At 44.2% G+C, this 288,358-nt stretch overlaps 1 protein-coding gene and 3 long non-coding RNA genes across 5 annotated transcripts; 3 read left to right on the forward strand and 1 right to left on the reverse strand.

The window, feature by feature from the left end:
* Positions 1-19,473: 19,473 nt before the first annotated feature.
* On the reverse strand, positions 19,474-128,025 carry LOC146081026 (uncharacterized). The gene is made up of 3 exons (XR_014475051.1): positions 127,732-128,025; positions 62,104-62,192; positions 19,474-19,755 (listed from the first exon to the last, which is right to left on the reverse strand). It is a non-coding gene; the product is annotated as an uncharacterized LOC146081026 (long non-coding RNA).
* LOC146081027 (uncharacterized) lies at positions 127,680-154,479 on the forward strand. The gene is made up of 3 exons (XR_014475052.1): positions 127,680-128,140; positions 146,653-146,851; positions 154,279-154,479. It is a non-coding gene; the product is annotated as an uncharacterized LOC146081027 (long non-coding RNA).
* A 1,691-nt stretch (positions 154,480-156,170) lies between these two features.
* On the forward strand, positions 156,171-204,677 carry LOC146079688 (uncharacterized). The gene is made up of 6 exons (XR_014474699.1): positions 156,171-156,394; positions 164,980-165,047; positions 170,294-170,501; positions 202,236-202,323; positions 203,330-203,539; positions 203,788-204,677. It is a non-coding gene; the product is annotated as an uncharacterized LOC146079688 (long non-coding RNA).
* Positions 204,678-224,592: 19,915 nt separating this feature from the next.
* NFE2L3 (NFE2 like bZIP transcription factor 3) lies at positions 224,593-270,703 on the forward strand. 2 transcript variants are annotated; one of them, XM_083188916.1, is made up of 5 exons: positions 224,593-225,503; positions 258,292-258,462; positions 261,056-261,136; positions 264,399-264,500; positions 265,737-270,703. In XM_083188916.1, exons 1-5 carry the CDS (start codon positions 224,979-224,981, stop codon positions 266,985-266,987), a joined length of 2,130 nt encoding a protein of 709 aa, XP_083045042.1. In that variant the 5' UTR covers positions 224,593-224,978; the 3' UTR covers positions 266,988-270,703. The 2 variants fall into 2 exon arrangements, with proteins under 2 accessions (XP_083045042.1, XP_083045043.1); XM_083188917.1 differs by having other exon boundaries at positions 224,594-225,224.
* The last annotated feature ends 17,655 nt before the right edge of the window (positions 270,704-288,358 follow it).

A 288,358-nucleotide genomic window follows, 5' to 3' on the forward strand; every position in this document is an offset into this window, starting at 1 on the left:
GACCTTTTCATCGCCACGTTAACCTATTGCTTGTGTCAACATTTTGACCATGTCAACCTTTGACTGTCGACATAGTCACTGTCGACCTAACAACCAGAACCTATGCACAAGGTCGACAATGACAAAAGGTCGATACAAGCAAAAGGTCAACATGTAAAAGGTTGACATGAGTTTTTCATATTTTTTTTTGTGTCAATGTTGACACCCGAGCTTGTGAATCCCCAATTGTCAGTGTAGCGCAGACCCTCGCATGACTCACTTTGCTCACCGTGCTTCGGGCAAGCTGCCCTGCTGTTCTTGGTACTCTTTACTGTTCCCAATCGGAATCAAACTCACATCAACCTTTTCATGTGACAACCTTTTGCTTGTGTCTTACCTTTTGTCAATGTCGGCCATGTGCATGCCAACATTTTTGGTGTTGACCTATTGACTGTGTCGATTTTGTCGACCTATCACATATAATCCACACAATGGGGTCGATCCTATTAACCCGAAGGGTGCGAGTTTCCGTTCGGGTGCCGTTTTTAGCGTGAAAACGGCACCCGAATTAACCCCAACTCGCATCTTCGCTGGGGATGAATTTGCTGAAATTTGCTCGCACCCCTATGGAGGTGCGAGCACTTTTCAGCTAATTCGGCCCGCCGTTAAGTGCGCCCGGTGTCGTGATGATTCGCACTCGCAGAATCATCCGCGCACATCGAGGTTAATAGGATCGGATTTATATATGGCTGTGCAGAACATGTTTTCAATCCATCTATTTCAGAGACTCACATCAGGTATCTTTACATTATGCTGAACACGTTACATTTCCAAATAAAGAATAATCCCAAATAGGATTTATTTTGACACTCTACGTTCTGAACCTCCATCATTCTTAAGGGAACTCCGTTCTCACAAATAATTTGTTTCAGGAACTCTGTGCCCATGAGCTCCTGCTGACTCACAACATTGGCAGTCTCCTTACAATACTTAATATCACTCAAGATTGTCTTCGAGGGACATAGAACACACAGCTTGTCCAATTACTGCAGCAATAACACCTATGCTGGTGAAATATCTGCTCCAACGTTCTAATGAAAATCTCCGCCTGATTCAGCATTGTCGGCTAGAGAGGGACAAAGACAGACAAACTGGGGTTATAGGGTGTGTCCAAAATAATACAACATTGTCTCGATGAAAATACTAAACATATGTTGATTGTAACAGCGTATTTTTTTTTATTATCTGTAATGTTATTATAAATTTTTTGTTTTTGTTATAGCGTGATGTTTTGTTAATGCGGATGCTGTGTTCAAAACTGAGCTACTAGTAATTTATTCAACTTTCCGGCATTTTCATCCATTTCTGGCAAATTCACGGTTTTGTGCGGAGAATAAAAATGAATCATTGTTTATTTACAGGCGCAAAGATGACCTTGTGCACATAATGATGCTCACTTAGCTCGCCTTCAGTCAACAGGATATTAATAATGGCTCCAACACGCAGAATTGTGCTGCTATGATAGGAAGAGCCGAGAGTGCCACTCATGAGACACCGCCACCAAACAATGACAGAAAATAGCTAAAAGTACTACATCAAGATCCTCATCCACATTGATTAGTGGAAAGGGATGTCACGTCTGAGGTTTACTATCCCAGCTTCTGTATATTATGATCTATGCAGGGTCACTGAACAAAAGATCAACATCACATTAATCTTCTGGAGATGGGGACGGCAAACCTTGAGGACGAAGCATTTTAATCAGCTCCACTGGGGATTAGTTGGCTTTAGAAATGATACATTGACATGCATGAGGTTCTGCTAAGTTGGCTTGTCTGAGGGAGGTGCAGCCTTCTCTCCCCTGCTGTAATTTGAGGAAATCAGATGGGGTGCAGTCAAGGGAGGTTTGCAAGTTCCTTCAAGCTGAATCGAGCCACGATACATGTGTGAACCATTTACCATTTATTTATACATTTGACTGAGTGCACATATAGAAATTTTTGGCAGCCCTGTCTGAAGGAGATGCAGTTTTCATCCTGTTTTCTGGCACAGAAAGAGGGTCTGGTGGGAAACAGAGAAGGAGAATTCAGCAAAGCCTCCAACAATGATGAAGCTACTGCACACATGCAAACCATTTACCACTTATGTATACACTTAGCTGTGTGCCTGAGGAATCCTACGAAGGGACCTACATTCACAAATCCTTATATCTTATGAGTGCTGAGGGGGCCCAGTGTCTCTGAGGGGAAAGAGGAGAAAGGTCTAGAAAAGGATTTTAAAGCTTGGTAACTGCACCTGTATTCTGTATGTAATACCATACAGCCAGGAGCATGTATTACATACGGACTCATTCAGAGTTGTATTTTAATGCGATTGTGACTTTCTAGGCTACGGAACTGATAATTTTAGCGACTGATCTGCCTCTCGGGACTGAAAGGAGAGTCCCGTTACTGTGCTATGTGAAGCCCGGCCCCTTCCTGAAGCCCCGCCCCTTCTGTGAAGACCTGTCGCTTTTTGTGACGTGCGGCAATATATTACTCATGGTCGCACCGGGTGACGCAGCGGTAGCGGTGCAGGTGCCATATTATTCTGTATACGTGATCGCAGCTGACAGAATATGAACTTCCCAAAAAACCCGACCATGACACCTCTGCCGATAATCATTCTATTGCGAAAATAGAAGCATAGCGTGCAACGTCAACGTGAATTATCCCCTTAGGCTGATCACATATAGGCATGTACTGCAATTAACATTAGATGCATGCAGGACCAGCAAAGGCTCTGATGTCTATGCTAATACATCAATCTTCTCATGCGCTGCACCCCTATTATAGCCAAGCACCTCACTCACAGTCACTGACAGTTAGGAGCAGCAGCTGACAGCTGCTTCAATGGCCAGCACTCTGTGTAGGGGCACCAAGAGGGCATTAAAAACACTGGATGAGTGGCATCATGTTACTTGTGCAATGTTTAGGGGACCCTTTAACCAGTGACCCCCTAGAGAAATGCCTAGGCTTGCTATGTCTATTTCATCACAATGTTTGCTTGGCCCAATAAGCTGCAGCTGATTCAGAGTGGGTGACACATTCCCTAGCTCACATATGGCGACAGGAGTAGGACTGGAGGAGTGGTGTGAGGCTTGGAGTGTAATAGTAATAATAATAAGTACCCAAGTGGCTTGGAGCATGTGAACTGAACCCCCCCCCCAAATAAAAAAAAATATATATATAAGTATTTTATAGTTGAAATTGAGATATTCAAAATTGGCTTGTGTGAAAAAGTTGTGACTTGACCTGAATAAGAAACGTGCAAAAGCATTTTGCTCTAAGTCAATATCTCCTGTTCCGGGAAGACCCCTAAAGTTTAGCTTTTTAGATGAAAATAACAAAATGTATGAAGAAGCTCCGATCTAGTTAAAAGAAATTATGTCAGGACGTCTTAGAGTGGTTCATTAATATATTTTAGCATAGTAAAAAAGAGTACGATTGCAAAGTTACTGACTTTGGCGGGGGGGGGGATCCCATAACTGACTCGTTTTCATGGTCACAATTGTGAATATTGTGTGTTTTCTCCTGAACATGTTTTTTTTTTTATTTATTTTTTGAAGAGGATGCTCTGTAATTGAAGTGACCAAGAAAAAAATCTTGGGGCAAAAAATCAGGGTAAATCCCAGGGGCAAACGCAGGATTTTCAGAAGGAGGTTTCCAGACGGGCGGAGCAAAGCACGGAGATAGACAATTTTGTGACCCAGTATATGCCGGGTCAGATAAAGTATTATAGATAGACCAATTGTATATACATAATAATAATAATATATATATATATATATATATATATATATATATACAGTATATAATATATATGTATACATATATGTGTATACATACACACACATATATATATATATATATATATATACACATACAGGGGCGTCAACAGTAGTGTAGACCCCTGGGCATAGCAATGTATTGGGGCCCCTACCGATCCTCCAGCGGTAGGGGTGGGGGAAGCTTTGATGTCCCGCGGGTGGTAGGGGGTATTATATCAACCGCTCAGCATGTAGGGCCTGGAACAGTAATTTCCACCAATTACCCCTTTACTGCACAGATGGTGGGAGATGGGGTGGGAGAAGGGGGCATTGGGCTGAATGAAGGGGCCCTGATACATAACTTCCAGGGTGGTAGAGGATGTTTAATACGCAGAGGAGGTGTGTATAGTGGAGTGGGCTTATTATTCATAATTTTCTGGTGGGAGGACAGCTTGCATGACTGTAGATATCTCCAGATCCTGGATTTAAAAACTACAGAATCCCACCTACCAAATGGTATTGGGGACTATGGGATCAGAGTTCAGGAGGCAAAGCAATCTGCCAAAGAGAATATAAAACTACATACCAGGTGTATGAACCTGGAGCAGTAACCAGCTGCTGGAAGGCTGATATCTCTGGTTCTGGGAACAGCAGAGACAAGCTGCTAGTGCCCATCAAAGGGGGGGAGGCCCAACTTTTGGAATATACCCTCAGAAAAGGGTATATGTCCCGCGGGTGGTAGGGGGTATTATATCAACCGCTCAGCATGTAGGGCCTGGAACAGTAATTTCCACCAATTACCCCTTTACTGCACAGATGGTGGGAGATTGGGTGGGAGAAGGGGGCATTGGGCTGAATGAAGGGGCCCTGATACATAACTTCCAGGGTGGTAGAGGATGTTTAATACGCAGAGGAGGGGTGTATAGTGGAGTGGGCTTATTATTCATAATTTTCTGGTGGGAGGACAGCTTGCTTGACTGTAGATATCTCCAGATCCTGGATTTAAAAACTACAGAATCCCACCTACCAAATGGTATTGGGGACTAGGGGATCAGAGTTCAGGAGGCAAAGCAATCTGCCAAAGAGAATATAAAACTACATACCAGGTGTATGAAGCTGGAGCAGTAACCAGCTGCTGGAAGGCTGATATCTCTGGTTCTGGGAACAGCAGAGACAAGCTGCTAGTGCCCATCAAAGGGGGGGAGGCCCAACTTTTGGAATATACCCTCAGAAAAGGGTATATGTCCCGCGGGTGGTAGGGGGTATTATATCAACCGCTCAGCATGTAGGGCCTGGAACAGTAATTTCCACCAATTACCCCTTTACTGCACAGATGGTGGGAGATGGGGTGGGAGAAGGGGGCATTGGGCTGAATGAAGGGGCCCTGATACATAACTTCCAGGGTGGTAGAGGATGTTTAATATGCAGAGGAGGGGTGTATAGTGGAGTAGGCTTATTATTCATAATTTTCTGGTGGGAGGAAAGCTTGCTTGACTGTAGATATCTCCAGATCCTAGATTTAAAAACTACAGAATCCCACCTACCAAATGGTATTGGGGACTAGGGGATCAGAGTTCAGGAGGCAAAGCAATCTGCCAAAGAGAATATAAAACTACATACCAGGTGTATGAAGCTGGAGCAGTAACCAGCTGCTGGAAGGCTGATATCTCTGGTTCTGGGAACAGCAGAGACAAGCTGCTAGTGCCCATCAAAGGGGGAGAGTCCCAGCTTTTGGAATATACCCTCAGAAAAACTATAAGTCAGACAGAACCTGAAATATCTGACTGAGAAGAGAAATTAACAGGCTTGGATGGGGACCACTGCTTTGAAGTCATGTATCTCCGGTTCCCAAGGGCCGATTTTTAAAATTCTTGTACCCCAGCCCTTAATAGAATAGTGCACCTCTGTGTCTTCTAATGTCCAACTCTTTACTGAATGCTACAGTAAGTTCGGAAACAATGCATTACACTCTGTTATTTAGGTACGGTATTTTAAACACTTCTGTTTATTGTCTTTGATTGTGGCAGTTTATTTTAAACATGAATTGGTCTGAAAACCTGTTTTGCATCCCCTATGCTGGGAACATGTGCCAGAAGAGCAAGGTGGGCAATTTGGCACTGGTGGAGAGATACTCATTGGAATGTAAGAGTATTACAGGTCTACTGAGTTAGCAGTCTGAACACTGCACAGGAAGGAGCTCCAGTTTAAAGGCTTATACATTTATTTGAAGCCTTGCATCTGGAACTGCATCTTTATATCATTGATTGGTGTTTTTAAAAGCCTTTTTATCTGGAAGACTGTCAATAGACCTAAAACTTGATGGCTGCATTTAATTTAGCCCAGTAATCATGGAATGCGATTTAAAACTAACTAATTAGGTTTATATCACACTATAATAACAGGATTTATTACTTTATTTAAAAAAATCCCATGTCACTCTTAAGGGAATACCACTTTATTGTATTGGACACTTTACAGCTATAGGAACCAGATCCAACCTATTGGAAGATTTGTACAATCCCCTGATGAAGTCACTGTTGATGAAACGCGTTGGTATTCTCTGTATTGTTGACATCTGAAGAAAACTTTTTAATAAACACATCCAGAGGATGATGAACGTCTCTTCTTACTTTGCTTGAGATTGTGAATAATTCCTGTAAATCGTGTAATATTTGACAATTGTTGTAGGCGCCAGATCACTATTGGGTCATAGAGTTGTGTGTTAATTCCCTAACCCTCAGGGAATTTAGTGATTGGGCTGCCTTTTCTGTATTCATATTTATAATAGAGCGTAGTAGAATTTTGGTATATTGATAGTTCATCATGTCGACATATCCATGAAGACATACCGAATGTCAACATGCTCACTGTCGACAAGTCATACCACACCCATATGCTATGCAAAAATTTGACACAGCAACTGTCAAGCCAGAATTCTAAAATCAGGTACGGGTTGAGTATCCCTTATCCAAAATGCTAGGGACCAGAAAAATTTTGGATAACATATTATTCTGTATTTTAGAAGAATATATTTCAATTATGTAATTTGCATTTATATTGTACAAACACATGAAATACACACAAATATATTTTATTTGTGCATAAAAAAAGCTTTGAAAACATGAAACAAAGGAGGTTATTTTGGTTGGTGCAGAACTTTAAAAATTCTTTTTGTAAGAACTAACGCCCACAGGTCCTCCGCATTCGGACGGACTCGCTCTCTAAGAAGAGGGTGTGTTTTCGGACAACATCCAAACCGTGCGTGTGCGGTGGCCACACAAAGATTCTGCACGGTCTTACAGCGTCAGAACGGACGGGAAGCTGGCCGTACGCACCGATGCGGTGTATTTCCGCAAAACTCACGACTATTATCTGAACTCATAAATCTGTCACATGACACACTTATGCAATTAGGCAACCTCATAAAAAAGGGTTTGTTTGTAATTGTAATTAATTAAATCCTTGTTTTTATGGGAATGTGTTGTAATTGTACGTTTCTCTTTCAGCATCATCTCCAACGTGCGGTAATGATACTCTTGAGGAGGCGGAGGAGACAGTGGCAGACATGTGCAGCAGCAGCAGCCAACGGCCACACAGGATTTGGACAGGTGGGTGCAGATGCTTGGGCAGATTCGCCAGCAGGGAGAGTTAGCATCAGAGCGGCTGATTAGGACCGAGGAGGTCATGCAGGGTATTGTCAGCACCCAGCTGGCCATGGCTGCCACCCAGCAGTCCATAGCTGGCAGCCTGCAGAAGGGGAAGACCATCCCCCTCTTCCACATCATCTGCTCCACCTGCCCCACCATCCCAACGTGGCCGTGGCTGAGGAGCTGCTGCACATGGCAAGGACCCTACCAGGGCCAAACGGTCCCGCAAGTGAACTGGGCTCCGCATTAATCTCCACCCTTATGTCTTCCCAAATTTTTCATTTTGCTGTGTGTCAGCTTCATGTGTGCAACCCAATCCCATGCACAGGGTACCCACATTTGCCCTCGTTTCGAATGTTTTGTTTGGTTCCCCTGTTGCCCTCTTTCTGCTACCATTACTGTCTGCTGTACTTGAAGTGTTGATGCTATACTTTTCTTGCGAAGCCACCTGATGTGTTCCTAATGATTCTGCTGTGGCTATGTATGAAAAGAAGAAATTTTTGTACATTTATTTTTGATTTGGAAATTTGTGTTATGGTCCCTTTATTTTTTGGCATGTGCCAAATAACATGCTATTAAAATCTTATGCTTCCCCTAACGGTAATACATTTTTCATTTTATCCGCAAATGTGTGCTGTTATTGCTGAATGTAAAAGTGACATGTATATTTATACTAGTGATACCAATTTCTGCCCATTACTTGCAGTGTAAATGTGTGTAAAAAATGCAGCCGTGCTTTCAGCATATATTTGTGTGTTTAGTAATGGTCCTTTTAGGCTGCAATGGTTCCAATTGAAGCAATGAAAAGAGTGTAATTAATGACTAATGAGTAGAGGAGAGGATAGTATTGTGTTCAGCTGAGAGTGGTTCAGGTGCGGGCGTACTAATTGGGCGATCCGAATACCTAGCGCATGACCGAGTGGTGTCCGCAAAGTAATACTTGCTTATGAAGACCGCATATTTCCTGCCTGTTGGTTCGTTTCCAGTCGGTGTTCTGTCCGAATGCACGCCTACCAGAGTTCGTGCACTCCCTCGTGTACGCCCATATTTACGCCCAGTTTAGCCCACTTTGAAACTACGCCCTTGTGTAGTTCTGAATGACGCTCATATTTCCCGAGTGAATGCGGTGCACATTTCTGTACGGTATTAGTGAGAACGAGTACGGAGACCGTGTGTGGCACATGCGCATTGCGTTGCCTACGCATGCGCAGACGGCTAAAAACCGCCATCCCAAAGAAATCGGAACGGACCGCACCGACCAGAATAATGCCCAAAGTATGTGTACTCTCTCGATATTTAAATGCCAATCAATCATTGTCTTGCACATATTTAGTGCCAGTTACATATCATGTCCTCAGTAATGCATATGTCTCCAGTAGTGCATTTAGCAAAAAAACATTTTTTAACTTTCTGGAATGTATGGTTCTGGAATAATTTGGATAATGGAAATTTGCATAAGGGATGCTCAACCTGTATATTGTGTGTATTGAAAATAATAACACAGTCTACTGGATATGCTATTGAGAGTTATTAATTCTATCAGTGGTGTCCAGCAGTACATGCCAATCACTGTACTAGGCAGGATTGATCAGTAAAACTTTATTTCCTTTTTATGTGTTTACTGACCCAATTTAACATTCTAATAATAGTGGAGATCAATCACAATTGGTTTGTATAAAACTGAACTCAAAACACAACATAAAAAAACAATAAGAAGACAATACTGTATGTGCAACATTTTTGAAACTTGTTATTTTTGAATCAATGTTCTTGATTTTATTTTTCTAAACATTAGATATATTTGTTTATTACAGCATAATGTACTTTAATGTATTTAACTGTTAATATATTGACTAATCTTTTGCATAATTATATGCTCTAATGCAGACCGATCATGTTCCCAGCATAGGGGATGCAAAGCTGTCTTAAAGCTCTGTGAAAATAAAAATAAAAATTATTCCTCAAGAAACAAGAAGCTACAAGTGTATTATTGTTTTTATATTCATTTATTGATTTTATTGAATGATTATTGTTTAAGACATCACAAGGTTTAGGGCACTGAAGACACTATTGTTGGTGTTTGTTTGTAGTGTTAGTTCCAACTAGTGGGGAACTAAGTGTCTACAGCGACCGATTAAGCATTTTATTAGCGCAAATGGGAGAGAGGACGCAATAGGCCACTATGGCTGTCATTAGAGCCAACCCCCAAGCTGAGAAGACGCCCACAATTTGCAGACCTGATGCTAATTTCTGTCCCTGGCAGAGGAGATCTGTTGCGTATTCTACGTAATCAGGGGTGTGAGAATCCATTCTCATGTCTTTGGATGCAGCACTCGTATCTACAAGGCTTGCAGAAGGTATTCCGTTTTCTTCAGATGCCCCCTGCTGCCAAAGGTGCAGCAGTGATGCAAATAGTGTCAGCTCACATAAAGGGGCAGACATTTTTGTTTCGAAAGAGAAAATCATAGCTTCAGTTCACTACAAACTAGAAATCACAGAGGAGTTTCTCCCAGATAGTGTTTGTAGAGCTGTGATGTCATTGGTGAATATATCGGTTGGATCCCACCAATAGTAGCCTGTGCTATAGATAGCAGGTGCCATTTGAAGCCGAAACTTTATTAAGGTTCCTTTTCATTTACGGTCTATAAGAAAAAATACATTTCTTACTAAGCAATCATAGGATATGTCCAAACTACCATATTAAAAGGACTGAGGCTAAGAAAAAGAAAGGTAAAGAAAAACACATGTTGATATATTTTATTATATACACTTTAGGAAAGATCATGTGAAAATACACATCAACCTTCAGAAGCAATTCAATAAAAAACACAAAAAACAACAACATATACATTTATAAACAAATTGGTGATAAAGGGTCCCATAAATACTCACACAGCTTGTTACATTTCTTCAGTTGCAATATAATAACTAAAACAACAAGCAATTAAACCCGGCAACAGCACAACTGCAATGTTTACACTGGTAAAAAAAAAAAAAAAAGTTTCAAAAAATATACTCAGCAGAGCAACATACTGTGAAAGCTTAGCTTCTAGACACACCTTTGGAGTCGTGTTATTTTATGCTATTCATACCACTTCTGTTGTTTATATAAAACATTTTTTGTTTTCTTTTCCAAGAAGAATGCTGCCAGTCGCTAGGGGCAGGAGTGTTTATCAAGCCGTGTATCTTGAAGTCTGACATAAAATCTGTGGCCTTTGGTACAGCTGAAAAACATTCTGTCAACACCTTACACAGAGCAAACCCATGGTGTTGGCTGGGGACCAGGCAGCTTTTTTAGGATAGAGTGCAGGGAATGGATGAAAATTTGAGCAGAGGCCAAAAGCTACAAAAAGACATGCAAACCTTTTCCATCTACTCTGTTTAATTTCTAGAAAGCTTCCAAACCACAAATCGTCCAGCCCTTACGTGAAAAGACTACTCTTTCTCCGCTCTGGAAAGTGCTTTTGACTGCAATCAGATGAATAAATCATTATATTAAACCTGAAAGTGTCTGTCAGTGGTGGTTCAAACTCTGCAACAATAGTGTGATTGGTTATTTTTCTGCAACGTAGGCAGGTAATGATGAATAAAGAGAGTTTAAATACTGTACATGTAGCTATTTCCATATCTATTCCTGTAGATGCAACAACTGCAATGTCCAGCGTTGCCGTCAGATATGGTGGGGTCCGGGACTGGTAAAGTAGACACGGCTTCCCCTGTGGAGGCTCCTGATTGGCTGCTGGTCCATGAGCTCCAATTGGTTTGTGGCCAACGCAAATTTCAAAATGCTGCCAGTGTTTTCTCCATGGCTGCCTGACTGTACACCAGCTGCAATCATCTGGCTGCCTGACTCGAAACCAGGGGTCAGGCCCCACTCACTGCCACTCGCAATCAGTGTAGATATTTCCGACTTTCAGAAATATCTGCACTTTTTCTACAATAATAGGTTGAATATACATTTGACATATTCAATCTATCCGATCGTCCCAAATATTCTAATGGTCGGATAGCCCACGGACCAGCAGAAACTACTGCAGATCAGCAAAAACGGTCATGGTTTCACAATTTGGTGGCCGTTTTTGCCAATGTAGATTCGGCTTTTATTAAAAAATGAATCTTCATTGGTGAAAATGGAAGCTAAATTTTCAAATTTGCAGCCTTTTTTTTTTACGGATTCACGGCTGCATTGAATAGCTGTGTGCCATTATTTCCATCTATCGGACACATTGGCACACATTGAATACTCCCATGTGTTGTATTGCAGATGGGGCAGATGGACACTGTGCAGAGAGAATAAGATGTGAGATTTCTGTGTCCAAGCTCAATTATAAATTATAAATTATAAAATTTGTGGGCTACATGCAAAAGCAGCCAGTATTTATCCTGTGTGCAATAAAAATAAATATATTTGTTTCTGGGTGGGTATATAAGGTTGGCATCCCCCATGTTGACTTTTATAACATGAACACTGCTGAAATGTCAACCAACTATCCCTGGTCGTCCAGAGGATTCTTACCTGCTTTCAGAGGTAGTAGAGGCTTTTAGCAGTCTTGAGTTCCAGTGGTCACGCATGGCACAATTATTGCTCAGAGCCCTGAAAGAATGGCGGCTCTGCTAAGTGTTCTTCACTATTCTGGTTGACATGCAGCGCTGCATGTGTTTTAAAGCCTGCACGATGCTCACATTGGTGCCGCCCCCCCCCCCCCCCCCACCCCCTTCACATGGCAAATTTGCCTGCACCGCTGCAAATGGATGTTTGGATAAACATCCATTCGCAGCCTTGGGGGGCGACACCCACATCATTCATTGGTTGCCGACCATCGAATGATGTGGAGCGTACACGCAAAACTAAGACACTCTCAGGTGTCTTAGCTTTGCGTGTGTACTGTACGAGGACAGGGCTTCTTCAGGCCATTACCACATACTGTTGTGTGTGAGCGCCCGGCAAACCCTCTATTCGCCGTGGCCACTCGCACACAGTGCATGCATATGCGCAGAAATGCGCATGTGTATGCGCAGAACAAAAACAATGCAATTCAACCAGAATCAGGCCCCTAATCTCTACTCATAAATCTGCCACTATTACCTAACCCTAACCTCCCCGCAGTCTAACCTTAACCTCCCCCTCATTGGTGGAACTTGTGAGTGGTTTGCACAGGTGCAAAAATTTGCTCTCTCCCTCGCCAAAATTTACAATATGTCACACAGCAGTAGATGGAAGCAGTGGTCCCCTTAGTCCTCAGGGGCCCCTGCTGCACTAATGGTGGTTCCACTTCTGCTCCCCCTAGTGCCTGACCCCAGATTGTTTCTTGAAGCTAAAAGCTGTGGTGGCACATTTCACATATAATCGAATGTGCCACGTATCACTTATATTCAGCCACAGACAATTATTGTCAACTATGCTATTGTATCATTTTCAAATTACCTGTATTTGTGTTGGTTGATTGATTGGATTGATGTGCAGAAGGTGTCCCAGTAAGAGTAGATGTAGATGTTTTTGGACTGCGCAAGTGCAGCGACTCACTAGTGAAGTGGATGCAGTGAGGATTTATTTGCAGTGAGTGACAGATAGTGAATGTTTGTCAGAGGTAACGGATGGTGGGCAGTCAAATATGGGTGTATGCACACTGACTAGCACAACATCTAGCCATGGCACACTAATTACCACCACATCTAGCCATGGCACACTGACTAGCACCACATCTAGCCATAGCATACTGACTAGCACTACATCTAGCCATGACACACTTTTTACCACCACATCTAGCCATGGCACACTGACTAGCACCACATCTAGCCTTAGCACAATTATTACCACCAAGTCTAGCCATGGCACACTGACTAGCACCACATCTAGCCATAACACACTGACTAGCACTACATCTAGCCATGGCACACTAACTACCACCCCATCTAGCCATGACACACTGATTAGCACCACATTTAGTCATATCACACTAATTACCACCACATCTAGCTATGGCAGACTGACTAGCACCACATCTAGCCATGGCACACTAATTACCACCACATCTAGCCATAGCACAGTAACTAGCACTACATCTAGCCATGGCACACTAATTAATACCACATCGAGCCATGACACACTGACTAGCACCACATCTAGCCATAGCACACTAATCACCACCACATCTAGCTATGAAACACTGACTGACACCACATCTAGCCATGAAACACTAATTACCACCACATCCAGCCATGGCACACTGACTAGCGCCACATCTAGCCATGGCACACTAATTACCACCACATCTAGACATAGCACACTGACTAGCATCACATCTAGCCATAGCACACTAATTACCACCACATCTAACCATGGCACACTGACTAGCACCACATCTATCCATAGCACAATAATTACCACCACATCTAGCCATAGCACACTGATTAGCACCACATCTAGCCATAGCACACTAATTACCACCACACCTAGCTATGACACCCTGACTAGCACCACATCTATCCATAGCACACTGACTAGCACAACATCTAGCCATAGCACACTGTCTAGCACCACATCTAGCCATGGCACACTAATTGCCACCACATCTAGCCATGGCACACTGACTAGGACAACATCTAGTCATGGCACACTAATTACCAGTGCCATCATATCTAGCCATGGCACATTAATGCACCACATCTAATAACATTATAGGCTGGATTTAGAGGCAAGCCGTATTAAAGCCGTAACGGTGTCTTTATGCTAATGCCACAGACGATAGTTGTCCTACAGAGACACTTCCTGGCTGCAGTTAGTGAAAACTGACCTTTATTTCAGCCAGAGATGTCCGAAAAGGTGGCGGGTGCTGACGTCATGTGACGTCAGCGCCACATGACGTACCGAACAGGCATCGGCTCACCTGCATTCCCAGGGGAACACCCATCGTTTTCCTGGGGACACCCGTCCCAGTGTCCGCCCCCGCCCATCCACCCCCTCTGGAGTGAACGGGTTCTGCACATACATACAAATATGCGCATGCGTAAACCCCCCACCATGGGAACAAGGCTGAATTCTGCCCCGTTCGATCAAAGCTGAATCACCCCCACTGTGCGTTTCTGTCCAACACCATCCACCATCCCTGCATCCACCACTGAATCGGGTCACATATATATATATATATATATATATATATATAAAATGTATTTATATATTATACTCATGTCAGCCATCTCTGTATGTAGACACTGTACTTAGACTGGAAGTTCTCTTGGTTGATGTCAAACCATATATGAAAATAGAACCCAAACAACAAATTCTGGCCAGAGTGACGTGTGACGCTACGAGTGACACAGAAAAATAAATAACATGATTACTATTAGGGGGTGGGTTACAATGTTGTACAACATTCCATCCCTTGCTGCCATATTGACAAAAAGCAACTGACTTCCAAGACAATTAACACGAGACCCCTTCTGTTTTTGTGGAAATTGTGCTTGTAATTGGCCAATAGTTCAAACAGGCATTGCCTAATCTGCTAGTCATCAGTCAATACAGTTCTCACCCCAGCTAGACTTCCTGCATTGCACCAATAAGCCAGATTGTCATCTCAGACAATGTTTCCTCTGAAATGAGCAATCCAGGAAGGAAAGAGTTAAAAGGGTCACCTAATGAAGACACTGCCCGCTTTGATATGTCCCTAGCAAGTTCAATCTTATATATAAATACACTATTCCAGATCATAGAGGGAACAACAACTGGTCTCCTCTCCCAGAAGACACTGCAGCATGCATCAAACACTGTGTGTAGACTGTGTCCTACTGTGACTGATTGTATTGTTTACTTTATGTGCGTCGCCAACATTCCATGAAATGTGTGTGGTTATAGCTGCGAAATGACTAAACACTGGAGAAACTGGCATCTAGAGAGGCATTGCTGTGTTTATTAGCTAGTCTGTGTGCAGACAAGCAAGTCAAACATCTGGTCCTCTCATACTCTTACAGAACCTGGGCCAATCTCTGTGTCCACTGGGAGAAATCAGAACCATTGTAAATAAAGAGTAAACCAATTCATATAGGATTACTTGTTGGTATATAGAGAGCACCCCAGGCTCAGGCTGAACTGAAACCTGAATCCCAGGGAGTGGTCTTTTCTTTTCACAAATAAGTAACCTGGCCTAAGCCCTTTCCCATGCGATACACAATAGAAAAGATAGCTAAATGGTTCCTTCATGGAAACTGTTTCCTTTTGTGAGGTTTAACAAAGGGACCCCCACAAGAAAGCAGCCTAGTAATCTGTATTTGCGTGTGTGTGTGTTTGTTTGTGTGTGTGTGTGTGTGTGTGTGTGTGTGTGTTTGAGAGATTCTTTGAAAGGGCAACTTTATACCATACATGGGTCTTCAACCTGTGGCCCTCCAGATGTTGTGAAACTACATGATCCAACATGCATTGCCACATTTTTTCCTAAGAGCATGCCAAAAAAACTCAGGGCATGCTGGGATATGTAGTTCCACAACAACTGGAGGGCCACAGGTTGAAGACCTGGGCCATACACGATCTTGTTATGTTTATACACACTCTTAGCATGCTTGGAAAATATGTTCTTTTTAATCTCGTTCCTTATAAAACACTGGAAGTGGAGGGTTAAAATTGCACTCTACCTCATATAAAGACTTTCTAAAAACTGTGGGGGATATATATTAAAGCTTGCCAAGAGACAGAGTAGAGAGAGATAAAGTACTAATCATTTGGCTTCTGGGCCAGATGCACTAAGCTTCAAAAAGTGATTAAGCGAAGAGTGATAAACAGCCAGCCAATCAGCTCCTACCTGTCATTTTTCAAACCCAGCCTGTGACATGGCAGGTAGCAGCTGATTGGTTGTTTACCACTCTCCATTTTATCATTTTTGAAGCATCTGGCCCTTAGTCATTTACAGACTGTGGGGCAGATTTATTATGCTCGGTAAAGTGATAAACTGTCTGGTTTTTATCACCGGCCAATCAACTCCTACCTGTGAAGTTACAGGCCTGGTTTGAAAAATGACAGGTAGGAACTGATTGGCCAGTGATAAAAACCAAACACTTAATCACTTCACCGAGCTTAATAAATCTACCCCTCAGTGTTTAAAATATGACAGAAGTTGATTGGGTAATATTTTATCTCTTCACTTAATCTCTCTCTCTAAGCTTTAATTAATATCCCCCTAAAGGGGCCAACACATGGGGAGATTTGATGCAATATCGCTCAGAACACTAAGCAAGATCGCTCAACACAGAGAGAATTAACTAGATTTATCCAGCATGCTAGATATTTATCGCCAGCGATAGCCACACGCAGGGCCACTCATTGCTATCGCTGTGGCCCTTACACCCCGAGCGATGTAGTGGCATTTTCTAAGCGATCTAGTTAGATCACTTAGAAAATGCCCTGAAATCACCCCGGAGTGTGTAGGCCCCATTAATATTACTGTTTTGGTTGCCAAATATTTAAATATTTTACTAACAATTTTCTAAAAACACCAATGAAAAGATTATTTGTGTAACTGACAGAATGCATACAAAATTCAGCAGAGAAAAGATGGGATGAGGATTATTAGCATTAATTCAACTTCAAGATCAGTTTCAAAACTACTGGTTTGACTTTAATTGTTCGGTAGAGCGAATAGATTACTGTACCTGCTTTTTTGTCATAGCCTGTGAGACGAGCGAGTTGCCTCATCTTTTTAAAGCAGCAATAATAAAAAAAAAAAAAAACTTTATAATGATGCTGATTTTGCATTTTCAATGATTGCTGCTTTAAAAATATAGGATTTCCTTGCTGGAATCACTCCCATACCTGCATCTCACAGCTTTTACAGTATATTAAGCTCTATATATTTATATTTTACTGTTTGTATTTTTTTTATATTTTTTTGAAGAATAAAATAATATATCTATTCTCTAATCCACAAAAATATCACATTGCAAAAACAATTCATTGGTCCTTAGCACAAAATTCATCAGCTGAATTCCTTTTTAATTGGCGCAGTTCTCTAAATTTGTGTTCTGTGTAATTATGTTAGCATGCTAACAAACATCTGGATTTTTTATTGGTCTTCAGTAATTAAAAGCCATCTGAAACTGTTATTAATAACTACTTGATTGTGATCGCTTCAATACACTAAAAGCATTTTGTGTGGGATTTAAACTAGTTCAGCCTGAACTTCCTTATGGCTGCTTTTACTGCGCTGTGAGAGTGTTAATTCCTTGTATAGACTGGCTTGTAAATGTATGAATCCATTGTACTCTGAAAATGTGTCCGTTTATAGGGTGAAAATGAAAAAAGCATGTTTATTAAAGGAAACTAGGCCTTCGCTGCCAAGGATGTATTGGCATATCCCATAATTCATTTCCAAAATTGCCAACAAAATCAATCTGATGTAATTCTGGTAATCAAATTAACCTGTTTAAAGAAATTCACCATTCACCATTTATACTTCAGCCAAAAATGTATAAACAAAAAGTATAATCACATATATTATGTTCAAAGATTTTGAATCTATGATGGTCATGAATTAAAGCGATGTTCGCAGGTATTGGGCTTTAGCGCCCCCTAGTGACTAAAAGTCATGATTTACCGTTATTTTGTTAAATCCACTAAACAAATTACAGCACAATGGAATTCTTATTGAATTGATCGTTATAATAAACTACATGTCAAAATGTACTATGTGTAATACAGCTTTTTAACGGAAATATTGAAAAGTTATTCCTTAAGTAAATCAGTCTTCTAGTACAGGCTATTTTTGGAGGGAACCTTCTAAAGAGGACAAGTGAAGATATTCATATCAACCAATCAGATTCTTGTTGTCATTTTATTTTATGCTAATGCAGTTATGTTTATGTACCCTGTACTTGTCCTCTATTGTATTCAACCATAAATCACTGTTTCATTTATTAATTTATGTAATTGGGTGCTGTGTATCCCTTGTGGCACCATATAAATAAAGGATAATAATAATAATAATAATAATAATAATAATAATAATAATAATAATAATAATAATAATAATAATAATAATAGCAGCAATAATTTAGTTTGTTTTTGGCACAAAGGTTAACAAAATCCCATCTTAAAGTATACACATTGTCTGCACAGATTGGAGGCAGACATTTTGTTTACTACACCAATATTATGACAAGGCCGCACATCCATTTACTCGAATTAGGATCATGTTGATTAAACATTTGGTGAACATGAGCTTAGTTCATAAAATGGCAGCATCCATGTGTAATACAGTATGTGTAATGGAGATAAATTAAAGTATTTCAAAAAAATAACATTAAGGACAGGATATATATAAAGGGTGATTACTTAAAGTGTGAGGAAAAGGGCTTGTAGCTTTGGACTTTTAAGCCTGGAGTTATTAAACTACAAACCTGTTTTCCTTGTGCGGAAATCCGCAGGGAATGCACATTAACCCATATATTTCAGAATAAGTGCCTGGAGCTATGGGGTTACTTGTTGGCAGTGGCTGCCATAAGGGCGAAAGGCCCTACATCCCACAGATTTCTGTTTGAGCCTCGGGTGGGGGTGAACAAAAATCTGCATTAAGGGTCTGATTCAGTCCTGATCGCAGGGCACATTTTGTTTTCAAAAAGACAAAACCATGCTGCACTGCAGGTAACATGTGCAGAGAGAGTTAGATTTGGGTGAGGTGTGTTTAAACTGAAATCTAAATTGCAGTGTAAAAATTAAGCAGCCAGTATTTACCCTGCACAGAAACAAAATAACTCACCCAAATCTAACACTCTCTGCACATGTCACATGATTTTCTCCATTTGCAAACAAAATGTGAACTTCGATCAGGTCTGAATTAGGCCCAAAGTGCAGCCTGCGGGCTTATCGTCGGCTGCCACTGAATAGCCCCGTGCAGTGTTATGAAGCTTCGAGACTATTAGAATCCAGTTATTTCTCTAGAACCACTGGTTGGTTATCATAGCACATTGCCAATTGTGATACTAAATCTGAAATTAGCTATACTGCATTTAAATTGAAAGTAGTCTCAGTTAGCACTGTTTGATGTTTGACTCTTTATTATGTTCATAATGAAGCATATACCGGGTTTCACAGACAAGTGAAGATGATAATAGTAACAACATTAATTGGAGGTAACTGCGCCGAATCCGTTGATGAATCCTGTAGCACTGAATGAGTTATATTTTCCTTCTTACCAAACATTTTACTGATGATTTACAAGGGTGCATGTCAAAACCTTCTGGAAATTATCCAAAGAGCTGAAATTCGATATATGTTAGGCCATAGACCTTGCAAACCATGTCAGTCGTCAGGAGGTAGCCTGCTAGTCATCAGACGGCCTGCAAAGAGGGTCGGGATTAGTGTGAGAGCTAACAGCAAATACATCTCTGGAGACTGAGAGGTGGAGAGAGAGAGGAGAGCAGTGGAGGGGGGCTGGGGAGCAAAGAGGGAGGGGGTGGAAAACAGGGTGGAACTGTGTGAGAAAATTGGAGGAAATTAAAAAAGATACAGGTAAAACCAGTGTGTGTGTGTGTGTGTGTGTGTGTGTGTGTGTGTGTGTGTGTGTGTGTGTGTGTGTGTGTGTGTGTGTGTGTGTGTGTGTGTGTGTGTGTGTGTGTGTATGTATATGTATATATATACATACATATAAATATATATATATAGGACAAAAACCAGAAAGGCACACAATGAGCGTAAATGTAAAAAACATTTTACTATTATAAATGCTCACATACGTGTACGTTTAAAACAGCAGATAGGCTTAAGAATACAAAAACCCGGGCGGCATCAGTGGAACAAGCAGGTGCACAGCGTGCAAGCGGCTAAAGCCTGGAAGCCGGGACCAGACAGATGGACGTCAGCAGCGTCACAGGATGGAGTCTGCGTCACTCAGGAGGAACGCCCCAACTAGTTTTGTCAGTGATGACTTTGTCAGGAGGCGGGTAAACTATATATTTAGGGCCTGTGACTCCATTGGAAAGACCAAAACTCTGAAGGATCTTAAATTTAAACATTTTATTGTGTTCATTATATTGCCCATGAGGCATCCTTTTATTAAATTATGTTATTAATTTAATTGTGTGTAATTACTCATAGCGCACTCTGAATTCTTTATATTTATATATATATATATATATATATATATATATATATATATATATATATATATATATATATATATAGATGGTTAGATAGATAGATAGATAGATAGATAGATAGATAGATAGATAGATAGATTGTATTTATTTATTAACAGTTTCTTATATAGCGCATACATATTCCTACCAGTATATTTTTGGACTGTGGGAGAAAACTGGAGTACCCGGAGGAAACCCATGCAAGCACGGGGAGAATATACAAACTCCGCACAGACGTATGTGCTGCCCATAATAGATAGATTTACATTGAAGAAAACCAGATATCATTATAAAGTAATGTAGTTTTGTCATAATGGTAAATATAAAATATCATTCACAAGTATACATTGTTCCCAAATGTATTGTGTAATGTAACAGAGTATTCTGTTGTTCATGATAAGTGCACTGTTCTATTTCAATTAATAAATGTGACAGGTAAAAAGGAACTGTAAATACTTTGGCTGCTGAACAAAAACTATATAAAGTACTAAAGGAAGTATATTGTTAATAAAACCAATTTTATTAAAAATGTGAATCGCATGCTCATATTAAATAATAATACATTCAAATACATTTATTTTATTTATTTATATATCTATATATATATATATGTATTTTTTTTGTTATTTTTTTTAAGTAGCAACTACATGTTAACCAGTAACCAGCTACAATTTTTAAACCAACTCAGTATATTTCAGCTAAGTGGTCTGAAATCCAGTGTGAAAAAAAATTATTCCGGCTAAGTTACTCCAAAAATAACATCATCTGTGTTTTATTTCATTAAACCTCCTGTAGGCAAATATTGCATTTGATATTCCTAAGCACTTATGGAATTAAGAGGCAGCGGTGTTTGGGGAAGTGGAAGTTGGAAAGATTGGTTAGCAAAAACCAAGTTTCTAATTTGATGCTGTGGAATTCCTTCCTTTGTGTAGGGAAAGTCATTGGAGAGTATGTAAATAGCACTGATCAGACACAGAACAAAGCACGTCTCCCCCAGGGCTCTTAACAACAAAAAAACGACTTTTAAGATCCCGTTCCACCCATGTTAACACTTATTTTAATTACTAATATGAAGATACTTGTTTTATATTAGTAAAATAAATAGCAGGTCATAATCAAGATTAAATTGTGTGGGAATATAGACATAATGGATCATTAAATTATACAGCTATTTCGCACCATAATATAACCACCAACCAAATCCCTGTAGACTCTTTATTTATATGTCTTTTTATGATTGCAATAAAGCGTTATTATTGAGGAGTGAGGGGGGAGCAATGGTAATGGGAACAGCTGAAAACGGAAAATCTAAGGGCAACCTGACTTTCTGGTTCATGTTCTATGTAACCGTATCTGCAGTTTGTAATTTGTTCCCTGTATCCTTATAACTACAATTAACTACAGCACTGCATAAAATAATGGTGCTTTTTATATATGTGAGATGTATTGTACTGTTGTTTGCAGGATTATTTCAACATTCATTTCACATTCAAAGTAATAGACCCAGCAGTACACAGATGACAAATCCATATATATATATATATATATATATATATATATATATATATATATATATATATATATATATATATATATATATATATATATATATGAAAATTAAATGGTCTAATACACAATGAAATATATTTTAAAATACACTTAAAATATACATTAAAGACAGTGTTATTTACAGTACATGGCACATCCATCCTGCTCATGTGACAATTAATAAGTCGCTGTTTCAGATTGGTGTCTTGTAGGAAATAGTGGATTTAGCGTACTCTTTTCCAATATTATAGAATTTTTGGATGTGAGAACTTTTAAGTTTTTGATTTTTCAGAGTGAATTTATTTTCAACATAGTTTGTGTTACCAGTCTATCATAGACTTGTGCGCCCCCGTGTGGTAGATTCATGAATGGCATGCATTTGTATATGGAGTGATGTGCAGAAATCTTAATTGCAAAGTGAAAATTGGTATTACGTATAGCCCATAGTTTATGATATCGTAAATCCATCAGTGATATTGCCCTGCATTGGTTATAAAGCACAATGATCCCTATGGCTGGATGCATTTTGAATAAAGTTTCTCGTGGCCACTTATCTGGCCACTTATACACAAATAAAAAAAGTGTTATTAATTAGTCTCCATAAACAAACACACACAAGAACAAAAGTGTCACTCACACAGACTGTGGAAATTATGGCACGATATGTCAAAGTCATCATTTCGGATTTTACTCCTATTTTTAAAACGTGTCTCAATAAAGGAGTCAAATCCAAAGTGTTGTTTTGACATATTGTGCCTGGTTACCGTGATTTCCACAGTTGGTGCAAGTGCTGATTTTGGGGTATGGGTGAAAACCGGACCAGGACAAAACCCCCGGACCGCCGGACCAGACATCAAACTCTGCATTTTGGAGCTTGTAGAGTCCGGTCCGGGGGGTGTCCTGTCCGGGAGTGTCCTGTCCGGGGGGGCTGCCTGTCACACCTGTCACCAGGGAGAGGAGGAGGGCTAGAATAAAGTCTTCCTGAATGGTCCGGGCATGTAGCAAAAACCGGACGGTCCGGACCACACGGGGAGGCTGTAATCTCCCCTCCCCCATGTCCCTGGTGATAGCAATCACAAGACACCCCCCCCGGACAGGACACCCCCCGGACCGGACCCTATAAACTCCGGACTGCAGATTTTGATGTCCTGTCCGGCGGTCCGGAGTCTAGTCCGGTCTGGTTTTTACATAGTTCCCTGATTTTGTTCTCTCCTGTATCGCTACCCCATAGTGTAGGTCCTGCAAGTATATTCGCTTTAGAAAGAGTGCCGTTCTCTTGTTGCTATATTCATTATCAAGGATGGACCCCTCTTGACAGACCTGGACCTCATACACCTAAAAAAAAGAGGGACTCAGAGAAAAAAGGCCATCTGATTTCCACTCTGAAAACTTTCAGTATCATAGTTTACTGAATACTAGAAAGCCTCATCGGATCCCTAATAAACAATGGAGGGAGAGAGGGAGAGAGGGAGAGAGAGAGAGAGAGAGAGAGAGAGAGAGAGAGAGAGAGAGAGAGAGAGAGAGAGAGAGAGAGAGAGAGAGAGAGAGAGAGAGAGAGAGAGAGAGAGGGGCAAAGTACATTTCTGTACATTGTACATTTCTCTCACTCCCACGGCAGATGAAATATTTCACAGCAAGCATGTGAATATCATGATTGGACACTGGAGGGCGCCAGACTGTAAGTTCAAAGCCACTCCCCAGACGTCACAAGCACAGCCCTGATGTATTTTGCATACAAAACCCGATTGGTTGTGTTTGCTTCGCAACGTCACATGTGACGTCATTGACCTGCGAACCAATTGCTGTGTTGAAGTCATTCGATTGGTTGAAGGCATTGCTGTCAATCACAGGAAATTTGCATACCAGGGCTCAGCAGTGCGTGAGCTGTCAGTATGCTGCTAGCTGCTGAGGAAGCACTGTGTATCCATATGGAAGCATAGGGACGATGCCGGGCACAGCGCAGAGCACAGGCTCGCAGCAATACGCCGCCCTCTGCTCAATAATAACAGTGCGATCTCAGTATGACAAATACAGATGCACTATATATATGATATATATATATATATATTATATATAAATATATATATATAAAAATATAAAATCTAATTCTTTAAAATTAGCTTCTCACTTAAATTCACGCTTTCTATACAATTATACAATTAATAAAGCCCGCTGTAGATAACTAGAAATCGGAATTTACCATTGTGCTAAGCTCATTATTTAAATCCACGCTGCAATATAATTATTATAACAATTATACGATATTTTCAGTTTGTCTTTTCTATTTTTTTGCCAGTTTTGGGGACTTTTAATTACTTTTCTTTTTGCTACCCTTTTACAGCTGCACATTATACTCACACCGCATTTATTGATTTATTTGTTTATTTATTTATATTGAAAGTTTAGAGACAATAAAGCAACAGTAAAGAAACTCCCCGGCAGGGGATGTAGTAACAACAGTATGATCGTAGCAATAACAGAAAACCCCAATATATATAGAGAGAGATATAAATGAGCTGTTGCATGCGTTTAATAAAATAAATAAAAAATCTAAATTGCAATGAAAATACAGCAAAGTGTGAAAGTAGTTTTTACCCCTCAATACTAATATAATGAATATTGAAGTAACAAATGGTATAAAGGTTGTATAACCACAATTTACTGCCATGTAGGTAATGATCGCGGTCAGACACTCAGTCCTGGTATTAATCGCGGCCAATCGCAGGAATTTACAGCAGTGACAGCAGCACCATTAACTCGGGCTGTATTTTATTTACTTTATAATTTTAATATGAGGTCATGTGCAAACTTCAGAGGGTATTTTTTTCATGAGTGTTCCTATTAAATACTGCTGTTGCTCCTGTATTATTTTATTTGTACATCTCATCAGCCCTTCCATGTCATGTCATCCTGCTTTATGCATGCATATTAGCATGGTAAATACATGTACATGGATCCAGCCATCCTTAAGTGAGAGACCACAAATTGCACAATTTGGCCATTGCCCAGCCAGGAGATTTATGGGGAGGAAGTGTACATTGTTTCAGCACTCGGCAGTGATCAAAGCGACTTCCTCCCCACACACCAAAACCCTGGTGGGGTACAGATTTTTTATGATCTGATAGAAGGAAGCCCTGTTGCAGTGGATGTAGGCTCATATCTTAGTAAAACACATGTCAGGGTGTGTGTGAGAGAGAGGGGAGCTGGAGGGACTACTCCACCCACCCACCCACACAGCTGTTCTCTCTCCCTCTGCCCACAGTGTTTGGTGATTTCCCCAGGCTGATCCTGCCAGTGGCCAAGAGTCTGGTACGGACGCACATGGAACTCTGCCCCAGACACACTTCTCCCTCTTTCCCGCAGCTGCTGTCAATCAAATCTGTCCGTGATGTCACCACCAGGCTACCCAATCAGCCTTTCCCAGCTTGTTTGGGTTAATGAGACAGTCACATGGTGCTTTCTCTTTCGCAGCCAATCGCGAATGAGAATGTATTCATCTGGATGATGTGATTATAGTTTATAGACCTGAGATATAGGTGTGACCGTGCCACTATGTACAATTATATATAACCCGTTGCGTGGTTCTACCCAGAACATATTATATGATAAAAATAAATATATATGGGGTTTTTGTTTTTTTAAAGCAAAGCAGAAGTTTGTACACCGCAAGTTTAAAGAATGTAACAGAGCCTGTAATACCTGCATATAACCACCAGGTGGCAGTATAACGCCTAAACTGCCACATACTTAAAAAAAATCGGTTCTCACTAGAAATGACCTTTAAATGATATTATAAGCGCATTTAATATTGTATTCCTGATATAAATCAGATCACGGTAATCCGTGACCGAAAGGACATGCTTATACTTGTAGTTCTACAATAACGAGAATGCCCAGTTTACTGATATTCATTTCATATTATAGACATACTAATTCGGAATCCAGACTGTTCTATCGAGAGAGATACATTGATACATAATACAATCATTATAAAGTGATATTAAAGGGACACGCTTGCTGCGAGTTTGGTAACGGTCCTTGATGTCAGCTACTGTGTGATATTTCAATTTCTAGATATTTTGTTACAGTTCTGCAAAGTTCCTCCATCTGCAGGAGAGGATACAGACCCCCGTATCACGTACAGTACTAAGAATTCAGCACAATGCTGTATACCCGGACAGTGCTGATGGATGGGTGACATTAGAGAACAATTCCATCCGCCGGATCCCTGTATGATATGGTCGGATTTGCAACATCAGAAATGAGTCATTTCACCTCTGACTTTAGAGATGATGATATTAATAATAAGAAACAACTCATCATTACTTCAAAGAAAGAGAAGCAATGATGGGGGAGAGTGGGGCCTATTAGATCTATTTAGAAATGATACAGGTCCCCCTATGTCACAATGTGCCTGACCCCCTTCCATATTAATAAATACAATATTCCATATCAGAGCAATGTGCAGAGACAGTTGGCGATGAGAGGTACCATACACGCAATTATCACCATAATAAATCTAGGGAAGCCAGTAATCCAACCCTGCAAATCTCCGGGATGTCAGATAATACACTCCCCAGCAGTCAGTGTATCCAGTAGTATATAGCTAATGCTGGAGCCGGCCTGCCAGGAAACCTTACACCGTGTGAGAGCTGCACAAAGCTCCCTTATCAGATGCCTCAGCTTCCAGGGGTGTCCTGCCAAGCTACTGATCTGCTGCCTGCATCATGTGTGACACTGGCACCCAGGCCGGGGACTGGTAACCTGAGGCTACTGCTTTACTCCTGGGATCTGAGCTACTCATAAACCTATGTTATAGCATTAGACATGCTCTGGTCTAGGGGATGCTACAGGTCATTCCTACCGGCAAACACCATTATTCTTAGCAGATATTCTATATATCAAAGGAAAGAGTCTGGTGAGGGAGGAAGAGAGGAGAGAGGAAGGGGGAGAGAGAGAGGGAGAGAGAGAGAGAGAGGGAGAGAGAGAGAGAGAGAGAGGCAAAGTACATTTCTGTACATTGTACATTTCTCTAACTCCCACGGCAGATTAAATATTTCACAGCAAGCATGTGAAGACATCTGTAATTGTCTTCAAATGTCTGATTAAGAAACGTTTTACGGCAGCTAAGAACCCCCAGATAACCACATGGTCTGCTGCCCTAGAAACCTACTGTCTGTATATAGGTGCAGAGGGAGAGTAGAGAGTAACTAGTGATAACTTTATTTCTTGTTGGGAGAGAATATATAAACTCCACACTAGTAAGTGGGAATCGAACCGATGACATCAGTGATTTCCATCATTATTTGTTCAGTGTGATTTTTACCCCCAGAAGTCATCATAGACACATTTTGGGGCCTTTGGGAATTATAGCCAATTATGTGGCAATCATTTTATGTATCTTTATTTTTTAATTGTTTTTATTCGCGACAGCTACTGTGAATCAGATCTAAACATTGACCCCGGGCAAGATAAGCAGCTCCTGCTGCACGTCCCCAATGTATAATGTCCCAGAATGACTCATGTATTATCAGTTGTGCAAAGTCAGAAGGTTTTACCTGGAAGATCCGGGTGAATGGTATAGCCTTAGTACATATAATTAGTTGTCGGTGATTTGTGTCCACAGTTCTGCAAAGTCACCGGATCTATTATATGTGGTGACTTCATATGGCATCTTCTCTCAGTGATATGTGGCTCTGATTCTTCTCTCAGTGATATGTGGCCCTGATTCTTCTCTCAGTGATATGTGGCCCTGAGTCTTTTCTCAGTTATATGTGACCCTGATTCTTCTCTCAGTGATATGTGACCCTGATTCTTCTCTCAGTGATATGTGATCCTGATTCTTCTCTCAGTGATATGTGGCCCTGATTCTTCTCTCAGTTATATGTGACCCTGATTCTTCTCTCAGTGATATGTGACCCTGATTCTTCTCTCAGTGATATGTGACCCTGATTCTTCTCTCAGTGATATGTGGCCCTGATTCTTCTCTCAGTGATATGTGGCCCTGATTCTTCTCTCAGTGATATGTGACCCTGAGTCTTTTCTCAGTGATATGTGGCCCTGATTCTTCTCTCAGTGATATGTGGCCCTGATTCTTCTCTCAGTGATATGTGACCCTGAGTCTTTTCTCAGTGATATGTGGCCCTGATTCTTCTCTCAGTGATATGTGACCCTGAGTCTTTTCTCAGTGATATGTGGCCCTGAGTCTTCTCACAGTGATATGTGGTTTTGAGTCTTTTCTCAGTGATATGTGGCCCTGATTCTTCTCTCAGCGATATGTGGTTTTGATTATTTTCTTAGTGATATGTGGCCCTGATTCTTCTCTCAGTGATATGTGGCCCTGAGTCTTCTCACAGTGATATGTGGTTTTCAGTCTGTTCTCAGTGATATGTGGCCCTGAGTCTTCTCTCCGTGATATGCAGTTTTGAGTCTTCTCTCAGTGATATGTGACCCTGAGTCTTTTCACGGTGATATGTGGCCCTGAGTCTTCTCACAGTGATATGTGGTTTTGATTCTTTTCTTAGTGATATGTGGCCGATATGTGGCCCTGATTCTTCTCTCAGTGATATGTGGCCCTAATTCCTTTTTCTTCTCTCAGTGATATGTGGTTCTGATTCTTCTCTCAGTATATATATATATATATATATATATATATATATATATATATATATATATATATATATATTCTAGTGGTACAGGTGGCAGCATATTGTAGGCATAGGTATGTATACTGGTGTTGTTACATGGTGACATACTGTACATACATTAACTGCAGATGGCATAGTCATGGAAGGCAGATACCCAGAAGGTGTAGAACACATATCTTTAGTCCCTCATGGCGAATTGTTTGGACAATGTCATGTAGCATTGCAGTAATAGACCTGTCATCCTCATACATGATTCACTGACATCTCACCTTCCCATCCTCAGACACGTAATTCTGGGAAGATGCAGCATCAGTGAGAGTACATGAGCTGACACGCAGGGACTCGGGGACCGGGCAGGAATGGAGCAGCCCCCTGGCAGTATGAGGGAATGCTGAGAATGAGCCAGTAACCCCGGCTGCTTACACCTGCACTGCTCCCCCCCCTGCTGCCTTCGCCTAAACAAGTCGCACGGGCGATGAGTTCCCGTTACCGCCGTCAGCGATAAGCAGCCACCGCCCATTGCACAGGCTGCTGACACCGTACACCGGGCAGATGCTCTAGGTGTCAGGAGCACTGATGTAAGGGGACATAGACATCCTGCGGTTCCCAGCTGTTCTAGAACTATAAGTCCCAGCATACCATTGACAGTCTGTTCACAAATACACCGATCCAACAAGGTGCATCTTGTTCAACTTTGACGCTGAACATATAAAGGGGAAGAATTAATGAAATCAGATGGAAAATTGATATACATTTTATGAATTTTTTAAATATGTAACATTGTTGGGTATCTGTATATTTGTGAACAGCCTGTCTATGGCATGTGTATTTGTGTGTGTGTGTGTGTGTGTGTGTGTATATATGTGTGTGTGTGTGTGTGTGTGTATATATATATATGTGTGTGTGTGTGTGTGTGTGTGTGTATATGTGTGTGTGTGTGTGTGTCTGTCTATATATATATATATATATATATATATACTTACACAAACATGTGTAGATTTTATATATGTATATATATATATATATATATATATATATAATATTTAAGTTATTTATTGTTATTCTTTTTTTATCAATTTCTGTTTCAGTACTGAACATCTCAAGTACAATTTCAGCAAAACACGAATTTTTTAATTAATATATGAATGTAGAAAAAGATCCATTCTTCTATATTAGCTATAATACATACCATGTGCTTAGTAGCAGTTACTATTGTGATTGCCAGTCAGAATTAAACTACGGTATATACGAAAATGTGTATACAATCAGTGGTCTGAAGGGATGCAAACTCCAGTGACCTCTGCATTTGTAAAAGGAAATGTTTGTGTGTGGGAATTTGTAATAATTTGTAATAAATTGTTAAAAAAACAATAGATTATGTCACTATATTAAATGCAGTATTATGCAATCAATATAATATAATATAATACGTAATAAATGATGGTAGCTGTATAAGGCTAAATTCCGGAGGAATGTGACATGATATGTAATGTGGATTGTTAAACTGATACACAAATTGCGGTAAAATGACTATAATTGTTCATAAATATATGTGTCACTTATGTGTCATTGTACTTAGCACAACGAGGAGTAGTGTGACTTTGTATAAAAGGTACAGAACGTTGTCTACCAATTTAGCTGCAGAATTCTATATAATTCACATTTCTTTTTATATATATATATATATATATATATATATATATATATATATATATATATATATATATATATATACATATATATACAAACATTTTGTAACCATTAAATGTATGCATTACAAATGCATTAAAAATTGAAGCAAAAAGCCTTCAGTGCAATCCTACATCTGGGTAAGAAAACACCTGGTCAGCATTTGTTGGAGTGCCGCAGTACATAGCCCTCGATCTAACTATCTATCTATCGATATAGATCTAGATAGATAGATAGATAGATAGATAGATAGATAGATAGATAGATAGATAGATAGATAGATAGATATTACCGCCGAGGACCTACATGCCGCCCGCATATTTAATTTAAACCTTCTATAAATAAAATCGCTTCAGTCTTAACAACACAAACCAGTTGTACAAGAACGCATCAGCCTGTCCTAGAATGCACTGGTGTGGTTGGAGAATGCTCTATAATTAATTGCTCTGCAGTAAAAAACAAATTGCAGCAATTTTTATAGTTAAATAAAATCACAGGTTTCTTATTCTCCCAAATGACTCAGCAGCATGCCCGCCTAGGTGCATGTAGCAGGCTACACCCTCATATAAAACTAACGTTACTACATTGTTAAAAAAAAAAAATTATTATTACCTAAAAAATAACTATAATTGTATTGTCCTCTTATGTGATGTGTTGTAATCGGAAATGCCATGGTGATCTGATTAATAGCTATGCATTATGTCAGTGTATGTCATGTACAGTACAGTGGTCCAGGCAGGATGTGATCTCAGCCAGATGCTCGGTCGGGGACATCACTGAGCGGGGAGGATAATGTGTGCTCTATAGGGGAAGTAGCTGGTGACAGCAGCGGTGTAAGTGGCTGGCCACCCAGGACGCGGCTGCGACCACACGTGGGAAGGGATTACACGTGGGACGGCAGAGAAACTCAGGTACAGCAATTTCCCTGGGATTACACTGGATGGATTGATAGCCAATCAGGGTTTGCCTGAGATTTCATCCTGCCCAATATGCAAATAGTGTGTGACGTCAAGATGTTTTACATAGGGGAATGTGTCACAGGGGCTGGAGTTTTTATTGGCCAGATGTAGCCGTCAAGTAGGCGGTCTAATTACATATGCCAGGACTGGAACGCCTCTCTGTTCCTACGTCATTCAATAACTGACGTATAGCCGTAGAGCAGTCCTAAATTATTTGCATAGGGAGAACTCCGTTTCGCAGTTGGTCAGAGAACTACCAATAGACAGGCAAGTGTCCGGAATGAGGCGGGGTTACTGTTTAGGCGCTAGATGGAGGCAGTCCCTCAGCTCAGCGCGGTTTCCCAGGCCGCCCGGGACACAGCGAGCAGCAGAGCCGGGGGCAAGTGGGCTGCGCTCCGGGAGAGCTCTGCAGCTGGCAGTGTGGGGGGTAATGCTGTACATACCGGTGGCCTGTTGTCTGTGCACGTGTGACACACCAGTCATTCCTTATGCTGCTCCCAAGCCTCACAAACGTGCTCATGTTGTGTATTTATTTATTTATATGTATCTCTAAGGGGATTAAATATGACACAGATGATAAATACATGTGATGTTACACGTGATAATAGATGTGACACAGATCATAGATCGATATATCCCATCCTAGAAAGATAGATTTAACACATATCAAAGACTAGTACTCCACCTCAAAGCAAAAGCTTCGAAAGCTAGTCTGCTACCTTCTGTGCATGTGTGAGAAAGAGATGTAGTTTCACTGTCTGCCAGCAGATGGCAGTGTTTCGGAGACTCACAAACACTAGAAATGTATATATAAATCCTATAGATCAGGCTTTCCCAACCACGGTCCTCAAGGCACACCAACAGTGCAGGTTTTACTGATATCCAGACTTGAGCACAGGTGACTTAATTAGTACCTGAGTGATTCTGATTAAACCACCTGTGCTGAAGCCTGGATATCACTAAAACCTGCACTGTTGCTGTGCCTTGAGGACCGTGGTTGGGAAAGCCTGATGAAGATTGTAAGCTTGCAGCAGGGCCCTCCTACCTCCAAGTCTGTCTGTTGTTACCCAGTTTGTTTTATCACTGTCTGCTATCGCGAAGCGCAACGGAATCTGCTGCGCTATATAAGAAACTGTAAATAAATAAATAAATGATATGACACAGATCGTAGATAGATAGATATGACACAGATCATATGAAGACAAATATATTAGATTTTACACATATCATGGATGACACAAATACATAGATATGACAAATATGATTGAATTATAGATAGATACATAGCCATGACAAAGATCATAGATAGAACACAGACAGGTTATAGATAGATGATGAAATTGTAAAGCGCAACGGAATATGCTGCGCTATATAAGAAACTAAATAATGATGTTGTTAGTTCATTTCATGAGCTCATAAAGGGGTGTGTCCCCCATAGGAGGAGGGCCGGTGGGCAGTGGGGGAATGTGGGGGGGGGGGGGGATAGTGAGTGAGGAACAGAGGGAGGGGGTGTGTAAATAACGGAATGGCTGCTCAAGTCACTTGGAGATGGCATACTAGGGATACTGGCTATTGAGGATTGTTTCACCCCTTCTGTGCTCTCCTTTGTTTGGATTATTTATCTGTCCAGAATGTGTTTTACTGGTAGTATCCGATTCAATACTTTCTGGTATTAGGGCTTTCTAGACAACAGTGAATGATTTTGTCCTGTCCTTTCATATATCTACATCATACTGTCCTGTCCTCATGCATGTATATGTATCATACTGTCCTGTCCTTATACATCTGTCTGCATCATACTGTCCTGTCCTCATACATCTACATCATACTGTCCTGTCCTCATGCATGTATATATATCATACTGTCCTGTCTTCATACATCTATCTACATCATACTGTCCTGTCCTCATGCATGTATATATATCATACTGTCCTGTCCTCATACATACATCTATCTACATCATACTGTCCTGTCCTCATGCATGTATATATATCATACTGTCCTGTCCTCATACATACATCTATCTACATCATACTGTCCTGTCCTCATACATGTATATATATATATATATATATATATATATATATATATATATATATATATATATATATCATACTGTCCTGTCCTTACATCTATCTACATCATACTGTCCTGTCCTCATGCATGTATATATATCATACTGTCCTGTCCTCATACATACATCTATCTACATCATACTGTCCTGTCCTCATGCATGTATATATATCATACTGTCCTGTCTTCATACATCTATCTACATCATACTGTCCTGTCCTCATGCATGTATATGTATCATACTGTCCTGTCCTTATACATCTGTCTGCATCATACTGTCCTGTCCTCATGCATGTATACTGTATGTATCATACTGTCCTGTCCTTACATCTATCTACATCATACTGTCCTGTCCTCATACATGTATATATATATATATATATATATATATATATCATACTGTCCTGTCCTTACATCTATCTACATCATACTGTCCTGTCCTCATGCATGTATATATATCATACTGTCCTGTCCTAATACATCCATCTACATCATACTGTCCTGTCCTTACATCTATCTGCATCATATTGTCATACATCTATCTGCATCATACTGCCCTGTCCTCATACATCTATCTGCATCATATTGTCATATATATATATATCTGCATAATACTGTCCTGTCCTCATGCATGTATACTGTATGTATCATACTGTCCTGTCCTTATACATCTGCATCATACTGTCTTGTCCTTACATCTATCTGCATCATATTGTCATATATCTATCTGCATCATATTGTCATATATCTATCTGCATCATATTGTCATATATCTATCTGCATCATATTGTCATATATCTATCTGCATCATATTGTCATATATCTATCTGCATCATATTGTCATATATATATATCTGCATCATACTGTCCTGTCCTTACATCTATCTGCATCATATTGTCATATATCTATCTGCATCATATTGTCATATATATATATCTGCATCATACTGTCCTGTCCTTATACATCTATCTGCATCATACTGTCCTGTCCTCATACATCTATCTGCATCTTACTGCCCTGTCCTCATACATCTATCTGCATCATATTGTCATATATATATCTGCATCATACTGTCCTGTCCTCATACATCTATCTGCATCATACTGTCCTGTCCTCATAAATCTATCTGCATCATACTATCCTGTCCTTATACATCTATCTGCATCATACTATCCTGTCCTTATACATCTATCTGCATCATACTGTCCTGTCCTCATACATCTATCTGCATCATAATGTCCTGTCCTCATAAATCTATCTGCATCATACTATCCTGTCCTTATACATCTATCTGCATCATACTGTCCTGTCCTCATACATCTATCTGCATTATACTGTCCTCATACAATTGGCTGCATCATACTCTCCTGTCCTCATACATCTATCTGCATCTTACTGTCCTGTCTTCATACATCTATCTGCATCATAATGTCATACATCTATCTGCATCATACTGTCCTGTCCTCTTACATCTATCTGCATCTTACTGTCCTGTCTTCATACATCTATCTGCATCATAATGTCCTGTCCTCATACATCTATCTGCATCATACTGTCCTGTCCTCATACATCTATCTGCATCATACTGTCCTGTCCTCATACATCTATCTGCATCATAATGTCATACATCTATCTGCATCATACTGCCCTGTCCTCATACATCTATCTGCATCATAATGTCATACATCTATCTGCATCATACTGTCCTGATTATACACCAGAGCCTGATTACACATCAGTGGCAGCAATCACGTTAGATCTGTGATCGCAGTGAGCAGCATAGTACCTGGTCTGTGTACTTTGTGGCCGGGAGGTCGGCACTAATGCTCTGTAATATACTGACAATTACTGTAACCTGCCTGTTCTGCTTAGATGTGGAAAAATAAGACATCTGCTGTTTCTGTTACATCCAGGATGCCGAGCTAGTAATATAAAGCAGAGTGATGTGATGTAGGGGAAAAGCTTGTATAAACCCATCCAAAGGCAGCGTCCCCCATTACACAGCATGGAGCCGGGAGCTGGAACGTTCCAACACTCTGACATCAAACAGAACCTGAGCTTAGTCACTGACAATCTGTTCTACATTTTCCCCTCTCCGTCTGTAAGAAGGATATAAGGGATTATCCAAAGCAGCTATTCAGCTGAAAGGCGGAGAGTGCTTTCATTTCAGATGTACTCTTGGAATTTAATGTACAGTATCCACACTGGTTTTCCGACTATATATATAGTTGTGCAAGATATATTCATGCATTCCTGTATACATATGCTCGAAAGGGCAGCAATCACTTTAGTTCAATGTTTATAAGGGTTTCAAAGATATCTGTCCTTGAAGACATTTAGATTTGTATTTATGGTTTCTCTCTCTCTCTCTCTCTCTCTCTCTCTCTCTCTCTCTCTCTCTTGTAGGTGTAGATGTACGATGGATTTAATTGCTGGATTAAACTACAATTAGATATGAAACACTAATCAGCTGACTTTGCCTTATATTACAAATTTGAAAACAACAATAAAACATTCATATCTGAATTATTTATTAATTAACAGTAATTGACATAGCACAGCATATTCCATTGCGCTTTACAATTGAATCTACTGTAACAAAAACAATAGAAGTGTCTATATATACTAAAACATAGTTTAAGCCTAAGGTATTTATATAATACTACTACTACTACTACCACCAATGATAATATAAATAGTAATACCTTGGAACATAATAAAACTCTACAATTTGTATATCTTCAGATTTTCAAGTTATAGTATCTAAATATTGGAACACATAATGAGGTTAACTTAAATGATGAAATAATTAATGAAAAGATAAAACTGCATAATAAATGTAATAATAATTACGATAATACAATAAATAATGATTCAATAACAATAATAAAAACAAATATAATACAAATAATAACACTAGTAGTGAACAATAATAAATAAATGTAATAATATAAAAAAGTAATAACTCCAAACTATATATGTTTCAAATGTTTAATTTCATTGAAAAGAAAATAATCTAATAATTGTTACTAGAATAGGTTATAATTGAAGCAACAGTAAATTGTTTCCATGGTTAATTTACAATGTAACATGCATGTTTCAGTACATTTTAATGATCTTTCTGGGCTACTAAAGTGCAAACCAACCTTACATAAAAGCCTTACAGCACCCAGTGTACTATAGTACTATCAATTGTGAATCTATGTTACCTAGATTTATAAATCCCCATTAACTTAATAATGCTCCACTTTTATACAACTTGAAAAATTACATAAAATATGATTCTTTTTTTCACCACATTGAAACAGTATCCATAAATATTGAACATATTTAATATTTTATATATTTCAAATGTTTGAGGAGTCAAGCCTCAGAAAACGTTTGCAACACTTTATAAATATCTTTAAAAGAGGGAAAAAAAATCTGTAAAATATAACAGAACAATAAAACAAAAGAAAAATGAACAGAACATTTCAAATATTTTGGTTATGATCTTCAAAATAGGTCTAAACTTCATTGGTGTCTGTAGATGTTTCTCTTGAACATACTAAATGCAAAAGTAAAGTGTATTTGTATATTTCACTCAGCTCTGTACTTACACATTGTGCTAGTTTTTAAGCAAATTATTATTATTATTATTATTATTATTATTATTATTATTATTATTATTAATGATGATGATGATAAGAACAATAATATTGTTTCTTATACAGGGCCAGCATATTTTACTAATCGGAATAGTTTCATATAATGTTTGGTAATCCAATGCAATGGTATGAAACTGATTGTTAGAAGATCCTAAAGATAATGTTCATGGGTGTCACTCTGGACGACTTACTGAAATACCTGTGTTAACTATAAATTGTACTATCATTTCAGAAACTTTGTTGTTCCTTCATCAGGATAGGTATCTTTGTGTTATACGTGCATTTGTGTGTGTGTGTGTGTGTGTGTGTGTGTGTGTGTGTGTATGTATGTATATATATTATATATATATATATATATATATATATATATGTATGTATATATAAATATATATATAAAATTAATAATTTTCTGTATTCAAAAAGTCAGATGATTGTTACAAAAGGGTTTGTGGACATGTACATACATTACTGTCTGATGTACACTAATGTGGTTTGCCTAGATGTTATGGGAATGGCCTAATGCAAGCATGTGAGGAACCTGGTTGCTTGTGCCAGCATCTAATGGTGTGATTGATAGATTTATTATGTGAAGAGCCTGTAAAAAACTGATGATTTGATTTAATTGCTCATGGAAACCAGCAGAGGAAAAAATTCTAAATCTTTGGCAAACACTAGTTGCAAGCAATGATTCTGTGTATTTTAATGTTATATGACACAGAGTATCTATGAGAAATTGATGTCAGGAACAGAGTTTAGTCAACAGCAACATATGTCCTGAATAGAAGTGATTTAATGATAGTCATTTAAAAGAAAAAATAATTCAGTATGTATTTTCATATACAGTATACTGCATATTGTAGGCAAACTATTAATAGAGTAAACTGGGGAAATTGGAAGGAAAACTCATATTTAATAGCATAAAGGTCAGTTTTCATAGTTTTTTTTTGTAACCTGTGGCTCTCCCGAAGTCTTGGTGGCTGAAAATCATGCTGGGACTATTAGTTCCCATTTGTGAAGTGCAATGGAATAAGCTGGTGCTTTGTAAGTAAATGTAAATATAAATATATATAAAAGATTCCTCACATCTCCAGTCCCTGACAACTCCTGCCAGGTAATGTTTATTTGCTAGTTTCCAAATTTTGGTCCCACAGGGCAAAATATTGGTAACCTAACCCATTGGATGTGGTTAACGAAATATGCACTTTTTTTTTAGATTTGAGTGCCAACACCTCTGTGATAGATGCACAAAATATTGGCTAAAAATGGCAACATCTCTGTGAGAGATGTGCAAAATATCATCTAAAAATGTCAGCGTCGCTCACATTTGTTATATAAATTCAAATAAAAAATGTTGTGTAAAAAAAGATTGTATTTCCTATATAAGGTAACATTACAGGTCATTATGGGGAATAAAAATATTTGCTTGGCAATTTTCACACCAATTTTGACAAAGTCACTTGGCACTCAAAGGTTTAATATGTTCATCTCCATTATAGTCTGTTTCTCCGTGACTACACAGCACTGAGGGCATTATTCCAGATTCACTCTTTCTGACAAAATCCTTCTTAGATGGACAAATCCATGTACGCTGCAGGGGGGCAGATGTAAAATATGCAGAGAGAATTAGATTTGGGGGAGTTATTTTGTTTCTGTGCAGGGTAAATACTGGCTGCTTTATTTTTACACTGCAATATAGATCTCACTTTGAAGTAAAACCCCACCCATATCTAATTCTCTCTGTACAAGTTACATCTGCCCCACCTGCAGTGCACATGGTTTTGTCCATCTAAGAAGGATTTTGTCAGAAAGAGTGAACTAGAATAAGGCCCTGAGTGCTTTTACTGTTTTACCACATGAAATGGTTCCAGTTTTGGCCATCACATTAAAATGCCTGCAGAAGGGTTCTGAGCAATCAGAAGTTAAGATGTTCATGATCTTTGCATTAGTTTGACCCCTCGCTTCACTGTTTTTTGAGTCAGGGTTTTGAGTTAAACAATGTAGCCCCAGAAAAATGCCTGTATGGAGCAACCTTCCAGAGGAGTTAATTATGTTTACGTTAGTAATGAAGCTTCAAAATAAGTTATTGTAAATAATAATAATAATATGCAATTATATGTACGAGTGCCTCATACATGAAGTCTAATTTTTATGATTTGCTATTTATACTTTATATCCATACTAACATATTTCATATAAAAGTATATAAATCCATTCTGGCTATACATAACATAAGCTAAAAATATACATTTTATTATTTTAATGTTGTAACAAGTCATAATAAACTAGTGCCCTTACTACTGGGTTTCTCCATTATAATTTATTTTATTATGTCTACCATCAGCATAATAAACTAAGGAAGATATTTATTATTATTAGTGCTGACCAAATTGGGTGTGCCCACAAAAACGGCGCGGGCGCGCCCCTAGAAACAATAGGTGGGCCCCATGGAATGCAGTTATTCCCGGCCTGCTCGTCACATGACGTCTGCCGGCAATTCGGATTAATCCGTGCAACAGAATAGTAAATCTTGGTCTAGTATTCTGCTGCGAACAGAGGAGAAGACATACGATGGTGAGCTTGTGAGCGGAGCTGTAAGCTTACAGATGCGCTTGCAGCATAGAGAGTGGATCCAGCCGGCGAGGGGTGGCGCGCATTCACCGGGCAGCAAAATGCTCGTTAGGCTCCGAATATACTCAGTCTAGCAAGCTGGTCTGAATCAGGCCCATGGTGTGTTAAGGCATTCTCAAGTGAATGAAAGATAAGAGTGTTTTATTATTACGTTATTTATATAGCACATACATATTCTGCAGCGCTTCTTAGATGGCATCGACGTACAGATTGAGCGCATTACACCCACTTGTAGATGTTACTGCTTATGGAGCCAATCATAATATCACTTCCATCCAGGAGCATAGCCGGAACTTTGTGAGCTCCATAGCAACATATTGAAGGGGCCTCTGTCCCAATGCTTCTCGGGAGACCCCTCTCTGCAGCAGTTATTCAGGTTATGCCCGATGACAATGCCCTACTTCATTTTCTGAACCATAGACAATATTTTATGAACCATCGTTGTTCCCTAGTTTACACTACGTCACATTGTAGGGTTGCCGGTCACCTCACAGTAGGCAGATCCAATAGTTTAGCTGGCAATTCTGGGAAAATAGTATGCAACTTAGGTCCAGGCCCCCTTTAGCCTCTGGGCCCCATAGCAATGACACCCCTTGCACCCACTATAGTTACGCCCATGCTTCCATCCATCACCATGGCCACCAAATAACATAAAAGGTAAGCAAATAGCAAACACAAGTAAAAGTAACATGAATCAAATAAATGTTAGTGAAGTATTGTGATGGAATGCATAAATCCATTATAGTGCATTCTCCGACAATGAGAAGGCCTGTTATCCCTATCTGTCGTTATCAGCAATCTATCTGGCTACAGAGGATCATTTCACATGGAGAAGGTGGTGTTGATTTTGATGTATAGTATACTCAGCTCAAATGAATTATCTAGCTCACAGCCCTTTGGCAACTCTATTAAATACATACCACATAATTATGCATTTGGTAGATTAAACAGATTAAATGAATAGCTTTTAGCCAATAAATTGTGTTTATATCAAGTCTTCTAAATCTGGCATCATCAAGGCTGGTGAGTCACACTATGTCTCTCTCTCTCTCTCCCCCCCCCCCCTCTCTCTCTCTCTCTCTCTCTCTTTCTCTCTCTTCCCAAAAATAGAACAATATATCCCAATATACTGGTGTAGTAACTTCTCATACAGAGGGTTTCCTGCACAACAATTCTGGGAGTGTTAGAGTCAGGCAATGAAACCACACTTTGGGCGAGCTGTACTAAGCTTGAAAAGTGATAGATGGAGAGTGATAAACCACCAACCAATCAGCTGCTATCTGTCATTTTTTTTTCAAACACAGCCTGTGACATAGCAGGTATGAGCTGATTGACTGGTGGTTTATCAATCTCCATCTGATCACTTTTCAAGCTTAGTACATCTTGCCCTTTGTCACTTATGACATCACACAATGGGGCAGATGTATTATCCGTCGTTATGGGGGAGAAGGGTATCAGCGCACGTTATGTGCACTGATACCGCTTCTCCCCCATGTATGATAGAGCTGGGATGCGGTAATGGACAGGGGCGCTATGCTCCCCTGTCCATATCGGCGCTGCTATCAAAATGATAGCAGGCCGAATGTATGAACGGTCAGCATCGCTGACCGTTCCGCACGAAGCCTGCTTTGGCTTCGCCAGCATCAGGCTGGCGAAGCCCTATCTAAACAGCAGGGACAGCGCTGTCCCTGCTGTTAGGTCCGGACTGCGCTGGGGATCTCGCGTGAAAAGCGAGATCCCGCGCATGCCCAGTGCGGCCGGCCGGGGGACAGGAGATAGCGCATCAGTATTAACTGATGCGCTATCTCCAGAAAGGGACATCGCCGGAGGGGGGAGTTAACGCTCCCCCGCTTCGGCAGACAAGATGTTAATACATCTTGTCGATGTCCCTTCCTGCTTCGCCTCGCTATTGAGGCGAAGCAGGAAGTATTATAGCGGCGCGATAAGCGCTGCTATGATACATCTGCCCCATTATGCTTTTTATATTCAGAGAATGAAGATTTCGCTGGTGCGTTGTGTATTCTATACAGCTTTCTTGTGATAAATCTCTTGTCCTGATAGACAGTAGCCTATGCCATTTAAAGTGAACACCAAGTCCTGTATGCTGCTCTTTGCTGGGATGCCAGACCTGGGAAACTTATCAGCACATGCTTCCTAAATGGATCCAGTGTGCACATTAGATTCTCCTATAGCAATCATTTCATGCAGAGAAAATGGAATTCTGGGGAACGGCACAATATTTCAGCACAAAGGGTTTTGACTGGTGAGGGTCTGACTTAAAAACATGTACCATGAGAGAATACACCATCCACCCACCATTGCGATACAGGCTTGAGGCAGTCCAGTTTAAGTCGCTCTCACAGGCTTTGATATTATGAGCAAATAGGCGATGCATCAAGTACATCAGCATACATATATATCAGCATATCAAAAAGGATTTAGCCCTGGTCTGTAATTGCTGTGCAGTAGGGATGGCCCTAGGCCATCAATAGTTGGCAAACATCACTAGCTATTTACTGATGGCTGATGGTTTTGCCACCAATGGCAGAGAGCCAGTGCTTCTCTGTCATTGATGGCTCAGTGGAACCAAATATTTAGCCCCACCCCCAGTGGCCAGCTAAGTCTGCGCTCCACTTGGCCCATGGCCTGGCCAGCACTGCTCTGTGTTCACTTCCGCACCCAGTACCCAACACGCTATACAACCAGTGGTGAATTATCCATTAGGCACTTGAGGCACATGCCTAAGGGTGGCACATGTTTGGGGGTGGCATACTTGGATGCTTGTGTTGTCAAACAGAAATGTATGAGTAACTGCAAGATATTTTCAATGTACTGTGCCATATGCCATCTTGAATGGAGTGAAACCGGGTATTACATGCACAGACTGCCCCTGTAAACTGTCCTACATATTTTTCTTTTAAATGTTATAGTATAATTTTTATTATTCTATTAAATTGCCTATTATCAAATGAGGGCTTATGACCAATCAATGAACATGATCAAATCAGGCAATGGAGCGGTCATTACCATAGTGCCCAAGGATTCCTTCACCCCTAAACCTTCCACTGCATACAACAGTATGTTAGTTCTGATGTTTTTTCCCCCATTCAGTGGCATAACCAGTATATGAGTAGTTTGTGTAATTCTGCCATGTGGTGTGGCTGAGGTAATTCTGGGATGACTTAAGTCCATACTGCAGCAGGCAACCATGTGAAATATCACAGCCAAATGCTGAATGAGACAAATATTTCACAGAATAGTTTGGATATAGTCACTCACCTGTAGACTGAGAATGTGCTAATGCACAAAAAAGATTTTCAGTGGAATATAAATGGTCCATACTGTATATCCAGCATTTATAGAAACTACATTTAATAAACCACCGTATTTATTGTCACATCAGTGGGACTCTAGCTAGGGGCCCCCTGTGTTTTTTTTTTTTTTTTTAGCTTAAGGTTTTGTGCATGGGAGTGGGGTAGTGCTGCAGCTTCACCTATCTACCAATGTGACAATGATTAATGGTGCTGAGCATCGGGAGCCAAGGCACACTGATTGCACAAGTGTGCAGTGCATTACTGGGAGTTGACTAAGTCCCATAACATTTTGCACCAGAGGGAGAGAATCTAGAAAGGAGCAGAGAAAGTGCGCTTCATGGTGCATTAAATGATATACAATTTATTGGAAAAGCAATAACCAAGGTGCAGAAGTCAAAGACTCGTACCACATAAACTAACACTGTGGACTGGGTACCACATGGCATAAACATAAAGCCAAGGCAAGACTGCTCACGATATCCCAAGACAGATAGCCGGACAAGTCCACCAGAGAAGCCGCAGAGCTGGCTTGCTAGACAGCTGACGGGGACGTCACAAACCACAGACCGTAGGAAGCCGGAGAGGGATCAGCTGGGAGAACACGTCGTAAACCACACACTGACGCGTTTCGTCATAAGACTTTGTCAGATAATATATATCTATCTATATCTATATATACCCTGCAGTTACCCATTGACCAAGTTTATACTGCCTTTACTCTGTGTTTTGACAGTGTAATATTCTCCCATGCAGTTTGCGGCCAATAATGACAAGTGCAAGGGGGCCCCCCTGTCTAAAGAGCCCCGCCCCCCGAAGGCTTAATCTGGCACTGGCTATCACTGCTGCTTCCTAGGAAGCAGTATAGTAATCCGCATCATGGGATCACTCGCCTACTGTCAGGCAGCTTGCAGCACCCAAGCTGCCCATCACAGAGCCCGGTAAATCTCTGTCCAACAATGGAAACCCCTGGCCGCCTCCCTCTCCTTAAACAGTGGCAACACGCCTTCATTTAGAGATCAAGAGGCCATTGCCGCCCTTCCTGCCACCAAATGGCATCAAACTGACAATCTGATGCTGATCGGCAATCTGATGTCACATGACCCGTTCTGCCCATATGCAAAGTAGTGATAATTGGTACTTTGTGCATGATGTCACACCACTATTCTGAGAATGCTTAACATTGCTGTTTGATTTCTGTAGAGGTCCTGCAAAGTGATTCACTTCTGCATTATAATCTATTCTTTATTTACCACTGTTCCCTTGTCTGACCCCCCCCCCCTCTCAGTTCTTGTCTGTTCCTGCTTGTCTTGTGGCAACATGCCAGATTACCCCCCCCCCCCCCCCCTTCCTTGTCTTATCTACCACCCCACATGCCTGCCCCTCCCATATCTTTTATGGCTGTATAGCTTGAGTCTCATTATCTCACACCTAGACTGACTGTGTCTCCTATAACCACCTATCCTGCCTGTCCCACCTTGTCTCCTGTCTACAATCTTGTGTAAGCCGATTGTGTTTGTCGTTTATTTTCCCTTTGATAGTCCTATCTGTCCAGGTTATGCCTGCCTCCACTTGGATCATGTATGTCCTTCAGTTCTGTTATGTGCACATATCCATGTTCAGTTCCAGATGGACTGGACATGGAGGGTGAGATTTAATGGGATGAGATTTTCAGAAAGTGAGAGATTTGGTGAGAAATCTCCAGTTTTTTTAAAGCGGCAATCATTTACACTGCAAAATCAAACTGGTTTTGCAGTGTAAATGACTGCCGCTTTAAATAAACTGGAGATTTCTCACCAAATCTCTCACTTTCTGAAAATCTCATCCCATTAAATCTCACCCGGAGTGTCCAGTTTTGAAGATATAGGACACACTTTTGAACTTGTTTTTACTTGGCTGTCTGATATTGGGGATTGAGCTACAAAATAAGTTATGCGTGCAAAAAATATATGTCCAGTAATGTTGAGCATATTAGTGAGACAAGCTAAAAGGAAAGGGGGGTAGCATCAGTGGGTACAGGGAGCAGGAACTGTATGTACCAGGGGGGTGTATCGCTGAGAATCTGAAATCCAGGCAGTGCGGAAGGATACACAAGAAGACGTCTACTGACTACTAGCTTTATGTTTGAATCTTTTTTTGGGATCCTGCCAGTAACAAATCCAATGTTTATAAATATAAGATGCATATCGTTTTGTGGATATCAATCACCAAAGGTATAATGCATCTAGTTGTTGTAAAACAAAGCAAAGTGATTTATACTTTCTAATTTATGAATTGAAACATGTACAGAAAAATAATTCTGAAGCCAAAGAACTTGATGTTACTCCAGAACATGAAGCCTGTAGGCTATATTGCAGTCACCTCCAGACAGTGGAGAACTGTTTCGGCTCATCTTCACTCATAGATATTTTCTAAAATTATATCTATAAAAATAGAAATATACTATAAATATGTTAATATGGGGACTATGTACTAATCCTTGGAGAGATAAAGTGGCTGGCAATAAAGTTCCAACCAGCTTCTGACTGCAGTTCTCTAACATAGCTGCTAGTAGCAGATTGGCTTGTACTTTATCTCTCTACACTTTGGGGTGTATTCAATGCTCTGACCGCGAGCAGTGCCGATAGTTCGCCATCAGAGTGTTCAACTCCCTCCTCTTCACTCGCCGTTTCCACCTCACTGGTTCTTTTCATCGAGGTGGAAACGGTAAGTGTGCTATTAAAATAGCAGGGCCATTTAAGGGGATCCTCTCCTACCTGTGATGGTGAGGATTTCTCCCAAACATTGAATACAACGAGGGGGGTTGGACGCCGAGGGTGGCTTTTCCTTGCTGAAAAGAAGCCATGCTCGCAATACAAACCCCCCTTGCTGCTGCTCGCTGCCACATTGACTACACCCCTTGGGCGGGATGTTGTAACATCCGCGCCCATTATCGCCGGCTACCGCATTATTAATAACGGCATATGCTGTAAAATATGCCGTTATTAACGCAAGGGACAGCTCTTGCGATAAGAGCTGTCCCTTGCGATGCGGTGCCGGTGCTGGACTTCCGGGTATGTGACCCGGGAGTCCATCAGCGCATGTGCAGAGTGACGCGCCACCTGCTGGGCATGCTGGGAGGAATCCGTGACGGATCCCTCAAACAGCGCTGCGGTAAGAAGCCCATAGGCTTCTGCAGGTAATCACTGCGGAGGCACCATATAGCATATAGAAATGCGGTAAAAACCCCGAAAACTGGGTTTTTACCGCATTTCTGCTTTACAGAATCTCCCCCATAATCTCCTTCCCATGCTTTGTACATCTTCTGCACAGTTCTTACCCTATGGGTAGGGAGTAATTAAATTAGTTGTAGGGATTCACCATAATAGGATACATTTTGTCTTCCTTTACAATAATCACCAGTGAATTTATTATTTAATGTACTTCCCCTCAGTAGTTTATGCCTCTAGGCTAGGCTGGGCCGGATTAGGGTCCTATAGTTTCTGGAACTAAAATGTTCATGGGCCTATTATGAGAAGTGGAGGAGGTACGGCCAATGCCATGGAGGCATGTGGAACCCATACACTATAATCCCCAGTGTCTCCCCAAGTATATAAAAGTACAAACATCGCATAAATATGTAAAACAGGAATGTAATTTTAAAATTTATGATTCATGGCCAGCTGGTGTCTGTCTGGTGATCATCATGCTGTCATGATGATAGGCCTAATTTTATGTTGAGGCCTGGAGCTGCCGCTCTGTCTGCCCCATTGTTAATCGGGCACTGCCTCCAGGTGAGTGGCACCTGAACATCCTAAAGAGAACAGGGAAGAAGTTCTGATCATTTAATACAAACATAACAAAAATGGAGCTTAGAGTTTACCCCACTTAGAGTATATTTGTGTATCATTGTAAAGGGATGTCGCTGGGGTTATACCAGTGAGTGAAGAACATCATAGGCACATGAAGACACAGAACCAGAGGGTGGAGGAACAGGGTGTATGGATCTGTAAGTTCCATGTAGTAATGTAGATGCATATATTGTACTTATTACAAACTCATGTATAACTAATAAGAAATATCATGTACATATCTAAAATGTCTCTAATAACGTACAAACATTTAGCATGAAATCAGTCATTCTGGCTTCTTCTCTATACCCCATGTGGATTCAGTTCCTACCATCCCATATATATTATATTTATGTTTTAAGGTGAATGAGTTTACTATGGTGAGTGCAAAGGGGATGATTCAGGTTGGTTTACAAAAGCAAACTCCTTCTTGAATGGACAAAACCATGTGCACTGCCGGTGGGGCTGATGTAACATGCAGAGAGAGTTTTGGGTGGGGTGTGTTCAAACTGAAATCTAAATTGACGTGTTAGAATAATGCAGTCAGTATTTACCCTGCACAGAAACAAAATAACTCACACAAATCTAACTCTCTGCACATGTTACATCAGCCCCACCTGCAATGCAGCATGGTTTTGTCCATTAAAGAAGGAGTTTGCTTTTGCAAACCAACCTGAATCACCCCCTAAATTTTTTATTTTTTTTTATTTTAGCAATGTGGTTATTCCTAGGTCATTTAGGGTGGCCTGTTCCCTGGATTCCTGGCACATATACACACATATTATAATAAAACATATATGTCTACTGACTTTAAGGTCAATGAGTGTTCCATCTCACAGGGCTTTCATATCACTGAAACTAAAAACTGGGACACCTACTTAACATAACTAGTTCATCTCATAAAAACCACACCACGCTTTCTTTCATGTGCCAAATGCCGTAAAATAGTCATCACAGGTTATTATTATATTTTCTGTTTTTACAGACACCTAAAAAATAAGAATTCTAGGAAATAGTGAAGCCTTCCAAGGCAAAACCTTCAGTGGCAAATTACGGGAGTTACCTGGGAAAGTGGCAGACAAAGACTGTCTCTTCTGCTCCTGGATCCATGTCTCACATTCTCAATGCCAAATCATTTTGCAGGCTTTCTAGAGCACTGTTACCCAAACTCATTCCTGGAAGATCCTTACATTTTTCTAAGGTGCTAATTAAGTCACTTTTGCTCAAACATGTAGATCCATAAAATAAGGACTTTTAGGGGCTTTAAAGACTGAGGTCCAGACGTACCAAGGTTTAAAAAGTTTTAAAATCGAGAGTGATAAACAACCAGCCAATCAGCTTCTAACTGTCATGTCACATGCTGTGTTTGAAAAATGACAGGTAGGAACTGATTGGCTGGTTGTTTATCACTCTCCACTTTATCATTCTTTGAAGCTTGATACGTCTGGGCCTGAGTTTAATTTTGTAGAAGGAACTTAGTAAAGGCTAACTCAAAGTTGATTGGTCCCCTCTGTCTGTATTGCCCCTTGAGTTTGCAAAGCAATGCTTTAAATACTAAGATCTAAATTTAATCTCTGTAAATATCAACAAGTACATGTTGTTGTTGTTGTTTGTTTGTGCGTCAGGGGAGGGCCACATTAAGGTTTGTGGCAGTGGTGTCAACAAGGTCAGTGACACCTGGTACAGCCAAAAGGCTGTAAAGGGGGTGTGGCCATGCCTAAAGGAGGTGTGGCCAAGTGGAACCCCCACTGACATCACTAAAGGTTTTGCGGTGAAAGACCCCGATTACAGCACCCGGTTCCTGTCACTGCAGAGGAGTCACCATTTTGGTCTCACCCCCTTCAAATGAGGTACCTGGGAGAGGCCCGCGCCCCTTTGTTACACCACTGGTTTGTGAGGGCTCAAGGCTTTTCCCACAATGCAGTTTAGGCAAAAGCTTAGTAGGCGTCACTGCAGAGACTAATAGGAAGCAGTAAGTATGTACTTCCCACTATACGTTTTACTTTGCTGTAAGTGGGACAACTTATTTGAAGGGGATCTGTTGTCTGGGTGCCTAGGGTAATACTCTGAAGCCCCACCTACGGCAAGGATTTGCTCAGGGGAAGTGTGGCAAGCTGGGCACATTGAAAATTACACTGCAGGTCACAATTTTTATATATGATGTCTAAGTTTTCCATTTCTGGCAGAAGTCAGTGGCGGAGCTTGTTGGTTGTGGGCCCAGGGGCAAAAATATAACTTAGGCCCCAATATGCAACACAGTAGTGGGTGACAAGGAGAGAAAGAGGGTTACAGTGTAAGGCTGGGGGGAGCAGAATGCGACAAGGAGAAAGCGTGGGTGACAGGGGATGACAGTGGGTTATGGGTACAAGCACAATGTCCTTCACGGTACGGATAACGGGGATTGTATCTTGGCAGAGGCAGCAACACAGTGGACCCTGCTCAGTCTTTGACAGCCCCACCCCTTGGCATTCTTCAGTTTAGCACTTGGTCAAACATACCTTTGACAGAGCCAATTAAACCAATTGTGAGCTGCCTTTATTTCACAGACAGAAGTGATTGAGAGAAAATGTACAGCTGTCTGTTAGTTAGAGTCAGCATGTGACTGTAATCATCGGTGCTCATAGGTGGCAGGACTCTGGTCAGTCTCTGGACACAAGGTCACCCCTCCCTCTCTACAGTAAGGACCAGATCCCTCAGGCACTCAGGCTTTGGGGACCACCCTGCTACCTGCACTGAGCCATTCATCCAACATTGCTCAAAATGGTCTGTGGGAGGGCCAGGGGATAACTCATTGCTGGTTTGGGCATCAGTGGGCCCCTTAGTCCTCAGGGGCCCTGGTGCAATGCACCTGCTGCACCAATGGTATTTCTACTTCTGTCAGCATCTCCATGTGGGACACATTTAGAGGGATCTTAGCAGCTAAACACATATGGATATAGCTACTTAATGCCTATAAAAACGATCAAATGTAGATTTATTGCCCAATGAAAGATTGTGAGTTTATGTTTCTTATTTAAACCACTAAGCTTAATAAAGCACATATCACAACTACACTTATATATAATTTGTCATTGCAGCTTGTAGACATATTTAATGTTAAACCATTTAGCATGCAGAATATCCATAGTATGTTTCCCCTGTTTTATTAGAAACAGTGTTCACAACATGACAGCTGCATTTTATATACATACCAAAAACACCACGGCCGTACGTTTACAAGCCTATAAGTTCCACTATCATTTAACAATATTTGAGAACTGAGGTTTGTTAGGTCTCTGGGACATTTTTACTAAGGACTGCTGCTGTGATAGGCATCCGTATATAACCTATATTAAAGTCCTCTTAGGATAGTATGAGGGGAGTTGTCATGATCGGAAGATAGTTTGAGGTAAATTGGCACGATCAAGTCATTTCACCATGATGACTGGGCCAAATACCCAGAATGCACCATGCCCTCTATGTAATACATCTTAAGCCTCATATACATTAAGCAAAATTATTGAAGTTATAGCTCATTTTGGCTCTTCTGAGCAATATCATTTATAATATCGCTCAGTGTGTATGCTCAATATAATAATGCGCTCTCCTACACATCGTTATTTGCCCCCCTCACTTTGTCATCTGTGCTGCATGCTTAATGATGATTATATTGTTAACAATCCATGTTAGGAGTGGGGGAGATACAAATCACTGAACTATGGGGGTTATTCTGGTTCACTCGCAATGGTAAATTCCTTCTCAAATGGACAGAACCATGTGCACTGCAGGGGGGCAGATGTAACATAGACTTGTTTCTGTGCAGGGAAAATACTGACTGCTTTATTTTTACACTGCAATATAGATCTCTGAAGTAAAAACCCACCCAAATCTAATTTTCTCTGCACATTCTGCACATGTTACATCTGCCCCCCCCCCCCCTGCAGTGCACATGGTTTTGTCCATTTGAGAAGGAATTTGCCTTTGCGAGGGAACCAGAATAAGGGCCTATATCATAGATTGTATCATACCTTTGACTGTCTGTAAATACCCAGTTTGTTGTATCACTCTCTCCTATTGTAAAGCGCAATGGAATATGCTGCGCTATATAAGAAACTGTTAATAAATAATAAATAAATAAACAATATCAATCAGTTTCTATGCGCTATATTATTTGCAGGGGAGCTCAGACGATACGGTTTACAATATTTCTCCAGAAGTGAAAAGTCTAGTGTGTGTTTGGGGCTTAAGAAACAATAAATGTGTAAAGAGGGTTTTGAAAGAGACAATCCTTTAGAAAGGGGATATTTAGGAGGATATTAAAGATATCATGTGGGAAACAGAGGAGTAAAAACTAGTTCAACTTTGAGACCATATATATCCAACATTTCCTATATATCATTGTCTTATTTGTTTCTAAATGTATTTTTGTTAAATTAGCTGTGTCCATTGTTGCTGAATAATGTCTTCTAGAAACAATTTGTAGCAGACAAGGTCAATTTACTTTTTCTTTTTGAAAAAAAAAGCTTTTATTAAGACATGTCAGGAATATTAATGTGTCAATACATAAATAGATCATAATTATAAAAATATAGAAGCATACAATAGTAGGCATTGTACATGAAGGCCAATGGCAATATAGTTAAATTATGTGAAATTATTTTTTTTCCAACTATAATAAGAGCAAAATGGGGGGATGGGGTAAGGGGAGAGTAACCAGAGGCATCGCAAAGTATCATAAAGTAGCAACACATCAAACACTTTAATCCAAAGTATTGTACAAAAGGCATAGAACCATAAACAATGTAAGTACAGGTGCAATACAGGTGGCATAACATATCCTTTACAAAGTCAATAGTCTTAAATCAGACAATTTGGTGCAGCAAGTACCATGTGGTTGATTCAAAGACCCTGGAAATTTATGATGGGACACTGGTTAGAAGAGTGTTAACATAAGATTCCCATTTGTTATAAAAACGCTGTACACCACGTTCTAAGTCAGAAAAAATGATATCTCAAAATATGTTTGTTTTTTTGTTGTAATTAATAAAAGTTATATTTTAACAAATTTTCTTGGGACAACTTACAAAGGTATAAGATTCCTGAATTAACAAAATAAGTCAGCCTAGAGTGCCCCATGTAGGAATTATTTTTCTTCTTCTTTTTGGCATATCTCAAAATAAATAAGGTCCAAGAGAGCAGCCTGTATCTCAGTAATCATGGATTAGATTTCATGGTCCACTTATAGAGCAGAATTCTGTAAGCTGCAGTTACAATAAGTGCGAGGATGAGAATGAGAATGGTTATGCTACAATCTGTCTCCATACAGAAAAATTGGTTATCGATAGAGGTATAGGATGGTTGGGTAAATGCAGCTCCAGCAGATGTTGATAAAAGTCAAACCTTTGCTCCTATAGCGGTGGATCTTTGGACACAACCACATGATGTGAATGACGTCTGCATGGTAACGCTACATTTAGGGCAATTACTAGATTCACTTGGGAACATATGCTTTCTTTGTAAAAGATTTTTCTATTAAATTATTATTATTTACTATAAAAAGGGCTAAGCTTGTAACTAGATATTTATATTATATTTTATACACTTAGGACCTTATTTCAGCCCACACGCAATGCTGTAAAATTCACAGCATTGCGAGTGGACTAAATGCTGGCCGCAGTGCTGGCTGCCCCCATCGCTCCCACGATCTCCGCACGGCTGCGAATGGATGATTTGCATAATCATCCATTTGCAACCTTGGGTGCAGGGGAGAAATCATTCGATGGTCAGCAACTGTGTGGGAAGCAGGCGGGCAGCTGACATCACCGGGTGACTTGCACGGGAATGCCCAGCATTTTCATGGGAACGCACATGAAACCCTGGGCATTCCCATGGGCTATGCCTCCTGCCACCGCCCCCCGCCCCACCCACACTGCTAGGTGCGAGCAGGATGGTGAACATGTAGTTTCGCCTTGCCTGCTCGCACTCTGTGTCTGCACGTTCGCACGGTGGACCGAAGAAATCAGAATAACCCGAAGAAATCAGAATAACCTCCTTAAATTCATCTAAATCTGTATGGATCAAGCAGAATGTTCCCAAATAGGAAATCGGGAGTTATATGCTGCATCAAATAACATAGGGACCTGATCATTGGGCTGCGAGATTTCGGAGCCCAGTATTACTATTGTTTTAATCCAGCCCTCAAAGCAGATGATAATTGGCAGATTGGAGAAATGAAATGTTAGTAAATTGTTGTGTGTGGATGGGACACACCTACTCCCACATAAGGAAAACTCCACAGTCCAGAAGCGAGAGAGTGGGAACCTTATCCAAAGTGGCACTGCACAAATAAGGAAACCTCTCACCACTTTACACAAACACTTTTCATTAAATTATTTATTTGCTCCTAAAGTACCACTCAGTTCTCCCTCATATATGATTAATCATGAAAGTGAGGGAACAGTAGAACTGATTTTATTACATGTGGCAATTGTGTGTGTAAAAAGTGTGCCTGTGATTGGTTTGGTTTTTTTGCCCATTTCCGTTAAACCGGAACTCCTCCTGAATACTGTATTGTTGTGTGAATTTTATTTGCATGTAGAATAATTGGAAATCAGAATGTATTTATTTATTAACATTTATTTATATAGCGCACACATATTCTGCAGCACTTTACAGGGAATATTATAAATTCACATCTGTCCCTGCCCCAGTGGAACTTACAATCTATATTTCGTACCACGTGTACCAGTATGTTTTTGGATTGTGGCAGGAAACCCACGCAAGCGAAGGTAGAAAATACAAACGGGTATGGTATGCCGCTCCGACAGTCGGGATCCCGACAGTCATTAGTCCGACGTTGGGATCCCGACTGGCCGGACTCAGACAGCGTGGCCAACACCCCTTGCGGGCTCGCTGCGCTCGCTTACTATCTATATTCCATACCACATGTACCAGTATGTTTTTGGATTGATTGCAAGCGCAGGGAGAAAATACAAACGGGTATGGTATGCCGTTCCGACAGTCAGGATCCCGACAGTCATTAGCATGACGTCAGGATCCCAATTGGCCAGACTCAGACAGCGTGGCCAGCGCAACAATGCCCCTTGTGGGCTCGCTGCACTCGCCACACTGCGGTCGCTCGCTACGCTCGCCACATATTCTATTCTCCCTCAATGGGGGTCGTGGACCCCCACAAGGGAGAATAGTCGACGGGCACCGGGAACCCGGCCATCAGTGTTTTAACAATTGGGATCCCAATGTCGGGTTAATGTCTGTCGGGATTTTTACTGTCGGGACCCCGTCCAGCACCCATACAAACGCTATACTGCTGAGGCCATGATGGGAGTCGAACCCATGACCTCAGCAGTGTGAGGCAGTAATGCTAACCATGACACTGTCCATGCTGCCCATGACAGAATGCCAAAAGACACAAAATATAATACATACATAAACAGAACAAGTACATACAGTATGAGACTGTTTTGGAGGAACAAACGTGAGACAGAGGGTTTAGAGAGCCTACTGTCCTTTCTTCAGAGCTGCAATATTTTAAAGTATTTATAAATGTGTAGATGCGATAAACAGCGGCGTTCTGTTCCTTTTAGGACATTCTAATTTCTTTATTTCTATAACCTACCAAGATTGTCCCTTGACACATCAATTAGCAACTAATTGCACTTAAATGTCTAAGCGCAATGTATCAATAATAACACAGAGACTGGTTTGGTATGGATCACATGTACGCTCTGGATTAATGAGTGTACTCTAGTGAATATCATGTCCTTTTGGCATGCCCCTGGAGGAAATGAGGACAAGCTATTAAATATTTATGTTTTTTGGCAAGTAGTCACAGAGAGAGAGATGGAGACACAGGGAGAGCTGCAGTCACAGAGAGAGATGAAGACACAGGGAGAGCTGCAGTCACAGAGAGAGATGGAGACACGGGGAGAGCTGCAGTCACAGAGCTGCACTCACAGAGAGAGATGGAGACACAGGGAGAGCTGCAGTCACAGAGAGAGCTGCAGTCACAGAGAGAGATGGAGACACAGGGAGAGCTGCAGTCACAGAGCTGCAGTCACAGAGAGAGATGAAGACACAGGGAGAGCTGCAGTCACAGAGAGAGCTGCAGTCACAGAGAGAGATGGAGACACAGGGAGAGCTGCAGTTATAGGGAGAGCCACAATCACAGAGAGCTGTAGGGGAGCTGCAGTAACAGAGAGAGCTGTAGTCACTGAGGGAGATGGAGACACAGGGAGAGCTGCAGTCACAGAGAGAGCTGTAGTCAGATAGAGAGAGAGAGATGGAGAGAGCTGCATTGACAGAGAGAGCTGCAGTCACACAGCGAGAGCTGCAGTCACTGAGAGAGCATTCTGTATTCTAAATATTAATCCATAGATGCTGGAACCCTATAAGTCTCCTTTTGTCTTTCTCTCTATTGTGTTGCATTCTCCCCATGATTGTTCATTACATCTGTATCATTAGGTATAACATTCAGTCTACAATCACCATCTCCTCTCACGTTCTTGTCTCATTTATGTTTAGGCCACCAACTTAGAGGATATTAAAAACAGGGCATTTCCTCTTTCCTGACTAATTCCCTGGACTCTTATGGGGACAAGGATTGCTGTTTTTAATTAATTGCATCCCGGCAGGCTCATTTTAACTGTGTGATGTCTACCCCAATTTCTGGCGTGTCTCACAGTCTTCCTATTACCTTCTTAATTTAACGCTTCATGGAAAGGTAGCTTTTTTGTACCCATAGCGTGAAAAAAATAAACTTGACTTTGGTTAAAGATCTTCTGTTTGTTAGCTTTCCATTTTTAATTTATATTCTTTTTCTCAGAAATGAACAATAGAAATAAATGTTAAAACCTAGATGTTATAAACATAGTACAAACGTATAGGGATCATAATAGCAGTATAAAGATATGGGCTCCCACTGCCACTGGTAACAGCACTCTTCTCTGTAAGATTATCTATTCACTGGAAAGTTTTGGGTAATCTGATTATCAGGCTAGACTACACTATAAAATAAAATGTAATGTAAATGCACAGGGCCATGATACAGGCACAGACCCAAGCAGAGTTTTGTATAATTCCACATGCTTTGTTTTATTACATGTCTTATTACAACAGTAAAACATGTGCCGGCATTGGCGGGGAGGGAGGGACGGCACAGGGGGGGCATGCTGCAGTGAGCAGCAAGTCCCTAGTTCCAAAATAGTAGAAATAGACACAGTCTGTTTCTACTTTTGATTCTGATTCTGCAGGGCCACTCATTGGGATCGAATTGCGTTCGGGTGCATCAAAACGCAGTGCGATTTGCACTAACAAGCTATCGATCATGATGATATAGTCACCATCTATAGCCCAAATTGCACTGTGTGTACACACCATTGGACTGGATAGGCATGGTATACAATTTCAATATGTGAATATATATTTTAGTTTGGGTGTGTGTGTGTTTTTGGACTCATACAGTGTACGCTGTATTTGTTTACTTCTTCTACTTTTTTTTTTTTTTGGTAACATTAGCCACATATCTTGAGACCAAGGGGTCAGTTCAGTAAGCCAAATATTTTAAAGAGGATGAATAACCAGGATAGCCTGAGCTTTTGTGCTTAGAACTATTCACTTACAGTCCAGGTATTAAGTTACCTGCTTTCAGGCATGAACACATAGAGGGGTAGATGTATGAAGCGGTGATAAGGGAGGAGAAGTGATAAAGTGCCTGGTACATTATCACCGGCCAATCAGCTCCTGACTGTTAAGTAACAGGCTGGGTTTAAAAAGGGACATTTAGGAGCTGATTGGCTAGTGATAAAGTACCAATGTATTACTTCTTCTCCCTTATCACCGCTTCATACATCTACACCAGAATCTGCATAAGTTCCTGGACCTATGTGTTAACACCACTGTGTCTCGCAAAAACAGGCTATGTGATGCAGTTTTTTATTTATTTTTTGAGTCTGGCTTATTGAATTCCCCTCTATAGTTAGTAAACTATAGTTGTCTATTTACTAAGCCTTGGAGAGATAAAGATAAACTGGACAGATAAAGAGAGATAAATTGGGCCTTATTTTGGTTCACTCTTTCTGACAAAATCCTTCTTAGATGGACAAAACCATGTGCACTGCAGGGGGGCAGATGTAAAATGTGCAGAGATAATTAGATTTGGGTGAGTTATTTTGTTTCTGTGAAGGGAAAATACTGGCTGCTTTATTTTTACACTGCAATATAGATCTTACTTTGAAGTAAAACCCCACCCAAATCTAATTATATCTGCACAAGTTACATCTGCCCCACCTGCAGTGCACATGGTTTTACCCATCTAAGAAGGATTTTGTGAGAAAGAGTGAACTAAAATAAGGCCCAAAGTACCAACAAATCAGCTTTTAACTGCCATGTTGCAGGCTGTGTTTGAAAAAGGACAAAAGCTGGTTGGTAGTTTATCTCTCTCCAGTCTTAGTAAATAGACCACTATAGAGTGGAAAGCACTTGAATACCTTCTCCCCCATTTAATGGTTAAAGTGATGACACTGAACATGTTGGCATGTTTACAATGTTGACATTCTGCACTGACCAGTAATGGAGAGTTAGGATTGGGCTGTATGAGGGGAGGGCTATTTGTTAGGGTTAGCGAAACTCACCACTGGATCATTAGGGATGGCCATCCTTACCATTGCCATCGATGGTTACCATCAATGGCAATAGTGCAACTGGACATCGATAGTGTAAAATTATGCAATGGATGACCATCGATATTTTGACATATCGATGGTCATCCATTTTGTTTGACTGATTGGCCTGTGGGCCAATCAATACACAGGGGTGGAGGTTCACGGTTCTCAGGGGCGGAGTTATGCTCCATATCCCGGGGCTTTGAAAAAAACAACAACAACCGCAAAACATCGGTTTTGGTGTGCCATCGATGGAGGGAAGCCCTCATTAGCTGACAGCTGGACATTGCTGGATCTACTGGATTCTAACCCAATATGATGTACATGGATCCTAAATATTTTTTATGTTTAATAAACTCCTTCTCTGTAATAAACAGTATCTGGATGTGGGTATACACTAGATAATGGGAACCCACATTCACATCATTGTAAATGATTTCCCTTTAGTCCTGGAGAAAGGCTATGGTACAGACACGCTGTGGTAGTTTGGATGGTAATGAATTATTAGGTATAAATGTAGATAGTGGGTACACACTGCACGACGGGCTAAACATCATCAATGACATGCTCAGATTGTGCGTCAGGTAGGGCTGAGCAAAATACGCGATGCACGACTCACTGGAGTGTACACATTGGGCAATGTGGATGATTTATCGTTATGATTGTCGCCAAACGACAGATCGTCCAAAAAATTAACTCTTGCAATAAAATGAGTAATAAATTCCGAATCAGTTTACAGAACCAGCATTAAAGCCCACACCTTTCTTTTTATGCTGCAAATACCTCCAAGTTATTTTACCACTACTAGATGGTTAAAGGGGTACGGATCATTGGGTCGACCTAAAGATGGTCGACAGTTATTAGGTCGACACCACTAGGTCTACATACTGGAAGGTCAACAGGTGTCAAGGTCAACATGGCACAAGGTCGACAGGTGGTTAGGTCAACATTGTCTAGGCCGACAGTCAAAAGTTCGACATGGGGTTTTTCACTGTTTTTTGGCACTAATGTTGACACAGTCGACATGGACATAGTTTTAAGTGCACCACGTCCTCATGCGCTCGGCACTCTATTTTATTCTCCCGCCATGCCCTAGTGGATGGTAGGGCATTAAATACCGCCTGTCGGCACATGTCGGCTCAAAAAACTGTGAAAAACACCATTACCTTTTGACTGTCGACCTAGACCTCATCAACTTAATGCTTGTGTCCACCTAACCACCTGTCGACCTTGTGCCATGTCGACTGTTGACTATCTTTAGGTCGACCAACTGACCGTATCCCGGTTAAAATATATTAAATTAATATAAAATATGCACAGAGAGATTATTTGGTGTAGTAGACTTTAGGGTCAGTCATCTTGCTGTGTTACATTGTTGTAATTGGGTTCTGGAGCTGTTGAAAATCCTCCCCTGCCCTATTAGTGTTGCATTGCCTGAGAAATGGGAGAAAAGTCACTAAAGGTGTGTACACACGGGGCAATATGATCGCTGGCAATATATTGCTCAGCAATCATATTGCCCCGTGTCCCGTTTTCATCTGCGACCATCTCTGGTTTTTTAAAATTTAAACACTGCTGGGAGAAGAGGCAGGGGATGTCGCTGGTCGGAGGAGCATGTTCCTCCGACCAGCGACCATTCAGGAGCTGAAAACGGGAGCGCGCACCCGGCGATTTATGCACGATTTATGCACACTCCAATCACTGGCAATATGGTCGCTCAGCGACCATATTCCCACGATTTATGCACACTCCAATCACTGGCAATATGGTCGCTCAGCGACCTTATTCCCAGCGATTTCAACCCCTATCGCCCCCGTGTGTACACAGCATTACAAAGGTTTTTTCATACTAGGAACTATAAAACAAAACTTTGTTATATATGTACATACAGTATATAATTATCTACAATTACAGACACATTTCTATAATTTTCCCAGTGAAATTATGGTTTACATAATATAGTGTATAAAAAGAAAGAGACAAGTTTTTATCACTCTACAAATATACATGCCTTACTGGCTGGCACAGACTGGCATAGCAGTAAAGGGAACAGCAACATGTAAAAGTATACACAGTAAAATTCATGTTAATGGTGTCAATTAATTTAAAAAGCGTCATCGTAATAACACCACATTATTTTTATTGTTTTTTAAGTTACTCTGACATTAATAGCAATAACCATTCCTGGGGCGAGATGTACTAAGCTTGAAAAGTGATAAAATGGAGAGAGATAAAGTACAAGGTAATCAGCTCGAAACTGCCATGTAGCAGACTGGATTTGAAAAGTGACAGTTAGTAGCTGATTGATTTGATCACTTTTCGAGGCTTAGTACATCTTGTCCCATACTCTCTAAACCGCTTCTCCTTGGTTGCCAAGGCAACATATAGTTCATAAAGATGGGCAGTGCGGACCGTGTAATGCGCACTGAGGTCATGGGTTTGAATCCCACTATGGCCATAACTGTGTGTGTTTTTTTCCTTTGGGTACTCCAATTTCCTATCAAAATATACAAGTTAATTGGCTCCCAAACCAAATTATTAACCCTAGTGTGTGAATGTATGTGCATGTGCATGTGGCAGGGAACATAGATTATAAGCTCCATTGGGGCAGGGACTGGTGTGAATAGCCAAATAGTATTTGTAAAGTAATATGTGTGTACCATATAATAATAATAATAAAGATGGTGGTGTATAGGTAATTTGCCCAATGCTACCCCTCTGCATTGTCTTGTAAATACCAGGTAGCCATTGTTGTAGCTGCTATAGGGACCTGCAGCTACATGAGCCCATGAAGACTGTTCTGCAGGTGCCGGCCCCATTGAAGATAACAGCCATGCTGCTCTGTACAGCTACTGAGATAGCTTCAACTCAAAACCAGTTTATGGTTAACTTTGCATACATATAATTACATCATTTGGGATATAGGGCCTGATTTAACATGGTTCACAAAGGCAAAATCGTTCTCTAATCGGCAAAGTCATGCACTGCAGGTGGGGCAGATGTAATGTGAAGAGAGAGTTAGATTTGTGAAACTTATTTTGTTTCTGTGCAGGGCAAATACTGGCTGCTTTATACTTACACTGTAATTGCAGTTTGAACACACCCCACAACCCCCTCTCTCTGCACATGTTACATCTGCCCCACCTGCAGTGCAGCATGGCTTTTACCCATTAGAGAAAGATTTCAATTTTGCAATCTATACTGAATCATGCCCACAGAGCCTAATCCGTTTATTTACAGTTTCTTCTTTAGCGCAGCAGATGCCGTTGCTCTTTACAATGGTAGACAGTGAAAAAAAAAAAACTGGGTAACAACAGGCTCTAATCCAGACTGAATTGCTAAATTGAGAAAAGGCAATTATGTCAATTATTGAATGACGGCGCACGTGCAGCGTTCACATGGTACGCATGCAATTTGAAAATGATCCTGCTTCGGCAATCTTCTTCAATGGAATTGCAATTTGATTGATGCGAAGTCAGTGTTTAGGGGAGGAAACATGGCGTTTTCTGGGTGCGTCTGTCCAAACGCAGACGTGCCAAGGTGGGTGGGTCTCTGACATCAGCGATGGCCACAGCCCGATTCTTTAGCAGACGTGTGGAGGCCTTTGACGTGCAGATGGAAGATAATCTGATGTTCTGGCGAATAGTTCTGCAAATGCATCACGCTTTGCGCAAAGAACGCAATTCCTGTAATGGCCGTGTTCTTCGTAGTGATCCATGCAGAATTAGGCTCATTGTCAAAAATTAAACAAAATGTAGGTACATAAAACAGGGTATATACCATAAGCCAAATCTCTTATTGCTGATGAGATATGACATAAGACAAACATGTGATGTAACCCTGGGCCAGCTATACCTTTCGGCATCTATAGGCAGTTGCCAATGGGGATCCAAAATTTGGGGACACCCCTGAGTCTAAAATAAAATTAAGGATGACTTTCAGGACTACATTTACTTAGATGGGAGTTCTCTTGAAGATGGGGTGTTGTACATAGCTACCAATCAGATTCTACTTACTTATTTAGCATCTTCTAGCAGATAATATATAAATCCTGATTGGGATATAGGGCCTGATCTCATCTTCAATTGAACTCCCATCTTAGTAAATTTACCCCTGGGAGAGCCATCTGTTTTGAACTTATTGCAAAAGGCAGGTGTTCAGGAAATTCAGCATTGATGTGTGGGTGGTGGTGGCAGCAGTAAGCTTAAGTTTGGCCTAGAATGCCAAAAAACCTTGCACCTGCCCTGATGTCACCACATCTGTGTCCTCAAAAATAGACAATATTCTCTTTTCCATCTGTGCTGATTATTCCACTTGTCATTACTAAGCTCTTCCAGCAGAGGTCATATGACTAAGCCATTGTACTTCCTGCTTGTCTCCTACCTGCTGTCACTTGCATAAAGTGCCCATATGAACTGGAAGGTATGGATACAAGTATAGGTGCTGTGACAGACCGATACAAAGGACATTATAAAAGTACAAATATACTTTCAGCACACTCAGAGATTGATATTGATTGATCCTATTTATGAAAACATGCTATATTTGTGCTGTCTCACCTTCTCCCAGCTAAATAATAAACCGGCATGCATTTCATGGTAGATCCCATAAGTTCCCATTGGATTTCGGAGATGTTGGGCATAGTTTCCTGAGATGTGTGAGAGTTTTACATATTGGTGTTAATGGAATTTGCAGTTAAATGTCTTCATACAGTCTTCCACTGTTGTTTTATGATAATATCCATCTAAAGCAGGAATCTGTAGCATTATTACATTATAAAAGCACACATACATTTTTGACTCAATACTATGATTGTATACAGATAAATATAATTTGCTTTTTCATAGTACTTTTTGCATGGTTTAAATGCGGTGCAGCAGTAATGTAATGCTGCCAATGAACAGTAGATGGCGGTGTTTGACCACAAATACACATTTTCAATAATACATAGCGAGTCATTTAAATGCAACGCCATTCTGGCCTCTATGTTGTTGAAGCTATTTAAAAGTCCACAGTTCTTACATTGTGTTACATTTATATAACACTTTGTGGGGTAAATAATAGTTGGAAATTTATTTATTTAATTTATTAGTTTATTAACAGTTTCTTATATAGTGCACACATATTCGGCAGCGCTTTACAGAGAGAATATTTGAACATTCACATCATATATATATTTTTAAACCTGTGCCTACAAAAGTATGAATAGACTATGTTATACCCCTTTCAGATCGCACCTCTGGATCCGGGTTATTGCTGTGTCTGTGTCTACTCGGATTGGGCTGTGGTGTGAAAGCACCACTAACAAAATTCCCAGGTCGAGCAACCCAGTATTTCAACCCAGGTCAAAACCCAGGGTTGAACACAGCTCTGACCCGGGTTGTTGCACAGTGTGAACGGCGAACCCGGGTCTAGGGGCCTGGGTCCTGTTCACACTATGGAGGAGGCAGCACTTGGAGACAGCGTCAGCTCCAAGCACTGCCTCCTCCTCTGCCCCCAATGTCACACCGCCGCTCCGCTCCGCACTGTCTGACATCAGTGTTCTGGGTCTCTGTGGGGAGCTTAAACCTTGCATATGCCAGGTTGCTCCCGGGACGGACCCGTGTTCAAATCCCAGGTGCGACCCGCCATTTGCAATCTGAAAGGGCCATTACTGTGTGTACATAGTGCCTGATTCAAACTTGTACACAATGCCGACTTTTTCATAGTTTAGAAATCATCGTGTGACTATGCTACGTATGTGATGGGATGGTCAGTTACAGTCTTTGTGTGGCAATGTGATTGTGGCAACTGAACTGCAGACACATTTACAAGTGGCCATGGCATTTTCATGTTTGCACACATTCGCTACGTACAGATTTGCAGATGTGAAGGTGTTAACAACTTAACGTACAGATCAGAATCAGACCTAAAAGCAATGACCTTATTCCCCATGTAGGTGCAATAAAGTCATGTGACAGATGATACACAATAAATGATTCTATTTGTTTTCCTGTGTTTTTTTTTTATATCAAACTGTATTATACTCTAATGCTTGGTAAACACTAGTAGATATATCTGCAGATCAATTGATCTGCAGATATATTATTATTATTTTATTTATAAGGCGCCACAAGTGTTTCGCAGTGCCGTATATATCTACTGACGTACATACACGCTGCCTGCTCCGTAAGGACTGACATCACAACATTGCGGAGGTATTTGCATGGACCTGCCCATTAAGCTGTCAATCACAGAGACTCCTGCAGGTGCTGTATGGGTGTTTGGCAGATAGGCCCTACTCACAGCTGACGCGATATATCTGTGAACGACACCATTCCTAGACATATCGGTGCTAAACAGTGACCAAGTCTATCGATATATCAGCCGTTCAATGGAATGGCCGATATATCGGCCAGTGTGTATGCACCTTGACACTAGCTACAATACTGAGACTCTCAATTGTTATTCTGTTCATTACATCTAGAATTGATTACATTAATAATGCACATATTCTTCATTCATTTGTACACAGGTGAGCACAAATAACCCACTATCGTTACACCAAGCGGCGTAGCTAGGGCGGAGCCGGCGGCACACGTGCTCTGGGCGCCGTAATATCAACGGGCGCCGGAGCTGTGCACTCTGCTGCCGGCTCCCCTGCCCTGCTCCCCCAGTTCGCCCGCTGTGCCAGCTGGAGACGGAGTCCTGGGTTCGCATGAACACTGACCAGGGACTCCGTTTCTTAAAAATGGGCGGGTCCCCTGGGACGCGCCCCACGCTGATTGGTTGGGCAGGACAGGATCCTGGATTCCTAGGCGGTAGAAGCATCGCGGGAATGCAGGAGTCACCAGCTGGGAGGGGGAGCCAGGAGCGGCAGATGGGGAGGACGGCAGCCCTGTCACAGGTCAGTGGCCAGAACCAGTTCGACATGCATCAAGGTAGACATGTCTGAAGGTCAACATGGGGTTAAGTTGACAGGGCCATTAGGTCTTATGATCCATTTTATGATGTAGACACTGAAACGCCTTTACATGCGATTTATTGTATGTAAAAATGGCACATTAATGCCAAATTCAATGTGAGACTTCCCTGGGAGCTTTAGGGGGAGCTCAAGTGAAATCGGGTCTGAATTTTCATCAGGACAAGTTGGCCTAGTGTATAGTGGCCTTTAGAGTGGTAAGCATCAGGATGCATACAACAGCCGCTTGCGTGCAGCATTGACACCTCAGAACCAGGCAGAAAAGCATTATTTAAATCTATCAAATAAAATGGAACAGGGACAGCAAAAAATTAGGACTTCTTGTGCCACGTTCCCGGGGTCACCTCTATTGCGCACATGCAAATCTTACACACTAATGTTTTTTTTATTTAATTCCTGGATATACATAAATCATAATATTGGTTTTAAAATAAATAAGAAAATGGTAAGGAACAATAAAAATTACAAATCACATCTAATTGACCTTTGCTGTTCAATCCAGTTACCATCTGATCTAACCTCTGACCTCACACCCAGTATCATTATAATGAGAAGCCAGCGTTTCCTGTATCCCAAGTACAGCTGTATTCCGGTGAAGTTCCACCTCTGCTGAGAGGCCGGTATATAAATCTGGCACTATCTCAGTAAGTAGATTTTTCTCACATTTCCAGCTTCAGAGCCCGACCTTCTGCCCTGATACATATGTTTCTCTGAAATACGCTTTTGAGCTGTATTTTGCTGGAATACTTAAACAAAAAAATGTTAATGGTGCATATGTCTTATATGAAAGCATACATGGCAAAGCAGAAAGGATAATTACTGGTTGGGTCCAGGGTCTCGGAAAGGCTGCACGGGTGCAGGCGTAAGGGCAGTATGATATAGCTCCACATAGTCTGTCTTTATGGGAACCCTTTCAGCTTTACAATAAATTCCTCCGACCTTTCTGCTTACTCGGCTTTCCTCTTCTCGTATTGATGTTCACATAGAAATTCGAAAATATCTGAGCGTTCCAAACTATACACAAGCCGGCAATAACCACATATGCCACTTCTGCTATTTATTATATCGCTAACTCCGACAATCTTCCTCACACCATTGATTTGTACACAACCCAATGTTGACGTACAAACCTGATGACGTAGGAACTGCGTATGCATGTAGGATTAAGTTGTATGGAATATATGTGTGGCATGATTTATCCCAGGATTGGCAGCACCAATGTATGGGTTCAATGGGAAGTTGCCCAAGGGTCCCCTAATTCTTTAGACCTACGAGCTGGGGCAGATTGGGTTGTGGGTATCTGCCTTCTGAGCTTGTTGGGAGGCAGTAGATAATGCTGCCTGAGTGCCTGGTACTATCCATCAGAGTCCAGGCTTCTCTAGCTGCCTCCCAGCCTGCAGCCAGACAGTGAATGGCTATCACCATGCTTATTGGTGGATGGCTGGAGCTATCCACCAATCAGAGTGCTGCTGACCACCATTTACTGTATGGAAAAAAGTAAAGAGATGGTGCATGGGTCCACAGCAGGGGCATGTTATGATTTTTGTTTTTGATTAAAAAAGGTTCCCATGAATGGGGGTGGAGGGACCCCAAATGCCCGGGCCGACAATGCTGTTGTATATTGACGGCCCTGGGCAGCGATGTGTTTATCACAGCTGCTGTATGCACCCAGGACTCAGCAATAGGAATTAGTGTTCTTAAAAGCCCGCTCCCAGACTCCCATTGGCTGTTTTTTACAGGAGTCTGGGGGCAGACTTTGAAGGATGGTGAAGCAGAATGCAGCATCTGGGGTGCAGTGGCAGCTGTGATAGACAGCGCTGTGGATCCCTGGTAACCAGCACATACATCACATACATTTCTGCATGTATGTTTTACAGCCAGTAGTCAGACACAGGGGCAGTTTAAGAGATGAGGGGGTCCGTGTGCAGTCCTCCTCTCTCATGTCAAAGTAGTGAGAAGACACTGACACTTTGCCTAAATCTACTCTGCATGAACAGGTCTTCAGGAACATGGCGATTTCTGCAGCATTACCACAGGACTCTGGAGACGTGAGTATAATATACACCTTCTAACAGGTCCTGCAAAAAGAAGGAACTTGGTGGACCTGCATCTTTTTTCAACCTAAACTACTTGTTGCACTTCAATGTTACAGAATGTGTGCTCCGGACACCTTGCATACATTATAGATCATATCTATCTACATATCTTATAGCTCCCTGAGAGAGGCCCTGAGAAAAGGAGTAGGTGGGTGGTGTTGGGGGTGGACCATTTTGCCATTAGACACCCCCCCCCCCCTGACCAAAATGTTGGGTTTAGATAGAACAATTAGCATAGAATCACTTCATTAAGCCCAGCACCTCCCAGTTGATCCCAGTCATTCCCTTATTTTGGATGATACGATCACTTTACTTCCAGGTTCATCCTCTATAATATGCACATGCGAGGCCCTGTATGTGAGAGTACTAGCTGATAGGCAATGTATCTAAAAGAAACCTCTTCGAAAACATTGGAGATACTGTGTAGTCCATAACCTACAGTGGCTATGTAAAGATGGCATACGCTAACAAGAAGAGAAGATTAGCTTATTGGACTGTTGTAAATGAGGCATTATCATAGTTATGGGAACTACTACTGTGATCATTAAGTGTCAGACCACAATAGATACCTGTGATATCTGCAGCCTTTCCTCCACTCACTACATGCTCTCAATTGTGGCATTTCCTCCAAAACAGATGTTTTTCATTTAAAAAAAGAGTCCCCTATAGCCAAAATGGAAGTCATGGCATGCACTGTGGCAATCCTTTTATTCCAGTACTTGCAAGCAGCGATGGACTGGGCCGCCAAATCTGCCCTGGCATTTGTACATGCGCGTGACCGTTGTAGCGCACATGCACACGCCGCTACATGTGTATGCTGCCTCCCCCGGCTTGCAGGAGAAGAGGGAATAGAGGCGTGTGATGCCACCCTCTCTTCTGGACCTCAGTGGCGCACAGAGAGAGCCGCCAGACCCGCCACCAGTCCAGCGGCTCTATTTGTGCACTGATTGGGAGGCAAAGACCCCACTTACAAGAACAAATAGGCCCACCTGGCTATCGGCCCCTCTGGCATTTGTCAGAAGTGCCAGATGGCCAGACCGGCCCTGCTTGCAAGGATGCCAACTTTAGCTTTATGTTTGCTGCATTACTATGCGACAGCCCTGGAGTTCCTAATGGCTTCCAAGTAGGCTATGTTAAAAGAGGACAACAGAATTGTGTAGAGTTGTGTGTACACATAATTAGGTCTGGTTTCAGATGGGGTTTTTTGCACCTAGTATGGAGCTGATGCTATGGTAGTGTGCACTGCTATTGATGATGGCTATGAATACAAGTGTTAGGATAGGGTCTATCCGGCTACCAACAGAGTACAACTCTGCCTGCATTTAGTTTCATTCAGAGAATGTGAGAGCAAAATGGCCGACAGCCTCATAGTGAGCTGACCTTTGAGGCCAGCTGAGAGGAGGCGGTTCACCTGGTGAGCAGGAGTAAGATTCTTCAGCAGAATGGCAATGTGCAGTACGGCAGTTTTACATGCTTTAGTATTAATCAGGTCTTGCATCCCATCAGGACTGTCTTGCAATCAAATGGGACTGCCATGCTATATATTCCTATCCTTATGTATCCCTCCTATTATCCTTATAGATTGTAAGCTTGCGAGCAGGGCTCTCCTACCTCTATATCGGTCTGATACTCCCCATTTTGTTTTATCACTTTTTCCAATTGTAAAGCGCAACAGAATATGCTGAATATATAAGAAACTAAATAAATAATTAGATGGAAACTACTGAATACTGGGACACATTGTTTAATAAATAAGCTAGTTAAACTCAGATAAAAGATTCAGATGTGCACCTGAACAAACCAGGTTGTGGTGCAACGGATGCAAATACAGTTTCTTCAGTTTATTTTTTTGCATGTAGCAGAAATGTTGGGCAGCTACCCATACCCTTCCAAACTGATAAATCTGCCAGCACATTTGAAATCCCCTTCCTCTCTGCAGCTCAATATGGCTTCGCCAAGCTGCAAAATTGCACCTCGTAACTGGATTTCTGCCTGACTCTGAATGAGGCTCTTTATGTTTCCCTGTACTTCTGCTTAGTATTGACTTGTATATTTATTGAAAGCCTTATGTTCATCAACATATCAGCGGCAAGTAAAAACACTAAGCAGCCAGGGGACAGGCACAATTTACCAGCTGAATCTCATTTGAAAAGCACAGCTCTCTGACTGCCAATTAAAGTACGAAAAGAGGCAATGAAAATTAAACCGGATAGTGGAGGTGATTAGCGATACTACATTACCATAGCAACAGCAGCGCTTTGGAGACAATGCTAGGGTAAGGTGCATACAAGTACACCACCACCGCTGCCTGCAGCCCTTCTGCCCAAATGTACAATAGGATCCTAATAATATGCCAGTTGTATGTATGCCTTGAGCATGTAAGGGTCTTTAGTGCTGGAAATAGGCTTTCAGCAGGTACTGTACTGATAAAATGCTATAGCCTATAGCAATCCACTCTGTGTATGTGTATGAATACATGCAATGTATGCAATACATTGCTATTTGTTTCTTTATCATGGTTAGTACAGCCCTGGGTATTTATTAACCAAATATCTAGCACAAATATTGTTCTAGAATTCGGAAATTGATACATTTTCTGACATTGTGGACAAAATTCTAATTAGGTTTACAGTCCGGATCACTTACATCAGGCATGTTCAAAGTCCGGCCCGGGGGCCAATTGTGGCCTGTGCCATCATTTCAAGTGGCCCGCAGCCTCCAGCCAGAAGTAGGCGGAGCATCAGATGCAGGATGCACAGCACAGGACACTAAAGGTGGGGCCCCGGCGAGCGTGCCTTTACCTTGCTGTCTGCAGCAGTGAGGAGGTGCCGACCGCCACAGTGCGATGTGTTTGGCGGCTTTCGGGTGAGTGTGCGTCCAACCCCTGGACATTCAGAGAAGGGGGGGGGGGGCAAGCTACGGGACAGAGTGAATGGGTGTAGAGTGGGGAACATACAGTGAATGGGGGGGCATACAGTGAAGGAGGGGCAGGCTGGGGGACATACAGAAAAGGATGGTCAGGCAGGGGAATATAATTTGTAGGGGGCAGAGTGGGGGAGCATTCTGATGTGATTAATGATTCAAAGAATGTCAGGCTGAATGGTCGGCCCCCACACATTTTCACGTCACCATATCAGGCCCTCATCGCAAAAAAGTTTGGACACCCCTGACTTACATGTTCTGTAGCAGGAGATAGAAGTGATGGAAGTGCATAGAGTGTGTATTACTATGGTTACATCAATATAAAAAAGTATCAGTACTCACCGCCAATATGGGTGTCAGATTGTCAGTTGCAATTTTTGGTACAGGCCCTTATTTTGTGTTTTGTGATGCATGTACCTGTGCTTTTGTGCCTGTGCTGTGCCCACCGTTGTACCAGTCATCGCAAACCTGCAGGATCCATTGTCAGTAGTAGGCACATAACACTTAGATTAAGGTTTATAGCCTGGCACTGCTCAGTTCAGTGATAGCTAACCTTGACACTCCAGCTGTTGTTGAACTACACATCTCAGCATGCCCTACTACAGTTTTACTATTTGGTCATGCTAAAACTAATGCAGGGCATGCTGGGATGCGTAATTCAACAACATCTGGAGTGTCAAGGTTAGCTATCACTGGCTAAGTTGGTATGCTAGCACACAATTGTTGCCCAACGACAACTGGGGCATTGACCAGTATTTTCAGTGGTTTGTCATTTTAGCAGCAGCAACAGCTTTCCCGGCGATGATGCGGGAGCGCGCAGCAGCGCTCATCGCCGGGCCATACACACTGGGTGTTTTGAGCGACTTTCAGCTCAAAGTCGCCCAGTGTGTATGGGCCTTAAGTATCCTCAGGATTTAAGGAAGGATTTCAGCAACTACATCTGTGTGTCCCTCCATTTCATACATTTTAGGCAGATTGTGAAAGTAACACAATAGTGGTTGACCTATTGACTGTCGAGCATTTATTGTCGACTTACCAACCGCATCCCGTTCCATATAAGTAGCAGGAAAAAACATTTGAAAATTCATGTAGCCGTAGAGACCATTGGGGTCAGTGGCGTAGCCACCGTGCGGCAGACCCCATGGCGGCTTGGAGGAGCGACCTCCAGCGGGGTCTGTGGTGGGCGCCGGCATCTACTACACTGTATTCTACACAGGCTTAGCGTGTTTCGGACCTCCTCCCCCTCCCCCCTCTCTCTGAATGCTGCTGCCGTCATTATCTAGTGACTGCCCTGGCGCACCATGTAACCCGGGCCTCTGCTGCCCAGCGCTCCCTCCCCGCTGCCCAGAGCTCCCTCTCCATCCTCCTCCAGGAGTCCCACCAACTCAGCCTCCTCCAGGGGACCTGCTGCCTCAACCTCCATGGGAGTTGAGACCCGCTGACTCATCCTCCTCCACGGACCCTCCATCAGAACACTTGCTGTTGCCTGCTTCCTTAGGTACTGTACACCTCTTGTATATTTAAAATGAAGAAGGGGTGCGGTGTTCACTACAACAAGAGGGCGGGACACGGGACAAATACCAACCTGTCTCATCCCTCTCCACTCCATTTCCCCCACTCTCCTCTATTTCTCTTTCTCTCCCTCTCTCTGTGACCCCTTCCCTCTCTGCCTCTCCTTCCCTCTCTCTCTGACTCTCCTTCTCCCTCTCTGCCTCTCCTCCTCCCCCTATGCCTCCCCCTCCCTCTCTCTCTGCTCTCCTCCCTCTCTACCTATTTTCCTCCTCTCTCTCTCTCTCTCTACCTACCGTTCTCTCTCTCTCTGCCTCCCCTCCTCTCTCTCTCTGCCTCCCCTACTCTGTCTCCGCTCTCCTCTCTCCCTGCTCTCCTTCTTTCTCTCTGCTCTACTTCTCTTTCCCGTCTCTCTCCGCTCTCTCAGAAAATGTGCACCTTGGCACCAATAACCCCCTCATGCCATCCCATCCCATCCCATATAATGGTGCCCCTCCCCCCCCCATCATTTACTTCTGGATTCGCCCCTAGTGACACCTATAGAAGGACAATCTATCTGACACAGCAGCCTGCGTGTGTGTGTGTGTGTGTGTGTGGGGGGGGGGGGGGGGTCAGGAACCTTTTTGGCTTGGGGGAGCTGATTTTATAGTTACGCCACTGATTGGGGTAGATGTAGGAAGCAGTGACAAGGGAGAAGTGAGCCAGAGGAGTAGTGGCCCATGGCAACCAATCAGCACTGAAGTAACATCTATAATTTGCATAATATAAAATTATACAGAGCAGCTGATTGGTTGCCATGGGCCACTTATACTCTGGCTCACTTCTCACGTATCACTGCTTCATATATCAACACCTCAGTGCCTTATAAGTTATATAACCAAAGTAGATATCCCATTTGAATGTATATATCTCTGATTTCTTTATTTCCAAGTACATAACAGTACAGACTAGTACAGAATATAAATAAAATGTCATCAGGGAGTCATTGAGACACATAAAATAATTTAACTTCTGCTTACAAAAAGTTGGGCCTAATGAAGAATTTTCTGAAGGCTCTTGATAAAGAAGGAAAGTGTTTACTGATTAAATCATTTATGCTAAATTGTCAGAAATTGAGTCTGCCTCCTTCAAGGCTGCTGTTTGTGGATTCGTAGGGAACAGAATAGAGGCCAACTACGTGTCCATCTTGAATCAACCATCAGACAACTACAAGAATATGGGTTGTGGGATGTAAATTAAACTTACTATGTTTCACACTGCCATCAATAACCACTTTTCAACCCTTCAAGTGAAAGTGTGGAGGTGGTTCCACAGCTACAACCTGCATTAAGTACAGCAAGGATGTCTTCGCATACCTCCCAACACTCACGATTTCAGCGGGACAGTCCCGATTACCGGGTCCTGTCCCGCTGTCCCACCCGCGGCCGGAGGTGTCCCGCTGCGGGGGGGCAGTTGGGAGCCCCCCCACTTTAACAGAATAGACGCTGTGCGCATGCGCACAGCGTCTATTCCCGACCGAAAACGGGAATGCGGCTCATTTGCATAAGCCGCACGCCTCATTTACATAAGCCGCACCCCCTTTTTGGACGCCCGCGCGGCTTCGCATAAAAAAAAAAAAAGACAACTACAAACGTATTTAATTTCAAATAATCCTCAGATAATATTCCAGTAAACAGAGTATATATTTAGTACAATGGGCATGATCCAGAAAATTCTTTGTTTTCCATGCTTTGACAAAAGACTGCAGAACCATATTACGCCACTAGGCTGTGCTGTTTCTCCATTTGTCATTTTACATTACACAGTTCTTTTGTGATCAAATTCTCAGCAAATATTAGTTTAGTTACTGGGGAACAACGAGTCCTTTTTTTGTCTTGTTGCATATAGTTTTACCCCATACAAAGTGCAGGAATATCCCAGCTTTCCTCTATGAAAATATGTGTTTTGTATGCCCTATTTATTCACTAGGAGATAAGTAATTTTAGGCAAATGGTCTCCACTGTTTAATCTTTAATCTTTTTTAGCATTACTTGTGTACTGATGCTTCACTGCATAACAGACAGTGAAAAGTAATGTCAACAAACACCTCCCCACCTCATCTGCCGACCACCCATACAGCCGTGCCAGGAGCCGGCGGTGATTGACAGCTCAGTGAACGGGCGCATGCAAATGTTCCCGCCCACTTGTGATTCTTAGTTCCAATGGATCTGGTGTGTATGGAGAACACGCTGCTCGATTCATCTATAGATATATCTGCAGATCAATTGATCAGCAGATATATCTATGTGTGTACCCAGCTTAACAAGCGTCTTAATATTGACCAGATTGATGGTCAAATGGTCCTGAGGCTGGTAATGATCAAGGGTCTATTGTGAGAAGTGGAGTTGTGACCATTGCCATGTGGGTGTGCATTAGGGTGACCAACTCATCCCTTTAATCCGGGACACATATTAATTACACAGGTTCTGTGGCAGTTTAAAACCAGGTGAAATGGAGTCTTGAGGTGTGGCAGTTTAAAACCAGGTGAAAGCCAGCCACAGAACCTGTGTAATTAATATGTGTCCCGGATTAAAGGGATGAGTTGGTCACCCTAGTGTGCATATGCCCTACACTATTAGACCACTCTTTCCCTAACATGTAGAAAAAAATGGATCATTTTGTGAGGAGAATGCAATTTAAATGTTATATTTATTATTTATGTCTGACCATTAGACCAGCTAGGCAGCTGCCATACTCATCATATTGCCTCGTCAACCTTTTAAGCATACCTCCCAACTGTCACGATTACAGCGGGACAGTCCCGATTTTCGGGTCCTGTCCCGCTGTCCCACCCGCGGCAGGCATTGTCCCGCTGCGGGGGGTGGCAGTTGGGAGACCCCCCAATCTAGTAGAATAGACGCTGTGCGCATGCGCACAGAGTCTATTCTCGTATGAAAATGAGGTCGCGGCTAATTAGCATAAGCCGCGGCCTCATTTGCATACGCCCGCCCCCTTTTCGGGCGCTCGCCGCGCGAGTGTCCCTATTTCTACAGGTCAGAAGTTGGGAGGTATGTTTTAAGTGGCATTGCTGCTGTGAGAGATGTGCAAAATATCCTCTAGAAATACCAGCGTCGCTCACAGCGTCTGTTCTTGTGTTGGCGCAGTGTTTAACATAACTGCAATTAATTTACCTCAGATCATTTGCTGGCAATATCTAAAGTGATTCATATTCCTCAACTTCGTCCCTGGCATTTTATGCGGATATTTTGCACATCTCTCACAGCAATGTTGTTACTCAATGGGTTAAAGGCAGGAGTGTACAGTATGCGCCACTTTATCATAATTGAGTGTAGTTCAAGTTACTGACGAGAAGCACGGATATGTGCAGGGCCCCACTAAAAAATTGCCACCACCCCACAAAGCAGCCACTACTATGTCCTTTACTTTGGCTGGGTACACAATAGATCAGCAGTTCTCAAACTGTGGGTCCTGACCCCAAAGCGACCTTCTCAGCACGGGGTCGCGACTCCATGTTGAGGACCATCAGGCTGATGACTTTTCTAATCTCAGTGATTCAAGGAGTCTGAAAAATCTTTTGAATTGTCTGTTATGTTAGACTCCTCCCATCATTCTGTGCCTCCACAATGCTGCCATATATGTGCTGTCTGCTGACTACATATGTGATGTAATGACCTTCTGCAGTAACGTGCTGGGGGTCCTGTAATTATTTTTATTGTCTGATGGGGTCTCAGTGCAAAATAGTTTGAGGACCCCTGTGATAGATGGACCGCCCCCTCCATGGAGATAAGTTATTTCGGCTATTTGCCATAATGGGGCGGGGCTTAATGACGTCACCGTTAAGCCCCACCCCTGAACTCGTAATGAAAGAGATTCCTCTCCGGGCTTCTCCTGGAGAGGATCTTGTGCAAGTCGGCAACCCTGAGTTATCAGTGAGGGCCATATTGCATAACTGCCCCCCCCCGGGCCTCGTTACTGCTAATGTCAGGCTGGGTAAGTAGTTTTTGGCAGCACTTACATGTACATGTCTTTTAACAATGGGGGAGGGCAGCCGAGGGCTGACCGGCCACTCAGAAAGCGCTAAACATGCCCTCAAATAATAGAAACCATGGTCATGGCACTAGGTCACGCCCACCCTACCCCAGGGTTCCTCGCCGCTTTCAGGCAAAGGTCCCAACTCCATATTAGCCAAAGTTGGGATATATGTGTAAGTTACACAAAATGGTATATTATATATGGTCTGATACAGTCAGATTCACTAAAGACAATGGGGAAATTTACTAAGATGTGTATTCTACTTCACATGTGATACTGCTATGGGCAACCAATCAGAATCTACTTCTTATTTATTTAGCACCCTCTAGAAGATAGCAGACAGGATCTGATTGGTGTCCCATAGCAACATCACATGTGAAGTAGAATACACATCTGAGTACATTTCCTCCAATCAGTCTGGGAGTGTAAATGTAGATGGACTATAGGAGGTCATGTCAAGGGTGGCTTCAGATGGTCCTAGGGATTCACAGATAGGCATACCTCCCAACCGTCCCGATAATCGCGGGAATGTCCTGGTTTTCGGGGACGTTCCCGCGTCCCTCCTGCCACCGGCAGTGTCCCGCGGCGGGGGGGGGACAGTTGGGAGTCCCCCGTTAGTTGCTGGCAAGCGGACAATAGACGCTGTGCGCATGCGCATACCGTCTATCCCCCGCATCCAGAGGGGCTGGGGGCTTGGCTAGAGGCTCACAGAGCCTCAGGGCCATGCCCCCACAGCGTAAAACGGGGGCGTGGCCCCGCGATTTGGCGCGCGCAAGTGTCCCTCCTTGGGGAAGCTAAAAGTTGGGAGGTATGGATAGGTGATATTGCAGAGCACATATAAATTAAGTCATGAGGATGTGAGAGAATTGCTGATTATACACAATGTTGCTACTTACGAATAGGAATGCAGATAGCAACCAGATTTGTTTGTGTCTGGGCAGTGGAAAAGCCAGATTTATTTATTCATTAGCAGTTATTAATATACCGTGCTCATATAATATAACACACATATTCACGCAAGTAATCCCTGTCCCAGTAGAACTCTCCTGTTACAGGAATACACAATACAGTTATTACTTTTTGGCAGTAGCTAATTAATGTATCAGCATTTTTTTGACATGTGAGAGGAAAGCAGAGCATTGAGGAAACCCATGCAAAACATACAAAGTCCACACAGAGAGGCCATGACCGGAAACTGAACTGATGACCTAGTGCTCTGAGGCAGTAACCACTACACCAACCTTGCTGGTAATGGCGGAGAGTGGCCTGATGGTGGCAGTGGAGAGTTTGGCCACATGTCATAAAAATCACAGGTGCGTCTCATTCCCGAAAAAGGGTTAACTTCACATTTTTATTACACAGACAGTCTGCTCTGTGACCTGGGGGAAAGCCTGTCACAGGGGACCGATTTATGGTCCTAGGATTATTTTCACTTCATGTTATGTATAAACTTCAAAGTAAAGAGGATTTGGATACAGAAGGCAACACATCCTGTGTCAGACAGCAGGGAAAGGATATCATAACACAAGCATGAAAGATAAGCAGGGGAAACACGGTAATACTCAATCAGTCTCTGTAAAACAATAATGTTACATACAGTATACAGAAAACCCTACTAGGAAATAATGGTAAGAAAGAAATTATACATGCTCCAGATAATAAAGATGCATGTGTATGTCCTCCGCCATGTGCAGCAAGTACAAACTCTCCTGTAACTGCATGCTCATTATACTCCTACTAGTAAGCCCACTTGAAGAAAAGCTTCGACAGCTAGTCTGCTACCTTCTGTGTTTGTGCATGTGTGAGAAAGAGATGTAGTTTTCACTCTCTGGCAGCAGATGGCAGTGTTTTAGAGACTCAGAGACAATATGTGTGTGTGTGTGTGTGTGTGTGTGTGTTTTACACAGTACAGTGCTTTTAATGAGAATAGCTGAGTAGTTGAACATTAACCCCTTACCGACACAGCCTGTTTTTGCCTTCCTGACAGAGCCCTTTTTTTCAAATCTGACAAGTATCACTTAAGTGGGGATAACTTTTTTTTGCTTTTACTTATCCCAGTGATTTTGAGATTGTTTTCTCGTGACACATTGTACTTCAAGTTAGTGGTAAATTTTGGTCGATACAGTCTGTGTTTTTTTGTGAAAAATACCAAAATGTCGTAAAAAAATTGAAAATTTTGCAATTTGCAAAATGTTAAATTTTCTGCTTGTGAGACAAATAATCATACCACTCAAAATAGTTAATAACTAACATAGACCATATGTCTACTTTATGTTTCCATCATTGTTTCAACCTCCTTTTAATTTTTTTGGACACTAGGAGGCTTAAAATATGAATAGCAAATTCTCAAATTTTCAAGAAAATTTCAAACACTGATTTTTTTTAGGGACCAGTTCAGTTCTGATGTGACTTTGAGGGACTTGTATGTGAGACACCCCCATAAATGATGCCATTTCAAAAACTGCACCCCTCACAGTATTCAAAACAGCATTTTGGAAGTTTGTTAACCCTTTAGGTGTTTCACAGGAATTAAAACAAAGTGTAGGTGAAATTTGAAAATTTCATTTTTTTTGCAGATTTTCAATTTTAATACATTTTTCTAAGGAACACAGTATATTTTACTAGAGAAATGTGACTAAAAATTGATTCCCCCAATTCTTTTGTTTTCATAAATATCCTATATGTGGCCCTAGTGTGCACGTTGACCAAACCACAGGCTTCATAATAGAAGGAGCACCTACTTGATTTTGGAGCCTCCTTTTTATGAGATTATTTTTTAGGCACCATGTAGGTTTCTAGGCACCATAAGATGCTAAAAGTTAGGAACCCCCCCACAAGTGACCCCATTTTGCAAACTACACCCCTCAGGGAATTCATCTAGGGGTATAGTGTACATTTCAAACCCCCAGGGGTTTCACCAATTGTGGTACAACTGGGCTGTGAAAATGAAAAATTACATTTTTTACACAAAAATGCAGTTCTGGCTTAAAATTTTTCATTTTCACAAGGAATGAAGGAGACAAAGCACCCCAAAATCTGTGCCCCAATTTCTCCCGAGTACGGCAATGCCTCATATGTGACCAAAAAATACCATTTGGGTGCATGGCAGGACTCAGAAGGGAAGGAGTGATATTTGGATTTTGCAGCACACATTCTGGTGGAATGAATGGTGGGTGCTATGTCGCATTAGCAAGACCCCCGAAGCACCAATACAGTGGAACCCCCCCACAAGTGACCCCATTTTGCAAACTACACCCCTCAGGGAATTCATCTAGGGGTATAGTGTACATTTCAAACCCCCAGGGGTTTCACCAATTTTGGTACAACTGAGCTGTGAAAATGAAAAATGACATTTTTTTACACAAAAATGCAGTTCTGGCTCAAAATTTTTCATTTTCACAAGGAATGAAGGAGACAAAGCACCCCAAAATCTGTGCCCCAATTTCTCCCGAGTACGGCAATGCCTCATATGTGACCAAAAAATACCATTTGGGTGCATGGCAGGACTCAGAAGGGAAGGAGTGATATTTGGATTTTGCCGCACAGATTCTGGTGGAATGAATGGTGGGTGCTATGTCACATTAGCAAGACCCCCGAAGCACCAATACAGTGGAACCCCCCCACAAGTGACCCCATTTTGCAAACTACACCCCTCAGGGAATTCATATAGGGGTATAGTGTACATTTCAAACCCCAGGGGTTTCACCAATTTTGGTACAACTGGGCTGTGAAAATGAAAAATTTAATTTTTTACACAAAAATGCAGTTCTGGCTCAAAATTTTTCATTTTCACAAGGAATGAAGGAGACAAAGCACCCCAAAATCTGTGCCCCAATTTCTCCCGAGTACGGCAATGCCTCATATGTGACCAAAAAATACCATTTGATTGCATGGCAGGACTCAGAAGGGAAGGAGTGATATTTGGATTTTGCAGCACACATTCTGGTGGAATGAATGGTGGGTGCTATGTCGCATTAGCAAGACCCCCGAAGCACCAATACAGTGGAACCCCCCCACAAGTGACCCCATTTTGCAAACTACACCCCTCAGGGAATTCATCTAGGGGTATAGTGTACATTTCAAACCCCAGGGGTTTCACCAATTTTGGTACAACTGGGCTGTGAAAATGAAAAATTAAATTTTTTTACACAAAAATGCAGTTCTGGCTCAAAATTTTTCATTTTCACAAGGAATGAAGGAGACAAAGCACCCCAAAATCTGTGCCCCAATTTCTCCCGAGTACGGCAATGCCTCATATGTGACCAAAAAATACCATTTGGGTGCATGGCAGGACTCAGAAGGGAAGGAGTGATATTTGGATTTTGCCGCACAGATTCTGGTGGAATGAATGGTGGGTGCTATGTCGCATTAGCAAGACCCCCGAAGCACCAATACAGGGGAACCCCCCCACAAGTGACCCCATTTTGCAAACTACACCCCTCAGGGAATTCATCTAGGGGTATAGTGTACATTTCAAACCCCCAGGGGTTTCACCAATTGTGGTACAACTGGGCTGTGAAAATGAAAAATTACATTTTTTTACTCAAAAATGCAGTTCTGGCTCAAAATTTTCATTTTCACAAGGAATGAAGGAGACAAAGCACCCCAAAATCTGTGCCCCAATTTCTCCCGAGTACGGCAATGCTTCATATGTGACCAAAAAATGGCAGGACTCATAAGGGAAGGAGTGATATTTGGATTTTGCAGCACAGATTCTGGTGGAATGAATGGTGGGTGCTATGTCGCATTAGCAAGACCCCCGAAGCACCAATACAGTGGAACCCCCCCACAAGTGACCCCATTTTACAAACTACACCCCTCAGGGAATTCATCTAGGGGTATAGTGTACATTTCAAACCCCCAGGGGTTTCACCAATTGTGGTACAACTGGGCTGTGAAAATGAAAAATTACATTTTTTACACAAAAATGCAGTTCTGGCTCAAAATTTTTCATTTTCACAAGGAATGAAGGAGACAAAGCACCCCAAAATCTGTGCCCCAATTTCTCCCGAGTACGGCAATGCCTCATATGTGACCAGAAAATACCATTTGGGTGCATGGCAGGACTCAGAAGGGAAGGAGTGATATTTGGATTTTGCCGCACAGATTCTGGTGGAATGAATGGTGGGTGCTATGTCGCATTAGCAAGACCCCCGAAGCACGGTGAAATGATGAACCTAATAATCCATAGATGTGTGGTATATTTTAAAGCACTCCTTCATACATAGGCCGGGTTTGTCGGGGCAAGTTTCACAGTGGAAAATAGTTTGCTTTCGTATTCCCTTTTTATAGCAAACTTTGCACCTTTTTTGTGTCCTGCCCTTTTTTCCAGTGGAGGGGATTTCGTTAGGAAAATGCTGCCCTGATACAATACGGGGGCCAGTACTAGAAGTACTGTAGCCAGTACTAGAAGTACTGGGGCCCTCTGCCTGCTGGTTCCCAAATATTAGGCCCTTTATGACTTCCTCTTGAAAGTGCATAAATGTCCCCGTCTGGCTGGTAGAACGGAATAGTACGTAAGCGTTATACAGTGCCATCTGGATGATATACACGGCCAGCTTCTTATACCAGATTTTTGTTTTCCGCAGGGCACTGTACGGCTTCAGTACCTGATCTGAAAGATCCACTCCGCCCATGTACTTATTGTAATCAAGGATACAAATAGGTTTTGAGGTGTGGGTACTGGTACCTCGTACAGGGACGGAGGTGGTACTGTCTCCGTGAATTGTTGTCAGTATAAGGACATCCCTCTTGTCCTTATATTTGACCAACAACATATTTTCGGTGCATATTCCCCTGCTTTCACCCTTTCTCAGTAACTGGGCAACGTGCGTTTTTGGGAGGCCTCTTTGGTTCTTGCGCACAGTACCGCAAGCTGCTGTACCTCTTGAACCAAGGGCCTTAAACAGGGGGATGCTGGTGTAAAAGTTATCCACATAGAGGTGATAACCCTTATCCAGGAAGGGGTGCACTAAATCCCAGACAATCTTTCCACTAACACCTACGAGGGAGGGGGGGCATTCTGGCGGTTCAATTCTTGTGTCCTTCCCTTCATATACCCTAAACCTGTGGGTGTACCCTGAGGTACTTTCGCACAGCTTATACATGTTTATGCCATACCTTGCCCTCTTATTGGGAAGGTACTGGTGGAATTTAACCCTTCCTTTAAAATGTATAAGTGACTCGTCTACACAAATGAATTTTTGGGGGATGTACATCTCAGCAAATTTGGCACTGAAATGATCAATGACCGGCCTGACTTTAAATAGCCGGTCAAAGGTGGGATCATCTCTGGGTGGGCACTGTGCATTATCGTTGTAATGCAAAAATTTCAGGATTGTCTCAAAACGAGTCCGAGTCGTGGCCATACGATGAAGTGGGGTGCTGTACAGAACATCTGTACTCCAATATTGCCTAATTTCTGGCTTTTTAACTATGCCCATATGTAACACCAGACCCCAAAACGTCATCATCTCTACTGCATCTACAGGGGTCCACCTAGCAAATGATGACGTGGGGTTTTGGGCAATAAACTGCTGGGCATATAAATTACTTTGGTCCACCATTAAATTTATAAAATCATCAGAGAAAAAGACTTTGAAAAAGTCAATTTCTTTGAGGCCTGTACTATCAAATTGGATTCCTGGGTTGGCCAAAAACTCAGGAACCTGGGGCTCAAAATTGTTTGGTGGTGGGGTCCATACGAGATCAATCATTGGGGGGGGTCTCAGCTGCTCTACGGGGGCGTCTTTGAGGGGGTCCCTCATTACTAGAGGAGGAAGAGGAGCTTAAGACAAATGCCAATTCATCGCTTACTTCACTGGCTGTGTCAGTGTCAGAGGCAAGAAGGGCATATGCCTCCTCCGCTGAAAACAGTCTTTGCGATGATTGGGACATTTTTATTATTTTTAAGTGTAGTGTATAGTGTAGGGGGGGGTACAAACTTTATTTCAACAGTGTGTATGTAGTGTGTATGTAGTGCTTTAACACGTGTAAGTTAAAAGAAAAAAAAAAAAAGCTCCTGCGCCAAAAATTGAGCACAGATGTTGGTCAGTAACGTCCGTCACTGATCAGCGCTCAGCGGGCACAGGACACCCACAAAAGCACCGTGGGTGTAAAAACAATTTAAAAAAAAAATCCCACAGCACTCTCCAAAAAAAATAAATAAAAAAAACTGCTGATGAGGCAAAGGCAACAGAAATTTGATAAAAAAAAAAATATTAGATCAACCCTGTGCCAAAAATGCTGATCAGTGATGTACGTCACTGATCAGCGCTCAGCGGGCACAGGACACCCACAAAAGCACCGTGGGTGTAAAAACAATTTAACCCCACAGCACTCTCCAAAAAATAAAAATAAAAAAAACTGCTGATGAGGCAAAGGCAACAGAAATTTGATCAAAAAAAAAAATATTAGATCAACCCTGTGCCAAAAATGCTGATCAGTGATGTACGTCACTGATCAGCACTCAGCGGGCACAGGACACCCACAAAAGCACCGTGGGTGTAAAAACAATTTAACCCCACAGCACTCTCCAAAAAAAATAAAATAAAAAAAACTGCTGATGAGGCAAAGGCAACAGAAATTTGATAAAAAAAATAAATATTAGATCAACCCTGTGCCAAAAATGCTGATCAGTGATGTACGTCACTGATCAGCACTCAGCGGGCACAGGACACCCACAAAAGCACCGTGGGTGTAAAAACAATTTAACCCCACAGCACTCTCCAAAAAAAAAAACTGCTGATCAGTGATGCAACACTGATTAGCAGTGAGGGGCAGCAGGCACACAACTGTGGGTGCAACCTGACAGAGTATATATATATAAAAAAAAAAAAAACCTGCACCCCAAAAAAGGTGCTGATCAGTTAGTTTATACTAATCAGCACAAAAGGGGGGCAGCAGGGGGCAGCAGATACAAAATTATATCACACAATTTCTGACACAATGACGCTGCTGCAGCAGCAGCAGCAACAACACTCGCACCAGGAAGTCACAGGAGCTGGCAGCACGGATACCACCAACGCTGATCAGGTCAGTATAGGGCACAGATGGGCACGGAGACCGCTCTGCACGCTGTTCCTGACCGGAATGGCGGCTGCAGAGCTGTCTCCGGTATTTTCTATGTGGTGTAATGGCTGTGATTGGTCCGTCGTTCCGACGGACCAATCCCAGCCTTTTGGGGGCAGGTGGGGTGAGGTGGGGTGACACCAGTGTCACCCTTACACCCGGTGGTGATTGGTGCTGTACTTAACAGCACCAATCACCAACGATCCCTGTGTCACCGGCGAACGTTATTCGCCGGTACACAGAAAACGCTGTAGTTGGCTGTTCACATTGAACAGCCAATCACAGCGATCGCCGATGGGCGGGGGCATCGCTGCCCCCCCTGGGCAATGAGGGAAGATGTCTGCTGTCAGGAACAGCAGACATCGTCCCTCTGTCACCGCGTCTATAGACGCGGTGACAGTTAAATGGCATGACGTACATCTATGCCATGTGTCGGGAAGTACATCCCGACCATGACGTAAATGTACGTCAAATGTCGGGAAGGGGTTAATACATCCAGTCTGTGCATGGACACAGATGAGATCACGTATTTTCAGTTACACTGCAGTGTTAAATCATATATCCCAACTTCTATGTGCAGATTAGAGTGACATGCAGTGCCAGAGGCTGTCACTGCTGAAAGGTGGCAGACCTTGTCTAAATGGGTGAGATATCATGGGCCGAACTCTGCTGTCATTATTTTGGCTGGGGGTGCCCAGCACTCCCCGAACAGGCTCCTTACCTGCAATAATAGATGTGCACACCATATATCACATATATCCAGTGATCACCGGCAGCTTTGGAGTTCGGAAACGTCGATAACCAACTACAGCTTTGTTGTCATTTTTATAAGTCTCCTGAGTGCTGCACGTTTTGCTCATATCATATGTAACACGGTGTGGTGGCCATTTTCCTGCCATTTTGCACATGCGTAGTAAGGAAATCACTGGAAAAATGGAGCTGATGAAGACGTTTGAACATGTTGAAACGCGTTGATCACTTTCTCCACAAGACCCCTTCCTCCACCTTTGCACAAGACCAATTGCCATCTCATCCTGCACTTTATTCCGGACCAGTGTACCTTTTCCAGGACATTAAACCTTCAGCAGCTTCAGCAGTGTCGTGCCAGGTATATCCATACCAAAAGGACTGCCTACAACCATATGCTCTGAACACCTGGACCTACTGGGCAATTATCTGGGACTTGGCCGAAACCCATGCAGCTTATTCCATAAGGAGACCCCAACCACCCCTATGTCTCTGATTGGTAACAATTATGTGCTGGTGCAGTGAATTATAACATTGTCCATCTTGTGGAGTCACCTTATCAGCCCAAGAGATATTTATCTCTCAAACCCATGAATTGTTTTTAAACATTATAGTATTTTCTTTTTATGATTGTGAGGATTCTCATTTATAATGTGTTTTATTTCATTAATAAATGTCATATAAATATTTCTAACAGTGGTAGTGTACATTCTTCAGTTCAAAACCTAGCGCTGTACATCCTTTTTTCTTTGATCATTTTTATATTTGGGAGACCTACACACTCCCAGTACAGCAGCTTTGGCCGTGCCCGTGGTTCTTTTTCTTCTTTTTTTTTAAAGAAGGTATGTTTCACGGCTAGAGAGCCATTTGTATGTGCTGAGACCAAAGCCTGCATGGATTCATATGTGTTGTACAAGAGATTGAATAAGTTTGTGCCATTTTAACAACCTTATGGAACTTCTGGGGCTGGACAGTAGTGTAGGTTTGTGGCATGTAGTGTACTGTCAATTGCATACTGTTGGTGGTTTAAGACCTGGCAGCATCCTAGGTACCAATGTGTGAAAAAACACTAAGGGGCCCATTTATTTATTACCATCTGCATCAACATCGACCTAACTCGCAATGTGACAATCAGTGGCGTAACTATAGTGGGTGCAGGGGGTGCACTTGCTATGGGGCCCGGCGGCTGGGGCGGCCCACGGGTCCAGCAAGCTACCCCCTGCACCATTCAGATGTTTTATATATATATTTATAATTTTCTAGTGGTGTAGAGCCGGGACTGGCGTCAGTATGACCGGCGGTCACTGACCCTGTGTGTGCGCACACTGCGGGGGGGGCGGGAGAATGCTGATGCAGGCACAGCAGCCGGCAGGGGTTTCCGGATGTCTGCAGCATTAATGTCAGGCAACGGCTGTCAGGGAGGGGATGTCCGGTGAGTCCGGGTAGCGGCGGCGGCCGGGGGGGGGGATGTCCGGATGACGCTGATGTCTGGCACCGGCCGGCGGAGTGATCCGTGGGACAGCTAATGCCTGCCGGGTAGTTGCACGAGGGGAGAAGGGAGGTGTCCGCGCCTGGCCAGCAGAGCCTCATGGCCACCTTTACTTAAGCGGCAAATAGGGGACATGACCATGGCCCAGCCAGGACACACAGTGACCGCAAATGGCGGACTGAGGTGGCAATTATCTCCTGGTCTGCCAGCATGACTAGAGAGTCGAGAGCCTCTCTATAGTGGCAGCCTGGCAGCCAGGAGATTTCCGAGGAGCAGCTGCAGGCAGTCTGAGGTAAGGAATTGTTTTTGTTTATGTCTATGTAAATGTGATTACCCCACTTGTATGTATAATGTAAAATAATTTATTATATGTAAATATGTAATTGGTGATTATTGGTGTTGGTTACTCGAGCGTAATTGCTGTCCAGCGTCTCCGTATCCCCCCAGCCCCTTCCTATCCCCCAGTGTCTTTCACCCCACCACCTAGGGTCTCTCTACCCGCTCTCCACCACCTAACGTCTCCTTATTCCCTCCCCACTGCCTAGCATCTTACTATCCCCTCCACCTAGGGTCTCTCTATCCCCTCCCTACTGCCCTGCGTCTCACTGTCCCCTCCCTACTGCCCTGCATCTCACTGTCCCCTCCCTACTGACCTGCGTCTCACTGTCCCCTCCCTACTGCCCTGCGTCTCACTGTCCCCTCCCTACTGCCCTGCGTCTCACTGTCCCCTCCCTACTGCCCTGCATCTCACTGTCTTCTCCCTACTGTCCTGCGTCTCACTGTCCTCTCCCTACTGCCCTGCATCTCACTGTCACCTTCGTACTGCCCTGCGTCTCACTATCACCTTCGTACTGCCCTGCGTCTCACTGTCACCTTCCTACTGTCCTGTGTCTCACTGTCACCTCCCTACTGCCCTGCGTCTCACTGTCCCCTCCCTACTGCCCTGCGTCTCACTGTCCCCTCCCTACTGCCCTGCATCTCACTGTCACCTCCCTACTGCCCTGCGTCTCACTGTCACCTCCCTACTGCCCTGCGTCTCACTGTCACCTCCCTACTGCCCTGCGTCTCACTGTCACCTCCCTACTGCCCTGCGTCTCACTGTCACCTCCCTACTGCCCTGCGTCTCACTGTCACCTCCCTACTGCCCTGCATCTCACTGTCACCTCCCTACTTCCCTGCGTCTCACTGTCACCTCCCTACTGCCCTGCGTCTCACTGTCACCTCCCTACTGCCCTGCGTCTCACTGTCACCTCCCTACTGCCCTGCGTCTCACTGTTACCTCCCTATTGCCCTGAATATACCTGCCCCCTCCAGCAGATGAAAACTTGTACTGTACCACATTATGGTGGTAAAGGGGTAAGCCTGCAGTGCAGAGTATGTTTTTTTTCTTTTATTTGGAGGCCGATGTGTTTTTTTCATGGGGGGCCCTTTCAAGATTTTTGCTATGGGGCCCACAAAGCTGTAGTTACGCCCCTGGTGACAATTTAATACATTGAACGGATGTATCAATTATCACATGCAGAGATGGGTCACCACAGCACCATAGGGGTATTTTCTATATTTGTCAGCTGATGCTGGTGTTATTATCACAGGGCCAAATGCGATTGTATTTAACTTTTTTTTTTTAGTAAGATAATATTTCCCATTATAAGTATGGGAAATGCAATCTGCTTCTAAAAAAAATGGGGAAAAACTGCCCCAAAAGCCCTTTAGTACATACAGGTGAAACTAAAACAGGGTTGCCGACTTTCTCATTCTCCACTCCGGGAGAAGCCCGGAGAGGAGAGATTCAGTAGACGCTCGGGGGGCGGGGCTTAAGCGTGACGTCACTAAGCCCCACCCCCATGCTGGTAAACCAGCAAATTCAGTGATCTCCGTGGAGGGGGCAGGGCTAAAATTTTAATGCCGCGATCCGGGGGACAGCGGGGGTCCCCCCTGAATCCGGGAGGGTTGCCCACCCTTCCGGGGGGCCGGGAGGGAGCCCCGATTTTCGGGAGACTCCCGGAAATTTCGGGAGGATCGGCAACCCTGAACTAAAATAATGTGAAAATGTTGTAAAAACTCCCTTTTTCACATTATTTTAGTAATAATAATAATGCAGTAAATGGGCCCATAAGAGAATACCAAACAAAATCTTGTCAAGGGAACCATATTGGTCAGGGCAAGCTCTTACTACCTGCATGAACATGGCATCCATTCACCATTGCTATGCAGAGTAGCAGTGACATAGTGTCTCCTATATCTTCCCCCAAATGCAGGACACTGCACAATGCAAGAAAAGCAGGACTGTCCTGTCAAAATTAGGAAGGATGATGAGTATGTCTGTCTAATCATTTCACTATACCTTTGTTACCTATTGCCATTTTCTCTTTAGAAATCCTGTCATACTCTGTATAATCCTCTCACACTCCCCTCTTGTTCAGAAATATACAAATAGGATTTTCCAAACTGTATGAGGCGCAAAAGAACTGTCCAGATGTTATCCCAACAGTCAAATTTCCATCCGGTCTTCCTAACCGTTATACGGTGGGTCTCGGAGCGTATCAGGAAAAAGAGGAAAGAAGACCACCGATTAGATGTAAACTAGATCAGAAGACTTTTACTGATAAGATCAAGAGAGTTGAAGAGCACAAGTGGGCGTACCCAACTCACAGTAGGGATAACACTGTATGTGCATGTAGCGGGTACTTGTTCCGTTACTTGCGAATCTTCTATATTCTCCCTCTCGGTTCTCAGTGTTGTATGCACCATAAAAAAGATTTGAACAAATCTATTGACTCACACAATCTGAGAACACTTTTTTGTGTGAGTTCTGGTACGGATATACACAGTATTTCACCATAATCACTGGTATTAGAAATATCTTACAATCTCATAAATTATCTATTGAGACATAGAAATTTAATGACGAGACTACACATTGCACCTTTTTTTTGTCTTTTTAATACCCACACGCATGGGACGGAGATAAACACAATTGTCACGAATTTCTGAAAGAGGAAGGCAAAGAACCTGCTACGGGCCTATACCATCTTACCTTAACCGTGAGTAGGGTACGCCTACCATTCTTGAATTCATTTGTACACACACCTGATGCAACTATATCGAGAAAGAAACCTTTATATGTGTGCCTCCCTCTTGTTATAAGTGAGTGAGGTGCGCCTACAAAGTCTATTTCCCGTTATAAAACACACACACACAGTATTGATTTATCTGGAGTCACACACTGTTGTTTAATTTTTGTCTCTACGGTACACAAAAAACCGGGAGCAAAGAAGGGAAACATAGAAGATTCACAACTTGTGGAACAAGTCACGAAATTCTTTCTGAATAGAAAGACAAAGAACCTGTTACGGGCTTAGACCATCCTACTTTTACCGTGAGTAGGGTACGCCTACTATTCCTCACTTCACTTGTGTATATACCTGATGCACTAACACTGGAAAAGAAACCTTTATATGTGTGCCTCCCTCCTGTTATAAGTGAGTGAGGTGCGCCTAGAAAGCTCTTCTCCTGTCACAATAATATATATAGTATTGATCTATTCAGAGTCACACATTTTTGTTCAAATCTTTTTTATGGTGCATACAACACTGAGAACCGAGAGGGAGAATATAGAAGATTCGCAAGTAACGGAACAAGTACCCGCTACATGCACATACAGTGTTATCCCTACTGTGAGTTGGGTACGCCCACTTGTGCTCTTCAACTCTCTTGATCTTATCAGTAAAAGTCTTCTGATCTAGTTTACATCTAATCGGTGGTCTTCTTTCCTCTTTTTCCTGATACGCTCCGAGACCCACCGTATAACGGTTAGGAAGACCGGATGGAAATTTGACTGTTGGGATAACATCTGGACAGTTCTTTTGCGCCTCATACAGTTTGGAAAATCCTATTTGTATATTTCTGTATTATTGTTTTGGTTATTTGGTGATAACTAGGGACGAGTACGCACTAGAGGCAGCATTGCGCCATAGAAAGGCCATATCCCACAACTTGTTTTTGTATATTGTATTCTTTCACTCCCCTCTTGTTGCTTTTCCCCTCAGGAATTCTGTCAGTCTCTGTATAATATGCCCCCCCCCCCCCCCCCCCCCCCCAATATTTGTTGCTCTTTGCTTCAGAAATCCACTTAGGGTCTGCATAAGCCTCTCACTCTCCCCTCATTAGTAATTGCTTTTCCCTTCAGAAATTCTGTGAGACTTTCTAATCCTCTCACTTTATACTGCTACTTACTAGTTTTCTCTTAAGAAATCCTCTATAATCCTCTTACTCTCTTTTACTTGTTGCTATCTTTCACTGCTTCACTTCCCACTATAATTTTCTTTACTCCCTCTCCGTTGCACTTCCCTTTTTTCTTATAAATCTCTCCTTATCATTTCACTCTCTTCGAATTCATCCCTTTCCTGTAGTGCTCTGTGGGGTCCTCTCCTGTCAGCTGCTCGCGTCACCACCTGTCTATATCTGTCTCTATGATGGATCTCGTGACGTTACCATGGCAACAGGGCCGTCTTAACAGCAGTGTGGGCCCCTGGGCAAAGCAATGCACTGGGGCCCTTACCCATTCTCCCCTCCTAGGGGTGGGGGATGCTATCAGCAGCAGCTTTGATGTCCCACAGGTGGCAGGGGGTGCTCTATCTTCCACTCAACATGTAGGACCTGGAGCAGTAACTTCTGCTAATTACTCCTTTACTGCACAGGTGGTGGGAGGGTGAACACTAACGTGTGGAAGGGGGCACTGAGCTGTATGAAGGGTCCCTTGTAAATGACTTCCAGGGAGGTAGGGGGTGTTTTATACGCAGAGGAGGGTTGGATAATGGAGTGGGCTTAATATTCGTTATTTTCCGGTGGAAGGGCAGCTTGTTTGACCGCAGATATTGCCGTTATCTGGAAATAGATTTCTTCGCCTTCAATAGTATTAAAACCTACAGTCCCAACTTTCAGGAGGTGCTGGGGACTTGGGGATCAGAGATCAGGAGCCAGAGCAATCCATTGACAAAAATATAAAACTGTACACCAGACGTTTGGAGCTGGAGCAGGGACCGGCTGCTGGAAGGCTGATATCTCTGGTTCTGGGCATGATAGAGACAAGTCGCTAGTGTCGACAGAAAGGGGAGAGTCCCAGCTTTTGGAATATACTCTCAGAAAAACTCTACGCCAGAGAGAACCTGAGAAATATGACTGGGAATTGCAATTAACAGGTCGGATGTGGACTGCTGCTTTGAAGTTGGATATCTCCAGTTCCCCAGGGCCGATTTTCAAAATTCTGGTATCCCTGGAAAAAGGAGATCCTCAGCTATCAGGAGGGGGCCCATATACACCTGGGGCCCCTGGGCAAGTGCCCATTAAGCCCATACGAAAAGACGGCCCTGCATGGCAATACATATACATTTAGTGCTTCAAACTCCTACTTTTTTCAAAACAATATAGTTTATATTTTCAACATCTGACATGCCTAACCATAGTAATACCTCATGGAATAATGACTTATTCTATAACACATATTGTTAAGCTTCAAACGACCTAGCAAAGTTTCAAACGGGCAATGAAAACCCATCTATTCATCAAAGCCAGGGGTCAAGGAACTTTTTTAACTTTTACCCCAAAATATATTTAGACAGGTCGACATTACCCCGTTGATTTGAAAGGAAGTAAATCATATAATTGTAATACACACGGTACCCCCAGATATTGATGATAAATCATGCTTGTATGGTACACAGCCTGGCAGCCATTGATGATGATAATGATGATGATAATGATTACCACACCTCCCGTGACCAAGCGGCCAGCGAAAAGTACGTCGGGAATTACCGATCATGTGGTGCATGCACGTGACCGGCACTCAGCTGACAGAGACAGGGACAGACCAGGAACAGAGTCTATGGCGGTACTGAGTGGCAAGACTATACACTGCGCCCGGTGTTAAGGTAACCACTGGACGTGTCCCATATTTTCAAAACTATCTGTGTACGGGGGTGCCGGGGCAAATAGCCACTCTGAGTGATCTATAAATACAAGCCTACTACAGACCTGTTCATTAATACTTCATAGTGTCTGACCGCAAGAGCTTACAGATCTGTACTAACACAAAACTAAATACTTGCGGTACCTGCCCTGGAGATATTTTGATTCAATCCTAATACCAGAGGCGTAGGGAGGGCGGAGCCGGTGGAGCACGTGCTCCAGGCGCAGAGACAGCAACTGGCGCCGGAGGCGTGCACCCCGCTCCCTGCTCTCTCTTCTGCCCGCTCCCCGCCAGGGCCGGATTTCTAGGGCACCTATCATCGGCGGCAGGCTGTGACCAGACAGCCGCCGCCAGCCAGGGAGAAAGTGACAGCTTCTCCCTGGCTGTCCCTTCTCCTCCCTCCCCCCGCAGAAGCCGACTCGCTCCCCCCACACCGCACACATACCGCTTCTGCTCCCGCTGATGCCTGCTCAGTAATGCTGGGGCTGGCTGCCGAGGTCGCATCAGGCAACTGAACTCACCCAGGAGCCGGCATCAGCGGGAGCAGAAGCGGTATGTGTGCGGTGTGGGGGGAGTTAGTCGGCGTTCTGGCCTGGCTCCTCATAAACACCCAGCCACCACTGGCAGCCAGCTGTATGTATCCCGGCAACAGCAGTCCCCTGGGCACACTGCCGCTTGCCGGGAGGTACGCTCCACTGCGACGCATTAATCAAGGGGGGAGGGAGAGAGAGGAAGAGCTGCCGCTTTTGTCATTCCACGGCGGGAGCGAGGGGAGGAGGAAGTAATTCACGATGCATCTGGTATGGCTGCGGACTGTCTGCAGGTGAGGTGAGGTACTCCTAAGGGCTTGGGTATGTGGAGTGCTGCACTACTATGCTAATGCTTAGGAGGAGGAAGGCTGCAGCTAACTGCTGGGGAGGAAGAGGGGGGAAGTTGATGCTGCTGAGGGCTGAGCACTGGGCACCCCAACCCCAGTCTGCCCCCACTAAAATAAAAGTTGACATCATCACAGAGTGGGGGTAGGGGGCGATCTGTAATAAATGTGAGTAGGTCTCTTTGTGTTTGTTAATTTTGTTTATGAGCATCATGCTCATTTTTAAAATGATTGAGGGGAAAGAAGTGTGTGTGCACATATATAGTGCTATGCGTGTATATTAAGTGATAGCTGTGTGCGTGCGTATAATGTGATAGATGTGTGTGCGTATAATGTGATAGATTTGCGCGTGTGTGCATATAATGTGATAGATGAGTATGTGCGTATGTGATAGATGTGCGTGTGTATGTGTGCGTATAATGTGATAGGTGTGTGTGTGTGCGTATAATGTGATAGGTGTGTGTGCGTATAATGTGATAGGTGTGTGTGTGTGCGTATAATGTGATAGATGTGCGTGTGTGTGTGCGCGTATAATGTGATAGATGTGTGTGTGTGTGTGTGTGCGTATGTGATAGATGTGTGTGCGTATTATGTGATAGATGTGGGTGTGCCTATAATGTGATAGATGTGCGTGTGTATGTGCGTATAATGTGATAGATGTGTGTGTGCCTATAATGTGATAGATGTGTATATGCATGTATGTGCGTATAATGTGATAGATGTGTATGTGCGTATAATGTGATACATGTGTATGTGCGTATAATGTGATAGATGTGTATGTGCGTATAATGTGATAGATGTGTATGTGCGTATAATGTGATAGATGTGTATGTGCGTATAATGTGATAGATGTGTATATGCATGTATGTGCGTATAATGTGATAGATGTGTGTGTGCCTATAATGTGATAGATGTGTGTGTTCGTATAATGTGTGTGTGTGTTCTTTAGCGCTTATTATCTGTTGTTTTTTGCTGTGTGCTGATGTCTGCTGTTTGCAGGTCCGTGTCCCCCCAATGTGCAATGGGCGTTACAATGTGTTTTATAATGTTAGGCCCTGACCCTGTTTGCCGCGCAAGAGCCCCGCCTACTACAAATCGGGGGGGGGGGGGGGGGGGGGCGCGAAACATGCCCTTGCTCCGGGCACAGTGGCACCTAGCTACACCACTGCCTAATACCCAGACTTTGGTATTACATTAGGACATATGAGGATTGCACTGTTACCATACCTAACCTTATCTACTGAGTCAAAACAGACATTACATGCCTGACCTTATGATTTAATATTTCTTGCAGCACTATTCACCGGAAGTTATAACAAGGAATATCAATCATACCTATACAGTATGTTAACTTTATTATATAATAAAAATTCAAATTTTTTAAATTGCAATATAAGCTACATATTTCTTGTGATATAAGGGTGCCCCACCAAGAGTATCTCTTTCTCTCTTCCCTTCCTTGGCAATACAAATTGCTGTACCACACAAAGCCATGATAGTAATCATTAGAGACAGGATTATATGCAACATAAAAAGCTTGAAATATGCATGCAAATATGCATGAAATATACCTAAAATATGCAGGAAAATTGTTAAAATATGCAACATTAAATAATAAAAAAAAGTAATTTTTAACTTTTTTATTTAAAAATCCGCATACAATTAGTTGCAAATGAACCTCAAAAATAGTCCCACAGCATCTGCAGATGTCTAGTGCTGTACACAGGATTTTTTTTCTTCCTGGCTGCTACAGCAGACTGCAGCATCCTAGGCTCTTCTTGCATCAACTACACGGACCCTCAATTCCAGCGCAGATGGATCAAATGTCAGCATAGCGTGTGAGGGCGGCGCAGTGGAAGGCTTCCTCCATGCGCCACATACTCCCTGTGACACAGCATTTCCTCCGCGCCGCGTGATATCACAACCCTTCTTCCCGCCTCCTCAGAAGTCTGTCTCTTGGTGTAAAGTCCCAGGCCAGGGGCAGGCAAAGGTTCTGGAGCTTCGTAATGGCATCCGCTCCGACTGACTTTTATCAATACGGATTGGCAGCCTAGAGCAGTGTCAGACATAGCGTACATCCAAGGTTCCCCACACTGTGCATTGCCCCAGCCTGCACACTACCACTACCTGGCCAGCAGCAGCAGGGCAAAGCAGTGCTGTGACTCGCGGGTGGAAAGGGGGTGGGTCCTAAAATATGCACCATCACTAGATTTTAGGTAAAATATGCAATAACCAGTGAGAATGGGCAAAATATTCAAATGCATATGCAAATATGCAAATGCATATAATCCTGTCTCTAGTAATCATCATATAACCAGGCAAAGAAACTCTGTGCCGCAGTGGCAGTACAGCAGTACAGACTGCGCCCTGCCGAGATGGCGCAGCAACTAGTCGACTCTACTGAAGATGCAGCCTTGGAGGTGGGGCCCGGGTCATCACGCAGGGAAGAGTGTTATACATAAGGGCCTGACACACTGTACTGTGTCAGGTCCTTGTACACTACAGTACACACATCCGGGCATGCAATTCCTGGGGGTAAATTAAATAAAATTCCTGGGGGTAATGGATGGACCCGCTGCCGAGATACAGCCAGGCATGCATATAGATTCATATGCATGCCTGGCTGTGTCTCGGTAGCGTGACCATCCATTACCCCTAGGAATTTCATTTTTGCCCAATTTGGGGTAATTTACCCCTGTTCCCTGACCACTGATCAATGCATTCCCTTCTGCTGCATAACCTAGTCCTGAGGCTGCTCCTCCATTCCCCTGCCCCATGTCTTAACCATCTCGGCTTTCTTACATCCTGCCTTCAGGCCAACTCCTGCTTGCAAAACACGCATGGCACCTTACAGTATAAATAAAATGTATTAATTATAATAATGATGATAATAATAATAAACAATAACATTTTTGCTATTATTTTATATTAAAATATCCCTATATACTAAAACCTAGGACTTTCTTTATTGTATGACATTACATTTAATTTATGCAAATGAACTCAAGTTTTTACATTTTAATTGGCTCGGTTGATAAAAATCCTTTCATAGAAGTAGAAAGCATCTATCAGGAAAATGTAAATGCATTTACTGTATGGCTAATCAGTATATGAAACATACGGTCACAGTCAGTGTAGTTGGCTTAATGACTACATAATCTTTGTATAGCAGCAGCCACCAAACATTCTCAGATCAGGGCACTCTATATTCTCTGGGGTTTATGTACTAAGATTCGAGTTCTATTGAAGAGGGATGTTGCTATGGGCAACCCATCAGAATCTATTTCTTATTTATTTAGCACATTCTAGAAGATAATAGATAAAATCTGATTGGTTACCCATAGCAACATCCCATCTGAAATAAAACTCCAATCTTAGTAAATTTCCCCCTACATATTTACTCACATTGGGCAAGATGTACGAAAGTGCAAAATGCTCCCAAACCTCAAAAAACTGAATTTGGTCGCATCCCCCATATGCACCAAGCCCGGAATGCGGTACATTCCGGGGCTTGGATGCGGTGGGCAACACGGTTTTAAAGTCAGCGTTGTCCATAGAAGCCTATTAGCTTCTATCGCAGTTTTCTGCTGTGAGGGATCCAACCGGATTCCCTCCCAGCCTCCCCGGCGGCACGCAGATAAGACTCAGGGTATAGCAGTATATTTCAGGTTGAGACCCTTAGAGCTGCCTTTGGCCCCTTGGAAGTGTGCTAAAGCACCTATTTGGAGAAAAAAAACAGGGTTATCCTGTCCTAAAGAGAAAATGTATTATTGATTTTGGTATCAAGTTTTCTGTTCCATATGTGATGAAAATGCTCTGAGCATTTTCATCAAAGGTCAGAAATGATGCCACAGATATTTTGGTAAATAATTTGGCACTTGTGTAGTTTCACGGCGGCAGCTTACGCTACGTTTGAAGCTACGCTAATAGCGTAGCCCAACGGCTGCCTTACTTGTGTAGTTTCACGGTGGCAGCCTAAGCTACGTTATCAGTGTAGCCCAACGGCTGCCTTACTTGTGTAGTGTCACGGCGGCAGCCTAAGCTACGTTATCAGCCAGCTTAGTCAGCGCCTCTCTCACACCACCGGCGCCAGCATGATCCCCTCTCTTTGGTGGAGAGGTGATCATGCTGGTGCCAGCGGAGAGGTGCTCCATCTGTTTGAGACGCAGGAGCGCCTCAGACGCTCCAGCAATGAGACGCTCCTGTGTCTGAGTAGCTATTGCGGCAGGGTACATCAACCCTCCTGTCCAAAGAGGGGGTGCGGACGCAATTGTGTCGCATTCTCAATGAAGGAGGACTTTGCCAGTGTTCCATGTTACATACTAGCAAAGGCCTCCTTTTCAAACCCCCACTAACCACGGCAGCCCGAAACATGGCAAGCGCAGCGAACCCCACCAGGAGATGAGTTAAGCGTCCTCCCAACCTTTTTATACCCCGCCGAACGTAATCCGCAGCCGCTCGCCACGCTTCGGGCTGCCGTGGATAGTGGAGGTGTTTCAGGAACACATTTACACCTGCCATATCATACGCCTGAGACAGTAATGACGACGTGTTAACTTGTAACTGGATTTTAGTTTATAATAATAAGAATAATTAAAGCAACTTAACACATTACAGTACAATCATATGCGATAATTATGGCAAAGGACAGCTCTTGCGTTAAGAGCTGTCCTTTACGGTGAGTCAGCGGGTCTCATCGGGTCACGGAGGCTCCCCCCTCCCTCCCTTCCCAGGTGCGGCTGCTGCTGCGCCCGGCTCTCCTCCTCCCTACACCTGGAAGAGGATCATAGTGCAGGGAGGAGGAGGTCACAGGTCCAGGCAGCACAGCTCTGTGGTGCCCGAACACAGGTGAGGGGGGGTCAGTGCGGGGCGGCGGGGGTCAGTGCGGGGCGGCGGTGGGTCGCGGTAGAAGCCCATAGGCTTCTATGGGGCATCGTCAGATTTTTCTGGCGATGCCCCCCATCGCGGTAACCCGGCGGGATATGCTTAGAGCATCCCAAAATGCGGTAAAAATCCCGATAACAGCGTTTTTACCGCATTTTTAGTTTAGAGTCTCTATCCCAGTCTCCCACATTCAAAATACTTCCAGGAGCAGATCCTTTCTAATTTAAGAGGCAAAGAAACCCTCATCCACTCATTGGTCATCTGCAGACTGGGCAACTGTAAACTCCTTAAATCTGGCCTCCATGATTCTCTCCTCTCTCTACTCCAATATATCCTCACCCAGCCCTCTCCCACTGCAACCCTATTTCCCTTCACATTCCAACTCATCCATTTCATTCAGTCAATGATTGTCACTTTACAACTGTTTGCCTCCAAGATTTTTGCCCAATCTGCTACCTTGCCCTACCTTTTTTCTTCTGTGCATTAAATTTGTGTATTTGGCTGATGCAGAGGCAGAACTCTGGGAGGCAATGGAGTCATCTGCCGCCGGGCTCCTGCTCCCAAGGGGGGCTCCCAAGGGGGGCATCTATCCTCATCTGCTAGTTTAAATCAGTTTATTGAAATCCATTGATACCGCTTCTGTGTGTGATTCCCCCTCCTAGCAGGACCATAGAGGTCACACTATATTTATTTGAAACATACTGTATTACACATAACATACAAACATACACACAAGCAAAAATATTTATATAAGGTGGTATGTGTGTGTTTGGGAGGAAAGGGGGGCACCGATATTTATCTTGCCTCCGGGCAACTTGGATGAACTTACGCCACTGGGCTGATGTATGCTTTATGTATATCGCATGTATGGATACCTTGTTACTTTCTTGTACAGGATTTATTTTGAGAGATGGTTTGATTGTATATTTTGCAATGCTTCAATAAAAATATTAAAAAAATAAAAAAAACACTGGCCTTGACCCCTGTGATACACAGTATTCTGATTTCTAAGAGAATCCACATCTCTGTGGCTGTGAAGTGATATATATGCCTTCACCATCTGAATGACATCCGCTCACTAACGAATATTTTAGAGACAAGCTGTTTCCTAAACCCTTCGTGAATTCTCTCTCTCTCACTTTCTATATATAGCTTCGGCTTCTTATCACTGATATTTATTATACACTATAGTATTTTCACTGGTGTCAGGGCCGGTGCTAGGGTGTCCGGCGCCCTCCTGCAAACCATAAATTTTGCGCCCTTTCACATTGCCATTGCAACAAGCTGCAGCCCGATTGTGGGAGTTTATGCAACATGCGATCCTATGGAGGATCTCGGGTACATGTATGCATACACCATCTCAGTGGTGTGTCAGCAAAATGTTGCAGGCACTAAAGGTGCCCATACACGCTGCGAGAATCACATACGTTATGGGCTAGATCGCATCGCATGGCATGCATGCAATGTGTGTGCGATGCGATCCGAAAGCAGTACAAAAAGTATGTGCAGCACATACTTTTTGTACTGTGTGATGTGATGCCCGCAGGAGCGCACATCGCATAGCACGCTGCTATTGCAGTGTGTATGGCCACCTTTAGGCACATAACCCAGCCCATTATTTAAAAAGTGTCTAAATTAATATAAAAAAAATCTACAATTATTAAAAAATTTGCTATAAACACTTATAATAAAAGAATCACTGTTCTTTTGCTGTTTAATTCTTGTGCAGTCCCTCCTCTTCTATCTGCGTAGGCAGGACGCTGAGGACGCCATTACACCCCTCTCGTGACTGAGGGGGACAGGAGGGGAGAGAAGGAGGAGATGGAAGAAGAGGGGAGGAGATAGAGGGGGCGGAGTGTTGAGGACTGGCAGTGGCACAGCACACTGAGAAGAGGGAAGGAAGAGGAGGCAGCGCTGCTGCCTGTTCGTCATTTGATTGACAGCTGACAGGCGCAGGGAGCAATGGGTAGGGGGCGGATCTGGACATGACATGTCATCCAGGCATTCACAGACAGCGCTACATGCCTCAGTGCAAGTGCCCGTGAGTGTGAGGAAGAGGGGGCAGGTCGCAGGAGGAGGACAGTGTGTGTGCGGTGCAGGGAGCTGCTCAGCCTCTCCATACTGCCGCCCGCTGTCAGACAGGCGCTGCAGGCGGCTTGCAGGAGGCAGTGACAGTGAGGGCTGAGACAGCTTTAGCAGAGCAGGGAGGGAGACAGCGCCTTTTCAGCATGGCGCCTACCTGCTTTGCAGGAGCTGACTGGTGTGCTGCTTGGGGCTTTCTAGCTTATGCTGTTTTTGGTACTCTTTACTTAGAACGGCGCCCACGATTTTGATCGTGGGCATCGTTAGTAAAAAATCGTGGGCATCGCGGGCATTGAATGCACTAAAAAATCGGGTGCGATGCGACCGACGCGATGCCCGCGATTTCCCATAGGGAACAATGTTAAATGTCTCAATTGACCCGATTTTCCTGTTCAATGCCTCAATTGACCCGATTTTTCCATAGGAAACAATGTTAAATGGCCCACAGAGGCCAAATAGGCACCCTGAAGTGTGAAATGGCCCCCACAATTGTTAACGCCACCCCACGATCAACGTGAACCCGAAGCGTGGCGAGCGTATCGAGCCCGAGAGGGGCGGCGGTACGCGTCCTACGACCTTTTCATACCCCCACTATCCACGTCGGCGTGGAGTTGAGAATAGAAAGTGTGGCGAGCGCAGCGAGCTACCGTGCCCGAAGCGTGGCGAGCGCTCGGGCTCGGTGGCTCGCTGCGCTCGCCACACTTTCTATTCTCAACTCCACGCCGACGTGGATAGTGGGGGTATGAAAAGGTCGTAGGACACGTACCGCCGCCCCTCGCGGGCTGGCTGCGCTCGCCACGCTTCGGGTTGACGTTGATCGTGGGGTGGCGTTAACAATTGGGGTGGCCATTTCACACTTCAGGGTGCCTATTTGGCCTCTGTGGCCCATTTAACATTGTTTCCTATGGAAAAATCGGGTCAATTGAGGCATTGAACAGGAAAATCGGGTCAATTGAGACATTTAACATTGTTCCCTATGGGAAATTGCGGGCATCGCGTCGGTCGCATCGCACCCGATTTTTAGTGCATTCAATGCCCGAGATGGCCACGATGGGCGCCCTTCTAGGTAAAGAGTACCCTGTTTTTTTTTGGGTGCCGCACCCTGCACCTAGATATAGCGCTAGGGACCCCCAATATACAGAGAAGCCTTAACGATGAATTGTGGGCTTGCGCAAATATATGTAACCAATATCTCTGAATTCTATTATCATGTAGTGTTCTAAACTGATTACTAATACCATTTAGTGAGCTGGGGGAAACCATGGATTTTTAATTACTCAGTATTACCCCTCCTTTTCATGCACCCGAATGGTTCTACTAAATTAATTTATACCATATTGATTAATATTGATTGAATTAATCAGGTCAACAGGGGGGTACAAAGGGGACATATGTACCTGCCCCAAGCTTTTGAAGGTCCAGAGAAAAAATTCCCCACCACATGCATCATGCATTTAAAAAAAAAAATCCAGCCGACCTACCTGCACTCCAGACACTGCTACACTGTACAAGTATGCAGCTCTCCCGTGGGGACAGCCCCAGCTGAAAGGACTTTTACAGATGATAAGGGCACAGGGGGTTGTCTTATGAAATCAACCTTGCAGCATGTTCAGTCAGTTGGAAGTGCGGTGAGCAGCCCTTAGGTGGGGGCCAATACACGACGGGGGCCAATATCCCGAATATTTTCCCAAATATTTTTGAATTGGGCTGCATCGCATCCAACATAGAATACCCATAGGTGTGCGCACATTGAGTGTTAGGTGTGCACAGGCACAGGCACACCCTAATGTTGTAACACCCTAATGAACACCTCCCTGCCGCTAGCAATACCTTTTATCAAAAACTTTTTACAACTGTATTCCATATCACTACATATCTGCATCATCCATATCACTACATACCTGCGTCATCCATATCACTACATATCTGCATCATCCATATCACTACATACCTGTGTCACCGATATCACTACATATCTGCGTCATCCATATCACTGCATACCTGCGTCACCAATATGACTACACACCTGCGTCACCCATATCACTACACGCCTGTGTCACCAATATCACTACACGCCTGCGTCATCCATATCACCAGTGGCGGATTCAGGGGGGGGGCACCTGGGCACGTGCCCCCGTCATTTCATTTAGTAGCTGAGGACCAGGGCTTTCCAACGAGGACAGCCCCATGTCTCTAGCCCCCTGGGAACCGGAGATATCGCCTGGCAAAGCTGTAACGTTTTTCCCCATAGGATAATATGGGACCCGTCAATTCCGACCCCCACCTGGTTTCGATGGCTGAATCATTCGATTCCAAATCGCTGGGCCTTCAATATGATACTAGGCTGGTCCATATCGGTCAATCGGTTCCAGAGATATTGTGTGTAAACTGATTTTTTTATTTTTGAAATGTAATTTCATGGCTGTTCATGTTCTTTGAGGGCAGATTACTCTGGAACCAAATGTTCCAGTTTCACTGGACCAAAATCATTCTAAGCCCACTCAAAAGTTCTTCAATATGATACTTGTGTTATGTAAATGGGTCAGTTGGTTCCAAAGATATAGCCGGTTAAATAAGAAAACTGGTTAAAGGGGGGGGGAGGGGTGGTTTTTTCTCCCCCTCACACCAGAAAATGCAGGGACTAGGCTGGTGTAAAAGGGGCCAACCTGGGAATGCATTTTTTGGTGTGAAAGACATATTATTTCAAATAGCCGGGACCTGCAGTGCTCTGAATACAGCCACGCTCTGACACTGTCAGTGGCTATCTCTTCTGCCTGGCGGCTGTCCCTCATTTACCGCGAGCATGTATTCCTCTTGGCAATGAGCATGTAATCCCACATGGCAATGAGCATGGAACCTCTGGCAATGAGCATGGAACCCTTGGCAATGAGCATGTAGATAAGCAACACTTATGTAGCATAATTTTTAATAGGCATTATGGTGTTTGGCATAATACTTAATGGACATAATGGCGTGTAACTTAACGTGTAATGGACATTATGGTGTAAATGTTTAATGCGAGCCTTTGGTGGACAATGTCCCTGTTTATGAAGCATATTGTGAATTGTGGCTTAATCTGTGTGGCATTATGTGAATTCTGGCTCAATCCATGTGGCATTATGTGAATTTTGGCTCAATCCATGTGGCATTATGTGAATTTTGGCTCAATCCGTGTGTTATTATATAAATTTTGGCTCAATCCATGTGGCATGCGAATTTTGGCTCATTCCATTTGGCATCATGTGTAAGGGGCAAGTATGGAGTCTAGTATTTTGATGCTTAATTTGTAGAAGTTGTATATGGTGTTGTACACTACACTCAAAGACACACCCCCTTTTCCGGAGCGCGTCTTCGGCGCATGCACAACTACATCCTTCACTTTTGTCACCATGGTGAGCCTGCGTACTTTAAATGCCAGGGCCTATTTTTAATCCCATTCCCACTTTCTCTCTGCCACTCTCTTAGCATGTACACTGGCACCACTAACACTGCCCCTTCACCTAAACCTTCTTTTATCATGGTGCCCCCCCTGTTAATTTATCCTGGATCCGCCCCTGCATATCACACACGCCTGCGTCACCAATAATATTACATACCTGCGTCACTCATATAACTACACACCTGCGTCATCCATATCACTACATACCTGCATCACCCATATCACTACATACCTGCATCACCCATATCACTGCACACCTGCGTCACCTACACACCTGCGTCACCTACACACCTGGTCATCCATATCATTACACACCTGCGTCATCCATATCACTACACACCTGCGTCACCCATATCACTACACACCTGTGTCATCCATATCACTACACACCTGCGTCATCCATATACTACATACCTGCATCACCCATATCACTACATAACCTTATTTCTCTTTTATCTCCCTCCTTATAATAGGTTGTGGGGGGGCGGGCGGCAAAAAATGTGGTGCCTATGGGTGGTCAGACACTTAAATCTGGCACTGCTGACACTGACCCACTCTATGTCCTGATGATACTCACCAAAAATTGCCTGTTCCACCTCAGATATTATAATACAACATTTAAAATTTGTGATAGAGACAAACAATGGGAAAAGGTAACCTCCATTTTGGAAAAAGATATTCCTTCTTTAGATTCATGCAATAACTTTCTTAACAATATTTCAAATACAATTAGATACCTTCATTCTGCATCCCTACAGGAAACACATCTCAAATTTCTTCACAGGGCATACATTGCACCTTATCAGAGATCACATATGGTCGCAGAAGACTCAAGTGAGATATACGGTGAGAGGTTTAGGGAAAAGAAATACCCTGAAAAACTAATTAAGAACAGTATTGATAGAGCAAAAAATGTAAAGAGAAAAAATGTATTAGAATATAAGAAAAAAGAAACTCTAGCCACTAAAAGTTAATTGTTTGTCCCCTTTGTAACAAAATATAATGATAAAAGTGGAGAAATTAGACAGATTCTTAAGAAACACTGGGGGATGCTTTCCCTTGATCCAATTCTGGGGAAGGTATCACCACAATACCCCCAGGTAATCTTTAGAAAAGCCCAGTCTTTAAAAACAAGACTGGCACCTAGTTCTTCCTGTAGCCATCGAAGATGGTACATGGTTAGGATCCTCAAAAGGATTTTTTTCCCTGTTCTAAATGTTCAATATGTCAATTTACCAGTAAAGAATGAATGATTTTTAAGAATTTTAATAATGAAAAGATATATCAAATCAAAAGCTTAATGAATTGTCAAACCTGCAGTGCGATATATATGTTAGAATGCTAATGTGGGGCAAAATATGTTGGAAAGACAAAGAGAAATTTAAAACTACGGATTTTAGAACATAAAAGAAGTATAGTGAATAAAGATCCCAACTCAAGTGTTGCACTGCATTTTTTTAAAATGTCAAAAATCAAGTTTAAAGAACTTTTCATTCAAAGGTATTGAGCATGTCAAATTGGATGAAAGGAAAGGGAACCTTCAGATAAAACTGGGCAAACGTGAAACGTGGTGCATACACCAACTGACCACAATAGTACCTGGAGGTCTTAACGAAAATTCTACCTTTTCTTTAGTTTATTTCCCTAATATATATTGGTGGTAATTCTATGCCTCATCTGCTGGTGGTTTTACACCTGTCTGAACTGGAGTGGTAGTTGTTAGATGGAAACATCCCTACCTGTCCAAATATGTTCAGTATATGGTGTTACCACTAAGACAGGCATGCCCAAAGTCAGGCCCGAGGGCCAATTGCGGCCCGTGCTGTCATTTCAAGTGGCCCGCAGCCTCCAACTGGAAGCAGGCAGAGCATCAGATGTGGGAAGCACAGCACAGGACACTAAAGGTGGGGCCCCGGCGAGCGTGCCTTTACCTTGCTGTCCGCTGCAGTGAGGAGGTGCCGGCCGCCACAGTCAGATGTGTTTGGCATCCTACCCCTGCTGCTGCAATTGTAAATCGCCCTACTCCACAATCACAGTGACAGCAGTGTTTCGGGAGGGGGCAGCAAGGTGGAAGCTTGCTCCTGTAACATGCAGAGTGGAGGAGGGCAGCAGCGGGAGCCCAAGCATCTCCTGTCCTTGCAGTGCCTGCTTTGCCTCTCCTTCCTCTGGCTTACACAAGGGGCTGGGAAACATACAGAGAAGGGAGGGGGCAGAGTGGGGGACATACAGTGAAGGAGGGTCAGGCTGGGGGACATACAGTGAATGGAGGCAGTGATGGCCATTCAGAGAAGGGGGAGCAGGGGCAGGCTGGGGGACATACAGTGAATGGGGGCAGAGTGGGGTACATAGTGAATGGGGGTCATACAGTGAAGGAGGGTCAGGCTTGGGGACATACAATGAATGGAGGCACTGATGGACATTAATAGAAGGGGGGCAGGCTGTGGGACAGAGTGAATGGGTGCAGAGTGGGGAACATACAGTGAATGGGGGACATATAGTGAAGGAGGGGGAGGCTGGGGGAAATACAGTGAAGGGGCAGGCTGGCGGACATAAAGTGAATGGGGGCAGTGTGGGGGACCATTCTGATGTGATTAATGATTTAAAGAATGCCAGGCTGAATGGTCGGCCCCCCACATTTTTACCTCACCAAATCTGGCCCTCGGCGCAAAAAGTTTGGACACCCCTGCACTAAGAGGCACTGAGTTGCTAACCCTAGTTTTTAATAAATAGTTTAAAAAAAAGAAATTAGATAAATTAATACAGAAGTGTAAGAACGAAATTAAAAGTACTAATTCTCATTTTTCTGACATTCATCATTTACTTGTTTATTGATTAATCAAATCAGTTTAGTTTTTAACATGATATCTAATTGATATGTTCTTTATAAATTTTATAAAGTCATTATTTATATATATATATATATATACATATATATATATACATATATATATATATATATATATATATATATATGAATATATATATATAGAGAGAGAGAGAGAGAGAGAGAGAGAGAGAGAGAGAGAGAGAGAGAGAGAGAGAGAGAGAGAGAGGTCTTGGGGTGGTGGCGGCACTCTCAGGTAATAAAATAACGACGCTACACTTGGTTAGCTTAACGTTTCAATTCCTGTTTTGGAATTTTCATCAGAAGCATAATACAAAATGACAAAAAACATACCTTAATAGATTCCCACCACCATCACCAGTACGTGCGTCTAGCACATCTTTTCCCGCTGCGTGCGTGCGGCTCAGCCTGGTCGCTTTGCCGATGACGTCACACTACGAGGTGAAGCATGGTTGCTAGGTTACGGAAAACACAAACACCGTATATGACAGTCATAGCCGTGTGAGGAGAAATCAAGGGCATGATGGTAGTACAATAAAACATGACACATTAGCGATATACTTGAGATCATCCACCACAGTTTCAATCTGAACAGACAGTGAGTCAGAATGAAAGTTTAAAGGAAGCAGTTGAGGTTAAGTTGCTCGTTGAGCCCTGCCGGACTGACAGTATTGAGTTCATAGGTCCATCGGGCTTCCTTCTGTAAAAGTAGTCGAGCACGATTACCCTTTCTGATGGTGTCAGGGACGCTGTCAATAATTTTGTAGCGCAGTGTCGACAGATTGTGACGAGCTGCCGCAAAATGTCGGGCTACTGGCTGGTCCGAGGTTTTACCCTCAATGGCGTATCTGATGGCCATGTGATGCATGGCCATACGTTCTTTTAGTTTCCTTGTGGTCTTGCCCACGTAGGCAAGACCACACGGGCACTTAATAAGATAAACCACGAACGTGGAGTTGCAGGTGTAGATGTTCTTGATTTTATATACTTTTCCTGAGGATGGGTGGGTGAATGTGTTGCCAGGTTCCAGGTAGCTGCATGTGATGCAGCCTAAGCAACGATAGTTGCCTGGTTTTTTGCTTAAGAAGTGTGACGGTGCTGTAGGGGAAGGTTGTACCACATTGGTTTTCATTACCCAGTCCTTTATGTTGCGGCCTCTTCTATAGCATGGTGTCAACACAGCATTTTTGAGGAGTGGTATGTCGACATCTCTGTTGATTAGTGGCCAAAAGGCTTTGGCCGTATGTGTGATAATGTGTGAGACCGGGTTATAATCCATAATGAAGACGGTCTTGTTCTCTAGTGCAGTTGTTGTGGTGGCCTGGATAAATTGTTCTTTGGGAATAGCCATCACTTTATCATATGCTGCTTGAAGTACCGTGTTGTTATATCCCCGTTGTATGAACTTATTCTTCATCAACTGCAGTTGCTTTTGTTCTTCCTCCGTAGATGAACATATTCTCCTGACTCTACAGTATTGGGAAAACGGTAGAGAATTTTTTAATGGGGCAGGGTGGTAACTGGTCGATAGTAACAGTGAGTTGCCATCAGTTGGCTTGCTGTATAGTGTTGTAGATAAACAACCAGCTGTTAACTGTACCCATACATCCAGGAATGCAATTTCAGTATAGCTGCAGTTGTGGGTAAATTTGATGTGAATGTCTTCAGAGTTGACATGTGTCATCATATCGTTAAATTGGTCAATGGTCCCATTCCATAACAGGAAAATGTCGTTGATAAATCGGCGAAAGAATTTGATCTTGCCTGCATATTCCACATTTGTGAAAAAAAGATTGCGTTCGACATCCATCATAAAGGTGTTGGCGTACGTGGGGGCCACACACGCCCCCATCGCACACCCCTGCAATTGGATATAGATCTCTTTATTGAATACAAAGTAGTTTCTAGTTAAAACCATATTTAACAGGTCCAGGAACAGGTCAGGGTCAGGGCCTTTATATTCGATGTTGTTTGTTAGGAGGCGCTTGACCGCTGCCAAGCCTCTAGCGTGTGGTATGCTAGTGTAGAGATTAACTATGTCGATGGTACATAGTAAGTATTGGTCTGCTGTAAAATCGATTTTCTTGAGTTCGGTTAAAAACATGGTGGTGTCTTTTAGGTAGGTAAAGCCAGTCTGTATCAATGGTTGCAGGTACGTATCTAAGTATTTGGAGACCTCATATAGTAGGGAGCCTCTGGCGGCTATAATAGGTCTGCCTGGTGGCTTACTTAGCCTCTTATGTATTTTGGGTACCGAATACAACACTGGGATGGTAGGTGTCGTATTCATCAGAGACTGGTGTGTTTTCTCCGTTATAGCTCCAGTTTCAACTCCTCGTTTCAGTATAATGTCCAATTCTGTGATAAATTGGTCAGTTGGATCCACTGTTAATTTTTTATATACCTGGCTATCCTGAAGCTGGCTATTGGCTTCATCAATGTAGTCATTGGTATTCAAGACTACAATTCCGCCCCCCTTATCGGCGGGGCGGATGACGATGTCATCATATTTGGATAGCGATCTCAACGCCTTGTTTTCCTTGTCTGTCAGATTTTTATGGGTGTTTTTAATGTTGGTGGCTTCTTTCTCTGAGACATTTGTCATTATGGAAGAAAAGGATTTAATGGCGTGATTGGTTGTAGGTGGATCGAATAATACTTTAGATTTGAGGACTGGAGTGTTAGGAGGAATAACTCTGTTGATAGTGGCCTCCTGTTTGCCGAAAAACTCCTTTAATCGGAGGGTCCGGTTAACCCCTTCCTGACAGAGCCAGTTTTTGCGTTCCTGACAGAGCCCTTTTTTTCAAATCTGACATGTATCACTTAAGTGGGGATAACTTTTTTTTGCTTTTACTTATCCCAGTGATTTTGAGATTGTTTTTTCGTGACACATTGTACTTCAAGTTAGTGGTAAATTTGGGTCGATACAGTCTGTGTTTTTTTGTGAAAAATACCAAAATGTCGTGAAAAAATGGAAAATTTTGCAATTTGCAAAATGTTAAATTTTCTGCTTGTGAGACAAATAATCATACCACTCAAAATAGTTAATAACTAACATAGACCATATGTCTACTTTATGTTTCCATCATTATTTCAACTTCCTTTTAATTTTTTTGGACACTAGGAGGCTTACAATATGAATAGCAAATTCTCAAATTTTCAAGAAAATTTCAAACACTGATTTTTTTAGGGACCAGTTCAGTTCTGATGTGACTTTGAGGGACTTGTATGTGAGACACCCCCATAAATGATACCATTTCAAAAACTGCACCCCTCACAGTATTCAAAACAGCATTTTGGAAGTTTGTTAACCCTTTAGGTGTTTCACAGGAATTAAAACAAAGTGTAGGTGAAATTTCAAAATTTCATTTTTTTTGCAGATTTGCAATTTTAATACATTTTTCTAAGGAACACAGTACATTTTACTAGAGAAATGTGACTAAAAATTGATTCCCCCAATTCTTTTGTTTTCATAAATATCCTATATGTGGCCCTAGTGTGCACGTTGACCAAACCACAGGCTTCATAATAGAAGGAGCACCTACTTGATTTTGGAGCCTCCTTTTTATGAGATTATTTTTTAGGCACCATGTAGGTTTCTAGGCACCATAAGATGCTAAAATTTAGGAACCCCCCCACAAGTGACCCCATTTTGCAAACTACACCCCTCAGGGAATTCATCTAGGGGTATAGTGTACATTTCAAACCCCCAGGGGTTTCACCAATTGTGGTACAACTGGGCAGTGAAAATTAAAAATTAAATTTTTTACACAAAAATGCAGTTCTGGCTCAAAATTTTTCATTTTCAGAAGGTATGAAGGAGAAAAAGCACCCCAAAATCTGTGCCCCAATTTCTCCCGAGTACGGCAATGCCTCACATGTGACCAAAAAATACCATTTGGGTGCATGGCAGGACTCAGAAAGGAAGGAGTGATTTTTGGATTTTGCAGCTCAGATTCTGGTGGAATGTTGGTGGGTGCTATGTTGCATTAGCAAGACCCCCCAAGCACCAATACAGTGGAACCCCCCAACAAGTGACCCCATTTTGCAAACTACACCCCTCAGGGAATTAATCTAGGGGTATAGTGTACATTTCAAACCCCCAGGGGTTTCACCAATTTTGATACAACTGGGCAGTGAAAATGAAAAATTACATTTTTTTACACAAAAATGCAGTTCTGGCTCAAAATTTTTCATTTTCAGAAGGTATGAAGGAGAAAAAGCGGTACTTATGTAGTATCTGGGCGTCCGATTTAGAAATCGGATCGGATCGCATCGCATCGCATGTGACAAAATCGTATGCGATGCGATGGTCAAGATTTTTCCATAGGATTCAATGTTAAAATGGTCTGAGTCCATTTTAACATAGAATTCAATTGGAAAAAGGGGTCCTTTTCCTTTCCCCACTATCCAAGTGGGCATGGAGTTGGATATAAACCTGTGGCGAGCGTAGCGAGCCACCGAGCCCGAAGCGTGGCGAGCGTAGTGAGCCCCGCGAGGGGACACAGAATACTTTTTAAGGAATATGCGTCCCCTCGCGGGGCTCGCTTCGCTCGCCACGCTTCGGGCTCGGTGGCTCGCTTCGCTCGCCACGCTATATAAAATCAACTCTATGCCCACTTTGATAGTGGGGAAATGAACAGGACCTTCTTAACATTGAATCCTATGCAAAATCGCATCGAATCGCATCGCATCGCATCTGATTGTATGCCTTAAGGTAAGGCATACAATCACAAAATCGGCAGCCCAGATACTACATAAGTACCGAAAAAGCACCCCAAAATCTGTGCCCCAATTTCTCCCGAGTATGGCAATGCCTCATATGTGACCAAAAAATACCAGTTGGGTGCATGGCAGGACTCAGAAGGGAAGGAGTGATTTTTGGTGGTGGAATGTTGGTGGGTGCTATGTCGCATTAGCAAGACCCCCAAAGCACCAATACAGTGGAACCCCCCCACAAGTGACCCCATTTTGCAAACTACACCCCTCAGGGAATTCATCTAGGGGTATAGTGTACATTTCAAACCCCCAGGGGTTTCACCAATTTTGATACAACTGGGCAGTGAAAATGAAAAATTACATTTTTTTACACAAAAATGCAGTTCTGGCTCAAAATTTTTTATTTTCAGAAGGTATGAAGGAGAAAAAGCACCCCAAAATCTGTGCCCCAATTTCTCCCGAGTACGGCAATGCCTCACATGTGACCAAAAATACCATTTGGGCGCATGGCAGGACTCAGAAGGGAAGGAGTGATTTTTGGATTTTGCAGCTCAGATTCTGGTGGAATTTTGGTGGGTGCTATGTCGCATTAGCAAGACCCCCCAAGCACCAATACAGTGGAACCCCCCCACAAGTGACCCCATTTTGCAAACTACACCCCTCAGGGAATTCATCTAGGGGTATAGTGTACATTTCAAACCCCCAGGGGTTTCACCAATTTTGATACAACTGGGCTGTGCAAATGCAAAATTACATTTTTTACACAAAAATGCAGTTCTGGCTCAAAATTTTTTATTTTCACAAGGAATGAAGGAGACAAAGCACCCCAAAATCTGTGCCCCAATTTCTCCCGAGTACGGCAATGCCTCACATGTGACCAAAAAATACCATTTGGGTGCATGGCAGGACTCAGAAAGGAAGGAGTGATTTTTGGATTTTGCAGCTCAGATTCTGGTGGAATGTTGGTGGGTGCTATGTTGCATTAGCAAGACCCCCCAAGCACCAATACAGTGGAACCCCCCCACAAGTGACCCCATTTTGCAAACTACACCCCTCAGGGAATTCATCTAGGGGTATAGTGTACATTTCAAACCCCCAGGGGTTTCACCAATTTTGATACAACTGGGCAGTGAAAATGAAAAATTACATTTTTTTACACAAAAATGCAGTTCTGGCTCAAAATTTTTCATTTTCAGAAGGTATGAAGGAGAAAAAGCACCGCAAAATCTGTGCCCCAATTTCTCCCGAGTATGGCAATGCCTCATATGTGACCAAAAAATACCAGTTGGGTGCATGGCAGGACTCAGAAGGGAAGGAGTGATTTTTGGTGGTGGAATGTTGGTGGGTGCTATGTCGCATTAGCAAGACCCCCAAAGCACCAATACAGTGGAACCCCCCCACAAGTGACCCCATTTTGCAAACTACACCCCTCAGGGAATTCATCTAGGGGTATAGTGTACATTTCAAACCCCCAGGGGTTTCACCAATTTTGATACAACTGGGCAGTGAAAATGAAAAATTACATTTTTTTACACAAAAATGCAGTTCTGGCTCAAAATTTTTCATTTTCAGAAGGTATGAAGGAGAAAAAGCGGTACTTGTGAGTTATCCGGACGCTCGATTTCTAAATCGGGTCGGATCGGGACATCGCATCGCATCGCATGCGACCATCGGATGCGATGCGATGCGATGACCCGATTTTTCCATAGGAATCAATGTTAAAATGGACTGAGTCCATTTTAACATGGAATTCAATGGGAAAAAGGGGTCCTTTTCATACCCCTACTATCCAAGTGGGCATGGAGTTGGATATAAACCTGTGGCGAGCGTAGCGAGCCACCAAACCCGAAGCGTGGCGAGCGTAGCGAGCCCCGCGAGGGGACACGGAATACCGTCCCCTTGCGGGGCTCGCTTCGCTCGCCACGCTTCGGGCTCGGTGGCTCGCTACGCTCGCCACAGGTTTATATCCAACTCCATGCCCACTTGGATAGTAGGGGTATGAAAAGGACCCCTTTTTCCAATTGAATTCCATGTTAAAATGGACTCAGTCCATTTTAACATTGATTCCTATGGAAAAATCGGGTCATCGCATCCGATGGTCGCATGCGATGCGATGCGATGCGATATCGCATCGCATCGCATCTGATTGTATGCCTTAACTTAAGGCATACAATCAAAAAATCGGGCGTCCAGATAACTCACAAGTACCGAAAAAGCACCCCAAAATCTGTGCCCCAATTTCTCCCGAGTACGGCAATGCCTCACATGTGACCAAAAAATACCATTTGGGCGCATGGCAGGACTCAGAAGGGAAGGAGTGATTTTTGGATTTTGCAGCTCAGATTCTGGTGGAATTTTGGTGGGTGCTATGTCGCATTAGCAAGACCCCCCAAGCACCAATACAGTGGAACCCCCCCACAAGTGACCCCATTTTGCAAACTACACCCCTCAGGGAATTCATCTAGGTGTATAGTGTACATTTCAAACCCCCAGGGGTTTCACCAATTTTGATACAACTGGGCTGTGCAAATGCAAAATTACATTTTTTACACAAAAATGCAGTTCTGGCTCAAAATTTTTCATTTTCACAAGGAATGAAGGAGACAAAGCACCCCAAAATCTGTGCCCCAATTTCTCCCGAGTACGGCAATGCCTCACATGTGACCAAAAAATACCATTTGGGTGCATGGCAGGACTCAGAAAGGAAGGAGTGATTTTTGGATTTTGCAGCTCAGATTCTGGTGGAATGTTGGTGGGTGCTATGTTGCATTAGCAAGACCCCCCAAGCACCAATACAGTGGAACCCCCCCACAAGTGACCCCATTTTGCAAACTACACCCCTCAGGGAATTCATCTAGGGGTATAGTGTACATTTCAAACCCCCAGGGGTTTCACCAATTTTGATACAACTGGGCAGTGAAAATGAAAAATTACATTTTTTTACACAAAAATGCAGTTCTGGCTCAAAATTTTTCATTTTGAGAAGGTATGAAGGAGAAAAAGCACCCCAAAATCTGTGCCCCAATTTCTCCCGAGTATGGCAATGCCTCATATGTGACCAAAAAATACCAGTTGGGTGCATGGCAGGACTCAGAAGGGAAGGAGTGATTTTTGGTGGTGGAATGTTGGTGGGTGCTATGTCGCATTAGCAAGACCCCCAAAGCACCAATACAGTGGAACCCCCCCACAAGTGACCCCATTTTGCAAACTACACCCCTCAGGGAATTCATCTAGGGGTATAGTGTACATTTCAAACCCCCAGGGGTTTCACCAATTTTGATACAACTGGGCAGTGAAAATGAAAAATTACATTTTTTTACACAAAAATGCAGTTCTGGCTCAAAATTTTTCATTTTCAGAAGGTATGAAGGAGAAAAAGCACCCCAAAATCTGTGCCCCAATTTCTCCCGAGTACGGCAATGCCTCATGTGTGACCAAAAAGTGGCAGGACTCAGAAGGGAAGGAGTGATATTTGGATTTTGCAGCACAAATTCTGGTGGAATGTTGGTGGGTGCTATGTCGCATTAGCAAGACCCCCAAAGCACCAATACAGTGGAACCCCCCCACAAGTGACCCCATTTTGCAAACTACACCCCTCAGGGAATTCATCTAGGGGTATAGTGTACATTTCAAACCCCCAGGGGTTTCACCAATTTTGATACAACTGGGCAGTGAAAATGAAAAATTACATTTTTTTACACAAAAATGCAGTTCTGGCTCAAAATTTTTCATTTTCAGAAGGTATGAAGGAGAAAAAGCACCCCAAAATCTGTGCCCCAATTTCTCCCGAGTACGGCAATGCCTCATGTGTGACCAAAAAGTGGCAGGACTCAGAAGGGAAGGAGTGATATTTGGATTTTGCAGCACAAATTCTGGTGGAATGTTGGTGGGTGCTATGTCGCATTAGCAAGACCCCCAAAGCACCAATACAGTGGAACCCCCCCACAAGTGACCCCATTTTGCAAACTACACCCCTCAGGGAATTCATCTAGGGGTATAGTGTACATTTCAAACCCCCAGGGGTTTCACCAATTTTGATACAACTGGGCAGTGAAAATGAAAAATTACATTTTTTTACACAAAAATGCAGTTCTGGCTCAAAATTTTTCATTTTCAGAAGGTATGAAGGAGAAAAAGCACCCCAAAATCTGTGCCCCAATTTCTCCCGAGTACGGCAATGCCTCACATGTGACCAAAAAATACCAGTTGGGTGCATGGCAGGACTCAGAAGGGAAGGAGTGATTTTTGGATTTTGCGGCTCAGATTCTGGTGGAATGAATGGTGGGTGCTATGTGGCATTAGCAAGACCCCCGAAGCACGGTGAAATGATGAACCTAAAAATCCATTGATGTGTGGTATATTTTAAAACACTCCTTTATACATAGGCCGGGTTTGTCGGGGCAAGTGTCACACTGGAAAATAGTTTGCTTTCTTATTCCCTTTTTATAGCAAACTTTGCACCTTTTTTGTGTCCTGCCCTTTTTTCCAGTGGAGGGGATTTCATCAGGAAAATGCTGCCCTGGTACAATACGGGGGCCAGTACTAGAAGTACTGGGGCCCTCTGCCTGCTGGTTCCCAAATACTAGGCCCTTTATGACTTCCTCTTGAAAGTGCATAAATGTCCCCCTCTGGCCGGTAGAACGGAATAGCACGTAAGCGTTATACAGTGCCATCTGGATGATATACACGGCCAGCTTCTTGTACCAGATTTTTGTTTTCCGCAGGGCACTGTACGGCTTCAGTACCTGATCTGAAAGATCCACTCCGCCCATGTACCTATTGTAATCCAGGATACAATTAGGTTTTGAGGTGTGGGTACTGGTACCTCGTACAGGGACGGAGGTGGTACTGTCTCCGTGAATTGTTGTCAGTATAAGGACATCCCTCTTGTCCTTATATTTGACCAACAACATATTTTCGGTGCATATTCCCCTGCTTTCACCCCTTCTCATTACTTGGGCAATGTGCGTTTTTGGGAGGCCTCTTTGGTTCTTGCGCACAGTACCGCAAGCTGCTGTACCTCTTGAACCAAGGGCCTTAAACAGGGGGATGCTGGTGTAAAAGTTATCCACATAGAGGTGATAACCTTTATCCAGGAAGGGGTGCACTAAATCCCAGACAATTTTTCCACTAACACCTACGAGGGAGGGGGGGGCATTCTGGCGGTTCAATTCTTGAATCCTTCCCTTCATATACCCTAAACCTGTGGGTGTACCCTGAGGTGCTTTCACACAGCTTATACATTTTTATGCCATACCTTGCCCTCTTACTGGGAAGGTACTGGCGGAATTTAACCCTTCCTTTAAAATGTATAAGGGACTCGTCTATGCAAATGAATTTATCTGGGATGTACATCTCTTCAAATTTGGCACTGAAATGATCAATGACCGGCCTGACTTTGAATAGCCGGTCAAAGGTGGGATCATCTCTGGGTGGGCACTGTGCATTATCGTTGTAATGCAAAAATTTAAGGATCGTCTCAAATCGAGCCCGGGGCATGGCCATACGGTAAAATGGGGTGCTGTACAGAACATCTGTACTCCAATATTGCCTAATTTCTGGCTTTTTTACAATGCCCATATGAAACACCAGACCCCAAAACGTCATCATCTCTACTGCATCTACAGGGGTCCACCTAGCAAATGATGACGTGGGGTTTTGAGCAATAAACTGCTGGGCATATAAATTAGTTTGGTCCACCATTAAATTTATAAAATCATCAGAGAAAAATAATTTGAAAAAGTAAATTTCTCTGAGACCTGTGGAATCAAATTGGATTCCTGGCATGGCCAAAAACTCAGGAACCTGGGGCTCAAAATTGTCTGGTGGTGGGGTCCATACGAGATCAATTATTGGGGGGGGGGTCTCAGCTGCTCTACGGGGGCGTCTTTGAGGGGGTCCCTCATCACTAGAGGAGGAAGAGGAGCTTAAGACGAAGCCTTCAAATTCCCCGCTTGCATCACTGGCTGTGTCAGAGTCAGAGGCAAGCATGGCATATGCCTCCTCCGCTAAATACATTTTTCTGGATGACTGGGATGACATTTCGGATGACATTTGGGATGACATTTGGGATGCCATTTTTATTTTTGTGTTACTGGTAGTGAAATGTTTCAACACGTGTATAGTGTAGGGGGGGGTACAAACTTTATTTCAACCCGGGGGGTATGTAGTGTGTAGTGTGTATGTAGTGCAGAAAAAAAAAATACTTTATACAAAAAAAAAAATTGAAGGGGTTAAAAAAAAAAAAAAATTGAAGGGGTTAAAAAAAATAAAAATTGAAGGGGTAAAAAAAAAAAAAAAGGTCCTGCGCCAAAAATTGAGCACAGATGTTGGTCAGTAACGTCCGTCACTGAACAGCGCTCAAAGGCAACAGGAATTTGATCAAAAAAAAAAAAAAAAGATCAACCCTGTGCCGAAAAAGCTGATCAGTGATGTACGTCACTGATCAGCGCACAGTGGCCACAGGACACCCACAAAATCACAGTGTGTGTAAAAAAAAAATTAAAAAAAGACCCCACAGCAGCCTCAAAAAAAAAAAAAAGGTGATCAGTGATGCGACACTGATTACCAGTGAGGGGCAGCAGGTGCACAACCTTTGGTGCAACTGACAGTGCAACTGGCAGCAACTGGCAGGTATATATAAAAAAAAAACCTCTGCACCCCCAAAAAGTTGCTGATCACCTCAGATATAGTGATCAGCACAAAAGGCGGGGGCAGCAGACACAAAATTTAGCACTCTCTATCACTCTCTGTCACTATCTCTCTCTATCTCTCTATCTCTCACTATCTATCACTCTATGACACTGCAGCAGCAGCACTGACAGTTATATATATGAAAAATAACCCCTGCACCCCCAAAAAGTTGCTGGGGGTGCACAAAATGGGGGCAGCAGACACAAAATATAGCAGTCTCTATCACTCTCTGTCACTATCTCTCTCTATCTCTCTATCTCTCACTATCTATCACTCTATAACACTGCAGCAGCAGCACTGACAGGTATATATATATATAAAAAAAAACCTGCGCCCCCAAAAAGTTGCTGATCAGTTAATTTATACTGATCAGCACAAAAGGGGGGGCAGCAGTCAGTTATATAAAAAATATATAGCACAATCTGTCACTATCTCTCTATCTCTCTCTATCTCTCTCTCTCTATCTCTCTATCTATAACTATATCACACTGCAGCAGCACAAAATATAGCACTCTCTGACACTATCTCTCTCTATCTCTCTCTATCTATCTCTCTCTATCTAACGCTATTACACTGCAGCAGCACAAGTTCACAACACAGGAAGTCACAAGTAGTAACAGGATCCAGGAAGCATCCAGCACACTACAAGCAGTGATGAAGCAGTGATCAGGTAAGTATTTTGCTCGGTTCAGGTCAGTATACTGCGGCAGCTAGGCACGGTGACCGCACTGCACGCAATTCCAGACCGGAATGGCGTCTGCAGTGCAGTCACCGTTAGTTTAAATCCCCCTCCTTGGCTGTGATTGGTCCGTCGGTCCGACGAACCAATCACGGCCTTTGGGGGCGGGCGGGGTGAGGTGGGGTGACACCAGTGTCACCCTTACACCCCGCGGTGATTGGTGCTGTACTTTACAGCACCAATCACCTCCGATCGCGTGTCACCGGCGAACGTTATTCGCCGGTGACACAGAAAACGCTGTAATTGGCTGTTCACACTGAACAGCCAATCACAGCGATCGCCGACGGGGGGGCGGCATCGCAGCCCCCCCTGGGCATGCAGGGACATGTCTGCTGTCAGGGACAGCAGACATGTTGAAACTGTCACCGCGTCTATAGACGCGGTGACAGTTACAAGCCATGACGTACATTTACGCCATGTGTCGGGAAGTACTTCCCGACCATGACGTAAATATACGTCAAATGTCGGGAAGGGGTTAAATCGATGCAGATCAACTTTAAATTGGAAGGGATTGTATTTTGTAGTTGGTACGAAATTGAGTCCCTTCATGAGTACCGCCTGCTCTGCTTCTGTTAGGGACCTGTCAGATAAGTTGTAAATTATTTTTTGCTGGTTGTTTTTACTGCTCGTTTTAAGGATTCGCGTGCATTGATTTGCCTGCCTTGTCCTCGACCTCTTGCGGGTCAGAGTTTGGTGGATTGGGGATAAGTTCCCCAAAAGGGGATCTATATGCAGAGGATGAGGTTTGGGGGTCCGTGCTTTCTGCCTCGCTGTTGGACGATTGTTTATCAGAGGTGTCCGTGTCCAAAGGGTATCGTTTGTTGGTTCGGCGGCAAAATCTCATCTGTTGGCTGCCGCGTGAGTTGGAGGATGCCCAGGAGTAAACCCTCTTTTCCTCATAGTCTTTATTGACTAGAAGAAGTTTTTTCTTTTTAAACTGGATTAATTCTTGTTTGTATTTGTTTACTTGGGTCTCTAATTTCACTGGGAAATCCTCTGTTTTGTCCTGTAATAATTTATCCATGTGTACAGACTCATATGCCTTGATTTTATCCGCCATGATGGTGCACTCACGATTGGATTCCTCGATCACTAAGATCATTAAATCAAAAGAGGCTCGATTTAAAATTTAAAAACCCCAAGACCTCTATACATTACTACACAGGAGGGCACCCAGGGCTACTAGAAACCTTGATCAGTGGAGTGCCGACACCAACCCTGTCGACTATATATATATATATATATATATATATATATATATAAAAAGGTTTAGAGTGCGCTCAGGAAAACACAACTGTTTAAAATGTATACATTTATTCCTTAGTCTTCACAAAGACTTCAAGCTTTAAAAAGTACAGCAGGTCTGTTACTGGTACAGATGGTATCGTAGGCCCAACGCGTTTCGTCAATAAATTGACTTCATCAGGGGCTTAGCGGACAATAAGTCAGCAAGACGTATAAACACTTTTGTAAGTTAAAGGATCACATACAGTGTCCAACATATAGGGGAGTAAAGCTCAATGCGGGACCCGAAAAGGTAGTGGGCGTAAATAATCGCCACAAGAAGGCTGCTAGTACATCAGTGAGGTCTTTGACCTAAATAGTTCGTTCACACAGTGGTCTGGAGTATCTCAATACTGTGCCTTAATAGGCAGTAGACATGGGCGAAATGTAATAGAGTGCGATTTTTTAGACATGTGCGATTTTTGGTCAAAAACGGCCGAAATCGCACATTTTCCGAAAATCGCACATTTAATAGGTTGAAAATCGCGGTAAAAAATCACACTTTTTACCGCGAAATCGCACTTTTAGAAGTGCGATTTTTAGTCACATTTCAATTCGCATCCAGATGTTTTCCCATTATAAAGTATACAACTCGCAAATGTAATAGGGTGCGATTTTTGGTCAATGTTACCAAAAATCGCAAAAAAAATAGACCAGGTTCTGACAGGCGAATTTGACAGAACCATGCGCAGATCATTGAGATCTGTGCATGGTTCTGTTAATAAAAATGTGTAAAAGTGATTGGCTGAGCTATGCGTCTCCATGGAGACGCATACTGTAGCTCAGCCAATCACGCTCTCAGCCTCTGTAGCACTGGGACAGAGCTACAGAAGCTACGGAGAAAGCCGGTGACAGGCAACGGAGAAAGCGGTTCTCCCCGCTGCCTGTCAGTGCGGGGGGAGCCGGCTGTAAAGCAGCCAGACCAGCGCTGGATCCAGGAATGGTAAGTATGCTGTGTAAAATTGAGGTGTGTGTGTGTAATAAACTTGTACTTCTCTGTGTGTGTGTTTTTTATAAACATTCTTTTTACAGGTGGACTACAAGTCCCAGCGGGCCCATTAATGCCCTGCATGCTGGGACTTGTGGTTCTCCAAGTCCCAGCATGCGGGGGAGGTCTGCTGGCACTTGTAGTTCGCCTGTAAAAAGCAATGTAATGATATGTATGATGGATTTAACCCTATCAGGCCGGCGTCCACTGGCCACGGACGCCGGTGACAGCCCCGGGCTTCAGCCCTGGACGGGTGAAGCTTGGGGGGGGGGGGCCCCTTTATTGGGGGGGTCCCCACTCCTCCAGGTACCCCGTCCAAGGCTGACCAGCCACGGTGCTCATGTTTTGGCCGGGGGACCTTGTATAAAAAGTGTCCCCCGGCTGTGGCATGACACCGCGGGCTGTTGGAGCCCGGTGCTGGTTTCAAAATACGGGGGACCCCCAGATTTTTTGTCCCCCGTATTTTTGGAACCAGGACCGGTCCAAGAGTCCGGGGCTGGTTTCAGAAATACGGGGGACCCCTATGCTTTTTGTCCCCCCGTATTTTTGGAACCAGGTCCGGCTCAATGAGCCCGGGGCTGGTTATGCTTAGGAGGGGGGACCCCACGCCATTTTTTTTTTTACTTTTTTTTTTTAGCACAAAATCGCATTTATGAAAATGCGCACATTTTCATGACTGAAAATGCGCACATTTTCATGACTAAAAATCGCGGCAAATCGCGGCAAATCGCATTTTTTGCCGCTAATTCGCATCTCATTACATATGCGAATTCGCGGCAAAAAACGCGATTTTTAAAGGTGCGATTTGGTGCGATTTTTTTTTAGTCTAAAAAAACGCACCCTATTACATTTCGCCCATAAAGTCGCAAAAATGTATGCAAATGTTGTTATAGTGCGGTCTAAGACCAACATCAGCTGTTCATACAATAATCTGGTATGGTTCCTAAGACACTTCAGAACTATTGGAGTGAAACCGGAAGTGTACAGCCTGGGATCCAACAACAGATCCCAGGCTGTACACTTCCGGTTTCACTCCAATAGTTTAAATGATTATTTACGCCCACTACCTTTTCGGGTCCCGCATTGAGCTTTACTCCCCTATATGTTGGACACTGTATGTGATCCTTTAACTTACAAAAGTGTTTATACGTCTTGCTGACTTATTGTCCGCTAAGCCCCTGATGAAGTCAATTTATTGACGAAACGCGTTGGGCCTACGACACCATCTGTACCAGTAACAGACCTGCTGTACTTTTAAAGCTTGAAGTCTTTGTGAAGACTAAGGAATAAATGTATACATTTTAAACAGTTGTGTTTTCCTGAGCGCACTCTAAACCTTTTTATCTCTATTTGCCTACAGGGGTCCATTAGAGTTGCTGCTCTTATTACCACCTTGGGCGCGGTTGGGGTACTATTTCTTGTGATATATATATATATATATATATATATATATATATATATATATATATATATATATATATATATATATATAGAGTTTGTGGACGGGCAGCACTTCCAAACACAGAGCCGAATGCTCCGGTGCCCAGCTGTATGATACCGCAGTATCCAGATCAGAGGCGTAGCGAGGGTGGTGCCGGTGGAGCACCAGCTCCGGGCGCAGGAAGATAACATGGCGCCGGAGCTGTGCCGGCACCACCAGCTCGTCCGCTCCGTCCCGGCTCCCCGCTGTGTCCACTGTCCGGGAGACGTGCTGCAATTTAAAATTCACGTCTCCCGCTGGACCGCTAGCCAATAGGCGCTTGCAGTCCAGCAGCCAATCAACTGGTGGCTGCTGGACCGCAAGCGCCTATTGGCTAGTGCGGTCCAGCGGGAGATGTGAGTTTTAAATAGCACCACTGGCACAGTGCACGTCTCCCGGACACAGCGCCTAGCTAGTAGCTACAACCCTGCATGAGATCCGTGAGAACGGAGTCTGTGCGCCCTGAAGGGGCACTTCTGCTCTTTCACTGCTTTAGCCGGAGCAGGTATTCTGAGCGTCCCTCTCCCCATCACTCGCCGCCAGGGCCGGCCGACGCAGAGTGTGTGCGTGTCTGCATATAGTGCAAACAGATGAGGCTGCTGCTCTACCAGCAAACCAGCTGCAGCCACGCTAGAGGTACAGTAGCGTAGCTGGAGGTCCCCGTCTGCCCTGCTCGCCCTTCTGTGTTTTTACCTGCTCATCCAGTAACTGCAGGGGAAGGGCTCCTTAGCCCCTGACCACAAATTCCTCATCCCCTGTGTTTCACCTTTCCTGTGAAGGCTCCATGGAGGCACCCCGGCTGATATTATGGAAATTATGGAAGCATGGATGTATAAATATTTTTTTTGGGGGGGGGGGTATGTGTATGTTCAGAGGAATGTGTGTGTAATATATATATATATATATATATATATATATATATATTATAGTGTATGTATGGGAGGTTTTATTATATATCTCTATATTGGTGGTATGTGTATCTAGAAGAAGTATATATTGGGGAGGGGTATGTGTATATATGCATATAGGAAGCATGTGCAGGAGGGAGCATATATACGTTTATATGGGAGCATGTATATGTGTATTTTTGGAGTGTATTCAGTGCTGCACTTTCTTCAAGCACTGATTATTTGTTATTTGTATTTTTTTTTGTCAGAGCCCACAAAGCATCAGTCTCACACCCAGACACCCTGCGGCTGTCTCACATCTTCTCCCCTCCCCCATCACGGTCACCACTGTGTGCCACATAACCCAGGCACTGTGCCTGCTGCCAACGTAGCGAAGCAGCAACTCCCCATCGGACTGCCTTGCTCCGAGATCCTGCCACCATGATGGCAGCAGCCATCACAAGGAACTTCCCCAACCTCCCCTCTGGCTAACCCCCCTCTAACTGTCTCTCTCTGCCTGACATGCTTTCTCTCACTCATCTCTCTCTTTGCCTGCCCCTCCCCTCTCTCTCACCTCTTTCCACCTGAGTCGGACCCCCTCTCTACCTCTGTACCTGATCCCTCTCTTTCACACCTCTTCTCTAGGTCTGATCTCCCCTCTTAACCCTCTCTTTTTCTCTGTATCTGACCCCCCTCTCTCTTATCCCCCTTTCTCTCATTTCCTCACAACCTCTCACCCCTCTCTCTCTCTATCATGGGACACTATCTCTCATCCCCCCTCCTTTCTTTCTTCCCTTTCTCTAACCCCTCTCTTTCCATCTGCCCTGATGGGGCCCCCCTATTCCTGACACCCTATCTCACTCCACTTCATTTAACCACTTCTCTCATCCACCCGTCTCTCTCTATCCATGATTCTTTATCTCTGTACCCCCTCTTTCTCTCTCAAACCCAGGCACCCTCTCCTCTCACTCCGCACTATCACTCCCACCCTCCCTCCCTGCTCCCAACTATCACTCCCTGCTCCCAACTATCACTCCCACCCTCCCTCCCTGCTCCGCACTATCACTCCCACCCTCCCTCCCTGCTCCGCACTATCACTCCCACCATCCCTCCCTGCTCCGCACTATCACTCATTCCCTGCTCCACACCACTCCTATGCTTGAGCATTACGGTGTGTGGTATAATGTTGGGCCACGCCCACTTTTCATTGCGCAGGAGCCTCACCTACTACAAATTGGGGGGGGGGGGCGCGAAACATGCCCTTGCTCCGGGCGCCGTGGCACCTAGCTACACCACTGATCCAGATATGTGTCAGGAGTCAGCGGCACCGGAGTCTGATCAATAAGGCAATGCAAGCTGAGCTTAGCTGGATCAAACGTTTTCAAAGTTTTATTACTTCTTCATCAGGATGATTCTATATATATATATTGCTAATTCTACTGTAATATGTGAATGATTGTGAATGATTTTATTATCTGTATGAAATATGTTTTTAGATTTTTTTGTATATGTAAAGCGCTGTTTTGTGCGAATGCCGGTACTTGAATAAAATGATATGCTGCTTTATAGGAATAACTGATCAGAAACCTTATTTTCGGTATTAATATGGCGGCCGTTATGAATGGAGACAAGTTCTTCAGGTAAATGGCCGCCGTAATTAGCGTTGTATAATAGAGTGATAAGTGAAAATCAAGGATATTATATATCCGTAAGTGAGTAAATGCTAGACCGGCACTCCCACTAAGCAACGCTAGTAATTGATTAATGACTCACCAATTAGAACAGCTAAATATATGCACAGAGGTCCGTGAACAGACATACCCACTGACAAAGTCCCATAGGATAAAACGCATTTGGGCGGAGCTGAAGGACATGAGTCATGACGCTTTGACGCGGTGAGCTCCGAGAGCCAGGTGTGGGGGTGCTTACTTACACTGCTTTATCACTTGCAAGTCTCTCAGTGATGCTCTTCTCCTGATGAGAGATTGGGGAGGGGCGATCTTGGCAAGTGCTGCGCTGATAGGCTAGTAGCTCTGATCTGTCACTCTATGACTCTGCCCAGCATTATACACACACCCACAGAGTGACAGATCTGGGCTATTATATATGAGATGTATATCTATTTATAATAAATTTTTACCATGGGGTCATACATAGCGTTGCAAGATGCCAGCTGTACTCAGACACTTTTTAAAGTGGCAATCATTTGTCAAAACAAAAATGTCTGAGTTTGTGCATCCTGCACCTCTGGTGAGCCTCTGGAACTTACCACATTTTTTTTGCACATAACCTCCATAATGTGACTATAATTATTAAGAATGGAGCTGAGAGAACGAGTCAATTGATTCTGCTGTGTGGAAGGACTGGGAAAGACATTACCTTCAAATTTTCCAACTGAAACACAGTGGGCGGTATTCAATGAGCCAGAATCGCTGGTCACAGTGATCCAGATTTAACATTCGCCTGCCAATCGCCGGTTTTTTGCTGTGAATCGCCATGCATGGGGATTCGTGGGGAGTCGCCAAGTAACCCTATTCAACGTGGCTGAGAATCGCCGGCCCTAACGGCGATTCTCAGCCATACCGGCGTTTCCCTATACAGCCGCATTAATGTAGTCAGTTGTTTAAAAAAATGCAGAGAAATGCCAGAAAAAAGCAAATTACCCTGTACAAACGCTTCCCATACAGCATACGGCAAACGCTGGGTATTCTGCTCTACGGGCAAACGAAGGAGTGAGGTGGGGAGGAGAATCATGGGTAAGTGAGGTGCACCATGGGTAAGAAAAGTGCTTTGTGGGAGAAAAAAAAAATGCCTGAAAAAATTAAATATATATTTGTATAGCACTTCTACGACCATGACATCACACAAGGGCAGCAAATAATAATACATTAGACTTGCATAGTTAAATAGAACACTTCAAACCAATTATTTCACATGTTCCTATAAAAGTTCACCAGAAAAAAATGACGAGGGACACTCGGTGAGGAACGGCGATATGAAAGAAGAAAAAGGAATCGCCAACTTCTCATTGAATACACTTTTGGCGATTCCCCTCAACTACCGTCGATTCCCCATGTAAAATCCTATAGACCAAAAACGGCGATTTGGAGAGAATAACATTTGGCGATTGCTGCTTCATTCACCGGTAGTCATCGGCGATTTCAGCTCATTGAATACGGTGATTCGCATTTGGGGCTCCAAAAATCACCGTCAGACACGATTAAAACACAGAATCGCCATAAAACTTGGCGATTCTGGCTCATTGAATACCGCCCAATGTTGTGGCCATATGTGGACCGAAATTTTTTTTGCTGAACATTTTTTTTAAACTGCTGATCTCAGATAAATACTGTGTTCAAGGAATCAAACCTCCCTATTCTTTGAATATAACCTATTATTGTGATGTTAAAAGCACTGCTATGAATAGATGTTTTGTCCTTTTTACGTTAGTAGGCTATTCAGTTTTTTCTAGACTATTAAATACTAGGGGTAGATAAAATCGTCAAGTGGTGGTTTTGCCCATAGCAACCAATCACATTGTTGTCTATCATTTTCTAGATTGCAATAGAGAAATGATGGTGCTACTGTAGTGGTTCTCAAACTCGGCCCTCAGGACCCCACACAGTGCATGTTTTCCAGGTCCCCGGCAGGTGCACTCATTACTGACTGACACTGTTTAAAAGATCCACAGGTGGAGCTAATCATTTCACTTGATTCTGTGAGGAGACCCTGAAAACATGCACTTTGTGGGGTCCTGAGGATCGATTTTGAGAACCTGTGTGCTAGTGTATATGTGCCAGTCAGCAGTGCTGGATTTAAGTGTCTGACCGCCCATAGGCACCACATTTTTTGCCCCCCCCCCCCGACCTATTATAAGGAGGGAGATAAAAGAGAAAGGGAGCAAGAGAGAGAGGAGGTTGAGGACTGTGCACGAGAGTGGCTCTGTAGCACAGTCAGAGCGGCCGGGGAGCAGCCCCCAGTGTTCCTCCTGGCTCAGGTTGGTGTCCCTCCCCCCCCTGTGTGCCCCCCTTGCAATGTGGACAAAGAGCTGTGCACTCAGCTGTCACTACGCCGTGACCCTTAACAGTGGCAAACGCAGGATTTTCAGAAGGGGGTTTCCAGAGAGGGTCGGAGCAAAGCACGGAGATGGACACTTAGGTGACCCAGTATATGCTGAGTCAGTTAAAGTATTATAAATAGACCAAATGTATATAAATAATAATATATATATATATTTAACAGCAGTGTAGACCCCTGGCCATAGCAATGTATTGGGGCCCCTACCGATCCTCCAGCGGTAGGGTTTAGGGGGTGCTATGAGCGGAAGCTTTGATGTCCCGCAGGTGGTAGGGCGTATTATATCAACCGCTCAGCATGTAGGGCCTGGATCAGTAATTTCCACTAATTACCCCTTTACTGCACATATGGTGGGAGATGAGGTGGGAGAAGGGTGCATTGGGCTGAATGAAGGGGCCCTGATACATAACTTCCAGGGTGGTAGAGGATGTTTAATACGCAGAGAGGGGGTGTATAGTGGAGTGGGCTTATTATTCATAATTTTCTGGTGGGAGGACAGCTTGCTTGACTGCAGATATCTCCAGTTCCCAGGAACTAGATTTATTAGCTTTTAATGGAATTACAAAGTAGAGAATCCCACCTACCAAATGGTATTGGGGACTAGGGGATCAGAGTTCAGGAGGCAGAGCAATCTGCCAATGAGAATATAAAACTACATACCAGGTGTGTGGAGCTGGAGCAGTAACCAGCTGCTGGAAGGCTGATATCTCTGGTTCTGGGAAAAGTAGAGACAAGCTACTAGTGTCCATCAAAGGGGGAAGAGTCCCAGATTTTGGAATATACCCTCAGAAAAACTCTAAGTCAGACAGAACCTGAAATATCTGACTGGGAAGAGCAATTAACAGGCTTGGATAATTACCACTCCTTTGAAGTCAGATATCTCCGGTTCCCCAGGGCCGATTTTTAAAATTCTTGTACCCATGGAAAGAGGGGACCCTCAGCTTTCAGACTAGGGCTCTTAGATTCCTAGGGGGGTTTCTGGGTACTCAGAAACCCCCCCTGCGTGCGCGACTGCTTAACCCCTGTACTTCCATGTGTCTACCTCTACGACTGTATACATGCTATAATATAATCCCATGTGTCTAACACTACCACAGGCATCATAGCTCAGCAGCAGCTACTGCATATGCCATATACTCCCATGTGCACACCATGTGCCATATACTCCTACCTGCACACAATGCAGGCAGAGCACACTGAGGGCCAATCAGAGCCCTTGGACAGAAGTCACAGCAGAAGTAAATGCTGCCGACCGCAGACAGAGAAGACAGAGGCAGAGCTGCTGTTACTGACTTCAGAACTACTATAAATTAGCAGAATGTGCATGGCTGCTCCTTAGCCCGGTGACTGCCTTCACTACAAGACCCCACAAGGCATAAAGTGCATATGGTATGACACTTACCAGGTGTGAGGGGTGGCCGGCTGTGTGTGCAGGTTCCCTGTCCGTGGCGCACGTGCGGGTGCCGTTGCTCTCCCTCCCTGCTGTGCGGGGTGCCGGCTGTTCGATGGGGGCAGATGGCTTCCCTTCTGTGCATTGTTCCATGGCCCAGGGGCGGGACTTGATTCGGGCTCTGGCAGAAGTGATATCTGCTCTGATTTCTTCCGCTCGTGGTCCACCCGCCGGGATAGGATCGCGGCTGCTGGTCACTGGTGCGCAAGAAGTCTCCCCCCCCCCCTTCCCCGTGTCCATTCCTGGTGCAGGTGGACAGTGAGCTGAGCAGGGGAGGATGGGAGCGTGCAAGGCACTGCCCTTCCCTCCCTTCCGTGATTTGCAACCCCCCCTTCTGGTGAATCGCCTCATGGGCCTAGAGGTAAATTCGGCCCTGCCAGTCAGTTCATCTATTATCTTTCTTTATATTGTTGTGTAAGATGCGTGATATTATCCAACATGTAGTCCATTAAACATCTGTCACATAAAATAAAGTACTTTTCTTGGGATGCAGTCAATTTACTTACAGTGAAAATCCTGACAGTCAAAATCCCGACCACCATTCACCGACAGTCAAAATACTGACATTCGTTATGCCAAGATTGTCAAATTACCAACATTTAAAATGTCGACAGGTCAAAAAGACAACATGAATTTTTCATGATTTTTTCATTGAAACCAACTTGTTGATATTTTACCATCCCATTGGACGTGGTGGGGGAATACAACAGTATGCCGAGCAAGTCACTGTGCCTGAATCATGTGAGAGGACGCGGTACACTCATACAGTGTCCATGTCGACATAAACACCAAAATAAAGTAAAAAAAAATTATGTTGTCTTTTTTGACCTGTCAACATTTTAAATGTCAGCATTTTGACTGTCTGCATTTTTAATGTTGCCAGTTTGACTGTGTCTGTATTTTGACTTTGTTGGTATTTCGACCATCGGTCAATGGTGGTCGGTATTTTGACCAACGGAATTTTGACTGTAGGTAAATCATACTGAACCCCTTTTATTATGCTTTGTGCTTAACTACAGGCTTGCCCTCAGAGGGTAATCCAAAAATACTGCTGCAATTCATGGCACTAAGGAATCCTTGGATGCAGGGGCTGCAGCACAGTTCAAGATTCAAATAAGTGAAAAACACCAACTGCCAGTGAGTCAGTTGGTGGCAGTTGGCCCTGCTGAGGGCCAGGAGGAGAAGAACTGAGAGGGTTGGCCAGTCTACAACACTCCCGCCTCACTTGAGCGCAAAAGAACCCCTTCGCTCCCACCTCCCAGCTATAAAATCTAGTAGTGCCCCTTTCCATCTACCCTACGCCCTCATGTCCATATGACAAGGTCTGATCAGGCAGAATGGCAGGCTCCAGGCAGGGAATGCGGTGCTGGCAGGGAGGGTGAGCACCCAGAGCAGAGGATGGCAGCCCTGTCACAGGGGACCAGCAGCAGCAGCTCTCAGCAGACCTCCGGCTCCTGGTCTCGGCAGCAGCACGGGAACACTGCTTGCTCTTGTACTGCTGCTTCAGTGTGGTGATTATTAGTACATGCCAGCACTGGGGCTGCCGAGACCAAGAGCTGGAGGTCAGGTTAATCCCTGGCAGAGCAGGTTAACCCCATGGCAAAGAACATGCAACCCCTGGCATCAAGCATGAAACCCATAGCAACGAGCATGTAAGTAAGTGGAACTTATGTGGCATAATATGTAATAGGCTATACAGCCTGTGGTATTATATGTAATAGGTATAACAATGTGTGGCATAATGTGTAACAGGCATTATGGCATGTGGTATAATATGTAATGGGTGTGTCACGTATAATAGGCATTACAGTGTACATTTTTGGTGCACGCCTTTGGAGCGCACTGTCCTTATATTTAGTTTGTTTGATTCCTACACTTTCAATTTGGCTCCTAGATTTTAAAGAAATTTGTCTAGCCCTGATCGACCCTATACGGTGTAATGTGTGGCGAACAGTTCGTTCAGAGACCTTCACAGTTGCTCCTTGATTAAGATTCCCTGCAATTTGACTTACTGTTGCTCTTCTGTTGGACTGGACAATTCTGGCAAGTCTCCTTTCAGATCGAGCATTCAGTAGCCTGTGACGACCACAAGCCTGACGTTGAGACCCAATTTTCTGCTTGGTAGTCCACTCTCTGTAAACATTAATAACTGCTGCCCTCCAACACTTCACAAGTGCAGCCATTTTGCTGATACTGGTTCAGACAGTTTGAGGGCCTACAATCATCCTGCATTCAAACTCAGTTAAATCACGTATTTTTCCCATTTCTTTGCAAGCAACACAGCACAATTGATGCTTCACTTGTTCTGCATTCCCTTTTTATAGCTATCTCGCCCTCTAGCTGCAACAACATGAAGTTATGGCCGATCTGCGTATAAGTGTCAAGTGGTCAATAATTGAAAGAAGAGATGGATAGATTGCGCTCACCTATGATGTAGTAAAGGTATGTGTGAGTGCATGGAAATTTGTAGATAGGAGTGAGTGAGTAAGTAAATAAAGATAAAAAAGATGAAAAAGGATAGTCAGGTAAAATTCAAAGGGAATTTATTGAAGTAATTTTTTATGTAAAGAAATGTACGGAGTCCTGATATCTGCAGGAATAGGCCAGCGGGGTATCACTCCACAAGGCCTTGTCTGAGGTATAAGTCTGACCTATGTAGGTCCCTTTAGTCCATAGGTCCCTTAATAGGAACCTATGTACCTTGGTGGGTGACCGCAGCGGTCTGTCAGGGCAAGGAGATGAGGGAATGTACTTGGCAAATGTTCAGTGTATCATAGCCCCGTGGAGCTCAATTTAAAACGATAGCAAAAAGTCTCGTGCAGATTGAACTGTGACAAATGTCCAAAGGGGTGTAATGCCGGCGTGGAGGGCAGTGAGCGGCGTCCCGGATCGTCGTTGGAGGTTTCTGCCGCCTTGCTGAGGATGGTGGTCTGTTAGGCCCAACAGACCACCATCCTCAGCAAGGCGGCAGAAACCTCCAACGACGATCCGGTAAGAGTGCACAGCGGGACGCCGCTCACTGCCCTCCACGCCGGCATTACACCCCTTTGGACATTTGTCACAGTTCAATCTGCACGAGACTTTTTGCTATCGTTTTAAATTGAGCTCCACGGGGCTATGATACACTGAACATTTGCCAAGTACATTCCCTCATCTCCTTGCCCTGACAGACCGCTGCGGTCACCCACCAAGGTACATAGGTTCCTATTAAGGGACCTATGGACTAAAGGGACCTACATAGGTCAGACTTATACCTCAGACAAGGCCTTGTGGAGTGATACCCCGCTGGCCTATTCCTGCAGATATCAGGACTCCGTACATTTCTTTACATAAAAAATTACTTCAATAAATTCCCTTTGAATTTTACCTGACTATCCTTTTTCATCTTTTTTATCTTTATTTACTTACTCACTCACTCCTATCTACAAATTTCCATGCACTCACACATACCTTTACTACATCATAGGTGAGCGCAATCTATCCATCTCTTCTTTCAATTATTGTACTCAACAGGGTGACCAGGACCCACCCGATAGACTGCAGCTCCCTTTATATTCCAGCTCTACCTCTGGGTAGACATACACATAGGACCCACGTAACCATAACTTGAGCGCTTACTACTTACATTTTCTATTAAAAGTGTCAAGTGGTCGTTATAATTTGAGATCTTGGCTCCAAGACAGGTAGGCTCAAACGAAATAGGTTGCAGCAAGACAGGGTTTTATTAATAAGCAAATTAACAGGAGGCTTATCAGCAGCACATTAAGTCCAAAACAAAACCAGCTTTTCTTCAGCAGCAATAGGTAAACTTATTTCCATTCAATTTGGACCCAAACTCTCTGCACTTTCAGCTTCAGAACAGGCAGGCAGAGACCAAGGCACTCACCCTGTCTATGTATTAGCAGGTCTCATACAGACACTGGCAGCACCAGCTCTCTCTCTCTGGATGGTTTTCTTCAAAACAGACAGTCCCCACACTGCCCACAGGCAGCTTCCCCTATTAATCAACTCCAGAACTGTACCTGAACTCCCAGCTCAGGAGATGATTAATTTGGTGTGTAGTATGGGAATGGCTAGTATCAGACCAACACAAGCATATCAAAACCCGAACCGTACCACCCATTTCAACCCTGTCTGGGATTTATAACACTGAAATCAGCAGTCTCAGTGGCACATACCTGCCATCTAGCAATTTTCCTGCTGACTTCCTACAACACACACATATATAAATACATACATACATACATACATACACCAGAAGACAAGGTGCTAGTGCTTGTGTCCACTACAGAAAATAACATGTATGCTCAAAGGCGGGGGCCCTTATGAGATCATAGAGGTGGTGGAACCGTTCAATTACAAGCTTCGACAGGAAGGTAGAAGGAGGGAAGTGCAAGTCTACCATTTAAATATGTTAAAAACTTGGATGGAAAGTGCCAGCCAGCCCTCTTTGATAGCAAAAAAAGGTTCCAGAATGCCAGGTACACATTGAAGTCATATGAAGTTCTAGTCAGAAACAGGAAGCGGTGAATTTAGCGGCACCTACCAACTTGTTTTCTGCCATTCCAGGAAAGACACAGATCATCCAGCATGATGATATTCCACCGAGGGTGGTAAATAGCCAGAGGCCATAACGCATACTAGAGGCAAATCAGGCAGCTGTAAAGCAAGAGGTGGAGGAGATCCTACGCCTAGGGGTCATAGAGGAATCAAACAGTGAGTGGAAAAATCCCATTGTCTTAGTACCTAAGCCTACAGGGTGCTTAAAGATTCTGCAATGACTTCCGTAAATTAAATCAGGTTTCTTGCTTTGAGTTGTACCCTATGCCCTGGGTTGATGAGCTGGTGGAAAATTTAGCCAAGAGTCAGTACCTTACCACTCTTGATTTGACAAACGGCTATTGAGAGATTCCATTGAAGGAAGCTGCTTAGGCAAAAACAGCCTTCTCTACCCCCAAGGGCTTATTTCAGTACAAAACGCTGCCATTTTGTTTACATGGTACCCCAGCAACCTTCCAGAGTTATGAATAAGTTGCTGCAGTTGCACAGGGAATATGCAGCTGCATATTTAGTTGACATTGTTATTATTATGGCCCATTGACCCATCTTGCCCATTTACTAAAGGTGGAGGCCATGTTAAAGTCTCTACGGGCACATGGGTTTAACTTCAACCCTGAGAAAATTGCCCTTGGTATGGTGGAAGCAAAGTATCTGGGATATATTGTAGGCAGAGGACAAGTTAAACCTCAGCCTAGTAAGGTAGAAGCAGTCCTCACTTGCTCTAAACTCAAATGTAAGTCGCAACTTAGGGTATTTATCGGTCTGGTGGGATATTACTGCAGGTTCAAACGGGACTTTGTCACTAGAGCGGTTCCACTAACTGAGTGTCTCAAAAATCAGTCCCCAGACAAAATAATGTGGTCTAGACCACTGGCAAGATTTAAGGTGAGCTTTGTGTACAGAGCCTGTCTTGGAAGCTACTGATTTTTTTTTTTAAGTGTGTGTTGCAGATGGATGCCTCTAGGATAGGATTAGGAGCAGTCCTTTCCCAAGAGGTAGATGGAGAGAAGAAACCTATTCTCTACCTTAGCCATAAATTACTGCATAGAGAGCGCATGTACTCAACTGTAGAACAGAAGTACTTAGCAAGTAAGTGGGCAGTGGCGTCGTTAAAGTGTTATTTATTGTTAGGAGAGTTTTGTTGGTCACAGACCATGTGTCACACCTGGGGTCTGAGTCAACGTGACAAAGGCCTCAGGCGTAGGCTTGGACCGATATACAAATCAGGGAAGCTTGATCAGACCTTTGTATATAAACAGCACCATATTGCATCCAGAGGCAGTAAACAAGCAGAGGTAAAAGTACAACCAGTTTTATTATGGAAGCTGGAAAACAGAAGGTTGTACTTGGCAACTGATGATATAGTAACGTATGCAATTGGTAACAGGTAACGACAATAATGGAAGCAAGATGACAGTTGCAGTGCACTGATGAAGTCCATAAAGTCTATGAGCCAATAACCACAGAGTGGTAATACGTTACGTGGAGTTGCTTGAACTGTGGAATACTTGGAATGCTGGTTATAATGTGAAACGATGGTAGAACATCGACTGGAATGCTGAGCAATGGTAGAACATCAACTGGAATACTGAACGATGTTAGGACATTGACTGGAATGCGGAACGATGGCAGAACATGGACTGGAATGTGGAACGATGATATAACATTGACAGGAGCTAGGTTGGAGACTGCTGAGGTGAGTAGCCCTTGCTGGACTTAGGAACTGGAATACCTGGAACTTGAACACACACAGCAGCAGCAACTCAACTGAATCACAGGAGACAATTGAAGTACTAGCAATGTGCCTTGGATTTCCCAGCATACATATACCCACTGACAAGCCACGATTGGCTGGGCAATTATGACAGGGAACCAGACTACACATGATTGGCAGTAGAACATCTCACACAAAGCTAGGACTGCCACAGGTGCTAATTACTAGCATGCATAGTCTCTCTAGAAAAAAGTTTGGTACCGTGTTAGCCAGTTGATAAGAAAAGTTTTATTGTTCCTCAGTGAGAAAAACAAAATAGCAATCTAGCAAATATGATACCTTTTAATGGCTAACAAAAATAAATGTTGTTAAAATGCAAGCTTTCGAGACTACTTAGGTCTCTTCCTCAGGCATGGTATAACAAGGTGTGTGAAGAAACACATATATATACACAGCAGAGTAGGAACAAGATGTGATAGATGGACATTCTTAAGATCAAAACAAAACAAAATAACAGAATGAGCTTGTAAATTGAGTCCTTAATTAGTTTGTAGATAAGTAGTGTGAAAGTTTTATTGTCTCTAAGTTGATGACAGACCAGAGTTAGAGCTCCGATGCCCTCACTCTCTCTGGGCCAGATTCCTCAGATGTTGTAGTGGGCCATAAGCTCATTCTGTTATTTTGTTTTGTTTTGATCTTAAGAATGTCCATCTATCACATCTTGTTCCTACTCTGCTGTGTATATATATATGTGTTTCTTCACACACCTTGTTATACCATGCCTGAGGAAGAGACCTAAGTAGTCTCGAAAGCTTGCATTTTTTTTTTTTTTTACATCAATAGATTTTTATTGATACAAATTTTATATATGGGATACAGAAAAGAAAAAAGGGAGGGAGACTGTGGGGAGGGAGGGGGGGGGGGGGGATGGACTGCCGTCGGGGGAGAATACAGACAATATAGGACAATAATAATTTACATACAAAGAATTACACATGACCATAGCATACATGTAGGAACGCTACGCAGAGCGAACTGAGAACAGGCATACAGATACAAAATCGGTATAACGTTAAAATTAGTCTAGGATGCAGGAACCTCAGTTAAACCTAGATGAGGGGTGGGGTGGGACTCGAATCTGAATCAGGGGGTTCATTCAGGCTGAAGGGGGTGGTTTGTCCCGACAGAGTTGAGGCGGAAAGTCTTGCGCTCTCTCTTGCAGACATATAAGTGAGCCAGGGGGCCCATTTGGAATGAGGCGCGGAAGGGTTAGGGGAGTTGGTCTGGAAGCCTGTTTCCATGAGGAAATGGTGGTTTATTTTTAGTATAACCTGGATAAAAGGGGGGGGCGCGGGCTGCTTCCAGTGTTGTGCTAGGTTTGCTCTGGCTGCTATGAGGATGTGTCCGAGGACATAGGTTTTCTCGCTCGGAGTTTCCTGCGGATATACTTGGAATAGAGCTAGGAGTGGGTCAGGGACGAGAGTTAGTTGTAATACTACCGAAATGAGTCCAAAAACTTCACTCCAGTATGCCTTGAGTTTATGGCAGGACCAGAAAATGTGGTAGATGGAGCCTATATTTCCGCATTGTCGCCAACACATATTAGAGCACGATGGCCAGAAAGTGTGTAGGCGATCCGGGGTTAAGTAGAGGCGATTTATCAGTTTGATATGCATCTCCGTGTGGTTAAGGCAGCGAGACATTGTATAAGAAGATAGGAATATCTTCCGCCATTGAGAGCCAGATAGCTGAATGCCTAAATCAGATTCCCATTTTTTATGTGCCGGAGATTTGGTGAACTCTGCAGGGGTTATCAGTGAATTATACCAGAAAGAAATGTCCCCTCTGGATAGTGTCTGGGAGGAGCGGGATAGGATCATCTGGTGGCGGGGGTCTGTAGTGGGAGAGTTAGCAAAGTGTGAATTCCACCAGTGTGCCACCTGGAGGTAGTGGAGGTATTCATGTGGGGGGAGGGAGTATACTTCTTGAAGGTAGGGAAACGGTCGGATTGAGTTGGCGTTGACTATATCTCCTAGGGCCGTAATTCCCCTTTGTTTCCAAAGGGTAAGGTTGAGGTTGGGGACTAGTTTCGCCACAGTTGTAATGGGGAGGGTATTGATGAGGGAGGTGGAGGCGCGCAAGGTGGACAGTAGTTGGTCCCATGCGAACAAAGTAGCAGACGTTGTAGGGAGAAGGGAAGATAAAGGGGGCCTGGTGTGTTTTGGGATCTTGAGGAGGTCACGGAGGGGGATATCGGGGGAGTGGTGTTGTTCAATATCTACCCATGCCCTATGAGTAGGAGTTTCAGAATAGTGTTTGGAAGGGGCAAGGAGGCAGGCTAATTGGTATTGGGATAGGTCTGGGAGGCCCAGCCCCCCATACGCTCTCGGGAGTGTCATTTTGGAGCGGGCCAAAGTAGGGGGCTTGGCCGCCCAGACATACTTTGTCAAAATAGAGGTCGCTTGTTGGAGGGCTTTTTTAGGAAAAACATAGGGGATAGTGCGAAATAGATACATTAGTTTGGGCAGAAGGGACATTTTAAATGCCGCCATCCTGCCCATCCAGGAGATTTCATAAGCCGACCAGGATCTGGATAGTAATGTAATGGAGGCAAGGAGAGGGGTAAGGTTAACGTCAAATACTGATGACATATTGGGTGGGATGTGGATACCTAGGTACTTTATGGAGGTGGTTTGCCAGTTATAGGTGTAGGAGGATTTCAATTGGGGGAGCTGGTCTGTGAGGTTAATTGGCAATGCATCAGTCTTGGAAGTATTGAGTTTATAGTAGGATGCGGCGCTGTATGCAGTAAGTGTCTCGTGGACGTGTGGGAGCGTGTGAATGGGGTCTGTCACAAATAATAGCACGTCGTCCGCGAAGAGGCTTAATTTATGCTTGTTGGGGCCCACCTGAAGGCCGGGGATATTGGGGTTATTGCGGATGGCCGTGGCCAAAGGTTCGATAGAAAGGACAAATATTAGGGGTGAAAGTGGGCAACCCTGCCTTGTGCCGTTGGAGATACGGAAGGGGGAGGAGAGAAAGCCATTACTGAACACCCGGGCCGAGGGGGAGCTATATAGTGACATAATTGATGATAATATACGATCCTTGAAGCCGAAGCGAGACAAGACTTCCTGCATATACCGCCAGTTAAGGCGGTCAAATGCCTTTTCGGCATCTAATGAGACTAGGAGAAGATCCTGATTAGCTGACAGGGAGTCTATTAGATTAAAGACTCTCCGGGTATTGTCCGGGGCCTGGCGTCCCGGGACAAACCCCGTCTGGTCCGGGTGTATCAGCAAGGGTAGGTAGAGGTTGATTCGGGATGCCATTAATTTGGCGAAAATCTTGATATCACTGTTCAAGAGGGCTATTGGGCGATAATTTTGGCACAAGGCAGGGTTCTTACCGGGTTTTGGGATAGTGATAATTCTGGCTTCTAGGAGTTCAGGGGGGGCGCGTCCGAGCGAGGATAGTTCATTGAACAAGTCAGTAAGGTAGGGGGAGAGCAAATCGCTGAATGTTTTATAGAATTCTGTAATGAACCCGTCCGGCCCTGGGGCTTTATTGCTAGGGAGTGTCTTTATAATTGACTGGACCTCTAAACGGGACCAGGGGGCATTTAAGGCGTCTAGTTGGTCCTGGGAAAGGGTGGGTAGGTGTAGGCTCTCAAGAAAACTGTGGATAGAGGCAGGGGTGGGCTGCGGCGTGGAGGGGTCGCTGGAAAGGTTGTAAAGGTTAGAATAATAGTCTGCGAACTGGTTGGCTATATCTTTGGGGTTTAGTATTTTCTCTTTGTTGGGGGCTGTGATATATTTAATGCGATTTCTGGCATGCTGGGCGCGTAGCTTCCGAGCTAACATTCTTCCCGATCTGTTGCTGGCTAGATAGAACCTATGTCTTATTCTATTTAAGGCCGCTTGAGTACGGGTGAGGAGTAGTTTCTGTAATTGGCTCCGAACTGAGGCCAACTCTATTTTCAGGGAGTTAGATGGGGTAGTTTTGTTTTTGGCATCTAATTCCGCTAATTTATCTTCTAGGGCCTTTTGGGTTGCGGCAGCATTTCTCTTCAGGGTTGCCCCTGCCTGAATTGCAGCCCCTCTTGTGACCGCTTTAAAAGCGCACCAGTGGTTAATTACTGAGGTGTCTGATATTTTATTGTTGGACATGTATAGATCCATAGATTTTTGGATAATGCTTTTAGCAGCTGGGTTAGAGAGTAAGTGGGGGAACAAACGCCAGGGTCTGGGGGGGATTCTAGAGGGGTGGAAGTTCCATTGCCATACTACTGGGGCGTGGTCAGACCACGTGATTGGGAGAATGTCAACTCCTACGGAGTGCTGGAGGGACCACTTGTCGCAAAGGATATAATCGATTCTCGAGTAGGTGTTGTGTACTTGGGAGTGGAAGGTATATTCCCGTCCTGTGGGATATGTTGTTCTCCATGTATCATATAAGTCGAACTCAGAGAGAAGATTACGGAAGGCTGTCGATTGATTGTCTGTGTAGGATTGGTGGCTAGATGGAAGTTGGGATTTATCCAGGCGAGGGTCTAATGTTAAATTGAAGTCCCCCAGTATTATTAAGGCGCCCTTTGTGATTTTTTGTAACAGAGTGAAAAGTTTACGTAGGAAGGCCACTTGATTCGTATTGGGTGCATAGATGCATACTATTGTCATAGGTCTATCCTCCAGAGAGCCGGTCAGAATCAGATTTCTACCGCTCTTATCGGCGGTCTGGGAGCTACAAATAAAGGGGGTATTTCTATTGAACAAAATAGCTACGCCGTTACGTTTAAAGGGTCCATTGGCATAGAAGGCAGTCGGGTAGTTGGAGTCCTTAAATATGGGAGGTCGGGGGGAGGCAAAGTGAGTTTCCTGGAGGGCTACAATATCGGCCTTCTGTTTGTGAAAATATGTCAATGCCATTCTGCGCTTGTGAGGGGAGTTCAACCCCTTGACATTCAATGACAGCAGCTTAGGCATGGCATGGAGTTAAGTAATGCGGAGATGTAGCTTCTGTATCTATACCGGTACAGCGCAGTGAGGGAGGAGGTAGGTGGGAATAGCGCAGTCCATGGGAGGGGGGGAGGGGCTTGAGAGGAGTAGTGTATTGACAGGGGGGGGGGAGCAGGGATAGGAAAAAACAAAAGGGTCCAGTACCTAGGACCCGCACAACTACTGCAGGGGAAAAGAAAGACATTTTCATGCAGTAGTATATGAAAAGATTGGGGGTGGTGGCCTGGCGACTCTGATTATAAAACTAGGGGAAATATTGGCCACCCCTCCAGGAACGACATAATTAACTAAGCAAACATTTGATATATATTTTAAGACATAGCATACAGTATAAGTATAACAGTCCACCTGAAAAAGAAAACAAAACTCAGGGGGAGCAACATACTATAATGGGGGTTGAATCCCGTCAAGGCTACTTAAAGTAGTGGAGTAACAGGACCCCAGCCAGTGGGGTACAATGACCTATATAGAAAACGAAGTCTTGAACAGGCTAACAAACTAACATTGGGCTGCTACAACTGTAAGCAGCAAAGTCCCAGTGCACGAGAACCCGCACCATTAGTAAATAAATGAAAAAATAATACTTAGCAATGAAGCCTCGACCCGCAGTGGGGAGGTGGTGGAGGTCCGTTGGCATGGGAAGTCCATCATTAGGAAAGGAAGTGATAAACGACAGCTAGAACTCAAGTATCTGTCCAATCCTTACGAAGTGGTTGTGGGCGCTTCTGCCCCTGCTGGGTGGTGATGGAGATATCCCATTCTAGTAGGAGTTTCACACCCGCGTCTAGGGATGATATGGTGTAGGTGGTGTCTTCATGCATGATGATTAACTTCACCGGGAACCCCCACCTGTACCGAATCTCATGGTTTCGGAGTGCCGTGGTGATAGGGGCGAACGACCGTCTGCTGGCCAGAGTTGCGGGGGAGAGGTCTTGGAACACCTGGAGGCCCCCCAGCGTGTCTGAGAGCTTTGCGTCTCGTGCCGCCTTGAGTATACGTTCTTTAACTGTATAAAAGTGCACTCGGAGCAGAGTGTCCTTGGGTAGGTCGGTAGAGATCGTTTTGGGTCTAGGCAGGCGGTGTATTCGATCAATGAGGAGATCTTTGGGGTCGACTGAGGGGAGGAGCCTACGGAACAGTGCTATGGCATAACCTTCAAGTTCAGCGTTGGTCACCGATTCAGGAATGCCTCTGATTTTAATATTGTTCCTTCTGGATCTGTCTTCCAGGTCTGCTAGTTTAGCTTTGTACTGGTCCATCTCAAGTTGCTGGCGGTCGTAGGATGATACGAGAGCATTGTGAGAAGTAACCAGTTCCTCCATCTTCTTTTCCAGATGATCTGTTCTATCACCTATTGCCACCAATTCGGTTTTAACCTCCCGAATGGCCAGTTTGAGGTCTCTGGCCAGTTCGGCCTGGAATGCTGAGAAGACTTGGCATAGTGACTTCACCGTCACTGGTTCGTCTGATTCCGCGTCTATTCCAGCTAATCCAGGAGGGGGGCTGGGCTCTGATAGGGCAATTGGGTGATTATACACTTGTTTCAGAGGACTTGGTTGATGTTGGGGGGTTTGTGGAGATTTTCTAGCAGACATGTTGATCTTGGTGGGTGCTACTTCTCTAGGCCTCTTTGGAGGCATGGCGGTAGCTGGCACTGTTTGAATGTATGGGGGAAGTAGAGATCGGGCACTGTGGGGGTCCCTATTGCAGGTGTGCTTTCACATAGGAGTTGCCTTGTCGAGGTCGTCACAGAGGGGCCGCCATGCGGTCAGTGTGGTCACATTAAGCTTTGGTGGGTGGTTTGGCAGGGGGGGGGAGTCCAAAGATAAGAGATGGGCGCAAGCTAAGCTTTGTGGAGTCTGGTCCCAGGAGAGATCGAGTAGCCGTAGTGTATGGTAGGTCTAAAGCCCTTGGTGATGGCAGACCTAAATAGGAGAATCGGTGGGCCCCCTGTCTGTGGGGGAGGCAGGGTGTATTGGGGCACAGATTAAGGCCTGTTTGTATGGGCCCTGGGGAGGGAGAAGGTCTAAGTGCCCCCACCTGTGGGAGACCCAGGTTAATGATAGGGATCTGAGGGGGAAGATGGCGGGCACCACGTGGGCGCCTGTGCTGGTTGGGGCTGGTAGCTGGTGCCTCCGATTTGTGGACTGGAGGGGAGAGAGTGACCCCTGGTATATATACCCTTCGGGTGGTGGGGATACAGCGCTTTCGTCTGAGACTCACCGCGGGGGGGATGACGCGCTGATGGTGTCGCGTGGTCAGCCTCCGTCCCTGGCTCCGTCGCCCAGGTAAGCTGCGTGTGGGGAGGATGCGGCTATCGGGGCTGGGCACAAGCGTGCCGCAGGCAGAGGCGTCAGTGGTCGGTAAGGTGGGAGAGCGGGGTTCGCCTGTGGCCGCGTCTCCGTTCGCGCCAACGCGCCGCCTCCGGCTCCAAACTCGAGGCCCCGGCTTCAGATCCCGGACCAGGCCGCAACCTGCGACAGTCCTTAAAAGGACTGCCCGGCTCCGCTGCCGTGGACCGGGGGTTGCGGTGGGTGCCTCCCGCACAGAAGAAGTCGGTGGGAGATTCAGGGGGGCTTTACTGAAGCAGGGCAGGCTATAGGGCTTCAGGTGCTGCAGGAGCTCACAATGGCTGCTTCCTCTCGGCTCGAAAGCTTGCATTTTAACAACATTTATAATTATTTTTGTTAGCCATTAAAAGGTATCATATTTGCTAGATTGCTATTTTGTTTTTCTCACTGAGGAACAATAAAACTTTTTTTAGTCTCTCTAGGAAGCATGATTGCTAATTACAGCTGGCTGGAATACACAAAAGTGAATAGCAGAATGACAGGCCAGATGCACAGGATTCAGACAGGATTGTGACAGTAACCCCTCCTTCAGGGTGGACTCCGGACACCTTAGGAAACTTTAAGAAAAGTCACAATTCTGTCCTTGGAACAAGTAGACCAAGGGTCTTCAACATGATCTATATTCTTCTTGGTTTTGCAAGATGGACGAGCAGTTGAAGCCAACAATCCACTAAGACTAAGGTTCAGTCTAGTGTGATAACGAGGACACTTGGGAGTAAGACTAATGGAATTTACACACATGTCTTCTGGAGGAAAAACATGGCTAGGAAGGACTGGAAACGAGGAAGTCTCAGAGACTGAGGAATCAGCTGTGACCGAATGAATCTCCTGACGGATGGCTGAAACCGGATTGTCCCTGGAGGTACTTGAACTGGCTGGGACCGGCATGGACTCTGGACTGACAGGTAGAACCGGATGTGATCCAGAGGTGTTTGAATCATCTGATTGATGATCTAGGTAGATTAGAGGAATGGTCAAGAGCTGGGGTAGCCAACCCTAGTCCTCAAGAGCTACCAACAGTGCATGTTTTGCAGGTCTCCTCACAGAATCACAAGTGAGCTAATTAGCTCCACCTGTGGATCCTTTAAAATGTGTCAGTGATTAATGAGTGCAGCTGTGCAGCAGATAGGATGTCTGGAAAATGTGAACTGTTGGTAGCTCTCGAGGGCTAGGGTTGGCTACCACTGGTCAAGAGCATGGCAACTACAGTTTAATGCCAAATGCAAAATCATGCACTTGGATTGCAAAAATCCAAAGACAAAATATAGTATAAATGGCACTATAATGGAAACTACTGAGGAAGAGAGGGATCTAGGTGTCACTATTTCAGGGGACTTAAAGGCAGGTAGGCAATGTAACAAAGCAATGAGGAAGGCAAGTCAGATGCTTGGTTGCATAGGGAAAGGTATCAGCAGTAGAAAGAAAGAAGTAATATTGCCACTGTATAGGTCATTGGTACGACCTCATCTAGAGTATTGTGTTCTGGAGGCCATATCTCCAGAAGGATATAAATACATTAGAGACTGTACAAAGAAGGGCAACTAAAATGGTGCATGGCCTACATCACAAAACGTACCAGGAAAGACTAAAAGATCTTAATATGTATACTTTAGAGCAGAGAAGGGAAAGGGGGACATGATAGAAACTTTCAAATATATCAAGGGTTTTAACAAGGTACAGGTGGGAGACATTCTTCACAGGAAGAGGAGCAGCATAACACGAGGACATGCACTGAAACTAGAGGGAGGAAGATTCAGGAGAAATTTGAGGAAGGATTACTTCACAGAAAGAGTAGTAGATAAGTGGAATAGCCTCCCATCAGAGGTGGTAGAGGCAAATACAGTAGTACAATTTAAACATGTTTGGGATAGGCTTATTGATATCCTTACAAAAGAAATAAGAATCAAATATGGTTTGAGTTAACATTTAAAAAGGGGAAGACTAGATGGGCCAAGTGGTTCTCATCTGCCGTCAAATTCTATGTTTCTATGATCTGCTGGAACCAAAGGAATCCCCAGATAGATGGATGGAACCGGATTGGATCTGGAGACAATTGAACCGGCTGGGACTGGAGGAGACTGACCGGATATATGGACGGGACCAGATTGTGTCCGGACGAACTTGAGCAGGCAGGGACTAAATCCGAAAGTTCAGTCAGTCCATCTTGGACCTGGACCATGCTGACTGCCAACATGGTAACAATCTCAGAAGGAAGCAGGCAGGAGTTTGTTTCTTCATCTGTGGCCTTAAAAATTCCCTCAGGGAACATATCCCTGAATTCTTCCCTTAGGGTTAACTTTTTTGGTCCGCCTCCTGGGGTTAACAGGTCATAAACTCCTCTTTGAGTAGACAACTCAGTTGCTTTTTCTGGAGGATGAATATTGAATACCCCTCCTGCGGCCAGTATTTCAGATGCCTCTTCAGAGGCTAGAGTCGAATGCACTATCTGGTACTGGAAGTTCATGTGCCCCTCTTTGGGCGTGAAACTCTGAGATGCCCCCACTTGGGGCTGACGACTGAAGACCCCCACTTGGGGCTGACAACTGAAAACCCCCACTTGGGGCTGACAACTGAAAACCCCCACTTGGGGCTGACAACTGAAAACCCCCACTTGGGGCTGACAACTGAAAACCCCCACTTGGGGCTGATGACCGAAGACCCTCACTTGGGGCTGATGACTGAAGACCCTCACTTGGGGCTGATGACTGAAGACCCTCACTTGGGGCTGATGACTGAAGACCCTCACTTGGGGCTGATGACTGAATACCAACACTTGGGGCTGATGACTGAAGACCCCCACTTGGGGCTGGAAGTTTGAGCGACCCACCATGGAAGTTGGCTGAAGAAACCCCTGTATGGGTTGGGAGAACAGATTTCCGCTTCAAATTAGACTGAAAGGGCAAAGTTCTAGGTGCTGCAGATAATCCCTCTTTAATGACCAGACTCCTTTACTGACCAAGTAGAGTGTTTAGTTCTAATATCAGAATACCATATTGCCTAATGTACTGAAAATGAGACTGAAGCTGGCCACTTACACATAAATAGTAATACAGGTCAATTGCTATTATAAAATTTATGTGTGTGACTGCAAAGTATGCCTAAAAAATCTTAATGAGACTGATCCCAAAGGAGTAACGAAGCTGACATGTAGCAGCCACCCATGCTGATCGAGCACATGCTGAAGGCTTACTTTGTAGTGTGACTGGTGCCACCACATTATTATATATTAAATGAGGTAAAGAAAAACAACATCATTACTCTGGAAAGATTTTGAGACACATGTATTACATAAGGCGCCGGCCACTGGAGGGTGGAAGTTAGGAAGTTAGGAGCAGGTGTGTCCCCCCCTGGATAGGATGGAGGTGAGCGGCAACTCTCCCCCCCGTGGAGCGATTTCGCAGTCGCATCGCCCATCCCCCCCCATGGAGTAACTTGGCGGTCCTTGCCGCATCACTCGCCACCCCATCTGGTGCAGGTGTGGGGGGTGCCGGGCGCAGGCCGCATCATCTGGCACTGCCCCACCAACACCACACCCCCCCCTGTTGGAGCGGGTGAGCGCTTTAGGCAGGACATAAACTGGTCATGCAGAGGTGGGGGAACTCGTTTCTCTATGCCACCTAATTACCCCCCTCCCTTCACCCAATTAGGCAGAGACAGGGCAAGTATCTTTATCAAAAAGAAAAATAGACTATGCAGGCAAGGAAATATCAAATTCGATCCAGTAAATCGAATGTGTACACTGCACCTTGAATGTAAATCGAATTTGATATCAAAATCGAATCGAATACAAAAGTGCAGATCGAATGTGAAAACGAATAGAAAATCAAAGGCAAAATCAAAAAGGTGGTGGAGAGGGGAAATCGAATCGAAAGCAAATCAATGCATCTGTTCGCACCTTAAATCTGTTCAGGCATCCGAATCATTAATCTTCTTGGTAGCATACCTCTCCTATAAATGCTGCAGTAGTACAGGCTAAGCACTAGTAAATAACAAAGGTGTGAAACTATTTTCTTAAGATTTAATCATCCGCCAACAATTGACAACAAATTTCAGGAATATCAAGGGATATTAGGAACCAGTCACAAGAACCAAATACCTATACAATTTCAGAGCAGTTTCTATCCAGAGTGCAACCTCAGCAATATATATCTATCTCATACAAACAGAAAACATGGGCAAATGAACATCATAACCTGTATGTTATTCCCCTGTAACAAAATTAGGTACTTGTGTATTATCTCGGGGCCCGATTTTTTCATCTTATGTCATTGTACAACCAAAAATCGATCGCATGCGATGCGACGCAATTGGACCCGATTTTTAATTGTACAAGCACCCAGATGCCTGATTCTTATGTTAAATGTCCCCCCCCCCGACCCGATTTTTCATTGTACACCCACCCTGATGGGTAATGACTATGTCAAAGGCCCCCCCCATTGTTAACGCCACCCCACGATCAACGCCAACCCGAAGCGTGGCGAGCGCAGCGAGCCCGCGAGGGGTGGCGGTAAGCTTCCTCCGACCTTTTCATATCCCCACTATCCACGTCGGCGTGGAGTTGATTTTAGATAGTGTGGCGAGCGCAGCGAGCCACCGAGCCCGAAGCGTGGCGAGCGCGCATTACTTCACATGTATTCCGCGTCTGCTCACAACGCTATATAAAATCAACTCCACGCCGACGTGGATAGTGGGGGCATGAAAAGGTCGGAGGACGCATACCACCGCCTCTCGCCATGCTTCGGGTTGGCGTTGATCGTGGGGTGGCGTTAACAATGGGGGGGCATTTTACATAATAATTAACCATTATGGTGGGTATACAATTAAAAATCGGGTCTGGGGGGGCCATTTAACATTGGGTACAATGTAAAAAGCGGGTCGGTCGCGTCGCATCGCATGCCATAATAATGGCATGCGATGCGACCGATTTTTACATTGTACAAGGAACGTCCAAAACCCCTGAAAATCGGGTCCCCTGGTGTCTCATCGCATGCCTTAAGCAGGGGCATGCGATGAAAAAAAATCGGGCGCCCAGATATTACACAAGTACCCAAAATTATAACTCAACTGCAAGCGACAAGTTTTCCAAACAAGATATTTTTCAGGATTTCTAAGTAGAAGTATAATCAATGAAGCATCAATGCTGGATTAATACCTCATTTAGCCTTCGGCAAGGTAATGGTTTGGGGCCTCTCTCCAACAATCCATAGCATTTTATTTTTTCTGATTGCAGCATGCATCGATAGAGAACCTTGGTGTGTGGGATCACCAGCCAGGAAGAAGAGCGTTGGCTCAAAATGCATTGGCACAACTGTTTGGCGAATACAGAGACCAGGACCTTGCCCAGTCTCAGCTTTCGGACCTTAGCGGGGTGCGTGCACCTCTGGAGACACTCTGCTTACCACCACCTTTGACTCCATACCACAGCCTGGGTAAGACCACATTGTGCATTCTAGAATTGCTTTTGAATACAAATTTTATTGCATGTACATTTTAATATTTGGACCATTTACTGTATCCACAGGGATTGCCACATCCCCTTCTTTATTGTCTCATAGTTTATGTCCTACATCTATACCTATGTATCAATAAATTACCAGTAGATGTTGTGAAAGCTCTGTGCACCACTGGTCAATCTTTATGGCAAAAAAAGTTTTTCTGCACCTGCTATTTCTTCAGGGCAAATTGAATACAGGGATGAGTTTAATACTGGTACAACAAATTTCAATCATAACATTCAAGCAATTATGAAGCCCTTACTTTATCTTTGTTGCTGGATTAGTGTATTACCACAGTATTGTCATTTAGTAGGCAAATCAATGTGGCAGGGAGTTCCACAATAATAAGCTTCAGCCCTTTTCACTTTACACCATTCCTGCAACATCTCTAAGGGGGGGTATGCAATCTGTCGCCGCCATAGGTGTGCGCAGCACATTTTATTAGGGGGTGTACCGTCAAGGGGGTATGCCTAGCACCACCTATTGGGTATGTCTAAGACCACCCACTGGTTGTGTCTAACACCACCAATCAGGCGTGTCTACCATCATCTATTGGCACTTGCTACAACATAAAACATCTCTCAGCTGCACCATAATCTCCTGCCTACTTAAGTTTTAATCTTCTAATTACTCTGTGTAACATGCAGAAAAAGTCAGAAATATAATATGCATACCTCCCAACATGACCCTCTCCAGGAGGGACACAATGCTCTGCTTCTAGACTTTTCTCTTAATGTATGATTGCCATCACCTGTTTTTGAACAGGTTTACTAATAAGAAAGGTGTTTCACCACAGGTGATGGCAATCCTAAATTAAGAGGAAAGTCCAGGAGCAGAGCAAAGTGTCCCTCCTGGAGAGGGTCATGTTGGGAGGTATGATATGGATGATGCAGGTATGTAGTGATATGACAGTTGTCTAGTACAATTATCAATGCAAACACACATAATTGATTGATAGGTGCTTCTTTTAATGGAATACAGTTCTAAAAAGCAAAAGTCTGGTAAAAGGTATTGCTAGTGTTCATAAGGGTATGCACAGCATTAGGGGGTGCCTATGCACCCTTAACACTCAATGTGCGCACACCTATGGTCGCCGCTATTTCCAACGGGGTAAATAGCGGTGGCTCCCTATTCAATGCTGTCTTTAGCGATAGCATTGAAGCGGGATCACGGCAGAACGGCCCGACTTTAGAAGCTGTCAGGCCCATTCTGCCGATACCGGCCGTGGATTGTCACAATCCCGGCCGCAGATCGCCAATCCACGGCCACGCCCCCTTTGCACCGTTCGGCAGGCGGGACATGAAATCCCACCTGCCATTCTGCAGTGGATCATACCACAAATGGGCCAGGATCATAGCTGTCGAGAGGGATCAATAGCCGTGATCCTGGATAGCATACCCCCCTAAGTTTTAAGCACACCTTTATGGCATGCAATGAATAACTGTATACTGTTCCAGAATAGCTAATTTGATTGCTCTCTTTTGTCTGTATAACTATATTAAAAGTATGTAGAAGAATGTAGATAAGTATATATACTGTATAAAAAAAAAAAGCTCTTCCTGTTTTCTTACCAGTGTAAAAAGGGGAACTCAGTTTGAAGCAACCCACTCACATCAATGAAACAGCCACGGCTGAAAGGCTATATCATCTCCCATTGCAGTAGCCACCCAGCATAATGGGGCAGATGTATTAAGCCTTAAGAAGAGCTAAATGCAAGGGTGATAAAGAGATAAACTTCCAGCCAATCACCTTCTAACTTCCATGTTACAGGCTGTGTTTGAAAAAAGTCAGTTAGCAGGTGATTGGCTGGACGTTTATCTCTCCTTATCACCCTTACATTTATCTCTTATTAAGGCTTAATACATCTGCCCCAATGCCGGGTAAGGATGCCGGTATACAAGAGGTCTCAAGCCAGGTTGCACCCGGGTACAAAATCCCAGGTACTATGAACCGACGCAATACGGTCTAACTTCAGCTACATTACAGTAATCAGTAGAGAGCTTGCAAGCTGATACACCTAGAGGGTATATGAAGATTGTACAATATTGAGGACACAGGAAATATGGCTTCTCTACCCACCATCAAGTGATATTAGATCGCATTTTTTTATAACAGCACGGAGAAAGTATTACTCAGACCAAAAAGCAGGAATGAACCAGAGAAATTAGAACCACAATCTGCACAAGATTAAAGGCAATACCTCTCTTAGCATGCATTATAAAATGTAAAACAGCTGCAAACCACTCTTCTGCCTTAAACATAAAAGGCCAACTGAAATTGTTTCGATTAACCATTTCAAGGGCTGCATTGATAGGCCAAAATGCAAATTAGGCAATGGCACTTCTCAAAACTTATGAGGTTTTCACACGGGATGAATTCAGGGTATTTTCTAAATGGTCTCTCAAGATCACTTAGAAAATGCCCCTAAATCGCTCCGTGTAGGGGCGATAGCGATAAGTGGAACTAAACGTCGCTATTGCCCAGCAATTAATATTCAGCATGCAGGATAAATGTAGTTAATCGCCGGACAGGGCCAGTGTCCTCACCGTAGAACATGGCCAAGACAGATCGCACAGCACTCACACATCGCTGTGTGCTGAGCAATCTAGCATCGCACAGAACGCTCAGCAAATCTACCAGTGTGTAGGCTCCTTTATTGTTGCAAAGAAAGTGATTCAAGGCTGAATATACTGTACTGTTCAGTATTTATCTAAATACAAAGAGAGCAAGTGGTTATTTAAAAGAACAAGGACAAAACACTCAAATGATGTACTAACTATTGCTGGGATGCAGTTAAAATCCCGGCGGTCGGGATCCCGGCGTTCAGAATCCCGACGCCGGAATCCCGACCGCCGAAATCCCGACACTTTCTCCCTCCGTGGGTGTCCACGACACCCCTGGAGGGAGAATAAATTAGCGTGCCGAGCCCGCTGCGTGGTGAGCGCAGCGAGCCCGCAAGGGGGGGGGGGCGATCCACGTCCCCCCCTTGTCGGGATTTCGGCGTCGGGATTTTGAACGCCGGGATCCCGACCGCCGGGATTTCATACTGAATCCCTATTGCTCATCTAGCACTAGTGTCACAGGCTATATATGATTAACAAAAACCATGTTGATTAGTCACAATACCCTGGAAATATTTTTTAGAAATAAATTGTAATTAATGTGTACAATATGAAATATACAGCACAATATTAGAGGAGAAAGTGAATCCTGGCATTTACTGGATCTGCAGATTGATATATATATATCTATCAAAAAGAAGGACAAGAGGGGCGCTCCATAGTGCATAAATGACAATTTAATAACAACATATAAAAACACGGTCCAGGAAAAGCAACAAGGTACTCGTACCGAACCATGCAGCGCTGTGGGCTGGGTACCACAAGATATTCAAATTTTGAATGCCAGGCAAAGCTCCTACCACCAAACGCCGGGGCACCGCTGGAAACCACGAACCACCACTGGGGATCACCGTCAACAGGTGTCAGTGTATCGGGAACCACACGTGAACAGCTACGGAGGAGGGAGCCGGGCAGCAGTTGGAGCAGACGTCACAGGCCTGGCATTCAAAATTTGAATATCTTGTCGTACCCAGCCCACAGTGCTGCATGGTTTGGTACAAGTACATTGTTGCTTTTCCTGGACCGTGTATTTATATGTTGTTATTAATTTGTCATTTATGCACTATGGAGCGCCCCTCTTGTCCTTCTTTTTGACAGATTCTTTCCCCTCTCGTGAGTCCCGAGAGTTCAAAGAGGTGGCTGCTATTCATATTGTGGATATAGTGCACTAGCCCCAGATGTACCCTGTTTGAGCTAGTCCATTGCTGGAGTGGTCCAGGGCTTGTGAATCAAAACAAGGTGAAGTTTATTTCTTCTACACGGTCTACGCTGTTTCGGGTATTAACCCTTCGTCAGGACCAGAAGCCAATTCAAAAGTGCAACTTGCACTTTTGAATTGGCTTCTGGTCCTGACGAAGGGTTAATACCCGAAACGGCGTAGACGTGTAGAAGAAATAAACTTCACCTTGTTTTTATTCACAAGCCCCGGAGTGACGCCCGTTATTTGGAGGTTGCATTGGTGGCTGCACGGCCACAGGGGAAGGCACCCGGGCCCCACGGATCACCAGCAAGCGGGGAGTGCCGGACACACAAAGGAGATTATATATATAAAAAAATATAACAAGAGGTATAGAGAGCGCTTTTACCACCCAATGGGACTTCGGTACTTATGTAGTATCTGGGCGCCCGATTTAGAAATCGGGTCGGATCGAGCACATCGCATCACATGCGACCAAATCGGATGCGATGCGATGGACCCGATTTTTCCATAGGATTCAATGTTAAATTGGACTGAGTCCATTTTAACATGGAATTCAATGGGCAAAGGGGTCCTTTTCATACCCCTACTATCCAAGTGGGCATGGAGTTGGATATAAACCTGTAGCGAGCGTAGCGAGCCACCGAGCCCGAAGCGTGGCGAGCGGACACAGAATACCGTTCGCTCGCCACTCTTCGGGCTCGGTGGCTCACTACGCTCGCCACAGGTTTATATCCAACTCCATGCCCACTTGGATAGTAGGGGTATGAAAAGGACCCCTTTTTCCCATTGAATTCCACGTTAAAATGGACTCAGTCCATTTTAACATTGAATCCTATGGAAAAATCGGGTCATCGCATCGCATGCGATATGGTCGTATGCGATGCGATATCGCATCTGATTGTATGCCTTAAGTTAAGGCATACAATCAAAAAATCGGGCGCCCAGATAATACATAAGTACCGGGACTTCCACCAGTTACAGTCATATAATACAAAAACCCAATTCAATATAATCATAAAACCAGAATGCTTTAATAGTGTTTCAAGAACCACATCTGGACATTGTATCCTTTTCGGAAATGCGATATCAATAACCCAGGGTTATTGATCAATAACCCAGGGTTATTGATCAATAACGGGTTATTGATATCGCATTTCCGAAAAGGATACAATGTCCAGATGTGGTTCTTGAAACACTATTAAAGCATTCTGGTTTTATGATTATATTGTATTGGGTTTTTGTATTATATGACTGTAACTGGTGGAAGTCCCATTGGGTGGTAAAAGCGCTCTCTATACCTCTTGTTTTCCATGTTCTTTGTTGCCTCCCACTAACAGGGGGGGTCTTAGAGTAGCTGCTACACTATAAGGGCGCACGTGGGGTCATTCTTTGGATATATATATATATATCTATATATATAGTATGGTGGCCCTAAGGAAGCAGCACCCCTATAGTGCCTTGCTGTTAATAAAGGCACAAACAGAAGGAAAGAATAGAGGTGCGCTGTTTTAAAACCCCACTTAGTGGTTATGTACATACAATAAATCAGTAATAGTTAATAAAAACAAATGCACATTTATTGGGAATTTTCCATCATGTAGAAAACAGTTTGTTTCACTTTGAGGTCTTTTTTTTTTTTTTACTTCAGAGGCTACATTTTTTATTGTGAACAGAAGAATGTCACATTCAGCACTGTCATTTACCTGTTATTGAATATACCTGCCGAAGCTTTGTTTTGATCATTTACCAAATAGGTGGTCCAAACAATTATCTATAATTATTGCTGTTGTTTACTGCATTATTGTACTAAGCTAGAGGATACACCTCCATTCATGCATTGTGTAGAAGACACATTGGGGGAAATTTACTAAAGGAAATGTGTAAAAAATAGGTGTAAAAATAGGTGTATTTGTATCCAGAAATACACTTATTTTTGACATTTTCTATCCCGAAAATACGGCAATTCGTATTGATAGCACATCAATACTAATTGCCGTATTTTTGGGATAGAAAATGTCAAAAATAAGTGTATTTCTGGATACAAATACACCTATTTTTTACACATTTCCTTTAGTAAATTTCCCCCATTACCTTTGGATTAATTGCCTCTGATGAAGTCCTAAGGGACGAAACGCGTTGGGATGCGGATTTATACTGTATGTGGCAGTTATAAGAACACGAAAATGTGGATGAATTTCTACATGCTGGAAAACTCCCAATAAATGCTCGCTTGTTTTTTATCAACTATTGCTGATTTATTGTATGTACATACATACAGTGCACATATATATAAAGAACTTGACTCGTTACTTACATAGTATTACAAGGATTCCAATCTCAACTAGTTTATAAAGTTTGAGATGGAGGTCAGTAGGCGTCAAAGTCCTGTCTTTATGTCAAGTCTAGCCCACATGAAGATACTACAGTTGCTGCAATGGTTAACATGTTTTTGCTCTACAGCACTGAAGTCATGGGTTCAATTCTCTTCATGGCCCTAACAGTGTGGAGTTTGTATAGTCTCTCCATGCTTATATGGGATTCCTCCAGGTGCTCCAGATACCTCCCACAATCCAAGAATATACTGACTCCCGATATAGAGTCCATGTGTTAGGGAATACAGATTGTAACCTCAAATTGGGCCAAATAGGTGAATGGACAAATATCCTCTGTAAAAGCACTGGGGAATATTGTGTGCATTATATAGATAACTGGGAATAATTATGATAGCTTGTGTGTTCACACTACAGTGTCAACCTCCTGTTCCACCTAGCCCCACCTTCCTAAAAGGAGGGGGGGGGGAGAAGGATTCCTGAAGTGAAGCTAGGCAAGCAGCAAATCTGGCACTAAAATGGCATTAGACATTTTCGATTCAGTAATATAAGGTGTTGTGCATACGGAAGGTAGGACTCTGCAACAAAATAGACAAAACAACAACCTTAGCTATTCACTTTTTCCCCCAAACAGCTGGAGGGCTGCTTTATGTGGCTGAAAATGGTAGAACTTTAGGATCCTCAGTGACACTAACTAACTTGGTTATTAGAGCAATCAAAATTGTAATCAAGGTTTAGTTTGGGTATAATTGTGTATTATTCATAACTGTTTTTTAGTTCTATTTAAGCAAACAGTTTTACTTTAAAGAAGACTGAGACTGCAGTCGTAGCCATATGCTGATGACAGTTTGGTAGATCATTTATCTAGCAGCATCTTGATTAAGGAGAACAGTTTAAACGAACAATCGGAATAAGAAAACGTGCCATATGCGTGATGAAGTCACATCTGTTAAAGAAAAATACATAGTTTATGTGGTTAGCAATAGCAGGGGTTGCTAATACAAATTAAAAGATGACAGAACTAAATAGACAACAGCTGTCAAACATGATGCACAATTACAGACTGTAAATCAAGGTGTTTAATGCATTTATTAACTTAAAGCTATTTTTAAGACTAAAACATTCTGAACTGTTACTTATATAATAAATTTTAAGTATTATTTTACATTTAAAAGTTATATACCCAGCTGTCCCCTTTTACATTTTTAGAACATATGAACTAATTTGAAGGCCAAATATGTTCTGGATCGCAAACGATAAAAATATCCTAGTCCCGGACCCCAAGTGTAAACTATAAAGACATTAGAAGACAGAACTCATTGATCTCCAAGCCAAGATGACTAACACCCATAGCATGTGTTAGTTAGGCCATACAGCACAAGAATGTTCTTGTTCTGTAGAAAATAAAAAGGTTACTCGGTCAACAATTGTTTTGTTACCTAATGAAGAAAGGTAGTAATTTTACTGGAAGTTCAATAGTGATGTCTAGGAAAACGCTAAATAAGGCCTGAGTAACAAGTTTAACCATCCCTCACTTAACAGATTAGTTAAATGGCTAAATATTAGCCACAAGGTATTCACTTTGTCCAGTGACCCAGTGGTACAGTTGAAAGTACATAGTCTAGCGCATAGCAGCAGCACATTTCAGAGCATAAGAGGTGCAAGTTCACAGTCAGAGCTGCCCAACCACCCCCTCTGCATCTGATCAGGACTCTCTCCCATATGTTCAGCTACAGTACATTACCCCATTTCCTATGGTGATCAGACACTGTGCACATGTATTTCCTGTATGATACACCCCATTTGGTCTGAAACCCTTTATGTCACACAGGATCCCACTGAAACACAGCATTTAAAAGGGAATTTTGACAATTTAAAGTGAAGTGTAGGCTCAAAGCTGATGTGCAGTGCAACCCCCCCTCCCCTTGTCAAGTGGCTTCTTGCTGAGCAGTGACGTGTCCACCTGAGCAGCTCCGGATCGCCGGCGTTTTAACCTCTTCACTCCAGGAGGACGATGTTTGTAGGCTCCCAAAACAAAGTTCTGTAGTGCACTGACTTCTATCATACTCAGAGTCCAAGTGTCACAGAACTTTGGTTTAAGGTACCAAGCAGTAAGACTCTGGAACCAAGGCGATTCCACAGGTGTCCGGCCGGATGCAGAGCAGTGCCCCAGTCTGCCTCGTTGGCAGGGTAGAGTACTAACAGCTGCTGTACATTATGAAGCAGATGCCCCCTGAACAATGCCACAACAGAACAGCGGTATAGAATGCCGGCACATTGAGCTGCCTGCGGCCAGGACTCCAGGAAGGGGGCCAGTAGATGGCACAGGGTGGGCTCATACCTGCACCAGTCGGGGGTACAGGCTGCAGGAGCTCCGCACGCTACGTACTACCACCCTATCCCCGCCATGCAGGCGCCCCGGCACACTGCCGCAGGCGGCACCGGCTGGGTCTATGCATAGCAGAAGGGGGGAGCCACGTCTATAGCCCGTGCTGCATGCCAAGCAGGAGCCGCACTGCTGCACAGCCTGGGGGGGAGAGCCGGGGCTGCGGCGGTACCTGAACAGCTGTTGCAGCGGCAGCGATGCAACAGGTCATTGGCACAAATAGAACGTTCCCCGGACCGTGCGCCAGCGGCACCACCGCGCATGCCGCAGCCGCCCTCCTGCTCTTCTTCCTCCGGCCCCGCAGTGCTCTCTCTCTCCTCTGCCGCTGCTGCTGCATCCCTCGCCCCTTCCATCTTGACTTTTGCCGACGTGGAAATTTTGGGTTTGGAAACGACCCGCGCTCTTATTGGCTGCCGGCAGCCGGGGTCGGAGGTCATGGCTGCTTGCGATGTTCCGCGCCAGAGAGCGGCAGCTGTGAAGTCTGCGGTGCCGGGTGTCACGTCCCAGGCCCCTCCCCCCTCCGGGTCCCGCTGTGCCCGCTGGCAGCATTACCCTGCCCTATGTACACAGAGTGCCGGGCCTGCGCTGCCAGCCAGTGAGCAGGAGAGGGGAGGCGCCCGGCTCTAGCATTAGAATGAACGCCCAGGCTGGTTGTCACGCCCATTTAACCCCATAGCAGCCGGGCGGAAGCCTACAGGCCATGAGGGAGCAGCCGCTCAGCCAGCATAGTCCCGCCACTACAGGGTTAATGTTCCCTCACAGCTGATGCCTTCTCCTGTAACCGGATGTGCAGAATGGTCGCTATGTACTGTAGTTCCCCATATGTGACCAGTCCATAATGGGCTGACAGCTGCCTGATTGTGTGCGCCCACTTACAGCGCCCGGGCAACTCTGCTGACCTCATTATATTCACGTCATTGCTTAGGAAACCAAATAGTGGTAGGTATGAAGGTAGTATATTGTGCATATGCGATTACTACAGTACTGAGGTTATTATAAGCACGTACAGCAAATCTTCCATTATTTGGATACTGACAGCTGTGAATAGACAGGCAATACTTATGTCTGTCCACATACCCACATAGCACACATGCGCTGCAGTGATTTCATATAAGCCTGTTTTACCATCGATAAATATAGTCACCTAACAAGGTAAACGGCAATGCAGCAACCAAATCTCTTCACTGTCCTTAAGGGGCATACACACGCTGCAATATGAGCTACAGATATGGACCATATAGTCCTCTATATCGGTAGAAAACATAGTTTTATATCGCACCATGTGTATACAGCTTGCTATGCCGATGTGTGCCACCGCAGGTTGGGATGGCAAGAAATGAAAAACCCGTGCACACAGCACAGTTTTTACTGGAAAGTGTATTTGTACGCAAGGTGGAATTTATCTCATTACGCATGCGCAACTGCAGCAGTGCGCATGTGCAGGTTTCACATGCACAGCTTCGCAGCCTTGCGAATCAATCAGAATAAGGTCCCCTGTATATGCACTACTTAGCATACCTGCATGTACATTCCCTCATCATGCTCTAAGTGAGCTGGGGAATTCGATTACTCCACCATCAATGGACCATCGTTCAAAATAAGGACCCCTTGAGCAATCGTGGTGCAGATATCTGATAGATATGACTTCATGAGCTCTCACACTTACATCTCTGACCTTATCTGCCTTTACACTCTCACCCATCCTCTCTGCTCTGCTAATGAACACTGACTCTCCTGCCAACTGATTACTTCCTCCAGCACCCATGTCCAAGACACCCATCAGGGCCGGTGCTATGGTGTTGGGCACCCTCCTGCAAACTATAAATTTGCGCCCTCCCACCCATACCTGTTGCAGGGCATGCTGGAATATGTAGTTCAACAACAGCAAGAGGGCCGAAGGTTTCCCATCCCTGGTCTATCCCATCTGTGACACCGCTGTTTGCCTGCAGCTCCCCTTAGAATGTAAGCCCTCAGGAGCAGGGCCCTCTTCCCTTGTATGCTTTCTTCTCTTACTTAAACCACCTTTGGTGGCACCAAATCCTGGAAGATTTCTGCCACTCTGATAATTATTACTGTGTCCTCTGCTGATGCAGCTGTGGTTATGTACCCTGTGCTTGTCCTCTACTGTATTCACCTGTAAGTCATTGTTTTGCTTATTCGTTTATGTACTCTGTAATAGAGCACTGCGTATCCCTTGTGGCTCTATATAAAAAAAGGATAATAATATGGAACAATTTGATGGTGCTAAGAGGATTTGGTCACTGTCAATATTGGACCACACTATGGGAGGGTTCAGTATGATTTCCCATCAATCAAAATACAGGTGGCTAATATACTGACAAGCATTGGCAGACAGTGAAAATACATGTTCAAAATGCCGACATGGTTAAAAAGCTGACACGGTCAAAATGCAGACATTTGAAATGATGACATGACTATGTCGACATGGACACCATTGACATAGCCATGTGGCTGTGCTTGCCATACTTCAGGCACGGAGCCACATTGCACTCAGTTAATAGACATTATTATAGTCTAACTCTATTAAATCATGAAGTAACAACAAGTCGGTTTCATGAAAAACTCATGTTGACTTTTTGACATGTCAACATTATTTTAAATGTTGGCATTTTGACCATGTTGGCATAATGAATGTCTGAATGTCGGCATTTTCAACGTGTCAGTATTTTGACTATCTGCCAATGGTTATCAGTATTTTAACAGCAAATTTACTTCATCCCTTATGGGATATAGGGCCTAATTCACAGGAAAATTTGTTCTCAAAATGGGCAAATGTAGTGCACATGGGCCCTTATTCAGGTCCATTTGCAGTGCTGCGTGCATTCGCACAGGGCCTATGTTTTTCCTTTTCATGTGTGCATGCGAGCGGTGCGTACCACCATTTGCAAGGCGGGATCTGGTTGACTCGCAAGGATGCGAATATGCATCCAATCGAATCAACCAGAATAAACCAGAATAACACCTATGGTTTGGCCCATTTTGTGAACAAATTTGTCCTGAGATCAGGTCTCAATTAAGCTCATAGGGTCTTATTCAGCATGGATCACAAAGCACATTTTTCCTTTAATGGACAAAACCATGTTGCATATGTAACATGTGCAGAGAGAGTTAGGGCCATGTCACCCACACTGTTTAGACTGGTCAGTAAAAAAATTATGTTTTTTTTCCTGGTGTAAAATGTTACTGAAGCTAGTGTGTCCTTTCACACTGCACGGACATGGCCGTACCGGTTATGGTATAAACCATAGACTTACTCATGATAGACAGTCATATGGTCGACCACTAATGGTAGTCACAAGGTCGACAGGTCAAAAGGTCGACAGGTATAAGGTTGACATGAAAAAGGTTGACATGGTCAAAAGGTCGACAGACAAAAGGTCGACATGAGTTTTTTATGTTTTTAGGGCTGATATAAGTCGACATGGACACTGTCTAAGTCTGGGGTAGCCAACCCTAGTCCTCGAGAGCTACCAACAGTGCATGTTTTGCAGGTCTCCTGACAGAATCACAAGTGAGCTAATTAGCTCCATCTGTGTATCTTTTAAAATGTGTCAGTGAGTAATGAGTGCAGCTGTGCAGCAGCTAGGTTGTCTGGAAAATGTGAACTGTTGGTAGCTCTCGAGGACTAGGGTTGGCTACCACTGGTCTAAGTTTACCACGTGCCCTCGATTATTTTGGTGTGTTGTTTCAGCTCTCCCTGTCCCCAAACTGACTTCATAGGTAATCTACACCCCCAAATCTTCACTGCACTGGCTCAAGGAGCCAATGCATCTGCAATGGCACAACTCTCAGGCAAAACGCTGGACATAGTTTGTCCGGCTTTCTGCTGTACGCTCAAATCCATCATGTGTGTAACATGGCCCTTGGTTTAGGGTGAGTTATTTTGTTTCTGTGCAGTGTAAATACCGGCTGCTTTATTTGTATACTGCAATTTAGATTTAGAAACACATTTGATGATAACTAAATATTTGGCCCATCTAGCTTGCCCCTATTTTCACCATATTGTTACCTCAAACCTTATTTCATCCTTATTTCTTTGTAAGGATATCCTTATTTCTATCCATGTATTTTAAATTTGCCATATGGATTGAGCCAAAAAAAAACACACTATGGGCGGTATTCAATGAGCCTGATTCGCCATGTTTTTATGGCGAATTTGTGCTGTTTGGCGAATTTCTGACTAAAACGGTGAATCACCCTATTCAATGACCACATGGCGAATACATTTCAAGGTTTTTTTCGCCATGATTCACCGAGTAGCAATCGCTATCTTTTTATGGTGAAGTGGAATGTGAACTTTTAAAATAAAGTGTTTTGTTTTTTACATTTGGTGTAAAAAAATCAGGAATTTTATTCTGAGTAGGGGCATGCTATTTTTATTCATGTGCTGTAAGCACATGAATATATATTTAATTTAAAAAAAAATATTTTTTTATTTTTATTTTTTTTACACAGCAGCCAGCAGGGGGCGCCGGAGCCGAGCCGCTCATTACATATTCATATATTCACTGCACCCGATCGTTACGATCGGGTGCAGTGAATATACGCTCCCCTGCTGGCACCCCCGGGGGGCAGCCTGTGCTGCCTGGCACCCGGGGAGCCCACCTAACCCCCACAAACGTTCTGGGCTAGGCAGAGAGACTACCATCTCTCTGCCTGGCACCGTCCTCAGGCTCCCTGTGGCAATCGCCGCAGGAGCTCATATTCGCCTGTCATGGGCAGCGAGCCCCTGACACGTTGAATACCGGAGCCCGCCGGCTCCAGAACGTGGCGAATGTGCAGCGAATCCTAAAAAGGATTCGCTGCACCTCGCAGGTATTCTCATTGAATACCGCCCTATATCAAACGGATTGAGCCAAAATTCACAATATGCCTCTCAAACAGGGACATTCAAAATTTACACCATAATGCCCATTACATGTTAAATCACACACCATAATTTCGATTATGTATTATGCCAAACACCATAATGCCAATTAAAACTTATGCTACATAAGTGCTGCTTACTTGCTCATTGCCATGGGTTCCATGATCATTGCCATGGGTTCCATGCTCGTTGCCATCTGGGATTACATGCTCATTGCCCAGGGGGAATACATGCTCGCGGCAACTAGGGGACAGCTGCCACCAAGGCAGAAGTGACAGCCATTGACAGCCGGGCAGAGAGCAGGGGGGCTGCCCGGCTGTATTCAGAGCACTGCAGGTCCTGGCTATTTGAAATAATACCCCTTCCACACCAGAAAATGCAGGGATTTACCTGGGAATATGGTCCTAGGATCATGCAGGGACATTATCTTCGGAACCAACAGACCCATTTACATGAGATCAATATCATATTGAAGAATATTTTGAGTGGGCTTCAAATGATTTTAGTCCCATGAAACTGGGCCATTTGGTTCCAGAGAAATCTGCCCTCAAAGAACATGAACAGCCATGAAATTACATTTCAGAAATAAAAAAAAATGGTTTACCTGCAATGTGTCTGGAACCAATTAACCCATATGAACCAGGTATCAGATTGAAGGCCCAGCGATTTGGGTTAGAATGAAATCAACTTCGAGCTTCTGTGATGCCATGGGGGGGGGGGGGGGGGGGGACTGGCAGCCGTTGGAACTGGGAGGGGGTCGGAATTAGTGGGCCCCATGTTATCCTATGGGGAAAATGTTACAGCTTTGCCCGGTTGTATCTCCGTTCCCGGGGGGCAAGCGACGCGGGACTAGGATCGTTGGAAAGCCCCAGTCCTCATCTACAAAATGAGCTGGAGCTCCATCAGGCCCATTGTTAATCTGACCCTGCCTCCATCGCATTTGATGGGATGTTATTCCACTTATCCCCTACCCTTTCTGTGAAGTACGGTAAATTTTCCTCAGATTTTTTCTGAACCTGCCTCCCTCTAGTTTCAGTGCATGTCCTTGTATTCTAATACTTCTCTTCATTTGAAGAATGTTTCCCTCCCATACCTTGTTAAAACCCTTGATATAGTGATAGTTTCTATCATGTCCCCACTTTCCCTTCTCTGTACCAAACTATACATGTTGAGATACTTTAGTCTTTCCAGGTATGTTTTGTGATGCAAACCATATACCATTTTAGATTCCCATCTTTGTACACTCGCTAATGTATTTATATCCTTCTGGACATATGGCCTCCAGAACTGGGAACAGTATTGTAGATGAGGTCGTACCAATGACCTAGTTTTCCATTTTGGTTTTTACCCGAAATTTCAGTTTAAATACACTTCACCCAGATCTAAACATCTCTGCACATGTTACATTTTCCCCTCCTGCAATGCAGCATGGTTTTCTCCATGATAGAATTTCTTTTGATCCATGCTGAATTAAGCCCTTATTTACTAAAGTGTGGGTTTTCAGACATAGAGACCAATTTGTTTCTAGCTTCTGTCTTATAGAAAATATTAGTTCAATGATAAGTAGAATGTAATTGGTTGCTATGGGCACTTTAGTAAATATACCCCCATATACCTATCTATAGTAACATGGTTTTGGTATGTAACCCTCTTCTAAGTTCTGAAGTCCCTGTATTCAAAGAATGGTATATGAGTCTACAACCTGTATGACCAGTTGGTTGGTATAGCTACTGTATGCTATGATTGTATCAAAGAAATACAGCTTGTGGTCTGATTCCTGATTAAGCAAGTTAATACCATGGGAGTCTTAGAACATATCACCCAATTATTCTGTGTGAAGGATTACTTATACTGCCATATATTTCCCCCAGTGGTTTGGCCGTTGGCATCTCACAATGTATTAGGGAAACAGAGACTGACATGAAAAGTGCAATTAAGGCAGTTGAGAGAGGATAATTCCGCCCCTGGCACCATAGCCAGATTCAGGGTGGATGCAATGCATACTGTACCCCTAGGCCTCCCTTTGCCAGGGGGGCCCTGGCTAGAATGCACTGGCATCTTTAGCTGTCCCTCTTATGCAGCAGCAGGACTAGTAATCAGAATTCAAGCATAAGTGCAGGTTTCATGCACTGGAACTGTAATGCGCCATGTTGGGAGATATGCATAATTAAATATAACCCACCACCACCACTTACTTCCACTGGCCCCCTATCTGAAGTGGGCACCCCCAAGGCTTAATCTGGCCCTGCCTGGTGCTGTACCTCTCATTCTGCATTGCAATGAAGGCAGGAAGAGAGCAGGTGACACTTGACTCACCATGTAAGAAGTGATGGGAGAGGGCAGAGTCAAGTAGTAAGCGGAGAACCTTGTCTGTGTAATGTCTAGTGTTGGGCTGGCTGAGATAAGGTTCTCACCTTGGGGGTTATTCTGGTTCACTCCTTCTGGCAAATTCCTTCTTAGATGGACAAAACCATGTGCACTGCAGGTGGGGTAGATGTTACTTGTAAAAACATGATATGCAATACACAAAAAAACACAAATATGAAAATAAGCAAAAATAAAGAACATAAAAAAAGTATTAGAGTATAAATGCGTATATATATATATATATATATATATATATATATATATATATATATATATATCTTAAAATAATAAGGTTTGGGCTGGACGTATAATTGGGGAGCTCCACTGATGGTGTACACCAAAAAGATTTTGTAATTGATGTTAAAGTGGCAGCTGCTAGTATTCTTATACTGTTAGTAGTTTGTTAGTAGATTAAGGATCCATAAACAGATATTGTTAGATGTACAGTATGAACAAATGTAGAGCTGAACTGGCAGTCAATTAGCATGTAAGTCACACGCATCCAGGATAGGTTTTGGCCAAGCAGCAAAAATAAGCATAAGCGTTAATTGCAATGGTGCAGAGCGGGGCTCTAAGCTTATCTCACCCCTTTTCCAATGACAGTCTGTGGCTCAGCACGGTCTGCTGGTTGCTCCGGTCAGAGGGGGCGGCTGGAATTTATCCTGTGTAGGGCGCTTTTGTGCGCCGGCCGCCAGCACTCTCTCCCCAAACGGCAGGAGCGTCCTGGTATAGCATGTTTTTATGATACCTTTTAAAAAACTTTAAAACTATAAAATTTATATTGGTCAAGCAGTGTGTCCTTAATTCATTTCTTCTCTGCACAACCGCTCTGCATTTGGAGTGACTTCTTACTAATACATTTTGTCAGCAGCGCAATTTACACCATTTCTTCTGTTTTTTTTCTTGCAAATATTCTGGTGGGTAGAGGCAATCCCACAGGTGTTATCTGCAGCAGCTGACACATATTATACATCTTTTAAATTACCATGATGTGCTTTTGATTATTACTAATTGTGACCTATAGCGCCGGGGACCTTGCGGGCTGTGATCTGGCTGTTAGCCATTTTCCAGCGTGCAAGAAACTTTTTTTGTATTTTTTCAGATGTTACTTGTGCAGAGAGAGTTAGATTTGGGTGGGGTTTAAGTGAGATCTATATTGCAGTGTAAAAATAAAGCAGCCAGTATTTACCCTGCACAGAAACAAAATTACTCACCCAAATCTAATTCTCTCCGCACATTTTACATCTGCCCCACCTGCAGTGCACATGATTTTGTCCATCTAAGAAGGAATTTGCCAGAAGGAATGAACCAGAATAACCCCCCTTGTTTCATGGGAGAAAACATGATTACACACCCACCCTCTATATCTGCAGCTTGTGGCAGCATACTTGCACAGTCAGAAACAAGTTATATGGTTTCTCTGAGTGCCAGGTGCTATATCTTTCCTCAAGCTGCACAGGACAGTGGGGCTATTCAGACCTGATCGCTCACGTCTGAATTTGCTGGGTTTGTGCGTGTGCCAACCCTGATAGCGAACACATTTGGGGAGTTTCACACTAACCAGGGTGTTCGCTCAGTGATGGGCAGGAATAGGGCTTACAGGGGGCGGATGTAGGGGTCTGCCCAGCATTTTATGGGTGTGCCCATTAAAACGGTGGGCGCGCCCATAGAAACGCTGGGCGAACCTCTGCGAACGCAGGCGTGTCCATGCATCCTCAGGGCGGGCGGCTGACGTCAGTGCCCGCACCCAATTCGCCGGATATCACCCATCCGAGAAGTAAGTATAGACTTACTTGTCAGAGCGAAGGCTAAAAAATCATTTGATGGTGAGCGACCATGGAATGGTTTTCCTCATGGGGCCGCATGCGAGTGGATGTGTAAATGGACACATCTGCTCGCTTGGCAGCAAATATACTCAGTGGGGGGAGGGGGGGTGCATTCTGTGGGGCAGCATTTATCTGCTTGCCAGGCAGCAAATATACTCAGCCTTGCGAGCAGGTCTGAATTAGGCCCAATGTTTAGTCCGTTTTATGTCATATTCATTGTAAAGTTATGTACATATGGCCTGATTCAACCTAGTACGCTAAGCAGTAGCAGCAGCTGCAATGGTTGGCTAGGGTTGGCGCAGCTAATGCTGCACGATGTGTAAACTCTAGTTTCACTTTCATATTTATTTTTGTTTATGTCTATTGACTTGCTAGAATGTTATGTGTGTACTGTATATTCTTATACTCATACTAAATAGACATAATAGTCACTTTACTACCAGTTTGTTCACAGCTCTCAGTCCGTAAGGCGCTGCTTGATGATGTCATGGTTGACAGCGTTGTCTCATAGGTGAGTCTTGTTTTGTTAACTGGGTAACCGGTGAGCATATGTATGTTTTTGTGATGCTAGTCAAGCTGAAGAGGAGGAGAACCCAAGGGAGGTAGGTGTTCATTTAAAGCAGCTGTTGTGTGTCAAAAAGCTAATGCTGCAGGTAGAGCATACCTCCCATCTGTCACGATTTTCACGGGACAGTCCCATTTTTTGGGACTGTGCGCATCCCACCATGGGCCGGCAGTGTCCCGCAGTGGGGGGGGGGCAGTTGGGATCCCCCACTGTAGGTGCTACCTAGCAGGGCAGCAGGGAATAGATGTTGTGCGCACAGTGTCTAAGCAGGGAAGGCAGGGGGACAGGGGTGTGGCAAGCAGCTCACAGGGCGCTGGCCATGCCCTCAACAGTGATGAAAATGTGGGTGTGGCAGCAGCTCACAGAGCAAATGAGGGCATGGCTCACAATCATGACTGTAAAGCCATGCCTCCTTTTGCCCCATTTTTAAGAGCACACAGCAAGTGCAGGAGTCCTGATTCCATAAATATAAAAGTTGGGAATATGGGTAGAGTCTTGTGTAAATATTTGCCTACTGCATGCTTCTGTGATCTACTGCTGCCTCTTAGAACACAGCATCGGATCGTCTATTAAGGCATGCCAACCCCCCCATTTTTTAGGACGGTCTCCATCGTCATGCCCGCTCTGCCCCCAAACAGTTGCAGTATATCAGTTTCCAGCCAATGGTTGGCGTACTACACTATATAGTATACAGATTTTTTCCCTTTTATCGGTCATCCATTTTTAATGCATTTGTTAAATTGAATACTTTCAGATGTCTGCTAATTAATAGCTGACAGGGAGCCTAAATCAGAGATGTGCGCAAACCTGATTTTATTGTCGATCTCGACCCATTCTTTACATGTGCAGAGCCGGTTGTGCGTCAACTCATGAGCCACTGCCTAATTGAGAGGCTGCGACTATTTGAGGGCAGTGTTATCTTCTATTAAGTTGGCATATGGCAGTTCTCTATCATTACTTTATTCCTGCTCATAATAGAAACCTATATACAAAGGCTACAATGCAATGTACAATCATTTTTTAGATTTATTTTTGTTTTACATTTTTAAGATACCAAACTAAATTTTTCATTTCTTCAATACAAACCTGCTTCCTCCTGTGAGCAATGACAGTCACTGACATTCCAGAATTAAATTAAAGGAAGTGAAAGCTGCCAAAACAGCAAACAATGATATGATTAGCAAAATTATAGTGTGATTGTGCTTTCTCCCAATGTTTCCAGCATACATACAGTCTCTTAGCACAGTTGCATAGATCAGTGATAAGCATAGGCGAATCTAGGGGGTGGTCCGGGGGTGCACAGGACCACCCATTAGCCCATTTTGTAGATGAGGGATGGAGCTTTCCAACGAGCCCAGCCCCGTGTCTCTAGCCCCCTGGGAACCGGAGATACGACCAGGCAAAGTTGGAACATTTTCCCTATAGGATAACATGGGACCCGCTAATTCCGACCCCCACCCAGTTCAACGGCTGCCAGTTCCCCCTTCGGCATCACTGAAGCTCGAGGTTGATCTCAGTCGAACCCAAACTGCTGGGCCTTCAATCTGATACCAGGCTGGATCCATATGGGTTAATTGGTTCCAGGGATATTGAGGTTAAACCGTTTGTTTTTTTCATTTCTTAAATGTAATTTCATGACTGTTTATGTTCTTTGAGGGCAGATTTCTCTGGAACCAAACAGCCCAGTTTCATGGGACCAAAATCATTTGAAGCCAACTCAAAAGTTCTTCAATATGATACTGGTCTCATGTAAATGGGTCAGTTGGTTCTGAAGATATAGCTGGTTGGTTAAAGGGGGGTAGGAAGAGGGAAGTGGTTGTCTCTACCCCTCACACCAGAAAATGCAGAGACTAGGCTGGTGTATAAGGTGTCAGCCTGGGAATGTCCCTGCATGATCCTGGGACCATATTCCCGGGTAAATCCCTGCATTTTCTGTTGTGAAAGGGGTATTATTTCAAACAGCCGTGACCTGCAGTGCTCTGAATACAGCCGGGCAGCCCCCTGCTCTCTGCCCAGCTGTCAATGACTGTCACCCCTGCAGCTTCCACTCCAATTCTTCTTCCCGTTTTCACCTCAGCCTCCCCCCCCCCCCTTTAATCATGTGGTGCCGGCGCCCGGCGTGCTACCCCGACATCACGCACAACAACAGCGCGCACAATATTTCAAATGTCCACTCGGCTAGAGGGGACACCAGGAGGGGAGTGTCAGCGTGCTCTGCGCTGCGCTCTGCTCCTCTCCCCATAGAAGCAGCTGCACTGCTCTCCATCTCTCCCTGCAGCAGCAGAGAAGGCTCATATAAAAATGTACAGTAAGTGGCACTTTTGGGGGCATTGCTTAAGGGACGCTACAAGTAGCGGTATGTGGGGGCATTATGCATAATGTGTGGCTTAATGTGTAAGGGGCATTACGGTGTGCAGCATCATGTGTAAGCGGCATTATGTGTGCTGCATCATGTGTAAGGGACATTATGTGTGCAGCATCATGTGTAATGGGTACTATGGTGCGCGGCATCATGTGTAATGGGTACTATGGTGTGCGGCATCATGTGTAATGGGTACTATGGTGTGCGGCATCATGTGTAATGGATACTATGGTGTGCGGCATCATGTGTAATGGGTACTATGGTGCCATCAAGCAAGAAACCCCTAGCAATGAGCACGTAGGTAAGCAGCACTTATGTGGCAAATATGTAATGGGCATAACGGTTTGTTATATAGTATGTAATGGGCATCATGATGTGTGGCACAATGTGTAATGGGCATTATGGTGTGTGGCCTTATGTGTAAGGGGCATTACGGTGTGCAGCATCATGTGTAAGCGGCATTATGTGTGCTGCATCATGTGTAAGGGACATTATGTGTGCAGCATCATGTGTAATGGGTACTATGGTGCGCGGCATCATGTGTAATGGGTACTATGGTGTGCGGCATCATGTGTAATGGGTACTATGGTGTGCGGCATCATGTGTAATGGATACTATGGTGTGCGGCATCATGTGTAATGGGTACTATGGTGCCATCAAGCAAGAAACCCCTAGCAATGAGCACGTAGGTAAGCAGCACTTATGTGGCAAATATGTAATGGGCATAACGGTTTGTTATATAGTATGTAATGGGCATCATGATGTGTGGCACAATGTGTAATGGGCATTATGGTGTGTGGCCTTATGTGTAAGTGGCATTACGGCGTGTGGCTTTATGTGTAATGGGTATTACAGAGTTTGCTAAAATGTGTTATGGGCATTACTGTGTATGGTCTAAAGTGTAACACCACACCCCTTTTTGTGATGCCATGCCTCCTTCCCATGAGGCCACGCCCCTTTTTGCGACGCAGCTGCGCCGCGCTAAGGTCCCCCTACTGTTATGTCTAGATTTGGGACCACCCATTACCATAATTCTAGATTCGCCTATGGTGATAAGCAAACTCATACATTCTGGAGCTGGATGGAGTGACCAATAACTGTCATCTGCGCCCATTATTGCAAAGGACTGATTTTCGGCATGAACGGGTCTTGGGACATAGGACACAGGCCAGCATCAGACTCATTGATTGACAGTCTGATGTAATTTTGGGGGCGGGGACTGGCAGCTACAGGCTCTGTTTGGAAAAACGCAAGTGCATTGTCACCATTTAGGGAGTGGCAAGAGGCCAGGGATCTCTGTCATAGGACCAGAGGTAGGTGCTTTGATCAGATGATTGTCCTAGGAGGTAGTTTGGATCACTGCAGCCATAGGTGCCGATTCTGTGGGTGCTTGAGGGCCGAGCACCCACGATAATTGATGAGCACTCAGCAGAGGCCCACCCGCCCGTGTCCCACTGCACTCCCCCTCCCTCGTCGCTGGCACAGGTACTGTGTGGGCTTTTATGTACCTGCACTGTGGGGGCATTTATGTATTTGGCACTGTGGGGGGGATTTTTGTTCCTGCATTGTGTGGGCATTTATGTATTTGGCACTGTTGCCATAATTTGAATATTGGATACAACTGTGCTGCGTAATATAAATCAGTATTATTTTGTGACCACGCCCCTTTCCCATGAAGCCACTCCCCTATATTTTTGGCTTGAGCACCCACCAGCAAAAACATATATGGCACCAATGACTGCAGCAATAGGTGTCTGCATGTAATAGATACTGTGGGGGACATTTACCAAAATGGATTCGTAGAAAAAAGGTGTATTCGTAGGCAGAAATACACCTTTTTTTTACGAATTTGTATTTTCGGGATTTACAATCCCAAAAATACAACAATTCGTAGTCCTAAAGATGGAACATTCGTATTTGTATTTACAAATACGAATGTCTACACCATCGATAGGATACGACAGAAATCACCATTCAAAAGAATGGTGGTTTCTGATTTACTAAGCAGCCGTATGGATAATACGGCTGCTAAGTGGTGTGAAACACCCACGCAAATACGACAGGAAAATAGAACACCATTTTCCTGTCGTATTTGCTTAAAGCCTGCACGGATCAGTCAGATCCGTGCAGGCTTCAGTGTAAAAAAATAGACAAAAAATTAAATATAAAAAAAAAAAAAACGGCGTGGGGTCCCCCCCACAGCCGTAACCAGCACCAGGCTGACGGAGCCTGGAGCCGGTAATTAAAAATCAGGGAACCCGACAAATAGGGGTTCCCCGATTTTTAACAACCAGCCCCAGGCTCCTGCTCTGGGGCTGGTTCCCAAAATACGGGGGACAAAATGAGTAGGGGTCCCCCGTATTTTAAGAACCAGCCCCAGGCAAAACCAGCCAGCAGGGTAATGCCACAGCCGGGGGGAGACTTTTTATACAAGTCCCCCCGGCCAAAGCATTCATCCCTGTGACCGGTCAGCCTGGCCAGGGGCCCTGGGGGAGTGGGGACCCCCCAATGAAGGGGTCCCCCCCTCCAAGACTTACCTGACCAGGCTGAAGCCTGGTACTGTCCCCGATGCCCCTGGGCGGTGGGCATCGGGCTGATTATGGTGTAAAAAAAAATTTGAAACTATTGTTTTTTACTGTGGCACTACAAGTGCCAGCAAGCTGGGACTTGAAGAAACACAAGTCCCAGCCTGCTGGGCATTAAAGGGCCCGCTGGCACTTGTCGTTCCACAGTTAAAAAAATAGTACAATAAACACACTGACACAATGAAAATAAAAGTTTAATACACACATTACACACATACTGATACTTACCTTTCTTGATCCCGTAGGTAGCCCTGGTCCTGATGTCCTGTGTCGTCCTCCGGGTCCATGTCGGCTGTCTGCGTTGTCCTCCAGGTCCATGTCGATGGTCCGTGTCGTCCTCCAGGTCCATGGCGGTGTCCGGGTCCGAAGAAATCCATGTTGGAGCTGTGGAAGGAAATCCTACTCACCTGGTCCTGCGCTGAAGAAGTCTTCTCTTGATCCGACGTAATCCAGGTAATGTTGAAGCTGTCGCCGGTCCCCGCTGTCTCCGCTGTCTCTGCATCGCGCTGAGGAGAGATGCTGAGATGTTTCATATTCGGCGCCTCTCCTCAGACTGAATTCTATTGGCCGCCTAGCGGCCAATCAGGAGCCGAGAAAGTCGGGTCCTGATTGGCCGCTAGGCGGCCAATAGGTCAGGTAAGTCCTGGAGGGGGGGGACCCCTTCATTGGGGGGGTCCCCACTCCCCCAGGGCCCCTGGCCAGACTGACCGGTCACAGGGATGAATGCTTTGGCCGGGGGGACTTACCCTGCTGGCTGGTTTTGCCTGGGGCTGGTTCTTAAAATACGGGGGACCCCTACTCATTTTGTTCCCTGTATTTTGGGAACCAGCCCCAGAGCAGGAGCCTGGGGCTGGTTGTTAAAAATTGGGGAACCCCTATTTGTCGGGTTCCCTGATTTTTAATTACCGGCTCCAGGCTCCGTCAGCCTGGTGCTGGTTTCGGCTGTGGGGGGGACCCCACGCCGTTTTTTTTTCCATTTATTTTTATTTTTTTATTTTTTTTTACACCTTGCAGCCTGCACGGATCTGACTGATCCGTGCAGACTGCTACAAATAATTCGTATTAGCGGCCGTATATACGGCCGCTAATACGAATTCCTACGACATTAGTGGGTTACAAAGCAGTCGTATCTGACTGCTTTGTAAATGACCCTCCGGAACACGACTTTGCATACGACTGAAACAGTCGTATGCAGTTGTAGGGAAAATACTAATACGAAAAACTCGGTTTTTCATATTAGTAAATTCCCCCCTGTACCTCCTGCCACGTTATCATGCAGTGAAGTCACTTCTGTTTTCAAGGAAGCAGCACTGAAAGCAACTCTGAACATCTGAATGACCCCCATGACCTTTAATTTCCCGCTCTCTATAGATTATGAGCAGGATCCTGTTCCTCCCCATACTTTAGTTACAGACGTGCGGTTTGGTTCTCCACATATCTGAGTCCACCTGAATTTTGTGGATCCCAATTGTACTAAAACCTAGTCTATATCCTCTGAGGAGATTTGAGCTGTTTTTCAATTTAAAACTGAAACAAAAGCTGAATCTGAACCAAAACTCCTGGGGGTGAAAGCAAAAAATGTCACTTAAAAATCTGAGAGGTACTGTATGTAGTACTTTAGATGTTGTTATTTTTTCACTATATCTGTCTGAATTTAAAATTCATATGGGTTATAAGTTACAAGAAACTAATCTGACAATTCAGTGTGACTTCCGATATTCAGATTTTGTAACAGGACCATGGAACTCTGCAGAGAGGTTTCCATTTGCCAGCCTGTAACATTCTATTGTGTACCTAGAGAACAAATCTATGCATGAAAATACTTAGAAGGGCCCATTTATCATTAAATAATTGCAGCTTAAAACATTTGTTTTAAGGGAGGGGGGGGGGGGGCACATCATTATTAAGTATCACCTTAATGTATGATTGAGTGAATGCAGTATCTCTGATATTTGCTGTGATCCCTTAATTCCAGACTGCAGCCCCCATAGGTTTCCTGAGCTTGGCCCTTGCATCTGAGGATGGCATTAGCCCAATCATAATTAGCCAGTAGAGTCCCTGTGGTTGTTCAGTAATATGTTTGCCTGGTACACATCTTACTTGTTTAATTTCACGGCGGCAGCATTGTCGCACGCTACTTCCGGGTCTGGCGCTCGTCAAACTTTCTAAAATAAACAAAATTAACTCCATGCCAACGTGGATAGTTCATACCCCCACTATCCACGTTGGCATGGAGTTGATTTTAGTGCTGATTTTAGTGCCGAGCCCGTAGCTTGGGCGAGCGAAGCGAGCCCCGCAAAGGGACTCAGACGCACGGCCATGCTGCCACCGTGAAACTAAACAAGTACAATATATATATATATATATCGAGCCTCAGCAGGGTGAGCCGGCTTTCTCCGGCACTGCTAACAGCTTCTATACCCTGGATTGGTAATTATATTGGTGTAAATATGTGTGTGTTTGTGTGTGTAATAAAGTTATACTTTTCTGTGTGTGTCTTTTATTTTAACATTCTTTTCACAGGTGGACAACATGTCCCAGTGGGCCCATTAATGCCCCGTATGCTGGGACTTGTGGTTTGCCAAGTCCCAGCACGCGGGGGAGGCCTGCTGACACTTGTAGTTCACCTGTATAAAGCAATGTTATGAATGACCTAGGGGGGGAAACCCCTTTATTGGGGGGGAAGGGGGGGTGGTCCCCACTCCTCCAGGTACCCCTAGCCACGGTGCGCATGGTTTGGCCGGGGGACCTTATGTAAAAAGTGTCCCCCGGCTGTGGCATGACACTGCGGGCTGTTGGAGCCCGGTGCTGGTTTCAAAATACGGGAGACCCCAGACTTTTGAAACCAGGACCGGTCCAAGAGTCCGGGGCTGGTTTCAGAAATACGGGGGACCCCTACGCTTTTTATCCCCCGTATTTTTGGAACCAGGTCCGGCTCAAATTCGCACATTTCCTCAAAATCGCACATTTTCATGGCTAAAAATTGCACATTATCGCACTTTTTTGCCCGGAATACGCAGCTCAATATATATGCGAATTCGCTGCAAACAATGCAATTTTAAAAAGTGCGATAATGGGTGATTTTGAAAAGTTACTAAAACTCTCATCCTATTAAATGTCACCCCGGATCTGTTCTGGAAACTGGAGGGTTTGATGTAGTTCCATGGTTTACTAGGATCTGACTCTAGCACCAGTAGTTGCGCTAGACCCAGAACAGTGGCGTGGAGTGTTAAGGCACGTACATTTATACGACTTCTCAGATAGAGAATACCCTTGAACCGCCATGGAGCTTTCTTTTGCATGTGATATATCCCATTCCCTGATGCCGGGAGGCTGGCCATGTCAGAGGTCGGCCCCAAGGGACCGAGCATTGTATCAGATCAGATGTCAAAACATTGGTCAATTGGTCAATTTTTATCTGATTTCTCAGCCCGATTCATCGGATTCAGGTTAAAAATGTTGCCAAATTGGACAAGTGTACAGACATAGGTGGCAGGCGATGATGCGGCAGCGCGCATTAGTGCTCACTGATCATCGCCCGTCAATACACACTAGGAGATTTTGATCTAAAAGTAGGTCAAAATGGGAAAAGTTAGTTACTTCGAGCTCAAAATCACCTAATGTGTATGTGCCTGTAATCAGCCTCTTAGTGTAAAATACTTTGGTAATAAGGGATATTTGTTGGTATAAACCAGTGGTTCCCAACCCTGGTCCTCAAGTACCCCCAACAGTGCACATTTTCCAGATCACCCAGCAGGTGCACTCATTATTCAGACACATTTTAAAAGATCCAGAGGTGGAGCTAATTATTTCACTTGTGATTCTGTGTGGAGACCTGGAAACCTGCACTGTTGGGGGTACTTGAGGACCAGGGTTGGGAACCACTGGTATAAACTATAGGTTTGTTCTGGTATAAGAGATTACAAATGGACAATTATTTTTACTAGCACGCTGAGAATGTGGCATAGTGTAACAGGTGTATTGTGCATTGCAATAGACTGTTTGTCCTCCAACAGGTTATGTTTGCTTTAACGTATCCTGTTTATTGATGTTTCCATTCCCTACACTTTATAAGTTCACAGAGCTACATATACATGTCTGTTCATCAGATTCATTATGTGTGGTGGGAACAGCAAAGGAAATCTTCAGCACTTCTATATGCAGGAATGAAACACTGAAGGCATACCTCCCAACTCTCCCGATTACTGTGGTATTGTCCCACTTTTTGGAACCTGCCGCCTGTCCCTCCTCTGGCTGCCAATGTCCCATGGGTGGAGGGGCAGTAGGGGGGAGCAGGAGATCACCTCATGAAACCCCTTCTTTAATGGACAAAGCCATGTGCACTGCAGGTGGGGCTGATGTAACATGTGCAGAGAGAGTTACATTTGAGTAGTGTGTGTTCAAACAGATAACTATATTGCAGTGTAAAAATAAAGCAGCCAGTATTTACCATGCACAGATACAAAATAACTAACCCAAATGTAACTTTCTCTGCACATGTTACAGTCCCACCTGCAGTGCATATGGTTTTGTCCATCAAAGGAGGAGTTTGCACTAAATTGCTGATCCCTCTATACCCTACGCTACACTACTGACCCCTCTATACCCTACACTACATAACTGACCCCTCTATACCCTACACTACACCGCCGACCCCTCTATACCCTACACTACATCACTGACCCCTCTATACCCTACACTACACCACCATACCTCCCAACTTCCGTCCGGAGGAAATAGGGACACTCGCGCGGCGAAGCCCTGCCCGAAAAGGGGGCGGGCGTATGCAAATGAGGGCGCGGCTTATGCTAATTAGCCGCGACCTCATTTTCATACGAGAATAGACGCTGTGCGCATGCGCACAGCGTCTATTCTACTAGATTGGGGGGTCTCCCAACTGTCACCCCCCCGCAGCGGGACAATGCCTGCCGCGGGTGGGACAGCGGGACAGGACCCGAAAATCGGGACTGTCCCGACGGAATCGTGACAGTTGGGAGGTATGCACCACCAACCCCTCTATACCCTACACTACATAACTGACCCCTCTATACCCTACAATACATCACTGACCCCTCTATACCCTACAATACATCACTGACCCCAGTGGCGTAACTATGGAGGGTGCAGAGGATGCAGCTGCTATGGGGCCCGGGCCCTTGGGGGGCCCCATAGCACAGCAGGCATCCCCTGCACCCTTTTTCCTTATGCTCGCTTGGCAGTGTCGGTGGTGCCGTCTCTGCCCCCTCCCCCCCCCCCGCTAGCGACGATGCGCTGCTACATAATGAAGGGAAGGTGGTGGTCCGGCTGTATCAGCCTTCCCCCCTCTCCCTGCTTTGATGCTGCCGGGGACTGACGTCACTATCTAGTGACCAGCCCCGGCGTGAAACACGCTGTGATGCTTGCCTGCTCTGTGTGGGACACCCAGGCCCTGGGAAACAGGAGACACGGAGCTGTCAGTGCAGGAAGACTCTGCACTGACAGCATCAATTGTACTGGTAAGAGGGGGAGGGAGGGAGGTACAGGGCAGCCTGAACTGTGGGTCGGAGGGGAGAGGATGTGAATAGAAGAAAAAAAAAGTGATGCAGGTGTCCCCTGCTCTCTCTCTCTCTGTCTGTCTCTCTCTGTTTGTCTCTCTCTCTCTGTCTCTCTCTGTCTGTCTCTCTCTCTCTGTCTCTCTCTGTATGTCCCCTCTCTCTCTCTCTCTCTCTCTCTCTATGTCTCTCTGTCTGTGTCTGTCTCTCTGTCTCTGTCTGTCTCTCTGTCTCTGTCTGTGTCTGTCTCTCTGTCTCTGTCTGTGTGTGTCTGTCTCTCTGTCTGTCTGTCTCTCTCTGTCTGTCTCTCTCTGTCTGTCTCTCTGTCTCTGTCTGTCTCTCTGTCTCTGTATGTCTCTCTGTCTCTGTATGTCTCTCTGTCTCTGTATGTCTCTCTGGGGCAGATGTATTAAGCCTGGTGAAGAGATAAACTGGAGATAAAGTGGAAGGAGATAACGCACCAGCCAATCAGATCCCAACTGTCATATTTCAAACACAGCTGATTGGCTGGTGCGTTATCTCTTCCAAGTTATCTCCACTTTATCTCCAGTTTATCTCTTCTCCAGGCTTAATACATCTGCCCCTCTGTCTCTCTCTCTGTCTCTCTCTTTGTCTGTCTCTCTCTGTCTGTCTCTATCTCTGTATGTCTCTCTGTCTCTGTATGTCTCTCTGTATGTGTCTCTCTCTGTCTCTCTTTCTCTGTATATCTCTCTCTCTCTGTCTGTCTGTCTCCCCATGTATGTCTCTCTCTGTATGTCTCTCTGTATGTCTCTCTCGCTCTGTCTGTCTCTCTCTCGCTCTGTCTCTCTCCACCTCCTCTCATTTACTCCCTCCCCACCATGTCTCTCCTTTTTTTTCTCCCTCTCTTCTGCTACAACCTCCCCTTTACACCCTTCCATATAATCTCTCTCTCTCCCTCCCCCCCACACACCTGTCACCCTCTTCTCCTGTGGCGGGGGGGCCTTTAAAAATTTTGCTATGGGGCCCAGAAGGAAGTAGTTACGCCTCTGACTGACCCCCTCTATACCCTACACTACACCACTGACCTCTCTATACCCTACACTATACTACTGACCTCTCTATACCCTACACTACATCACTGACCCCTCTATACCCTACAATACATCACTGATCCCTCTATACCCTACGCTACACTTCTGACCACTCTATACTCTACACTACATCACTGACCCCTCTATACCCTACAATACATCACTGATCCCTCAATACCCTACGCTACACTACTGACCCCTCTATACCCTACACTACATAACTGACCTCTCTATACCCTACACTACATCACTGACCCCTCTATACCCTACAATACATCACTGATCCCTCTATACCCTACGCTACACTACTGACCCCTCTATACCCTACACTACACCACTGACCTCTCTATACCCTACACTACACCACTGACCTCTCTATACCCTACACTACACCACCGACCCCTCTATACCCTACACCACTGACCCCTCTATACCCTACACTACACCACAACCCCTCTATACCATACACTACATCACTGACCCCTCTATACCCTACACTACACCACTGACCCCTATATACCCTACAATACATCACTGACCCCTCTATACCCTACACTACACCACTGACCCCTATATACCCTACAATACACCACTGACCTCTCTATACCCTATACTACACCACTGACCTCTCTATACCCTACACTACATCACTGACTCCTCTATACACTACAATACATCACTGATCCCTCTATACCCTACGCTACACTACTGACCCCTCTATACCCTACACTACACCACCGACCTCTCTATACCCTACACTACACCACTGACCTCTCTATACCCTACACTACACCACTGACCTCTCTATACCCTACACTACACCACTGACCTCTCTATACCCTACAATACATCACTGATCCCTCTATACCCTATGCTACACTACTGACCTCTCTATACCCTACACTACATCACTGACCCCTCTATACCCTACAATACATCACTGATCCCTCTACACCCTACGCTACACTACTGACCCCTCTATAGCCTACACTACACCACTGACCCCTCTATACCCTACACTACACCACTGATCTCTCTATACCCTACACTACACCGCTGACTTCTCTATACCCTATACTACACCACTGACCTCTCTATACCCTACACTACACCACAACCCCTCTATACCCTTCACTACACCGCTGACCTCTCTATACCCTACACTACACCGCTGACTTCTCTATACCCTATACTACACCACTGACCTCTCTATACCCTACACTACACCACAACCCCTCTATACCCTACACTACACCACAACCCCTCTATACCCTACACTACACCGCTGACCTCTCTATACCCTACACTACACCGCTGACCTCTCTATACCCTATGCTACATTACTGATAGATTGTAAGCTTCATTTGGGCAGGAACTGATGTAAGTGAGTAAACATTATCTGTAAACTGTTGCGGAATATGTCTGCTTTAAATACACGCCTGTTTAAAATGAAATAATCTTGGGGGGCCCATGAGTAGTGCAGCCTATTAAAGCTTGTTCTCATCTTGTCTCTGCGGGGCTGTGCAGATATAAGAGTCTTTACTATAACTATGCGCCACCTTTCTGGACATATCACTGGTAAGATGAGTAAATAAGATGGCAGAGTTCTTGGCACTGTACATGCTAAGTAATGTTATTATCGCAGGATGATTATACCAACGGTGCATGCAGATTAAGCTGTCCTGACTGTGAAAACTGTCTAAGATGTCATCTCTGCTGCCTCATGTGGAATAGAGTTAGCAGTGATGGGGTTAACTCAAGTACCTGGTATGCGGAGGTGAGGTGATCATATATGCTGAGTGGCACAGGCACAGCTATTGGCTATACAAGCTATGGAAAAACTAGACCTGCCTCATGGTGTGAGCAGAGCAAAGAGGGACAGCGAGAGAGAATACAAAAGAACTACCTGAGCCTGTCATTCATTTATTTCTCTACCAAATACAGCTACACAGTAGTGTACAGTAGTGTACAGCTACACAGTAGTGAGCTGTACCTCCAATAGCTTACTCCCCTTCCTAGCTTATGGTGTGCTGTACCTCCAATAGCTTACTCCCCTTCCTACCTTATGGTGTGCTGTACCTCCAATAGCTTACTCCCCTTCCTAGCTTATGGTGTGCTGTACTTCCAATAGCTTACTCCCCTTCCTACCTTATGGTGTGCTGTACCTCCAATAGCTTACTCCCCTTCCTAACTTATGTAAGGCAAAGGGTCTCTGAAGACTCCAAATACAATAAGTTTCATCTTTTGAGAAGATCTCATCTTAATAATATGTATACTGTATATGTATCATATATTATAAAATGTGTTTTTCAAATATGAATTAAACTTACTTAAATGAATACATTTTAATTGCTTGTGTTTTGAACATGATCTCCATGTTGCTTATTCATTTTGAAATACTGTTATTTTTTAATGTTCTGGGGCCTATAGAATTAAGATTTTTTTTTTCATATTTTTTTTTTTTTTTAAATAAACAGATGAATTCTAAGAACAAGACATGATAGTAGAATGCTAGATAACTCTGCCTGTGGTATCCTGATTATTAAAAAGGGCAAAAGTTAAAAGAAGCCCTTTTGTTAGCAAAAACACTCATTATCCTATTACAGTTATTAAACCAACTCCAAAATTATATACCTAAAACTACCTTTAGGGATGGGCTACTCTCAATGTCCAATGCTGTATACTTGCTCCCCAAAGCCCTGTACTGCACACTTTTACCTTTATTTTTAATTTACTCTTGTGTTTGTTTGTTTGTTTGTTTGTTTGTGTGTGTGTGTGTGTGTGTGTTGTGCTGTTTAATTTTGTGGGTTGTGTCTTTTTTTTTTTTTCAAATTAAAACTGCTATATTTAAAAACCAATGGAAACAACTGTAATATGTATCTATTGATAGCAAATTATGTGCCTGATTCAGAAGGTCAGATGTGTGCTGCTTTTTTGCCCTGCCCCCAAATGGCACTGCCTTGCCCCTGTATTGAGTGATACTCCACATTATTGTCCCTGAATGCCTGCAGTCTGTTACTCAAACTGCGTCTAACAACACACTGCATACTTGCCTACACTATTGGAATGGCCAGGAGGCCCCCTTGTCCTCCAATCAAATACCAGGAATTTGGGCTCTTTGGGGATGGGATAAAATAATGCAAATCACGGAAAGCGGGACAGTTGGGAGGTATGCCATACCGTATAAGCGTATGGGCATCTTTAGTTATATACCCATGTACATATTTCTTTCTGTAGTTAATACAATGCTATACTTGTGATGTGACACACATTGTAGTGGACTCAAGATGAACAGGGAGTTTCCTTTACTTTCTGTAACAAGCATTTAGCTGTGCCCTTTGGATAAACACTATGAGCATACAAAGTATAAGTAATTAAAGCTTACTAGAACTCATTGCCAAGTTTAGTCATTATTATAAACCTATCTCTTTTCTGCTGCTGAGCAAAAAACTACTTTCTTTAACTCTTGTGGGATTTTTTTTTCAAGATAACTCTCAGGTTCAGGACAAATGGAATACTCTGAAATAATTGGGCACTGCCTGTAACTGATCCTACAGTCATTTGAAGCCTGTACTATACCTGTGAATCACATCACAGGTATAGTATTTTGGTAACTAGAGAAAGAAATGTGTATATGACAAACATCAGTATATCGCACTCAAGCTGTGATCTGTGTTTCCGAATAGAAATACTACAAACTCTGAGGGGTTGATTCTGAGTCAGTCTGATTTGTTTTAGTGGATGCAAACAGCGAGTTTTAACATAAAGCACATGAAATGGGTGTATCCAGGATCGCCAACAGGGGGGGTGCCAGGGGTTCAGCTGTCCTGGGCCCCGGCCTCTGGAGGGGCTCGGGCAGCTGCCCACAGTGGCACAGCACCACCTCCCCCCGCCCGCACCCGCACAATGCCAGCCGGCGGCCAAGCACGCACAATGCACAGTGCAGCCTGCAGAGCTAGGATACAGAGGGGCTTGGCACTCTGCAGGCTGCAATGTGCAGTGAGTGCTCCTCTGAGTCCTGACGCCCGGAGGGAGAAGATGCTGTGCTGCCGCCTGCTGCCACCACCGCTGGTAAGTATAATAGTAATTGGGGGGGGGGGAGGCGTGGTGTCGGCGTGCGTGAGGCTGGTCCCGCTGGGGGCCCAGGCTGAAGGTCAGTTCCGGGCCCCTACATTACTAGTGGCGGCCCTGGGTGTATCAGCATGGGTACTGGGCGGCGACTGCTCTAAACAGGCAGAGTTGTAATGGGACTGTTGTAGTTGTATGGTGGTGCCCAGTGGCAGAACTTGTGGGTGGTAAGCCCAGGTGCACATATATAATTTGGGCCACCCTGCACCCTAACTTCCATGATGGTAAATCCTGCAAATCGTGGGCCCTTGCGCACCTGCAATTACTGGCTTTATCTGCATATCCTGCGGTATGTGGGACGAGTAACTATTCTTCCAGAGCTGAGGAGGACTGCCCCAAGTTATGACATTAATGAGGACCAGGGCTGTCATTAGGGTTTGGCCAAGATGGTACTGGCCGAATAGGACGCTATCCTGGCCATAGGCAAAACTACAGAACTGGAGCTGCCAAAATATTCATAGAAGCTGAGATCAGCAAGATAATAAAAATAAGGAATATGGGGGGGGGGGGCATCTAATTTGAATTGGGTCATCCACAGTCTGGCATGCTTGAAAACTATTAGAAACAAATTGCAGACAGGTTTCTGTACCCCAGAATGTTATGCGGTCATTAGGACGACAGTCAATAGGTCGACCACTATTGATCGACACACAATAGGTTGACACATGAAAGTGTAAATGGTCGACATGGAAAAAAGTCAACATGAGTTTTTCATGCTTTTTTTGTTAAACCATCCCAGTGGGCATAGAGTTAGGAGATAAAAGTATGCCCGAATCATGGCGAGCGCAGCGAACCATGCGGGTTTGCATGTTACCCTCTGCTGACATAGACACCAAAAAACTGAAAACTCACGTCGCTCTTTTTCCTGTCGACCTTTTGATTGTGTCAACCTTTTGACCATGTTGACCTAATGCATGTTGACTTTTTTTGCAGGTCCACCTTTCCCTGTTGATCAACAGTGGTCAGTGGTCAAAAATCTAGAGGCTTTAATTTAGGGAAAAGACCTCTTACTATAATTTTTTCCACTTTTGACCACTTGACCGGCATGGTTGAATCAGATGCGTCGACACCAGGCTGGGCTTTCCTTGACATGGTCGTATCTCAGGCACTAACAATGCACAGAACAGAAATGAGTAACATAAACTAATTTTTTTTTTTTTTTTAAAAGCGTTACATTCACAATATCTTTTAATACACATTTATTGTGATCACATATATCATTTTGGCATAAAGAATCTGGATTATGAACAGAGGGATAACTACTGGAAAATGACTGTCTCTTTACTTACGTTAGTTCATTCCTTGTGATTCTTCGGGGTGGGAACCGTAGGGACTGCTGACAGCTTACATTCTGATCAAGGCTACAAGGTAATAGTAGCTACACCCTGGGAGGTTCACATGTGCATTGTGCAGTAATGTGAGTATGTGAAACCAGTTTGTTTTCTCAATTGCTAAATTTTGGTAACATTATCACCAATACATTTATACCAGGAATTTCAATGCCTTTTTTTTATGTCACACCCTGTGTTGCTGTTTTTTTGTACTTTGTGAAAGCATATGAGACACTTTGAAATGAATGAGCCAACAACACACGATCTATGGCGCAAACTTGTGCGTCCAGGTGCTCGTATTTACAAAATGAAATCCACCCTTCTTGATTGAGAGCTCTCCTCTTTGATCATACTATCAAAGAGGAGATACTACACTAGCCTCTCCACCTGCAAACCTGTGCCAGACACCTTGGGGTCTATCTGATCCATTCGGAGGGGGCAGAATTCAGCCCCTTTCCGATGGTTGAGGGACTGTGCATGTGCATGGTCTTTTGTGCGCATGTGCAAGTCCACAGTGCAGGCGGGGCGCTCCCATGAGAATGCGGGCTGGAGGAGGTGTGCCATCACATGACGTCAGCCACCTGCCCTGTATTCGATGGAATGACCGCAAATAGAAGTCAGTCTCCCTGAAGAAATCATTCAATGGTCAACGACCATTGAATAAATTCTCTACCAGCAGGACATGTGAGGGGATGTGTCTTCATGGTTGTGGGGGGCTATGGCAGCTGTTGGGTGAGCGGCAGGGCAGGCCCTCTGGGAATCAGTAGGCTGCTAGCTTTGCAGCTTACTGAGTCAACCAGAATCAGGGCCCTTGTGCCTTGTTTCTTTGGGGTAAATTGAACTTCTAAATACCTTCCCTTACCGCAAACTTTCCATGTTACTTAAACTGACAAGTCAAGCTTCCTCACAGCAACCTGTACAGAAAAGGTTAGACACATTAAAGAACAAAGTTCATAGCCAACTTTGTTTTGGCCTTCCTTTCTGGAACCTTCTTCTCTGGAAGTCCATCTTATTTACAACATAGGCCTCAGCAAGTCACTTGTCTCAAGACTTTAGAAATGTTTTCACTGTGAGTTGGATAGTTAGGTAATGAAGTTTCCTCAAAGAAGTATTTCTTTTGAACACTGTGCAACAGTACACTTGTAAGGGAGGGCAGAGTTTTGGGATCTAATCGGTGGGCTGCGAGGAGTGGGAGGAACCCCCCCCCCCCCCCCCAAAAAAAAAAAAAAAACATGCCCGCTGCAACAGGAGCTCTGGAGGTCACATTTCCTTCATTTAGACCACACCCTCTTTTTATTTTATTAATAAATCCAGTTGCCAAAACCTCAGAAGATGCAGTATAGCAAAAAAGTTACCCCATTTTATGCTTCCACCTTCTTTAAGGATGGACCTGTATGTTTCTGTTAATATGTCTAATAGTAAACAATTTAAATATTGTTTTAAGCACAACAAACATGAAGCTAGTAATGATAACAAATAAATCAAAGTGTAAATCAAAGTATTAAAAGTTAATCATTCATAAATAATATTACAATAAATATAAGCTTGAACTTTGCATTCTTGGAAGGTTTATGCTGATGTCTTTCAGATTATTATTATTATTATTATTATTATTATTATTATTATTATTATTATACTATACTTCATAGCTGTACAACAAGCAAAAAGCAAACAAAACATCTTTTACCTACTCCCAGCACCTGTCTTTCTGCCTCACATTAGCAGGTAAAGTTACTAAGAGGTGCTTTTCATAGCCTCCACATCTTGGGTGGGATGTACTAACATCCGCCACCCCCCCCTCTGCCGGCTACTGCATTCTTACTAATCACATTTGCACTTAGATATGCGATTTGTGGTTTTGGCCGCTAGATAGGGTAGGGCCTACTGAGGGAATGCAGTGGGGATGTGTTCAGCATCCTGGCAGTCACAATATTGACGCTGGCATCCCAACAACTGCCAGAAGACCTCGCCGGTATGTGCCAACGCTGGAATCATGAATGTAAGTATGCAGGAAACAGTCATTTTAGACCAGGGGAGGGGGTAGTTATGTTTAGACACTAGGAGGTACTTAGGGGTAGGCTGCAAGGAGGGAGCGTTAGACACTTAGGGGGGGGGAGGTAGGGTTAGGCTGCAGGGGGAAGGGTTTAATTTAGGAGGAAGGGTTAGGGGTGGTATGGGGAAGGGAAGTATATTTACCTGACCCCTCAGGATTCCCCCCCATAGATATACCGGTGTTATCCATATGTATCACATGCTTAGATAGTTACTAGATCCTATTGGGCTAAATGACCTCTTACAACCATGTGACACACGATGGTAGGGAGACTAGCAAGGTCATTGGCTAGCACTGTCACTATCTACATCAACATCTATTGCCTTTAGTTACCAGGAGCCAAGAGAAGTGGAGTGAGCCACCATGGCCAAAGCTTGGTGAGCAAAGCAAGCCCACAGGGGTATATTTGGGGTCCCGTGTTCGGACCTAGCTCCTCCTACTGGTGCCACGTGTCACATGCTTGTGATATCAGGAGTTCTTTAGCCTGGTACAATTTAGATTTAACCCTCATGCTTAGTGGTGTGGTAAGCCTCCAGAGAGGGAGTGTCCAGCCAACACAGTGGTTGGCTAACCATTAGAGAGTGCATGGACTTGGGCACCTTGATAAATATGTAAATACTACTAGTCCATGCTTACTAATGTACCATGTTAATAACAGGAAAGCACTGCAGAAAATAACCACAGTCCTGTGCAGTATAATATAACCTTATGTATAATGTATAATTCAAGTGCACAGTCTGGGTCATGATCCATAGAGGCATTGGGGCCCCACAGAGGTTACCCCTGTTGGCATGTCCGGGTGTGGTATAACTCACCGACAGTCGGGATCCCGACAGTCATTATCCCGACGTCGGGATCCCGACTGCCTGGCCTCAGACAGCGTGGCCAGCGCAACAAAGCCCCTTGCGGGCTCGCTGCGCTCGCCCCCCTCTATGGGGGTCGTGGACCCCCACGAGGGAAAATAGCCGCCGGCCGTCGGGAACCCGGCCGTCTGTGTTTTAACAGTCGGGATCCCGACGTCGGGTTAATGACTGTCGGGATCCCGACTGTCGGGACCCCGTCTGGCACCTGGCATGTCCAAACCTACCGCTGGATTTAAAGGAACAATACTGTACTATTAAATACAAAACCAGATGTGGTTGGTATGTGATAAATCCAGATGCTGAGCTTGCCGAACAATCAGCAGCATTGAAAAGTGCTGCTAATGCGGGCCACACATCAGACCAACTTTCCTCCAACCATCCAACTAGTTGGTTGGATGGAATAAAAACCTGGTACTGGATAGGAGAAAATATAATTTGTAATTAAGGGCGAGATGTACTAAAGGGAAAATGCGGTAAAGCCCCCGTTTTACTGCATTTTCCTATGTACTATTACCCGGCCGCACCGTTATCGCAGGGCAGGGTATCGCCACCTTTGGGTGGCGATACCCTATAGAAGCCTCGCAGACCCCCCCTTTCCCCCCTCCCTTGGGCTTACCTTCTTGCAGGTCCTCCTGGACCCTGGAAGGTAAGCCCTTCCTCCCCCTATCAACGCAGCTGGACGTCCTTCCGGCAGCAGGTGGGAGGAGGTGGCGCCTGGGACAGCCTGCTTAGCTGTCCCCGGCGTGTAGGCTGCAGAAGCCGGCTGGGAGGTAAAGGAGACCCCCCCGCAGACCAGAGTACAGGTATCGCGGGGGGGCTCCGTTACCGCACCGCGATGCCAGCCGCATATGTTAGTACATATGCGCTGGCATCGCGGCGGGGGGTGCGCGAAGGGCGGCGATGTATTTAAATACATCTCGCCCTAAATCATTTCCCAAATCAGAAAATGGAGAACTGTCACTCAGACAACGTACTGTAGTTGGACCCATTTGATTTAAACAATTTCACTGAATGATTTTGGCCTTTCTCCTGAGAATTACTTATTGGCATTTGCCCCCATACAGTACCAGATTTTCAGTCCAACCAACCGACTAGTTGGATGGTTGGAGGAAAGTTGGTCTGATGTGTGGCCAGCAATAGTAAATATAGCCCGAGGCAGCAAACATTTTCTTTTGTTGATTGAAAAACAGAGAAATATTAGGTAACTTTGGTACTAGTACAATTGTACAAACTGTGGGTCCGATTCATGGTTTGCTCCTTGCCATATGCTGTGGGGGAGAGGGCTGGGGGTGCAGGGAGCGGCACAGGGTAACACCCGGCATTTATGGGCTTCCCCATAAAAACGCTGGGCGTTCTCCTGGGTACGCAGGTAGGTTGATGCCTGAATGGAGCAGGCGGCTGACACCACATGATGTCAACACCCCTCTTAGGCAGATACCAACGAAAATAAAATTCAGGTTAGACTGACTTATTTCTGAAGAGTAGAGAAATCATTCGATGTTCGGGGGATGGGATGCCGGTCGAGACAAGTGACATGGGGTGGGATGGGGGGGGCAGATAGTCATAAGATCATGCTGTATTCATCAGTAAGACCCTCGCTAGCGATATCCTCCATCATCCAGCTTGTACAGATGATGAAGGACATAGCAAATGACCCATGGGAGCATGGTGTTGTTATCCATATTGTTATGGATATAGGAGGTCATTCTGGTTGACACGCTCTCCTGGTCTTTCGCACAGGGGAGAGATGTTTTGCTACTGCGCATAAGCAAATATGAGCATGTGCAGGCTCTATTTGCAAATAGATGCTTGGAGCCAGAGGCAGAACTCTGGGAGGCAATGGAGTAATCTGCCGCCGGGCTCCTGCTCCCAAGGGGGCACCTCTCCTTCCCTTTGAGTTTGAATTAGTTCATTGAAAGCAGTTGATATTGCTAATGTGGCTTACTCCCCCTTCTAACATCATTTTTGTAAGTGTCAGACCCTCTATTAGCCCCAAGACCTTACTGGTGACAGACGCCTTACTGAATGAGCTATTTTGGGGGGGCACCAGTACTTACCTTGCCTCCGGGCAACTGGGATGAACTTACGCCACTGCTTGGAGCAGTGCATGGGGTGGCGGGGACGGGTTAGGCAGGCAGGCAGCATTTAGTTGGCTCAGAAAGCTGCGAATCACCCAGAATGAACTCCATAGTTTGTACACACTAGAAATATACACAATAATGTCCTTATATGGCCTTATTGTGCATATCATTAAAACATTAGAAGTCTAGTGTGTACTAAGGTATCCCCAGACCAAGCTGTTTGGCTGAAATAGGAGAATTGTTTATCTAATTAATAATGACATTATTTCTAGGGGTTGTTTTATGGATCTCATTGTCAGCACATTAGTGCTATAATCCTATTGTCATTGAGTCCACCAAGTGGGCAGTAGCAGTACTGCAGCTACTTAGTGATTTCTTGTACATAATACATTTCTATAAATGTAACAACATAGTAAAGCACCTCTACATGGAACAATGCACAATGTCACTGCAAATAAATTGGTGTTAATTAAATGACTGTTTGAAGATTGTACTAGTTTCTAAGGCCACAAAACCCATATAACTTATACAGTATATTATATAATAATGTAAAAATGTATTATGCTGTACTTCAGGAAAAGAAGAACTTCTTTGCAGCTACCTCTTGACATTGGCCCTTATTCTAGTTGATTCGGACGGATGCGTATTTCGGATAGGAACCGAGTGTTCTTAGCCCCGCTTCCATACGGATCGCTTACACCGTCCGAATGCAGTAAGATGATGAGCGAACGGACCGAGAGTGATTGTTTCATGTAAACACCTCCTCCATCTGTGGGAACCTCCCCCATCCACCGATGGTCGCTGACCATCGAATGATGGACCGAGTGGTCAGGCAGCACCGAGTGCTCCAGGCCACTCGGATATTTTTCCGCAGGAAAGCAGGGATATGGGCGGGCAGCTGACATCCGGCTATGTCAGCTGTCCGCCCCACACACGTGCGTCACAGCTGGATTACCATGCATACGCCCAGCATTTTCATGGGAACGCCCATGAAACGCGGGGCGTACGCATATCGTAATGACCCTAAACATCCCTTCACGCCCCTCTCCACCCCCTGCTCAGATGGTTCCGACTGATCGTTTTCTGCACGGACCTTACGCCGTGTTCGGACATGCGAGGCGTTCGCACATGCGCAGAAACGCATCTGCACATTTGCAAACACCAAACATCGGCCGTCCGACCACACACGGAGCCGTCCGACTCAATCAGAATAAGGCCCATTGTTCAAAAGAACATGTGTGCTAATTGTGTGTACCACTGAAGCATGCAACATACCATGCCCCAGTACTGTACCACAACTGGCCACCTTTGTTACCCCATGCACCTGTGCTGCTGCTCCACTGGCTCAATGATTGCTGTGTACTTGTGGCTGAATGACTATACGGTGTTGACAGTGTCTGAGGCTCAGAAATCCTGAGTCCTCCTTAAGAGCTGATTTGGATTCTGAACTGACCAGAATCTTCTCTATCCATTCCTTCCAAGTTCTTGGTGAATCCTGGCCCTATAGGTTGCAGACAGCCAGGCAGCAGGGGAGATCTCACAGCACACCCCTTATTATGTATCTGAATATGTTGCTAATTGCAATTTGTTAGAATCTGACACACACTGTCTTTGCTAGCCTGGTTATAAATGGCATTGGTTAATGGTGCCAGCGCTCTGGGAACTGCTGGCCATGCCCTCAGCCCCTCTGTCCCTGTGAATAGACACTGTGCACAAATACTTACAGTGGTTAAATCGCGGATGTGGCTATATACTGACAATGTAAATTACCTTATGGATCGAAAGGATGGATGCAGACTGCAGCATACAATCATCATTAATATAATTGTTTATTCATATGGTTCCATGAGGGTTCTGCAGCACCTAACAGAGGGGCAGATGTATTATTGTTGGCTTTACGTTTAAAAAATAATGGGTCCTGCATCTCCTGCATAACGAGGAGACATGGGCACCCATAACATCCAAATGTATTAACCCCCCAGGAGCTGATAAGGAGAGCCGTTATGTCCAGCGTCCCCAGCTCTCCGGCAGCCCTAAAAAAAAAACCTCTCTCCCCCCAGCCGGCTCTCTGGGCATGTGCGAGATCTCACTATTACCGCAAGATCTCGAGCACAGCCCTGAGCCCAACAGCAGGGCTAGCATTGTCCCTGCAGTGGGGATAGGACAATACTAGCCCTGAGCTGGCGAAGCGGTCAGGGTGATTTAACGCCTGGAAGGCTGTTAATACATTGCCCCAGCAGCTAATTGCTGGGGGATTGCAGGGGACAGCCCCACGGAACATTACTCGACAGGCTGTCCCTAGCACACATTAGGTGCGCTGTTAGTACATTTGTAAAACCATAATTCCCCCCAGTTAACTAGCGTTAAGTGCAGATATACGCTAGTTCATACATCTGCCCCAGAGTGATTCAGCATGGATCGCTAAACTTCTATAAAGCAGTTGCTGCAATCATATAGGGCCCCCCAGAAAGAAAAAAAAGCCCATTGCAGCAAGTGCAAATGCATTACAAAACATGACGCATACGCAGGTCAGTCGCAAAAAATTAGAACATCGATGAGTACTTTCCATCTGTGCCAGCCACAGGCTTCCACAATTCTGCTAAAGCAATAGGATGGAAATGGTCATCATCGACTTCAGAGACCCAACTGAAAAACACCTCGGCAAGCTTGCGTTTTAACAAACACACCCACAAAACACCATGTTATCTCCCTAAATGCTGGCTTTCTGTCAACGAAAATGCAATTGCATTGAAGCAGAATGTGAACGCATAACTGTTCGTAAACAGCGGACGCCGGACACACGTAGTGCAAATGCTGGGTACATGCAATGCAAACGATGGGCACACGCAATGCAAGCAATGTCCATGGGCAGTCATTTGATAGTCGGACGGATTCTGTTTCCTCAACATAACGATCTACGCTAAGTTAGGCCCAGAAAACATAAGTGAGGAAAAACAAGAAAACGACTACTTACAGTATACAAAGTACAAGGTAAATAAAGATTAATGCATCAGGAGACAATTGAACGTAGTAATTATTAGAGTGGCAGAGACCTAAGGTTAGGTGCTGTTGAAAGAGTATGGGGTAAAAAAATAGTCATGCGGCGGCCTCCTCTAGCTTCCTTAAAAACGGTCTGCTGTATGGGGGCAGCCATTTTCTTAGTGTCACTTTCATTAGCAGGAGCCGGGACAGCCGGAACCGCAGACTGATGCGCTGGTGCGGCAGGTACCGGCGGCGACATTATGCAGAGGGGTAAGGGAGGAGGAGGGCGCCGCCAAAATTAGTGGCGGGGGGAGCATATTTAATAGTTACACCACTGTGGTCCGGCCTGTGAAATCATAGCCATGCGATCAGGCCTGAATAACCCCCCAGGAACTGATCTACTGTCACCTGTGTATGCTGTACTTGCAAAACATTGCATCTGTCTGATGAGTATATATCCTATCCACATGTCTGTATTGCCAATCTACAGAACTCTACAGAACTCAGTGTGCCTAGATGATTTCAAAGAATCCACTAGGACATGCCCTCTGCAAAGTGTGTATAAACAGTGATAACATTTATTTCCCAGTAATTTGCAGGCTGATTGCTGACTCATTTAATCTCTTCAAGGTGCATTTACCTACTAATCACAGATAAAATACATAACAATAATCTGTCAACTCTCATGGTACAGGCTGGGTTTGAAACATACTTACCTAGTTTTACATTTGCCTCTCCAGGAGAAGCCTGGAGAGGACAGCCGAATCTCCTGGTCGGGGGGCGGGGACAAGGCGGCTGACTCAAAGCCCTGCCCCCAATCCACGCAAACACCACGATTTGCGGGTCTGCAAGTAGGGAGTGGGGCTAAAATGACGCAAAATTATCATTTTAGTCCCGCCCCCTCCCACGGACCCGCAGTTGCAAAGAACACCCTTAAAAGACTGATCTTACACACACCATAACACAAATATATATACCCTTAAATGACAATACACCAGCAAATCCAATTTTTTATAAAATACAAAAATTTATAAAATACTTTTTCTGTCACAAAAGGTTCCACTTATAAAATGTGATTACGGATCACAGACCAACACAATTCTTAGGAAATTTTCCCCATGTCTTATGAGGTATACACATGTTTGCCAATTTTCTAAGTGATCTGTCTAAGGCCCTTATTCTGTTCAATCGCAAAGGCAAATTACTTCTCAAATGGACAAAACCATGTGCACTGCAGGTGGGGCAGATATAACTTGTGCAGAGATTTGGGTGGGGTTTTACTTCAACATGAGATCTATATTGCAGTGTAAAAATAAAGCAGTCAGTATTTTCCCTGCACAGAAAGGAAATAACTCACCTGAATCTAAATCTCTTTGCACAAGTTACATCTTCCCCCCTGCAGTGCACATGGTTTTGTCCATTTGAGAAGGAATTTGCCTTTGCGAATGAACCAGAATAACTCCCTAGATCCAGGACTGTGGCTTGTGAACTGAATTTGGGAATCACTGTTCTAAGCACTAAGAGCACTGATTTATAAACATCAATTATTATATAAAGCTCTTAGAGCACTGATAGTAAAAGCAATTAACAGGAGTATAAATGAGCTTCTTAGTGCATATTTGGACAAACATGAGAGCCCATCGACTACGTCCAGGTGGTGATCCCCATCAGATGTGTTCCCATCATATTAGGTCAACAATGAAAATGTCTACTATGTCTAGGTCAACAGACAACAAGATAACCTGGACAAAAGCAAAAGTTTGACATGGAAATAGTTGACACATGAAAAGGTTGACATGAGGATTTCTTTGATTTTTTGTGTGTCAATTTGTAGAATTCAGCACATGGACCCCATGTAAGTGTGGCGCATCCCCTTGCATGGCTCGTTTCGCTCACCTTGCTGTACCGTTTCTAGTTGGTGTTCACATGAATGGTTTGAAGAAACTCAGGGAGTCTGAGGTGTGCTCCTACCACCAGTGCAGTGACCTAAATTGTGCATAGGGGGTCGTGCGTTTGAATGAACCCTCTCCCAAAAGGAGAAGGGCCCCGTTACTCCCCTAACTCCTCTCAGCCATAAGGCCGAAGAGGGGAAAAAAAGGGAACGGTGGGTCCTCTTCGCCGCCAAAGCTTAGAGAGACCCTCTTTCCTCAACCCCCGGAAGGGTTAGGACGGTGGCTCCTCCGCACCCGAAGGTTTGGAGAGCCCTGCAGTAGGCTTCCCTCCGCCTAGTGGCTTGGGGTCCCCCCAAAAGGATGAGAGCTTTGGTACATTGGGGAGTGAATGACCCATAAGGGTCAAACACACGGTCCAAAAAAAAGTGACACACTACAGAAAACAGAAAACGTGAAAAGTGATGAATGTGAAGAAGGAAGAGAAATAAATAATAAAGAGAGAAACCAGCCAGAAGGCCGGGGTGGGGGTGTGAAAATGTGTCTTACCCCATCCAAAAGGCCGGGGTAAGGACGTGAACAGCTAACCTAAAGAGAAGTGCGCAGTGCTAGTGCCATACTAGTGCATAGTGATTTTGGGATCACCAGTGCATGTTCCGGCACCCCTGAGTTTCCCCGGAGGCACAGTGCAGCCTCGTACTCCAGGCAGCCAGCCAATCAGCATCTGACCAATTGTTTCTCTGCTCCCATCTAGGGCACTGGTAAACTATAAAAAAGTTATCGTCATTGTTCAAGTTAGACAATGGAGTCATCGATGTCCAACTCCTGTTAGCTGCATTGTTAAGCATCATTATAGGCAGGTAGGCAATTTTTGGCAGGTAGGCAATGTAACAAAGCAATGAAGAAGGCAAGTCAGATGCTTGGTTGCATAGGGAGAGGTATCAGCAGTAGAAAGAAAGAAGTAATAATGCCAATGTATAGGTCATTGGTGCGACCTCATCTAGAGTACTGTGTTCAGTTCTGGAGGCCATATCTCCAGAAGGATATAAATACATTAGAGACTGTACAAAGAAGGGCAACTGAAATGGTGCATGGCCTACATCACAAAACGTACCAGGAAAGACTAAAAGATCTTAATATGTATACTTTAGAGCAGAGAAGGGAAAGGGGGGGACATGATAGAAACTTTCAAATATATCAAGGGTTTTAACAAGGTACAGGTGGGAGACATTCTTCACAGGAAGAGGAGCAACAGAACAGGAGGACATGCACTGAAACTAGAGGGAGGAAGATTCAGGAGAAATGTGAGGAAGAATTACTTTACAAAGAGTAGTAGATAAGTGGAATAGCCTACCATCAGAGGTGGTAGAGGCAAATACAGTAGTACAATTTAAACATGCTTGGGATAGGCATATTGATATCCTTACAAAAAAATAAGGATCAAATATGGTTTGAGGTAACATGTTTAAAAAAGGGGCAGACTAGATGGGCCAAGTGGTTCTTATCTGCCGTCAAATTCTATGTTTCTATGTTTCTATTATAGGTGACATATGTTTGGCATCACCATACACTGCCCATGATTTCTGTAGGAGCAGATCCTCCTCATTTCTACACAGGTCACATAGTTGTAGCTACATGGATCTTTTAAATAATTCCTATATTGCTTTTCTATGTCAGGTGATGACGCACTGCGTATAGTCAACAGTCCTTAAGCTAAATGGCTGCTAAGCTAGCTACAATAATATGGATGATAACAGTTATCATGGTGCACAAGTATTTCACTGGTGTGCCGCTCTGGGCTTTCTAGCTTATGCTAGTTTTTTGGGGTGCCGCACCCTGCACCTGGATATAGCGCTAGGGACCCCCAATATACAGAGAAGCCTTGAGGATGGTTTGGGGGCATATCATACATTTGTGCAAGTATATGTAACCAATATCTCTGAATTCTATTATCATGTAGTGTTCAAGATTGCTCGGCTCCCAACATGACCCTCTCCAGGAGGGACACTTTGCTCTGTTTTTGGACTTCTCTCTTAATGTTTGATTGCCATTACCTGTTTTAAACAGGTTAATGGGTAAGAAAGATATTTCCACACAGGTGATAGCAATAAAAAAAATAAGAGGGAATTCCAAAAACAGAGCATTCTGTCCCTCCTGGAGAGGGTCATGTTGGAAGGTATGAGATTGGTTGCTAATACCATTCATTGAGCTATGGGAAACAATGTCCTCTTTTACTTACTCAGTATTACCCTTCCCTCTCATGCACCTGAGTGGTATTACTAAACTAATTGAGCATCTGCCACTATCCATATGTAAATGTCAGATATCTGGGAGTTTATGGTAGACCCGACCTCTGGTGTGTCTGTTCTTGCCCATTTGTTGGAGTTAGCTTACTGAGCATGAGCGGAGAGACTTTGTGCAAAGCCGCTATACAGTATTCACTCTATGTCATCCCCTAAGTGTATTAATATTCATGTAAAACGCAATGTGCTATTCTATGTATATATATTGGGTTTAATTTACCATGAAACATCTGCTGATCCTTTAAATCTTCTTGACATATAAATACAAATTTGGCACATTAGCATTTTTTATTGTCTGAAAATGGTAATTTATCGAGAGAAGCATAATTAAAGTTCATTTTTATTTTGTGTGCAGAATTTATAAGCTGCCGAAATCTAATGGTAGTGTCTGCTTTTTCCGAAACGTTCAACTAATATTATGGGACAATTGATTCAAATGTCACATAACTAATTATCTTTTATGTGTATTTGATTTGTAAAAATGAATGGGATTTTTATGTGAAAGAGTAATATTTCAGAACTGTGACAGAAAATATTAGAAAAAGTTGTGGATTAACACCTGTGTATTTGCTTCTTCTAAAAAGTATGTGCTGCTAAAATGTTTATGCGTATGACTTTGTGTAGTAAAATGGTGGTGATAAGAAGGGTTGGGATCATTTGGTCTACAGCATGATGGTCGACAGTCATTAGGTCGACACCATTAGGTCAACATGGGAAAAGGTTGACATGGGTCTAGGTCGACATGGGAAGAGGTTGACATGGTTCTAGGTGGAAAGGTCATTAGTTCGACAGGTCGTTAGTTCAACAGGTCATTAGTTCGACAATGTCTAGGTTGACAGTCAAATGGTCAACATGGGGGTTTTCACTGTTTTTTTACCTGAATGTCAACACAGTCGATATGGACACAGTTGGAAGTGAACCGCAGCCCCTCGCATTGCTTGCTTCACTCGCAATGCTTCAGGCACGGTGCCTCGCTGCGTGCCCTAGTGGATGGTAGGGAATGAAATACTGCCTGTCGACACATGTCGGCTCAAACAACAGTGAAAAAATCCATGTCGACCTTTTGACTGTCGACCTAGACACTGTCGAACTAATGACCTATCAAACTAACGACCTGCTGAACTAATGACCTTTCAACCTAGAACCATGTCGACCTTTTCCCATGTTGACCTTTTCCCATGTTGACCTTTTCCCATGTCGACTTAATGGTGTCGACCTAATGACTGTCGACCATCATGCTGTAGACCAAATGACCGCATCCCGATAAGAAATGGTAATATACCTTCAATTCGCAGGCATATGTTAATGAGCTAAGTGAGTTGGAATGTGATGCTCTACAGAAACAGTCAAAACCACAGAACTACACTTAAACTACAGCCTCCATTCAAGAGGTGAAACGCGTCACTAGGACTGGTCTTTTTTAATACTCTATTGAACATTTTTCTAACCAATTGTGTCCCCTATTAGAGGAATATTTATACTTTAGAGGAGGTACAAAGGAGGGCAGCAAAAATGGTGCATGGCTTATACCAAAAAACTTACCAGGAAAGAGCTTAATATGTATAGTTTGGAGCAGAGAAGGAGAAGGGGGAACATGATTGAAACTTTCACATACATCAAGGGTCTTAACTAGGTACAGGAGAGAAACATTCCTTAAAGGAAGAGAAGCATTATAGGTGATAGAGGCTAAGACAGTAGAGCAATTTAGACATGCCTCTGATATTCATAAGGATATACATATAAAGAGCTAAGGATCAAAGAGAGTTTGAGGATACTAAAAGGTTAAAATGTTGGCAGACTAGATGGGCCATGTGGTTCTTATCTGCTTTCAAATTCTATGTTTTATGTTTTTGTTTCTGAAACATCAGGAATGTGTTATTTTTGTTAATATCACACATTTTCAGCTTTTTATTAAATTCCTCTGTAAAGGGGCCTACACACGGGGAGATGCTGAAGCAATCTGAGAGATGCTAGATTGCTCAGAACACTTCAGCAAGATTGCTCAGCACACAAAGTTGAGTCAGCACTGTGTGCTGAGTGATCTGTCAGGGCCAGTGGCTCCTGATTGGCCGCTAGACGGCCAATAGCGATATTCAGAGGAGGAGCCGCAGAAAGTAAACTAACTCTCTGCAGCTTCTCTTCAGGAACTGGAGGGCATCGCAGAGGTCACGATCCACTCATAGAAGATGGTGAGTATGGTTTACTTCCACAGGTACTCAGTACTTGGATCTCTACTGGACAAGGGGATCGATACCAGTACATATCAAGATAGGTTAGTTAGTATGTGTGGGTTATGTATGAAATAAAGTATTTTTCTGTGTCTGTGTCTTTTTTTGCCTGATAGTTGTGCTTGTCCATTAATGTCCATTAATGGGCCGAATGCTGGGACTTGTGTTTCTCCAAGTCCCAGTATGTGGTCCAGGCTTGCTGGGACTCATAGTTCCACAGCAGAACCCAATCGTTTTATCTTTCATTTACAATAACAATGGCCCGGTGCCCAAAGCCCAGGGGTACCGGGGACAGCCCCGGGCTTCAGCCTGGGCATGGGTAACTGTGGAGGAGGGACCCCTTTATTGGGGGTCTTCACTCCTCCAGGGTCCCTGCCTAGGCTGACCAGCCACGAGGATGAATGCTTTGGCCAGGGGAACTTGCAGAAAACGTTTCCCCTGCCTGTGGCATTACCCTGTTGGCTGTTGGCCCGGTGTTGGTTGTCAAGAAACAGGGGACCCCTACTTATTTTGTCCCCCCCGTATTTTGGAAACAGGACCAGCCCTTGAGCCTGGTGCTGGTTTTAGAAATACTGGGGATCCCCTATGATTTTTGTCCCCTGAATTTCTAGAACCAGGACCAGTTCTTTGAGTCCGGGGCTGGTTATGCTCATGAGGGGGGACCCCATGCTGTTTTTTTTTTCTAATTTTTACTTTTACACATTTGTAGGACAGAACCATGTACAGATCACACTGGTCTGTGCATGGTTCTGTCAAATTCGACATGTTGGTCTATTTGTTTTGCGATTTTTGGTAAAGTTTTCCCAAAATCGCATCCTATTATATTTGCGATTTATATTCTTTTTAATGGAAAACCATCTGGATGCGAATTGAAGTGTGACTTAAAATCGACAAGTCAAAATGTGCGATTTTTGTGGCAAAAAGTGCAATTTTTACCGCAATTCGCATCCTATTAAGTAGGCGATTTCAGAAAAAAATGCAAATTCGGACAGTTTTTCCTAAAAATCGCAAAAGTCTAAAAATTGCATCCTATTAAATGTCACCCCAAATCTCCTATAGCATACTCATAAACTACCAGAGCTATCAGTATTATGTAATATCCTGTGATTTGCAAGCTACTACGAGTTCCAATTGATTTAATCAGAAGAAGAAAAATCCAAAGTTTTAAAGCGGCAATCATTTAAAATGTAAACCTATGTTGGATTTGCCTTTTAAATGATTGCCTTTCTAAAGCCCCGTACACACTAGGCGACTTTCATGTGAAAGCCGCTCAGCTTTCTCGTCTGAGCGGCTTTCAGCATTAAAGCCACTCAGTGTGTACAGGGCAGCGGGGAGCATCATCATTGCCGGCCGCCACTCATCTGCTGGTATTACCAGCAGATGAGCGGCTTTGTGGACGGCTTTCCATAGCGCTGCGCTATGGAAAGCCGTCTCCTCCCGCTGACAGCATTAGACAGGGGGAAATCTACTCAATGTGTATGCACTGAGCGGCTTTCCCCCCAGCGATGACAGCCATCATCGTTGTCCATACACGCTGGGCAAAATTGCCCAATGTGTATGGACCTTAACACATTGAACAGACTGATACCTGCAAGATGCAGACTTTTACAGTGCGCACCTTGTCACTTGTATTTATTTATTTCTTTACAGTTTCTTATATAGCACAGCATATTCTGAAACAATTGATAAAACAAACTGGATAGTAACAGACTGATATAGAGGTAGGAGGGCCCTGCTCGCAAGCTTACAATCTATATTTTAAACATCTATTACTCAGCATGCAATGTGTCAGAATTGAACTTACACCCTAGGTACCACAGTCAAACACTTAAAACATACCTATCTTCATACAAATTAATTTTCCAAACTACGTTGGCTGGAATCTGTCTTCAAATATGACACAGAACATTTTGCAAAAGAAACAATTTTTTGCTGCACACATTTTTTCTGTGCATTTTGGATGCAAATCTATCCAAGTCACTATGAGACCCTTTGGCTTCATATGTGACATTCTTAACCCTTTGAGCGCCAGCATCTCTGTGAGAGATGTTCAAAATGTCAGTTAAAAATTCCAGCGGTTTTCACATTTGTTATATAAATTCAAATAAAAAAAGGTTGTATGAAAAAAAGATTATATTTTCTACATAAAGTAAACATTACAGGTCATTGTGATGAATAAAAATGTTTGCTTGCCCATTTTCACACCTATTTCCACTTATTCACTTGGCACTCAAAGGGTTAAACTTTAGTTCTTAAAATTAACAATTTCTTCTTTCTTCTCTTTTTGAATTTAAGTCTTTTTATCACTTATTGCTCTCCTAGGAGACATAAAAAAGGGCTAATAAGAGCTTTCATGATCATTTATTTCTAGAAGCCTGGTGTGTAGAGTATATAGACATAATTAACTTAGTACTTAAGAGGCTAATTATCATTAACATCTTCAGAAAAACATACTACAAGATATTTATAAGGTATATCAATAAGAAAAACCATGAAGGATACTGCAAGCACGTTGAATAGTACATTTCATTATATAAGACAGTTATAAAACAGCATTTATGGCATGTTATATATTTTAGTTTGCTCATATACCTTACAAATATGGATGCCATATGTAAATAAATGTATTTTGTTTATGTGTCATTTTTCAACCATTGCTAAAAAATTCTTAAACCAAACATTTGACACCTTTAAGAACTTGATGGCGACTGACAAATCTCTATATTATCCTGCTGTGTTAGTTGTGCCTTTTGGAGATCCAGGATGATTTTTCCACTTTCTCATGTGCTTCTGCGAGGTCCCCATTTTTAATGGAATCTCTCAATTCTTGGTGCACAAATTGCCGTTATGCATGCTAGTTCACTAACTGAATTATCTCCCAGGTAACAACGTGACGCAGTTTTAGATGAATTTTAAAAAATGATGACATCTAAAATATAGTTCTAATATGGAGCTTATGTTATCCTTACATTACTCTACAGCAGGGGTGGAGAACCTCCGGCCCGCAGGCCGTAAACGGCCCCCATAGCCAGTCTGACTGACCCACCCGATGGCTTGCCCGGGAGTCAAGGAAGGGGGAGTTTTCGCGAGAGCCCTCTTATGTAGCAGCAGCCAGAGGATGGGAGACTGGAAGAATTATACAGCAGTAGCCGCCAGAGCAGCATGGGACGAGTGAAGCAGGGAAATTTGTAAGTGGCTATTTTATATATGGCCTCCAAAGGATTTCTTACATTACAAATGGTCCTTGGCAGAAAAAAAGCTTCCCCACCCCTGCTCTACAGGGAGGTTATACTGAGCAGCATATCAGCCAGGGAAGTCTGATTTACTATCATATCTTTTAAGTGGAATCCTGCTCTGCCCACTGATTTTACACCAGTCGCCTCAACCAGCATGAGTAATATCAGCACCTTCCAGAGATACATGCTAACGACAAGAGATGCTCCAGAGGCTTCCTTTCCTCACACACACAACTTCAGATAACAAGGCGCATAAGTTACACAACCACCACATGCCCACAAGTCAGGGCAGTTCTGTGTACTCACATTGTTGCCACCGATTTGCCTCCACAAAAAGCCTAATTTCACATAAAACAGATCTGACCATGTTCTGTAAGACTCATATTAAGCCATACATACATGAAAATGTGTATATTTGCATCTGTTATCCAAAACCTCACTATTTGCATTCCTGAAATGTATTGTTATGAAAGAGTTTGTTACTTATTTATCCCTGCAAGTTACAATTAAAATCATTGCCATAGTTAATGAAATATCAGTATTCATAGGACACACTAGTAGCATTTATTTCCATGGAAGCAACAGGAAAACTGAGACAGTGAACAGTAGAGTATGCAGGAGACTGGAGCCTGAACCAGCAACCATGGAGAGATGTACTGGCAATCACTGTGCGCACTTAACAAACTTATAAAGTAGATAGAGATTCCTGATTGGTTGTAGAAATCATGTGTCAGAGAGCTGCTGGAATTATATAAAAATATCATGTGGTAAATAGAAATCTCCTGACAGGGCATCAGTGCTGATAAGCAAAGTGACATGAGAGATGCTGAAAAAAGTGAATGTGATAAGCAGGTAGTTGATGATATAGGAGCTGTACTAAAATATGTTGTAAAACAGCGCAGATTTCAGGTTGAGAATTCTGAAGACTTTGAGAGTTCTACAGAAGTTGCGATCATACGTATCCCTCCTGAAGAAATTGAAGAAAACTAGGGAATGCTAGATTAAAGATGGAAAACTGCAATTGGTATTGATGGGTTACAGTCACGACACTCTCTGTAGGACCTTGCCTAGCACACGTTTCAGTCTGAGCACAAAATGTTCAGTTTTCAATTTGCCAATCAAATTGTTCAAAATTCAAACAGGGGAGCCACACCACTCCCACATTCTGCCATTCCAAACTGACTCACTGGCAGTGAGTGTGGCTCCCCTATTTGAATTTGAACTGTGCTGCAGCCCTTCCTTTGTAGCCGCCACTGGTCCTGAAGCTCGTACCTCCTGACTGAAAGTAGATGCGGATTTAGAACTCATGGGGCCCTAGGCAAGATACCAGTTTGAGGCCCTCCTCACTCAAACAATCCATAGCACTATATCTTTGCTGTTGATCTCAGGTGGTATGGATAGAGTACCTTGGCGTGTGCACAGTCTACTGATAACTGCTCATCTGCGTGAACATCAGCATTGGGTACAAATCCGAATCAGGCTCTAAGTCTTTTGGAAGTAGGCTTAATACCTGTGTCACATTTAAAGGAAACTGAGTGCCCACATACAGTGGATAAAACCATTTTTATCCTATTAAAGAACATCAAAGGGACTTTGGGAGTGCGAGCAGGTCCATGTGATGTTATGATGTCACACAATAGTCATGCAATGCTCATCTGGGAATGGTTTGGATGACCAGGATATCTTTTCTGGGGCCCCTTGGGACCTTCTAGGCCCTAAGCCTAGGGCCTTTGACTGGAATTTATACAAATACAGATACTTGAAGTAGCCAACGTAACAGCAGGGACATGTTTGCTGGTACAGATCAAAACATCTTCCAGAAAGACTGCCCACTACAGATATGAGGCAGTGCGCAAAGCTCCTGTAAAGATGATGGTTCAGTGAACGTAATGTTTTTTTTTTAAGGTTGTTGGGGAAAATGGAAAACCATTCAAAACTAATGAAAATTATACTAATTTTGAAAATTTTAATCAGATTCTTGCAGTGGTACCAGTTCCAAAAAAGAAGTGACAGTATTTTTTATGAGTCTCCTGCCGATGTGTTTCAACAGGGTTAAAAGTGGAATATAGAAACAAACACAAAAAAAGCCGTACTCAAAACAATATCATTTGTAATAATATTAAATTGTTAAATGCTGGGAAAAAATTAGTATATACCAATAGAATGGACGTTAATGATAATTATTGTGCACTGTGTCCAACCCATGACAAAATAAAATAATGTTATCTGGCATAAAAGTAATACTTTCTTCTTGATTTTTGTAACATATTCTATTCCAATTTATTATTTCTCAATGGGCAAATTATACATTTGATCCCACTTGTACAGTCAGAGATTGAATAAAATAGCTCACTGTGTGAAAAGGTATTGTTCCCTGTTGCTGTTCATTTTCCTTTATTATATTTGAAAAAAATGTGTGCATTGTTATAAGTCCAGGTGTGGTCCACATATTTGCATTTTCTCATACGTGAATTTATTATTTACTTATTTATTTATTTATTTATTAACAGGTTCTTATATACGGCAGCATTCTCCAGTTGCTCTTTACAATTGGAAACGGTGATAAAGCAAACTGGGTAGTTACAGACAGTCATAGAGGTAAGAATGCCCTGCTCATAAGCTTACAATCTATAGGGAAATAAGCATTGATACATAAGGGTAGTTGTTATCTACTGCAGTGGTTCCCAAACCGTGCGCCTAGGCTCCCTGGGGTGCTTCGGGACACTTGCAGGGGTACCTCGGGTTGGTCGTCCAGGACCAATTCAAATTATTTATGATCAATTATTTCTGGACAAAACCAGTGCTGGTGGCTGCCAATCATAAAATGTGTACAATCAGAACCAAATGCTGCCCTATACCACATAACTGAACCTAAGAAGCACATATAAACACAATCTACTTCATTTGATATATATTTTTTGGGGCCTAGAGGTGCCGTGGAAAAATTCTGATACTCTGGGGTGCCGTGATTAGAAAAAGATTGGGAACCCCTGATCTACTGAATAATGGTCCATGTAGATGCATGTTGCATGATTTAGATGCATGATTGTGAGACAGTTTGAATTTGATGAACAAAGTATAGTTCAGTGTCAAGGATGACCCCTAGGCAGCGAGCTTGTAGGGTAGGATTGATTTTTGTGTTTTCAACAGTGATAGAGATGTCAGGTTGGTAACTACTATTGGTCGGTGGGAATATAATTCCGGTTTTGAAACATTTAATTTGAGGTGGTGAGATGACATCCAAGATGTACTGGCAGAAAAGCATTCAGTGACATGGCCCAATGGTTACAGGTCTGGGTTAGATAGGTAGATTTGAGTCTCAGCCACATACAGATGATACATATCCACATGCAACCTGTTTGAAACCCTCCCATAAGGCAGACGCTATAGGTCCATCCCAGTATAGATGACAAAAACTACCAAAATCTTCTTCCCAATAGCTGTCCACCAACTGAACAATGTTGAACGTGACAATTTCTAAAATGCAATTGTCCTATTATGCATAAACTGTATGTGATTTATGTTATGTCTCTCGTATTTTTGTTTCTTCTTCCCCCTTATGATCCCTGCTTGGTGCTGCACTGTTATCGCAAAATATTCATAGTATACGCAAGTATACCTGGCCAATAAAGATGCTTCTAATAAATGAAGTCTAAAAAGCTGATAAGTTTGCCAAGACTGAACCCTGAGGTACTCCTAAGACTGAACTCTGAGGTACTCCTAAGACTGAGCCTTGAGGTACTCCTAAGACTGAGCCCTGAGGTACTCCTAAGACTGAGCCCTGAGGTACTCCTAAGACCTCATGAGCCCTGAGGTACTCCTAATACTTTTAATGCAATCGGCATCATGTCTTATTGTCCTATTCGTGTTCCTGCTTAGCCAGATTGGGTCTTATAGCACAATCTGGCATGTCATTCTGTATACTGTGTGTATATATATATATATATATATATATATATATATATATATATATATATATATACAGTATATATATACATATATATATATATATATATATGTGTATATATGTATATTTTTTAATTGATGTTTTCTATCCTGTAGATTGTTTACCTGCCCATCACCATGGGAACCTGCAGAGGAGATACGTACACTTTGGAAGTAGCGGTTACTTTGTTGGTATTTCGGCGGTCAGGATTCCGGCATCTGTATTTCGACCGCCGGGATTTCGTACCGAATCCATCACAACAACCTAAACCACCTTTGGGGCAATAAATTTTAGTAGGCGAAATTGCTGCTGTGGGAAGAAACCATACTCTCTCAATGGGGAAAATTTACTAAGATGGGAGTTCTATTTCATATGGGATATTGCTATGGGCAACCCATCAGATACTGTCTATTATCTTCTAGAAAGTGTTAATAAATAAGAAGTAGATTCTGATTGGTTTCCCATAGCAACATCCCATGTGAAATAGATATCCCATCTTAGTAAATTACCCCGAATGGACACCTTGACACTAGCTTTACTACTTCCATGTGTGGCTACCTATTTCACATGGATTGGTTAGAAATGTCTATGAATAACTATAAATGATCAGAGAAGTTTTTTACAACCTGGTTGCCATAAGTATGTACTTTACCTCCTGTGAAAAGAAACACTTTGTTAAATGGTACTAACAACCTCTTGTACAATCTTGAGGTAATTTCAACTGGAATGCCACCATTTCAGATTGCAAGATTTATGTATATCTTCCTTATCTCTTGCACCTTGTTCCTTGCATAATAGATGAATGTAGATAACTCACTCCAAGCTAATTCATCAAATCTTTTTGTATACACATATATATATATATATATATATATATACAGAAACAATACCACTGCGCACAACTTCAAAATGAGTGTGTATGCTTCCCACGTAGTGTGCAGCTTTTCTCCAGGACTCAACCAGGGTCCAGCGAAGGTGGGTATGCAAAAGAATGGAGAAGCGCACAATGAGCAAGGTAAAATACAGTTCCTTTACTGACAATATATGCTCACATACATGTGGGTTAGGATCAAACAGCTTGCCAAGCTTGTGGTGTGATGTCGGAACGGACCAGTTCGCAGGACACGGGCGCAGGGGATACTCGGTTTAGAACAGCCTCTCACGCTGGAATATGCCGGTCTCCACGCTCCGTCTCTATCTCCGTCTCCGACCAAACACACAGGATGACGTTCTCACGTCCACCGCATAGGCCACGCCCAACGCGTTTCAACCGAAGTCTTCGTCAGGGGGTGTGTCAGGTCCTGAGTCAAGCAGTCTTATAAAGCCGGCTAATTGCATATCACAGCTGATTCACTTAATCACAATCCAAGTCATGTGTATCACATCAAACTCGTATGTAAGCCACAAATAAATTCATACAATGTTAAAATCACATCTCATATATAACACAGCTTACTATACAAAAACCAACTAACTATACCACAATTTAATACATATATAACCCAGTATATTAAAAAAATACAAAAAATATATAAAAAAATATATAAATACATATGGGATTTATCAATAATATTCTAGTATCAAAAAAACATTTAAATATAAAAAATATATATATAAAATACACTTTTAAAAATATATATATATATATATATAAATGTTCAATAGTTTAGTATTTATAATGCGTCAAAATATCATGTCAGGAGAAAAAACGAGAGAAAAGAGAAAAGAGATGTTAGAACCAGTAAATTGGAGATACAGTACAATTTCAGATATATGCCTATACCATTAGAGCAACTATTAGTGCAAATGATGTACATATAGGAGGGCGCAAAGTATATAAGCCCAGTATCAGCACAACGTTTATGTGATCTAAATAAACAATCAATCAATAATCAATAACCCGACGGGATTCAGAGGGGCGACAATCACAGATGCACTAGTCGGTTCTAGGCTATGCCATCTACTATAGACAGATCCAAGGAGCCGCAACTCAACAACATGGAACTGTCAGCAGATGGGCAGACCCATGAACCCCCTTAGTGCAAAAAGGGCGTGATGTCGCATGATCGCATAAACATTGTGCTGATACTGGGCTTATATACTTTGCGCCCTCCTATATGTACATCATTTGCACTAATAGTTGCTCTAATGGTATAGGCATATATCTGAAATTGTACTGTATCTCCAATTTACTGGTTCTAACATCTCTTTTCTCTCGTTTTTTCTCCTGACATGATATTTTGACGCATTATAAATACTAAACTATTGAACATTTATATATATATATATTTTTTTAAAAGTGTATTTTATATATATATTTTTTATATTTAAATGTTTTTTTGATACTAGAATATTATTGATAAATCCCATATGTATTTATATATTTTTATATATATTTTTTGTATTTTTTTTTAATATACTGGGTTATATATGTATTAAATTGTGGTATAGTTAGTTGGTTTTTGTATAGTAAGCTGTGTTATATATGAGATGTGATTTTAACATTGTATGAATTTATTTGTGGCTTACATACGAGTTTGATGTGATACACATGTGATTAAGTGAATCAGCTGTGATATGCAATTAGCCGGCTTTATAAGACTGCTTGACTCAGGACCTGACACACCCCCTGACGAAGACTTCGGTTGAAACACGTTGGGCGTGGCCTATGCGGTGGACGTGAGAACGTCATCCTGTGTGTTTGGTCGGAGACGGAGATAGAGACGGAGCGTGGAGACCGGCATATTCCAGCGTGAGAGGCTGTTCTAAACCGAGTATCCCCTGCGCCCGTGTCCTGCGAACTGGTCCGTTCCGACATCACACCACAAGCTTGGCAAGCTGTTTGATCCTAACCCACATGTATGTGAGCATATATTGTCAGTAAAGGAACTGTATTTTACCTTGCTCATTGTGCGCTTCTCCATTCTTTTGCATATATATATATATATATATATATATATATATATATATATATATATATAGATATCATTCATGATATGGGTTTTCACACCTTTTTGTATTATCCATTATGTATTTTTGTATTGAGTTCTACAATAAAATGTTTGGTACTTGTGTAGTTTCATGGCAGCACGCTACGCTACGCTGTCAGCGTAGCCCAACAGCAGCCTAGCGTAGTTAGCTTAGTGTCCCAGCAGCAGCCCTGTGTAGTCAGCGTAGTGTCCCTGTCAGGCAGCGTAGTCACCGTCAGGGCCGGTACTAGGGTGTTCGCCCCCCCCCTGCAAAAATTTGCGTTCTCAGCACTTGCCGAAAGCAGTATATGAAAAAAACATATAATGGGCTTAGCAGCAGCAGTGCCATATCTAGACATTTTGGTGCCCTGTGCCAGAAAAGGAATTGGTGTCCCTGTCCCCCACTTCCCCCTCCCCCCCCCCACACACATACCAAAACCAGTGATAGTGCACCGTAAAGCCTATTACACATTTTGCCACACACCGTAGTGCCCATAACACATTGTCATACACCATAATTCCTACTACATGTTATAACCTACTATAATGCCTATTACACATTATGCCACAACCGTAACACCTAGTACATCATATGATAACACATGCCATAATGCCTACTACATTTTATAACACACACCGTAATGCCTATTACATATTACCTACATGCTTATTGCCAGGAGTTACATGCTCGTTGCCAGGGGTTTCTTGCTCCTTGCCATGGAGTTCCCATTAAATGCTTATAAGGTAAAGGTAGGTAGCAGTTTTGGTAGTACTGAGGCAAGGAGGGGGTTAGGGTCAGGTTATATTTTATATGTATACATATATATCTATATATATATATATATACATATATATATAAATATATATATATATATAGATATAGATATACTGTAGATATCTCTCTCTCTCTCTCTCTCTATATATATATATAGCAGGCAGAGAGGAACTATCACACCCTTACGGCCGACAGCTCCCAACACGGCACTCCAGGGACTGGGTTCAGTGAAGCAAAAAGGTTTTTAATTGCACTACGTTTCGAGACCCGTAGCCTCGTCGTCAGGTGAGGAAAGAACGAGACTACGGGTCTCAAAACGTAGTGCAATTAAAAACCTTTTTGCTTCACTGAACCCAGTTCCTGGAGTGCCGTGTTGGGAGCTGTCGGCTTTAAGGGTGTGATAGTTCCTCTCTGCCTGCTATCTACATACCCACAAAGGCACCCGGGCCGTTGCTACATCTGAGTGGAGTGCCGGCTCTTATCCAAGCATATATATATATATATATATATATATATATATATATATATATATATATATATATATATATATATATAAAATGATGAACTACATTTAATTTGTGTGCTTTTAGATAAGCATATTAATATTAAAATATTGCTTTTAAAATAAGCAGTTTATTATAACTCTGCTTTCCCTGGTGGTCTAGGGTGAAAGGACTCAGCAAGTGTTAATTACCACACAACCTACCCCTCCCCCCTTTCCCAGCAGTTTTGGGGTTGGTGGCAGCCAGCCCAGTACACATACCCCAGGCAGTGAAGAGAAAGCAGGGCTGGTCCGTGCTGTAGCTGCAGCTCCAGGCATGTGCTGCAAATGTTACTCAGGCAGCGCAAAGCACAGCAACAATGCAGCTGACCCAGCGGTGTCCTGGCTATTGCTAACAATCCTGGAACCTGGGCGGACTCGCGATGGGGAACAATAAAGAGATACTGTAGCTGATGCGGTAGAGTCAGCTCAGCGTTGTTATTGTGCTTCTGGCAGAAGCAGAGTGGTAGTGCAGGGAGAGGATGAGCGCCTCTTCAGCCCGGCGCCTCCCTGCACCGCAGGAGCCGCTGAGTGGGTAGCACCAGCCCTGGTCACCGTAATGTCCCCACAAGCTGCAGCTCTGACCCTGGTGTCCCTGATAAGCCTAGTGAGTGCCTCTCACACAGCGCCAGTAACTGCCAGATCCCCTGTGCTGGTGGACACTGGCGGAGAGGCGATCATGCGGGCGCTGGTGGAGAGGCGCTCCATCTGTCTGAGACACACGAGAATCTCAGACACTTGTGCGTCTCAGTAATTTGTGCGGTAGGGTATGGCAACCCTGCCCGTGTCCGGCGCAAGTGCGTCTCATGCATTTGTCAGTGCTCCGTATTACATACTGGCAAATGCCTCCATTTCAAACCTCCACTATCCACGTCAGCCCAAAGCATGGCAAGCGCACACAGTATGTGTCCTCCTGAACTGTTCATACCCTCACTATCCACGTCAGCATGGAGATGATTTTATAAAATGTGGTGAGCGCAGCAAGCCCGAAGCGTGGTGAGCGCAGCAAGCCACCGAGCCTGAAGCGTGGCAAACCCCGCGAGGGTACGCGTAAAATGAGCCCGAAGCGTTGCGAGTGCAGCGAGCCTTGCAAGGGGATGCGTCAAGTAATCGCGGGGCACACTGGGGCTTGCCACACTTCAGGCTCGGTGGCTCACTTCGCTCGCCACACTTTACAAAATCAATTCCATGGCAACGTGGATAGTGGGGGTATGAACAGGTCGGGAGGACGCGTACACACAGTCGCAGACACACGCTGACTACGCTGGCCGCGAGCGGATGGAGTCAAAATCCCGGCGGTCGAAATACTGATGACGGAATCCCGAACGCCGCAATGCTGCCAATTTCTCCCTCTATGGGAGGTCCACGAAACCCATAGAGGGAGAACCAAATAGAGCCCGCAAGGGGGGGGGGGGGCGATCCACGGCCTCCCCTTATTGGTATTTCGGCGGTCGGGATTCCGGAGTCAGTATTTCGACCACCGCGATTTCGTACTGAATCCGCTGCGGGAACACTAAGCTGATTCTGACAGGGACACTACACTGACTACGTAACTGCCGCCGTGAAACTACACAAGTACCAAATGTTTTTATTTTAATTAGTTTTTTATTGAGTGAATGAAAAAAAAAAACATTGTATAAGTTGGCATGGAAAGGGTAGAGAGTTAAAGTACAAAATAACAATATAACCTATATACAGTATATGTCTAGTGTCTGATTGTGGCAGCGAGTGAAACTACGGGCGAAATGTAATAGGGTGCGATTTTTTAGACATGTGCGATTTTTGGTCAAAAACGGCCGAAATCGCACATTTTCCGAAAATCGCACATTTAATAGGTTGAAAATCGCGGTAAAAAATCGCACTTTTTACCGCGAAATCGCACTTTTAGAAGTGCGATTTTTAGTCACATTTCAATTCGCATCCAGATGTTTTCCCATTATAAAGTATACAACTCGCAAATGTAATAGGGTGCGATTTTTGGTCAATGTTACCAAAAATCGCAAAAAAAATAGACCAGGTTCTGACAGGCGAATTTGACAGAACCATGCACAGATCATTGAGATCTGTGCATGGTTCTGTTAATAAAAATGTGTAAAAGTGTTTTTATAAAAAAAAAAAACGGCGTGGGGTCCCCCCTCCTAAGCATAACCAGCCCCGGGCTCATTGAGCCGGACCTGGTTCCAAAAATACGGGGGGACAAAAAGCATAGGGGTCCCCCGTATTTCTGAAACCAGCCCCGGACTCTTGGACCGGTCCTGGTTCCAAAAATACGGGGGACAAAAAATCTGGGGGTCCCCCGTATTTTGAAACCAGCACCGGGCTCCAACAGCCCGCGGTGTCATGCCACAGCCGGGGGACACTTTTTATACAAGGTCCCCCGGCCAAAACATGAGCACCGTGGCTGGTCAGCCTTGGACGGGGTACCTGGAGGAGTGGGGACCCCCCCAATAAAGGGGTCCCCCCCCCCCAGGCTTCACCCGTCCAGGGCTGAAGCCCGGGGCTGTCACCGGCGTCCGTGGCCAGTGGACGCCGGCCTGATAGGGTTAAATCCATCATACATATCATTACATTGCTTTTTACCGGCGAACTACAAGTGCCAGCAGACCTCCCCCGCATGCTGGGACTTGGAGAACCACAAGTCCCAGCATGCAGGGCATTAATGGGCCCGCTGGGACTTGTAGTCCACCTGTAAAAAGAATGTTTATAAAAAACACACACACAGAGAAGTACAAGTTTATTACACACACACACCTCAATTTTACACCAGCATACTTACCATTCCTGGATCCAGCGCTGGTCTGGCTGCTTTACAGCCGCCTCCCCCCGCACTGACAGGCAGCGGGGAGAATCGGCTTTCTCCGTTGCCTGTCACCGGCTTTCTCCGTAGCTTCTGTAGCTCTGTCCCAGTGCTACAGAGGCTGAGAGCGTGATTGGCTGAGCTACAGTATGCGTCTCCATGGAGACGCATAGCTCAGCCAATCAGGACTGAGCTATGCGTCTCCATGGAGACGCATACTGTAGCTCAGCCAATCACGCTCTCAGCCTCTGTAGCACTGGGACAGAGCTACAGAAGCTACGGAGAAAGCCGGTGACAGGCAACGGAGAAAGCCGATTCTCCCCGCTGCCTGTCAGTGCGGGGGGAGGCGGCTGTAAAGCAGCCAGACCAGCGCTGGATCCAGGAATGGTAAGTATGCTGGTGTAAAATTGAGGTGTGTGTGTGTAATAAACTTGTACTTCTCTGTGTGTGTGTTTTTTATAAACATTCTTTTTACAGGTGGACTACAAGTCCCAGCGGGCCCATTAATGCCCTGCATGCTGGGACTTGTGGTTCTCCAAGTCCCAGCATGCGGGGGAGGTCTGCTGGCACTTGTAGTTCGCCGGTAAAAAGCAATGTAATGATATGTATGATGGATTTAACCCTATCAGGCCGGCGTCCACTGGCCACGGACGCCGGTGACAGCCCCGGGCTTCAGCCCTGGACGGGTGAAGCCTGGGGGGGGGGGACCCCTTTATTGGGGGGGTCCCCACTCCTCCAGGTACCCCGTCCAAGGCTGACCAGCCACGGTGCTCATGTTTTGGCCGGGGGACCTTGTATAAAAAGTGTCCCCCGGCTGTGGCATGACACCGCGGGCTGTTGGAGCCCGGTGCTGGTTTCAAAATACGGGGGACCCCCAGATTTTTTGTCCCCCGTATTTTTGGAACCAGGACCGGTCCAAGAGTCCGGGGCTGGTTTCAGAAATACGGGGGACCCCTATGCTTTTTGTCCCCCCGTATTTTTGGAACCAGGTCCGGCTCAATGAGCCCGGGGCTGGTTATGCTTAGGAGGGGGGACCCCACGCCGTTTTTTTTTTAACTTTTTTTTTTTTTGCACAAAAGCGCATTTATAAAAATGCGCACATTTTCATGACTGAAAATGCGCACATTTTCATGACTAAAAATCGCGGCAAATCGCATTTTTTTGCCGCTAATTCGCATCTCATTACATATGCGAATTCGCGGCAAAAAACGCGATTTTTAAAGGTGCGATTTGGTGCGATTTTTTTTTTGTCTAAAAAATCGCACCCTATTACATTTCGCCCCATATCTCTTTCTCTCTCTCACACATGCACAAATACAGAGGCAATCACAAGGTAGCAGACTAGCTTTCGAAGCATTTGCTTCAAACGGGCTTACTGCAATTAGCAATTAATCAGTGGTACTATATATACGGGGAAGGGCACACTCCTGAAGAAGTCCAGCATCAATTGACATGGACGACATGGACGAAACGCGGACTATGTTTGGTGGATGTTGACTGAGCTCATTGGTGCCTGCTAAGCACACAACAGATAAGCTTTTCTTTTAAAACAACATTGTAAAGGCAACTTAGTTGTCATCATTATGTGTATAAATAAAATTGTGTAACAATATTACACTATCCTCTTCATCTTTTTCCCAAGAATTCAAGGTGTTCCTGATAACCTAGGATACTAATTACAAGCTCAAATTACAGTGGTGGGATACCACTATTCACGGTACTCCTTTATTTTTGGGGGTGCTCCTTCCTTTATGGTGAAGGGTCTCTAATATTGGATATTATAAAGTACTACACTAGGAGGCGCTTTCTCTCACATTTATTTCTGTATATATATATATATATATATATATATATATATATATATATATATATATATATATATATATATATACGTTGGCTGTGAATCACTCCAATCAGGGAGTAATGAATCGCCTTTGGGTGCCTTCCGCAGTATTGAGGATATAGGCAAATGAGCAGCGTCACTCCAAAGGGCTTGAATAAACTGTTTTAATTCAGCATATGGTCGACACGTCCAGGTCGACGTTTCAATGCAACAGCATTTTTATCAAGACAGCGTGTGACCAATGTAAACATACAAATAAGCAAAAAGCAGGGGTTCATATACTCACATATCCACTAATGCGTCCGTCCGGCAGCCGAGTGTGTTCAGACTCCCCCCACGTAGTGGGTGGTCGCCCTAACACTGACGTCATCGAAGCCGCGCCCGTTGCTAGGAAACGCTCGGGACGCTAGATGCCGTCCTCGGCCGCCGGACTGGACCTACAAGTAGATGAACCAAGTCACATATGCAAAAACCACAGTAGCAGGTGTATATTAATGCTATGTATCATAATCAAAAACATGATAATAGTTATCCGGAGCACGGAGCATCCATTTGACCGAATAATGTGCTACAGACAGGGAGTTCATAAAAACACATTCCAGTTGAGACGTTCATTGAGACCTTGCGGTCTGATAGTGTTCAATCTGTGAATCCATTTGGATTCCATCTTCAATAGGATACCATCCCTGTCACCCCCGCGTTTAAGGGGGGCACATGATCGATGAGAATGAACCGCATATCACTGATGGAGTGGCCGGCCTCCAGCCAGTGTCTAGCTACTGGCTGGTCGGCCGATTTGGATCGCAATGCAGCGTTGATGGCCGAGCGGTGCATGGCCATACGCTCGCGTATGGTACGGACCGTTTTACCTATATAATGTAATTTACATGGGCAGAACAACAGGTATATTACGTGTGTCGTCATGTTTAATGTGTATGATGGATGTGTTCGCTGGGTGTTTAAAGTTGCGGCATACTACCAAGTTCTTACAAGTCGTGCAATTTAGACACTGGTAGCAACCAGGTGGTCTCTGTAGAAAAAGAATAGAATAACACAACATTGTAATACACAATTGTGGGATGGCGCTATACAATTGCTGGATTAAAAATTGTCCTTAATACACCTCTCTTGGATGTCTTAATATATTCCACAAATGAAGTCCATAAAAGTTGTTTATTAAAAGTCTCTTTTCAATAGGTCAAATGTTTTTTCATGAAGATATATGAATCGCACCACTAACGCGTTTCGCCTATACAAAGGCTTCATCAGGGGTTTGCTATATTATCTTGGTAAGTTCAATCAAAAATCTTGGAAAAGATGGAGGAGATTCTGATACAATTAGAAATCTAGATGACCAGACCATTGGGGTCCCTTCCAATTGTTTTTTTTACAACCAGTAGTGTATTCCTTTTATCATAATAAAGCCATGGAAGCTCCTCCCCCTCTTCAGACAATATTGTGTACAAACAATTGTTCATTCACTTTTCATAAAAATGTAGGAAGCCTACCTATTAATCCCTTCAGTGGTGTTTTTTTTTTTTGGGGAGCACTCCCCACTGGGCGAGTGTTTTAGGGGGGCGCTCGCTAAAAAAAATCCAACACACTATCTCCCGTGGCCGGGCAGCGCCGCTGAGCACTATGTCAGCAGCTGCCCGGCCCTGCCCCCGGCAACACGCCTCTGCCCCCGACAAACTGCGTACATGTGAATGGAAATACAGTTGCCCAACGTATTTCATCTTAATCAAGACTTCATCAGGGGTATTTCTTCCAGGAACATAGTGTTATTATCTCCAATCAATGGAATGCTATCAAGGTAGCGATTAATGTTACAGATCCCTAGAGAGTCGAAAGTGAACCAAAAAAAGGAGGTGGATTCACTTTAAGTGCAGACCAATGCCTAAATTCTCAAGGTACGTTTTGAAGGACTGTTAGCAAACCAAATGTCATTTGCTCCTTTAATTGTGGCTAATAATCTCTGGTCGCTGGTGAAAATGCTGCAAGCCTAATGCTTGTCATGCAGTCAAATTCTCTACTAGAAGATCATGAATCAACAAGTGGTAAATAATTAACATTTTTCTTCCCAGATTCCAATGATGGACAAAATGGCCAGTTTCTGTTGATGTTGTGTGGATTTCTTCCATGACACAGAAAAACAGCAGAACATTGTATATCCACCCTGCAAACCCATCACAAGTGCAAATCTATAAACAGTCTACTAGATCACCTTTCATAAAGAGGAATGTGTTGAACTGTTGTTGATGGTCACAAAATGTGGAAACCTTAACATCAGCTGGGAGAAGATTCCACTGCTGTAGTCAAGAGCTTAACAGCTCTGCCTTAATCTGAGGTAGCCCCAAATCCGTGAGAAGGTCATGTAGTTCAGCTTGAATTACGAGGGGTGGTTCAGAGGATTCTTGGTCAAAATCTGGGTCATTGGGCATTGATGGTCCAGGACAATAATCATCTGACTCAAGTGAGAGATTCTGGTGCATCAAGTACATGTAGTCCTTCTCCATGGGGTACTGGGTAAATAAGCTGATGGAATGTTCGACTATTGCACAAATAGCTTTTTTCTTTTTTAACAAGAAAGGAGGCATCATGGAGAAGTAACAATTGCTGCTGACTCCCAGGTCACTTGCACAGCAAAAGGCATACATTTCCATTTTACTATTCAACCACTAACAAAGGGTAGTTTCACAAGTGTTGCAGTATATGTGAGGAGCCCACTTCGTGTCCTGGTTGCTAATTTTGCATCCACAGTACAGGTGATAGCCTTTACTAACCATAGCGGCTATACTGATCTTATGTAATCCAGGAGTCACCACCACAAATGTTGTACAATTATCTGCCTTGTTCACGCACGTATGATGCATCTGAAATAACAAAAAAATATAAATTACAGTTTGATCTAATCATACAGAAAATTACACAACACATCCACCTATTTTGACAGCTGAACAGATATTGAAAGAGTATAAGTCTGGTGCATGCATGTGCATGTTTGTACTCGTAGTGACACAGTATTCAATCTTGACATGTAGAGCAATCAACAATTGTAACCATCATTATCATTGACCCAGGATTAAGAAAAAAACTACATTTGCTTCTGAAGCTACAGTATTTGGCAGTAGATGATACTTGCCTACTCTCACAGAATGGCCAGGAGGCTCCAAAAATGATGTAGTGCTCCCGATCCCCCTGGAAAACCTCTCAGCCAGTGTAACCTGTGTACTCCCCAATACCCAAGGCCTGATTAACCAATAGGCTGATTAGGCTACAGCCCAGAGCCCTGGGTTCTGGGGGACCCAGCCCCAGCACAATAGTTTGTGCTGGAATGGGAGCTCTTCCTTGTGCCTCTGGAGTTGGGGCCAAGTTCTCCCCTGGGAACTGTGAGAGCAGCGGTCACCGAGGCAGGGAGGTCAAGAAGAGGAGATACTGTGAAAGCCAAGGCTGTGATTGCTGCCACTGCCGAAGTTGCCAGCACTGCTAGGGTGGTAAGTAGAAATATGAACGGAGCGCAAGTCTGTTACAGATTTTTTAGCTAAATATTAACAACAAAAATTAGTGGTGCGAAATGGGGGCAGCCACTTCTATATTAGCCTAGGGTGGCTGAAACCCTTAATCAGGCCCTGCACCCCCTCCCATCCCCCGTGAGGTTGCACCCCCTGCTGGGAATCTGATGAAAATTGTGTCACCGTGATGGTGTGATTTTGCAGACTCTGCCAAGCTCCTCCCTACACCATACTTGCCTACTATTGAAAACGAGTTTCAGGGAGATAATAGTTGGTAGTAGAATTTTGCACAGCCTTCATTGAGAGGGCGTGTCATGCTCCACCCAAGGGGCGTGTCTAGTTCCATATATGGAGAGATTGTGAAAAGAGATTGTGCACGTGGCCCCTAGAAGCGTGGGTGTGTGCTGCTACATCTGAGAGGAATCTTTTAAAATGACTTATATCCAAATGTAGATGAGCCCCAAAGCAGTTAGTAAGATCTTCTATACTTGCTAAAGTGCTGGGAAATGGCGCTGACGATTCAATGTAAATGTATCTATCTCTTATTCCTTTTTCCAAAAAAAAATGTAACGTGTAAGTGTAATGTGGGCAAGGTGAAATGAGGGAGATTGCGAGACTAATGTGGGAGAGCTGGAGATTGCTGTTGTTTCAGGGAGTCTCCTGCAGAATGCCCCCAACATGGCATGGCACCCCTCCACCACCATGTCCAGCTGGCAGCCAGCATATTCTGTAGTGATATTGACCCAATAACTGCATAATATTTGTTTGGCATCATACTTTTCTGTGAACATGTGCTATACAAAAAGGTGTATTTTAGATGAAAGACAAAGACAGATGAGTTCAACTTTACATAAGCCGAAGACTGTGCTATTTTTCAAGCATTGAATGAACCAGGTCATTTAGCTGAAGGAGATCTTGACACAACTGAGTTAGCAGGAGGCTGGGAGACATTAAGCTCCGATGCAGCAGGGAACCAGGGCAGCAACCTACTGTGCCTGACCTGCTCGCAAAACAAAAAGAATAAGCAGCCTGCTCCTAATAAAGAGGACCTGCCACCAATATAATTGCACCTTATAATACATACCTTTTATGGCTTTATTTATTAAAAAATGTGTCTTCTTTGGATTTAAGCTGATAATTATTTTTTTTTTTTTTACAGCTTGGCCCCACCCACCATTTCCCATGAGTGTTTGTGCTGTTTATGATGTTCCATTACACTTACTATGCGTTGTCTAGTGGGTAATGATTCTCTCTTGCTGAGCTGACCAATCCCAACTCTGAATATACCCAGGCCCAGAGATGTACACAATTCCGGATCCCATCAAAACTGGGACCGTTATGTGACCACTGTTTGTGTAACAAATAAAATAAAACAATTAAAGAAAGTAACTTATCCCCACTTTAATTATGGTGAATCAGGAATATGAATTGTGTGGAAATATGATATGTGAGTTACTGCAGCCATTTTTTATCTTGTGGAAACAGGGACATATGGGAGCCATTTCTATGTTGTTTAGGAACTGACTGGGGCTGAGTAATAAGCGATTTTATACCCATAAGTGATTGTTACAGAATAATTCCAGCAACAGTGGCTTTATATTGCTTCAATACAATAAATAGTAAATGAATCCCTAACTCCTACATTGTATTGTTTGAGAATGGAAATGGTTTGTTATATTATCCCTGGTTGTAGACACTTCCACAGCATAAATGACTCTCAGAGTCCATGTGTGATTAGCGAGGACACATCCACAAGCAGGGATTATATACGTAGCAGTTTACATTCCCCAGCTATACATATTATAACTCTGGAACTAATTTATCTATTATTTATTTTGTTGCTGGAATCTAGAATTACTGCCCCTGCTATAAAGGGATTGCATTATTGCTTGCGGGATATAAAGATAGTGCAATTCTTCTGCCACTCAAAGGTTATTTTTCTGTATTATTTATTTAAATGGGTCGTGAACTTATGTTATCATTTTATGTATAGTGTTTATATAGTTATATAAAAAATTACCATAAATACAATTCTTACCATGTAGTTTCAGTGTATGATGTCATCCAGGACCAGATGTACTAATGGTGTGTACACACAGTGAGATTCCCTTGCTATTCGACTTAATGGTGTGTCCACACGGTCAAATATGCCGTGCTATGCAAGTCCCGATACGATCAGGTCATATCGGGACTCGCATCGCACGGCATGCCAGGGGGGCACAATTTAGATCTGCACTATGTAGTCTTGCCTGCCCTCTCTATTTGGCTGCCGATTTTCGCTCACAATCAGCATGCGATATGGCTTCCGATGTTAACTATATGGGCAACATAGGAAGCCATATCGCCCCGTGTGTACACACTATAAGATTCGAGTGCTATACAATCTTTAGTAGCTCTGTACTATTTACATACAATTCATACAATCTGCATTAGATTTGCACTATATAGTCATTGCAGCCCTGTCTATCTGGGTTTCGATTTGTGTTGTCACGGGAGCGCACATCGGGATTGCAAGGTAAAAAACCTGTGCGATCTGCATGTGATTTTGACTATAAAGTCAAAATCTGATGTCAAATCTCACCGTGTGTACACAGCATAAGCGTGAAAAGTGATAAAATGCAGAGCAACAAACCACCATGTCTATTAACAGGAATATTGGAAACCTCTTGTTGCAAATAATGATTGGAAAAATAGAAAAGTTATACGGATATATAAAATGGGTGTGGTAAGAAAAAAAAAGCCTTTTGTCGACCACTTGTGTATCAACCATTGTCATGGTGACTTTTTGTACCCATACCTGAAAAGGGCCACATGGATGACAGAAATTGGAGGAGAATGTGTTTTATAGACTACCAGAGTGTGAGACCGGACCTGAGACTGACGATGGATGATGGGGTACTTCCAGTAGCGCACGCAGGGGGGGTTTCTGAGTACCCAGAAACCCCCCAGGAGTCTAAGGACCCTGGGCTGAAAGCTGAGGGCCCCCTCTTTCCATCGGTACAAGAATTTTAAAAATCGGCCCTTGGGAACCGGAGATATCTGACTTCAAATCAGTGGTCCCCATCCAAGCCTGTTAATTGCTCTTCCCAGTCAGATATTTCAGGTTCTGTCTGACAGAGCTTTTCTGAGGATATATTCCAAAAGCTGGGACTCTCCCTCTTTGATGAACACTAGCAGCTTGTCTCTACTATTCACAAAACCATAGATATCAGCCTTCCAGCAGCTGGTTACTGCTCCAGCTCCACACACCTGGTATGTAGTTGTATATACTCATTGGCAGATTGCTTTGCCTCCTGAACTCTGATCCCCTAGTCCATAATACCATTTGGTAGGTGGGATTCTCTAGTTTTTAATTCCAATTAAAATCTAAGAAATCTTTTTCCGGGAACTGGAGATATCTGCAGTCAAGCAAGCTGTCCTTCCACCAGAACATTATGAATAATAAGCCCACTCCACTATACACCCCTCCTCTGCATATTAAACATCCTCTACCACCCTGGAAGCTATGTATCAGGGCCCCTTCATTCAGCCCAATGACCCATTTTCCCACCCCATCTCCCACCATCTGTGCAGTAAAGGGGTAATTAGTGGAAATTACTGATCCAGGTCCTACACGCTGAGCGATTGATATAATACTGACCTACCACCCGTGGGACATCAAAGCTTCCCCCACCCCTACCGCTGGAGGATCGGTAGGGGCCCCAATACATTGCTATGCCCAGGGGTCTACACTGCTGTTGCTGCCCCTGTATGTGTGTCTATATATATATATATATATATATATATATATATATATATATATATATATATATATACAGAGGCGTTACTAGAATGTTGTGGACCCCATAGCAAAATCTTGATAGGGCCCCCTACAGTTGTCACTACAAATGCCTCTTGGGGGGGGGGGGGGAGGGGCAGGAAAATGAGAGATAAAGTGGTGGTCAGAGAGAGAGAACAGCGAGAAAAAATTAGATAGGGGGTGGGGGTAATGGAGAGAGTGGTTCCCTGGAAAAAGGAGTGATAAAGAGAGGAGAATGGGTTGTAGGGAGAAAGAAAGGGTGTTTGGAAGAGAGAGGAAGCATCAGGAAGGCAGAGAAAGAGTGTCAGATAGAAAGAAGAAAATAGAGTGTCAGAGAGCCTGAGGGGAAGAAAGAGGGAAGGAGAGTGAGCAGGAGAGACATTGCCAGGACAATCAGGTAGGAATGACGAACATAGATGTACAGAATTGAGAAGGGGGGGACATGGTTGGACTGAGCACAATATGCTGCATCCAGGAATATATGGTTGGACCGGGGGCAAAGATGGACAAATGTGCACATAGTATCAGGGATCACACAGGTGAGGCATGCTGGCACTTGCAGGGGGCTGCAGGCCCACACAGGTGAGGCAAGCTGGCATTTGCAGAAGGGGGTGCAGGCCCAAACAGGTAAGGCAGGCTGTCACTTGCAGGGGAGGGTGCATGCCCAAACAAGTGAGGCAGACTGGCACTCACAGGGGGGGTGCAGGCCCACACAGGTAAGGCAGGCTGGCACTTGCAGGGGGGCAGGGGGGGGTGCAGACCCACACAAGTGAGATAGGCTGGCACTTGCAAGGGGGGGGGGGGGCACACAGGTAAGGCAGGCTGGCACTTGCAGGGGGGTGGGGTGCAGGCCCACATAGGTGGGGGGGAGGTATGTATCCTGGTGGTGAGGGCAAAACAGGATACACTGGAAGGGGTGGGGGTGAATTAGGAGAGGTAGTGCCTACTGTTCCAGTGCATATCCCCCCTTCCCCAAGTCGGTTACCTGCTTTGATTGATTCAGGGGCCATTCTGTGTGCATTATAACGGGTGTCTGCATCAAGCACCCGGCCGAATCCCTGCTGCGCTGCACCGCTGTTTATACTGTGGAGGTGCTCTGAAAGGCTTCCCTCTGACATCCCCATGCACAGTGCTGCATTACAGGGATCTGCTCCTCATGCGCAGGAGCCGGAGTCCTGGAGCCCGCTGGTATGCAATCTCACCGTGCGCGCCCGGCAATAGAAGAAGATAGCCTCAGGCGCAGCACCCTCTAGCATGGTGTCCTACACAGCCTGCTGTGTTTACCTGGCCTGCCTCCTCCCACCTCCTTCGTAGAGGAAGTAGAGCTCCTGCCAGTTCTGGGTGAGCGGTACTGGGCAATTAGTTACTAAAAATGGGAAAAAACTCAAAAGGGTGCAGGGGATTGACTGCTGGGTCCTCGGGCCCCCCCCCAGCCCCCGGGCCCCGTAGCAGTTGCATCCCCTGCACCCACTGTAGTTACGCCACTGTATATACATTTGGTCTATCTATAATACTTATACTAATCACCTAAGTGTCCATCTCCGGAAACCCCCTTCTGAAAATCCTGCGTTTGCCCCTGACTTCGGTTGTACCATTTGCTAATGAATGCTTACAATGAGGATTTTGGCTCACACCAAATTGCAGGTTATAGTCAATAATCTGTTTTATGTTTGGATATTTGTTTTATAGGGCTGAATTTGGAGAAACCTTATATGAGTTCCTCTACTATTTCTGTAACTCATTTGTTATAGTTCCAACAGGCTTTTCAGGTTTAGAGCTGCATTTATATTTTTATGTATAGGGGGTATTCAATCCCGGACTCTATTTTCACCGGGCAGAAATAGAGGCCATTTCTGAAATTTTTTGATCGAATGTCATTCAACCTATTCAATGTGGGCTCCGTTCTTCTGACTAGCAGAATATATTCCGCCAGTCAGAAAGTCCCGTCAGAAAATGGGTGCTGATAGTTGGAAACGGACGCAGATTCGACAATCCCGCAGCCATTTCCAACAATACAGATTTGCCTCCATAGGGAAGCAAAGCTATTGCAAGCGAGTCCCGCACGGCAGAATAAGCGGACAGGATTGAATACCCCCTATAGTCTCTTTCACAGCTTGTGTCTCTATGGTGGTATCTTAAATATTCACTTAAGCCTCATACACACTATGTTGGCAGAGTATATAGCGGTGCTTGTGGTGTTGTTGGATGACACACGTTTATGGAAGCTTAACCAGGAATTGTGGTTTATTGTGGTAAGCACAGAATTAACAGGGAAGTCAAGGGTTAATGTGCAGTATGTAGTATATAGCATGTAATATCACAGGCAGGTGTACACAGGTGTATTGGTACAGGTGTATGGTGCAGGTACTATCGTTTTCCTGCAGCCGGATGGAATGCTGGAGTAGAGGTGATGGAGTCTCCACAGCCTGCTACTAGAGAGACCTCCATCATCTCTACTGTGTCTGACTGACAAGGTGTGCGGAAACAGGGGGACGGGGAGTGCAAGGGGACAAACAGCCTGTTCACTCTTATCGAGGCAGTGGCAGACGTTGGGTGGGGACATCATGACGATGACGCCTCCCACCCACGCGTCTGCAGAGAGGAAGGAAGGCAGGCCGAGTCGGGGGGGGGGGGGCGCAGCAGGACAGGCCGCGGCGCAGAGAGTGTAATTGAAATTACTGGAGCCGCAGCAGCAGTAAAGGAGCCTGAGGGATAAAATACAGTAAGTTACATAAAAAAAACAATATATCTGGTGGTGGTGTCATGGCATTACTTTTATATTATACAGGGGGAGCAGCCTGTGGTGTCATTATTATTGTACAGGGGGAGCAGCCTGTGGTGTCATGGCATTATGCCATGACACCACAGGCTGCTCCCCCTGTATAATAATAATGCCATGACACCACAGGCTGCTCCCCCTGTATAATATAAAAGTAATGCCATGACACCACAGGCTGCTCCCTCTGTATAATAATAATAATGCAATGACACCACAGGCTGCTCCCCCTGTATAATATAAAAGTAATGCCATGACACCACAGGCTGCTCCCTCTGTATAATAATAATGCAATGACACCACAGGCTGCTCCCCCTGTATAATAATTTGTGTCATGGCATTACTATTGTTATATTATACAGCGGGAGCAGCCTGTGCTGTCATTGCATTATTATACAGCGGGAGCAGCCTGTGGTGTCATTGCTTTATTATACAGCGGGAGCAGCCTGTGGTGTCATTGCATTATTATTATACAGCGGCCCTTTGAGGGTGACCAAACTGCTGATGCGGCCCCCGATGAATTTGAGTTTGACAACCCTGCACTAGAGGATATTTTTAAAGATGTCGCTCAGAAAGGGGCTTCTGAGAGATATCTTTCACAATATTGCCCACTTTTGTAAAGAAAGAAGGAAAGGGACTGTTTGAGGGGGAACGCACTGGGAAGGAAAGGGACTGTTTGAGGGGGAACGCACTGGGAAGGAAAGGGACTGTTTGAAGGGGAACGCACTGGGAAGGAAAGGGACTGTTTGAGGGGGAACGCACTGGTAAGGAAAGGGACTGTTTGAGGGGGAACGCACACTCAATATTGTTAGTGATACGCACAGATCCTACTGCGCAAGTTGGCAGGGTGATTGATTGACAGGCGGCTGGTATTTGGGGGTGCCACCTGGCCACTTGGGAGAGTCAGGGAAAAATGCAAGCGTGGACAGCTGTTTGAAGGGTGGATCACTGACGTTAATTCCAACCCCCGATCTGCCTGTTTCATTGTATCCGCAGAGTAAGTAGGGGGTATAATTTATTTTCAGTTTCTTATATAGCGCAGCATATTCCGTTGCGCTTTGCAATTGGGTACTCATTCGATATGAGTTTGCTGCAAATGGATTTGCTGATTTTTGCACGCTTGCACATTGATGGGTTTTCACCCTGGCAGGGCGACCACTATCTGATCGCAGCGCTCTGCTTTTTAGCAGCCCTGCGGATCGGGTCTGACTTAGGCCCATAAAACCTAAATATTTTGTTGCAGCAAGTTTCTAGTTCAAAGATACACTGTATGGACAAAGGAGGTTATTCTATTTAAATTGGTCCTCCTGCATGTTTGCACTGGGCGACCGATTTTAAGCATCTGTACAGTTATGTGCATAAAACACCAACAACTATCACTATGGTACAACCAAATCTCCACACAAAACACTTCCTGACACCCCAATTCCACATCCTGTGCTATGCAGAAGGTATGTAGAGCAGGATGTATGTTTATATTATGTATAGTAGTTCTGCAGAACATGCTTGTGTTGTGTGTGCAAATTACTAAGGCTCAATTAGCATTATTTCTCAAACCCCTGTGTGTGCAATCCCTATACCGTTACTTATTCACCAGTCTTAGTTGCCACAAACTGGCATCATGCAGGGCATGATTGCTGTCCCACCATTCATTTCATTACCATAATCTGGCAAATCATAAAAAGTTGTGCCTTCAAGAGATGAGTTCCTATCCACTTACTATAAAACACTAATTGTAGGTGCCAGGTGTACGTGCCCAGTGCCAGGCACTGCAGTGGCACTGGCAGGATGGTGCACTGCTGCAGGTTCTATGCTCAGCCATGATGGGGGTGATGATGGATGAAGCTGCTGCTGTACAGGGTGATCATCACCAGGCAGTCCCCCAGCAGCAGCAGCAGCAGCAGCAGCAGCAGCAGCAGCAGAGTCTGAGCCGGGTGTGCTGCTGCTGCTCACACCTTCACCCATCCCATCATCTCCTCCTCCCTCCTGTCCCTGCCTCCCGCCCCGCCGGCCTATCTGTGCCCGGCATTGTCACTGATGCCGCCGCCTTTGTGTCTCACTGCAGAGGAGCGGAGCAGCCGGCGTGCTCTATTGTCTGCTCACCCGCTGCGGGCGACCCCCACCCCGGCCGGCTGCTCCCCGCCGCCGGTGCCCAGGACCTGACAGTCGCCCTTGGTTATGCTGCCCGCTTCCCGCATCCTGCCTGCCATCGCCCCCCGCAGCAGCAGCGCAGCCGGAGGACACTTCCAGGGCAGCTGAGAAGTTTCCTCCTCCTCCTGGCCCGGCAGGGATACAATGAAGGAGCTGAAGGGCTATCTGACAGAAGGTCTGCTGCAGGTCACCATCCTCTTGAGCCTGGTCGGGGTACGGGTGGATTTCGACTCATACCTGCCCCCCATCCGGGAGATCATCCTGGGGAGCAGCTCTGCCTATTCTCAGATCCCCTTCCACAGCCTGCGGGACACTGGGGGTGGCTCCAGCCTGCACCCTAAGAGCCCGGACCTGGACTCCTTCTTCACTGCCCGGAGGCTGCTGGACGAGGTGAGGGCGCTGGGGGACCACCGCATCCCCAGGACTGAGCTCAGCGCCTGGCTGGTGCACGAGGTGGCCGGGGATGCTGCGGAGACCGGCCCGGTCAGTGCGCTGCTCAGTGCCGGTGAGGAGGAGAGCGGCGTCGGCGGCGGTACGGACACCCCCGGTAACCATGCAGGCCCCAGCCAGCCACCTGCAGCACGGAGCGGCAGCCTGCAGCCTGGGAGCCCTCCTCAGCCGCACATTGGCACAGGGGCTGCCCCCAGCCCCGGGGACTATACCAAAGAGGTAACCAAGCCCATCCAGTCTGGCAGCACATTATATCCCGTCTGGGGCCATGAGATAGCAGGCAGGGTCCAAAGGGCCACAACTTCTGCTCATTGCTGCCATCATTCAGCACTGAGTGACCAGCACCCAGCAGAAAGGACACATAGAAATATCATGTCTCAGATTGACACTATTGCGCATTGTATAACACAGTCACAGCATTGCATGAACCAGGTTATTGTTACACACATGTAGTGTGTACACAGACACAAGTGCATCAGCTCCCAGACATTGCCACAGAGAGCAGCAGGCATCATCATCTGTTTATTCCCCCACAATGTGTCTGTCCCATCCAGCACCACGCCCTGTCCATGTCACTTCTCCTTATTCTAATGTATGGGAGACATGGAGAACAGGCCACAACCCACTAATAGAACTAGTAGTTTGGCAAACCGCTGCCATTACAGTGGGCCATGGTTAATTAGAAATATAATAAAGCATATACTATATGAGAATGTCCCCTTTACATTACAATATGTAGATTATTGCAATGTGGGTTATTTCAGTATTCTAGAAGAGGTGGTGATTTGCTTAAGGCATGTTTCCTGAAGCACATGCTGTTGATTTACATATTTGGGTGTTGATCCTTCAGCGAACAAGAAGGTTCAGTTTTGTGGGTATTGCATCACTTGTGAAACTTCATGTTGACCTTATGAGATCCTTGGTGCTGCAGATAAGCTGAGTGCAGAGATTTATGATCACATCATTACAGAGCTTGGGGTAAACAAGTCAGATAATCAGTTACATCCAGGTGCACGCTACATCTATCAGAACTGAGGCCCTGGGGTATCTTGATTAAATGGCGGTGTTTAAGTTCTTCCTGACCTCTGATTCCCTACTATATAGTATTAGTAGTTTGGCATGAGAGCAGGTACTTTAATCAAACTAAATACTCAAAGTTTATATTGCATTTCATCAAAATGAAAACCATGCACATGATGTGTTTTTTTTTTTTTTGCAAATAGTGGTACGCCAGCCCGCCGTTCCCAATGCGCGTATAGTCGCACTGGTTGCGAATGGATGTTTTACATAAACATCCATTCCCAGCCTGCGGGGTAACACCCACATCATTCAATGGTCGCTGACCATCGAATTATGTGATACGTGCACGCAGATCTAAGGTTGCTCAAAGCAACCTTAGATCTGCGTGTACATTCTGAAGGAAGTGGATGGGCAGCTGACATGCGGTGATGTCAGCTGCCCAGCTGCCCACCCCCCGCACCCACGTCATTGGCTCATTAGCATAAGAAAGCCCAGCCTTCTCATGGGAACGCCCATAAAAAGCTAGGCGTTTCCATATGCTAATAGTCCGCCCCGCCGCCCTCCGTTCACAAGGAAGGGTGCGTGCACCCAGCGAGCAGTTTGTTTGATGTGAACGCACACACCCAGCGCATGCACACAAGTGTACAAAAGCGAAAATATCGGTCCCGTGCGAACACACACGGCCTTGCGAACGGACCAGAATAAGGTCCTTAATTTGATACTGCAAGGGTGGTCTTTTAATCTGAATTGGCAGATATGAGTGTCTAATACGGGGCAGTACGGCTGGTGTAATGGTTAGCATTACTACCTCACAGCATTGAGGTCATGCACCCCACCTGTTTCCCGTGGCTGCCAGTATCGGGCTGGACGCAATCGCCCATTGTGTACTGGCTTTCAGGCAGAAGCTGATTGGCTGCTACTATGGGGCCGACTTAGACCAGAATTTGCACCCTCTGTCGATGTTTTGGTCTGCGCATTGTCGCCAATGCACATGTGCAGGCCACAGCTGCGAGTGCTTTTGGCTACGTTTTACTTTGCCGAGGCACTTGCAGCCTGAGTGACAGGCAGGGGGTAACCCTGGGTGGACCTCCCAGCGTTTTATTGGCGTGCACACAAAAATGGTGGGTGCGCCCATAGAAGTACTGGGCGGGCCCCAGCAAACACAGGTGTTCCTCTGTCTGCTTGGGGCGGGCAGATGACGTCGGCTCCCACCCCAATTTTGCGTAGAAAAATGCAGCCGCTGGATGACTCCTGCGAGCACCGGGCAGAGAAAAAGACATCGGTTGATGGTAAGTCACCATGGAATGATTCCTTCTCTGGCACCAGCGAATGGCTGTGCACCCAGACACATCAGTTTGCAGCCCTGTACAGGGGCTCGCATTGCAGGGGTTCGGTGGGGTGGCATTAACCTGCTCGCAAGGCTCCAAACACACGCCTAGCAACTAGGCCTGAATCAGCCCCTATGTCTCACAGTTTTAGCTCTCTCTCCAAGCTTTGATAAATACCTCCCATAATAATATTGTTTGTAACATTTGATATCTTTTTACAACATTTATCAAACAAGTAAGCTTGCTCGAAGATAATGCTCCGAAAGCTAGTCTGCTACCTTGTGATTGCCTCTGTGTTTGTGCGAGAGAGACAGAGATGTAGTTTCACTCGCTGCCAGCAGATGGCAGTGTTCCGGAGACACAAACAAACACTAGACACACATTAGACACATATATATATGAGGATTCCACTTTTGAATTTAGTTTATTGGTACTACAAAATTGTAGTTCTGATAGTTTTGTTGTGGGGGCATGATATGGTAAGAGGTACTTGCATGCTATTCCTACACCAAATATAATATTCACTTTGGGTAGCCACAGAAGTCCCAGCATGCGGGGGAGGCCTGCTGGGACTTGTAGTTCACCTGTAAAAAGCAATGTTTTTTTAACGCATATCAGCCCTGCATTCACAGCCCACGGACGCTGGGGACAGCCCCGGGCTTCAACCCTGGACGGGTGAAGCTTTGGGGGGGACCCCTTTACTGGGGGGGGGGGTCCCCACTCCCCCAGGTACCCCGTCCAGGGCTGACCAGCCATGGTGAGCATGATATGGCCAGGGCCGTTATGTAAAAAGTGTCCCTCGGCTGTGGCATGATACCGCAGTCTGTTGGAGCTCAGTGCTGGTTCCAAAATACAGGGGATTCCCCAGTTTTTTTGTACCCCGTATTCTTGGAACTAGGACTGGTCCAAGAGTCCGGGGCTGGTTTCAGAATTCACATCTCATTAAATATGCGTATTCAGGCAAAAAAACTATGATTTTAAAAAGTGCGATTTCAGAAAATGCGATAAAATTGCATCCAATTAAATGTCACCCATATTGTCTAGCCCTGCAGCCCATAGGGGAAAACCACCACTGTCTCTCCTATTAACTTTGTAACCGGTAGATATGGGTAACTCTTTGCTATAGTTTTTTTTTGTCCCTTTATGCAAACTATGGACTATATCTAAAGGCCAGATGTAGTTTGAAAAGTGATAAAAGTGAATATTGATGAACTGATTGATTGATCAATCAATCAGCTCCTATCTGCCATGCTGCAAGCTGGGTTTGAAAAATAACTGATGCAAACGGATTGGTTGGTTGTTTATCACTCTCCGCTTTATCACATTTGAAGGCTTAGTACATCTCGCCCCCTGAAATATGTCATTTTTTACAAAACTCTCATTGGTGATAGTGATGCATTATGGTTTATGCTTAACTGCTGCCTGCACAAAGTGGATTCAGCCATTGAGTTGTCTGTACCAATATACAACCAATCATTTGATGCAGAACTGCTGACATCACTAGATGGGATTTTATGAATTATAAGCTTACATGAGTGGTGGCTTGTCCAGCCTATTGTTATTGATATGTCATTCCTGATGTGATCTATTGCAAATATTGCTCAGCTGTGAAATGTTAGTGGTATATAAATGATGAATGATTACTGATACCCTATTACTTGATCAGCGTATTAGGTGGCATCGATTTAATGTTGAGATAGCAGAAGATTTTTTTTTTTCCTGTTTGTTGAAGCCTCATTATAGGTAAATAGATCTATCTGAGCGTGTGTCTTCTGTAATGTGACACGTGTTACCCCGGATAAATGCAACTGCCTTTTTAAAATGAATATAAGTGAGTATTTATAACCAAGGAGCAATGCATAGGGACGCGTAATGTTTTTTTTTTAATATTAACCCTTTGAGTGCCAACGTTGCTGTGAGAGATCTTCAAAAAATGCCATCGCCGCTCACAGCGACTGTCCTTTTTTTTTGGGTGCAATATTTAACTAAACTTCATTTAATTGTCTTGGCTGCATTTGTATGTATTTATAATAAAACAACAGCAGCTGGCATTTTTTGTGAATATTTTGAGGAGCTCTTACAGCAACGTTGGCCAATCCCGGGATCGGCGGGATCCTGGGATTTTGGCCTAAAAACGGCGGGATTTGAATCCCGGGATTGGAAGGCTCAATCCCGGGATTAGTACCCGATAGTAAAATACCAGCAGACAGCTGTTCGGAACGGTGTGTTGTAGCGGCATGGTGGTGGCCGGGCTGCACAGCGTGACCCCTGACATCACATCACGCTGCACAGCCCGGCCACCGTCATGCCGCTACAGCACACTGGAAGGAAAAAAGAGAGCTTGAAAATATGTGATAGGGGGTTAGAAACTTGTGCGTGACGGTTTTTATAGAACATATAAAACATGTGGTTAACCTGTAAAGAAATGTTTACAGCCCTTTTATGGGTATTTTTGGTGGTTGCTTAGGTGCCGTGACTTTGATGTTATTTAGACTGCCGGTGGTCCGATGCAGTGCGCTGGGAGGTTTCTGGCCACTACCTTTCCCTAACTTTACCTTCCCTTCAGCGTCTGTAGATGTTTGCGGTCCTCTCCGGCAGTAAGCTGTGTGCCGGAAGTTCGGGGCTCTCACTTCCGGTCAGCGTGTACAGCGTGTGGCGTCTTTGGCGTGTTCAGCGTCTCCACTTGCAAACCATGCAGAGATGCAGATTGCAGAGTCAGATGGAGAGCGAGCGGTGACGGGGAGCAGATGCCGTGGTACAAGAGGCCTCAGCGGCGGCGTGTGACACCTGTATGTTGGACTCCCCCCACTCCGCCAGCATAAAAACCGATGCCGGAAAGAGCCAAGCATCCTTGACAAAGAAGCCCTGCAGCTTCGAAACGCGTTGGTTTGCAAGTGGAGACGCTGAACACGCCAAAGACGCCACACGCTGTACACGCTGACCGGAAGTGAGAGCCCCGAACTTCCGGCTCACAGCTTACTGCCGGAGAGGACCGCGAACATCTACAGACGCTGAAGGGAAGGTAAAGTTAGGGAAAGGTAGTGGCCAGAAACCTCCCAGCGCACTGCATCGGACCACCGGCAGTCTAAATAACATCAAAGTCACGGCACCTAAGCAACCACCAAAAATACCCATAAAAGGGCTGTAAACATTTCTTTACAGGTTAACCACATGTTTTATATGTTTTCTAAAAACCGGCAAACCACATGTTTTATATGTTTTCTAAAAACCGGCACGCACAAGTTTCTAACCCCCTATCACATATTTTCAAGCGCTCTTTTTTCATTCCAGTACCAGTTACCCATATTGAGCAGCTCACCAAGCGCAGCACGCAATCTTTTTTACACCGCTACAGCACACTGTTCTGAACTTGTTCGCCTGGCCACACGCCCGCCCGCTGAGGATCTCCCAGCTGCCCACCCACTGTTCAGCTCCCAGCCGCACGCCCGCTGGAGATGGTCCTGCTATTGCCTGTCACCACCACCATGTAAGTGACAGCGCAGTGCAGGGCAGGAGGGATAGTGAGAAACTGTTGGGGATTAGTCTGCCTTGTTGATGTGTGGGTCGGGCAGTTTGGGGAGGAGGGACGGGGGTGTTTTTGTTTTTTTAATCATGGAGGACAATTCCGGGAACCTGGTAATCCCGGGATTGAGCATTTTTCAATCCCGGGAATGAGCATTTTTCAATCCCGGGATTGAAAAAATGCCCCGGGATTGGCATCTGTAGTTGGCACTCAAAGGGTTAATATAAGAAAATGAACAGTCGCTGTGAGCGACGCTGGCATTTTAAGCGTATATTTTGAGGATATCTCACAGCAACGTTGGCACTCAAAGAGTTTAAAAAAAAATAAAGCTTTTTGCATAGTTCCCCATGGGAGGTTAGTCTGTTTCAGGGATCAATTTGATCCTTCCAGAATTCTTTCTGGTAAGTCCCTAGAAGTTCAGAGCCTCCTCTTCTTTTTTTATTCCAAGACCAGTCAGTGTACAAGTAAGTACCAACACCTGCTGTTTTGCTTCACCTCTTTCTTTTTTGTCTTATAGCCAAGGGGATTTCCAACAAATCTTGCTGGTTTGCTTTCAGTTTTACTTTATAAAGTGTGTAATAATGAAAGTTAACTCTGTCTACTGATGAGGATGAAAACATGTAAAAGACAATTACCAGCAGAACAACTAACAGCCCCAAAATGTTCATTTATAGAATTAGATAAAGGTAAAATACATTGCTGAGCGTTGCCCTGTAGTAAAAGAGAATGATTTCTTTGCTGTTTTACAGACAGCATGAAATCCTCCCACATCTGTAGGGTAGTGTCTTGGTGGCAGCTAATGTAGGTCAAAAGATGAAAATGCTGTATGTTTCTATTGTGACTTTGCTGTCGCTGTCCCTTTATTGTATTTCTGCAGAAAATAATTAGGGAAACTATCAGTCACACTGTACCAGCTCAGTTGAGGTAGCCCCTTCCTGCCAATATGGCAACCTTCTGCTGGGGAATGACTGAGATCATAGAGAATTCACTTGGGTACGAACACTGCAGTTACTTCATGATTACACTGGGAATAAGGCAAAAGGTTATCCTATAATTACACTGGGAATACACTGTCCAGTTATCGGTCTGATCAGCCTGTAATTCTCTGATCAGGCAGATAATTAGGCAGTGTATCGGCATGACCAATTAGTAATTAGCGTTCTGGTGGATATACTGTTTGTTTCCTGAAAGATTAATATGTATTACGATATTGCCTAGTGTGTATGGGGCTGGAGGGCCATAGTTTGGACATGCCTGCACTAGAGGGTATTGTGTAAGATACTGCTGTGAAAGGGCCTTCTATAGGTGCGTACACACGTACAGATTTATCTGTCCAATCTATCTGGTGGGAACAAAAACCTGGAAATGTATGGGAGCATATGACAATCAAAAATTGCCGCCCAAATGCAGGAAAACAGAAAAAAAATATATGCTTTGATAAATTGTTATATCAGAATGATTTAAATAATTTGTCTGACTGATCACTGTCTGTTTTCTGTTTGGGAACATTTTTTTTATTGTCATTTGCACCCATACATTGCCAGGGTTTTGTTCCCACCAGATAGATTGGACAGATAAGTCTGTACGTGTGTACGCACCTTAAGTGATATTGTTCACAATATCCTCTAGTCATTGTGTAGACTCAATATAATTAACCATGCGTTCTCCCGTATGTCATTACCGATGATTGATGTCTGCAGAACATGCAGGTCAATTTGGCTATATAGTCAAATGACCTGCATGATCAATGGCTCCCGGTGACGTCACTGAGCTATATCATTCAGCACCTGCGACCAATATTGTGAATTATATCGGCCGTGGCCCATATCGTTTAATGTGTATGGGGCTTATCAGTCAGGCAGTCTTTTAACCTCACATACTCAGCATTACTAATACATAGCCTTTGATGTACATTAGTGTATTTATCTGTGATAACCAATCAAACTTCGTGCCCATTCGAGTTTCTATTAGATTTTGCTTCTACAGGGTGAGTATCCCTATCCAAATATCCGTTATCCAAATTATTCCGAAAACCGCACATTCCAGAAAGTGAAAAAAAAAATGTTTTTGTTGTTGTTAAAAGCACTACTGGGGACATCTGTACCAGCATTACTGAGGACATGATATGTAACTGGCACTACTGGGGACATGATATGTAACTGGCACTACTGGGGACATGATATGTAACTGGCACTACTGGGGACATGATATGTAACTGGCACTACTGGGGACATGATATGTAACTGGCACAACTGGGGACATGATATGTAACTGGCAACACCTGGGGACATGATATGTAACTGGCACTACTGGGGACATGATATGTAACTGGCACTACTGGGGACATGATATGTAACTGGCCACTACTGAGGACATGATATGTAACTGGCCACTACTGAGGACATGATATGTAACTGGCACTACTGAGGACATGATATGTAACTGGCACTAAATATGTGCAAGAAAATGATTGCTTGGCATTGATATTCAGTATCTGAGATACATATTGGTTCATGTTTTGAAACCTTGTTTCATGCACAAATAAAATATATTTGTGTGTATTTCATGTGTTTCGTGTGTTTGTACAACTTAGTGCAAGATACATAATTGAAATATAAAAATATTCTGATAATGGAATAATCCATTATCCAAAATTCTTTTGGTCCTGAGCATTTTGGACAAGGGATACTCAACCTGTATAAGCAAAATCGAATAGAAAAATAGTGCATATCTCACTGTGTGTACCTTCTATTAAAAGTTTGCAGCCAAGAGGAAGCAACATTGTGTGTTCCTAGCTTAGGGAGGGTCCCTGGATTTTGAAATCAGTAAAGAGCAGAGTGAGACAGAGGACATACTAGGATGATGTCTGCAAGGCTTGTTCCTACTTATGTAGGCTGGTTGGTGCATGAAGCTATGGCCCTTAGATCAGATCTGATCGCAGTACAAATTTGTTCTCAAAATGGGCAAAACCATGTGCACTGCAGGTGGGGCAGATGTAACATGTGCAGAGAGAGTTAAATTTGGGTGGGGTGTGTTGAAACTGAAATCTAAATTTCTGTGTAAAAATAATGCAGCCAGTATTTACCCTGAACAGAAACAAAATAACTCACCCGCATCTAACCAGTGTTCGCGAAAACCACCCAAAAAAGTGGGTCCCGGGGACCCTTCACTTCTAAAAATTGGGGTCCTACCGGACCTTTTCTGGGTCCTAACGGAAAAAAGCCTCCTCTCGCCTTCTCCCCAGCATGGCACATGTGGGTTGGGGGGGTAAGTATCAATTGGCCCACTTGCATAAAGATACATATATACTAGAAACTATATAAACCTGAAAACAGGGACAGTGCGCGCCGAAGGCGCACTAAAAATTTAGGGCATTTTTTTGGGGGGGGGAAGTGGTGTGGTCACATAGTAGTACACATTACAGCACACACCGTAATGCCCAGTACACATTACAGCACACACCGTAATGCCCAGTACACATTATAGCACACACCATAATGCCCAGTACACATTATAGCACACACCGTAATGCCCAGTACACATTACAGCACACACAGTTATGCCCAGTACACATTATAGCACACACCGATATGCCCAGTATGTATTATAGCACACACTGTAATGCCCAGTATGTATTATAGCAAATAAGTGCTGCTTACCTACATGCTTGTTGTCAGGGGTTACATGCTCCTTGCAGGGGTTACATGCTGCTTGCAGGGGTTACATTCTGGTTGGCGCAGGGGGGGGGGTTATTCTGGTTGCCAGGGGGGTTATTCTGGTTGCCACGGGGGTGGGGGTTATTCTGATTGCCACAGGGGTGTGGGCGCATTTGTTGCTCACTGCCCCGGGGGGGGGCTGGTAAAGCTGATACAAGCTGATAAAAGAGTAGGTGAACGGGCTGTCTGCGAGGTGGGGGGACTGGATGTGGCTGGAAGAGCTGAAACGCTGCTTTGAGTTGAGCAGCATGTCAGCTCTTCCAGCCACATCCAGTACCCCACTGGGCTGACAGCCCGCTCACCTCTTATGCCGAGAGTGGCTGTCAGTTGTTACAGCCATATCGCATCCCGTCCCCCGCTCTCAGCAGCAGAATGGACGGGGGGCGGCAGAAGGATGCAGAGTCGCACAGACACTGACCGTGAACCTGCTCTCACAAATGGCAGGACGCGCGGCTTTAGTAACTGCAGGGCGCGCACTTGCAATGATTGGCCGCTGGGCGGCCACTGTGTAATGATTGGGTCCCAGCGGCCGCTGCTGTGATTGGCTAACGGCGGCTCACAGGCGCAGCTCAGCGCGTCCTCGGGGACCCCTTCAGTTTGAAAAACTGAGTCCCCAGGGGCCGTTTTAGGGTAAAATACGTGCTAAAGCGCGTATTTGCGAACCCTGATCTAACGCTCTCTGCACATGTTACATCTGCCCCGCCTGCAGTGCACATGGTTTTGCCAATTTTGAGAACAAATTTGTACTGCGATCACATCTGAATAATGCCGCCCATACACGTCCCGATGCGGGCGTGCGTTCTGTGCTTAACTAGCACGCATCGCATTGCATGCCTTGTGCATGCATTGTGCATGCAATGTGATGCAATGCGATGAAAACTAAGTACAAAAAATATGTGCAGCACATACTTTTTGTACTGTGCGATGAGGTGCCGCGGGAGCGCGCACCTCAAAGCACACATCGCACAGCCCGCATCGGGACGTGTATGGCCACCTTAAGGGCTTAAATTCGTACTGCAAATATTACTGTTTGATTTAATGCCAACCTGAATATATGCCCGCACATGTTTATTTATGTAATACACTTCTAGTGGCTATTTGGATTGTCAATCCTAATCCAAATCACGAGTTTGCAGGAGGTATTGGTTTGATATAGTCTTTGCTATATGAGAATGCTCTAGGCCTTTAAGGTAGAAGATACTATAGGTCATTATGTTAAGATACATAAATAGTGAGAGTGTATAAAGTATAAATGGCAAGTTAGTGCAATATGAAAATATTTATTGAATCAATCAAAATGTATATGTAAAAGTTTCCATCGTATGACAGGAGAAGCTATTTTTGAGCTTTACGTAACGTTGGACCAGATTCAGATCAAGTACCGATGTTGTGCGTCTGCACATGTGCAGGCGGGTATCTGCGCATGTGCAGGCGTATGGTGCATGCACCCACGGCGACCTTTCGGGTCGCCGGGTGCGCGCACCCATGCCAGAGTAGGGGGAACGGGACGCCGGGCTGCACCATTACCATATGGGAACACCCAGCATTCCATGGGCGTTCCCATGAGAACACTGGTCGTTCTCATGGTAATGAGGCAGTGACACGGGTGTGGGGGGGGCGGGTAGCTGACATCACTGGATGTCAGCTGCCCACCTATATCCACGCCAGCGTGCACGCAACTGTAAGTAACTGAAAAGTCACTTATATATGCGTGCACGCTAAACATCATTCGATGCTCGGTGACCATAGAAAGATGTGGGCGGTTACATCCATTCACAGCTGTTCGGGCGAAACCGCACTTTGAGGGGGCGGCGGGGGGGAGGGGGGGGGGCGGTCGTTCGCCGGGCGGGGTTTGGTGGACTTGCAAGGCTGCGAATTCGCAGCCTTGCGAATCAACCTGAATAACCCCCATTGTATCTTTATATACTTGTGGTATCAGCTTTTTTAAGTACCGCACGTTTTACACATTAAACCAGTGGTTCACAAACTTTCTTGAATCACAGCACCCAAAAGTATCAGCATTTCTTATTAAAATTTCTTACTGATTAAGTAAAAAAACATTGTTGCGGTTCTGATTGTCCACAAATATTTTATGAATGGCAGCCACCAGCACTGGTTTTGCCTTTCAATTTGACCATAAATAATTTGTTTTGGTCCTGGACCACCAACATGAGGCACTCCAGTAAGTGCCTCGAGGCACCCATTGGTGCCTAGGCAAACAAATTGGGAACCACTGAATTAGACCAATTCTATTCATGGCAGACAGGGGGGCTGGGGTCATGCCAGAAGTTCAGAGCCCTGGGCATGTCCCCATTGTGATGGCAAACTAGGGCATGGTTTCTTGAATGCCATAAACACATGCCAATTTTTTGCCAAGGCAATGCCTCCTTTTTAGTAACACACAACAAGCCGCATGCATGAGTCCCAATTCTAGAATTCTTAAATTTGGGATGTGTGCATTCATGTGAATATTCTTAGTGTTCCACCTTCTACAATCAGCTCTCTGCTGTGGTGTTTCTACCACATTCTGGTTGGTATCTTAGCATTGAGATCCAAAACAGTCTGTGCTAGAAGTACCACAGCAGACAGCGACACCCCAGCTAACTAAAATTGGCTGCCAGCCACATATATAAGCAGATTGGACATTCACATCTAGGGAAGCCAATCCCGGGTAATTATTTCAGTCCCGGAACTCAGGATTGAAAAATGCTCCCTAATAAAAAAAACACCTGGGCGGAGCGTCCGGGAGGTGGGCGGCGGGGCTGAGAACGATACCGGCCCGGGGGTATCGGAGAGAGACGGGCGGTTTGGCTGTTTTTTTTTTACTTAAGTAATTTTTATTATTCGTTATTTATATACATAAATGAATAATACATTTCATAGTTTAAATAGTCAATATTATTACAGTTCTTAAATGATAACATCACTTTTGTAGAGAAAAACAAAAGGTAATTAGTATCAATTCCATTACCCCCCCCCCCTCTCTTTAGTTAATCCCCCCCCCCCCTCTCTCCCCCTCTCTTTAGTTAATTTGTTTCTCTTAGTGAGTTGGTGTACAGTGTTGTGTTTATTCTTTTTATCTATTTATTTCATTATTGTGAGATGTGGGCTAAGCATCCCGAAATCCCGGGATTGGAAACTCCCAATTCTGAGATGGAAATTTTGGGGCCAAATCCTGGGATCCCGCCACCCTACTCACATCAGTAGCCACATTGTTTTGAGCCAAAGAGCAGATTTTCCTGTACTTCGAGTCTTTCACGCTTTTGGGTCAGAAGATGACAACATACACGTCAGGATCAAAAGCCTTAACCATTTCCTATATGACGCAATGAGAATTTGTGTCATTGAATTGGTCAGTGGGTTTTTTCAGAAATTATTAAATTGACCAGCCAAATCAGCATGTGTCCGGCCAGATAAACTAAACAAGAAAAACAATTGGGCCCAAAATAATCTTATATTGAATTAATCTAACATTAAATCAGTGCATAACATATGCTGTTATTAATTGATGCAAATATTATTCTAACTGGAAAAGATTGGATGAAACTAATTGTGGCAGCTCCCAATGGCAATCTGGAGGTTGCTCGATTAGACAATATGAGAATAAAATACAGAATACTATATCTGTATATATATCAGAGAGCGCCACACAATTGGATGAATAATTTGTAAAGAATTAATTGGTACTTATGTAGTATCTGGGCTGCCGATTTTGGGATTGTATGCCTTACCTTAAGGCATACAATCAGATGCGATGCGATGCGATTCGATGCGATTTTGCATAGGATTCAATGTTAAGAAGGTCCTGTTCATTTCCCCACTATCCAAGTGGGCATAGAGTTGATTTTATATAGCGTGGCGAGCGCAGCGAGCCACCGAGCCCGAAGCGTGGCGAGCGAAGCGCGCCCCGCGAGGGGACGCATATTTCTTAAAAAGTATTCTGTGTCCCCTCGCGGGGCTCGAGACGCTCGCCACGCTTCGGGCTCGGTGGCTCGCTACGTTCGGTTTGTATCCAACTCCATGCCCACTTGGATAGTGGGGAAAGGAAAAGGACCCCTTTTTCCCATTGAATTCTATGTTAAAATGGACTCAGACCATTTTAACATTGAATCCTATGGAAAAATCTTGACCATCGCATCGCATACGATTTGGTCGCATGCGATGCGATGCGATCCGATCCAATTTCTAAATCGGACGCCCAGATACTACATAAGTACCAATTAATTTCTACATAAACAGTATATTAAAATTAATAAATAAAATCATACAACAATATATAAGATTAATACAATTGATACACTCCAAATGAATTTATATATAATGATGGAAATTTGTTATAGCCAAATCTCGTAATGGTATTTAATATTCAAAAAAGCTTTACCATTAATTGAAGTGTCACTTGCTTAATTGAAGTATATTAAGATTTCTCACCAAGAATGGTTTTTTGAAGTTCCCAACTGTGTAAATATATTGGATGTAGTTATTAATTGTCCCACTGTTGCAGGAGAATCTGTTGATGGTAACTGGCCATAAGCTTGTCGGCACAAGCTATTAATGTAGTCTCTTTTATCAGCTGATAATTTGCCTTTAGAATAAAGAGGCCAGAAGCGGTACCTTAAAGGTTCTTGGCCAGATTCTCTAAGCTTCAAAAGTGATAAAATCCAGAGTGATAAACAGCCAGCCAATCAGCTCCTACCTGCCATGTCACAGGCTGTGTTTAAAAAATGTCAGGCAGGAGCTCATTGGCTGGCTGTTTATCACTCTCTATTTTATCACTTTTGAAGCTTAGAGAATCTGGCCCCCTGTGAGGAAAGGGTCCAGCAGCAGCAAGATCCGGAGCTCACAGATAGCTCAAGCTACACTCGCACGGCAGCCGCCGCCTGTTGACGTGCTGCCGCTGGTGGAATCAGCAGGGAGCGAGCCGTCCATCACTGAAGCAGCTAGTGCAGACCCACCGGAGGTGACTGCAATTGTGGCGATGTAAGAACCAGCAATTAGGAGCTTTTCCGGGCACAGTTGGTCATGGCAGTGTATCCGGAGGGCTGAGTTGCGGGGGGAGTGTAAAGAGCCCCAAAACCTTGACGCATTTCTCTGCTAGCGATCAATACAGCAGTTTCATCAGAAGGAAGTGATTAGAGGCCAGAGACCTGGATATTTATCAGGTAGATCATCCAATCGTAGTACCAAACCAATCTATATCCATTTAGTGAGTTCAGGTGTTTTTTAGCCCTCGTCAAACTGAGTTGCAGTTACTGCATAGGTAACATGTGCCTAAATAAGTGTTTGCATTCAGCTGGCTTGCAAATTCACCAGCCCTTTGATTAATAGAATCAGGCGGGCGGGCGAAGATTTGCTTAGGGTGCTGGGACAGCTCGCACCGGCCCTGATTGTATGACCAGCAATGGAACCAACATCCTGGATTTCATTTATGTCTTTGTGAAAAAAAGAAAACCACGGATTTGCATATATATCCATTTGTCTTCCTATATATATTTGCATTGGGAAAAATATGGCTTTAAAGTGAAAGTTATGCAAATGATCTTATATTGTACGATGGATGTATAGACTGCTGCAGGGGATCACTTTCATGTCACTGTCAAAGTTATGGTAGTGTGTAGTAGACATTTAGTCTACTAGGTGAATTTCATCCACACAGAAATTGATTGTACTGTATAATGAAAGGAAACTGATAGAATAATGGGGAATAATGTAGTCCATAGCTAAATTCGGATATGATTTGTTCATTGTTGCATTGAAAGTTATAGAAGCTTCATGAGCAGACTATTTTAAAGATGGTTTAAAATGTGCATAATTATATTACTGTATTTCTCGATCATCCAGGACACTGCAGAGCTTTACACTGGGTATAGAGGTGTGGCTTTTGGAAGCTGGGCACTACTAAAAATTGAAGTACAGTTCCTCCCCTTCTACTACCCTCAGCCTCCAGTTAGAAAAAATGTGCCCTATGGAGCTGGTCATACGGGACTTAGCTCCAGACTTTTTAAGGAATTAACTTTTTTAATTTAATTTAATTTTCCTCCTATTAAGAGTCACGGTCCGGGTGCCTTGGCAGGACAGTGGCTGCTGGTCTTTCCCGCGGCTGCGCCATTCTGTGTACTCCCTGGCTACATTTTGGGGAATTGTGCAGAGATAATGGGTGAGATTTAATAGGAGGAGAGATTCAGAAAGTGAGAGATTTTGTGAGAAATCTCCAGGTTTTTTTAAAGCGGCAATCATTTACACTGCAAAATCAAACTTGTTTTAAAGTATAAATGATTGCCGCTTTAAAAAAAATGGAGATTTCTCACAAAATCTCTCATTTTCTGAATCTCTCATCCTATTAAATCTCACCCAGAGCTTCTACTTAGCATACATGCCGGACATATTAATACAGATTACAGACGGAGGGGACAATTTTCGAAGCCTCATGGGAGAGCCTGGGGGCAGGCTGATCTGTTTTCATCAGGTTTAAAAAGTTTACCTGATGTATTGTATTGCCACTCCCTCCTCACTGTTCATTTCCTACTAAAAGGCTGAGCACAGGAATTCAGTTCAGGCTGAGACCAGGTCAGTGTTCCTGCAGCTGTGAGTACCTTCTGCACTGAGACCAGTGCTACAAGGAAGTACTGAACCTACCGAGCATCCCTATTCCTGACTTTTCAGTACAGTGAGCTAGGGTGTGGGATGTTGGTGGGTAAAAAGTCCTCATTATATAGGGGGCATTGTTGGCTCTTCCCTCTGCTCTACACTCTCTGGTCCTTTTTCTACATATGTAGCTGTACTGTGTGTGTGTTTGTGTGCATCTAACAATGATGGGCAGGTCCACTACAGTGGCTTCACCACTGTAGTGGACCTGCCCATCATTGTTAAAGCTTTTACAAGATCTGCCTGTAAAAATTACATTTACAACAGTAGCCCTAATGACCTACAGCATCATATGTGCTGCATTTACGGTTCGGATCTCACTCAGGAGATACTTCAACCTTGACGGCAAGGCCACGTTATGTGACTTGTTCAGACGGCACCTTCAGGGGAGCCATCATTTACTCCACCTTGGGCTACTCTCCTGGTGGGAGCTATGACATATTTGTCCTCAGAATTAGCGGAAGTATACAGATTTCAAATCTGCAGGCACTGCAGTGTATTATTTAATTCTCTGCTTTTGATCTTGCATTTGTTAAGTTGGTGCTTGGTGTTCAGTTCTGGGTTTTACACATATGGCCCTCCAACCTCACAAAGTTGGTGGAGAGTTTGGTGTTTTCTATGGCAACCATTAACAGGTCCCCAACTTTCAGACAGCAATGACCATTACAGACAATTCTGCAGTCAAATGACTCAGAAAATGATGGTAGCGCTCTGGAAGATACAAAAGAGAGCGAATGGGAAGAGGTTCTGGAAGATCCAATCCTTCAACCAGAACCCACTACATTGGGGTGTTAGCTATGATCCTGACAGTTAAATAAGTCCTGAATTTTGACCTGTTTTGGAAATAGCCAAAAGGTGTTTTCCCTTCCCCAATCAACAATTGGCACCAGCTTGGAAGCAACTCGATATATGGTTCCACATTCCTTGACGCTTTCTACTTTTTAGTTTTCTATGGTAGCTAGGTGGGTAATGCCTCTGCCAGCGCACGCCTCGATTTCACCTTATATAGGTCCATCTTTTCGTTCCTTTAGCCCTCAGCAGTCCTTTCGTGGTAGAGGCAAAGGAGCTCCTACACTACTCGTAGGTGCTCAAGGTGGCACTGGACCACAGTCCACAGCATGCCATCAGAAGCCCAAACCTCAGAAACCTGTGGCATGAAGGTCTCCCATCTTATCTGGGAGCTCCACAGGTAGGTGCCCACCGGATGGATTTTCATCTCCACTGGGACACCTCCACAACAATACCAGGAATCCGCCAGCTTTTCTCTGGAGGCTGCACATTACAATTTGTGAAACACCTACCATGTCAGTTTTTTAGTGTTCATTTTAGCACCTGCTATCTTTGAAAACCCATGCAGTTTCTCTTCCTTGCCTGGGGTGTCGCTGCCTTCTGTGGTGTTTCTAGCACAGGTCTGTTTTGCATTTCAGTGCTGATAGACAGACCACACTGTGCTAGAAGCACTAAAGCAGACAGCGACACCCCAGGCAGGGAAGAAGAACTGCATGTGTTTTCAAAGGTAGCGGGTGCTAGAATGAACACTAAGTTTTTCACGACAGGGCTTCCATTAGACCCAGACCAACAAATTGTACTGCAATTCTCTAACCAACATCTGCTCTTAGATAACAATCCTTGGTCTCTTCCCCTAAGCCTTCAACAAGGCCTGTTCATCCATCAGGGTTTGCTCCAGCTGCGTTTGATGGCGTGGCTGTTGGGACTCCCACACTAATAGAGGGGGCATTCTCATTTAAAAACTGGTTTCAGTAGCTCATTAGCATAGGAACTATGAACCATGGTGTGCTGAAAAAGGTTGGTCTTTCACAGATTTTGGTTGCCTTGCCTCTTACTATTCTTGCAGACTGGTCTGTACGCTGGTTTACTTAAGGTTCACATTTCGACGCTTGGCTCTTTTACCTGAGGTACAGAACTTTTTCCCGGGTTGTTTCAATTCAACATTTTCGTACTTCCTACTGCTCTGTAGGATCTCAACCTAGTCCTTCCTGCCGTCCTTAACTTTCGGACCGTTGGAGGAGAATGATTTGACGTTCTTTTCTTGGAAAACGGTGCTGCCTTTGGCTTTGGCCTAGGTTCATAGGTTTTCAAAACTTGGAGCCCTGTCTTGAAAACCTCCTTGCCTCTTATTTCATGGGGATAGAGCTGAACTCCATACTCAGGTGGCATTCCTTTTCTAAGTCCGTTTCAGCATTCCGCTAAATGAACAGATTCTGGTTCATCTATTCCTTTATTATGCAGTTAGTCGAGGTGGGTCTTCTAATCAGTCCTTGGCTCGATAGAGAGAGCTTAATTTTTGTCAAGCATATGTCAAGGGTCATTGACAACTGCTCTTGTCTCTTTATTCCACCATATCTGTTGGGGGCATCGTGGGTCCTACAACTTTGCCATTGTCCTCTGCTGGATGAACTAGAAAATAGGATTTTGGTACCTACCAGTAAATTTATTTCTCTGAATCCCCAGGGGACACTGGACGCCATCTTTGCTCTTTTGTCACCTGCCGGTATTGTTTGTTTGCTATGGGTGTTATTGTTTTCGCCTGTCCATCTCCTCTCAGTCTGCATTTTCCTAACTGGAGGCTGCTGGGTAGTAGAGGGGAAGGAGTCGTACACTACTGATTTTTAGTAGTGCCCAGCTTTCAATAGCGACACCTCTATACCCAGTGTAAAGCTCTCCAGTGTCCCCCGCGGATACTAAGAAATGGATTTACCAGTAGGTACCTAAATCCTATTTTTAAAAGCTTAGTTACTAGAAATGCTATATATTGTATATTGGTACTTAGTTATTTTTTTTTCATGGGTGTATTTCATGGGTGTACTGTAGTTTTCCAACTACCAATCAATGATATTTGAGTCACAGCCTAGCAATGGAGACACTGGGTCAGAGTGTGATTTCCTGGAAGGAAATGAACAGATATGTTATGCCTTTTCATAAAAAGAAAATACCTACTGTATAATCCTAGCATACTGAAAGATAGGGCTTATTATCTCAGAAGGAAAATAACTATTGTGATTCCTCTGGGAGTAAAATTACATGCATGCTTTTTGCCAGAACCTTGCTTGCACAGTCTCATTCAAATGCACCCCTCATCTACACATCGTAGATGAAGCAATTTCCTGAAGAGAACCAATATTCCTAAGGAATTACTGAACCAGTTGAGGAATGCAGCTCTGTGCTGTTACATGCTTTGCACTTGCACATTTCAGATGCAGCAGATATACACATAGAAAGTGACAGCATACAAGAGCCACTTGGCCCATTAATCATAATAGATTCTGATTAGTTGCCCATAGCAACATCCCATATGAAATAGTACTCCCATCTACGTAAGTAAATTTCCCAGCCGTCTACCCCGGTGAAAATGGGCGAAAAATGCTCAGTGTGAGCTTTGCTGGAAGAGCTTTGCTTCCAGCTCCATGATTACTGGATTCTGCTAAGCAAAGAGTGTGGGAGCAGTAAGTACTTCTGGCTGGACCAATATTCTGCGGAATACAAGCTTCCAGTTCACAAAGACCTTTGTTCCTCATGTCTATGTGATGTCACTGGCACTCAATTACTTTATAGGCTGAATGTTGGCTTGGCTCATCCATACCTGTGTGTATGTAACACCTTAACTGTGTGTGCTCTACACAGACAATGGTACACTGTGTGATGTGGGGGAAACAATGGGTTGTTTTCTCGTAAATGTGAAGCCTTGTACTACAGAGGTAGTCCAATATATAAATACCATCAATTACCAATTAAATGTTTATCTGACTAAAGCTGTCATCTGGCGTGGGATGTTGGTACTTGAGCCAATAAGATCATTGGCTAGTACTAATGCTGATGAGTAGGTCATCCAGAGAACTAATTGGAAAATGTAGTGTACAGAGCAGTTTGTTTTGTCTATCTGTATATCAAATGCTGCCCAGTTTTCTATCACTCCATTCTGGTTCTGACTTTTGAACAGACATGTCTACTCTCACAGATTGTCCAGGAGACTCTAAAATGTAGACATCCAGGAATGTCTCCATGCTTTGAAAAATCTAAATATTAAGAAAAAGGGGAAAGTTTTATTCCAGGCCCCAATTTAAACAAGCTACAGAACTAAATTGACCATATAAACCTTAACGAGACCATAATAATATCAGAAAATGATTCACAAATAGGTCACGCCCAATTGTTTGATACGTTTAAAGATACATTTTTCTCCTTACATACATATGCAAAATAAACTAATCCAGTGTAATAAGTTAATAAAACAAAACCCAGTGTTCACACCATGAAATAATTCGTTCATAAAGTTCCTTCGGTAATATTGTGCACTTCGATGGAAATACAACCCCAGGAGCCGGATACTGCACTATAAGATTAAGGGGGTTATTCTGGTTAATTCGCTCAGATGCGAATTTGCATCCTTGCGAGTCATCCTAACCCTGCCTTGCGAATGGTGGTACGACAGCCCAGCATTCGCAAGATGCGTTCCTTCGCACTGTCTGTGAATGGATGTTTTACATAAACACCCACATCATTTGATTTTCGGCGACCAACGAATGATGTGGAACGTGCACTCATATGTACGGGTGGTCTGAGGCACCCTTACATATGTGTGCACGTTCAGAAGGAAGTGGGCGGGCAGCTGACATCCGATGCTGTCAGCTGCCCGTCCTAGGCTCCCACATCACAGCCTCGTTAGCATGAGAACGCTGGGCGTCCTCATGAGAACGCCCATGAAACACTAGTTAATGTGGCTGTCTGCCTTCCAATGCCCCTCTCCGCCCCTCTCCCGCTGTCTTGAGTGCGTGCAGAAATGCACATGTGCAGTAACACAACATTAGTCCCTGTGAGAACAAGCGGCCAATGCGAACGGCCCTGAATAAGGTCCTAAGTGCAGAACCCAGCTCCTGTCCTATGTGCCAGGTTCTGAAGACACCGAATTGGGTACCCATAAAGATAGGGACGCCACTGAAAGTGTGTTCTAATATATTTTACCATCCTGACATTTTAATACCTATTCCAAATTTAACATGGATTACTAGAGTACTCCCAGTCCTTATTTTATGATCTATTCAGAGGCTGTAATTAGTAAATGCAGCCATATGGTTTTTTTGTACTGACTTTAATGCACCCGGAAGAAATCATTATCAGTCAGTGTAATTACCTATTGTGTAAATAGAAGTGTGTTGGTGGCACCTTCCTCTGAGATTTCTGCACCTTAGATTCAGTATGGGCCAGTAGCGGAGCTATATGGACTGCCATACTAGCAGACGTGCCCGTCGGTAGTTACACCCCTGCACTATAGTATTGACAAAGCTGCCGAGTACTACTGGAGATTAAGCCTGAGGTGGGGGAAAGCATGCAGGAACATCTTGTACCTAAGAACATTATTCTAGATTTCATTCAGCACAGGTGGCAAAAACTCATTTAAGAAATGTACATATCTCAAAGGGAGGTGCAGGAATGCATTCCTGATTCCAGACAGCCGTAAGTAATTATGCTGCAAATAGATTAATATCAGTTTCCTCTGGGCACAGTACATTCATAATACACATATTGCAGCATTTAGTCATTATAATCCCTGCTATAAGCTCTAATTAAATTGAGGCCTGTTAGAGCATTAGTTTTCTGTCCAAACGTCAGTGTTTTCTAACCCAGAGCTGACGTATGGACAGAAAGCTAATGCTCTCCCAGTACCTTTAGGTTATAAACATCACCTTCTTTTCTGGGTGCTATGTACCAATGTTGCGAGGTCAGTGGCTAGGGAGGCAGATCTACACACATGTGTGAACAGGATGATTCATCTGGGCATTATACATAGGTGCTGGGTGCAGCAGTATATACTTTGTTACCCTATAGGAGGAGAGTTATTATAGTCATTTTTATCATCAAAACTCTGAAGTATATGACATGTGAGGCTCTACCTCCCCTGCCCATCTTCCATTCTGTGAATGACTTTATCTAGATTTTAGAGAACCACTTCTGATGGATACTTAAGATCTGGGTTACCTTATGATTGACAACTTCATATTTGAATAAATATATGTATGTATGGAAAAAAGCAATGATTTACATACTCCTTATACTGTAGATTAGAACATAAAAAGACAAGTATCAGCTGTTGTCTGCTAAGAGGTTGGATTCAGTGTTCTTCATTAAGATTGCTTACAGGAAGTCAGTTGTGCAATTGAAGCATATTATTTATTTACAGGTATTTAGTGCCTACATATTGGCCCTTATTCAGATCTGATCGCAGTACAAATTTGTTCTCAAAATGGGCAAAACCATGTGCACTGCAGGTGGGGCAGATGTAACATTTGCAGATAGAATTAGATTTGGGTGGGGTGTGTTGAAACTGAAATCGAAATTGCAGTGTAAAAATAATGCAGCCAGTATTTACCCTGCACAGAAACAAAATAACTCACACAGCTCTAACTCTCTCTATACATGTTACATCTGCCCCACCTGCAGTGCCCATTTTGAGAACAGATCTGAATAAGGGCCATTTTGCAGTGCTTTACAGAAAATATACTGTCCTCATCCCCACCGTGTTTGCAATCTATAGTCCCTAACACACACACACACACACACACACACACACACACACAGTTCATTTTGTCAGAAGCCAAATATCTTATAATCTATTGGAGAATGTAAACTCCCGATTGAAATGTATAGCCCCAGTACTAACTACTGTTTTAATGATCTTGTCATATTTAACTATGTTTGTGAATGTATTAAGTAGCTCTTAAAATGCATTTAGATTTATTTTAGGTTTAGTGGTTCTAAAATAACTTTTTATCTGATATCAAAGTCAGGAATGTTAATCGACACATCTAAAACATCTTTTTCTGCAGGGTTCTTTCATTTGGGTATCATATATAGCTTTACTAAATAATGCGGCTATACTAATGCTATAAAAGTAGTCAGAATTTTAACAACGCATTTCCCAAAGGTATCCCCTTATCCTACACAGCGGCTTAGCTCTGTGAGTCCCCCCTTTTCCCAGTGTACATAAATGAAAGGTAACCTAACACTCTTTCTAGTTTCTGAGGGTCCATTTCTTTTCTTTTTTATTATATCCCAACTTTCCTTTGAAGAACCTTTTAACACAACTTGCCCTCCCCTGATAAGAAAAGAAGCAGAGCATTGTGGGTAATGATAGATGGACAGCTGTCCTACTGATGGAGCAGCAGCTGCCAGAGAATTGTTCTGAACAATAGGCTTAGAATGCACGTTAACATCTGCTGTGTGTTAATAATGAATGGCTTGTGTTTAGCTATTTTTTACCCTCCTTTTGTAGAGATTAAATTACCTGTGATACTGAGGTTAATACTTAGTAGCGCTCGCTTGGCCTCCATGCCATTCAGCTGTAGTTTGCATAGTGTGTATTTTGCCTGGACATTGTTTCCAAATTATACTGTTGTGTTCCAGTCAGGTTTTACTGTTGATGGGATGGTACTCTTGCTAGCCACATTTACCTGGTCCAATAGACGGGATGCAGTTAATATCCCGGCAGTCGGAATCCCGGCGTTCAAAATCCCGACGCCGGAATCCCGACCACCGAAATCCAGACACTTTCTACCTCTAGGGGTGGGGGGAGTGCAGCGAGCCTGCAAGGGTGGGGGGGGGGAGGGTGATTCACGGCGTCGGAATTTTGAACGCCAGGATTCCGACCGGCGGGATTTAGTACCAATCACCAATAGACAGTTGACTGTGAGACATATTTGTAGACACTGGGAAGTCAGACACCCTTTATACGTTGCTAATAATAGACTAACAATGGATGTCTGTATTAACAGCTCAAAATCTTATTTTTAGTAGGCAGGAAACAAAGGCAAAGCATTTTGTCCAAGGTCACATAATAATACTGGAAAGAGAGATGAGGTTGCTATCAGTTCTGGCCTTGTTTTACAGTCTGTACAGTTAGGGGCTGGTGTATCAAAGGTTTTCATTGAATATTTCCATATGCAGAGCTGCAAATATATCCAGAGTTAATAAACAACCCTGATATTAGTGGATATCATCACCTGAACCACATAGCTCTATGGTGATTGCAAGCTTTCAGTTTCTGTAACTTGATTGCTGTAACTAAAGCTATCTTCAGAAGGCATTAGAGATACAACGGACGGTGTAATGGTTAGCATTATTGCCTCACAGCGCTGAGGTCATGGGTTCGATTCCCGCCATGGCCCTAACTGTGCAGAGTTTGTATATTTTCCCTGTGCTTGTACAGGTTTCCTCTGGGTACTCCAGTTTCCTCCCACATTCCAAAAATATACTTGTAGGCATGGGTCATGTTGAGAGGTATTCGGTTAAATGGCTCCCAAGGAAATTAACACTAGAATGAATGTGTGTGCCTGTACATGTGGTAGGGAATATAGATTTATAGATTGTAAGCTCCACTGGGGCAGGGACTGATGTGAGTGTTCAAATATTCTCTGTAAAGGGCTGCGGAAAATGAATAACTTGTAATAAATGAAATTAACTAGTTGAAAACAGTGGGCAGAGAGGACAAAGCACAATAATGTTAAGAGAACACCACAACCAACAGTGCTATAGAAACATTACATTAATTCCATTGTCTTTGGGGGGTTCACTTTGGAGACATGCATAGGCAGGTATTGGGTACTTTATACCAAAAACACAAGAACGCCCGTAGCAGCTATTGGTGTGAAAATGTTTCAATATAAATACATTTATTAAAAATCAGTGATAACAATACAGATTTAAATAACACTTAGGTGAACAAAGGTCAACTATAAAAAAAAAAATATGTGGGTAATTTCCTTTCCTTAATCGTTACAGATGTATAAACAGAGTGTTCTGCCAGACTTCTTCCTTCCTCCGAGAAACAGTAATGGCCTCCTGCAAATGAGGGTTTTTCTTCCACCTATGCAGAGCCCCGTGTTTTCTGTGATATGGTAGATGTGACACTGTGCTGAGGCATCATCCCAGGCAGCCATTTCTCACTGTTCCAGCTGTATCTGCTCGATACGCTGCAGAAAAATGTTACTCTAAACATGATTAAAAAAGTGATCTTGTTTTTTGAATAGTGTGTTGGCCCCTAAATCACTAAGGGGTGAGTCAGGTTGGTTGGAAAAGCACATTTGGTTTGCTAATGGACTAAACCAGGGGTGGGGAACCTTTTTTTGTGCCAAGGGCCGTTTGTATGGGGAAAAAATCCTTCGGGGGCCATATGTAAACATTTCTCTTACAAATTGTCCTGCTGCAGCCGTCCCACGCTCCGGCTGCCGCTGAATAGGACCGACATTCTCCGGCTGCTGTTGATTAAGAGAAATCTCGCGAGAACTACCGGCCTCCCATGAGAATTCCCCTGTACTTGACTCCCGGCAAAGCCGCCGGGCGGGTGGGCGGGCCACTCAGAACAGCTACGGCCCCCGGGACTGAGGTTCCCCACCCCTGGACTAAACCATGTGCACTGCAGATGGGGCTGATGTAACATGTGCAGAGAGAGTAAACGTTAACTATGCATGGAATGATTTGAACAATTGGTCGTTCCCATCGATCGGAAACGCCCACATTGTCCTTCAAATTGTTCCATGTTTACGGGGTTTAGATGTGGGTGTGGTGTGTACTTTAAACTGATATCTATATTGCAGTGTAAAAATAAAGCTGCCAGTATTTACCCTGCACAAAAACAAAATAACTCTCTGTACGTTACCTCTGCCCCACCTGCAGTGCACATGGTTTTGTCCATTAGCAAATCAAATGTGCTTTGCAAACCAACTTGAATCACCCCCTAAGTTCCTCCTTATTATTTTTATTAATGCCACTGCTAGTCTCTAATATTAGCAGCATATTATTATGTTACCTATGGTTTATAAAATAATGGTACTATTTTGTGATCTAATTCTCAAATTTGCTTCATTATGATCAATGGCTGGTTTAATGTTTGTGAAAGATTAGACGTAGAAGGCAGTTACCCATTTGGAAAAGAGGGGAGTTGTTGAAGCTTGTAAGCTCTTGGAGGAAGGGATCTCCATCTGTCTATTGTTTGAGCTCTAGACTGATCCCACACTATGTAATTGCTCTGACAGATCTGTGTTTGACCAACAAATAACATTAGTGTAATTCTGTCAAAAAGAAATGTTCACACTAGAACTCACTGTAGGCCTGACCTCCTTACTAAACAAATGCAACCTGACCCAGGCAATTTATTCCTTCATATCAAGGTCTGTGTATTCAGTTGTTACATCACGCCTGATCTCTCATCTAAAGTAGTGAAAGATTGCGGGCTGATATTCAATTGATCCATTTTATGGGGCATACCGTGCTCATTATGGTCAGGTTTAGCCACAAATAGCAGCTAAACACGTCCAAACTAATGGACGAAATGCATAAAAAGCCCATAATGAAACTGGTGATTTCAAGTATTTCAGCTCGTCACTCCCGGGGGTAGCGAGTTGAAATGATGTTAGAGTGTCCGTTGGCAGAAACAATTGAATACTGCTGTCAGATCTGCTACTTCATGCACAAAGTGCTGGTCTTCGGTACTTTGATCATGCGCAGGACCTGTTCTGCTTGTGCGCTAATGGTTCCTGTAATGTAGGAAGCAGGACTGCGGCAGACTCTCAGTGACGTGGTTTGCTACCATTTGGAAATCAGGGAGGAGGAGGAATTGGCAGTGGCCTCCATTATCCAAAATGTATTTGTGCTGCTGCCATTTGGGGAGGGAAAAGGCGAGGAATCTTTGCCATTTGGATTGCAGAAGATGATATAAGCTTATTCATGCATGTTCCTATGATGTGCAAGGTTCTCTTTGAGTCTGCAAAGATCTACTGTAATTGTATTGATGGATGAATGGGATACATACGGATTACTGGTGGCCAGCATCTCGATAGATAGAATCACAACAGAGGTCAAGTAAGTATACTTACCCTAAACTTTCCTTGCAGCAGCCTAGCCCTAACCCCTCCCTCCTAACCTCCCCTCTGGCCCTATCTCTCCCTGATAGCTCCAAACACTAACCCCCATCACCTAAACTGTAATCCCCGGTCCCTGCAGCCTTACCCTAAACCCCACCATCCATGGCCACCCACCCTGCTTGCCGCATACTCCCCATTCAGGATTCAGGCTGACAGTCATCTTGATCCATTCCGTGTTCCGGCACCAGTCTTCTGACACCAATCGGGGAGCTGGTGTCGATATACTGAATGCCGGCATCCGGTCTGTGGAATGCTGCATACATCCTAGATGAACTATGGTTTCAGCATAACCCTGAAGAATGGAGATTATTCATTGATTGTTCTAAACTAGGTTAAAAAGACATGTGATTTATCGCATGTAACTCCCGGTGAGCTGCCGGTGGGGAACACGCTGCGGTAGCGGTGGGCGGGCAGATTTCTAAACTCCCATGCAAATGAATGAGCGACCGCTGATTAGCTGAAAGAGCTCTCTTCCCATTTGGGGAATGATCTGGGGGGTCGCCGAGGTGGATAGCGCTGCCGATGCTGCTGCCTATCAGACTGACATGACAGGCAGCGGCATCTGCAGTAGAGTGAGGAGAGCATCTCTCCTGCCCAGTGTTTCCCTGCTCTGCAGACTATAGGTGTGTGCCAGTGGTGACCTACAGGCCCTTATCGGATGTGATGTATACTGATGCATCCGATTCAGATAGATCAAACGTGCTGCACGGATGATCTATAGCAGTGGTTTTCAACCTCGGTCCTCAAGTACCCACAACAGTTCACATTTTATAGGTCACCCGGCAGGTGCACAGGTGCGCTCATAACTCACTGACACATTTTAAAAGATCCACAGGTGGAGCTAATTATTTCACTTCTGTGTGGAGACATAGAAAACATGCCCTGTTGGGGGGTACTTGAGGACCGAGGTTGAGAAATACTGATCTATAGGATCTGATCCGATGCACATGGGAACGTACATCGAATTAGATGTCATTTGAAATGTGAAGGTTTGTGGTTTGCCACAGCAGCTTAAAGGTCTGGGGGCCACTAGACTGTCAAGCATATTGAAACCAATTACTTACACACAGGTGTAGTGATGTATTAAACACTCCTATTTTGACGTTGGTTCCGCCTATGTTTGATTTGGTGCTACCAACGTGAGGCCACTTCTAGCTATTTTTCCAGGGAAGCTTTTAGTTCCCATTTTTTTGAGCAAGATAAACAGGGGGAATATGAAATAGGGTCCAAGTTTGCCAGAGATACAGATAACAGACAAGATCTTTTAAAGCGGCAATCACAAGGCAAGGTCAACAAGGTTGTAAATGATTGCTGCTTTTTAAAAAAAAAGTCAGAGATCAGCTGATAACCCGCATCTCCAGCACCCTTAGACCCCATTACGTATGTCCCCCTGGTGTTCAGAAGATTTGCATGAAGGTCAGCAAGTCATACTAAATGAATTAACAGGACATTCACAGGCCCTTTTAGCAATAATGATCGTGCCCAAAAATTGCAAAGCTATATGCAGTTATGCCGGTGGCACAGTAGTTATGAAAGTGTCCGCCCCTTCAGTGTGCTTGGAGTGACTAACTGGGCTCCTGTGTATGTGCGGCCTGCTGACCACACATGCGCAGCTATATGCAGTTATACCGGTGGCATAGTAGTTATAAAAGTATCCAACCCTACCGTGTGCTCGGAGTGACTAACTGGACTCCTGTGTATGTGCGGCCTGCTGACCACACGTGCGCGGCTATATGCAGTTATGCCGGTGGCACAGTAGTTATGAAAGTGTCCGCCCCTGCAGTGTGCTTGGAGTGACTAACTGGGCTCCTGTGTATGTGCGGCCTGCTGCCCACACGTGCGCGGCTATATGCAGTTATACCGGTGGCACAGTAGTTATAAAAGTATCCAACCCTGCCGTGTGCTCGGAGTGACTAACTGGACTCCTGTGTATGTGCGGCCTGCTGACCACACGTGCGCGGCTATATGCAGTTATGCCGGTGGCACAGTAGTTATGAAAGTGTCCGTCCCTGCAGTGTGCTCGGAGTGACTAACTGGGCTCCTGTGTATGTGTGGCCTGCTGCCCACACATGCGCGGCTATATGCAGTTATACCGGTGGCACAGTAGTTATGAAAGTGTCCGCCCCTGCAGTGTGCTCGGAGTGACTAACTGGGCTCCTGTGTATGTGCGGCCTGCTGCCCACACGTGCGCGGCTATATGCAGTTATACTGGTGGCACAGTGGTTATGAAAGTGTCCGCCCCTGCAGTGTGCTCGGAGTGACTAACTGGACTCCTGTGTATGTGCGGCCTGCTGCCCACACCTGCGCGGCTATAGGCAGTTATACCGGTTGCACAGTAGTTATAAAAGTATCCAACCCTACCGTGTGCTCGGAGTGACTAACTGGGCTTCTGTGTATTTTCCGGCCTGCTGACCACACATGCGTGGCTATATGCAGTTATACCAGTGGCACAGTAGTTATAAAAGTATCCAACCCTACCGTGTGCTCGGAGTGACTAACTGGACTCCTGTGTATGTGCAGCCTGCTGACCACACGTGCGCCGCTATATGCAGTTATGCCGGTGGCACAGTAGTTATAAAAGTATCCAACCCTACCGTGTGCTCAAAGTGACTAACTGGGCTCCTGTGTATGTGCGGCCTTCTGCCCATACGTGCGCGGCTATATGCAGTTATACCGGTGGCACAGTGGTTATGAAAGTGTCCGCCCCTGCAGTGTGCTCGGAGTGACTAACTGGGTTCCTGTGTATGTGCGGCCTACTGCCCACACCTGCGCGGCTATAGGCAGTTATACCAGTGGCACAGTAGTTATGAAAGTGTCCGCCCCTGCAGTGTGCTCGGAGTGACTAACTGGGCTCCTGTGTATGTGCGGCCTGCTGCCCACACGTGCGCGGCTGTATGCAGTTATACCAGTGGCACAGTAGTTATGAAAGTGTCCGCCCCTGCAGTGTGCTCGGAGTGACTAACTGGGCTCCTGTGTATGTGCGGCCTGCTGCCCACATGTGCGCGGCTATATGCAGTTATACCGGTGGCACAGTGGTTATGAAAGTGTCCGCCCCTGCAGTGTGCTCGGAGTGACTAACTGGACTCCTGTGTATGTGCGGCCTGCTGCCCACACGTGCGCGGCTATATGCAGTTATTCCGGTGGCACAGTAGTTATGAAAGTGTCCGTCCCTGCAGTGTGCTCGGAGTGACTAACTGGGCTCCTGTGTATGTGCGGCCTGCTGCCCACACGTGCGCGGCTATATGCAGTTATACCGGTGGCACAGTGGTTATGAAAGTGTCCGCCCCTGCAGTGTGCTCGGAGTGACTAACTGGACTCCTGTGTATGTGCGGCCTGCTGCCCACACCTGCGCGGCTATAGGCAGTTATACCGGTGGCACAGTAGTTATAAAAGAATCCAACCCTACCGTGTGCTTGGAGTGACTAACTGGGCTCCTGTGTATGTGCGGCCTGCTGACCACACATGCGCGGCTATATGCAGTTATACCGGTGGCACAGTAGTTATAAAAGTATCCAACCCTACCGTGTGCTCGCAGTGACTAACTGGACTCCTGTGTATGTGCGGCCTGCTGCCCACACGTGCACCGCTATATGCAGTTATACCAGTGGCACAGTAGTTATAAAAGTATCCAACCCTACCGTGTGCTCGGAGTGACTAACTGGACTCCTGTGTATGTGCGGCCTGCTGACCACACATGCATGGCAGGCAGTTACTTTTGTGAAGATTAACACCATCAGAGATATCTGCTGTGGTCCCTCCATCATACAATAGGGTGATATGAAATATTTGTGGTTAATCTCCCCTCTCCTGCCGGAAATAAAAAAAAAATATTAATGATTAATGGGCTCCTTGATGTTAAATAGTTTATCATACATCAAGGACACTGCTAGAGAATAACTGATCCATTTTCCCTGCAAACACTTGTTTTGTGACAGTGATTTCCTACCATGCTCTTTAAAAAAGAAAAAAAAAGTATAATTTGAACAGATTTTTTCCTACACAACCATTCCCTGACTGCTATATACAAATAACATTTGTTAGAGTCTGATTTAGCAAATATTATATTAATATTTAATCATTTTCCGACCGTACTTTAATCTTAATGAGAATAATTCTTTAAGTTTGATCGCAACATTTTTAACACTTTGAGTGTTAGTCATAGATGCGCAAAATATCCACTGAAAACACCAGCGTCGCTCATTTTTGTTAAATAAATTCAAATATAAGAATTGTGTAAAAACAAAACAGATTATATATCCTACAGTATATAAGGTAAACGTTACAGGTCATTGGGGCAGATGTATTAAGCCTGGTGAAGAGATAAACTGGAGATAAATTTGAAGGAGATAACGCACCAGCCAATCAGATCCAAACTGTCATATTTCAAACACAGCTGATTGGCTGGTGCGTTAACTCTTCCAAGTTATCTCCACTTTATCTCCAGTTTATCTCTTCTCCAGGCTTAATACATCTGCCCCATTATGATGAATACAAATGTTTGCTTGCCAATTTTCACAACTATTTTGATAAATTAATTTGGCACTCAAAGGGTTAATCCATTAGTTTGTGTATATATCCCAGTAGGTCTTTTCCCAGAGTAGGTGAAGAGAAATTTAAATTTTCGAATGTTTGGATAGCTGTGATAACGCTGCTCGCTATAAAAGCCATATTTTCTCTTTTTTGTCTCTACAAAAGCAGATTATCGCAGCAAATTGAATACCCCCTTAACTGTAAATGGAGATTTGGTGGTGTATACAATACTTGCAATGTGATATTCCAACTAAAAATATTTGAGGTATATTGGGGCTTACGCAGAATTAGAAGGAAATAACGGCAACAAAAAAGGAGCAATCTGCACTTTGGCAAAACCATGTTGCATTGCAGGTGGGGCAGATTGTGTGTCCCAGCTTATTTCTAAATGCCAATGTAAAAACAAAGCTGCCTTGCAACATGGTTTATGACGACAGCAAAATGTTCCTTTTTTCTTTTTCCCATTTCTTGATTGGCTCCTAATTCTGGGGGTTTTTCAGTGATCTCCACAGAAGTGTGGAAATTGCTATTCTGTGATTTCCGCACTCCTGCACATGTGTATGTGTGAGGGCTTCGCTGTGTAGCAAAGACTCGCACGATAGCGATGTGCCCAAAACTTTTGCTAATTTGTTCCACTGGACTATACAGTGTAGTGTAGAGCAGGGGGTTCTCGTCATCATTGCAACATGCACATTAATTGTATTTGTCTCAATGATTTATTGCTAATATCCTGCAAGTTGTGGCAAGTGCTAAGATTTAGGTAATTCAGGCGGCAGATTTAAATCAGGATTGCCGACTTTTAGATTCTCCTCTCCAGGAGAAGCCCGGAGAGGAGACTTTCAGCAGCCGTTCGGGGGCGGGGTTTGATGTGACGTCATTAAGCCCTGCCCACAGGATGTAAAATAGCCTAATTTGCGGGTCTCAGTGGACGGGGCGGGGCTTAAAATCAGCTATTGTGACATTTTAGCTCCGCCCCTTCCTCTGAGACCCACGGATTGCGGCATTTAAATGCCGCAAACGGGGGGCGCAGTGGGGGTCCCCCTGAATCCGGGAGGGTTGCCTACCTTTCCGTGGGGCCGGGAGGGGGACCCGATTTTCGGGAGACTCCCGGCCATCCCGGGAGGGTAGGCAACCCTGATTTAAATCAACTTGGTTTTGTCTTTTATCTACCACCATGTAATTATCTAAGTGTAAAGCGCAACAGAATATGCTGTAAATAACTGTAAATAAATAATTATTTGTGGATGAATAGCTACATAGATGTCCTAAATAAAACTACTGTGTAGTAATCTGTACACCACAATATTACAGAAACAAGAAAACAAGCTGGGATACAGCGCAGATTCCTATGATTACAACAACATTCAGAATGAAAATGTGAAAGCTGGACTGGATGAGGAGTTAACTCTGCAACATACAGAAGACCATACTAGTGACACCAGAGATACAGACTCAGCGGACAGCAACAATATAGGAGCAGAGGTAAGATCAGAGCAGTGTGTTTTTATAAACTCATTAGCTAAGCCCGCTCGATGCAAAAGCTTCGAAAGCTAGTCTCTGTGTGTTTCTGTATGTGTGACTGCCTCTGTGATTCTGTATGTGGGATGGTTTCTGTCTGTGAGAAAGAGATGTAGTTTCACTCGCTGCCAGCAGATTTCGGTTACACACGGACACTAGCATAGGGGGAAATTAACTAAAGGAAATTTGTAAAAAATAGGTGTATTTGTATCCAGAAATACACTTATTTTTGACATTTACTATCCCGAAAATACGGCCATTCGTATTCGTATTGATAGCACATCAATACGACTACGAATTGCCGTATTTTCGGAATAGTAAATGTCAAAAATAAGTGTATTTCTGGATACAAATACACCTATTTTTTTACAAATTTCCTTTAGTAAATTTCCCCCTATATGTCAAGCTGTGTGATGAAGACAGGAGTAGTGATTGAAGGCTCTCTTTAGCTGCTGCTGCTACTCTTACAAAGTGCTGGGCAACATGACATTTGTTCAGGGCCTCAGAAGTAGCCTGTCATTATTATAAGTGCAGTACTGTTTATCAGGGAATTATACATAGGAGATTGTTTATTGGGGACTACTTAGCTGAGGAAGAGTGCAGGCGGAACAGAATGCCCTAAGCGGACACTGCAGATAAGGCTTCCATATTATGTTGTTCCTATTGGGGAGATTCTCTAAAGCAGAAATGCGGTAAAAACCCGTTATCTGGGTTTTTACCGCATTTCTGTATGCTCTCTGGCCCCTCCGCAGTGGCAGCGCTGCGGAGGGAATCGCCAGCAAAATTTACTATTTAGTTATGCTGTGCCATCGATGGAGGAGAACCATCTGGTCCTCCCCCATCAATTGTAAAACTATTCTACATCAGTTTTAAACCTTCAATAATTTTGAATCATCGATGGTCGATGGCCATTCCTACTTATACCTGGGTTATTTACTGGTTATTTCCAGGTTGAGGTGCAGTGTGACAGCTCCAAAGTATTTAACTCGGGTCGACCAATGTGGCAATTCAAACTGGTTTAAAAGAAGGGTTAAATGCAGGTCGCCCTGTGTGTAATGGGTGACCGAGGTTCAGTGTGAAAGGTGTGGGGCGGGACAGACCCAGGTTCAAAATCCCAAATACCACCCGGGTTTGCGATGTGAAAGTGATATGAGTAAGAAGTCTTCATCCTCAAAGACCACACTACACACTGTGGCAATATAAACACTAGGAGAACTTAAAGGAAATTACTCTGTAAGGAGGGTCATGTGATCATATTAAGGCATGCATGTGGCACATGAAGCACCTCCTGCTCGCCATGGTTTTAAATGTCAAACTTTTACGGGAATGGGATTAATTGTGGTATGATCTAGAGAGATTTAAAATGATTTACCTGTATCCTCAGCAAAGTTCATTCTATGCAACATGTTGGATACTGCTTCATTGGATCCCTTAGCACCTGCCAACATGTGCCCTATACAGTGTGCCACCTTTAGCTCCTTGCAGAGGGCATAGATCTAGGAGGTAGTGCTGGACCATCTGTGCACCTGTGCCAAACAAATGTCTGATGCAGAAACAGCCCAGCACACTAAAGATGTGTTGAGAAGAGATTACACAGTTAAATAATTAGAAAATAAAAACTTCTCTTCATGAAAATGTTTGTACAATTCTCCAGTGTTTTTCATGAGCCTTTTGAAAACAGATCCAGAAAGTGACAAACCTGCAGCTTACTAGTTGCTTTCAGAGATAAGATGCCGTATTCTTCATGTTTGTGTTGATTCTGATCTTGTAAGAAATGTTGTACACCAGTGAACTATGAAATGAAGTGCTACATTACAAAGGAGAGGCAATCATACCCAGAGCTGTGAATATGTTGTGTAGTAATTTAGGAAGCATTTCATGAATCATAATAAGAAACACACTTACTGAAAGCTACTACCAGGGAAATATAAAATGGGGTGTATGATTGTGAGTAAAGGTGCCCATACACACAACGATTATGCCGTGCGTTTTGTGCTAAAATAGCATCGCATTGCATACGTTGTGCATGCAATGCAATAAAAAGACAGTACAAAAAGTATGTGCAGCACATACTTTTTGTACTGTGTGATGAGATGCCATCTCATAGCACACATCGCATCGGCACAATCGGTGCATGTATGGGAACCTTTACAGAAATGGAGTAACCCCAATAAAAATGTCAGTCAGCATTAACTGATCATTGCTAATATACTGTATAACTGGTTATATAATGCTTGCATTCTTTGTGGCCCCACAGTCCTTATAATGAATCACAAATAATGAAATGTCTGTTGGCCACTGATACGACTTGCCAGAGGATGGGAACAGTCTGTGTCATTGTGGATGACCTTTTCTCTTCATCCTGTAAAGAATATCGCTGCATTGTGTGATAAACTGATTCCAGGTGCCTTTAACTGTGTCACCAATAGAACAATTATTTGTATTCGTGATTGTATGTCCACCATCCTACACAGGTGTCATATGATTTCAGTGATATAGAAATGCTGTTTTGGTAATAATGACATTAATCCGTATTTCAATCTTTAAAATTGGACAGACTGACAGGAACACAACGGAGCCTTCCCTCTTCTTTGAAGAATTTATTCAGCTGCTAGCACAGACAGAAAATGCACTTGAGGTAAATCACTTGAAATTGGTGCAAATGGACTTTGGGGCGAGATGTACTAAGCCCTGGAAAGTGATAACATGGAGAGTGATAAACCACCAACCAATCAGATGCTACCTGTCATTTTTCAAATCCATCCTGTATCATGGCAGGCAGGAGTTGATTGGCTGGCTGTTTATCACTCTCCATTTTATCATTTTTCAAGCTTATTACATCCGGCCCTTTGTAACTGGGAAAAACTGACTTAAGGTTTTGCAGATTTGGCTATATCATATGCATTTGAAGTTGTGCCAAAAGAGTAATGGCACAAAACAGTAGTATTGTCTATACCTAGGTCATCTGTATGCAGTCACAAACTAGGTCATAGCACATCAAGCACTTAAATAGACTAAGCTTTCTACTAACAAGTAGTGTGGCTCAGAGCCATAACTAACAATGAGTGCCCTGGGCAAGATAGAATACTGGCAACTCTACATCCTGGGGTAAACTGAGGAGGTGGCGATTTTAGTTTGGGAATGTGCTTTGCTCTTTACAGGACTACCTCCTAACCCTTCCTTTCTAGTTGTAGCTTTTTGCCCACGTGAAAGGGTGTAGTTACTGCTGGGTTTGCCAAACCCTAAACCCTACACTCCTTGGGGGTGATTCACTGCACATGCGTATTTGACCCCCTGTGCGAACACCTTCAGCTAGTATCACACTTGCCGAGGCACTTGCACGGGTAGGGGATGGAGGGGGCGGACACTGGGCCAGAGCAGGGGCGCCCACATGAAAACGCTTGGGGACGCAGGCGGGCCGATGCCTGCTCGGGGCGGGCAGCTGACATCACATGACAAACTATACAAAGTGCGGATAATGTGTGCACCTTACAGTTTTACAAGTGGTGAAACAGGGGCATGAATTACTCTCATGTTAAACCAGTCTATGTACCAAGCCCAAGAAAAGAGTACAGATTGACACGTTTCCACATTTGCCTCCACATTAGCCTCTGCTCTGTTGCTTTGAGCAGCCGTATGGAAGGACACAGCTACAGTGCACATGCATGGTGATGAATACATAATTACCATGTATCTGTACCCTGCCCTCCTGTCTGTAACAACATCTACTGGGGGCTCAGTACCGGCAGAACTTCATTTTCTGCTTTAGCTCGGGGGCCACATGTACATATATACCATTTATTAATATCAGGTCTGGTCTCAACATTAGATCTGCTATTAGCAGTTGAAACATGTGTGACCTTGATGACATGTTATTTATGGGCACCAGTACACTGTATTTCCTGCACACAGTGATACCTTCTCAGTGTTTGATGCAAAGTGATTAATATTAGCAGTGGCTATTTGTCTGCAAGTTTGTCTCCGAATGTTGTTCCTGTGCTAATGGAGAAAATGTAGATGCGGTACTTGTTTCCTAGCACGGCCACACCGATTTACATCGGGGTGGTCGTGTCGGAAAAATCGGGTCGATCGCATCGCATGCGATTTGGTCGCATGCGATGCGATCGACGCGACCGACCCGATTTTCGACCCGATTTTTTGATTGAATGAAATGTAAATCGGGTCCCTGGGACCCGATTTTACATTGGATTCAATGTAAAATATTCCCTAGACCCCCAAATTTAACGACGTAAACCCCACCCCACGATAGACACCAACCCGAAGCGTGGCGAGCGCAGCGAGCCCGCGAGGGGCGGCGGTGCGCGTCCTCCGAACTTTTCATTCCCCTACTATCTACGTCGGCGTGGAGTTGAGAATTGAATAGTGTGGCGAGCGCAGCGAGCCACCGAGCCCGAAGCGTGGCGAGCGGACGCGTATACCTGTGAAGTTATACGCGTCGCTTCGGGCTCGGTGGCTCGCTGCGCTCGCCACACTATTCTATTCTCAACTCCACGCCGACGTGGATAGTAGGGGAATGAAAAAGTCGGAGGACGCGCACCGCCGCCCCTCGTGGGCTCGCTGCGCTCGCCACGCTTCGGGTTGGCGTCTATCGTGGAGTGACGACGGGGACATCTATAATGTGAAATGGGTCATATTGGCCCATTTCACATTTTTCACATTTTTTTAAAGGTGAGATGGACTTAATTAAGTCCATCTCATTTTGTGCCATTATAATGGCACAAGACCGACGCGATCCTCACGATTTCAATGTTAAAAAATATTTTAACATTGAAGCCTATGGGGAAATCGGGGGCATCGCGTCGGTCGCGTCGGGACCAATGTTAATGGTCCCGACCGACGCGATGCCCCGATTTTGTACCTTTGCTGGCAAAATGGACCTGATTTCAAAGGAAATCTGGTCCATCGTGTGGATCGTGTACCTTAACTTAAAGGTACACGATCCACAAGATTGTGGCCGTGCTAGGAAACAAGTACCGTAGATGCTAATCATTAATGACTAACCATAAAATCCTTCAACCATTGCACCCCTTCCTATATCTCCAGCCTCATTCCCACATACTCTGCCTCAGCCACTTAATTTTGCCAATGACTGCTCTCTCCTTTGTCCCTTCACTCCCCGTGGTCTATTGGACACTCGGGGGCCACATGTACATATATACCATTTATTAATATCAGGTCTGGTCTCAACATTAGATCTGCTATGAGCTGTTGAAACATGTGTGACCTCGATGACATGTTATTTATGAGCACCAGTACACTGTATTTCCTGCACACAGTGATACCTTCTCAGTTTTTGATGCAAAGTGATTAATATTAGCAGTGGCTATTTGTCTGCAAGTTTGTCTCCGAATATTGTTCCTGTGCTAATGGAGAAAATGTAGATGCTAATCATTAATGACTAACCATAAAACCCTTCAACCATTGCACCCCTTCCTATATCTCCAGCCTCATTCCCACATACTCTGCCTCAGCCACTTCATTTTGCCAATGACTGCTCTCTCCTTTGTCCCTTCACTCCCCGCGGTCTATTGGGCACTCACCCAGCCCCCTAGTCTTCAAATGCACCCTCAGATCTCCTTTCCTCACCCAAGTCTACCTCCCCAACTCCTTATGCTCCAGCCCTTACATATCACAGTGCTCCAGCCTCTGCAATTCCTTCTCTCTTGTGTCACTGTAGAATGTCAACTTTGAGCCTGTCTCCTTCTGTCATCTGTAATAATATAATGTGCCGTTGTGTATTATGTAGATCCTGTCGATAACTGTGCTGTGTGATCAGCCACTTACAATGTAATTGTATTGTGTGTTGGAGCTTCTTTAGCAGCTTGACTTAAATACAAATTAATAATTAATAATTGTGCTTTTTCTTTTCTTTCTTAAAGGGCACAAGTGACAATGCTCTTCATAGTGCTCAGCCGTCCTCCAGACCTGGACACTCTGTGGGAGAATTGTGGCAAGATTTCCTTTCTCTGCCTGATTTGAATGTAAGATTCTTTTTGCGTTTCAGTTCTGCAGTGTACATTTTGACTCTTTAAACTTTCTGGACACAGATAGTGAAGTGTGTGTAGGCAAGTGATTTTTCCCATTATTATTAATAACAGAAAGCTTCTCGTGATGGTTTCTGTTATAAATTGCTGCGATTGGGTGCGTAACCAATAATGGGTATACACTAGAGTGACTTAACCCTGCCATTTTGCCACCCTAGTGGTCACTTAGATAAGATATACAGACTTCCCAACCAGCTGCTCTCTATGTCATACTTGCCTACTTTTGGAAACCAGTGTCATGGAGATTCTATATGGTTCCAGAGTGTGAATGTACACCGCTGAGGGGGCATGCTGTGCTCTACCTAAAGGGTGAGTCTAGCTCCAGCTATTGACGTGTCTATTGTCCTGCAAAGCTCTGACCTGCAGTGGCACACAAGGGGTCATGGACACCATACATACATAGGAGGCAAAACCAAACTTTACACTCAGGGGTTAAAAGGTAGACATTTTGGGGCCAATTCAGACACACTCGTAGCAGGTCGACTTAAGCTCCTTCCCGATGTTTGGGATTTGTGCATGTGCAAATCCTGTGAGCGAATAACATCGTTATACTAGGACGCAGGTCAGATCACTTCTGCAGTAGGAGGTGTCTGCTTATAAAAGGCACTTCCTGATGCATTACCATATAGAACTAACAAGGAAACCTCACTGATAATAACTTCACATCACATCTTTATACATCTGCCCCCCTAGGACATAAATACCCCTAGAGGGTGATTGAGGTCAATTTTGTTCCTTTGTTTTGGATCAGGGCTGTTTTAGGTAAAAAAAAAAAAAAAATCCCCCTCTCCCGACTGCCAGCAACTCCTAGTGTGCAGATTTAACAGGAGGAAGGATCTGCTGCTGCTTTTGCTGTGCTCTCCATGCCTGTCTGCTCTGCACTGGTGGGCAGAAGATCGGCGCTCACACCCTCTGCTGTGCGGCTAGGCTTCCTGCGGTGCGCATCCATACCTCAAGCTCCGCCGCCCTCATTGCTGAGCTCGGGCATGTATATTGGGCATCACCTGTTCTGCAGAGCTGATAATTTTACAGACAACATATTTCACAGACATATCTGGTGTATATTGTATCAATTTTTAGTGTAGGGAATTATAACGTATTGGTATCCTATTGTGATCAGTTGTAACAAAAGCACTGCCAACTATTTCTAATATACAATTATTTATTTTTCAGATTACACTGGAAGACATCCAGTCCATTTCCAATAACCACAATGCCATCAGCCCATCAGCACCTTATAATGTGGATTTTACTGATGCAATTAGCCAAGACGTAAGTCTGCAGGAAGCCATATTTGCATCCAGTAACAATGCCAGGCCCGGTGAGGATTTAACCCATAGAACAGATAATTTAATGCAGTTGAATTCAAGCACTCTACCTGGAGGACCTCTAAGTACCACAAATATAACAGCCCTATTCCCAACGACAGACAACAGTTCCAGAAACTTAACTAATCAAGACCTTCTTTCTGGCCTGGACGAGAATGTATTTGATGAAATTAATTTAATGTCATTAGCCCTGGAAGAAGGCTTTGATCCGCTGGAAGTTTCTCAGTTATTTGAAGAGCCGGACTCAGATTCTGGACTCTCTTTGAATTCAAGCCATAGCCCAACATCTGCAAGCATATCGGATTCCTCATCTGTCACCTTTGGGGAGGATGAAGGAGCAGCTGGGTACAGCAGTGACTCTGAATCTGTCTCATACGATGGATTGGAAGGAGCTGTTGGGGGAAGTTGCCCAGAAATCAATAAATTTTGTCAGATGGATTATCAGGACAATCCAAACTATTGTGATGAGGTGACTTTACACAATGTAAATCATAATCATACATATCATCAGCTGTCGGAACAGTTGGAGTCCAGTCCTGAACATCATTACAGCTGGCCAGCAAAATCGAACAGAATAAGAAGCCCCTGCGTTGGTGGAATAGACAAAAGCCTCAGTCGAGATGAACGCCGGGCAAAATCCCTAAGAATTCCTTTCTCAGTGGATGAAATTGTTAGCATGCCTGTGGAGATGTTTAACAATATGCTGTCCAAGCACTACTTGACAGAGACCCAGGTATCTGTTATTCGAGATATTCGGCGCAGGGGTAAAAACAAGGTTGCTGCTCAGAATTGTCGTAAACGTAAGCTGGATGTCATTTTGAACCTGGAGGACAATGTCAGTGAGCTGAAAGCACGGAAGGAAAAGCTGTTGAAAGAGCGGGCTCAGTGCAGCAAGTCCGTAAGCCACATGAAACAAAAACTCAATGACCTGTACCGAGACGTGTTCAGCCGACTGCGAGACGAACAGGGCAGACCTGTCAATCCAAGCCAGTATGCCTTGCACTGCAATAGTGATGGCAGCATTATGGTTGTCCCAAGGAGACTGTTCAGATCAGAACAAAAGAAGGAGACACAAAAGGAAAAGAAGCAAAAATGAACATTGACCTCATTAAGGAGTGGTAATGAATAACTAGGCAGGACTAATGGCAATGGCGCAAGGTGGAATAATATCATTTGTTAATGACCAGAGCATGGAAATCAAAGTTATTGTTTGATCAGATTCTTCAGCTGATGGCTACACGTTATTAATGGTCCTCTAAAAACAAAATAAGCTGCTTTTACCTTCCTATCCTGGCTGTATACTTGTACAGGCCTCCTAGTATGCCATAAATTAATATTTGCTGTTCTACTCATGCAGCTTTACTTACTTACCTTCGTATGTATAAATACAGCATATGATAGAAACTAGATGCAAACCCTTTAAAAACAAAATGGGGGCCAATTTTCTGGTAAAATTGGTGATTTTTTTTTCTGTTTTTCTTTTTTTTATTAAATGAAAGCATATTTAGAAAATGGACGTTTGGCAAATGGACGAAAGACCTTGCCACCCGAAAAGAACGTAATAATTGAAATACAAAGTGACCTTAGATTTAGTCTGTCGCACTGGAGCACATTTTGAAATTTGTAGCTTAAGATATCCTTTTTTATATTTTAGTTGAGTACGTTTTGGTGTATTATTTTTATTTATACATGTGGTCTTTTTACTGATCTATAAGTTATGATTTGTACTTGTCCTTTCACACATTGGTTTTTGTTCTATCCTGACTTTTTGAAGAGGTCCTGGTGGCTGATCAATTTTATGTTCATATATTTATGACTATCATTTTGGCAAGCTGGAGTTGCTGACTTTATATTATCTTATATGTAATTTCTCCAGTGTGCATATTGTCAGACAGAGTATTTTTTCTTTTTTTTTTACCATGGGGATCTTTGCTTTAAAAACAAATGTTTAATTTACAATATTATTATTTTGCATTTATACTACAGGGATATAACACTCTTTTTTTCAAGACACCCATTCTCAATTTTTACATATGTTTAATTGGGATGTCCCCTTTTGAACAATCAACCTTAATAAAGCCTACTTTCCGTGCTACAATACGTAGTGGTCTGGATTGGGAGCTCCCTTCCTACAGCTCAAACTGCTACAGGACTCTGTCCAAGATTGCATTCAAAAGCTTCAATTACACTGCAGCAAAATCGGTCCAATTGTGAACGGATCCGAGCTTAAGGCAATGGAAAGGGATGAACGCATTTTATTAAGGGGAATTCCAAAAATGCACAGTACTTTTTGCAATGTCCGATATATTGGGGGTAATTGAGTTGCCTGCGATTATTTCTCCTGGCGGAATCAGTGTGGCAACCTCTGCACTTTACGGCATCATGATCTTGCACAAAAGTGTTCTTTACCCCACAGGGTAGTAAACACATTTTGTGCAAATCAGCCAGGTGAAGGGAGCGAGATGGTGTGCCGCTGTTGGCATTTTAAATTTAATGGCATTGGCAGTTGATGCCAATTGAATTCCCAATTTGCTTTTTTTACCTTGAAAGGGATAATTTTGCAAAGAGGCATATATCACTGCAACAGTTTAAATATATGGTATTCTTATAGACTATATATATGTTAATCCTTTTCAGAGCCATTTAAATGCGAGACCATAATATCAACCAACACAAACTATTTAAATGATAAAGTAATGCCTTGATTTAAACAAGCAATCTATTTATCATCACCCATATTTGATTAATGTTTAACAGTTAAGGGGAATCTCTAACTTATACAGTAGATAATAAAATTTAGACATTTTTTAACTTTGCCAAAAGTATGTCAGACGTTTAATGATAGTTGGATGTAGTCCAGCACGATACATCTGTGTGACAAGAGAGCACTACAACTACAGGTATACCAAAAAACAAACAATAAACAATCGATCAGCTGATTGCTTGCTAATAAATGACCATCTTTGTATACTTGCATCTATACGTAAATATCTTAAACCAAAGTACAAATGTTTTACGTGTTTGTGAAAGCTGAAAGTGCTCTTTCATATGGGAACTATATGTAGTTTAGCTACTATTTTCCTGTTTATATGGCAATCACTCAGAGCTATGTGTTGTAGCTATATAATTTGACTCCTTTCCGATTCATGGTTACAAAATGTGTTGTGTCTATTTGATTGCACAGTATTTGTCTCCTCCTGTTTTTTTACTTCACTTCTGACTTAATCTGAAACAAAAAATGGGGAGTGGACAGACGGCTCTAAAAATATGCACCAATTTACACCTGTATTATTACCTTGTATTAAGACTTTGGTGGTTACCTAGCAATAAAAGATGATAGCATACTCCTTTATAGGCTACAGAAATCAAATCTATGTATTCTGTACTGAGCTAGCCTTAAGGCATGCTTATTTAAATAAGGATTTATCAATGCATGGTTTTGTGTGGGGGGGACAAATGTCTCTTTTACATATCAGTAATTACACAATACTCACAAAAGAACTGACCCGTATAATAACATTTAAAGTCAGACATTGCCAGTAACTGACAGTGAATATCAATATGTATCCCTTACCTACAATACCGAGGCTGCTTGATAATATATACACAATTAATAGTACTAAAGGAAGCAAGTTGTTATTTTCTTTTTTAGAACAAAAGGAACAAGGAAACTAGGTGGTAGAATACTGAAATATCCAATGAGCAATGTGGAAGTGCTGCCTGTAGCACCACACTACCTATTAGCTCATTCTCCAGGAATATAATAGATAAATTACAACTATAATCTGATTGGTTTACTGCAAGCAATTTATCTTATTGGTACATGTAATACATCTACACTCTAATCATTAAAGTGATAGTTACAAAATATGATGACATTGTCAATTAGGTATCATGGTAAATCCTGGCTTTAAACTGTGTACTGATGTTCAGATAGTGCCTCTGATTTTTGTCCTTAAATGATCCTCTATTAACTGACTGGTAGCACCAAAATATGTGTGTGTGTGTGTGTGTGTGTGTGTGTGTGTGTGTGTGTGTGTGTGTGTGTGTGTGTGTGTGTGTGTGTGTGTGTGTGTGTGTGTGTGTGTGTGTGTGTGCGCGCGGGGGGGTTAACCCAAACATGGAAGAAGACGTAACAACTTGATGTGGATAGTTGGTGAGTAAGGAGAGACTACGGGGACTGATAATAACTTTTTGAAGAGCAGTCATGTACTTATGATTTTATAAAGGCAGTTAAACATTTCTACAACCACTGTCTGCTTGATGCACCAAGTACAGCAGTCTCCTGTTTCATTAGAAGAGGAATGTGACCCTGGGGTCACCTAGGAGCGCTGGTAGGATAAAAGGAATATGTGCTTGTAACAAATAAAAATTTTAAATTATAAAGAGATTCTGAGGGCTATTGCAGCTCCTTGGAAACAGAGGTTGTGTGCCTCTATACAGATAAAGCTATTCAAGGAAATTGCACGCTGCCTAGGCTGCATGCATACCCAAGGAGCGCAGTTGTACTCAGAAAAAAATAACAATAATAATTTTCCTTAATGGAATTATTTATTAAAAAACAATATATAACAATTTATACATAGAATAAAAATTCATTAGAAGTGCACTTCAAACATAGATCAGACAGACAGGACAAACAACATAAGACAAACGGATGCTTGGCATATATGGTAACTAATATGCTTATTTCTCAATACAACACTGACAAGGCAGATTTGTGTGCATAGTTACCAGTCCTGCTCTTTAGATAGAGCTTCAAGCTGCACAGAAATGTCCCCACTCTATGTGTGTGGTTAGGGCTCAGTCCTTCCTCTACTCAGCTGGATATTCTCAGTTGCTGAGGAGGGATGCAGCTGCAGCCAAAGCAGTGTACCCACTTTGCAGACAATTTTTAGCAGCAGTATACAGGGGTCACTTTGCGATATCCTGGCATCAAACACAGCTCCAAAAAACGCGTTTCTCCGCCTCTTAGCAGTCATCAGCGGCTTCCTCAGTTTTGAGGAAGCCGCTGATGACTGCTAAGAGGCGGAGAAGCGCGTTTTTTGGAGCTGTGTTTGATGCCAGGATATCGCAAAGTGACCCCTGTATACTGCTGCTAAAAATTGTCTGCAAAGTGGGTACACTGCTTTGGCTGCAGCTGCATCCCTCCTCAGCAACTGAGAATATCCAGCTGAGTAGAGGAAGGACTGAGCCCTAACCACACACATAGAGTGGGGACATTTCTGTGCAGCTTGAAGCTCTATCTAAAGAGCAGGACTGGTAACTATGCACACAAATCTGCCTTGTCAGTGTTGTATTGAGAAATAAGCATATTAGTTACCATATATGCCAAGCATCCGTTTGTCTTATGTTGTTTGTCCTGTCTGTCTGATCTATGTTTGAAGTGCACTTCTAATGAATTTTTATTCTATGTATAAATTGTTATATATTGTTTTTTAATAAATAATTCCATTAAGGAAAATTATTATTGTTATTTTTTTCTGAGTACAACTGCGCTCCTTGGGTATGCATGCAGCCTAGGCAGCGTGCAATTTCCTGTTTCATTACACTCCTTGTACCGTCTATGGTTGTTTAGTTTGATTTTATGGTTGAATAATTCAATGTCCAGTTTGAGGGTATCATTACTTTCTCCCTATTTTTATCAACCAATGCTGCCAGGTGCCATAGCATGAGCCAGGAGGTCATAGATCACCGGTACAGTATAAAAGATTCCAGAAAAGGGGACGTGGCCTTTTAATAAGGGGCATGACCTTGTGGCCCAACCCTGTTTCATCACTTTGGGATGAGATGCTGGACTGCCTCAGGGAATGTCACAGCATATTACGGAGACATCCTAGCATGGCCCACAGCCCCCCAGTGACACAACTGCATACACTGCTATGGCTCGTGCACTTTGGTATTTAAATATGATGAGAGAAGTGAGGCTGGGGATTTTTTTCCAGAGTTTGTGTCACACTTATTAGGACCTTATTCTGTTGATTTCGCAGCCTTGCGAGTCCACCAGATGCCGCCCTGTGAATGTTGATGCGCACGGTGCGTTCGTACGCAGGGGCTACGAATGGATGTTTAACATTAACATCCATTCACAGGCCGACCATCGAATGATCTGGAAGGCACACACACATCTAAGGTTACTCTGAGGCAGTGTTTTTCAACCACTGTGCCGTGGCACACTAGTGTGCCTTGAGCTGTTCTCAAGTGTGCCCCCAGATATAGAGATGCCCAAACCAGTTTACAGCCACCACCTGTCCAGCTGTTATTTACTGGTCTCTTCCTTTCATGTAAAGGGCCAATGTATTTTATTTTTGTTACCTGTGGGCACCAGTGTGATTGTTTTTTTTATATGGGGGCCAATAGGTTTGGTTTTTTTTCCTGTGGGGGCCAATGTGTTTTGCCCTGTGGGAATCTCATGGTGTGCCTTGGCAATTTTAAAGTCTTATTTATTGTGCCGCAAGGTAAAAAGGTTGAAAATCACTGCTCTGAGGTAACCCTAGATGTGTGTGGGCGTTCAGAAGAAAGTGGGAGAGTAGCTGACTTCCGGTGAGGTCAGTTGCCGGCGCCCAAGTCACCGGGCAATTTCCATGGGAACGCCCATGAACGGCTAAGCGTTTCCATTGGCACGACTATCCGCTTCTGCCCCCCGGCCGCAGCCTTGGGTGCGTGCACCCAGCGAAGAGTCTGTTCCTTGTGGCCGCACGCAACCGGCGTATGCACATGCGCAGAAATGCGGCTGCGCATGTGCAAACGCAAAACATCAGTCCCGTGCGAACGGACGGTCCTTGCAAACGGACCAGAATAACCCCCTATACCCAATATGATGACCAAAACCATCTGTATTTTAAAAACTAGGTTGCCGTAAAATTTTTTTCTAGAAGTCTCAAGTTTACTTGATATCAAGTTATGTTTAAAATAATTTATTTGGGGTGTTATAGATAGCCTGGGTTGATGCATTATTGCATGGAGACTCCCATTATTTGCTGGACATTTATTGTACCATATAGGTAAATATTTTGTATTATTGCACTAAAATGAATAAAGACAATTGGGAGAATAATTACTGACTGACAGAAATCTTAACCTGATCCACGATATAGTATGACTAATAATATAATCAGGTGTGAAATATCCATTACTGGATCTTGTTTATCTGCACTATTGTCTCTGACACAATCAAATACTCGCTAACGTATGATAGCTGGTGTCAGTCATTAATGATGAACTTCTGGTTAACAATTGTAAATGCTATCAAGAGTTACTGTATCTACTGTACTAGGTGCTTAGAGACATGGTTATTTGACTGCTCCTGTAAGCTATTGGTATACTAAATAAATTCAAATGTTAAAAAAAAGGATGTCAATAAACTGCTTATTTGGATATTAAAGTGTTGAGTATAATTTTTTCATCTATAATGTAACTGAGTTCAACCGTAGCACCGAAACTTTCTGCCACAAATGGGTTACTGCACTATCACCTAAAACTGCGCACTTCTGTGTGTAATCGCTGCTGGAATACCTCCTGGTTTGTGAACCCACCCCTTGCCTCTTACTAGGAACTAGTGCTGAGCTTGGTAGTGGGCATAGGTTTAGCTTGGAGACACGGGGCTCTACCTCAAGACAGCCGGAGGTCAGATTTGCTGCTCCTCTGGTAGCAACAGATACACGCATCTTTAGAGAAAGAAAATGTTTTTCGCTACTGGAAAAAAATACAGTTAAAGCTGGTGGAAAAAAAATAACTGAAGAACAAAAACCAAGCACAGGTAACAATTAGTAGCACAATTCTTAGTACAGAAATTAATGAACAGAATTGAGAAGAGATGCGGGTATAGATAGTAGGCAAATAAGATCTGTAATTGAAATGCAAGAAGAGGGGTGTGAGAGCTTACAGTCGGGGGACAGACAGGTGACATTAGGTGCAGGCAAGGAGGCCTGAAGGCAAGTGAGTATGGCAGGGATGGCCAGCACATAAAGCAGTAGGTAGGCTGAGCGGTCTCAGTACTAGGTTATGCAGGAAGGTACACTTTGATATGATCTAGTGGGCAGTGGCGGCTCTTATCTTGCGGAGGAGGGGGGCTGCTGTGATTGAAATTTTTGGTACTTGTGTATTAACACGGCTCCCCCGATTTCCATCGCAGGGCATTGTACAACCACAAAATCGCGTCACATCGCATGCGATATGATCGCATGCGATGCGACGCGATTGTACCCGATTTTTAATTGTACAGGCACCCAGATGGCTGATTCCTATGTTAAATGCCCCCCCAGACCCGATTTTAGATTGTACACCCACCCTGATGGGTAATGACTGTTAAATGCCCCCCCATTGTTAACGCCACCCTACTATCAACACCAACCCAAAGCGTGGCGAGCGCAGCGAGCCCTCGAGGGGCGGCGGTACGCGTCCTCCGACCTTTTCATACCCCCACTATCCACGTCGGCGTGGAGTTGATGTTATATAGTGTGGCGAGCGCAGCGAGCCACCTAGCCCAAAGCGTGGCGAGCACAGCGAGCCCCGTGAGGGGATGCGTAATACTTGTGAAGTAATGCGCGTCCGCTCGCCACGCTTCGGGCTCGCTGCGCTCACCACGCTTCGGGCTCGGTGGCTCGCTGCGCTCGCCACACTATATTAAATCATCTCCACGCCGACGTGGATAGTGGGGGTATGAAAAGGTCGGAGGACGCGTGCCGCCGCCCCTCGTGGGGTCGCTGCGCTCGCCACGCTTCCTGTTGGCGTTGATAGTGGGGTGGCGTTAACAATGGGTGGGCATTTAACAGAGTCATTACTCATCAGGGTCTCCACGCCGACGTGGATAGTGGGGGTATGAAAAGGTCGGAGGACGCGTGCCGCCGCCCCTCGTGGGGTCGCTGCGCTCGCCACGCTTCCTGTTGGCGTTGATAGTGGGGTGGCGTTAACAATGGGTGGGCATTTAACAGAGTCATTACTCATCAGGGTGGGGATACAATTAAAAATCGGGTCTGGGTGGGCATTTAACATGGAAATCGCGATATTAAAATTGTACACTCATCCCGGGGAAAGCCTCAAATCGGTCCCATCGCATGTCATTGCATACCTTAATTAGTGGTATGCGATGCGATGCGACGCGATGGGCGCCGTGATAATACACAAGTACCAATTTTTTTTATATACTTTTTGCATTCGTATTCTTAGTAAATTTCTCCTTATATCTTCAGGATTGCTTGATTATCTGTAATCATGTGTGAATTCCCCTATTGGTACCGATTATGTGACCTAAACTATGTATTTAGATGTATCTGAAACCAATTCTATACTCACTAAAGCGTGTAAATTTCTTTAATTTTTTAACTATATATTATTTGTTTTTTAATCATGTACGTCTGTCTCCAGATTAAGTTTGAGTATATACAACTATGTGCAATAAGCAAGTGTTTGAACCACACACATGTTGATCACTCATTCATTAGGAAGGGTATTTATACCCAGACTGGGAAGCATGTCAGACACCTTTTTTATAAAGCTGCAGTTGGCAGTGAAACATGTTAGGTGTCCCCACTCATGCCCAGGACTTTTGTTGTGGACATTTCAGTCCCTTGTGGATCACCTGGACCACCTGCTCCGTTGTCCCTCTCCCCCCACTTCCATTGACGGAACCCGCAGCCCAGAATAGCTCCACTCCATCTGGCCGCCTGTGTGAGGAGACGCCAGTCCAGACCTGCAGGTTAGGGCGGAGTGAAAAAACTGAAATTGAGAAATTCAAAATCGGCTAGTGTGGAAAAGTTGTACCTTGACCTGAATAAGAAACGTGCAAAAGCTTTTTGATCTGAGTCAACATCTTCTGTTCTGGCAATTGGCCTGAAGCTTCACTTTTTTGGTGAAAATTATGAAAAGTATGAAGATGCTCCAATCTAGTTATAATTATGTCAGGATGTCTTAGAGTGGTTTATTAATATACTTTAACATAGTAAAAAGAGAGTAAGCTTGTCCTAGTGCAAAGTGACTGACTTTGGCGGGAGAAAAAATCCCTAATAATTGACCCATTTTCATGGTCACAATTGTAAATATTGTGTTTTCTCTGAACACAAATATAATAGAAGAAGCACAAATACTCTAAATGGAATTTCAGTGACACTGTGTGAAATATAACACTGCATAATGGCCCTTAATCAGACCTGATCGCAGTACAAATTTGTTCTCAAAATGGGCAAAACAAATGCTGCATTGCAGGTGGGGCAGATGTAACGTGCTGAGAGAGTTACATTTGGGTGGGGTGTGTTGAAACTGAAATCTAAATTGCAGCGTAAAAATATTGCAGCCAGTATTTACCCTGCACGGAAACAAAATAACTCACACAAATCTAAAGGTGGCCATACATCTACAGATCGATTGTCAGATTGGGCTGGTTGGAACAAACACCTGGTAATATCTGAATGACAGTTTTTGGCAGTTTTCCAGCATTTCAAAGCAAATGGTCAACTGTCATTTGCTCTCATCCATTACCAGGATTTTGTTTTAACCAGACAGATCGGACAATAAATCTGTAGATGTATGGCCAACTTAACTCCCTCTGCACATGTTACATCTGCCCCACCTGCAGCTGCATTACAGCATATAAATATGCCAAAAATAAGCCAATATATTAACAGTTAAATACGTTAAGTGCATTATGCTGTAATAAGTGTAATAAGTATTGCTGATCAATCCTGCCTAGAAATGAACACAGTGATTGGCATATATGTACTGCTGGATACCACTCATAGAATGATTAACCTGTTATTTTTTGAATCAATGTTCTTGTTTTTTTTTTTCTAAACATTAGATGTATTTGTTTATTTATTTATTTATTTACTTACAGTTTCTTATATAGCGCAGCAGATTACATTGCGCTTTACAATAGTAGACAGTGATAAAACAAACTGGGTAACAACAGACAGACTTGGAGGTTAGAGGGCCCTGCTGCAAGCTTACAATTTATTACATCATAATACACTTCAACGTATTTAACTGTTAATATATTGGCTTATCTTTGGCATAATTATATGCTGTAATGCAGCCCAATCATGGGGGTTATTCTAGTTCATTCTTTCTGACAAAATCCTACTTAGATGGACAAAACCATGTGCACTGCGGGTGGGGCAGATGTTATTTGTGCAGAGAGAATTAGATTTGGGTGGGGTTTTTCTTCAAAGTGAGATCTATATTGCAGTGTAAAATAAAGCAGTCAGTATTTTCCCTGCACAGAAACAAAATAACTCACCCAAATCTAATTCTATCTGCACATGTTACATCTGCCCCCCCCCCCTGCAGTGCACATGGTTTTGTCCATCTAAGAAGGATTTTGTCAGAAAGAATGAACTAGAATAAACCCCCATGTTCCCAGTATAGGGGATGCAACACTGTTTTTCTGTCACTTGTTACTTGTAATAATTATTGTAACTTTTACTGTTTTTCAATAACAGACTGCAACAGTTATTTCTTATTTATGTACACAGGATTGTCTATCTTTGTATATGCACTGCAATTTCCAATCCAATTTCATGTATTTCAGTGACCCTGGGCCTTATTCTGATTAGGTCAGTGAAATGGACGTACGGTCCGTTTCACCGTACATTTCCCGTACGCGGACGGTGAGCGTAAGTCCGCCCACAGAACAGCTGCACACGGACGGTCACAAACACTGACAAAGGGGAGTGGCGTACACTTGAGCGTACGCCACCGTACACGGACGGATCTCCTCTTAGCCACCGATTACTGGCGTACAACAGAGCGTACGCCACCGTATACGGACGGGTCTCTTCCGTTTTCCCACCGACATCTTGCGTATATCTGAGCGTACACCACAGTGCACGGACGGGTCTCGCCTTTTTTCAATGGAAAACTCAGCGTGTGTCACCGATCGTGAGAGTGAACGTACGTCCATGCACGGTGGCATACCCTTCACATATATGGCACTGCAAATCTTGCCTTTCAACTATAATTAAGACAATTAAATAATTATTCTAACTGTTATTCAATAATTGCTTTCTATTAACTCAATTGTCTACCTTAATAAACAACCTAATAAAACAACATTTTAACCCTCCTTACATGTATATTTATTATGTTCTAATGTGGCATTTTAATCACTATCTATGTGTCCCCACATTGGTTTTACTTTTAAATAAAGTTATGTTGGTGTTACAGTGAAAAAGTTGACACATGTCGACTTCTGTGAATTGAGTGTCCTGCTTTTTAAAGTATACAAAACACTTTCTGAATGGGTTTAGATGGTTATAAAATAACTACCTTGACATATATATGCAGGTCTTTGAATGAATCTTACCTAAAATGAAACCAACCTTTACATGTAGAGAAGTGTAGAAAGATATGCTTCCAATGTGTTTGAGGGCTGTGTGTGGCTTGCAGGTAGTGAAATCATGGTTATCACTTAATAGCCTGCAGCATTGCTTATTAAATTCAGGTGTATGTGTTTGTGTAGTAATCAGCGTTAATTAGCAGACCCAGGTGTCCGCTCTCATATGGAATCTCTAGGGGTGGTCTGGAGCTATCTTTGGCATCCGCCTGTTTTGGGGCCAAAATGCACAGCGCGTTCGCCGATCAAGGCGGTTGTAGCACCGTACATTTTTGGTGCACACCCCCGTGTACGCCAATGTTTACGCCCAGTTTTCCTCATTATTCCGGCCGCTCCCATAAAAACGCCCCCATGCCGCCCACAATGACCATACTCTTGCGGACAGGTTTTTTCGCACGGAGAGACCCGTCCGTGAGCGGTGTGAGGTCGCCGTACCTGCACATTGCGAAAGCTACGCATGCGCAGATTTAAAAAAAAAAACGATCCGCCCGTTTACGGTCCCACCGTACTGAGCAGAATAAACCCCACTGTGTGAAATATAATACTGCATGATGGCCCTTAATCAGACCTGATCGCAGTAAAAATTTGTTCTTAAAATGGGCAAAAAAATACTGGACTGCAGGTGGGGCAGATGTAACGTGCAGAGAGAGTTAAGGTGGCCATACATCTACAGATTTATTGTCCGATCTGTCTGGTTGGAACAAAATCCTGGTAAAAGATGAGAGCAAATGACAGTTGACCATTTGCTTTGAAATGCTCAAAAACTGTCATTCAGATATTACCAGCTGTTTGTTCCAACCGGCCCAATCTGACAATCGACCTGTATGGCCACCTTTAGATTTGTGTGAGTTATTTTGTTTCTGTGCAAGGTAAATACCGGCTGCATTATTTTTACACTGTAATTTAGATTTTAGTTTCAACACACCCTACCCAAATTTAACTCTCTCAGCATGTTACATCTGCCCCACCTGCATTGCAGCATTTGTTTTGCCCATTTTGAGAACAAATTTGTACTGGGATCAGGTCTGAATAAGGGCCATTATGCAGTGTTATATTTCACACAGTGTCACTGAAATTCCATTTAGAGTATTTGTGCTTCTTCTATTATAAACATGTTCAGGAGAAAACACAATATTCACAATTGTGACCATGAAAATGGGTCAATTATTAGGGTTTTTTTCTCCCACCAAAGTCAGTCACTTTGCACTAGGACAAGCTCTTACTCTCTTTTACTAAGCTAAAGTATATTAATGAACCACTCTAAGACATCCTGACATAATTATAACTAGATCGAAGCATCTTCATAGTTTTCATCATTTTCACCAAAAAAGTGATACTTCAGGCCTCTTGCCAGAACAGAAGATGTTGACTCAGATCAAAAAGCTTTTGCACGTTTCTTATTCTGGTCAAGTCACAACTTTCCCACACTAGCCGATTTTGAATTTCTCAATTTCAGTTTTTTCACTCCGCCCTACTACAGGTCCCCTGCCTTTTCACCACCAGTGGTTGCTCAAAGCTCCGTGCCACTAGTGAGGACTACAATATTCCACTGGCGGATCCTGCACTCTGGACTTTCCCGACGGCTCAGCACACCCCCGCCATCGGTGTGCGAGGACACAAGTCCTACCTGCGGGCTTTCCACCTCCAGCGGCTGCTAACAGCTCCGTACCAATAATGAGGATTATTACAACACAGAGACCGGAGCTCACCAACCACGGTGGCATACATCATCTGGTAAAGTGCACCTACTTTTGTGACTCAACTCCACACGGTCTAATGTCCAGCACTCCACCCTATTCTCCCCCTGAGGTGTGAAAGTGCTTATACATCAATCATATGGTTCTATTGATTTTAGGATTTGCTTTTATCTGTATATTGTACATTGTGCAATTTATGTGGTATCAAGTAAATTGATAATATATTATCCAACACTTGTGGTAATATTATATTTTTATGTAGTAGCGCTGCTCACATGCTTTTTGCGTGATTGTGTGTACGAGTTGCTATTCTCTTTCACAAGGGTTTACAACACAGAGTTGCTCACCAGTAGCTAGACCCTGCTGGCTGTTTCTTGTTATTAGATACGACTATCAGTACTTAACTCTACCTTAGTTTTATTTATATATATATATATATATATATATATATATATATATATATATATATATATATATATATATATATATATTCCAAATTTGCAGAATTGTGATTTGAAAAAGTCCTCTATTGAGGAAGAAACGCGTTGGTGGACTGCACTTGTGCTATATACAGTGGGCAGTGAAGCCGGAGGAAATCGCTACAAAAGTGCCCAGCAGAACTTGCACTGGTGGTGGGATATCCATGCTATCAGTGGTGCAAGTAGGAAAAAGGTCTTAGTGGTACTGTGCCGCGCGCCGAAGGCGCGCGGCGAAAAATGGGCGTGGTCAGGGGGTGTGACCAGGGGCGTGGTCATATGACACTAGGGGGAGTGGCTGGAATATTGCACGCCAAAGGCACACGGCCAAAGTTTACACAGTAATGCCTGTTACGCGTCACACACCCAATACATATGGCCCATACCATAATGCCCGTTACACATTATTCCCCACACCATAATGCTCATTACACCGCACAACTGATGCCCATTACTAATAGGCCCACACAGTGCCAGATATGCCCCCACAGTGCCCCAGTGCCAGATATATGCCCCCACAATGCCACACATATGCCCCCACAGTGCTACACATATGCCCCCAGTGCCAGATATGCCCCCACAGTGCCACACATATGCCCCCAGTGCCACACATATGCCCCCAGTGCCACATATGCCCCCACTGTGCCACACATATGCCTCCAGTGCCACATATGCCCCCACAGTGCCACACATATGCCCCCAGTGCCACATATGCCCCCACAGTGCCACACATATGCCTCCAGTGCCACACATATGCCCCCACAGTGCCACACATATGCCCCCAGTGCCAGATATATGCCCCCACAGTGCCACACATATGCCCCCAGTGCCAGATATGCCCCCAGTGCCAGATATAATATGCCCCCACAGTGCCACACATAAATGCCCCCACAGCAGCACAACTCACCAGTGCTGGCTGTGTCCGGGGCAGTCAGGTCCTCTCTCCCCTATAGTCCCCCGCTGTTCTGCTTCCCTGGGGAGGGGAGGGGGAGGGAGCGCATCTCCCGTTTCTTCTGCCTGGCTCTGTCCAGTCCAGTGTCTATCTCGCGGGCTGGCTCCTGATTGGCTGCCAGCCCGCGAGCGCTGATTGGCTGTCGCCTGACAGCCTAGTCTGAGTGACACAGGGAGGGGAGGGAGAGAAGCGCAATGCGCTCCCCTCCCCTCCGCTCCGATCAGCTGTGGCGGGGCGGCGAAAACCACGCCCCCCGCCACTTACATATGCGCGCATGCGCATTACACACTTTGGGGCAGATTTGTTATGGCGGTACGGGGTACCGGCAGTAATTCTTTTAATGGTACGCCGTACCACCCCGTACCGCCATACTTGCAGCGCTGCATGCTATTCTGGAACTGCTTGGTTGTCAGTTCCTCGACATCCGGTAATAGCTAGCCTCCATATGTTCAAGGATTAATTTTTAGGGATTTATGCACTTTATATTTTCAGTGCTTGCTAAAGTTTTATTGCTTGTGTATTTTATGACATTAAATTGAGTGGTGTTTAAAATGTACTTCACCATTATGTCATTTTCTTCATTCATTTATATGACTCTGCTATATGGGAGGAATCCTGGTATCATTCAAGTTTCCAAGCGCCGGATAAGTTGTACTCCATTTTCTGTTTTGGGTGTATGGTGAATGTTTATTGAGGAACCTATAGGAATACTTTACTGTTTGGCTGCTGGATGCGCAACATACTCATCTTCTTACCTGTGTTCAACATGGTTTGTGAATAGTCGTTCCATGCTGCTCTCTATTCTAACATGGGCTACAAACATGGCCATCACTCTGCTGCAACATGGGCTGTGATTAGGCTTCTGGCACTGGTTCTTGCTTCAGCTTCACAGTATTTTCGAGTTTACCTCCAATTTTTCCTGATTTATATAATTTATTTCCACCATTACCATTTCTGTGTAAAATATTAATGGCTCTTAGTGGCCTTGTCAACTTGTTTTGGGGTACCTCCATGGCTTCCCCGTTCTCTGTTCTTTTTTAATCTGGCCCTAGAGCCTCTTCTCCATATTTTCCAGGCTATACCCACATTTAATGACCTTACGTTTACAGAGCCTTTCTGGGCTGGATTAAAGTTTTTGATGGTACCAAAGCAACCAATATGTTGTAGCCACTACTAATGAAGTTAAGTTTGTCCACTGTGCCCCCAGTATGAAAAAACAACACTACTCCAGTATGTCACACAGTGCTCCCATAGTGTGGCACAGAGAGCTCATGTCTTTTGATCTTGCTGATCTTTTGGAATCTTAAGAGTTGCGGTCATAATCAGACTCCGCTCTACTGGCAAGGTATACGTGCATGTAATAGGAATTTGTTTTCGGTTTACAGTGCAGCATCCAGCGAGGTAACAAGTAAACAGGTGGGGGGGGGAGACATCAGGCTTCAGAGAGGTATACTGTAAGGGTCACAGCCAAAATTACATGCAGAGGATTTACATGACTGGTTAGTCAACCAAATGTTCAAATGATCAGGAGTTAACTTAAAGAAAAGGAGATTTATGTTCTTACCTGTTAAATCCTTTTCTTCGAGATCCATAGGAGACACAGGGCTTACGCTGGGTATAGGTGGTGATGGACCTGGCAGGCACCAAACGGGATAAACAAAATCCTAAGCCTCCGGGAACTGGGCTCCTCCCCTCCTATACCCCGCCCCCGCCTCAGGCCACCAGTTTTTTTAAAGTAAACAAGCCCAAGGCAGGAGCAAAGAGAGAAGGAAGAAAACATGCAACATACAAGGCCACATACAAAAACAGGCCTAACCTAACCGCAAAAATCTATAAAATGCAGTGAAAAGTATAAAAGCAGGCGCGTCAGGGAGGGATCCCTGTGTCTCCTATGGATCTCGAAGAAAAGGATTTAACAGGTAAGAACATAAATCTCCTTTTCTATCTCGAGTCCATAGGAGACACAGGGCTTACGCTGGGACGTCCTAAAGCAACCTCTCAAGGGTGGGGACGCGCCTGAGCCGCGCTAAGGACACTCCTTCCAAAAGCAGAGTCCCCGGAAGCAAAGGTGTCAAACGCGTAAAAGCGCAAAAAGGTACTGGGGGACGACCAAGTAGCCGCCCTACACAGCTGCTCCGCAGTAGCCCCACCGCGGACAGCCCAAGAAGCACTAACCGACCGCGTGGAGTGAGCCCGAATCCCATCAGGGACCGGAAGGTCAGAGTCCCTATAGGCCTGGCGGATGGTGGATCTGATCCACCGAGCCAACGTCTGTTTAGACGCCGGCCAACCTCGCTTGTGAGCAGCATAAAAGGACAAAGAGAGCATCTGATTTACGAACTGACTTCGTACGCTTTACATAGATGGGAAGTGCGCGAACCACATCCAAAGAAGATTCTGAGGCCGATTGCTCAGGAGACCTGAAGGCAGGGACCACAATCTCCTGGTTGATGTGGAACCTCGAGACAACCTTAGGCAAATGAGAGGGGCGAGTTCGAAGAACTGCCCTGTCTGGATGGAAGACAAGATAAGGGGAACGCCACGACAGGGCCGACAAGTCGGACACTCGTCGAGCCGAAGCAATAGATAGCAGGAAAATAGTTTTCCAAGTGAGCCCTGGAAGATCAATCGAACGCAACGGTTCGAATGGAGGAGACTGTAGAGCCTGGAGAACCAGGGAGAGGTCCCACGGGGCCACCGGAGGGACAAACGGAGGCTGTATTCGGATAACCCCCTGCAGGAAGGTACGAACATCCGCAAGTAGCGCCAGTCTTCTCTGAAACAGGACAGACAACGCAGAGATCTGCACTTTTAGAGAAGAAAGACGTAAACCAGCTTCCAAGCCCGTCTGCAGGAAAGATAATATTCTAGATAGCCTAAAACGACTGGGATCCAGCCCCCTTGTCGCACACCAAGCAAAGAAGGCTCTCCAGATCCTATAATAAGCACCTGCTGAAGACGGCTTACGTGCTTGAAGCATAGTCCGGATTACTCCTGAGGAAAAACCCTTCGCCCGCAAGAGGGACGTTTCAAGAGCCACCCCGTCAAACGGAGGCGGGGCAGATCCGGGTGCAGGCAAGGACCCTGACTGATGAGATCTGGTCGTAGAGGAAGATGGAATGGTAGGTCCATTGCCATCCCCAGGAGATCCGCGTACCAGGGCCTCCTGGGCCAATCTGGAGCGACGAGGATCAAGCTTCCTCCTTCGGCCTTGAATTTGCGAAGGACCCTGGGAAGGAGAGATATCGGGGGGAACACATACATTAGATGAAATGGCCAAGGTGCCGATAGAGCGTCTGTGAGACAGGCGCCTGGATCTCTGGTGCGAGACCCGTACCTCTGGACCTTGCGGTTGTGACGAGTGGCCATCAAGTCCACTTCCGGAGCTCCCCATCTGTCTACGAGCAGGTCGAACACGTCTTGATGAAGAGACCACTCCCCAGAGTGGAGGGTCTGGCGGCTCAGAAAGTCTGCCTCCCAATTCAGTACCCCCGGTATGAATACTGCTGATATGGCCGGGATGTGTTTCTCCTCCCACTGGAAGATGCACCTGGTCTCTGCCATGGCCCCCCGGCTGCGAGTTCCTCCCTGGTGATTGATGTATGCTACAGCCGTAGCATTGTCCGACTGGACCTGAAAAGGGTGACCCCGCAGCAACGGGAGGGCTAGACATAGGGCTCGGTATACCGCCCTTAGTTCCAGGCAGTTGATGGAGAGCTGGCTCTCCCTTGCCGTCCACAACCCCTGGAAGGATCTCTGACAGGTGACTGCCCCCCATCCACGCAGACTGGCGTCTGTCGTAAGAAGTACCCAGTCCTGGATCCAAAAGGGGCGTCCCATCTGTAGGTTTCGGGAGAGGAGCCACCACGTGAGGGACAGACGTAGCTCCTGGGAGAGGACAATCCTCTGCGCCCTGATGAGACGGTGTGACCCGTTCCACTGGGTCAGAAGCTCCCACTGCAGCGGGCGGGAGTGGAATTGGGCATATTCCACCATCTCGAAGGTGGAAACCATCGAGCCCAAGACCCGCATGCAGGCATGAATGGAAACCGACCGGTGTCTGAGAAGATCTCGAATCCTGGACTGGAGTGTCTGAAGCCTGTCCTCTGGCAGGAAAACCCTCTGAAGTCTGGAATCCAGGAGGGCTCCTAGATGGACCATCCGTTGAGATGGAAGGATAGCAGATTTTGACCAACTGATAATCCAACCGTGACTTTGTAGAAGGGTCACTGTTCTGTGGATGTGATCCTGGAGTTCCTCTGGAGACTGAGCCAGCAGCAGAAGGTCGTCTAAATAAGGGAGAATTCTGACCCCCTGACGTCTGAGATGTCCTGCCATGACTGCCATGATTTTCGTGAATACACGAGGGGCAGTTGAGAGACCAAAGGGCAGCGCACAAAACTGAAAGTGCTCGCCCAGTAGAGCAAAGCGCAGGTACCGCTGGTGATTTTGGCGAATGGGGACATGAAGGTAGGCATCCTGGATATCCAGGGATGCCAGAAAATCTCCCGGTTCCAAGGCCAGTATGATGGAGCGTAAGGATTCCATCCGGAACTTCGGAACCCGGAGGAACCGATTGAGAGATTTCAGGTTCAGTATTGGTCGATAGGCCCCGCTGGGCTTCTGAACCAAGAACAGGCTGGCATAGAATCCTAGACCCCGTTGCGATGGGGGAACCTGTATAATGACCCCAGTTCGAAGAAGGGACTGAACGGAGTCCCTGAGGGCACTTGCCTTGATGGGATCCTTTGGTAGATTGATGGAAAAGAATTGAGAGGGGGGGCGATGGCGAAACGTGAGAGCATAACCTCGCGTGACGACATCGCGGACCCAACTGTCTGTTGTTGTGTCCAGCCATGCGGTGGAAAATCTCAGCAGACGACCTCCCACCCTGGGGTCCCCCAGGTGGAGGTCCGCCCCGTCAGGCAGACGGCTTGTCTGGCTGCTTGGGCTCGGGGCGACGGGTAGACCAGGCCTGACGTCCTCGCTGTTTAGGCGGTCTGGAAGTATGAGGCTGTGATCTTTGAAATGGCTGACCCCGTGCCCTGCCCTGAGGTCGAAAGTCACGAAAGAAAGTAGTACGAGGTCGCGGAGCCGCTGTAGATGGCAGGAAGGCAGTCTTTGAAGCCGCTACTGTAGCCACTATTTTGTCCAGTTCTGGGCCAAAGAGGATAGTCCCAGTGAACGGCAAAGCCTCCAAAGCCCTTTTGGAGTCAGCATCCGCCCGCCAGGAACGGAGCCATAAAGCCCGTCTTGCTGAAATGGCGGTAGCCGAGACCTTGGAAGCGAGAACTCCCGCATCTAGGGCAGCTTCTCCTAAATAAGCTGCAGCCTGTTGGACCCTGCCTGCTAAAGGTAAGAGTTCCTCCCGGGGTGTACCTTCAGATAGGCCCCTGACGAGGGAGTCTGCCCATTCTGAAAGCGCCCTAGCGACCCATGCTGAGGACAAGGCCGGTCTAGCGACAGCCCCTGCATGTGAATAAATGACCTTTAGGAAATTTTCTAGCTTCCTGTCGGTGGGGTCCTTCAAAGAAGCGGTGTTAGGAATGGGCAAAGTAGAAGCTCTTACCAAGCGTGCCACATGGGCATCCACTGGAGGCGGACTTTTCCATTTAACTCTGTCCCCCGGGGGGAGGGGATAAAGAGTGGGAAATCTTTTGGGGAGCTGAAATTTACGATTAGGGGTAGTCCATGCTTCCTCCAAGATATCCTCCAGTTGATCGGATCTAGGGAAGAAGGAGGAAACCTTCTTTTTACGTTTAAAGACCGGGCCCTTAGACACCGGGACCTCATCCTCTGCCAAGTCAAAAGTTTCTCTGACAGCCTTAACGAGGGCCTCCACATCTATGTCAGGAGGAGGGGGGTCCTGGGGATCTGTAGGAGGGTCAGCGTCGGGAGGGTTATAACCCGTATCCCCCTGATCAGAGTTTGTGTCTGTGTCAGTGTCCCCTAAAAGCTGAGGAGGGTCGTCCCTAAGCAATGCTGGGCGCTTAGCCGGTTGTTTGGACATTTGTTGTAACCCCTGAACCGAGGCCGTTAGGGAGCTAACCCAGGGAGGCTCCAACATGGGGGGTAAAGCACTCTGGGCTGAAGCGGAAGGAGCCGCCTGCGGAGCAGGCTGCGCAGGAGGAGCAGACGTAAGGCGGTCCACCAGCTGCGACATGACCTGGGTGAGGGACGAAGCCCAAGCCGGCTCAGTAATAGATGAGGCGGCTGAAGGCTGCTGCTGACGCCTATGACAGCATGCGCAAAGGCCATCAAACACTTCATCATGTGTTGACAAGCCTGCAGCACAGGAAGAGCAAGTGCGCAGCAAAGGAGCTCCCCCCTCCTTAGGTGCCTTTCTGGACATGTTAACCTGAGGCACACTACAATCTCCACAACCCTATAAGGTGTGAGAAGTGGCTGAAGTGGGCGCTGCAGCACAGGGGGTGTAAGGTTACAGCACTTACACACAGCACTTATACACAGCAGAGCATACAATGCACAGAAAAATAATAAATGCAGCAGCTCTCACTGACCAAAGCCCCAAGGCTGGCAGGAGGAAGCTTGTATAGCCTGACCTGTGGAGGAGAGGTATACAGGGGATAGCCCAGCGTCTCCGGAGGTGCAGCAGGCAGCGCGGCTGAGGCAAAGATGGCTGCTCCGCGACCTGTGCAGGGAGGGAGAGGGCGGAGGAAAGCCTGCGGCGGGAACTCTGCAGAGAAGGCGCCAGCAGACCCGGGGGAGGGGCTAACGGAGTGAGCCTGCCTCCCCCTGCTGATACTAAAGCCCCCAGGGAAAATGGCCGCCCGCAGCATCAGGCAAATAGCGGGGATCCCTCTAGGGATTGACTGCTGCCTGTGCTGCGCTCCGTTGCCTGATACCCTGGTGGTCTAGCGGGGGAACGAGCGACCCGGTCCCCGCCCGATCAGCACAGTCCAGCGGTCCCCAGCCGCCGGAGCTGTAAGCCGCGATAGGCGCCTAGCGCCTCTTACCTGCTCCCAGCTTGAGGCTGTGGGTCCCGCTGCGGAG

The sequence above is a fragment of the Crinia signifera genome, chromosome 5 (genome assembly GCF_055691185.1).
Source record: "Crinia signifera chromosome 5, ASM5569118v1, whole genome shotgun sequence".
NCBI classification, from domain to species: domain Eukaryota; kingdom Metazoa; phylum Chordata; class Amphibia; order Anura; family Myobatrachidae; genus Crinia; species Crinia signifera.

Bases quoted from the DNA above. Each gene is read 5' to 3' on its own strand.
- NFE2L3 (XM_083188916.1), top strand. From the start codon at position 224,979: ATGAAGGAGCTGAAGGGCTATCTGACAGAAGGTCTGCTGCAGGTCACC. The intron at 225,504-258,291 runs GTAACCAAGCCC...ACAATATTACAG, and splicing joins CCGGGGACTATACCAAAGAG to AAACAAGAAAACAAGCTGGG. The intron at 258,463-261,055 runs GTAAGATCAGAG...AAAATTGGACAG, and splicing joins GCAACAATATAGGAGCAGAG to ACTGACAGGAACACAACGGA.